The 248,143-nt window shown below is 57.1% G+C and overlaps 22 protein-coding genes across 44 annotated transcripts; 6 read left to right on the plus strand and 16 right to left on the minus strand.

Annotated features, from left to right (window-relative positions):
- Positions 1 to 896: 896 nt before the first annotated feature.
- On the minus strand, positions 897 to 3,586 carry HJV (hemojuvelin BMP co-receptor; the record flags this gene model as incomplete). The annotated part of the gene is made up of 3 exons (XM_080634863.1): positions 897 to 1,520; positions 1,993 to 2,492; positions 3,478 to 3,586. The coding sequence occupies 3 exons, from the start codon at positions 3,584 to 3,586 to the stop codon at positions 897 to 899; spliced, it is 1,233 nt and encodes a 410-aa protein (XP_080490989.1).
- A 9,995-nt stretch (positions 3,587 to 13,581) lies between these two features.
- On the minus strand, positions 13,582 to 18,963 carry LOC308230180 (nuclear receptor subfamily 2 group F member 5-like; the record flags this gene model as incomplete). Its single annotated transcript, XM_080634743.1, has 3 exons — positions 13,582 to 13,856; positions 14,583 to 15,113; positions 18,654 to 18,963. 3 exons carry the CDS (start codon positions 18,961 to 18,963, stop codon positions 13,582 to 13,584), a joined length of 1,116 nt encoding a protein of 371 aa, XP_080490869.1.
- Positions 18,964 to 19,701: 738 nt separating this feature from the next.
- BOLA1 (bolA family member 1) lies at positions 19,702 to 21,471 on the plus strand. Its single transcript, XM_080634828.1, has 2 exons — positions 19,702 to 19,803; positions 20,837 to 21,471. Exon 2 carries the CDS (start codon positions 20,847 to 20,849, stop codon positions 21,231 to 21,233), a length of 387 nt encoding a protein of 128 aa, XP_080490954.1. The 5' UTR covers positions 19,702 to 19,803; positions 20,837 to 20,846; the 3' UTR covers positions 21,234 to 21,471.
- Positions 21,472 to 22,910: 1,439 nt separating this feature from the next.
- On the minus strand, positions 22,911 to 28,861 carry SV2A (synaptic vesicle glycoprotein 2A; the record flags this gene model as incomplete). Its single annotated transcript, XM_080634834.1, has 12 exons — positions 22,911 to 23,094; positions 23,512 to 23,671; positions 24,016 to 24,219; positions 24,675 to 24,808; positions 24,890 to 25,054; positions 25,636 to 25,724; positions 25,822 to 25,932; positions 26,049 to 26,138; positions 26,580 to 26,713; positions 26,797 to 26,948; positions 27,038 to 27,218; positions 28,285 to 28,861. The coding sequence occupies 12 exons, from the start codon at positions 28,859 to 28,861 to the stop codon at positions 22,911 to 22,913; spliced, it is 2,181 nt and encodes a 726-aa protein (XP_080490960.1).
- A 4,200-nt stretch (positions 28,862 to 33,061) lies between these two features.
- On the minus strand, positions 33,062 to 37,821 carry SF3B4 (splicing factor 3b subunit 4). Its single transcript, XM_080634957.1, has 6 exons — positions 37,736 to 37,821; positions 37,268 to 37,396; positions 36,557 to 37,099; positions 35,901 to 36,095; positions 33,949 to 34,119; positions 33,062 to 33,548 (listed from the first exon to the last, which is right to left on the minus strand). Exons 1-6 carry the CDS (start codon positions 37,767 to 37,769, stop codon positions 33,364 to 33,366), a joined length of 1,257 nt encoding a protein of 418 aa, XP_080491083.1. The 5' UTR covers positions 37,770 to 37,821; the 3' UTR covers positions 33,062 to 33,363.
- Positions 37,822 to 39,978: 2,157 nt separating this feature from the next.
- Positions 39,979 to 46,965, minus strand: MTMR11 (myotubularin related protein 11; the record flags this gene model as incomplete). Its single annotated transcript, XM_080634864.1, has 15 exons — positions 39,979 to 40,062; positions 42,132 to 42,368; positions 43,010 to 43,186; positions 43,546 to 43,716; positions 43,803 to 43,978; positions 44,050 to 44,120; positions 44,284 to 44,347; positions 44,422 to 44,543; positions 44,625 to 44,713; positions 44,798 to 44,885; positions 44,992 to 45,236; positions 45,344 to 45,486; positions 45,557 to 45,632; positions 46,278 to 46,390; positions 46,467 to 46,965. 15 exons carry the CDS (start codon positions 46,963 to 46,965, stop codon positions 39,979 to 39,981), a joined length of 2,355 nt encoding a protein of 784 aa, XP_080490990.1.
- A 1,211-nt stretch (positions 46,966 to 48,176) lies between these two features.
- On the minus strand, positions 48,177 to 78,946 carry OTUD7B (OTU deubiquitinase 7B). 6 transcript variants are annotated; one of them, XR_013958537.1, is made up of 14 exons: positions 78,863 to 78,946; positions 69,299 to 69,447; positions 64,965 to 65,135; positions 64,037 to 64,252; positions 58,079 to 58,180; positions 57,198 to 57,325; positions 56,421 to 56,533; positions 55,805 to 55,932; positions 55,034 to 55,183; positions 54,498 to 54,612; positions 53,396 to 53,480; positions 52,095 to 52,803; positions 50,610 to 50,754; positions 48,177 to 48,848 (listed from the first exon to the last, which is right to left on the minus strand). XR_013958537.1 is itself a non-coding variant. In XM_080634980.1 (13 exons), the coding sequence occupies exons 2-13, from the start codon at positions 69,369 to 69,371 to the stop codon at positions 50,663 to 50,665; spliced, it is 2,082 nt and encodes a 693-aa protein (XP_080491106.1). In that variant the 5' UTR covers positions 69,372 to 69,447; positions 78,863 to 78,946; the 3' UTR covers positions 48,177 to 50,662. The 6 variants fall into 6 exon arrangements, 2 of the variants coding, with proteins under 2 accessions (XP_080491106.1, XP_080491105.1); XR_013958538.1 differs by having other exon boundaries at positions 48,177 to 48,881; XR_013958539.1 differs by having other exon boundaries at positions 48,177 to 50,754; positions 51,297 to 52,803.
- A 3,513-nt stretch (positions 78,947 to 82,459) lies between these two features.
- On the plus strand, positions 82,460 to 97,303 carry GABPB2 (GA binding protein transcription factor subunit beta 2). 5 transcript variants are annotated; one of them, XM_080634998.1, is made up of 10 exons: positions 82,460 to 82,596; positions 84,129 to 84,191; positions 85,123 to 85,262; positions 86,492 to 86,659; positions 86,812 to 87,006; positions 87,657 to 87,807; positions 90,380 to 90,493; positions 91,809 to 91,994; positions 93,438 to 93,571; positions 95,969 to 97,303. In XM_080634998.1, exons 3-10 carry the CDS (start codon positions 85,149 to 85,151, stop codon positions 96,086 to 96,088), a joined length of 1,182 nt encoding a protein of 393 aa, XP_080491124.1. In that variant the 5' UTR covers positions 82,460 to 82,596; positions 84,129 to 84,191; positions 85,123 to 85,148; the 3' UTR covers positions 96,089 to 97,303. The 5 variants fall into 5 exon arrangements, with proteins under 5 accessions (XP_080491124.1, XP_080491126.1, XP_080491122.1 ...); XM_080635000.1 differs by having other exon boundaries at positions 95,936 to 96,100; XM_080634996.1 differs by having other exon boundaries at positions 94,375 to 96,063.
- A 1,518-nt stretch (positions 97,304 to 98,821) lies between these two features.
- Positions 98,822 to 107,039, minus strand: SEMA6C (semaphorin 6C; the record flags this gene model as incomplete). The annotated part of the gene is made up of 16 exons (XM_080634865.1): positions 98,822 to 99,939; positions 100,033 to 100,088; positions 100,170 to 100,247; positions 100,326 to 100,463; positions 101,917 to 102,123; positions 102,469 to 102,624; positions 102,709 to 102,840; positions 103,453 to 103,670; positions 103,752 to 103,840; positions 104,676 to 104,798; positions 104,879 to 104,969; positions 105,052 to 105,153; positions 105,538 to 105,594; positions 105,674 to 105,731; positions 106,727 to 106,841; positions 106,919 to 107,039. The coding sequence occupies 16 exons, from the start codon at positions 107,037 to 107,039 to the stop codon at positions 98,933 to 98,935; spliced, it is 2,748 nt and encodes a 915-aa protein (XP_080490991.1). The 3' UTR covers positions 98,822 to 98,932.
- Positions 107,040 to 108,454: 1,415 nt separating this feature from the next.
- Positions 108,455 to 109,998, minus strand: LYSMD1 (LysM domain containing 1). Its single transcript, XM_080634829.1, has 4 exons — positions 109,589 to 109,998; positions 109,109 to 109,380; positions 108,754 to 108,983; positions 108,455 to 108,674 (listed from the first exon to the last, which is right to left on the minus strand). Exons 1-3 carry the CDS (start codon positions 109,685 to 109,687, stop codon positions 108,839 to 108,841), a joined length of 516 nt encoding a protein of 171 aa, XP_080490955.1. The 5' UTR covers positions 109,688 to 109,998; the 3' UTR covers positions 108,455 to 108,674; positions 108,754 to 108,838.
- Positions 109,999 to 110,129: 131 nt separating this feature from the next.
- Positions 110,130 to 113,249, plus strand: SCNM1 (sodium channel modifier 1). Of its 2 annotated transcripts, none has more exons than XM_080634835.1 (8): positions 110,130 to 110,268; positions 110,694 to 110,764; positions 110,842 to 110,930; positions 111,012 to 111,094; positions 111,167 to 111,261; positions 112,086 to 112,222; positions 112,312 to 112,441; positions 112,512 to 113,249. In XM_080634835.1, the coding sequence occupies exons 1-8, from the start codon at positions 110,218 to 110,220 to the stop codon at positions 112,609 to 112,611; spliced, it is 756 nt and encodes a 251-aa protein (XP_080490961.1). In that variant the 5' UTR covers positions 110,130 to 110,217; the 3' UTR covers positions 112,612 to 113,249. The 2 variants fall into 2 exon arrangements, with proteins under 2 accessions (XP_080490961.1, XP_080490962.1); XM_080634836.1 differs by having other exon boundaries at positions 111,012 to 111,088.
- Positions 113,250 to 113,558: 309 nt separating this feature from the next.
- TMOD4 (tropomodulin 4) lies at positions 113,559 to 117,444 on the minus strand. Of its 3 annotated transcripts, none has more exons than XM_080635151.1 (10): positions 116,891 to 117,444; positions 116,164 to 116,305; positions 115,930 to 116,086; positions 115,434 to 115,556; positions 115,108 to 115,197; positions 114,765 to 114,895; positions 114,332 to 114,439; positions 113,994 to 114,137; positions 113,760 to 113,904; positions 113,559 to 113,663 (listed from the first exon to the last, which is right to left on the minus strand). In XM_080635151.1, the coding sequence occupies exons 2-10, from the start codon at positions 116,284 to 116,286 to the stop codon at positions 113,641 to 113,643; spliced, it is 1,044 nt and encodes a 347-aa protein (XP_080491277.1). In that variant the 5' UTR covers positions 116,287 to 116,305; positions 116,891 to 117,444; the 3' UTR covers positions 113,559 to 113,640. The 3 variants fall into 3 exon arrangements, with proteins under 3 accessions (XP_080491277.1, XP_080491278.1, XP_080491276.1); XM_080635152.1 differs by having other exon boundaries at positions 116,164 to 116,376; XM_080635150.1 differs by lacking the exon at positions 116,891 to 117,444 and having other exon boundaries at positions 116,164 to 116,570.
- Positions 117,445 to 117,596: 152 nt separating this feature from the next.
- On the minus strand, positions 117,597 to 119,723 carry VPS72 (vacuolar protein sorting 72 homolog). The gene is made up of 6 exons (XM_080635154.1): positions 119,341 to 119,723; positions 119,063 to 119,215; positions 118,848 to 118,959; positions 118,563 to 118,742; positions 118,327 to 118,468; positions 117,597 to 118,123 (listed from the first exon to the last, which is right to left on the minus strand). Exons 1-6 carry the CDS (start codon positions 119,455 to 119,457, stop codon positions 117,730 to 117,732), a joined length of 1,098 nt encoding a protein of 365 aa, XP_080491280.1. The 5' UTR covers positions 119,458 to 119,723; the 3' UTR covers positions 117,597 to 117,729.
- A 332-nt stretch (positions 119,724 to 120,055) lies between these two features.
- PIP5K1A (phosphatidylinositol-4-phosphate 5-kinase type 1 alpha) lies at positions 120,056 to 142,331 on the plus strand. 4 transcript variants are annotated; one of them, XM_080635148.1, is made up of 15 exons: positions 120,056 to 120,157; positions 129,662 to 129,696; positions 130,179 to 130,268; positions 132,362 to 132,492; positions 132,853 to 132,970; positions 133,194 to 133,346; positions 133,735 to 134,058; positions 134,600 to 134,805; positions 135,250 to 135,333; positions 135,997 to 136,045; positions 136,447 to 136,531; positions 136,824 to 136,961; positions 137,602 to 137,731; positions 139,789 to 139,873; positions 140,379 to 142,331. In XM_080635148.1, the coding sequence occupies exons 1-15, from the start codon at positions 120,100 to 120,102 to the stop codon at positions 140,379 to 140,381; spliced, it is 1,689 nt and encodes a 562-aa protein (XP_080491274.1). In that variant the 5' UTR covers positions 120,056 to 120,099; the 3' UTR covers positions 140,382 to 142,331. The 4 variants fall into 4 exon arrangements, with proteins under 4 accessions (XP_080491274.1, XP_080491275.1, XP_080491272.1 ...); XM_080635149.1 differs by having other exon boundaries at positions 140,497 to 142,331; XM_080635146.1 differs by having other exon boundaries at positions 139,789 to 142,331.
- Positions 142,332 to 143,079: 748 nt separating this feature from the next.
- Positions 143,080 to 149,069, plus strand: PSMD4 (proteasome 26S subunit ubiquitin receptor, non-ATPase 4; the record flags this gene model as incomplete). Its single annotated transcript, XM_080635153.1, has 10 exons — positions 143,080 to 143,166; positions 144,456 to 144,596; positions 144,933 to 145,047; positions 145,604 to 145,690; positions 147,268 to 147,336; positions 147,514 to 147,729; positions 147,817 to 147,925; positions 148,353 to 148,484; positions 148,725 to 148,792; positions 148,902 to 149,069. The coding sequence occupies exons 1-10, from the start codon at positions 143,141 to 143,143 to the stop codon at positions 149,067 to 149,069; spliced, it is 1,131 nt and encodes a 376-aa protein (XP_080491279.1). The 5' UTR covers positions 143,080 to 143,140.
- Positions 149,070 to 149,814: 745 nt separating this feature from the next.
- ZNF687 (zinc finger protein 687) lies at positions 149,815 to 170,647 on the plus strand. The gene is made up of 9 exons (XM_080635129.1): positions 149,815 to 150,064; positions 160,966 to 163,232; positions 165,127 to 165,305; positions 165,777 to 165,953; positions 166,444 to 166,606; positions 166,857 to 167,153; positions 167,493 to 167,605; positions 167,889 to 168,030; positions 168,535 to 170,647. Exons 1-9 carry the CDS (start codon positions 149,890 to 149,892, stop codon positions 169,006 to 169,008), a joined length of 3,987 nt encoding a protein of 1,328 aa, XP_080491255.1. The 5' UTR covers positions 149,815 to 149,889; the 3' UTR covers positions 169,009 to 170,647.
- A 126-nt stretch (positions 170,648 to 170,773) lies between these two features.
- Positions 170,774 to 192,408, minus strand: PI4KB (phosphatidylinositol 4-kinase beta). 8 transcript variants are annotated; one of them, XM_080635139.1, is made up of 12 exons: positions 192,338 to 192,408; positions 191,904 to 192,014; positions 185,470 to 186,427; positions 176,538 to 176,765; positions 175,476 to 175,703; positions 175,181 to 175,290; positions 174,164 to 174,268; positions 173,514 to 173,637; positions 173,165 to 173,430; positions 172,913 to 173,045; positions 172,541 to 172,661; positions 170,774 to 172,251 (listed from the first exon to the last, which is right to left on the minus strand). In XM_080635139.1, the coding sequence occupies exons 3-12, from the start codon at positions 186,397 to 186,399 to the stop codon at positions 172,070 to 172,072; spliced, it is 2,427 nt and encodes an 808-aa protein (XP_080491265.1). In that variant the 5' UTR covers positions 186,400 to 186,427; positions 191,904 to 192,014; positions 192,338 to 192,408; the 3' UTR covers positions 170,774 to 172,069. The 8 variants fall into 8 exon arrangements, with proteins under 8 accessions (XP_080491265.1, XP_080491264.1, XP_080491266.1 ...); XM_080635138.1 differs by having other exon boundaries at positions 192,321 to 192,377; XM_080635140.1 differs by having other exon boundaries at positions 191,904 to 192,011; positions 192,321 to 192,351.
- On the minus strand, positions 191,757 to 196,483 carry RFX5 (regulatory factor X5; the record flags this gene model as incomplete). The annotated part of the gene is made up of 10 exons (XM_080634866.1): positions 191,757 to 192,484; positions 192,683 to 193,445; positions 193,523 to 193,620; positions 193,748 to 193,949; positions 194,183 to 194,264; positions 194,604 to 194,720; positions 194,873 to 194,998; positions 195,301 to 195,383; positions 195,761 to 195,794; positions 196,365 to 196,483. 10 exons carry the CDS (start codon positions 196,481 to 196,483, stop codon positions 191,757 to 191,759), a joined length of 2,352 nt encoding a protein of 783 aa, XP_080490992.1.
- Positions 196,484 to 198,504: 2,021 nt separating this feature from the next.
- LOC308230302 (methanethiol oxidase-like) lies at positions 198,505 to 203,082 on the minus strand (the record flags this gene model as incomplete). The annotated part of the gene is made up of 11 exons (XM_080634920.1): positions 203,037 to 203,082; positions 201,981 to 202,093; positions 201,514 to 201,699; positions 201,145 to 201,265; positions 200,767 to 200,949; positions 200,127 to 200,305; positions 199,473 to 199,551; positions 199,251 to 199,372; positions 199,053 to 199,145; positions 198,776 to 198,894; positions 198,505 to 198,667 (listed from the first exon to the last, which is right to left on the minus strand). Exons 1-11 carry the CDS (start codon positions 203,041 to 203,043, stop codon positions 198,505 to 198,507), a joined length of 1,365 nt encoding a protein of 454 aa, XP_080491046.1. The 5' UTR covers positions 203,044 to 203,082.
- Positions 203,083 to 207,330: 4,248 nt separating this feature from the next.
- On the minus strand, positions 207,331 to 214,025 carry LOC308230255 (methanethiol oxidase-like; the record flags this gene model as incomplete). Its single annotated transcript, XM_080634868.1, is given in 13 exon segments — positions 207,331 to 207,493; positions 207,805 to 207,923; positions 208,071 to 208,163; positions 208,264 to 208,385; positions 208,486 to 208,564; positions 208,668 to 208,846; positions 209,172 to 209,354; positions 209,446 to 209,566; positions 210,010 to 210,195; positions 211,336 to 211,448; positions 211,860 to 211,954; positions 211,956 to 212,014; positions 214,008 to 214,025. Coding segments are annotated over 13 exon segments (1,530 nt in total).
- Positions 214,026 to 219,555: 5,530 nt separating this feature from the next.
- Positions 219,556 to 224,421, minus strand: LOC308230256 (methanethiol oxidase-like; the record flags this gene model as incomplete). The annotated part of the gene is given in 14 exon segments (XM_080634869.1): positions 219,556 to 219,718; positions 220,030 to 220,148; positions 220,296 to 220,388; positions 220,489 to 220,610; positions 220,711 to 220,789; positions 220,893 to 221,071; positions 221,397 to 221,579; positions 221,671 to 221,791; positions 222,235 to 222,420; positions 223,207 to 223,319; positions 223,688 to 223,782; positions 223,784 to 223,842; positions 224,293 to 224,348; positions 224,418 to 224,421. Coding segments are annotated over 14 exon segments (1,572 nt in total).
- Positions 224,422 to 230,991: 6,570 nt separating this feature from the next.
- LOC308230348 (methanethiol oxidase-like) lies at positions 230,992 to 242,541 on the minus strand. The gene is made up of 12 exons (XM_080635002.1): positions 242,421 to 242,541; positions 238,963 to 239,016; positions 238,141 to 238,253; positions 237,619 to 237,804; positions 236,854 to 236,974; positions 235,750 to 235,932; positions 235,476 to 235,654; positions 234,265 to 234,343; positions 233,666 to 233,787; positions 233,415 to 233,507; positions 232,293 to 232,411; positions 230,992 to 231,640 (listed from the first exon to the last, which is right to left on the minus strand). Exons 1-12 carry the CDS (start codon positions 242,422 to 242,424, stop codon positions 231,478 to 231,480), a joined length of 1,416 nt encoding a protein of 471 aa, XP_080491128.1. The 5' UTR covers positions 242,425 to 242,541; the 3' UTR covers positions 230,992 to 231,477.
- Positions 242,542 to 248,143: the final 5,602 nt, after the last annotated feature.

The following is a 248,143-nucleotide window of genomic DNA, read 5'->3' on the forward strand; positions in this document are numbered from 1 at the left end:
AGATTTCTTATCATATGGAACTCTTAAAACCTCTTCCATACACTAAACATCTCTTTGTGCCTCCCCTCTGCATTTATCTGCCCACTGACAGAGCTCCGGGTCTCCATTATTAATCCTCTTCTGCAAGTGAACCCCATGGGCCAGGTTGCATTGAGACAGTGACAGGGAATCCCAAGGGAGAAGGACATCAAGGGGTGTTTTTCCTCCCTGGGACTCAGCGCTGGTCCAAAGTCCAGGACTGGCTGCATCGAGTGCCAAGGCAAGAAGGGGCAATAGCAAATGGCCTGAAGGGTCAGAGACCTGATATCCCACAGCTCCCAGCGCTGGAAACCAGCACGGTGCTGATCCCAGGAGAGGAGGATACAGCCCGAAACGGCTGATTCCCAGCTCCAAAATCTCAGCACTCCACTCACCCACTCATTGCCTTGCTCTGCTCCAGCATCGCTTTGGGAGCAGCTGATAAAGGGGCCCAGATCCACCAAACAACAAGTTTTGACTGTTTAAAACTGGGCTTTGAGCCCATTATTCCTGGATTTGTTGGGTTCCTGGGTAAAGTCTGCTGTAGTAACACTGGAAAAGTGCAAGTCTATGGGAAGGCTTTGAGGGGCAGAGAGGTTTTCATCCTGGCCATCTCCTCTTCTTTGCTATGGCTGCAATGTCCTCGCTAGGAAAAGGAACCCAAAAGCAGACCTGCCTTCAGAAGAGGAACTGGGTTCAGTCAGTGCAACCGATGTCTCACTCCAAAGGCCTCTGATTCCTTCTTGCCATGGAAGCCCTTGAGCTGAGATGATCTCCATCTGCAAGGCACAGGTCTGAAGCCAACACGTGTTACCCCTATGGGCAGGCTGGCGGAAGGGCTGGATGTGTCCCCGCGCTCTACACAACGCCACCCCGAGCTAAAAGTGCAACAGAGCAACCCAAAGACCAGAGGTGAGGATGAGGAGGAGGAAGGAAGAAGAAGACACCCGCGGGCAGCCCGCCCCAGCCTGGAAGATGTGCAGCTTCTCCGCGTTGGGAAGGAAGACCCTGGCATCCTCCAGGGCTCCGTGGGCCGCCATGGTGAAGTTGGCATCGCCGGAGGTCACCACGTCGAACACACACGACTGGAAGTAGACGTCCTCCACGGGCAGCATCTCCTTGCACAGGGCTCGCGCCACCTCGGCCGCCACCGGTCCCCGGCAGCCCTCGGAGCGGGAGATGCGCTGGCTGCGGGGGCAGCCGGTGACGCAGAGCTGCAGGTCCTGCTCCTCCGTGAAGGCTCGCGCCACCTCCTCGGCCGCCCGGATGGAGAAGGAGAGCTGGCGGCCGGCCTGGCGCACCGCGATGGTGGTGCCGATGTATTCCGCGCGGATCTCCACGTGCCGCCCGGCGCTGCGCTCCCGGATGGCCAGGCTGCTCCCGCCCGGCCTCTCGCCGCCGTTCACCGAGCCGTCCTCAAAGGCAGCGGGGAGGTTGTCAATCTCCGCCTGGTAAACCTTCTGGTCGATGCACTCCTTCATGTTCTTGAATATGATGGTGAGCTGCAAGAGAGCGCATCGCAATGGCGTTGGTCTTGCTGGTTGTGGCCCCATCCCTCGTCCGGCTTTCCCTCAGTGGCACAGTCCCCTGGGGAAAAGGGCACTCATGGAATCACAGAGTGGTTTGGGTTGGAAAGGGCCTTAAAGCTCATCTAAAGCCACTACTAGACCAGGTTGTTCCAAGCCCCATCCAACCTTGGCCTTGATGAAGTGACCACAGCTTCTCTGGGCAACCTGTCTCAATGTTTCCTGCTTTCCTATACTCATAGGATGCTTTGGGTCGGAAGGGACCTTAAAGCTCATCCAGCTCCATGGGGAACGTCCCCTCAAGGACTTTCATCCCACTCCTTCCTGCAGACCCTCCCTGCTGCTCCCATGTGGGTTTACCTGCCCTCCCAGCCACTTCAGAGGGTGTAGGGAGCACCCTAAGCCCTTCCCGCATCCCCAAGCATCCCTCAGCATCCCCAAGCGTTACCTTGCTGGTGACCGTCGCATTGGAGCCCTTGGCCACCGGCGAGCTGGTCGCTTGCACAAACAGGTACTCATTGTCCAGGAGGGGCCAGGAGCCCTCCACCCGGCACGTGTGGAAGTCATCATGGAACGTGCGGATGTGGGGGTCCCCGAAGGCGGCGCAGTGCTGGTAGCTGGGCACTTGGCCGTGCTTGTAGACAAAGCTCTTCTCGTAGTCACACATCGCGAGAGGCTCCAAGCCCTGATGGTTGGGAGGGGGCCGGGGCCGGGGCGGGGACGTGGGACCTTCTTTGGAGCAGTTGTTGTGGATCATGAGGTCCTCGATGCCGTGCACAGCGGAGTGATAGGCCAGGTCCCCGCGGCACGTGCGCGCCGTCCTGCGGGTGCAGCGCGAGTAGGAGCGCAGGGCATCGCAGTACCCGGCGCTGCGGTCGGCGCCGCGCAGGTTCAGCGTGGCAGCCACGTACTCCGAGTTGCAGCGCAGGATCTTGCACTGGGAGGACGCTGGAAGACACGGGATGCAGCGTGAAGGTGGGAAAGGGCAGCCCCTTCCCCTCCCAGCGTCCGTGATGGAGGCGCTCCCGTATCTCCCCGCTGGAACTAAGCCTGTGGCCTGTTTGAATGATGCCTGGGAATGGGTCCCGGTTTTCCTGCTGCAGGAAGCCGGCAGAGGGAAGTCATTAGGATGTCCTGAATCTGTTGTAACTAGCTCCATGGCCTGTTTGGATGATGCTGGAAGGGAATGAATCCCAGTTTTCCTGCTGCTGGGAGTCCTGTATCCAGTTGGATGGTACCCGGGACATGAGCACGGCCGAGTGCCAGAGCACGAGCTGTGCCTGTGGCCCCGGGACGTAGCTCCAAGTAGGATTCTTCACCCCGGAGCTTGCCAGGGGACAAGCGGGAATGTCTGAGCTGGGAAAACCCCTGCTTCCCGTTTCAGCCTTGGCCGGGATGTGCGGTTGCATCAAGTGAGCTGCTCCTCACATCCTGCCCCTCACACGTGCTGCCTCCGTGGAAGGCAGTGCCAGGTACCACAGCTCCAGGAGAGCTGAGGAGCTCATCCCAATAGGGATCATTTAGGAACAGCTGCCCTATCCATAGGGGAATGCAGAATGGGCAGGGCAGGGTGCTGGGATGTACGTCAGCTCACCTGGGATGCACAGCCCCTGGGATGCAGGAAGGAAAGCGAGGGATGGAGGGATGGATACAGCTGGTGCTTTCCATTAGGAGACCTTGGAATGTGGCTGCTCCCTGGTTTATCTTGGGAGATAATAGAGGGAAAAGGGAAAGCACCTCTGCAGGAGAGCAGGGGGATGGAGGATTCCCTGGTAGGGGTGGGTGATGCTTGTGGGGACGCTTCCCTCTGGGCACTCGGATCCTGCCCAAGTTTCCTGCAATAAGAGCATCTTCCTCTCCCTCCAGTCAGCTCCCAGTTACCCCCCCTGATGCTCCTGTGGGTACCTATGGCTCTGTCCATGCAATTCCTTACCATGCCTGCAGAAGAGAAGGAGGAAGAGCGCTTGGAGGAAGAGTGCTTGGAGGAAGAAGCAGGGATGCTCCCGTTGCCCTGGGCTCTTACTGCAGGCAGGTTTCCCCATTCCAGTCCATGCAGGGCCCGGGGGGTGCTCACCCTCTGCCTTGTGTCCCCTTCATTCAGCACAGCCCCTGGAAGCAAAGGGGGGGTGGGATCTGATGGGAGCTGCTGGAGGTACCAAAATCCCCATGGATATGGGGTTGTGACGGCTTCCAAGCCCTGCAGCTCCCATCCTGCATCCCGAGGCAGCGTGTCAAGAGGTCACGGCTTCCATGGAGAGGATCCATGAGCTCCAGGGATGTCACAGCAGGGATGTGAGAAGCTGAGGAGCGCGAAGAGGACCCAAACGTTGTGAGATGCAACATGGGCTGCATCAGGCCTGGTGCTGTCCCCACCAAAATGAGGGTTTGGGGCATGGCGACAAGAGTGGAAAAGCCAAATTCATGGACTCCTGGAATGGTTTGGGTTGAAGGGACCTTAAAGCTCATCCAGGGCCAGCCCCTGCCATGGAAATCAGGATTGCTTGATCTGTTCCTCCCCCTCAGCTTGTGTGAGATGAGCCTCTCACATCACATCCATGGAGATGGACCCTGCTACCCCAGGCAGCCCAAGGAGCCCGTCCTGCTGCCACTGCCACTGCTCCGGAGCGTAAACCGCAACTGGGACAGGGAGAAGAGCTGGAATTCTCCTCCCTCTCCCCAAAAAGGGGGAAATCTCAGTCCCAGCAGCTCCATTTGGCACCTTCCAGCTCCCTTTGCCGCTGCCGCTGGTTGCTGTGGCTGGCACAGGGACGGAGCCATCCCTGCCAGCTGGATCTGTGGCTCACGGGGCAGGTATCCAGGGGGAGAACACGCTTCAGACCCACTGGCGATGCTGTGGCAGCGAGGACAAAGCTGTGCTGGAGGGGGACGATGGGGACATGGGGACGTGAGACCCAGAGCTCCTGGTACAAGGTAAAGCAGGCACCGACTGCGTGCTCCGATCCTCCGCGGGGGCCTGGTGCCTGTGTCCCACCGGCTCTGACCCTGTGTATCTTGGAGCTCATAGGGTCTGGTGTCCCCTCAAAAGGGGGTGGCACGGAGGGCACCTGTCCCTGCGCTGCACAGGTAGATAAGGGGCTGGTTAATGTGGAGCAGAGAAACGTGGCTCTGGGCAGGCCCTGCCATGGGTCTCTCTTTGGGATGCCCCCATCCCAGTGGGGCTGGAGAGGGGTCCGAGATGCTCTGGAAGCACCCGTGAGGGAAGGGGGGGATGATTCCTGCTGAGCCAAGCAGGGCTCCCTCGGTTTGGAGCCACGTGGGACCTGGAGCAGCCCTGGGTGCCAAACCCAACATCCCGCTCCTCATTCCCCCGTCCCTGCCCCACTCACCAGCATCGACCTGCTCCGGAGACAACCCAGCTCCCAGCGGGACACACGGGCTTGTCCTCCTCACCCAGCTCTGCTCCAAGTGACAGCCAGGTTGATCCATGGGGAAACGCCACCCTCAATCCCGGGCACCTCCATGGCCTCGGATCCGGATAAACCCCAGGGTGCTGGTGCGGGAAGCGCGGGTGGGAGCGCGGGAAGCAGCTCCCAGTGCAGGGCACGGCTCTTCCCTCCGCAGCCACCTTTGCTCTGTCCCTGTCCCCCGCAGGGCAGGGGATGGTGTTGAAATAGATCCACCTAAATTTAGCCAGGCTCAAAGCCAGCCAAGAGCAGCAGGAGGAGGGACACGGCCAGTGGCAAAGTGGGGAGCCCGTGGAAGAGGGGGGAGCCCATGGAAGAGGTGGGCCCTGGCCGCGGGATGCTCCTGGGATCACACCACTCCTTGGCTCTTTTCCTTCCTTGCAACCCTCCACGTGCAACCCTATGGGGTGAATCAGGCTGGCAAAGTGCTGTGCTTTTCCCTATGGGATGTGCTATCCCCACAGGGAACACTTATCCAGAGGCCTGAACACAAACACGGCACTGGCCAAAGGTGGCCCCAGGGGTCAATGGACACCAGGACGTGCCCATTGCCTTCCCGACAGCCCGGCTGCATTCCTGTAGGGAAATGGGCTTTCTGGTCCATAGAGGATCCATGGCACTTCTGGCTCTCCTGTCCCTACAGGCCCTTGTCCAAAGCCCCTCTCCAGGTTTCCTGCAGCCCCTTTGGGCTCTGGAGCTGCTGGTTGAGGAGTAGCACAACATCTTCCTTGGGAACAATGGATACAGCAATGGAAAACAAAGGATAAATCCCAGCCTGGCTTCAAATCCCAGCTGGGATTTACATCGGCAGCTGCCGGAGGAGGGGGGTTTTAGATGCCCACTTGTCCTGCTCCAGGGGGTGCAAAAGCCTTTGCAGCTCTTTTCCATGCCCAGTATTTGTGCTCCGGGAATGTGTTACCCGGTAACAAGGAATAACCCGGGAGTGGAAAACATCTTGTTTAAAACACGGGACCCATCTCCTAGCGCAGGGCCCTGAGGTCCTTGGCCGTGCCTGGGGTTCCTGGGATCATTCCCATCTGCTGCCGGAGGGAATCACTTACATGTGGGATGGGCAGGTGGGGATTCTTTGGGAAGAGCCGACGGGACCATGTGGGCTCGGTGAGAGCAGAGGCCTCTCGGTATCCCCCCCACCAGCTCCATCAGGATAAGTGAAGGGGATACTTCCAGTTAGGGACACCAAGGTTTTGGGGTGCCCCTGGAATCAGTGTTGCAGATGCACCTCCCTGGATCCATGAAACACGGATCCTGGTACCAAGACAAGAGCATCCATGATCAATCCGCATCCGAAAGCCAACTTCTTCATCAGCAGGAGGTGTAGGAGGCCCAAAGTATTTCGGTCACCAAATGGTGCCACCATCATACCCACGTTATCCTCAGTGGAGAACTGGATGATCCTAAAGGTCTTTTCCAAGCTGGTTGATTCCATGTCTGCAACCAGGAGCCCTGGTGCACTCCCATGGGTTCCCCACCAGAATGTCCCATGGGACGCAGCAAAATGCATCTAAAGAGGGATCAGGGATCAGATCAAACCCACCGGCCACCCCAAACATCGATCCCATCAGGAAGAGCACCACCAGCCTTTCCCAAGCATCCGCCTGCAAGCGGGATGAGCCAGGCTCCTGAGGCTGGAGCCTGGGAATGTCATCCCTGTGCTCCTTAGAGCATGGTGAGGCAGGCAGCATCCCATGGGAGCTGCAGGGCCAGGATTGGGATGGGAAGAGCGGGCTGCGGAAGGCAGGGTTTTCCAGAGAGATGGAAGAGAGGATCCTGCTGTTCTCCGGTGCCTGCTCCATCCCAAAGCATCCACTCTTCTTTCCCCATTGCTTGGCATAACCTCCCCATCCCTCCCTCCGAGGTGCTCCACTTACCCCAGCAAATCCCACTGGATGAGCCCGCAGGCTCTCTGGTTGCAATTCCCGGTTCCTGGCACAGGTTTGGCTCCGGGCAGGAGCGAGGAGGGAATCACACCCGGGTTTGGTGCGGAGGGAGCAGCAAACAGCTGAGCTCCCGGCCAGCCCGATCCGTCAGGAGAGGGGCGAAGGCTTTAAAAATAGCCAGTAATCCCGAAAGGCGGATTCCAGTGGGGAAGGGAGAAGGGAGGGAGAGCCGGAGGCTTCCCAAAGCGTGTGTGGGATGGCAACTGCTCCATGAGGAGGGAGATGGGAAACCCAATGGAGGTGAAACTCTTCCTCCAGGTTCCTGCAGCCCAGAGAATTCCCTCTCTCAGGAGCTCACAGAGAAGGATGGGCACCGGGAGGACCAGGAATTGTGGTGCTACCTCTGGAAAGAGATCTTGAGAAGAAGCCACCCTGCTTGAAGGTGCAACCCGAGTCCCATGGGCTTCTCCATGGGACATCCGTAGAATCATGGAATCAGGTTGGAAAAGACCTTGCAGCTCATCCAGTCCAACCCTTCCCCAGCACTAACCTGTGGCACTGAGGGCCTCGTGTACACGGTTTGGGAACACTTCCAGGGATGGATACACCACCATTCCCATGGCAGCCTGTTCCAGTGCCTGAGCACCCTTTAGGTGGATAAACTCTTCCCAATATCCAACCTAAATCTCCCCTGGTGCAGCCTGAGGCTGTTTCCATGTGGAGCTGGCATCTCTCATCCTCCTCCCCTGCCCTCTCTTGGACACAGCTCCAAGATGCTCCCGAGGTGCATCCCATACTCCCAGAGAAGCTCCAGGTTCCTGCTCCGGGATGAGCAGCTGCTGGTGGGGAAGCTAAAGGAAAGCTGGGAGCTGGACGCGGCCACTGCTTCCCAGCGGGATTGGGAGGTATCCCCTGCCTTGGGTCGTGCATGTGGGATGCTGGGATCTTGCATTCGGGATACTGAGAGTTGTGTGTGTGCGATGCTGGAGATCGTACCTTTGGGATACTGGGATTCCTGCACCTGGGATACTGGGATCGTGCATCTGGGGTCTCTGGGGACGCGGGGACAGCGAGGACAGCGGCAACGCGAGGTGGCAGCAGCGCTTTGCTGGTGGCCCTGCCTGCTCCTGCCTGCTGCTGCCTGTTCCTGCCTGTCCCTGCCTGTGCCCTCCATGTCAAAGGACCCCCCCAGAGTGACACTATCCAAGGAAGTTTTCCAGCCAGGATGATCCCTCTGCCTTATAAAAATAAGGATAACATGGAAAACAGCAGCGAGGGGCCAGCCCTCTGTTCCAGTTGGGAAAGCCTCCTCCCACCCCACCAGCCCTTATTCCCCCATTCCCTTGAGGTTAGATCCCGTTGGTTTTCCATCTCCGTGGGTTTGTCCCTGCGAGAGCTCTTTTTAATGCAATCGAGTCTTCCATAAAAATATTACATTATCCAGTGCCCACAAACCAAATGCCTGCAGGAAAATGGGATGAGAGCTTGGAAAATGGGGTTTGGGAAGGAGATATGGAGCTGGTGCCAAAAGCAGCCAGAGGGGGGAAAGCAGGATGATCACCGGGATGCTGAGGGATAGAGGAGAAAGGATCCAAGGATTCAAACCCTTGGAAAGTTTGGATTTGGGAGGACTTCATTGCCTGGAGTTTTTCTCCTTGGAAATAGTTGGAATTTTGGAGGGGGAAACTAAGCAGGGAAATTCAAACCAAGTTTCCTCTTTAGAGCAATGGGCTTGGGAGCTGAAAGCGATGAGAGGGGATTTCATTCCTATTTATTCATTTAATTTAGGATATCATTTCTGCCTTCATTCCACAGGGCAGGAATCTCCTCTGAAGGGGGATTCATCCCCATGTATGTGCTAAGAGCCACTACTCAAAGCTGGTGGCATCTTCCAACATCCCGCTCCGATCCGAAGCGCCTCATTGTACATTCCGAGCCCGTCGATGTGACGTATCCCTGTCCTTATACTGTAGGAATTGGATGGATTTCCTATAATATGGCTTCTGATAAAGGTTACTTTGGGATTTGTAAACAGGAGGAAAAGATGGATTTCACCCTCCTGGGTTTAAATCAAAGGGAGCACAAAAGAAGGGAAAGAGGAAGCGACTTTGCAGCTGCAACGATCTGAATTACCTGAATCCGGTGAATTATCCTGATGGTTCCCGGTGGGAAAGGCTGAGCTGGGGTCACCAAAACAGTGATGGGAAGGGAGAGAAAACCCAAGCAATGGGAGAAGCAGGTGATGGAAAACAGGGATGTGGCAATGGCTGCTTTAATGCTGCTCCAGGATGTGGGATCCGATGGGCACTCGGGATAGAGTTATCCCTCCATCCCTCCATCTCCTGGATCCAGCCATGCATGCGGGTGGAGGAAGGGCTCAACCTCTCCTGTGCTGGGGCCGCATTCAGGAGCTGCCATGGGTCAATATTCCCCAAATCCACTCCTGAAGCGATCCTGCTTTAACAGGTCCCCAAAGGAATGTGGGGGTTAAACCCTTCCCTCTTTATCCTGGGGGATCCTGGCTCCTGGGGCTGCTCCTGCTTTTCCCTTTCGAGGGTTACAGGGAATTTTGCCTCTGTATGGAGTGAGGAAAACAGAGGCACATCCCCAACAGCACCCAGCACAAAGCCAGCGCATCCCACTTCCAAGTGGGAGCACCCAAGGACATGGAGACACCCAAAGCCGCATCCCAAACCCACCCCATCGCCCCAGGGCAGTCTCCATCCAGCCCAGGGCCCCCCGCAGTGGGGATGGGGTTGTGTGAAGGATCCAACTTTGTTTTCCACCAAAGCTTTTCCCTTAACATCCATCCCCTTCCCCATCTCTTTTACCAGTGTTTGAGGGGAAGTGAGGGGGAGAGATTCCTAGGAATAATGAATGGGAATAATGGGAATGATTGGCCCTGGCAGCTCTTATCTCCCACCACCCCCCCCTTTTAATTAGATTGAGATTAAAAACAAGGAGAAAAGTGGGGAGGGAATAAAAAGGGAAGAAAAGATTCCCCTTGTCCAGCTCCATCCTTCTTGTCTCCCTGTGGATGGGCTCCATCCCACTTTGTGTGGTTTGCTCCTCAGTTTTCCTCAGCTCTGCCAAATCCACTCCCGTATTGGATGTCCCATCCACATCCAATCGTGGGGTGAAAGCAGGAGCCTGGAGCATCTGGGATGGGCAGGAACTCTCTTTTCCCCACTGGACCCCAGTTTGGAAACCTGGCTTTGATTCCCATGGATTCCCCTTGTACCAGCACCCCATCGGGATGGGAGAAGCCGCTTCAGGCACGATCTGGATGCACCAAGGGCTGGGTTTGGGGCTGCTCCATCCCTCTTAGCTCATTGCTGACACTTCCCAGCCCATCCATCCCGCTGCCATTCCCGCTCAGCCCTTGCCCTTTCGCAGCCGTGCCCCTGCTCCTCAGGCTGTCAGGCTGATGGATGGGCAGCGCTCCGGTGATTTACCGCGTCCTTTAGGACCTGGCAAAGTGGCCGGAAGCCTGGAATCTGTCAACCTTTGAGGCGGGGAGGGAGGGAAGAGCCTGCTCTGTCCGCAGTGATTTATCCACCAGCGCCGTGATTGAATTGGCCTTCGCTAATGATAACGAACCAGCCAGGGCCTGACCTTTCCCTCCCCATGCAAGAGCCGTGCTGCGGCCGGGTGTCCAATAGCCCTCTTTATCCCCCCTTAGGAATGGTTTCCCAGCCAGGGAAGGCCACATCTCACTGCTGGCTGCCTCTCCAGGCTCCATCCCGGTGCCCGGTGTCAGGACCAGGAGGGTTGAAGCAAGTGGGCCTGATGGGCTTTTATCTGGGAAGGACTTGGAATAGGTTTCCAGTGGGGAATCTCACCCATAGCTGAGCTGAATGGGGTCCAGGCAGGCTGCAGAAGCACCTGGAATGTCCTGGTTTTCCTGGGATGCCATGTCTGTCCATCCCTCCTTCTCTCCATCCCTTTCACCATTTGTCCCCATCTCCTCCCTGCACCATGGACGGGAACAGCCCAAGCCATGATGGGGGGGAAAAAAGGGAATAAGATCCTGTGGGGATGGGTATGGACATCCCAGTGCATGCTACCCTCCCAGCATGGGGATAAAAGCCAGGATGAAGGACTGATTTCATGGATATTAACCTCACATGCTGTACCCATGGTGGATTTCTTAGCCCTAGCATTGGTTTTATTAGCCACAGATGATCCATGTGGATTGGGGATGGCCAAAGGCAGGAGACATCGTTGTCCCATCCAAGTGCCAGCATCAGCATCCCATCCATTCCACATTGTCCCCAGTGTCCCACCTGCCTGGCCTTGGGATGGACATCTCAGTGCCAGCTTTGTCCTTCTGGAATGCTCCCCATGGCCCTTTCCAATCAGCAGCAAATGATTCTTCCTCCTGTCACTTCCCAGAGGCAATAAATGTCCATGGCAATGGAGTCATTTGATTTCCATGTCCTGGAATTGTGCAGTGATTTGGCAGGAATTAAGGAGCACTTACGGGAAGGGGCAGCTGCGCTGTTCCAGACTGATGGATACCCTTGGAGCATCCGTGAGTACACACTGGTGCCATGGGACATCCCATCCCACACCAGGACCTCTCATTTTCACTCCCATCCCATTTTTCCCTCCCCATTATCCAGCTTTTCCCAGACAGGGCTGGTGGGAAAATAGGCATGGAAGGGGTTGGGTGATTCCATCCCTGCGGATGCAGGATCCAGGGGGGATGGACCAAGGGGTTGATGGAATTAAGGTTGCTGGAAACCCCTCTGGGCTCCTCTGAGGGGTGAGACCCTGGGGCAGGAGGCCCCAGGTGTTGTGTCCAGGTGGATTCTCTACTGTCTACTACAAGGGCTGAGTCCCAAATCCAGCCTCCTTCCAACATCATCCTGCTGCTCCCGACCACGATCTCTTCATCCCAATTCCGCCATTGTCAGCCCAGCCCTGCCAGCACATACACAGGATTGTGCCCCATGCTGGCATTGGTTGGGATGGGGATAGGATAAGGAACAGGAATGGGGCTGGGACTGGGATGAGGACAGGAACAGGAAAAGAGATAAGGATGGGGCTGGGGCTGGATGAGAATTAGGGGTGGGGAGGAGGATAAGGATGGGATTAGGGAAGGGCTGAGGACCTAAGGGTGGAAACAGCACACAGGGAATGGGGCCCAATAAATCCCCCCATGAGCCACTCCCACCCTGCACACGTGTGTGCACCGGCACGTGGATGCTTGCGTGTACACATGTGTACACGTGCATACATGCACAGTGCTGAGTGTGCACACAGGGGTACATGGATGGAGGCAATTCCTGCCAGTTCCAGCCCCAAGCATGGAAAAAAACCAACCAAAACAAAGTGTGGAAGTGGTCAAGTTGAATTTTTTTTTAACCAAAACCATAAAATAAATTAGAAAACCCCTTGAAATTTAAAATAAATGAATGAAAAAATTAAAAAGAATATTTAAACCTAAAAATTTAAAATTCAATTTAAAAAAGTAAAAGGAATAAAAGAAAACTTTGAAATGAGAAATATCAAAACAAAAATTGAAATGAAATGAAAAAGAAAATGAAAAATGTAAAAACTTTAAAGAAAAAATAAAAATAAATTAAAAATAAAAACGAAAATATAAAACCCCTTTAAAAATAGAAATAATAAAATAAAAATAAAACCAAATAAATAAAAGTAACATTAAAAAGGAAAATGAAAAAATTTAATTGGTAACTGAAGTACAAAATAAAAATCAAATAAAAATAAAAAATTAGAAACCTTTACAATTAGAAATAAAATTAAAAAATACAACATAAATAAAAATTAAATTAAAAAATATCTATTTTAAAATTAAAATGGAAATATACAATAAAATTAAAAAAAATAAAAAGAGAGAATGAAAACGAAACAAAAATAAATTTAAATTCAAATGTTAAATAAAAATAAAAAGTGTAAAAATGTCAGTAAAAATTAAAAAAAATACAAATAAATTAAGAAATCAAAAGTACAAAGAATTCCAAGTGGAACCGGTGGGATCTGACACTCAAAACACTCCATCAGGATCCTGGATCCCATCCTTTGTAGCCCCATGTTAAGGTCCTGTCAATGAGCTCCAATCCTTGATGTCCCCATCTTTGGGATCCCATCGTTGAGGTCCCAACCTTGGTGTCCCTGTTTGTGGTGGGTCCAATCCTCGCTGTTCCATCTTTGGGATCCCCTTGTTGAGGTTCAACCTTGGTGTCCCCATTTTTGGAGTCCTGGCAATGGGGTCCAATCTTTGGTGTCCCCATCTTTGGGCTTCCATCCTCGAGATCCCATCCTTGGTGTCCTCCATCCTTGATGCCCTCATCTTTAGGATCCCATCCTTGCTGTCCCCATCTTTGGGCTCCCATCCTTGAGGTCCCATCCTTGCTGCCCCCATCTTTGGTGCCCCCATCTCTGGGCTCCCATCCTTGATGTCCCATACTTGCTGTCCCCATCCTTGATGCCCCCATCTTTAGGCTTCGATCCTTGAGGTCCCAACCTTGCTGTCCCCACCCTTGCTGTCCCCATCTTTGGGCTCCCATCCTTGAGGTCCCATACTTGCTGTCCCCATCCTTGATGCCCCCATCTTTAGGCTTCGATCCTTGAGGTCCCAACTTTGCTGTCCCAATCTTTGGTGTCCCCATCTTTAGGCTTTCATCCTTGAGGTCCCATCCTCGCTGTCCCCATCTTTGGGTTCCCCATCCCACGGCACTGCTGGGATCACTGCATGGCTCCATGGGGCCAGCTGAGGCTGGCCCCGGCCAGCAGCATGTCGCGGATGAGGGTCTCGATGGGGGTCTCCCCAACCAGGCGGCTGAAGAAGAGCCGCTGGATGCCGGGCGCGGGGACGCTGCGCAGCGCGGGCAGGCGCAGGAGCAGGCGCCCGAAGCGGCCGGGCTGTGCCGGGTGCTGCCGCCGCACGTGCTCCTGCAGCGCGACCTGAGCCTGCTCCTGCAGCCCGGCCACGCGCCCCGGCTGCGACAGCCCCGCCGCGTCTGCACGGGGGAAACTGAGGCACGGCACCGCCGAGCCCCGCCCCGTTAAACCCCGCCCATTCGGTCCCGTTGGGACCCCACCCCGTTAAGCTCCACCCTCCTTGGAGCCCCCCCACTTTAACCTGCCCTTCGTCAAGCTCCGCCCCATAGAGCCGCACCCACCCATCCCCATCCCATTCATTCCCTATGCATCCATTGATGCCCCCCCCTTGGCACCCCCCTTTCCCCACTAAGCTCCTTGGGGCCCCCCAGCTTTAACCTCCCCATCGTCAAGCTTCGCCCCATAGAGCCGCAACCACCCATCCCCATCCCATTCATTCCCTGTACATCCATTGATGCCCATCCCCTTGGCACCTTCCCTTTCCCCATTAAGCTCCACCCTCCTTGGAGCCCCACCCTATTGGACTCCACCCATTTAAACCCCACCCCTTTAAGCCACACCCCGTTTTCCCACGCCCACGCATCCCCAGCCCATTCATCCCTTGCACACCCATTGATGCCTGCCCCCCTTCCCACCTCCCGTTAAGCCCCACACCTTTGAACCCCACCCCGTTAAGCCCCACCCTCTTTAGCCACGCCCCTTTTCTCACGCCCACCCATCCCCAGCCCATTCATTCCCTGCACCCCCATTGACACCCATTGGACCCAAGCACCCCCCATCTTGGCACCCAACCCCACGAAGCCCCACCCACAAAACCACACCCCTTTAAGCCCCGCCTCCCTCACCGGGGCTGAAGAGGGCCACAGCCTTGAGGCAGGCGAACTCGGCGGCATCCACCTGCAGCACCTTCAGCTTCTCCACCTGCTCCTGGAAGAGCCGGACGTGGTCCATGAAGGCCACCACGCGGTCAGCGGCCACGGGAGCGGCGTGGAGCCCGGCGGCCGCCAGCACCGGCGCGGCGTGCACGGGCAGCGCCGCCTGCGCCGCGTTCAGCACGAAGAGCTCGCTCCAGCCCAGCCGCAGCAGCGCCACTTGGTCCGAGAGCGGCAGCTCCGGGAAGAAGGGGACGATGCCCTTGGCCCACTCCACGGCGCTGAACAGGAGCCGCGCCGCCAGCTCGCAGATGCTCTCGATGCCCACCACGACGCCGGGGTGCAGGGCTTGAGCGCCGTAGCGAGCCGGCGGGTACGGCTCGGCGCGGAGCAGCACCGAGATGAAGCTGCTCAAGCAGCCGCGGCCACCGTAGGGGTCCCCGGGGACCGCAGGGCACTGCCCGGGGCTGGGGGGACCTTGAGCCATGCGGCCCCGCTGCACCGCTGCGGAGGGGAGCAGGAGGTCAGCACCCCCCGTGCCAACACCGCTGCGTGTCCCTGTGTCCACCCGGGGTGCAGGGTGCGAGGTAAGGGGTCCCTTGGGGTGCCTCCACCCGTGTTAGAGCAGGGGATGTGCCTCCCAGGGTGGGCACAGCCCTCCCCAACCGCGTGTGATGCCCTTGCTCCACCAGCTCCCACAGGCACATCGCATTTGGGGTCCGTCCACACCCCCCCCCCTTGTTGGTGCTAATGAGGGTCCCCACAGAGATGCTGGGGAGACGGAGCTGGGGGAAGAAGCTCCCCTTCATGTCCCATCCCTTGAGATTTCCCACTATGGGATTAACCCCCCCAGTTGGATTGTTGTTGGTTTTCCTTGTGGGAAGGGGGGAGTCGGCAGCCTTCTCTTCCTCCTCCTCAGCTCTGAGCCTGGCTTAGCCTAATGCAGGGTGATGATCCCAGTGTCACCAGCGGTCGGACTCGGGAATGGGGGTCCCCAGGGAATGGGGCTCCTTCAGGGTTGGGACCTCCTGGAATCGGGGGTCGGGGGCTGCTCTCACCCAGCCCTCGACGTGCAGCCCCAGAGCACCCCCAAATGCTCTCTTTGTTCAGCAGCACCCTCTCTTCACCCCCCCCTTTGCATCCCTAAACCCCCTTTGCAGCGCCCCAAACCCCCTCTCAATCAGCCCAAAACCCCTTTGCACCCTGAACTCCTTTTACATCACCAAGACTCCCCTTTGCATCACCCTGATCCCCTTTTACACCACCGTGACCCCCCTTTGCATCACCCTGAACCCATTTTACATCACCATGACCCCCCTTTGCATCACCCTGAACCCCTTTTACACCACCCCAGCCCCCCAGAGCAGCACTCTGCTCCTGTGATTTTGGTACTGGATTTGGTGCCAAATTCGGTGCCGATTCCCAGCTGGGAACGCCGGGATAAGGGGAATCGTGATGAACCACTGGGTTTGGAGCATCCCTGAGCAGGTGGGGAAACTGAGGCACGGAGCAGCCAGCCCCAGTGAAGGGGATGGGAAGGGCACACACAGAATTCCCCCAGCAGCTTCATCTGGGGACAACTGGGAGCCCCCAAAAAACAGAGCTAAGAGGGATGCAGGGAATGGGGGTCCCTGCCTTGGGAGTAACGCTGTGGCGGGTCCCATTCCATCGGATCCCATTGGGAACCAGCAGCTTGTGGCAATTCTGAACTAAAGATGAAACACAACAACAAAATAACCCCCAAAACCGGGCCCCAAAACCTTCAGAGAATTCGCCTGGATTTGGGCTTTTTATCCCTGGGATTTGATCCCTGGCTCCGGCTGCACCAAGCAGGCAGAGCTTTGCTACAAGGGGGTCTTGCTCCCAAAATCCAATCCCCTCAAACCTATCCAACTGGATTTTTTGGGGGGAGAAACAGGGAGAATTAAGGGTTAGGCTTGAACTGACTTGATCCCTGAGCTGCTCCCACCTAAATCCCATTTATTTTTGCAAGCCGGGATGGCCCTTCCCCTCCTCCCAACAGGAATTTTCCTCTTTATCCCAATTGTTCTGATTTATTTGCTATCATTTTGTATTGCTAAAAAAAAAAAAAAAAAAAATAAGCAACTTGTCGGGTTTTTGCCCTCTTTCTTTGGGTTTGGATACTAAAAAAGGTGATTTTCTGGGTGCTATCGGCACCGATGCAGGATAAATCCCTGCTTTAAGCCCAGCCTCAGCCCTTGTTATAATCCTTTCTAAACACGAAGTGTATAAATAAGCACCTTGAACAGCAACCAGGACACCCCCCCCCCCCCCGCCCCGGGTCCTTACTCAAGCAGGGAGGATGCTGCACGGCAGAGATTTGGTGCTGAGCATGCCCCGATGCCCCATTTGGGGCTTAATCTGCCCCCAAACCTACTTTTGGAGCTAAACCCGCAATCAAATCAACCCAAAATGAGGTGCTGGGGCTGGTTGGAGGCACAGGGATGTCGTTGGAACCTTGAAATGGGGTTTTGTGTGAGGTATGTGGGCTGATTTAGGTCAGATTTACCGAATACTGCTCCCGAAAAGTGGAATTCTTAATTTTAGAAAGAATTATCTGTATTTTTCTCGAGTTTTTTAACATTTAATGGAGAGGAAAAGTCAATTGGCCCCATTTCAGCATAGACTGGACCTAAACCCCGAGCCTAAACCGAGCCCAAAAGCTATCTCAGGGTGAAAAGAGGATGTAGTTGGGTGGGATCATAGCCGGGTTCCCGTGGCACAGCCTTTCCCATGGGAAAAGCTAACAACTAAAGCAGAAGGATGGAGCTGGGCCAGGGGGATTTGGGGATGGATCCCTGGATTTGGGGCACTCTTCCCAAAATGATGGGGCTGAGGGATGGAGGGAGGGAAAAGAATGGAGGGCAGAATGAAAGAGAAGAAGGAAAGGAGCTTTCCCTTTCTCTTTCCTCCTTTTCCCTTTCTCTTTCCTCCTTTTCCCTTTCTCTTTCCTCCTTTTCCCTTTCTCTTTCCTTTCCCAACCACTTTCACTTTCTTTTCCTTTCTCTCCCCTTTTCCTTGCTCTTTTCCTTTCTCTTTCCAGCTCTCCCGCTCCCACTTTGCTCTTTGCCTTTATCCACACGATTCACACCCGCTCCCTCACTTCTCCTTCCCACTTTCCCTCTTTTTCCTCCTCTTTTTTCTTCCCTTTACTTTCATTCTTTTGCTCCCTCTGCCTCTTTCCCACCTTTCCCTCCTGCTCTCACCTTCCTCTCTCCCACTCTCCTGGCCTTTTCCAGCCTCTCCCCTAGTTTTACTTCCCCTCTCTGTGGCTTTCCCATCCTCTCTCCCTCTTTTCCACCCTCTATCCTCCTCTTGCACCAACTCTTTTTCATTCCTTTATCTTTTCCATCCCCTCTTCTCCTTTTCATCCCCGCTTTTGCTTTTCCTCTCTCTCCCCTTCTTTTCCACATCATTTCCATCCCCTCTCCTTTTCCATGCTATATCCTTCTTTTCCATCCCTTCTCCCTCTTTTCCACCTTCTCCTTTTGCATCCCTTCATCATTTCCATTCCCTCCTCCCTCTTTTCCATCTTCTCCTTTTGCATCCCTTCATCTTTTCCATTCCCTCTTTTTTTTTGCATCTCTCTCCTTTTCCCATCCCCTCTCCTCCCTTTCCATCCCCTTTCCTTTCCCATCACTTCTCCATCCTCTCTCCTCCTTCTCCATCCCTTCTCCTTTCCCACCCTCTCCTTTTCCATGCTCTAACCTTCTTTTCCATCCCTTCTCCCTCTTTTCCACCCTCTCTACTTTTCCATCCCTTCTTCTCCTTTTCCACCCCTCTCCATCCTTTCTCCTTTTCCACCGTCTCCCCTTCTTTTTCACCCTCTCCTTTTCCATGCTCTATCCTTCTTTTCCATCCCTTCTCCTCCTTTTCCATCCCCTTTCCTTATTTTCAACCCTCTTCTTTTGCACCCTCTCTCCTTTCCCATCCCTTCTCCATCTCCTCTCCACCCCTTTACCCTTCCCATCCCTTCTCCCTCTCCCACCCCATCCCGACCCCTCTCCCCGCCCGTTCCCCCACCTTCCCGCCGCATCCCCACGCGGAGGCACTTGCGGAGCCGGCAGTACTGGCACTGGTTGCGGTGGGGCTGGTCCACGGGGCAGTCCCGGCCCCCCCGGCAGCTGTAGGCGAGGTTGCGCCGCACCGAGCGCTTGAAGAAGCTCTTGCAGCCCTCGCAGGTCACCTGCCCGTAGTGCTTCCCGCTCGCCCGGTCCCCGCACACCCGGCACGGCCCCGCCGCCCGCCCCGCACCGCCGCCGGGGGCAGGAGGAGGAGCGGGGGGAGCGGGGGGAAGAGGAGGCTCCGGCCACGGCCCCGCCGCCAAAGCCATGCTGGGGGACGGGGGGAGCCTCGACGGGGAGAGGAGAGCCCCGGGATGGGCAGGGGGTGGAGAAGAGGAAGCGAGGATGGAGGTGGGGAGCGCCGGGATGGAGGAAGAGGTGCCGGGTGGAGCGGGAGGAGCCAGGGATGGAGAAGGGGATCCGGGATGAAGATGGGATCTGGAGATGGAGAATGGGGTTCGGGTATGGAAAGAGTGATCCGGGATCCAGGGAGGAGCCACGGGATGGAGAAAGGGATCCAAGGATGGGGAGGACTATCCGGGATGGAGAGGGGGATCCGGGATGCAGGGAGGAGCCCCGGGATGGAGAAGGGTGAGAAAAGATCCCCAGTCTAGAGAGGGGAGTCCGGGAAAGGAGAAGGAGGTCCGGGAACGGAGCGGGGAGCCCCGGGTTGGGCAGGATTCCCGGGAGGCAGCCGAGGAAAGCGGTGGCGGGGACGGACAGGGACTGCGAAAGGAGGAGGAGCGGAGGAAGAGAGAAGTTCATTCGGGGCGGAGGGGAGGGTCCGGCCCCGGGGGGAGGAACGGGGAGGGGAACGAGGGAGATCCCGATCCCATAGCGCCAATACCCACGCCCCGCTCTCAGTCAACCCTCCACGCCATATAAGGGCATGAGAAGGCGGGCCGAGGGAAGCTCTCCGCCAATCAGAGGGAAGAAGGGCGGGGCCGAAGGGGGAAGGTGTGGCCTCAGGGCACTGGGGCGGGGTTTGTGGGGCTGGCGCGCAGCCTCCTGGGAGCCGTAGTTCTGCCGCTGTCACGTGACAGGGGCGGGCCGCGGTGACTCCATTTCCCAGCGTGCTTAGCGGCGGAGCGGAGTCGGAGCCGTGCGCGGTGAGGGCCGTGGGGGGGGCACCATGTGGGGCGGGGGGGGAGTTGGGGGGGCACCATGTGGGGTAAATGGGGTTTGGGGGGGGTGAGGCCCCTCTCGCTACGCGCCCCCCCTCCCCAGCCCCCAAAGCCGGGCCTTGCACCGTCCCGCGCCCCCTTCTCCCCCCCCCACTTATGGGGCCTGGTTCTGCAGGGCCCCCCCCCGAGTCCCAATCTCCCCCCATACAGTGCCCCCGCTTCCCTCATAAGTGGGGTCTCACCCCCCCCCCAAGCAAACCACATCGTCCCTTCCTGGCCCCCCCCATAACGGGGGTCTGATCCTTACCGCCCAGCCTCACCCCGCCATACAACCCTTCCCCCCCCATCACTGTTATCAGTGGGGCCCTGAAGGCAACTCTTATCTCCTGCCCCCCTGTAACTGGGCTCTGATCCTGAAGGGACCCCCCAATCCACCCCCAAGCAACCCCCATCCTGCCCTCCTGCCCCCCCCATAACTGGGGTCTGATCCTCACCCCCCCAGCAAACCCCATCCTTCTCTTGCCTCCTCCTCCATAACTGGGCTCTGATCCTGAAGAGCCCCCCCAAATCCCCCCCCAAGAAACCCCCATCCTCCCCTCCTGCCCTGCCTGTAACTGGGGTCTGATTCTCCCCCTCCCCATGCAACCCCCTCTCCTGCACCCCCATAACTGGGTTCTGATCCGGAAGGCCCCCCCCCAAGCAACTCCCATCCTGCCCTCCTGCCCCCCCCATAATTGGGGTTTGAGCCTCACCCCCATCCTCCCCTCCTGCCCTGCCTGTAACTGGGGTCTGATTCTCCCCCTCCCCATGCAACTCCCTCTCCTGCCCCCCCCATAACTGGGCTCTGATCCTCACCCCCTGCAGCAACCCCCATCCTTCCTTCTCCCCCTCCCCATAACTGGGCTCTGATCCTGAAGGCCCCCCCCCCCAAATCCCCCCCGAAGCAACCCCCATCCTCCCCTCCTGCCCCCCCCATAACTGTGCTCTAATTCCCCCCCTCTCCCCCCCCCCATTGCAGGCGCTGCCGGATGCGGGGCTCGCTGCTGGCTGCGGGGGGGGCGGCCATGGCCGAGGGCCCCCTGGCCCGCACCGTGCGCTCCAAGCTGGCGGCCGCGCTGGAGCCCTCGCACCTGCAGGTGCTGGACGAGAGCCCCCGGCACGGCGGGGCCGCGGGCGCCGGGACGCACCTGGCGGTGGTGGTGGTGAGCGGGCGCTTCGAGGGGCTCCCCCCGCTGCAGCGCCACCGCCTGGTGCACGCCGCGCTCAGCGCCGAGCTCGCGGGGCCGCTCCACGCCCTCGCCATCGTGGCCCGCACCCCGCAGCAGTGGGAGAGCGACCCCAGCGTCCCCGCGCGGCCGCCCTGCCTGGGGGGGTCCAAGCACGAGCGGCGCGGGGACGGCAACGGGGAGACCTAAAGGAGGGGGGGGGGGCCCGTCCGTTCTCCCCCCCCCCCCCCCCCCCCCCCGGGATGAGCCCGTGTCTAAGAGCGGGCATCGAGCCCAGCGACGTCGTGGGACGCGCCGTCAGCTTTAGGGGGGATCTGGGGGTGTCCCCCTGACCCCCCCCCCATTGCTACCCCCCCGTTAAAGAGATTGGGTATAGGGGGTGCAGCACACAAACACACACACACCCCCCCCCGAAAATAAACTCTCCCATGGGAACAACTGGGAAGTGGAAGGTGGAGCATCATTCCATGGGGGATTTGGGGACTTTGGGGTCACTATGGGAGGATTTGGGAGCTTTTTGGGGTCGTTTGGGAGAGTTTAGGGTCTTTCGGAAAGGGGTTGGGGGGAGATTTAGGGACTTTGGGGTCATTTTGGAGCCATTTGGGGTGTTTTGAGAGGGATTTGGGGTCGTTTGGGAGAATTAGGGTCTTTTGGAAAGGATTTGGGGTCATTTGGGGGGGGGTTAGGGACTTTGGGGTCATTTTGGAGCCATTTGGGGGCTTTTGGAGGTGATTTGGGGTCATTTGGGGGGTATTTGGAGACTTTTGGGTCATTTGGGGGGTTTGGGTCATTTTGGGAGTGTTTTGGGGGGGATTTGGGGTCATTTTGGGTGGGGTTTGGTTCATGTGGGGCTCTTTTCCGTTGGTTTTGTGTTGTTTTAATTAATTTACAAACATCTAAAAACTACAGCACAGCACAACTGCGAACGGACAGAACTTGGGGGGGGGTCGGGCCCCCCCAGGACCAGCTACACCGAGGGATGGGGGGGGGGGGAAGGAGGAGGAGGAGGAGGAGATGAAGCACACAATCGCTTGGGGGGGGCTGCTCTTCATCGTGGGGGCTTCCCATGATGGGGGGGGGGCTTCCAAAGTGCTTTTGCATAGACCAACACTTCCCATCCTCTGCTGGGGGGGGCCACAGCGACAGGGACCCCCCCCCCGTACCCCACTTTTTTGGGGGGCCCCCATGTACCCCGTTGTTTGGGGGGGGCGCTTTGTGCTTTGCAAACCACTGGTGGCTTTGTGCTTTGGGCTGGGGGATAAAGGGGGGCTGGGGGGGGAAAGGGGGTTCAGGGTGCACCCCCCGTCAGCACCCCAAAACAGGAACATCCTTTAAGAACGAGCTCAAAGTCACTAAATAAAGGCAGTTTGGGGGGGCGGCACCCCCCCTGCACCCCAAAACACATCTGGGCCCCCCCTTGCACCCCCTCAAACAGAGCTGTAGTTGGGGGGGGTCACTGCACCCCAAATCGCCACATGCCCCAAAGGGATGTGCACCCCAAACTGCAGTGCCCCCCCCTCCATTCCCCATCCTTCTGGGTTTGGAGGTGCAATGGGGACCCCTGCCCTTCCAGATGGGGAAACGGAGGCACGGAGCCTTCATCCTCCTCCTCCTCCCAGGGATGTTGGGGTCCCCCCAGCCCCCCCAGGAGCGAGCAGCTATTCACAGAGGGATGACACCAAGGGAGGAAATCGGGGGGGGGGGGGTGTCAGGGATATGGGGGGGTCCAAGTGCAAATGAAGATCCCAAATGCTCCAAGAAGACGTTTCACAGTGTCTAACGAGACTAATCCCCCCGGAAGGGGAGCTGGGACTTGGGAATGGGGGGGGGGGAGGTAAAGGGAAGGATTAGGGGGGTCCCCCCCCATCACTGCAGGACTTGCCCCCGGGTCTCGGGCAGTTTGAGGGCCAAGGAGCTGCCGAGGGCGAGCGCAGCCGAGGCCAAGAGGATGGGCACGGCCTTGGTGATGCCCACGAAGGAGGTGAAGATGCTGATGCCCAGCACGGCCGCCAGCTTGCAGAGAGCGTTCAGGAACCCAAACGCCGTCGTCCTACGGGGAGGCAGGGTGTTGGGATGGCACCCATGGAGGTGGGGGGGCACCCATGGAGGTGGGGTCCCCACCAGGCCCAGCGCGCTGGGGCAGGGGGTACCTGGGATGCGGTACCCAGCGGCGCAGCCGGATTGTGGTACCCAGGTGTGGCAGCCAGCATGGCAACATCTGGCAGGCAGCAATGCCTCTGGCAGCCAGCAACACGTGTGGCAGCCCAGAAACACATCTGGCACCCAACACCCAAAGCCTTATGCTCAGAACCTGGCACCCAGCACCTGAAACCTCATCCCCAGCATGGCAACATCTGGCACCCGGCGCCCATAACCTTGTGCACAACACCCAAAACCTTGCACCCAGAACCTGAAACCTCACCCACAGCACCCAAACCCTCACCCCCAGCACCCATAGGCCCCGCACCTCTTGTCGGAGGGGTAGAGCTCCACGGTGAGCACGTCGAGGGCATTCCAAGAGGCGATGCTGACGCCGCCGAAGAGGCAGAGCAGCGCGATCATGGCTGATTCGCTGTTCCCAAAGGACAGGAAGAAGCAGCTCACGCAGGACATGACGCTGGACCCGGCTGGAAAGGATACGGGACACGTCAGGGGGTGCAACGGGGACAGGTGTCCTCCTCATCCATAGGAAAGCATGGCCATAGACCCATTGGATGGGTTGGAAGGAACCTTCAAGACCATCTCGACCTGCCATGGACAGAGACACCTTCCACCAGAGCAGGTTGCTCCAAGCCTTGAGTGTCTCCATGGTTGGAGCATCCGCCATTCTCTGGGCAACCCTGGAAGTGTTGGATGGGGCTTGGGGCAACCTGCTCTAGTGGAAGGTGTCCTGGGTTGGAACTGGATGAGCTTCAAGGTCCCTTCCAACCTGATCTATGGATCTATGGATCTCAGCATCCTTGATGCCCACCCAGCATGCGAAGGCGGCCGATCTTGTCCATGAGGAGGGCAGAGACGATGTTCCCGGGCAGGACGGCCAAGGTGCCCAGGAAGCTGACAAAGTAGATCATGTAGGCATTGTTGTCGTCGCTGAAGTCGAGCTGGCAGCCCTCCTTGTTGTGCAGGAAGGTGCTGTTCACCACCTGGCTGTTGATGAACTTGTACTCAAAGAGATCTGTGGGCATGGAGAAGGTTTGGTGGGGTCAGGTCCATCTCCATCACCCCCTACTTGGGAACCATCTCCATCCCTTTGGGGACCATCCTTACCTCAACCCCATCTCCATCAACCCTTACTTTGGAGACTATCTCATCTCCACCCCTTTGGGGCCCATCGTGGTGGTGTCACCCCCATGTCCATCACCCCCTGCTTTGGGGACCAATTCATTGCCTTCCCTTTAGGGACCATCTTGGTGGCATCCCCACCATCTCCTTCTCTTTGGGGACCATCCTCATCCTGACCCCCTTCTCCATCACCACCCTGCTTTGGGGACCATCTTGGTGGGGTCACCCCCATCTCCATCCCTTTGGGGACCGTCCTCACCCCAACTCCCATCTCCATCACCTCCCTTTTTGGAGACCATCCCCATCTCCACCCCTTTGGGGCCCATCTCCAGCCCTGGCCCCGCTGACCCGTGTTGTAGAACATGGTGGAGATGAAGGTGCAGTTCTTGAAGAAGGTGTTGCTGGACGTGATGTCCTCGAAGTAGCACTCCTCAAAGAGTGAGTCCTCGAACGTCACCGACTTCATCTTCAGGCCGATGAACCTGGTGGGGCGGGAAGGGGTGGGATGAGCTGGGATGGGGCGGGATGGGGCAGGAGCAGCGGGAAGGGCCCCCGGGACTCACTTGTCATTGAAGTACTCGCCGCCGCGGTGGATCTGGTTCTCGAGGGTGAAGTTGAAGGTGAAGTGCCGCAGCCTCTCGCGCGTGAAGAGCTTGGTGCGGGCGGCGTAGTCCATGTTCTGCAGGTGCTTGATCATGTCCGGGAACCACACGGTCAGCCCATAGTAACTGCGGGAGACAGGGGTGAGCCCGGGCGGTGCTCCCAGTGCCGCCAGCTCCATCCCAGTGCCACCCATCCCAAACCATCCCATCCCATCCCATCCCATCCCATCCCATCCCATCCCATCCCATCCCATCCATCCCATCCATCCTTTCCCACTGCTGCCCATCCCATCCCATCCCCATCCCATTCCATCTCATCCCATACATCCTTTCCCATTGCTGCCCATCCCATCCCATCCCATCCCATCCCATCCCATCACATCCCATCCCATCCTATCCACCCCATCCTATCCATCCTTTCCCATCCCACCCCATCCTATCCTATTGTAACCATCCCATCCCATCCCGTCCATCCTTTCCCATTGCTGCCCATCCCATCCCATCCCATCCCATCCTATCCTACCCTATCCACCCCATCCCATCCATCCTTTCCCATTGCTGCCCATCCCATCCCATCCCATCCTATCCTGTCCTATCCTATCCTAACCATCCCATCCCATCCCATCCCATCCTATCCTACCCTATCCACCCCATCCCATCCATCCTTTCCCATTGCTGCCCACCCCATCCCATCCCCCCCAGCGCACCTGAAGGACATGGTGAACCACACTCCCATCATCATCAGGGTGATGCGGCGGAACTCAGGCGCGAAGCACTGCTGGAAGTTGCTCCAGACCTGTGGGACACAGGAGTGACAATGGGGGACAATGGGGGACAATAGGGGACACAGGAGGGTGACAAGGAGGGGACACAGGGGGGTGCTGGGCCCTCACCTGCTGCGAGAGGTTGAGCACCCGCACGAGCCAGCGCCGGTGCCACGTCCCTGTGTCCGCCTGGATCTCGATGAGCTCGTCCTCCCGCTTGATGGTCTTGATGTGGGTGACCTGTGGGGCAGCGCGGGGACACGGGAAGCTCCGGCCCTGGGGCTCAGTTCCCCCCCCACTGTGACTCCTGGAGGTGGGAATGCGCAGCCCCTCCTGCAGCAATGGGGGGTCCTTACCGAGAAGACCCGCTCGGGGTGGCCCTTGGCTCGCATGTTGGTGTCATGGACCTGCTTCAGCACCATCCAGGCCTCATCATGTTTGCCGTTCTGCAAGGCAGCGCCACGCTCACCCCTGGGGCCCTCCTGCATCACCCACTTGGGGGTCCCTCTTTGGGTCCCACCACCCACTTGGGGGTCTCTGACCGGCTCCTCCCATCTCCATCACCCACTTAAGGGGTCCCTGCATGGGTCCCTTCATCTCCATCACCCACTTAAGGCATCCCTGAATAGGTCTCTTCATCTCCATCACCTACTTAAGGGGTCCCTGCATGGGTCCCTTCATCTCCATCACCTACTTAAGGGGTCCCTGCATGGGTCCCTTCATCTCCATCACCTACTTAAGGGGTCCCTGCATGGGTCCCTTCATCTCCATCACCCACTTAAGGGGTCCCTGCATGGGTCCCTTCATCTCCATCACCTACTTAAGGGGTCCCTGCATGGGTCCCTTCATCTCCATCACCCACTCAGGGGTCCCTGTTTGGGTCCCACCTCCAGGAAGAAGCGGGGGCTCTCGGGCATGGTGGTGAGCGCCCCGATGGCGAACACCGAGGGGAAGGCGCAGACCAGGACGAAGACCCTCCAGCTGTGGAACTGATAGGCTGAGCCCATCTGGAAGCTCCATCCTGTGGGAATGGGACAGGACGCTGTGATGGTGCCGAGCCCCACCACAATGCAGGACATAGGCTGGTGCTGGGGGTGTTCTTACCATAGTGGGGGATGATGGCCCAAGCCATGGCAGAGGCGTAGATGCCCCCGATCATCCAGAACATGCAGAGCCAGCTCAGGTGCTCCCCGCGCTTCTCCTGCGCCAGGAACTCCGAGAAGTAGGAGAAGACGATGGGGATGGAGCCCCCGATGCTGGGGAAGGGGGGGGAGCACAGCACAGGTCACCCTGCCCCCCAGCAAAGGGGGGTCAACGGCGACGGGGTCGGGTGCATCCCCCTTACCCCATGCCCGAGAGGAGGCGGCAGAAGAGGAAGGTGCCGTAGCCTTGGACGAAGGAGGAGAAGAAGGCGAAGACGCTGTTGACGGAGAGGGAGATGAGGAGGCACTGCCGCCGGCCCAGGCGGTCCGCGAGGCCGCCCCACAGGAAGGCGCCCACCATCATGCCCAGGTACACGATGAGCCCTGGGGGGACAGACACACACAGAGAGATCAGTGCTGGGGGGCACAGGGACAGAGCCACCCGCCCCGGGGGGGCACCTGCGTGGTCCCCTCTGCTCTGCTGTGGCTGCGGGGCAAGGAGGCACCATGGAGAAGGGGGAGTGCACCCCCCCAGTGCAGTGTGTCCTCTGCATCCCCCCTGTGCCCCCCATCCTCCCCCTGTGCCGCTCTGCGCCCCACATGGACCCACCTCCCGGCACCCCCATGTGCACCCCGTCCTCCTCTGTGTCCCCGTTTCTCCTGTGTCCCCCATGTTCCATGTACCCCTCTATATCCTACGTGTCCACTCATATCCCATGTTCTCCTCTATATCCCGTGTGTCCCTGTATATCCCATGTGTCTCCCCTTATCCCATGTACCCCTCCATATCCTATCCACCCCTCTATATCCCGTGTCCACATCTCCCCATCAGCTCATATCCCCCTGGGAATTTCCCCATGTCTCTCAATATTCTTCATCTTCCATTGCCCCCTCCACATCCCCTTGTCCCTCACCCCTCCAAGTCCCATATGTTTGAGAGGCCCCCATACCCCATGTGCCCCTCTATATCCCATGTACCCCTCTATATCCCGTGTGTCCCCCATATCCCATGTACCCCTCTATATCCCATGTGCCCCCATATCCCATGTACCCCCTATATCCCGCGTGTCCCCCATATCCCATGTACCCCTCTATATCCCATGTGCCCCCATATCCCATGTACCCCCTATATCCCGTGTGTCCCCCATATCCCATGTACCCCCTATATCCCGTGTGTCCCCCATATCCCATGTACCCCCTATATCCCGCGTGTCCCCCATATCCCATGTACCCCTCTATATCCCATGTGCCCCCATATCCCATGTACCCCCTATATCCCGTGTGTCCCCCATATCCCATGTACTCCTCTATATCCCATGTGCCCCCATATCCCATGTACCCCCTATATCCCGTGTGTCCCCCATATCCCATGTACCCCTCTATATCCCATGGGTCCCCCATATCCCATGTCCCCCATATCCCATATCCCCCCGCCCCCAGCCGCCCTCACCCAGCATGCCCTTGTTGGAGTCGGACAGGCACATATCCTTCTCGGCGCTGGGCAGGACGAAGCCCACCACGAACACCTCCACCCCATCGGCCATGAGCGCCAGGCCCAGCACGAAGTAGAGGGTCCACTGGAAGCGGCCGTGGCCGCACTCCTGCAGGATGAGCTCGTATTGCTGCGCCAGCTCCTCCCTCTCCTTCCGCCGCTGCCCCTCGCTGTCCGCCAAGCCCGCGGCGCCCGCGGCGGTGCCCAGGCGCTCGCCCTGCCCCGAGTGCTGCCGGGGGATGCCCTGGTACTCGCCCTCGTAGATCTCGTCCTCCTCATCGTGCCCCTCGGTGGCGTCGCTGGAGGCTCCCTCCTCGTCGTTGGCGCCCTCGCCCCCCCGGTAGTAACCGTCCTGCGGCGCGTAGTCCTCGTCGTCCTCCTCCTCCTCGAAGCGGGAGTAGGAGCGCTTGGTGTACTCGTCCTGCACGCGGTCCATGCCCCGGCTCACCTTCTTGGCCGCGTGCTTCTTCACCTCCTTGGCGATGTCCTTGGCGCCCCGGATGAACGCCGTCCGGTCCCGGAAGCTCTCATCCATGGTGCTGGGATGAGCCGGGACACCGGGATGCGATGGGGAATAGGAAGAGGGGGGGGCTCTGTGTCTGCGTCCGCGTCCTCACGCCCGGGGACCGCGGCGGGATGCGGGGAGACGGGGGACGGCGCTACCCATCCGCGTGGTACCGGCTGACCTGGGGAGTCCGGACACAAGCAGGGGATGGGAGAGGCTGGGAATGGTCCCGCATCCCGCCTCATCCCCGGGTTTGCACCGCACCAGCACCCCCTCATCTGGGGGGGAATGGGAGGATTTTGGACTGGAAGGAGATGGGGTCTGAGGACACCATCTCAGTGCCCTCCCCCCTTGCTTGGAGGATCAAAGCTCTCAGAGGGGTGCCCGCATTCAGCAGGATTTCGACACCCGTTGACCAAGGTGGATTCTCCGATGTCAAATAACGTGGCTGAGCACAAGTGACGGCGCTGGTTTCACAGAACCAGGGAATGGTTCGGGTTGGAAAGGACCTCAAAGCTCCTCCAGCTCCAACCCCTGCCACAGGCAAGGACAGCTCCCATGAGCTCCCTTTGGGGAGCCCCATGTGACCCCCAAGCTCAGATCCATGCCAGGGATCCCCCTGCGGATGCCATGGGGAGGCTTCCAGAAGGGATCTGGCTGTGGGTTGTGTTTGGTGGGAGCTGAACCAGGCACCCCAGGGCAGAGCTGGGGGCACCCTGAGCACCTTCGGGAAGGAAAAGGGCATCCGGATACATCCCAGAGGCTTTATCCTGGTGCCCTGCACCCCATTCCCAGCCCTCCAAGGCCAAGGGCAGGCAGAGCATCCCCTGAGCATCCTGGCTCTCCGGTCCCACAGACCCGCGGGTGTGGGGCACAGCAGGAGCTGAGCCATAGGGCAGGGGATGCAGCCGGCACCGCGCGTCCTTCCCTCCCCGAGCCAGGCAAATCCGTGGCTATAATTAGCCCGGATGGGAGCCCCCAGCGGCTCTGCGCACCCGGGGCCGGTGCTGCGGCACGGCACGGCCCCAGCTCCCCAGTGGAGCCCTGCGGGTGCTTCGGAGCAGCATCAATCCATCCATAACCCCCTGCCCTCTCCGCTCCGGCTGGCCGGGAGCAGCCCTTTCCCTGTCCACATCCCAGGGAGCCCGTCCCGGATCCCCTCCTTGGGTTCAACCCATAGACCCCCAAGGCCCCTGGAAGGAGCTGGTTGATGGCCAAGGTCATTTTGCTCCATGCCATTTGCAGGTCCCTGCGGTGCTTCCCGATGCTGGTCTATGGATCGGGATGCGTAAGGAGCCGGCAAAAGGAAGAGGAGAGCGGAGAGAGGCCGGATACCCACTGAGGAAGAGGATGGACCAGGGAGCAAGGTCACAGCTTGGCCCCGTGATGGGCAGAGCTGGAGCAGTCACCACCAGCCTGAGCCAAGGTTATGGGGCTCTGGACCACGCATCCATGCAGAGCATCCGATGGATGCACAGAACCTCCCCGGGGGGGGCCTCACGCTGGGCTCCGTGTCCTCCCCTCCTCAGCCTTTCCCAGAACATGGCGACAAGGGAGAAGAGTTTTAAATCACCCATGTCCAAGGTCATCTCCCAACACCCCCCCAGGATTGACTCCCCAAAGCCACCACATTAAACATCCATCCCTGCGCTGAAATCCCTATCCCCATCAGCAGCGATTCCCGGCCCTCCGGCGGCGCGGGAAGGGCTAAGGAGAGGCTGTTCAACACGCATGGAAAAAGACATGAGCAAGGCTGGAGGCAAGGTTTTCCAGGACAAAATGGCCACAGCAAGTGGGAAGGAGAAGCTGAATCCCTGATCCATCAGATGCCGGCTCCCAGGATGCTAATGGAGAGCAGTGGGAAGAGGAGGGGGATCTGCCTGATAAAAGGAATTTCTTTCTCTCCTTACCTCTCTCTGCTCCAGCCCTTCTTCCGGAGGCTGCCTCCTGTGCGGCAAGAAAGGATGCTCCAGGAGGAGGAAGGATGCTCCAGGAGGAGGAAGGATGCTGTGACAGAGGAAGGATGCTCTGACAGAGGAAGGAAAAGCTGCTCCAAGAGGGATCCAGCAAAGAAACAGCTCCCGGGTCCCGTGTTAACGCCGCAGCCTCCGAGCGCTGGGAGAGTCCATTGCAAGAGCCCAGGGAAGGGAGGGAGGCGGTGGGGAGGGCTGTGCTGCAGCACTGCGCCGGGGAGGGGGGGACAGCGGCAGGATGGGGGGGTCCCCCCTCGCCTCGGCTCCCGACTGGAGGCAGTGGGAGGGAGAAGCCTCCCCCGGGGTGCCCACGCTCCCAGGGAGCTCCCTTGGGAATGGGGTTCCCGTGCTGGAGCCGCGGGGTCCGAGTGGTGACAGGCAACAGTGGTTAATGGAGGGGGGGCTACAAGGAGCTGCCCCAATCCCAGTTGCCCTCCGCAGGGATTCACGTGGGATTCGGGATCGCTCGCCCCCCCCCTATGGCGACCGCAGCGCAGGCTGGAACATCTGAGTCACGGGCTCCTCGGGGCTGGATTCGGATGGATCGGGATCAAATCCTCACTGCCAGAGCCGGGCGCTCCGCAGGGACAGGGCACAAATGCCTCCAGCATCGGAGGGGGTTGAGAGGGGGGTGAGGAGGAGCGTGGTTATTGCAGGGAGGGATGGGGGACAGAAACCTGGAGAGGGGCTTGGGACAAGGGATGCAGGGACAGGCCAAGGGGAATGGCTTGAACCTGCCCGAGGGGAGACTGAGATGAGCTCTTAGGCAGAAGCTCTTCCCTGGGAGGGTGCTGGGACTCTGGAATGGGTTGAATGGAAAAGCTTTGGCTGCCCCATCCCTGGCAGTGTTCACGGGGCTTGGAGCACCCTGCTCCAGTGGAAGGGGTCCCTGCTCATGGATGAGCTTTAAGCTTCCTTCCCACAAACCATTCCATGGTGATTCTATGGCCCAAACCAACCCTGGTTTAACCCTGGGTCGCCTGCTGCCAGTGGGAAATCGGGATCCTGAGCCTCGTCCTCTTGCCTCCCACATGCAATGAGTTGAGCTGGTCTCAGCCTCCGGGACATTACACACAGACGTGTGTGATTCGGGCACTGGTTTCACTGTGCCCGGGTTGTGCATCCCTTAAGGAGAGGATGAGGGGCAGTGTCCTGGAGGCCAAAGCCGGGCTGGGACAGCGGGAATTCGGGTCTCAAACCAGGCAGATGGGGCCAGGGACCAGCCCACACCAGCGGCACCAGCACAGGGACTGGAAACCGAGGCATAACTGAGCTCCCGTTGGGAACAGCCCCCCGGGGGGGACGCAGGAGAGGCTGATGCTGTGTCCCTGCCGCAGCCGGGCCTCATCACGCACCCCAGCACGGAGCCTCATTGGCCTGGGCTGCACTGGTGAGCGCAGCTCCCCCGCGGCCCCCCAGGCCTGTCAGGCTGTGACTCATGTGCCACATTGTCACCAGGGTCCCCCTCCCTGCTGTGTCTGAGCAGCCGGAGCTCAGGCTTTAATGGGCATCACTGGAGCAAAATGCATGGTGGCAGGGACAGGGAATGGCTCTTTCCTGTCCTGAGGGCCTCCAATCGTGTTGGATTTGCCACGGGGATAAACCCAGGAGCATCGGGGAGCTCAGCATCGTGGCAATCACAGACTGCACCCAGCCTCCATGCCCACATCTTAGGCCAAGCTGGACTCTTCCCGGTTTCCTGACTGGAAACAACTGAGGGTTACAGATGTCGTCACTTCCTCCCAGCCTGTCCGGACCATGGGAATCCCCCTCCTCTAACAGGAAAAACAAGGATTTATGCTTGGAATGGCCTCAGGCTGACAAAGATGAGCTCTTAGGCAGAAGCTCTTCCTTGTGACGGCGGTGGGACACCAGAAGAGGTTGAACAGAGAAGCTGCCCCATCCCTGGCAGTGTTCAAGGCCAGGCTGGATGGGGCTTGGAGCAAGCTGCTCCAGTGGAAGGTGTCCCTGCCTGTGGAACTGGATGAGCTTTAAGGTAAATTCCAACCCAAACCACTCTGGGATTCGACACCAGAGCAGCTGAGATCAGTGCAGAGCCCTTCCAGCTCATCTCGAGATCCTTCAGTGCCTCTTCATGTGCCAAAGGCAATGGGAGCAGGAGCAATGGAGCTCTCCCACTTCCCAGCACCAGGCACTGGGTATCTCTGGCCATCACTTACCACATGTGGCTGCTCCTGAGCCAGCAGCTTCTCAGTGCCAGACAGGCAGAGCCCCCTCCTGCTCTCAGAGCCCCTGCTTCAGAGAACACTTTATTTGTAAAGGGGAGCTCGCTGCTTTACATAGAAAAGCCCCAAATCCTCCTCAAAGCACCGTGAAGTAGCTTCAGGGTTGGGAGAAGTGGGAAAGGAAGGAAAATGAACACTAGAAAAACCCACGGGGAACAAGATGTGGAGAGGGAAAGGCAGAGGCAGGAGGTGGGACCGGGGGGGCCCCCCCTGCCCCTCCTGGGTGAGGAAGTGTTCGCCCGGGGAGGAATGAAAGCTTGAGGACACATGGAGGAGGGCCCCCAGCAGGGAGGGGGCCTCGTCACAGCCACGCTCAGGGCAGGGGACCCCTCAAGGGTCCCCGTGGGGGCACCCCAGGGGGCCTCTGTGCAGGCCGGGGGGGCAGGGGGACCCTCTGGTAGCCGTAGGGTGGTGGGCGAGGGGGGCCGTTGTAGCCGTGGGGAGGCATCAGCGGAGGAGGCCCACGCATGCCATGGTGGGGCATGGGGCCCGGGTGACCTGTGGGGACAGAGCAGAGGAGTTAAGCACCATGGGGAGACATGGAACAGCCAATCCCCCCAAAGCCCAGGCAGGGGTGCCCATGGTTTGGGCCAGTATTCCCCCTCTACAAACAGATCCTGGAGGAGTCTCCCCGAGGATCCCACAGGTCTGAGGAATCCTTCCTGCTGCTATCCCAATGTGAGCTGGGGGGGACATCACCATAGTGCAGATCCCCACGTCACAACGGGCACAGGGAATGCCCTGGGACACCCTGGCTTAGCAGGTCTTGCTCCAGGACACCTCTGGATGGCATCACCTCCTTCCCATCCACCCACATTGAGCTCGGAACGATGGGCACCAAGCACTGATCCCACCCATAGCAAAGCACCCACACCACCTCCTGCAGGCACCCACTTACCCATGGGCGACCCAAAATGAGGTCCTCGGGGTGGCATGCCCATGGGTGGGGGCCCAGGGTGCGGCATGCCAGGCGGGGGCCGGGGTGGGGGCTGGCCTCCGGAGCCCGGGGGGCCTGGGTGGTGCTGGGCCATCCCTGGCGGTCCATGGTGCACTTGCATGGGAGGGATTCCTGTGGGAATAACACATTAAGGGATGCCCGCGGCAAGGGCAGAAGCTTAGAGCAGCTCCCAGTGCCTAAAGGGGCTATAAGGCGGCTAGAGAGAGGCTTTGGACAAGGGATGGAGGGATGGGATGAGGAGGAACGGCTTCCAACTGGAAGAGGGAAGAGTTAGAGAAGATCTTGGGAAGGTCTTTGCCATGTGGGTGGTGGGACACTGGAATGGGTTGAAGGGAGAAGCTGTGGCTGCTCCATCCCTGGCAGTGTTCAAGGCCAGGTGGGACACGGGCTTAAGGCAAGTTGCTCCAGTGGAAGGGGTCCCTGCCCATGGCACAGGTTGGAGCTGGAGGAGCTTTAAGGTCCCTTCCAACTCAAACCATTCCATTGAAAAGGAGGTTAAAGAGGAGGAAGTGCAAAACTCCCCCACAGGAGGCAACAGACGCAGTAAACGCCACTTGGATGTCATTGTGTGTGGTGACACCCAGTGTGGCGTGGCCCTGGGATGGGGCTCCGGAAGGAATCGCTTCCCTCAAGGACTCGGGGCAGGCTCCCTGCACTTGAAGCTTGCTCTGCTCCGAGCACAGAAACCTGGCTCCCCCAAACCTACTTCTCTATTCCTTTCCTCCCATTCAAACCCAACCAACCACAGCTGCTTCTTCCCCTCTCCTCAGATGCTCATCGTGGCTCCGCAAGGCCTGGGTGTGGAAATGCCCCCTCAGTCTTCCCTCTGCCGGGTGTAATTGGCTCCTCTAAAGCCTGGAAATCCCTTTTGTAATCGGGAATGAGCAGCAGCCATCTGGTCGCTCACAAAGTCACAGCCACCAGCACACAAAGCCCCCTAATCAGCCAGGGGGGGAGAAGGGCCCGGCGCAGGGCTGGGTTCAGAGCAGGCAGGATTGATGCAAAGAAACCCCAAATTAAACTGCCAATTCCATTTGCATCTAAACCCAGAGCCTCCACGTCCACACTGCTCGTTCCCCGGGAATACAGGGCTAAAAATGGCAGGAAACCCAAGAAACATTCTGTGCTCGTGTCTGGAATTAGCCTGGCGGAGCTGCAGACTGCGAGAAGGTTCCCACTTACTGGAATTAATTCAACACCAGAGGAAAACGAGGAAGATTTGGAGCTTTGTCCAGGATGATAACAAAGGGGTTGGGGTTTGCGGGCCAAGGATTTGGGATTCCTGGGGTTTTGAAGGACCCAAACAGTACCCAAGCCCTTCAACACCTGCACCAGACCCTGCCCTCCTGCATCCTGCACCTTCACAGCGCAAGGAAACTCCTGTCTTGACCCAAGTGGATGCTTCCCAGCAAGGCACAACTTCCTAAATCACCAAAGAGCTTCCCAAATCCTGCTGGGCCCCTGCTCCAGGCTCTTTTTAAACACAGTTTAGAACACCCAGCAGAGGATTCCAGAATCCTATGCAGCCTCTCCCTGTTCCTCCGCCAGGCTGCAGAGAGCAGCATCCTGCGGGAGAATGTGGAGTTGGGAGCCCTAAAAACGATCCCATTTTACACAAGGGGAAACTCAGGGACACAAAAGGAGGGGAGGGGGATTGGGAGGAGGACTTATCCCACTCCCAAGAACTGGGGATGTGGTGGAGATTTAGATGGAGAAGGCTCAGAGGGGACCTGATCGCTCCCTACAGCTGCCTGACAGGAGGATGGAGCCAGGAGGGGGCTGGGCTCTGCTCCCAAGGGATGGGACAAGAGGAGATGGCCTCAAGCTGCACCAGGGGAGGTTTAGGTTGGACACTGGGAAGAGTTTATCCATGTAAAGGTGCTCAGGCTTACCTGGATGGTGCAATCCACCCGGAGGGAAGGGGTGCGGGTGAGGTGGGTGCCCTGCGGTGGGGGCAGCCCCTGAGGGAGGACCGGGGGCACCGGCGCCGGGTGGCATGGGAGGAGGTGGCATGGCAGGAGGCATCCCGGGAGGCATCGCTCCAGGGGGAGGCACCGGAGGCGGGAATGATCCTGGGGGCGGGAGACCTGGGAAAAGAAACAGCAGGAACGTGGTGAAGTGGAAAGAGCAACGCAAAAAGTGGTGATAATAATTCACCAGCAGCTCCACACGAGGCAACAACAACAAAGCTGGGGCTGCTCAGCCTGGAGAAGCTGTGGAGACCTCAGAGCAGCTCCCAGGGTCTGAAGGAGGCTGAAAGGATGCTGGACAGGGACCTTCATCAGGGACTGGAGCGACAGGACAAGGAGTGATGGGTTCAGACTGAAACAGGGGGGATTCAGGTTGCAAATAAGGAAGAAGCGAGGGTGCTGGGACACTGGAATGTGAAGCTGTGGCTGCCCCATCCGTGGCAGTGTTCAAGGCCAGGTTGGACAGGGCTTGGAGCAAGCTGCTCTAGTGGAAGGTGTCCCTGCCCGTGGCAGGGGTCGGAACTGGATGAGCTTAAGCTCCATTCCAACCTAACCCATTCTACCCACCATTTACCCACCTGGAGGGGTGACGCCGGGTCCCAGCGTGGTGACAACAGGGGTGGGGACGGAGGGAGGAGGAGGAGCATCAGCAAAGAGCTGATGGGGCCGATCCGCCTGCGAGAGTGGGTTCTGCGCTGCCAGCAGGCGCTCGGCGGCCGAGCCGTGCCGCTCGCCCTTGGAATCCTTCTTGAAGGCGTAGGACACGGTGATGGGCCTGTTGCAGAGGTACTGTCCATTCATGGCCTCGATGGCAGCATCTGAGGCATCAAAGCTGGCGAAGTTGATGAAGGCGTAACCCTTGGAGTTGCCCGTGTCGGGGTCTCGCATGATCTTGGGTGTCTGCAGGATGACCCCGAAGGCGCTGAAGGTGTCGTAGAGCAGCTTCTCATCGATCTCAGGGTCCAGGTTGCCAATGAAGATGTTGGCCCCCACGTCCAGGTTTTTGTTGTGGGCTGAGGCTTTGTTCACTCGGATGGGCTTCCCATACAGCTTGATCATGTTCATGATCTTAATGGCATAATCCGCGTCCTCCTCGCTGAGGAATTCCACAAAGCCATAGCCTGCAATGAGCCCCAAGGCAGAGCTTGAGGAGAGCTTCCAAAGCTGCTTGAGTGAGGGGTGAGGAGCCCCAAACCCCCCTTAAGGGGAGATGATCCCCCCCCCCCCCGGTCCCTTCACCTCCCTCCCCCAGGAACCTCCTCCCCGCCCGCAGTGTTTCTGGATCTCACCTTGGTGCTGCCCCGTGACCCGGTCTTTGGGCATGTGGGTGTTGACCACGGGTCCTGCCTGGAGGAAGAGCTCCCAGAGCAGCGGCTCGCTCACCTTCTCGTCCAGCCCCCCCACGTACACCGTGGCGTCTGCACAGGCGGGAAGCAAACCCCGGTGAGCCCGGGAGCACCCGAGGGGGGCTGAGGCTGAGAGCACCCAAGGCCCCCCCTCAACCCTCAGTCCCCGCTGTGCCCCCCTTCTCCCTAAGGAAACCCGGACCGCTCCATCCCAGCTCCCGTTACCGCACGTATCCCACCGCCCGCCTTGTGCCCGGCCTGGCCAAGGCTCCCCGTGCGCACAGGCACCGCAGAGCTCCTCGCAAACATCCCCTCCCGGCCCCTCACCTCCCCGACCCCCCATAGACGCCCCGGTCCCTCACAGACCCCACCCCAGCCCCATCTCGGCGCCTCGCCCCCCCCCGCGCTCACCCTGGTTCCGCTCCGAGATCGGCCCCGCCGCCATCTTTCCCCCCTTCCCGCTCCCGCCCTCGCGGTGCCGCCGCCGTCACGTAACGGCGCCGCACGCCGTGACGTCACCCGCGGGCGCCAGCCCCGCCCCTCCCTCCCCTTCCCCTACTCCGCCTGCGGCCGGGAGGTGACGTCACGGCAGCGCGCGGGGAAGGCGCGGCGGCCATGTTGGGTGTGGGCGCGCGGCTCTGTCGCGATAGCGCCTGTCGTGAGCAGCGGCGATGGCGCCCTCAGTGCCGGGGATCCCAATGCTGAGGGATCCCTGTGCTGAGGGACCCCGGTGCTGAGGGATCCCGGTGCTGAGGGACCCCGGTGCTGAGGGACCCCGGTGTTGAGGGATCCCAATGCTGAGGGATCCCAATGCTGAGAGATCCCGGTGCTGAGGGATCCCAATGCTGAGGGATCCCGGTGCTGTGGGATCCCGGTGCTGAGGGATCTCAATGCTGAGGGATCCCGGTGCTGAGGGATCTCAATGCTGAGGGATCCCAGTGCTGAGGGATCTCAATGCTGAGGGATCCCGGTGCTGAGGGATCTCAATGCTGAGGGATCCCGGTGCTGAGGGATCTCAATGCTGAGGGATCCCGGTGCTGAGGGATCCCGGTGCTGAGGGACCCCGGTGCTGAGGGATCCCGGTGCTGAGGGATCCCGGTGCTGAGGGATCTCAATGCTGAGGGATCCCAGTGCTGAGGGATCTCAATGCTGAGGGATCCCGGTGCTGAGGGATCTCAATGCTGAGGGATCCCAGTGCTGAGGGATCTCAATGCTGAGGGATCCCGGTGCTGAGGGATCTCAATGCTGAGGGATCCCGGTGCTGAGGGATCTCGGTGCTGAGGGATCTCAATGCTGAGGGATCCCGGTGCTGAGGGATCTCAATGCTGAGGGATCCCGGTGCTGAGGGATCTCAATGCTGAGGGATCCCGGTGCTGAGGGATCCCGGTGCTGAGGGATCCCGGTGCTGAGGGACCCCGGTGCTGAGGGATCCCGGTGCTGAGGGACCCCAGTGCTGAGGGATCCCTGTGCTGAGGGATCCCTGTGCTGAGGGACCCCGGTGCTGAGGGATCCCGGTGCTGAGGGACCCCGGTGCTGAGGGACCCCGGTGTTGAGGGATCCCAATGCTGAGGGATCCCAATGCTGAGAGATCCCGGTGCTGAGGGATCTCAATGCTGAGGGATCCCGGTGCTGAGGGATCTCGGTGCTGAGGGATCTCAATGCTGAGGGATCCCGGTGCTGAGGGATCTCAATGCTGAGGGATCCCGGTGCTGAGGGATCCCGGTGCTGAGGGATCCCGGTGCTGAGGGACCCCGGTGCTGAGGGATCCCGGTGCTGAGGGACCCCAGTGCTGAGGGATCCCTGTGCTGAGGGACCCCTGTGCTGAGGGACCCCAGTGCTGAGGGATCCCTGTGCTGAGGGATCTCAATGCTGAGGGATCCCGGTGCTGAGGGATCTCAATGCTGAGGGATCCCAGTGCTGAGGGATCTCAATGCTGAGGGATCCCGGTGCTGAGGGATCTCAATGCTGAGGGATCCCGGTGCTGAGGGATCTCGGTGCTGAGGGATCTCAATGCTGAGGGATCCCGGTGCTGAGGGATCCCGGTGCTGAGGGATCTCAATGCTGAGGGATCCCGGTGCTGAGGGATCTCAATGCTGAGGGATCCCAGTGCTGAGGGATCTCAGTGCTGAGGGATCCCAGTGCTGAGGGATCCCAATGCTGAGGGATCCCGGTGCTGAGGGATCCCAATGCTGAGGGATCCCGGTGCTGAGGGATCTCAATGCTGAGGGATCCTGGTGCTGAGGGATCTCAATGCTGAGGGATCCCGGTGCTGAGGGATCCCGGTGCTGAGGGACCCCGGTGCTGAGGGATCCCGGTGCTGAGGGATCCTGCTGCCAAGACATCGCAGTGATGGGGGTTTGCAATCCCCAGGGAATCCCATTGCTGGGAGATCCCAGAGCCAACGGGTCCCAATACGAGGGGAAGCCCCAAGCTGGGGAGCCCAGTGCTGGGGGATCCCCTCCCCGCAGCCCTCGCAGCCCCCCCGCGCTCTGACGGCCTCCGGACGGGCGCATCCAGCCCTGAGCAGCCGAAGCTCCGTGGAGGTAGCAGGAATTTAATGGGAGGCCGGGATCCACTGCGTGCTGCGGGATCCCCCCCGGCGTCCTCCCCATGGCGGGGGCCCATTCCCGAGGTCCCATCCCGGATCCATGGCCTCAGGCAGTGAGGGCGCTGAGCCGGGCCTGCAGCAGCAGCAGCTCCTCCGCCAGCCCGGCCGGAGACGGAGCGAAGCGTCCGCGCTGCGGGAGACAGGGAGGCCCATGGGGAGGGGGGCACACGGAGAGCGGGATGTGGGGTGGGATGAACGGATATGGGGTGGGATGAACGGACATGGGGTGGGATGAACGGACATGGGGTGGGATGGATGGATATGGGGTGGGATGGATGGATATGGGGTGGGATGAACGGACATGGGGTGGGATGGATGGATATGGGGTGGGATGGATGGATATGGGGTGGGGTGAACGGACATGGGGTGGGATGGATGGATATGGGGTGGGATGAACGGACATGGGGTGGGATGAACGGACATGGGGTGGGATGGATGGATATGGGGTGGGGTGAACGGACATGGGGTGGGATGGATGGATATGGGGTGGGATGAACGGACATGGGGTGGGATGAACGGACATGGGGTGGGATGGATGGATATGGGGTGGGGTGAACGGACATGGGGTGGGATGGATGGATATGGGGTGGGATGAACGGACATGGGGTGGGATGGATGGATATGGGGTGGGATGAACGGACATGGGGTGGGATGGATGGATATGGGGTGGGATGAACGGACATGGGGTGGGATGGATGGATATGGGGTGGGATGAACGGACATGGGGTGGGATGGATGGATATGGGGTGGGGTGAACGGATATGGGGTGGGATGGATGGATATGGGGTGGGATGAACGGACATGGGGTGGGATGGACGGATATGGGGTGGGGTGAACGGATATGGGGTGGGATGGACGGATATGGGGTTGGGTGGGTGGATATGGGGTTGAATGGATGGACATGGGGTTGGATGGATGGGTAAGGGTTGGATGGATGGATATGGGGTTGAGTGGATGGACAGAGGTTTGGATGGGTGGATATGGGGTTGGATGGAGGGGTAAGGGTTGGATGGATGGACATGGGGTCAGGAAGGATGAACATTGGGTTGTATGGATCGATGTAGGGTTGGGTGGATGGATGGATGGATAAGGGTTGGATGGATGGATGTAGGGTTGGATGAACAAATGTGCAGTTGGATGGATGGATATGGGGTTGAATGAATAGATATGGGGTTGGATGGATGGATATGGGATTGGATGGATGGACGTGGGGTTGGATGAATGGATATGGGGTTGGATGGATGGACATGGGGTTGGATGGATGGATACAGGGTTGAATGGATGGATAAGGGATTGTCTTATAGATACAGGGCTGGCTAGCTGGATGGATAAGGGTTGGATGGATGGAGGTGGGGTTGAATGAGTGGATAAGGGTTGGATGGATGGATGGATGGATGGATGGATGGATGGATGGATGGGTAAGGGTTGGATGGATGGATAAGGGTTGGATGGATGGAGGTGGGGTTGAATGAGTGGATAAGGGTTGGATGGATGTATTGATAAGGGTTGGATGGATGGACATGGGGTTGGATGGATGGGTAAGGATTGGATGGATGGACATGGGTTTGGATGGATGGATAAGGTTTGGATGGATTGATAAGATTTGGATGGATGGACATGGGGTTGGATGGATGGATAAGGTTTGGATGGATTGATAAGAGTTGGATGGATGGATAAGAGTTGGATGGATGAACATGGGGTTGGATGGATGGGTAAGGGTTGGATGGACGGACATGGGGTTGGATGGATGGATGTGGGGTTGGATGGATGGATAAGGGTTGGATGGATGGACATGGGGTTGGATGGATGGATAAGGGTTGGATGGACGGATACGGGTTGGATGGATGGATAAGGGTTGGATGGATGGACATGGGGTTGGATGGATGGATAAGGGTTGGATGGATGGACATGAGGTTGGATGGATGGGTAAGGGTTGGATGGACGGATACGGGTTGGATGGATGGATAAGGGTTGGATGGATGGACATGGGGTTGGATGGATGGATAAGGGTTGGATGGGTGGACATGGGGTTGGATGGATGGATAAGGGTTGGATGGATGGACATGGGGTTGGATGGATGGATAAGGGTTGGATGGATGGACATGGGGTTGGATGGATGGATAAGGGTTGGATGGATGGACATGGGGTTGGGGGTGGACATGCGGCTGGGCCGTGTCCCCGTCCCCCCGTGCGCGGTACCTGAGCCTCGGGCAGCCCCCGCAGGTAGCAGCGTGCCCAGAGCCGCACAGAGGGGCCCGCGGCGCAGGGCAGCAGCAGCCCCGGGGGGGGCCGCCCGCCCCCCGGCTCCCCCAGGCTCTCCAGGGAATGGCGCGGGGGGGGGCGGCCGCTCCTCCAGGGCAGGGGCTGGGCTGACAGCGCGCCCTTGGTCAGCACGAACACGGGCCCGGGCCCCGCGCCCGGCCAGGGGCTGTCAGGCTGGGAACAGAGCGGGAATAGGGATCAGGGCGGGAAAGGCGGAGGGAGGGGGGAATGGGGGAGAAACCCGGGATGGGGCAACTTTGGGGGGGCACATGGCACCAGGAAGGGGTTCAAGGCCAGGGTGGAGAGGGCTTGGAGCAACCTGCTCTAGTGGAAGGATGGATGGACATGGAGTTGGATGGATGGACATGTGGTTGGATGGACGGACATGGGGTCCTGGTGGATGGACATGGGGTTGGATGGGTGGATGTGGGGTTGGATGGATGGACATGGGGTTGGATGGATGGACATGGGGTTGGATGGATGGACATGGAGTTGGATGGATGGACATGTGGTTGGATGGACGGACATGGGGTCCTGGTGGATGGACATGGGGTTGGATGGGTGGATGTGGGGTTGGATGGATGGACATGGGGTTGGATGGATGGACGTGGCGTTGGATGGATGGACATCGGGTTGGATGGCAGGGGTTGGAGCTGGATGAGCTTTAGGGTCCCTTGGTCCCAACCCATTGTAGGATTCCATGATTCCACGCAGAGCACCCCAGATCAACCAGGAGAGCGGGATGGGGGTGTCTCACGCAGCACGTGGGTGCCCTCCCCATAGAGCAGCCCCCCCAGAGCCGAGCCCTGACTCACGCTGGGCTGGGGCTCTGCAGTGCTGGGGGTTCCCAAGGCAGCTCCCGCTGGGTTCCGGAAGCGCTCCCGCTGCTGCCGGCTGTAGCGCAGGCCCCATTCCCAGACCTCCGGTAGCACCGCGGCACGGGGCTCCCGCCCCCCGCTCACCAGGCGGTAGCTCTGGCTGCGGGACCGGTGCTGCGGGAGCAGGGGGGAAACAGGAGCTTGAGGTGGGAGCAGTCCCCAAGTGGGGAAACTGAGGCACAGAGGGATCCAAGCGGGATCCATCTCTGAACCCAAACCTATCCCTGAACCCAACCAAGCACAATGGGGAGGATCCATCTCTGAACCCAAACCTATCCCTAAACCTGGCCAAGTACAATGGGAAGGATCCACCTCCAAACCCATCCCTAAGCCCCGACAAGCAGGGTGGGAAGGATCCATCTCTGAACCTAAACCCATCCCTAAACCCATCCGAGCGGGATGGGAAGGATCCACCTCCGAGCCCATCCCTGCACCCCGTTCCTGGGGCCATGGATGTGGTGCCCCCCCCTCACCGGGCTGCCGTGGCCCCGCTGCCGCTGGCAGCTGAAGAGGAAGGTGCTGAAGTAGGGGGTGAAGCTGCTGTCGTGCAGGGCCAGCAGATAGGCCTCGGTGAAGCCGAACGCCGCCGGGAATTGCCGCACCAGCTGCCATGTGCAGTCCAGGAACAGCAGGAAAACGGGAGCCTGGGAATGGGGGGACCCACATTGGTCACCCACCCCCCCCTCCGGTGACAGGGATGGGTGACGGGATGCGGGGGGGGGGGTCTCACCTCCTCCCAGGGGCTGTCACAACGGAGGAGCCCCAGCCGGTGGGGAAAGGGGTGTCCGGCTGCCACCCATTCCCGCTGGAGCAGGCTCTGGAAGCCGGGAAGGGTGCGGGAATGGGGGTCCCCCAGGAGCTGCACCAGCGAGGCCAGCAGGCAGTTCAGGTCCCGGTCCGACGGCTCTGGGGAGGGGTGAGGTGATGGGGGGGTCCCCACCAGTGTCCCCCCATGCCGGGGCTCCCCATGGCGCTACCTTGCAGGAGCACGGAGCAGCGTCTCCCCGCCAGCAGCGACGCCACCTCCACGGCTTTCCTCAAGCAGCTCCTTAGGGATGGAAAGGGGGGGTCAGGGCACCCCAAAATGGGTCCCTATGGGCACTGTGATCGCCCCACAGACACCAGTTTTGGGGGTGGACACGCTCCATCCATCGTGTTTTGAGTGCACACCCCAAGAGCTGAAGCCCTCCCAATCGCCATCACCCCCTCACCGGACATGGTCCAGCCACCGCGTCCCCTCCAGCGCCGAGAGCCACTTCTCCTCCGCCGCGGCGCCTGGACGGGATGGGGGGGTCAGGACCCCCATGGTCGGGGCTGGGGGGTCCCCGCCGTGTCCCCCCCCCGCTCACCGGGCAGGCAGAGCGCCCGCAGCTTGAGGTGTGCGAGCTGGACGTCGGCCGGGCCGGGCAGCTCCGCGGTGCGCACCAGCACGCAGGGCCCGCGGCCCCCCAGCAGCAGCGCCTCCAGGCACCTGCGGTGGGGCACAGGGACCCCCAGGTGGGGACGGGTTTGGGGGGAGCAACCCCAGGACCCCCCCCCCGTCGGGACTCACCTCGCGTCCTCGCTGCCCGGCTCCGACCCCGCGTGGAAGCCGGCGGCTCTGAGCAGGGCGCTGCCGCCCGGGTGGTGCCAGCAGAGGCGCTGTGGGGCGAACACGGGGACCCCCCCATTGTTACCCCCAAACCCCTTCCCAACACCCCCCCAGCGCCCCCCCGCCGCACTCACGGGCACCCGGCGCTCCTCGAAGTGCGCGAAAATCCGCTTGAGGTCGTGGTCCAGGAGCCCGCTGGGCACCCACAGGTACCGGGGGAGGCTGCGGGTGTCCCCCCCGTCCCGTTTTGAGTGGCGGAGGGCGGGTTGGGTGCTCCTGTCCCGCCCCTGGTTTGGGGTCACAGCGTGAGCGTGTCCCCAGCACGCACCTTGGGGCCATGTCGAAGCGCTCATTGACGGCGCTCACCCTCCAGCCCGCGGCTCCCTGGCGCTTCAGCTCCTTCTCCCAGTCCCGCAGGCTCTCGAAGAGCAGCGTGGCAGAGGAGCCGTCCTCGTCCTCATCCTCCTCATCCTCATCCTCGTCCTCCTCCTCCGGCCGGGCTCCATCACATCCCTCACCTGCATCCCCCAACCACGCAGCTGCCTCCCGCGCCTGGGCAATGGCGTTGGCGACCTGCAAAGAGCAAGAATGGGGTTGAGCCCCTCAAAACCTCTGCCCTGGAGGCTGTGGAGCACCCCAGGAACCTCCCCCCCCCCCCCACCGCATCCCACCCTGCTCACCCGGAACGCCTGCGGAGCCAACCCGTTCTCATGGAAGTAGAAGCGGAGGAGGCGGAAATCCCGGCAGAAGAGGGCCAGTTCCTCTGGGATGAACTTGAGCGTGGAGGTGCCCGTCAGCACCTTGGGCTTGGTGAAGCTGCTGGCTGGGAGGGGGTGAGACGGTGTCAGTGCGCGCTGAGACCTGCCCAACTCATCGCACGGGGCCGCCGTTACCTGCCACCAGCTTGCGGATGCAGGGAAGCGCCACCTCGTGCTCGCTGGGCAGGAAGGGACGGGAGAAGCCGGGGGCCTGCGGGAGAGCGGGGAGAGCTGGATGCTGCCCCTTGGGAAGGGCGAAGGGGCAGGACCCGGACCCGGACCCCGCTGCCCTGTCCCGGCTGGTGCTGAGCCCTTGACCCCCCCCACCGCGTCCTGCAGAGAGGAGTTCCCCGGGTGAACGCAGTGATTCTGCTGCCGGTGAGGATGGATGGGGTGGGATGGGGCTGGGATGGGGTCAGGATGGGGTCAGGATGGGGTCAGGATGGGGTAGGGAAGCTGTGGGATGGGGTCCGGGATAGGGCTGGGATAGGGATGAAGCACGATGGGGGTTGGGGGTCCCTCGGGCCGGGGCGGGGCGCGGGTGGCAACACGGGGACCTGTTCCCTGTCCCTTTCTCGTTCCCTTGTTCCGTTCCCGGTCCCTGTCCCGTTCCTTGTCCCGTTCCCTTTCACTGTCCCGTTCCCTGTTCCGTTCCCGTTCCCTGTCCCATTCCTTGTCCCGTTCCCTGTTCCGTTCCCGTTCCCTGTCCCATTCCTTGTCCCGTTCCCTGTTCCGTTCCCGTTCCCTGTCCCATTCCTTGTCCCGTTCCCTGTTCCGTTCCCGTTCCCTGTCCCGTTCCCTGTCCCGTTCCCTGTTCCGTTCCCGTTCCTTGTCCCGTTCCCGGTCCCGGCCGCACCTGCGCGGGCACGAACGCGACGCGCCGGTTGGTGCAAAGCAGCGTCCCGGGGACGGAGCCGTCGCTGCCGCAGCGCTGCCGGGCGCCCGCCGCCTCCTCCAGCACCAGCTCCCCTGCGGGGAAGGCCGCTGGGTGCGGGGGGGCCCGGGGACGCTCCGGACCCCCCGCACCCCGCGGCCCCGGCCCTACCTGGGAGGCCGAGGAACGCCGGGCGGCGGCTGCTCATGGCACAGGGACTTTGCCCGGGCGGGCCCGGAGAGGCGGCGGCGGCGGCAGCGGAGCAGCCCCGGGGCCCCGAGCGCTGCCGCCCGCCCCGGCCCCGGCTCCCGTCCCGGCCTCCCGCCCTCCCCGCCCGGGTCCCGGCGGGGCGGAGCGGCGGCGGCGGCAGAAGGGCAGCGCTGCCCGCACCCTGCCCGCTCGCTCCCTGCCCGCACCCTGCTTGGCCCCAGCCCTCACCCGGACCGCTCCCTGCCCGCACCCAGACAGTTCCCTGCCCACTCCCTGCCCGCACCCTGCTTGGACCCGGCCCGCTCCCTGCCCGCACCCCGTCCACAAAGTGTGAAGAGCCCCGGGCCTCCGGCAGCCCGAAAGGATGGGATTGGAGGGGGATCCCATAGCCCAGGGCACCCCTCAAGGGATGGATGGTGCGGGATGGGGTACGCACAGCACCCAGCACCCTGTAGGACATGGATAGTGCAGGTTGGGGTGCATACAGCTCCCAGCACCCCACAAGAGATGAATGGTGCTGGAGGGGGATGGACGGTTCAGGCTGGGGTGCATCCACCAGCCCCAGGCCTCCAGGAGGGTTGGATGCTGTGGGATGGGGTCCACCCAGCACCCACAAGTGATGGTGCCCACCAGGGCTCCCCCCGCGGCCTCTCCTCGGGACGCGCCGCTCCGTGACTCAGCGCCCAGGAACGGTTTCTCCTCCCAGCCCGGAAACAGCCGCGGCCACCGGCGCCGCGCCAGGGCCGAGCCCCGCTCCCGACGGCCCCGACCTGCGGCCACCCCCAGCGCCGCGGAGCCCCCAGAGCGCCCCCAGACCCCGCGGGCTCAGCTCCTGCTGCGCAACACGGGGTAAACCCCGGCTGGAAGCAGGAAACCCCAGCGTCAGGCGCGGGTTTGAGTGCGTTTAAGCCCGGGTTGTCTGGGGCAGCCCAGTTTCCTCCTGCAGGAAGCAGGAGCATCCCAAAGGAGCGTGGCCGCGCGTTTGGATCCGGCACCGGGAGGATGGGAGGAACTGCGTGCAGGGATTGGAGCCAGGGCTGCTCTCCAAGGGCAGCGCCAGCTCGGGGTCACCCCGGGACACCCCGAGAGCCGGCACCGGCACAGACGTGGCACTGGGAAGAAAGGAAAACCCTGGGAGCTGGGATAGAGAATTCCAATGCAAAGAGCCTGTGGGAAAGCGCTCCGGGCTCCCCCAGCCCCAAAAGAGTTCCCATTGCCCCGGGATCTGCGTTTCCAAGCAGCCCCCAAACACAGCCCCGAGGCTGCCTCCATCCCGGTGAATTTTCCTCTTTCGGAAGCATTTAAAGCTTCAGCATCCAGCAAAGGGGCTGGATTTCCTTGGGAATCGAACCAGCTGAAGCCTCCGCTTCAACTGCAGCCAGGGAAAAGTTCTTCCCAGATCACAAATGACGATGAGGGGAGGTTTGGGGGGATCCTTCTTTAATGAAAGCCTGATTCTGGTACCTAAAGAGCCAGAATCAACTCTTATCCCCAGGGAGGAGGATGCTGCGCGCCACGGAGGAGAAGAAACCCCACTGATGTGATGGAGGGGATGAAGAGCAGCCCCAGGGCAGGGGGTTGAGACCTTTCCCGATCCCGCTGGGGCTGAATTCCCGGGATGAAGGGAAGGAAAGAGGCACGGCCGCTGCTCAGGGCTTCGTTAGTCGAACGTGGTTTATTGTCAGTGAGTCTATGGTAGCACAAAGGAAGGATGCAGTGTCCAGCCCGCGCCGCGCCGGCCGCTGCTCCCGAGGAGGAGCAAGGACAGAAATCACCAACCGAGGCTTTCATTGACCATGGAACCAAATGGGTGAAAATGAAGCATTTTGGTGAATAAAACAATTGCAGAGTTAATTCAGGTCACTTTGCGTGGGGTCAGTGGGAACCAACGCATCCCCTCAGCCTTCCCCAGTGCGATCAGTGAAGGCAAATGCTCCTTCACGCAACTCCAATGCTCTTCAGTGGGGTTTTCCCACACCCAGGGCCTGATGGCATCAAGGTTCCTTCCAACCACACCATTAAGTGCACTTAAAGTCAGGTCACAGCCTCTCCCATGGGAGAAACCCCTCCTTGGGGCAGGTTTGGTGCTTTTCCGCCAGGAAAGGTGCTTTGGAGCACGAGCTGCTCCCTCCCCATTGAATCCCACACCGGTGCCAGCAGAAACACCCGGTCCCACGCTTGGAATCATGGAATGGTTTGGGTTGGAAGGGACCTTAAAGCTCCTCCAGTTTCAACCCAGGACACCTTCCCCTAGAGCAGGTTGCTGCCAGCCCTGTCCAACCTGGCCTTGGGATGGGGCTGAACGCACCGCAGGGGTGTTCCTGAATCCATGGGGAATATCTTCTGTCAATAAATAGAGTTTGTAGTTAATAATCCCTTAAAAAAACAGAGAAAGAGGAAGAAAAAAATCCGAGTTTCACCAGAAAGGAAACAAAAATGACCTGAACAAATCCTCTGTGGTTCTGAAGGTGCCGCTGGCTCAGCTCAACCCAGCCGGGCTTTGGGGCTCTAGGGAACAGCCAAACCCTGCCCTCCATAGGAAAACCCTCAGCACCCAGCACCTGAGCCTCACTTGGGTCGTTTTCTGCCCCATCTTCCAATAACTGCCATAAACCCCAGCTGGTCCTATGGGATGGGGACACGTTTGTATCCGTATCCCGGCCTCAGACCTCCTAGAGTCAAACCTCACCAACAGGAACACAGTGCATCCAGCCCAACTTGATTTATCCCCCAAAACGGCCCCTCAGGAGGAGGAAGAGTGACAGCAGCTCCGGTAACACGGGATTTGGGATGGTTTTCCCCTAGGATGGATTCCTGCTGCCGAGATTCCCTGGGTTTCCCCCTTCAAGACAATATTCCTCACAACTCTGCCACACGGACAAGTTAAAGCAGAGCTCCCCTAAACCCCCACTGCTTTACCAGCAGCACTTTGCTACCCTCAGAGGCCAGGAGCATCAACACGAGCGGGTCCAAAACTCCCCACCACACAAGCTCCAGCATTCGTCAGGATGGGGTTTACCAAGAAAAGGAGGGATTCCACTTCAAACCAACAGGAATCTCTGGTAGGAATGGGTCTAGAAACCCAGTGACCCCCCTAGACAGTGAGATTTGGGGTTTTCTATGCCTTAATATTTGGGGTGAAGCAAGAGATTGCTGCAGGGTAACCGCAGCGCTTAACCGGTGCTCCACATCCTCATCCCTGTGATGGAATACATCGGAATTCCGGCAGTTTGCAGGAAAAACCTGGCACAGAGCCCTCAGTATTTAATACCTCTTCCTTCTGCATCACGCTGGGCAAGGCTCATTGACACTTGGGGACTGAATAAACCCAAAGAGAACTGCTTCAATCACAGCTCAGCCCTCACCGGGACAGTTAGAACCTGTCGACAAGCAGCTCCCATGGCTTGATCCAATCCATCAGGACCACATTCCCACATCCTCCGCTACGAAAGGCCTTCCTTGGGTTCTTTATACACATTAAACTGTAAAACGTGTAGGTTAGAGCCAAGCCTTGGGGTACTTGGGAGAATAAGGCTTCGGGTGATTGCCCAGTGCTAAGTACACTTCCGCCTCCTCTGCCTGGCTCTCTAAGCCCTTATCACCAGCCTGGGCAGTGGGTTAGGAGGGATTTGCATAGTTTGATGCCTTCGGACAAAACAACCCCAAAACCAGGAAAGGGGGGCACGTTGTAAAGCTTTGATCAGTGTCGGGCAGGGTTTATTCCCAGTGGGAAAACGCTGAGCCAGGATGGAGGCGGGAGCTGCGGTTCCAAACCTAACCCCAAGGATGTGTGCAAACATCGCAGTGCTCAATGACACCCACCCTGCGAGACGGGAGCGGGGCTGGGATGGGGGGAGAAGGGGACGGAGGGGACCACATGGAGCGTGTGAGTGAGTTAAAGGTTTGCTTGGACTTCAGGGTTCACTCTTTTTAGCCCTATTATCAAAAATATCCTTTAATATTCCTCAGCCTAAGGTCAGTTATCGTGGCTCAGCAAAATGGAGCCGAGTTAATTCGATTCAGCAGAACAGAGGTAGTACGGAAGTAGCTCAAGTAGAAAGAGTTATCGCGGGGGGCTGTGTCCACGGACACGTGTGGATTTACCTCCCGGCGCTCCGGGATGCTCCTTGTCCTCTCCCACTTCCCCACACCGATGGTTATTGCTGGCTGGAGACACTGACCTTGGTCCTCGTCTCAATCCTAAGCCGGGGCGGCCGTAGCGCGGACACAACGGCTTTGCACAGTACTTCTGCAGGGAAAAGAAACTCAAAACCACTCGAGCACTGTGAGCACCCCCCTCTGTCCCCCCCACCCCAAGAAAGAGTTGAAAAGTAACGTTTTAAACCCAAAGTTGAGCCCGTTGGAAGGGCAGAGCCCTGAGCCCACTCTAAAGGATGCTCAGAGGCATCCAGTGGGGCCGGGCTCGGGTGAGTTCAACTGAAGAACCAAACCCAACAATGTCCGGTTCCAACCACGTTTTGCTCAGTACCAGCCAAAAGAAACACGAATGAAACCGGCTGGAATTCAGATGTCACAATCCCAAGGTTTGTGACGTTCAAACTGGAATTCTGGGGCTGTTTCCGCTGGGTTCTGGGCAGTGACATCCGAGGCCGGCGGAAGGGCCCGGCGGGGCTCTGCTCCCTGTGCTCCCAAAGCTTTGGTCTGGTTTATTGAAGGATCCCCCCCCGGCTCCCACCCTGTGCTCCCTCCCCAAACGCCAGGAGAAGCCTCTGGAAAAGCTTCCTCCTCCTCCTCGCAGGGTGTTCCGGAGGGGAGGCTGGGTTTCCTCACCCCCTCTCCCTCCTGCATCACTTCCATCACACCAGCCAAATGCCGCTTCTCATCCCAACCAGCCAAATCCCTGCTCCCTCCTTCCACAGAGAGGGAGAGGAGCAGGGTGGGGGTGTGTTTAAAACCATAATATATAGATATATCTATTATTGCATTCCCCATCTTCATGGGTCTCAAGATCAGCGCCGGGGCAGAGCGCTCAGAACCTGTGCACCAGAGCCTCCCGCTCCTTGCGCTTCAGCTCCTCCTTGTAACAGCAGGAGCAGAAATTCCCAGTTTCCGGATGTCCATAAAAACTGCAGTTCGGCTGCTTGCATTTGGTCTGCTGCACGTTATAAAGGACTCTGCTTTTAGCTCTGTCTGCCGGGGCTGCTCTCTGCGAGCCGTCCTGCTCCAGGTATTCCCGGTAGCCGTTGCTGTGCGGGGGGAGGCAGGCGGAGCCGTTGCACTCCGGTGGGTAGGTGGGATGGATGTCCATGTCCGTGGGGGAGAACCGCCCGAGGTGGGAAGGGCTCGTTTGGTAGGGATTTGGCCGGGCCTGGGTGCAGTGCCTGGGTAAGGTGGCGTAGGGAGGGAGGTTGGTGCAGGACCCCCCCGCTACCTGCCGCCTGCTGTCTTGGTAGCTGGGGGGATGCGACCCTTCCATGCTGTTGACCATGGAAGGTCTGGGAAAGGTGAAAACTCCCGAATAACCAGAGGGAAAAGCTGCTATTTTAGCACCTATGGCCACCTCCGGGGTCTGGATGGTGTATGCAGGGGGAGGCTGGGGGTAAGCGGGGTTGAGCATCACTTCCTCACCCTTACGGGTGTTCACCTCCGGCTCCAGCTTCTTGGCAGGGGCAGCGCTGGCCAGCGCCTTCTTCTCCGCCTCCTTTTGCTTCTGCTCGGCCATAAAGCGCTCCTCAGCATCCAGAAGGTACCTCTGGATCATCTCCTCCTGGTACTGGTGCCGGTTGCTGGTCTTGAGGTGGCCGGCAAAGATGAACTTGCGCTCTCCCTGCATGGCAGCCCGCAGGATGCTCAGGCTCAGCCTCACGTCGTTGCTGTACTTGTAGGGATCCGATGGCTTTTCCGGGGTTGCTTTACGCGGGCAGGTTTTCTCCACAGGAGCTGACAAATCTCCTTGGGAAGATTCCTCTTTGCTGCCTTTCCTCGCCTTCAAGGAACCTTTCTTCTTCTTCTCCAAGGTATCTCCCTGCCCGTTGCTCACACCGCCCTTGGTAGCTTTGCTGTGCATCAAGCCACCCATGTTCTTTTTTAGCTTGCTCCCCAAGGTCTTCCCGAAGCTGCCCAGCTTATTGGCAACCGAGTCCGCCCGTTTTTTGTCCTTTTCCTTATCCTTTTCCCGGTCTTTCTTTGGTTTCTCTTTGTCCTTGCAAGCTCTGCTGCCCCCGTTGCTGGCTGAGCTGCTGCAGACCGACTCCTTGTCCGACTCTCCCGACTCAGCAGCTGATCGAGCATCGTCACCAGCGGAGGCCGTCGGGGATTCCGGCTGTGCCAAAGGTGCCTGGGGAGGAAGAGGACACACACTGAGGTCTATCAGGTCTCTCAGATGAGGCTTTTCAAGCTGAAGGTGGAACAGAGAAGGGGGTGCTCGCCTCCTGATGCTCAAACACACCCCAGCAACACGTTCCCAGCAACCGTCTGGGGCTCAGTACAGGTTTTGGGGGACAAAGCCAGAGCAGAAGAGGTGCTACAGGTGAGGAGGAGCCAGCAGCCCCCCTCTGATCACCCCACGGGCATGGCTGGCATCCCCTTGGGGTCACAGCATCTTCTGCTGCTCCCCATCAGTGGCTGGTGCATCGGTGAGGCTGAGATGGGGACGGTGTTGAGGAGGGCACAACCAAACCATCACCACTGGAGCTACAGGGAGGACACCTCCACCACTGCAGACAGACCACAGCAGCTCTTATTTAAGCTGGGGAGTTCTCTCCTTTCAAACAGGGGGAGGCACCACCAACACCTCAGGCTGTCAGGGGCTGCTGGGCACAGCCAAGCTCACGTAAAGAAGAGGCCAGATGAGAACCCCAACCTCTGCCCCCTGCGGAAAGGAGCCTTAAATAATTGAAGAGGAAAGAGAATCCTCTTTGCCTGCTCACCTGCGTGTCACAAGGCAGCGTGATCCATTTCACATTCATGTAGCTGTGCAGCAAGTGCAGCTTTGCCTCCAGGGACAGCGTCACGCTGCAATCGAAACCAAGGCTGGGTTAGAGGCCAGTTTAACAACTGAGGTTCCCTTCTCCACACCGAGTTATTGTCTTTGCATGTTTCCATGCAGCACGAGACAAAAGGTGACGTTTTTGTAGCCTTCCAAACCTTTCCATTAAATCCTAAATGAAGAAACAGGATTCCTGAACGGCACAATCAAGCTGCTACGGATGAAGCTCAACTCCACAAATGAACTTCCCTGCCATGAGACAAATAACATGTCACCGACTTCAATAGCGCCGGTTTCCAAACGAGCCTCCTCTCCACAAAAACCACTTCAGGAAAAGCTCCAGGGGCCCAGGCTCAGGGATATTTGCTGTTATTGTCCAGGAGGAACAGAGGAATGGAAAAACACCCCTCGGGTTTGGTGTCAGTACAGCGGCTGCTGTGCTGCTGCGCCTCGTTTCTGAGCTACACTTACTGGGAACTCACGGATTTGGAGCAATGAAGCTCGGGAGATGGCACAGCCCTACCCAAAGGGTATGGAAGTCATGGAATCAAGGCTGGAAAAGAGCTTCGTGCTCATCCAGTCCAACCCTTACCCAGCCCTGCCAAGGCCACCGCTGCCCCATGGCACTGAGGGGCTGTGAACATTTGCAGGGCCGGTGCCTGCAGCCCTGCCCTGGGCAGCCTGTTCCAATGCCTGAGCACCCTCTGGGGCAGGAATTGTTCCTCAGCTCCATCTAAACCTGCCCTGGTGCAGCTTGAGGCCGGTTCCTCTTGTCCCATCCCTTGTTCCTTGGGAGCAGAGCCCAGCCCCTCCTGGCTCCATCCTCCTCTCAGGCAGCTGTAGGGAGCCATCAGGTCCCCCCTGAGCCTTCTCTTCTGCATCTGAACCCCAGCAATTCCCTCAGGAAATCAGGGCATCAAACGAGAATGAAGTTAAAGATGAAGCTGCTCCATCTCCACTGCAGAGGGGTTCAGCTTCCATCCAGACACATGAAATCCCAGCTGGGGACAGAGCACAACCCGCTCCGGCTGGGGATTACCAACCTGGCCAGCTTGACATTGTCACTGTCGTCCTTCCCCCATTGCCACTCCTTCCCGGGATCCACGGCAAAGTGCACAGGGAGCAGCTTGTGCTCGGAGTCTGTCAGGGGGATCACGGCTGCACAAGGGACAAGAGCCTGCTTTAATGGCCCAAAGGAGAAACCTTTCACGTTGGCACTCACCAAGAACATCACTACTGATGGCAACCGGCGTCACGCAGCGACTGCCCATGCTTGGGACCATAGAATCCTCATGGAATCACAGACTGGTTTGGGCTGGAAAAGACTTCTTTAGAGGTCATCTAGTCCAAGCCCACTGCCATGAGATGGGACCCCTTCCACTGGAGCAGCTTGCTCCAAACCCCTGTGTCCAACCTGGCCTTGAACACTGCCAGGGATGGGGCAGCCACACCTTCTCTGGGCACCCTGGGCCAGCACCTCACCAGTAACCCACCAGTACCCCACTGGTACCTTACCAGTACCAGTCCTCCCTCCCAGGGCTGCCCTCAATGACAGATCCATATAAACCTTACCACCCACCTTGATCCTTTGTGGCTTCCTTCTGCTCCATGGATACCAGGGCAGAAAAATGGGCTTGGTCATAAGCCAGTACCAATGGAGAGCGATGGCATTTGTTGGCTGGGACTTCCAGGGGAAGGTAGATCCCTCCAAAGGGAATAGGGGCAAATGCTGGGAAGAAATCAGGGTTATTTTCCACAAGGGGTGAAAGAGTTCAGAGCTGTTTATCCTGCAACTGCTCCGGAACAAACTGTGCTTTGTTTAAGGTTTCACCTGCAATTATCTGTCAGCTTGAGAGCCACCAAAAAGCCCCAAACCACAACCCAAAATAGACACTGATTTCATGCCAGGAGGAACACAGCTGCCAAAAGAACCTGGATTTTCTATAAAAAGCCCTTTCTCGCTCCTCCACAAGACAACTTCAGTTGTGCACCCAGAATGATGGCAACTGAGTCAGCTTTTCAGGCAGGAAATTAAACCTGCTTAGTGGCAAACACAACAAGCAGGGAACTTCCCGGCTCTACACACACGTGTGGGGGCCAAAGAGGTAGGAAACCAGCCAACCCATCATGCAGACGTGCTTAGGAACAGGAAAAGAGCAGCCGGTGATGCTGAGCTGGGTCTCGTGCCCTCTGGGGGTATCTCTGATCTCTGCTTCAAGATGAGCTTCACTGAGCAAAAAGACCCCATGGAAACAGCTCCTGAGCCCATGAAAACCTGCCCTAGGGAGGAAACCTGCAGCCTGAGCGTGCCCAGGTCATGAAGACCTTCAGAAGAGAGCGGGATTCTCACCTTCTCCCCCCGAGTCCCGCAGCATCGTGTCTGCCACCACCACGATGGGTCTCTTCAACACGTGGGCAAGGACGAAGACGTGGAACTCCTCCAGGCTCTCGTACACCGGCTCCTCCGAGCTTTCCACACTTTGGGACAGGAGAAATTCATTGTCCGGTTTGATCTCAGCTCTTAAGCTGCCACTTTAGATGCAGATCCCCCCAGGAATGCCTTATTCCAAGACAAGGGTTTGTATCCAGGGAATACCACGCTGCTGCTTGGCACTTCTGGGACCCTCTTATCTAAAGCTGGGGTTTCCCTGGACAACAAAGTGCCCTTGAAATACAGCGTGGGCACTGCAGAAGTTCTCAGCTTCCCTTTACGACTCTCATTTAGCATCCATCATGATGGAACAGGAGAAACCTTCATCTGCTGCTCAATGCACGTGTTACCCCACCTAAAGGAGCATTAGAATCCCTTCCTGCGATGCTTTAGGGACCTCTTGCTTTCTCCTGACCCTTAAACCCCCAAAGCAGCGATTCCCAGCCTTGTCCCTTGAGGATCCACCCAAACTGTGAGCTGAGGGGGGTATTCCCGGTGCTTTAGCTCCCGAGGTGTTGGTTTCCCACTCACGCACCCCCCGCAGCCGCTGCCGTTGGTGCCGTAGTGCACGCGGGGCTCGCTGGATGCCAGCTTGATCAGCTCATTCCACTCCTTCTGCCACTCCTCCTCAGTGTAAACCAGGCCAGACTGGAAAACAGCACAAGAGCCCCTAAGTCAGCCCAGGAAACAGCGCCCAGCCCCTGCAGCAGAGCTTTAGATACCCAGACACAGCTTCTCCCCATGGATTTAGGCAACACGAATCACGGCATGATGCAGGGAGTGTGCTCAGTTCTGCCTCTGGGTTCTCAAGGCAGCCCAGGGAAGGAATCTGGCTGAAAGTCTGCCTCTTTGTGGGGTGGAAGCAAACACTGCAACCCACGGAATGAGAACAAACCTTTACTTTTACACTAAATCCTTCCAGTCTTAGAGAGGACATCATCTCTTGACAAGAGACAGTGGGACAGATCATAGAATCCCAGCATGGTTTGGGTTGGAAGGGACCCTAAAGCTCATCTAAAGCCATAGCAGGGACCCCTTCCACTGGAGCAGGATGCTCCAAGCCCCTGTGTGCAACCTGGCCTTGAACACTGCCAGGGATGGGGCAGCCACAGCTTCTCTGGGCACCCTGGGCCAGCGCCTCAGCACCCTCACAGGGAAGAACTCGAAGGATTCCTCTTATCATGGCACAGCCAGGGAGCTGCTCAACATCCTCGTGACTTGATCACGACAGGAAGCACCTCCCAGCCCCACAGGATGCTTTATCAAGACCTTTCCCCTCGGCAAAGAGGATGGGGTTTGGTTTCGGTCCTACCTCCTTATTCTGCTGTGTTTGCTGCCAGCGCCACCTCCGCTTCAGCGCTTCCCTTTCCACGCCTTTATCCATCAAGGTGTAAAGGGATTTGCGGAGCATGAGATCTCTATCGTGGAACCCCCACATTCCTGCATTGAGGAGGGAAGAGCAGAGGATGAGCAGCAGCTGGAATTGCTCCATCGATCTGCCATGAAGCAGGGGAAGTGGGCAACAGAGGCTGGGAAACGCAAGCTCCTCAATCTGAATACCCCAATTCCTGCTTCAAAGCCTGCGTGTTCCACCTGCACTGAGCTTTCCCGCAGCTCGAGGCGCTGCCACCTCGAGTTCCAACCCACAGACACAGCACCCCCTTGTTCCCCCAATCACACGCTCCTTCACATGGAGGTCTGATGGGACCAGGAGACCAGAGCGTGTGAAACTGTGGTTTCACCGGGTCTGGAATCCCAACACAAAAGGCAATGGGAAACCCTCCTGATTTAGCAGCCTGGGAGCCTCGGGACATTTGCTACGGTCACACGTGCCAAGATGAAGGCGGGGAGATGAACCCAGGCTCTTGGAACTCCAGCACACAAGAGGAGGGAAGGGGTGGCTCCGTCACTGCACGTTTCCTCCAGGAATCCAGGGAAACTTGCGCTTTGGAAGCCCACAGGCCATCAGCAGCCTGGTTCCTTCAAGCCATTCCCCTCCCACAGAGCCTGAGCACTGCGAACGCTCGCACACCTACAGCTGCCACGGTTGGGATGAGCGGCAGCATCCCGCTTTCCCATAGGAATGGCTGGGAAACGCTGCTCCTAAAGGATGGGTCCTTCCCAGGCTCAGCCGGAGAAGGGAGATGTGTGTGAGCAGGTCTGAAGTGAACCAGGGCTGGAAGCCAAGCTTACCCAGGGAGGCAGCGTGGAGCAGGCAATTCCCGTCTCCGGTGGTGGCCAGGGGAAGCAGCCTTTGGCAACTGGGATCCACGTTTGCCCACCAGTTCAGGCGACCTGTGGAAGCATTAAGAGCATCACAACAGGGCCCTGTCACCCCCAAAAGCCACCAGCGAGGATGGAACCTGCTTAGTTTGCAGGTGGGCCACATGAAGAGAGGAAGAGCAGTTCCATACCCATCCTGGGGCGGGAGGAAGGAGGGAGGCAAGGTGGGAGCAAAGCAACAAGGAGGGGAGATGTTCTCTGTGTTCTCTGACTTAATCCCTCTTATTCCAAAGCCATCAGGCTGCAAACACCTCCAAGTGCCTCTCAAACGGTGCTCAACAACTTTCCCATTACTAACTGCTTCTCTTTTCCTCTTCTTCTTCTTCTAACCAACCCCCGAATGAAGCCACCTCATTGTCCCCTGCTCCTGGGGTAGGTACCACACTCCAGGCCTTTTGCTGATGCCAGCAGCTTTACCAATGCAAACGCAAAGTGACAGCGCTTGAAGCCATTTCAGTCTAACAGCTCTGGCAATATAAAGGCACTTGCAGTCATTCAAGCCAAGAGCATCTAAAAATAGGAGCAGGGAAGAAAATTAGCATCAAACACCGTGTGGCTGGAGGTTAAACATTCATCAAGGAAATGAAGCTGGGCTGAATTAGGACTCTGAACTCCCAACCCAGCCTTGTCTCTCTCTGCTGTGCCCTCAAACCCAAGCTCTGCCTCCTTTGGCTGTGACTTTATCCTGCAGCAGATCCCGTGCAACAGGCAGCTTATTTTGGCTGGGAGAAGCAATTCAGGCTTCCAACAAGTTGCATTTCAATGGCTCGTGCAGAAAACCAGCCCTTTCCCAGCATTTCCACTTGCATCCAGCTCTGGGCACCAGCACCAGGGGGATGTGGAGCTGCTGGAGCGAGGCCAGAGGAGGCCATGGAGCTGCTGCGAGGGCTGGAGCAGCTCTGCTCTGGAGCCAGGCTGAGAGAGCTGGGCTGGGGCAGCCTGGAGAAGAGAAGGCTCCTGAAGGGGAGAGCTCAGAGCAGCTCCAGTGCCTAAAGGGGCTGCAGGAAACCTGGAGAGGGGCTTGGGACAAGGGATGCAGGGACAGGACAAGGGGAATGGCTTTAACCTGCCCGAGGGGAGACTGAGATGAGCTCTTAGGCAGAAGCTCTTCCCTGTGAGGGTGCTGAGGTGCTGGCCCAGGGTGCCCAGAGAAGCTGTGGCTGCCCCATCCCTGGCAGTGTTCAAGGCCAGGTTGGACACAGGGGCTTGGAGCACCCTGCTCCAGTGGAAGGGGTCCCTGCCATGGCTTTAGATGAACTTTAAGGTCGCTTCCAACCCAGACCATTCCATGATTCTATGATTCCTAACGAACGTCTCCCTGCTCCCAAGCGCAGCATTGCTCACAATGGTTTGCACACTGCAGCAACGGCAGCTGCAGAAGACCCAAAGAGAGGACTCCTGTTTTGCAGGCTCCCTGAGCACAGGCAGACACGGAGCAGCAAAGCTCCCTGCAGGCAGGCGGCTCCGTGCCCGGAGCATGGGGAAAGGAAGGCGCCGGGGCTGCAGGGCCCAGGGCAGGCTCAGGACAACCGCTCTGCTCGGCAAAGCCGCCCGCTCTCCCTCGGCAGAGCTCCTGGCACGGCCCGGGCACAGCCTCGGGCCGAGGGGCACGAGGCCAGAGGAGCACCGCGAGCAGCACAGCAGCGTGGCACAAGAGCCAAGGCACGGGAAGGCTGCAGGCGGCAGCGCTCGGCCGCTCTGCTCTGTGCTGCTCCTGCAGAATTCCCTGCTCTGCCCCACGGCAGGGGCAGCTCCAGGCCGGGCTGGGGCCGTGGGGGTTGTGCAAGGTCCCATTGAGCTGAGCTGAGCCATGTGGAGGGGACACACCTTGGGGAGGCATCTGCTGTTTGCAGTGCGGTCACACTGCAGGTCCCCAGCGCGGCAAAGCCACGGGGGCAGAGCTCCACTTACACAGGAGGAGCCAGCTCAGAAGCAATCGCATTCCCCAGACCCTGCTCTGAACGTTCTGCTCCCGTCGAGGCAGTGGGAAGGCCCCTGCGAGTATTCCAACCACCATTATTTCTGTGCATGGGGCTATCGGGAGCAAGGCCTGGAAGCTCTATGAGGAAAGGAACTGGACTGAGGAGCACGAAGGATGCTCCTGTGATGGAGCAGTGAGGTTGGTGAACGCTCTTGTGCACACCTGGAAACATCCACCAGCATCAAGAGGCCTCCTCTGCACCCAGCACCTCAAATCCTGGGTTCAGCTCTGGGCCCCTCACTACAAGAGGGACATTGAGGGGCTGGAGCGGGGCAGAGCAGGGCAATGGAGCTGGTGCAGGGCCTGGAGCACAGTGTGATGGGGAAGGGCTGAGGGACCTGGGGGGTTCCGATGGCTCAGGGGGACCTGATGGCTCCCTGCAACTGCCTGACAGGAGGATGGAGCCAGGAGGGGCTGGGCTCTGCTCCCAAGGAACAAGGGATGGGACAAGAGGAACCGGCCTCAAGCTGCACCAGGGCAGGTTTAGATGGAGCTGAGGAACAATTCCTGCCCCAGAGGGTGCTCAGGCATTGGAACAGGCTGCCCAGGGCAGGGCTGCAGGCACCGTCCCTGCAAGGGTTCACAGCCCCTCAGTGCCATGGGGCAGTGGTGGGGAACGGTTGGACCGGATGAGCTCGCAGCTCTTTTCCCACCCGGTTGATGCTGTGACTCTCTGGGGGCCCAGTTTTGCTACAGTTCATGCGTCTGTCCCCGCAGAGGTCAGGAACCAGCACAGCAAGGTGTGTGTTTGGTCAAACACTGCCCTGCCTTCTAACAGGAACCATGGAAATAGGTCATGGCCATGGGAAGGAACAGAGACGCTGCTCCTCCCGCGGCTTGACTCATCCACAACCCAAATGGCTTCCCTAAGGCTACCAGGGAACCCAGCACCGTAACTGTGACGAAGGCAGCATTCCCAGGGATGACCTGGCCCTGTGCTCCTCGTGCTGACGTGACAGATCCAGCACCAACACCCACCACAACCTATGGGCAGTGGCTGCGGTTCCTCCCCACACCTCAGTCACAGGAGGAGCAGGATGAAGTGGGCACCTAGAAGTGGGCTTCAGAAGCGACTGGAAGAGGAAAGCAGCTGGCAAAGGTGGCATCTGTGCTGAAGTGAGCTTGTTTCGTGTACCCAAAAGGAGATGATTCACCTATTATCAGTTTATGAAGGAGGCAGAGGTTGCCTCTAATCTCTAATCCTGAGCCCATCTCTGCTGAAGACAACGTAAACGCTTCTGCGTCAGGATCTGGCAGTGCCAAGAGCTCGATTGACTCCATCAGCAGCTGCTTTCTGCCCTGTTTAGGAAGGATGGGAATCAAAAGCTTCCAAGCAGCCCTGCTGCTGCTCTGCCTGCCCAAACCGTGCAACCCATGGCCATGCTCAGCTTGCCCAGAGCTTGGTCATCTCCCTCCTGGCAGCCAGGACTCAGCCTCTTGGTCTTGCTGCTGAGGATGACAGCAGAGGGGCTGAAGGCATCGCAGCAATGGTCCAGCGGAGCCCAGCACCCAGCTTCCAAGAAGGTTTTGCCCGCTTGTCCAAGCAAGGTGGACCCAGACTCACCTCTCTTGCTGCAAGGAACCAGTCCAACCAATGACTTAGAGGTGAAGCTATGTGGATGCCAGGGAGGTAAGATGAGAGGGGTTACGTGTACACACGTGCCTCTGCTCGTGCATGGCCTGAAAGCTTCTCAAAGCCTGGGTGATGCATTCCCAACGCACCCATGGCTTTGAGCGCCCGCTCCGAGACGCGGCACACGTCCAGCCCAGGAACGAGGAACCCGCTGCCTGCTGCTCCCATGCCATTCCCGCAGGGAAGCTGATCTCCACCTCAGCACTTGTCAGCAGCCTCCCTGCAGATGGTCATTAAACGTGCTGAAGCACGGAGCTCGTTTCTTGCCAATACCCTGGGGGACTTGTGAAGGGGCCCTGAGCCTGGGGTGAAAGCCTGAGCTCAGAGCCAAGGCAAAGGCATCAAACTCTTCAGTTTACAACCAGGAATCCTGCTCTGGCAAAACGCTCCCTCAGACTGGATAGGAGGAGGGAATTCTTCCTGCTGAGGGTGGGGAGGCACTGGCAAAGGCTGCCCGGAGAGGTGGTGGATGCCCCAAGCCTGGAAACACCCAAGGTCAGGCTGGATGGGGTTTGGAGCAACTGGGTCTAGGAGATGTTGGAGCAGGGGTTGGACTGTTTCCCCCAATAGGCTCAGGCACTGCTCCTCCAAACGTGCAACAAGACAGAAACCACTCCGCAGCTTCAAAACACAGGGCTGGGCTTCACCCGTCCGCTTTTCTGACAAAGAACACCAAGGTCTCAGCTCCACCAAGACCTCTTCATCCAGCTCAGCCTGCTCAAAGCTTTCCAAGAGGCTGCCATTACAATTTACAGCCACTTCACTCTGCCACAGTGGTGCAAAGGGATCTCGGGAGAGAAGATCTCAACATTTATTAGTCTATAAAACACTGGTTTAATCTCCTCAGGACAGTGTGTACTAACTGAGTAACGGGAGCCACCGTAGATCACAGCGCCACACTCAAACCCTACTACTTTGAGTGACGATGGGAACAGTTTCTATATGCAGAACACCCCTTTAATCAAGAGAAACACCCACTTATACCAAACTTCAGCAAGCTGCTCTAGTGGAAGGTGGCCCTGCTCATGGCAGGGGTTGGAATGGGTGAGCCTTAAGGTCCCTTCCCACCCAAACCGGTCTGTGATTCCATAGGATGTGATTCTCTCATGCAAAGAGACTTTAACATGAAGCTTCCCCAGCGCATGGATGAAAAAGCCCAGTTCCCAGTTCCCTCTTTCCCTGAATCCAGCTTGGGTGTGGAGCAGGGTGGTTTCTTTGCATCAGACACACTGAGGAGCAGCAAACGCTGCTGTAATGAGAGCGGTTGGATCAAGTGTTCATTTCCAAAACATGAGAGCACACATTACAGCACCACCTGAGCAGGAGGAGGGCTAAAATCTGGCAGCAAGAATGTATGTTATCTCAGAGGGAAGAGCTCCCTGTGTGCATCGGTGACGGGAAGAGGAGGTGTAACAGCTCCTGACATCTTGCCTGCAGCTCTTTCGCTGCCCACCCCATGGAAGCTGGCCAGGGAATGTGGATTAGGTTCTCTCTGGCACCCATTCACCAGCTGCATCTGACTCAGAGATCACTTAGCAACTACCCAGGAGGAAACCAGCAGGTTGGAAAACAAATCCACCTGCACTCGTCAGGCAGCTCCTTCCCAGGCAAACAGAAGAGTTTCCATAGAATCCCAGCCTGGTTTGGGTTGAAGGGACCTTAAAGCTCATCTAGATCCATGGGCAGGGATCTTCCACTGGAGCAGCTTGCTCCAAACCTGTGTCCAACCTGGCCTTGAACACTGCCAGGGATGGGGCAGCCACAGCTTCTCTGGGCACCCTGGGCCAGCGCCTCAGCACCCTCACAGGGAAGATCTCTGAGCTCATCTCTGTCAGGTTAAAGCCATTTCCTGCACTGAAGCAGCACATAAAAACATCATCCATCTGAAACGTTTGGAATCGCTTCCTAATGTTTGCAATGAGCCACTGTGTGTGTTAGGCTGGAATTTCTTCCCCTCCTTCTCTCAGGAACGCCATCGGGATGGCGCAGGGCACCGGGAAGCTGAGGGTGGGGATGAAATAATGCAACCTGTGAGGAGGACACCCACAGTTTATGCACATTCAGTGTCTGCAGGCAAAGCACAGCAAGCTCTTACTCAACCCTTGCCCCACGCTATGAAAAGGCACGGAATAACACCCATGAGAGCCACAGCCCTGCCATGTGGAGGCTTCTCTGTGGCCTCAGGCTCGCTCCCGTTGGCACCGCTGCCACACCGGCACCATTGCCCTGCGTTGGCACAAAGCACAGCACTCACCAGCCTGCTCCAGGGCCACCAGCATGGACTGCTCGATGAGGTCCCGCTCGATGAAGCTGCGGAAGTCCTCGGTGTACACGGTGAGGTCGGGCAGCTGGAAGGTGCAAATGGGCATCTCCAGCAGATGTTCACTGCTGCCGTTGCTGGAGACGTGGGATCGGGCCAGGGACACGATGGTGGAGCTGGCGTGGGAGATGCCTCGGGACAGGCGCTTCTCTGAGGGAAGAGGAAGGGGAGAAGCCACGTGAATGGTGCAGGAGCAATGATCAAACCCCTGCCTTCAGCTCGTGGCTGTTGGTTGCAAGGAGCTGGATCACAGAACCCCAGGGTTAGCGCTGGAAGGGAGCTCTGGAGGTCACCCAGTCCAACGTGGGGCCACCCAGAGCAGGGCACACAGCAACGTGGCCATGCTGCCTTTGGGATGGCTCCAGAGAGGGAGACTCCACAACCCCCCTGGGCAGCCTGGGCCAGGGCTCTGCCACCCTTGACTGCACCAAGTTCTTCCTTGTGTGTGTTAGTTTATGGCCACTGATCCTCATCTTGGCCCTGGGCACCACTGGGAAGAGTCTGGCACCATCCTGCTGGTACCACCTTTGAGCTATTGATGTGCATGGATGGGATCCCCTCTCTCTCTGCTCTTCTCTGCACTAGCCAGGCCCAGCTCCTGCAGTCCCTCCTCATCAGAGAGATGCTCCAGACCCTTGTGACCTTCCACTGGACCCTCTCTAGCAGCTCCTTGTACTGAGGAGGCCAGAATAGGACACAGCACTCCAGCTGCAGCCCCCCCAGGCTCGAGTAGAGGGGGAGCATCACCTCCCTCGACCTGCTGCCACGCTCCCCCGATGCACCCCTGCATGGCTGCAGCATGTGAGGGTTCCAGGCACCAGGAGGGAGATCGGATGGCTCCGGACCATTCTGTGGCACCGACCTTGCACGATGTCATCCTGCCGCTGCAGCGGCGGCCGCCCGGGCCGCGGCGTCTCCTTCTCCGGGGCTTTAGAGGGGCGTCCCTCGTTGAAGGAATGGGGCAGGTTGCCTGCGTGCACTTGCCTCAGCTGCTCAAAGTCACTCAGGGCTGCGCTCAGATCCCAGTTCTTGCCTGCATGGGAAGGTAGCAAGAGAGAAAGCAAAGTCACGTCCTCAACACACAGTCATGGAGGCAACCAGGGTGGAAAAGACCTTCGGGATCATCCGGTCCAAGCGTTCCCCAGCACTAACCCATGGCACCGAGGGCCTCATCTACCTGGTCTGGGAGCACTTCCAGGCATGGTGACTCCAGCATTCCCAGGGCACCCTTTTGGTGGATGAACTCTTCCTGGTATCCAACCTAAACTTCCCCTGGCACAACTTGAGCCCGTTTCCTCCTGTCCCATCCCTTGTTCCTCGGGAGAAGAGGCTGCCGCACCTCACTACAACCTCCTTACGGGCAGCTGGAGACCAGTTCCAGTCGAAACCAGTCCTAGTGCAGTCTGCTTTGAAGCAGGAAGGTGCCCAGCAGGAGCAAGGGCTGCAGCACCACCCTCACTGTATTTCTGTCCAGGGTTTGCACTTCTGGAACAGAGGGAACCAGGAACCTCAAGTGCTCCGGAAGTGCTGGCTCTGTTGCCACAGGTTATTGGATGCTTTCCACCTTGTGTGTGCAGAGACGCATCCAGAGCTACATGAACCACCAACCGGTTTAGATGATAGCTCATGGACAATAAAAGGAGCCATTACGTCTAACTCCCTAAAGGAAATATGCTCCTCAGGTATTTAAATCCTTTTGAGAGATGCAACTGGCAGCTTTTAATGACGGACTCCACATGGAAAGTTATTTTAAGCTTCACCTTTTGAGTCAAGGGGCTATTTTTGGTTGGTTGGTTGGGGTTTTTTATAATGAACGAATGAATCAGTGCCAAGGCACGAGAATGACCCATGAGGTGAAAACTCAACGTGCTGCCACGTCACTGTCTGCTACAGAGCGTCAGTGATGGAGCATGCACAACTGCTGCCCCATTGCAGCTGCAATCCCCAACCACCTTCAGCAGCAGCCACTTCTGAAAGGAGAAAACCCCTGGCCTTTGGGAACTCCACACGGAGCGGTGGCACCTGAAGGGATTCATAGATCCCAGTACCCATGAGGCAACGCAGGTGTCTACCAGCACCTGGAAAGGACGTGTCTGAGGGACCCTACAGTGCTTTTTGTGAGCACAAGAATCATAGAATAATAGACTGGGTTGGGGTGAAGGGACCTTAAAGCTCACCCAGCTCCAACCCCCGCCATGGGCAGGGACCCCTTCCACTGGAGCAGCTTGCTCCAAGCCCCTGTGTCCAACCTGGCCTTGAGCACTGCCAGGGATGGGGCAGCCACAGCTTCTCCATTCAATTCCAGTGTCCCTATATGCAGAACTTCCCTATATCCAACCTAAACCCCCCTCTGTTCCAGTCTGAACCCATCACCCCTTGTCCTGTCACCCCAGTCCCTGATGAAGGTCCCCCTCCAGCATCCCTGTACCCCCCTTCAGACCCTGGGAGCTGCTCTGAGCTCTCCACGCAGCTTCTCTTCTCCAGGCTGAGCAGCCCCAATGTTCCCAGCCTGGCTCCTATGGGAGCTGCTCCAGCCCCTGCTCATCCTCGTGGCCTCCTCTGCCCTTGCTCCAACAGCTCCATGTCCTTATGCTGAGGACCCCAGAGCTGCACCCAGTGCTGCAGGGGGGTCTCCCAGAGCAGAGCAGAGCAGAGGGGCAGGATCCCCTCCCTGCCCTGCTGCTCCCCTCCCGTTGATGCCGCCCAGCACAGGGGGGTTCTGGGCTCAAGCTCACACTGAAGCCGGGTTATGGGAGGCTTCTCATGGACCAACACCCCCAAGTCCTCCTCCTCAGGCTGCTCTGCATCACTTCCCTCCTGGCCTGTAGCTGTGCCTGGGATTGCCCTGAGCCATGTGCAGGACCTTGCCAAGAGAGGGGGCTCAGGGTGTTCAGGGAGGTTTTTGTTGCACAGAGCAGGTTTTGCTGCTGCTTGGACGAGAGAAAAGGGAGGTTCCCTCCTCCAGCAGGAAAACCAAGGTCCCCTGGGGACACCACGAGCCAGCAGTTCAACCACAGAGAGACCCGGAGCCTGTCTCCCATGTGATGCTCCAGCTCTCCTTGCCAGAGCCCAGATGATTTGAAGCAGAAGCTTGGAGCAAGCTGCTCTAGTGGAAGGGGTCCCTGCCCGTGGCTTTAGATGAGCTTTAAGGTCCCTTGCCACAAAGCATCCCATGATTCTGCATCCCCCTCCAACTCCACATCTGAGTAATTCACTTCCCACATCTCTGTTATCCAACTGCTCTCGCTAATACCCACCCAAACTCGAAAAATCTCCGTGTTTTCCCTCATTCCCACCCCTGGAGCTGTCAACTCCACCGAGGCTGCAGGAGAAACAGCACCAGCTCAGCAGCACATCACCGAAAGGAGCCAAAAGAATCCACCCATGCGCGAGCAGGAGAGGCAGGGCTTGAAGCAACATCTGCTTTAACCTCTCCTCTCACCAGCCTCAATGTGCCTTCCAAAGGGTAATCTTAGAAACCCCGAGATGAAACAGAGCAACTTCAACCCAGGAGCCAGCACAAATCCACAGCACACACCCCACAACGTGCCAGATTCCTGCGTGGAGCTGCCAAAGTGAAAGGGTGAAGCCCTGAGCCCAGCACAGCCAATGGGAGTTCCAAAGAGGACCAAGCTGCCAAAGGATGCTGCGAGCACCGAGACAGGGAGATGGAGCAAAGTGCCTAAAGACATGGATTTGAGCAACGATTGCAGGGCTTAGACTTCATTCTTGCTACAGCATCCGGAGCGGCAGCACCAGGGAGCTGGTGTGGATGCTGTGGGAGCATCAGCTGCTGCTGGGATCAGGGACAAACATGACCTGTATTATACAAGAAAAGGGGTGATGGGAAGAAAGACAGCAAGTATGGTCTTGCTTTGTAATTACAGGGTGGGAAAACCAAGCCCAAAATCATAGAACCATGGCATGGTTTGGGTTGAAGGGACCTTAAAGCTCATTTAAAGCCACAGGCAGGGACCCCTTCCACTGGAGCAGGATGCTCCAAGCCCCTGTGTCCAACCTGGCCTTGAGCACTGCCAGGGATGGGGCAGCCACAGCTTCTCTGGGCACCCTGGGCCAGCGCCTCAGCACCCTCACAGGGAAGAGCTTCTGCCTAAGAGCTCATCTCAGTCTCCCCTGTTCTGGCAGGTTAAAGCCATTCCCCTTGGCCTGTCCCTGCATCCCTTGTCCCAAGCCCCTCTCCAGGTTCCCTGCAGCCCCTTTAGGCACTGGAGCTGCTCTGAGCTCTCCCCTTCACCCAGCAGAGGGGCACAATCCTCTCCCTGCCCTGCAGCTCACACTCTGGGGTGCAGCCCAGCACACGAGGGGCTCCGGGCTCCAAGCTCACACTGAAGCCAGTTCATGGGGAGCTCCTTGTGCAACATTTCTGTCCTCCAGCGTTACAACACACCGGTATTTACTCAGCACCCTTTTGTCTACATGAACCCAAAGGCAACGCTCACGAGCAGGTTTACAGCTCCTCCATTAAGACCTGCTGTCCTTTCTCCTCTACCCTTCCCATCACTAAGTACAGGGTGGAAACGAAGCACCTGCAGCCTCCAGCTAAACACAATCAGGAGTGAGCAACTTCCCAGTAGTCTGGAGGAAGCATCTCAGCACTCTCCATCACCTGAAACCCACCGGTCCTGCTTGGGAGCAGCCCCCAGCCCCAGTGTAAGTGGGGCTTTAAGGGGATGCTCTGCCAGGAGAGGTCACTGGCACCCACCAAAGAGCACTTTCTATCGGCACAATCAAACCACCAGCACAAGCAGAACAAGATATACCAGTAAAAGCATGGTTTTGCCTGTATAATTATCCCTATATTGCTTCCAAAACACTGGCAGCCTTCACCTAGTGCTATTCCTTCAGCCCTCGTGGAGGTATTGCTGCTATAAAGAAAAAGAAACCCTCATTTTTGCCTCTTGCATCAAACACACGCGAAGGGAGAGGATGAAGGAAAGGAAACGGCGCTCCGGGTTGATGTGTTCTCCTTCCAACCACTGGCAACTCATTCCCTGATGGATGTGTAACAAGAAGCCAAGGCTGAATGTCAGCAGCCACGCTGCTGAGGGCCCAGCTCTAATAGCTCCAGCACCACATTCCCAGCCGCCGGCAGCTCCCACACCTCTCCCAACGCCTTTGCCCTTCCCATCAGCCACCGCCTGGCTTCTCCCTGCTTCCCTTCCCAATCCCATTTACCTTCGAGGAGATCCCTGGCCAGTCCTGGCTCTGCCCCCGTTGAGCGAACAAAATCCGACAGGACGATGTCCATAGCCGAGGTCGTGGCTCATGGATCCTTCCCGGCAGCTTGGGGTCGGCAGCGCCCGGATCAGCACCTCGGCATCAATCTAGGAATGAAAGCAACGGCACCTGCGGCTCACATTGCAAAGCAAAAACCCCCCAGCCAGACCAGGCAGGAGCCGAGCTACCGGATGGCAAGGGAAATACCCCCCCCCCCCAAATCAATTGGGATTTAGGACTGAAACAATGGATAACTGGGAGGAAAAGCCCAGTTTTCGCTGCTTTCTCCCTGCATGAAGGGGCTGTCATGCTGCTGCTGCTGCTGGGTATAGCAAGGGCTCAGCAAATTCGGGGGTTTCTTCCTCATTTCAAAGGTGTTAAAGCTTTTATTTCCAAAATGATGGGAAAGTAGCAAGGAAAAGAACGGGGTTTCTTTGGGAAGCAGGGAGGCAGCAGGAAGCTTCTCTTTCATCTCTGCATGGAGCATGGGTGGGCTCCACTGAGCACCCTGAAATCAGAGCAGAATAAAAGCCCCAAATGGTGGAATTAACAGATGCTGCCTATCAGAGAATCACGGCATGGTCTGGGCTGGAAGGGAGCTTAAAGCTCATCTAAAGCCACAGCAGGGACCCCTTCCACTGGAGCAGCTTGCTCCAAGCCCCTGTGTCCAACCTGGCCTTGAACACTGCCAGGGATGGGGCAGCCCCAGCTTCTCTGGGCACCCTGGGCCAGCGCCTCAGCACCCTCACAGGGAAGAGCTTCTGCCTAAGAGCTCAGCTCAGTCTCCCCTCGGGCAGGTTCAAGCCATTCCCCTTGGCCTGGCCCTGCATCCAAAGCCCCCTTACAGGCAATAACCCCCCAGGTGCAGGACAAAAGGAATGCACCCCTCGGGATCTGCTTCCCCAGCCCAGCCTGGCTCAAGGGACATTCCGTGACCCTGAAGCCTGAACCAGAAGGAGCGGCGATGCCGAGGTGTGTGCTCCTGCTGGGCATCCAAATCCTGATTTTCTGCATTCCTCGAGGCACAGCCGGAGCCGGACCGGGCAAGGAGCTCTCCGGGAGCTTGGGTTGATTGCACGTCAAGGGCTGGGATCAAAATGCCACTCTCAAGGAGCCAAAAGCGGCTGGAAAAACCCCTCATCCCCAGCTGAAGGAAGGGGCTGAGGGAGGGGGTGCCCTGCTGAGGGTGGGAGCCTTAAGAAACCTCTTTGTTTCCCTGGAGTCCCAGCGTAAAAAGTCTCTTTCCGGGGTTATTCCTGACGGGCAAAGCTCCTGGTGCCATAAACTGCCTCTTTCCAGGATTATTCCTAAGGAGGGGCAAAGCTCCCCTAACGCACAACTCCCGGAGCCCAGGCAAGTCAAGCAGCCACGCTTTAATCTGGAATTTCCTGGCTTTGTTGCTCCAATGCCGTTCTTCAGCACTGTCAAAGCCTAAACCCAAGACTTTTCAGACAGCAGAATTGGGCAGGGAATTCCTGCTCTCGCCCCATCACCACCATAGGGAACAGCCCTAACTGGAAGCCGCACATTTGTATCCTCTAACCACCAGCAAGAGGTATGGAAACAGGGAAGTTCCTAACGGGAAGCTCGCTGCAGCACAGTCCTGGAATGGTTTGGGTTGAAGGGACCTTAAAGCTCATCCAGCTCCAACCCCTGCCGTGGGCTGGGACCCCTTCCACTGGAGCAGGATGCTCCAAGCCCCTGTGTCCAACCTGGCCTTGAACACAGGCCCCCAATCTCCTCCCAAGTTCCCTTTGGGGCAGGAATTGTTCCTCAGCTCCATCTAAACCTGCCCTGGTGCAGCTTGAGGCCGGTTCCTCTTGTCCCATCCCTTGTTCCTTGGGAGAGGGGACCAACCCCCTCCTGGCTCCATCCTCCTCTCAGGCAGTTGTAGGGAGCGATCAGGTCCCCCTGAGCCTTCTCCATCGGAACCCCCCCGGTCCCTCAGCCCTTCCCCATCACTTGTGCTCCAGGCCCTGCACCAGCACCTCAGTGGGTTCAATATCCCACACTGAAAGCTGGGATTGCGGCTCTGTGCTGGGAATCGGGAGCTTTTACACCTGGGATTGGCCTCCCATGCACGAACATCCCCAGAATTCCATGGAGGACCACAAGGGCGGTGTGGGGAAGCGGGTGCCTCCTTCCCAGCAGGGTCTGGGAAGAGGTTGCTGTTTGAGCAACCCCGCGGGTGGGAATCACACAATTGCACATTGTTATCCCACCCCGGCACTAAAACTCTTTGGCACGGACACCGTGGAGCGGCAGCGGCTGTTTACATGGAATGCTGCATGTTTGGGGAAGGGGGATGATACAAAATGTACACCCGGCCCCATCACCAGCTTTCCAATGGACAGAAGTTATCCCATTTCAGCCATCTCCCTGCAACCAAACCGGAGACATGAGACAGAGGGATGCGGCGCATTCCTTCCCTCTCCCTCCCATTCAGCTCCACTTTAAAACCTGGAAAACCTCCTGATTTCAAGGGAATAATCCATTGGATTGGTCACTGCAGAATGAAGGCTTCAGGCTTCAGGTCCCTGGTTGTAATCCTTATGTTCTTGGCATGGTAACTCAGATCCTTCCTTCCAGCCCCCCATGGAGCTGTGCTCTTCCTGATCTCCTTCTTGCCTTTTCTCCACGTCTTCCTTCCCGTGGATCACTCTGATCTCACCGTGGAGCCCCTGTGCTGGTGGGAGGCTGAGCGCAGGGATGGTGGATGAACCACAATGTGGAGGATGAGCCACCCCAGATGAGGAGGATCCATCTCATCACAACCTCCTGCAAGGAGCTGCCCTCCACTAGGAACTGCAGCGCATCCAATTCACCAAAGACTTGCATCCCAACGACGCGGGGGAAAACCTTTGGAACCGCAGCAGTTTATGAGCTGACGGGGTTTGCTCCAGCATGGAAGGCTCAGGTAAAGGCACAGGCAGGGACACCTTCCACTGGAGCAGCTTGCTCCAAGCCCAGTCCAACCCTGAACACTGCCAGGGATGGGGCAGCCACAGCTTCTCCGTTCAACCCATTCCAGCTCCCCACCACCTTCACTTCTTCCTTATCTCCAACCCGAACCTCCCCGGCCCGCTCTGAACCCATCGCCCCTTGTCCGACCAAGAGCAGAAGCTCAAGAGGAAACAAACCTGCTCCTGGTGTCGGCAGCACCAGCAGCTCGGAGGCGTCCAGGGGCAGGCACTGCCCAAGCCCTGGAGCTGACAGCGGTGTTCAGGCTGCTTTGAACCGAGCGTGACTCCTGGCTGCAGGAACCTCAACGTCCTCGGCCCTCAGGAATCTCCGAGCCCAGCAACGCCTCTGCCGTGATGCAAGGCCTGAGCTATGCGGGTGAGACACGAGGGGCAGCCGCTGCCGGTGCTCCCGGTGAAGGCAGCCCCCGCGGTGCAGGGAACACTGGCATCGTTCAGCTCCCGGCACCACGCTTCCCCCCGGGATCTGCTGCGTCACCATCCACACGGAGCGGGGTTCCGCAGGGCTGAGCCTTCCCCTCCCTTGTCCCAAGCGCCAGCACCTGCGCTCTTTTCACATCACGGTTATGGGATGGTTCGTGTTGGAAGGGACCTTACGGCTCCTCCAGTTCCAAACCCCTGCCTTGGAGCAGGTTGCTCCAGGCCCATTCCAACCTGGCCTTGAACACGATCCCAATCTGCCACCAAGTGCCATAAAGGTAAGAAACGAGGTAAAAGCTCAGCGCAGAACCCACCTTCACCCTATTGCAGCTTCTCGTCCTCTACAAACACCCTTGTTAAACACAAGCTCCAGGCGCCACACTGAGCAGGCCACCAGCAGCACCACAGCCACAGCCTCAGCTGGCCTAAAAGCCGCTCGGCTTTAAGGATGCTCCAATCCCCAGAAGCCTCTTTACATCATCTCACACTTCCATTGGTTGTGTCCCCAGGCACGGGATAACGTCGACACTCCCAAACCTCTGGGAATGGCGACATTTGCCAAGCAGGCTGCTGGAACGGCAGTCACGGGTTGCCCTCAAGGACTGGGCATCATCAGAACCCCCACTGCAAAAGCAACACCACTGTGGTGCCTGTATGGATGGAACCGGGTACGGTAAAACCCCCGACCCCACAGGGATGTCACAACATGTCCTTAGCTAATGCTTGTAAAATGCTGTCAAAAGCTTCCTTAAGCCTCACCCTAATGAGACACTGGAAGGAGCTGCAGGAGGCAGGAGATGGATGAGTCCTTGGCAGCAAAACCCTGGCAGGTTCAAGCCATTCCCCTTGGCCTGTCCCTGCATCCCTTGTCCCAAGCCCCTCTCCAGGTTCCCTGCAGCCCCTTCAGGCACTGGAGCTGCTCTGAGCTCTCCCCTTCAGGAGCCTTCTCTTCCCCAGGCTGCCCCAGCTCTCTCGCAGTCTGTCCAGCTGGCAGAAGCAGCAGGAAGCCCATAGAACACACGTGGTGCAAGGGGAGTATTTACATGCACTTGATGACGAAAGTCCTCTCGTTGCTGGTGTCCAGCACAACGCTGATTTAAAAGCCAGCGTTTAAGACCAAGCGAGGCTGCACAAGGGCTTCTGACACCAAATGGAGCGGTTCCCTTGGGCTGAAACTAAACTTTCCTGATGCAGTTGTTGTGTCCAGCTCCTTGAGTGAGCAGCAAGAGGGTGCCCAGGGTGAAGGACACCTCCGCCTGCCTTGGTTTTGGTCTGAGACCCAGACACCCTCACGGCACCTCCAAGAGCCTGGTTCCGGGCCTGACTCCGGGTTCCTCAGGTGAGCCTGGGGACTTGTTGAGGCAGCACCAGCATCCGTCAGGGTGAGCTTTCTGCTATGAAACCCCGCATTGCCTGCAAAGGCTTTCTCATGGGGGAAGCATCTCCTTCGTTAGCCACTGCTGAGGGCTGGCTCCCTCCAGGACCAGGCACGGCAGCGTGTTGGGGCACGCCAGCACAATGGGGTGAAGTACTTCCAGCAGCGACGAACTCGCTCCTCCTCTCCGGACAGGACAATACAAACCCCAAAGCCCAGTGAATCAGCCTGAAACCATTTGCTGGGAGCTCTGAGAGACCCGTGGGGGGCCGGCGGGCATCGCACTGCTCCTCCTGGCACCTCCATGCATGGCAAGGGAGGACGCAGCTCGTGAGCCCTTCCTCCTCTCGCTGCTGTTGACTTAAGCAACACCCCACGGTTAGAAACACCCTTTGAAACAAACGCCTCAAGGTGGGCACTGATTTGTTCGTAACCTTCCAGCTTTGAGCCTCTGTGATTCCATGGTGCTGAGGCACCGGCACAGGGAAGCTGTGGCTGCCCCATCCCTCGCAGTGTTCAGTGGGGCTTGGAGCGAGCTGCTCTACCGGAAGGCGTCCCTGCCCGGGGCTTTAGATGAGCTTTAAGCTCCCTTCCCACCCAAACCCATCCATGGGTCTATAACAGCTTCCCCCCCGCTCGCAGGGCCGGAGCGCCGCGATGCTTCCCATGGAGCAAGCAGAGCGGAGCTCACCCGGAGCCGTGAGTCACACCTTGCTGAGCCTTACACAAACACTGCTTCTGGCTCCGTCACCACACCCATAGAGCAGAGAGTGAAAGCCCCGCACCCGGGGCACCGCGGGGATCCTCCATCAGCACAGACCTGCGTCCATCCGGGCCGGAAAGCACCGGCGATGAGACCCGGCCCGGCTCTGCCTTTGGGAAGGGGCAGTGAGGAAGGGGCCGGGTTTAGTTAATCCCCGCACGGGAAAACCCGAGTAACAGAAATGGAAACACTTGATGCCAAAAGCTCACCTAAACCAGGATGGGCGGAGGCTGCAGGAAGTGAGGAGAAGGACTTGGGCTCCCCATGACCCGGCCTCAGTGAGCGCCAGAGCCCAGAGCCCTCCCTGTGCTGGGAGCACCCCCAGAGCGTGAGCAGCAGCTCCGGGAGGGGATCCTGCCCCTCTGCTGCCCCTCAGAGCAGCTCCTAAAGGGGCTGCAGGGAACCTGGAGAGGGGCTTGGGACAAGGGCCTGTAGGGCCAGGCCAAGGGGAATGGCTTGAACCTGCCAGAGGGGAGGCTGAGATGAGCTCTTAGGCAGAAGCTCTTCCCTGGGAGGGTGCTGAGCTTTAAGCTCCCTTCCAACCTGAACCATTCCATGACTGAAGGCAGAAAGAACACACCAAAGGCACGTGAACCTCCCTCCCTCCCTCGCTCCTTCCACAGCATAACCCAACACGGGGTCAGATCCGAGGGGCCTGGCAGGAGCTCAGCACAAGCAGAGCCTCAGAGCATCCGCGGCCTCCGTCACCAGGCCAGTGAAGAGACCGAGGGAGGAGGTGAAGAGGAAGCAAGGTCCAATACTGAAACGTGCTCAGCTTCATCCCTTGTGTCTCCTGGGGCACGAGGAAGAGGGAAGTCACCCAACACATTTACCTAAACCAGCATTTCCCTGGAAACAAACCCAATCCACAGCACGGGGACGACGATGTCAGCTCCAGGATCATCACTCTGAGCAGCTTTCCTTGGAATATGAAACCAAGGGAATTATGTGGAGAACAGAACAAGGTTAAGGGCAAAACTCAGCATGAAACGTGATGTGGGATCCCTGCACCCAGTGGCCTTTGCTACGCCCCAAGAGGTATTTCCAGAAGTATTTTAGGAGCATTGAACTGCACTGGCTCTTCCGGAGATTCTCCGTGTGGCTGCTGAGGAGGGCAGGACCTGAGCCAGGCTCCAGGCTCCATCCAGCAGCACAAAGTCAATGCAGAACCTTGGCCGGGCACCTCCAACAGCTCCAGGGGCAGAAAGGACCTGGGGGGGCCTCCGAGTGGGATCCTCCAACGGGCACCTTCAGATGGGAACCGAGGTGCCAAGATCCAGAGGTCTGCTCCTGCCAATGCTTTTCCTGCCCTGTATCCCCCTCTTTGCTTCGCAAAGCTTCACTTGGAGGCAGCCCCCGGCACAACGCAGCAGGATGTGACCCGTTGAACTCCAGCAGCACACCTCCACCCGGGAACCGGGATCAGCCGCACTTCCCACTGCCACAGAGGGAATGGGCTGATCCCCTCCAGACCTGCACCAAACCCTGCCCCACGGTGCCATCACCAAGCCCGTCACTTCCTCAGCCTCATCACAACAGCTCCGAGCAAACCTGCCAGGGCTCCAACCCAGCCAGACCTGAAGGTCCCCAAGGGAGGTTCCTCGCTTCCTCCTCCTCCTCCCCAGGATCCCGGGGTGCTGCCTCCGTCCAGCATCCCTCACCTGACACTGCAGGTTACCTAACACAGGCGAGAAGAGCCAAAACAGAGCCAGGATTAGCGCGGAGCCTGACCTGACCTAATACCTTCCTCACAGGCGCTGAGCTCCGACTTAGGTGCTGTGCGAGGTGGGCACGGAGCGAGCAGCTCAGCTTCATCCAGGGCAACAGTCACTGAGCACCAGGAAAACAGAGTCAGAGCTGAGGGAGCTCTTCCCTGTGAGGGTGGGAACAGGGAAGCTGTGGCTGCCCCATCCCTGGCACTGTTCAAGGCTGGATGGGGCTTGGAGCATCCTGCTCCAGCGGAAGGGTCCCTGCCCACGGCTTTGGGTGAGCTTTAAGGCCCCTTGCACCCACCCCATTCCATGGCTCTATGAAGAACCCAGCCATTGTGGATGAGCTGACGCAGACAGTTCCAGCCATCAGGCTCAGCTTTTCCAGCCACACGACTTCATCTGACCCCAGCGCCTTCACTCGCCCTGCACAGAGGAATCCAGCCCACTAAAGGAGGGACATTGGCAGCCCGAGGTCAGGCTCCAGCACCTCCTGCCTGGCACAAGCAGCTCTTTGACCACCTTGGGAAGCCCCAGCCTCAAAGCCGAGCTCTGAAGCCTTTCCGTGTGCCCTGGGCTGCTCCGGGCCAGCGATGCCATCCCAGCGAAGGGAGAGTTTCCAGCAGGGAAGAGGCGGATTTAAACACACGCTGTAGCTCCAGGGGCAGAGCACGAGCAAAGCAACGGTTAAGCAAGAGGCACAGTGGAAGTTTATAAAACCGGGATGGTTTTCATGTGTTTAACTGCTGCTAAATAAAACCTGACCCTATTGCAGAGCCGCAATCACCTGCTTCCCTTTGCTCCAAATACAACCCTGCTCCTTCCAACACCCAGATCAGCCTAAACCTTGGGATGATGAACAGGGCGGCAGCCTCCAAGCCATAGCAAACCCTCCAACACAAACACAGCAGCTTCATCACATCCAAGGCTCTTCCCATATCATCATCATCACTCTTATGCATCAATTCCTCTGTGCTTTTCAGGGTGAATTACAAAGCAACTTCCCGATCCATCCCGAAGGCAAAACAACGGCTCAAACCCTGCCACGGATCCTGTGCGCTCGGCTGCACCCCCAGAGCGTGAGCAGGACACGGAGGGGATGCTCCCCTCTGCTGCATGAAGGCGAGAGCTCAGAGCAGCTCCAGTGCCTAAAGGGGCTGCAGGAAACCTGGAGAGGGGCTTGGGACAAGGGATGCAGGGACAGGCCAAGGGGAATGGCTTTAACCTGCCCGAGGGGAGACTGAGCTGAGCTCTTAGGCAGAAGCTCTTCCCTGTGAGGGTGCTGAGGCGCTGGCACAGGGTGCCCAGAGAAGCTGTGGCTGCCCCATCCCGGGCAGTGTTCAAGGCCAGGTTGGACACAGGGGCTTGGAGCAAGCTGCTCCAGCGGAAGGGGTCCCTGCTGTGGCTTTGGATGAGCTTTAAGCTCCCTTCAACCCAAACCATGCCATGGTTCTGCAAAGAACCCAGCCCCTGGCCATGACCGATCCAGACAATTCCAGCCAAGCTCAGCTTTCCCGGCCCTTCCAACCCGACCACGGCGCCTTTGCTCTCCCCGCAATTGGAGGCTGGACCCCTCGTGCGGGGCAGCCGCATCCCCGCGCGGCTCACGGCGGCCCTCACCCGTGCCACAGCCGGGGACGTGACCCGGGAGGCCCCGGCCCGCTCCCGTTACCGCGCTCCCTGCGTCAGCGACTCCCACGACGGGGCAAAGCCGTTTCCCTTAAGCCGGGGATTGCGGAGCTGCCCCGGCCCGTGACTCACCGCCGGGCTCCTCACCCACAGGGAAAGTGCTCCGGGGCCGCGGCGAACCCGTCATTACCCGGCCCAGAAACTCCCCTTTCCTCCCGCGATCCCGACCGGGCAGCTCCGGAGCTGCTGTTGCGGAGCCCGACGGGGCCCGGCCGAGGCCGCTCGCACCGGCCCCATCCCCTCGGCGAACCCCAGCGCCGCGCAGCGCAACTCGCCCCGCTCCCAGCCCCACACATCGGGAAGCCCCATGGAATCCCGGGTCACCGACGGCGACCCCACCGGCTGCGCGCTCCGAACTGACCGGAGAACCAGGACTCGGCCCCGCTTCACCCCCGCCCGCTCCGTGCCCGGGCCGGTGACCCCGCTGCCCAGCCGGGCTCACCCCCCCACTCCACCCCGCTGCCCGCCCCAGCGGCGGGGCCCAGCGCCGCGCTCCCTTCTCGGGGCAGGAGCGGGCGCGGGCGCAGCCGCCCCGCGGGGCCCACAAGGCCCGGGCCCCACCGCAGGGCGCGATCGCGGCGTTACCTGCGCTGGGCTCCATGGCGCGGGCGCGCTCCGGGCCCCGCCGCCGCCGCCGCGCTGCCCGGGGGGGGGTGAAGAGAGGGGGGGGACACGCGGCACCGCCCCCGTTCCCGCCCGGAACGCTTTGGCGGGCGCACGCGGCCGCCCCGCCCCGCCGGCCTGCGCGGGGCCAATGGCGTGCGGCGCTGCTGCCACGCCCCCTGCGCCCGGCAGCGCCACGGCGCCTGCGCGGGAAGGGGGGAGTGCGCCCTCAAGCGTCCGGGCCGTAACAGCGCAGCGGCGCGAGCCCCGATGGGGCCTGAACCTTCCCAATGTGAGGCCTGAACCTTCCCAATGTGGGGCTTGAACCCTCCCAATGTGGGGCCTGAACCTTCCCAATGTGGGGCCTGAACCCTCCCAATGTGGGGCTTGAACCCTCCCAATGTGGGGCCTGAACCCTCCCAGTGTGGGGCTTGAACCACCCAGTGTGGGGCCTGAACCCTCCCAGTGTGGGGCCTGAACCTTCCCAATGTGGGGCTTGAACCCTTCCAATGTGGGGCCTGAACCCTCCCAATGTGGGGCTTGAACCCTCCCAGTGTGGGGCTTGAACCACCCAGTGTGGGGCCTGAACCCTCCCAATGTGGGGCCTGAACCCTCCCAATGTGGGGCTTGAACCCTCCCAGTGTGGGGCCTGAACCCTCCCAATGTGGGGCTTGAACCACCCAGTGTGGGGCCTGAACCCTCCCAATGTGGGGCTTGAACCACTCAGTGTGGGGCCTGAACCCTCCCAATGTGGGGCTTGAACCCTCCCAGTGTGGGGCTTGAACCCTCCCATGTGTGTTGCCTGAGACCCCTGTGTGGGGCATGAATCCCCCTTTTTGTGCTCTGAGACCCCAAAGTGAGCCATGAACCCCCCAGTGTGGGGTCTGAACCCCCCAGCATTGTGCTTGAGCCCCCAGTGTGGAGCCGAACTGGGGCGCTCAGTGCCCGGTGCGAGGAGCCTCGTGGTGCCAGTGGCTCCGCTATGGGATGTGCCAGGAGATCCCAATGGATCCCAATGGGGCACCACGGCTCGGGGGTGTCACTGAACCCCGGTGTTCAGGCTGGAAGGGAGCTCTGGAGATCACCCAGTTCACCCAGGAGCGTGTCCATGGGGCTTTGGGATGGAGCCTCCAAGCACTCCCCAGGCAGCCTGGGCCAGGGCTCTGCCACCTTCAGCACCGAGCTCTTCCTCATGTTGAGGTGATGCTTGGTGTGGTTCAGTTTATGGCCATTGCTCCTTGTCCTGTCCCTGGGCACCATCCTCCTGGCACCACCTTTGAGCTATTGATGTGCACTGATGGGATCCCCCTCACTCTGCTCTTCTACGAACCAGACCCAGCTCCTTGTCCATAGGAGATGCTCCAGCCCCCCCGCGCATCCCTGCGGCCCCTTTGCTGCTCTGCCCCCTCTCCCTGCTGCAGCCCCGGGTGGGACCGGCCGCGCTGGGGGTCCGGGAGCAGCAGCATCATGCGCAGGGTTCAGCTGATCCTGGCCTGAATTGCGCCTTTGTTCCCCGCCAGCGCCCAGCCTTGTTTGTATCGCACACAAAAGGATTGTTTATGGTGGCCGGGACGAGAAAGGGCCAGCAAAGAAAGAACAGTTTGTGCCGCCCGGCCCCCCCAGGGGGGTTCTGTTCCCCTTTCCAGGCTGCAGTGTTTGTGCAAAGGAGGAACCATGGCATCCACCAGGTTGGAAACGCTTCCAGGAGCATCTGCAGTGGGACACAGCAGCACCGTTGTGGTGCTTCACGTCGCTGCGATGATGGAGGTTAAAGCGTGCGGTGACTCGATGGGATTTGTTAGAGGACGTTGGGATAAAGAAGTGCCACAAAGAGGATCAGGGATGGGAGGAGAGGGGATAAAGGCAGAGCAGCAGATGGCGAGCGGTGCTGAGACACTGAAGAAGTGAGGTGAGACAGAGCCCCGCTGAGCCAGTGATGCTGAACCAGTTCACTGGTGAAGAGGGACATAGAATGATGCCCCGGCAGTGTTCAAGGCCAGGTTGGACACAGAGGCTTGGAGCAAGCTGCTCCAGTGGAAGGGGTCCCTGTCAGTGGCTTTAGGTGAGCTTCTACATCCTTCCCAACCCAAACCCTCCATGATTCCATGACAAAACACAGGGATTGCAGACACAAAGTCTGTACCGCTTAACTTGGGCTCAATGGGATAGCTCTGGACTGATCTGCAAAGACAACACTTAAAGGCCTCTGCATGAAAGAGCTTTTCTTGTCTTAAAACTCACCCAACTTTTGCCCAAAACCTTATGGAGCGGCCAATTGATATAACTGACATCCATGCACATAACTGACATCCATCCACATGATGTGCATATACATAAATGACATCCATCCACATAACTGGCATCCATACACGACATTCATATACATAACTGGCATCCATACACATAGATATCCATGCACATAACTGACATCCATGCACATGACATCCATATACATAAATGGTACCCATGCACATAAATGACATCCACACACAACATCCATATACATAACTGACATCCATGCACATAACTGGCATCCATTCACATAGATATCCACGCACATAACTGACATCCGTACACATAGATATCCATGCACATAGATATCCATACACATAACTGACATCCATACAGTTTCCATAGGACAACTGGAGAAGATTCTGGACCAAAAAGCACCTTTACTTGCTTATTCGCCCCCTTTTTTCCCCCCTTGTTACTATTGAAAGGGGAAGCACGATCAGATTATGACAAAAGAATGAGGTGAAGGCATTGCACCCACTGAAGTGTGCTCATGTTCCAGCAGGAACCCACCAGGCTTACTGCAGGGCAGCTGAATGGATGCAGACTTTGTTCCCAAGGCAGTTAAATGGAGGTACCTAGATTTACTCATGACAGATAATGAAGGAGGAACCACACACATGCTTACTCGTGGTGTGATGAGTTCCTTCTGTAGCCCGAGGAGAAAAGCAGAGGGTTAAATGGCAGCTGACAAGCAAAGCCAGTAGGAAAAAAACAAACTCATTTTTGGCTTCAAAGATGGAAACTCATCCAAACCTTATTCCTTTGCCAAGAGCAGAAGCCCTGGATGCTGTGGCACAAGATACTTTAAGAGCATTAAGGGCATTACTTAAACTTCACCTTTTCCAAACCCCGTTAAAAGTCCCAGATGATCCCTACAAAGGAAGAGCCCCGAGAGCTTCCACTTGGCTCAAAACAAGCACTGCGAGTGTCAGGGGAGAACCTACCACAGGGAGTGAGGGCTCCGCACCCTGCATGGAGCCCGATCCTGGGCAGGAGAGCACTCCCAGGAGACGGAGAGGCACAAACGACTTTTTATATATATGTGTGTACATATATATATATATATATATATAAACACAAACATACCTAAAAGCTTAACGAAGCACAAAACAACCACCCCACAACGCGATTCCGCCGCCCTTTTGTACTTGGCGCCTAAACGCCTCTGCCGGAACTAACTGCAGTGCCGCATCACTGAGCTCGTTGCCTCTCAGCAACACTGAGCTCTTCCTGCGCTCCTTCCGCTATAGAAAATACTCCCCTTTTAGGGCTCCGCCGTTGCTCGCCGCACTCCTCCCGGTCTGGGAGTGCGCTGGAAAAAAGGAGAACTTCCCTAAGCCCGCCCCGTGCCCTCTGTGAGAGGGAGGGAAGGTGCAATCCGCCCCCATTCCCGCTGACGGCGGAGGACTCTTTTGGCACCGGTAAAGTATCCTTCCGCTCCCACTTTGCTTCCGCATCGGCCATTTTGTGTGGCCGCGGCGGGAGGGGCGGGAACAGCCGAACAGGGGAAGGGGGGGAAGCGAAGGGGGCGGTGCGGCGCGGCGCGAACAGCCGCGTGCCTGGGGGGGCCCGAGCCGCTGAGTGAGTGGGACCGGGGGGGGTGAAGGGAGACCCCCCCATGGGAAGGGGTTTGGGGGGGACCCGCTGTGAGGGTCGGTCCTGGGGGGCAAAGGAGGGGGGGCCCTGTGAGGGAGCAGCGCCCGAGCCGGTCTGGAGGCGATGGGAACGGGCTGTGCCCCACGCACACCGCGGGGAGGGTGTTTTGGGGTCCCGTGTGGGAGCGGCGGGGGGAGCCGAGGGGTCCTGGTACGGGAAGGGGGGGTCCCGGGCCCATAGCGGGGAGCCGGGGGACGGGGAAGGGGCTCCTGTGGGGAGGAGGGATCGGGAGCTGGTGGGGGGCTTGGGCCGGGTTGGCAGCGCCAGCCCCACAGCGGGCACAGGGGCCTGGGGGCTCTGAGGTGAAGGGCAGCGAGGGAGGATGCAGGAGGGTGTCGGTGAGTCCGGAACGCTGCAAATAACTTAAACCAGGCCTTAAATGCTCCCTGGAAGCATCCGGAGCGCAGGAATGCGGGGCCCGCGAGCCATAACCGGCAAAGGGTCACTTAAACAGGAGGAGCGAGCCCGGGTTTCTGTTCATGGCCCCGCGCCTTTCTGCCCCAAACACACCCGGGCTGGTGAACTCCAGCCCCACAAGTGCATAAGCGTGCATCAGAGGTGACTGCAGGGTAAACTGCTCCGGGCTCCTGGCTTGCAAGCCTTGGGTGTTGTGTGTGATCGCTGCACGCTTGGAAAGGCAAGAAGCCCGAATGAGGAAGTGAGGTGGTTGTGGAGGGAGGTGTTGGTACGGGCAGTGCCTCCTGATGGGGCTCAGCGGTGAGGTTTGCTCTTTGGCTTTACTGCAAAGGGCTTGTGCTGTTGGTACCCGCTTCTCTTGAGCACCGAGGATGGGGTGGGATGGTTTTGTTGGAAGAAATAGAGAAGAAATGGAGCTGGTTCAGAGAACAGGAATTGAAGGAGAAAGAAATGAGTTGAAGGCCTCGGTGCTGCTGGGATCGCTGTTACACTGCTTGGCGCCGGGCCCGTTTGCATTGGCATTCATTTGCTGTCCATGAGTTAATGGTGAGGCTTTAAAGTCAGTCTTTGAGTGGCCTGGCATACACCAGTGTAACCCCATCACTGAGAGCTGCTGCAGTTCCCCGTCGCCATGCTCATGTTTTAGATAGCGTGCAATAAACAGGCACTGTAGTGTGGTACAGCAAGCACAGCTTCTGCGTTCTGTTCCTTGGGCGGCCTTGAACAAATCCCTGCAGTTACCAAGGTTTGCTTTATCCTTTCCAAGGGTAGCTCCCCCAAGCGTAGTTGTTAGTGCTGGGGTCAGAGAGAGTGGCTTGGGGATTCAGTCACGTTCTTGAAGCACTTTAAAACTCATATAGATGTGTGCTTGCTCTTACAGGTCCTGCTCTTGGAACTGGATCCACATGGGCCAGTCTTTGTGTCCATGCAAGGTGCTGTTGAGGTAAGCAGGATTGTTTGCAGGAGCTCTGGTGGCTCGTGATGCCTGGCCCGTTTGCTGGCCCTGCCTTCTCTGGAAGGGCACAGAACTGAACAACAGGATGAATAGTAATATATAATTGCTATAAATACTTATAAAGTATAATTATTTATAATATAATTACTTATTTTAAAGGTTAATGTAGCTATATAAATATTTATAATATAATTATTTATTTTAAAAATATTAATTCATATAAATATTAATGAGGTGATCCTGCCCCTCTACTGTGCTCTGGTGAGACCTCCCTTGCAGCACGGTGTGCAGTTCTGGTGTCCTCAACATCAAAAGGACATGGAACTGTTGGAACAAGTCCAGAGGAGGCCACGAGGATGATCAGGGGCTGGAGCACCTCCTGTATGGAGCCAGCCTGAGAGCATTGGGGCTGTTCAGCCTGGAGAAGAGAAGCTGCGTGGAGACCTCAGAGCAGCTTCCAGTGTCTGAAGGGGGCTACAAGGATGCTGGGGATGGACTCTTCATCAGGGACTGTAGTGACAGGACAAGGGGTAACGGGTTCAAACTGAAACAGGGGAAGTTTAGATTGGATCTAAGGCAGAAATTCTTTACTGTGAGGGTGCTGAGGCACTGGAATGGGTTGCCCAGGGAAGCTGTGAATGCTCCATCCCTGGCGGTGTTCAAGGCCAGGTTGGATGAGGCCTTGGATGGCACGGTTGAGTGTGAGGTGTCCCTGCCCATGGCAGGGGGTTGGAACTGGTCCTTTCCAACCCTGACTATTCTATGATTCTATATTTATGCCCATTTATTGATAGTTTTGGGCCTGATTCTGGGCGGGATGGTGGCGTGTCCAGATGGGCCGTGGTTGTACAGCACTTCTAAAGTACGTGTCTGTGCCTCACTGCATTTTGTGTTTTCCCTTTTCTTGCTTTGAAAGCAGCTTCCAGCAAATACTTGTTCCCATGTATGAAGATGTCCTTGGTGGACCTGGGGAAGAGGCTGCTCGAGGCAGCTCGCAAAGGCGAAGATGACGAAGTGAGGAAGCTGATGGCGAGCGGCGCTCCCTTTACCACCGACTGGGTCTGTCACTGCAATGGGTGCTGGGGTTCTGTGCAGAACGGGTTGTGTGCGTGCTCTTTAGGGCTGAACCAAAGGGTACAAGCAGTCAAACCCGAGTGGAGGTTGGCAGTTGATGTGCGCCTGGATTTCTGTGGCAGAGCAGATGCCAGATAAAGCACTTTAGAAACTAAGACCTGTTGTGTAAAGATTGATCTGTGCCTAATGCACAAGAGCACAGTCACAAGGACCATGTTGTCCCAGACAGCAATATAGGGTTTGATGTAGGGTTTGGTGTATAGGGTTTGATGCTTTAAGAAGCGCAGTTCCCAGCAGCTGAGATAAATGATGAGTCAAATCAAATGAGAAGAAGTGTTAAACCTCTCAGGAATAAGAAGTTCTTCTAAAAATGCTTTATTTAAGTGTTTAAACTCTCGGTCAAGAAACTCATCTTTGGTTTGTGGGGTTTGTTTTGTTTCCATAAAAACCCAAAACTCCAAAACCAAAGCAGCCCATCCTGGGTTGGAAAGGAATTAAGAGGTTTAATGAAAATGAAGAATAATAGTTGGATAAACAGGGGACAAGCCCATATGAAGAAGCCATCAGTAGCCATTTTCCATCTCTAATCCTTGTCATTTCCTAACTTACTGCTCTGCTCGTGCTTTGTGAGATGAAGGAATTAACCAGGCCAAGAGGGAGCAGAGTTGGAAGTTGTGAATGCTCCATCCCTGGCAGTGTTCAAGGCCAGGTTGGACAGAGCCTTGGGTGCCATGGTTTAGTGTGAGGTGTCCCTGCCCATGGCAGGAGGGTTGGAACTGGATGATCTTAAGGTCCTTTCCAACTCTGAATATTCTATATATTATGAATATATTCTATATATGGAACATATATATATTCCAACTCTAACTATTCTGTGATTCTTGTAATACTGCCCTTTTCTCAACAGTGGGGAAATGATCTCACAATATGGAAATGGCAGAGTTCTGCTGTGGTTGGAGAAGGAAGCTTAGTGATAAAAGGATGGTGCAGCAGAGAAAGTAAAAGTGTGTCTGATCTTCAAATTATCAGATAACAGTTCCTAAAAAGCTTAACGCTTGTCAGGAAAACTATGGGATGTGCAACCCCCTATTTAGAAGTGGAGGGGAAAAGGTTCAGGTCATTTCTTCTGGCGACTTTGTCGTTTTGATTACTGCCGGACACACGTGGTGATTTCTGTGCGACACAGCAATAACTGATTCTGAATTCACACGCAGCTCGGGACGTCCCCTCTGCACCTCGCTGCCCAGTACGGCCACTACTCAACAGCAGAAGTTCTTCTTCGAGCTGGTGTTAGCAGAGATGCCCGAACAAAAGTGGACCGGACGCCACTGCATGTGGCTGCGGCCGACGGGCACACTCAGATCGTAGAACTGCTCATTAAGGTAAGTGTTGGCAATGAGGTCTGACTTCAAGGCTGGTCTAAATTACCTTTGGAGTTAAGTGTTGATGCCCTTGTTTAAATGCTAGTGCAGGCACTACCTTTAAGGCATGAAGAGGAGACAGCATGCTGACAAGTAATGCTGCTTTCTTGCAGAATGGGGCTGATGTAAACGCCAAAGACATGCTGAAAATGACTGCTTTGCACTGGGCAACAGAGCACGACCACCGCGACATCGTAGAGCTGCTGCTCAGGCACGGAGCTGATGTCCATGCTTTCAGCAAGTTTGATAAATCAGCTTTTGATATTGCTTTGGACAAGAACAATCCAGAGACTCTGGTAATGCTACAGGTAGGTTGAGGAGGGAGACTTGTTGGTAATTCTCTGACCCCCAGCTGTGTCTGTGATAGAGTGATCCTATTGTGTTTGATGGGATCGTTTGTCATCAACTCCTGCATGCCTCTAGGAGTCAGTGAGTGATAGGGTTTTGTTTCCATGCATCTTATAGAATCATAGAATGGTTTGGGTTGGAAAGCACCTTAAGATCATCCAGTTCCAACCCCCTGCCATGGGCAGGGACACCTCACACTAAACCATGGCACCCAAGGCTCTGTCCAACCTGGCCTTGAACACCGCCAGGGATGGAGCATTCACAACCTCCCTGGGCAACCCATTCCAGTGCCTCAGCACCCTCACAGTAAAGAATTTCTGCCTTAGATCCAATCTAAACTTCCCCTGTTTCAGTTTGAACCCATCACCCCTTGTCCTGTCACTACAGTCCCTAATGAAGAGTCCATTCCCAGCATCCCTATAGCCCCTCTTCAGGTACTTGTGTGCTTGTAGTGTAAGTTGCCAAGTTTAGGGGGAGTTTTGTCACAGCTTTTGCACTGGTGTCCCTGACATGCTGCAGAGAGAAATGATCTGCCTCTAAAGTGTTGCAGGGATGCTAAATACCAGAGAAAGCCTGACAAAGGTGTACCTGAGCCCACTCTCTTTCCTAGGAAGCAATGCAGAACCAGGTAAACACTCATCCAGAGAGAACGAACCCCATCAGCAACACTGTGACTCTCACCTCACCATTTCTTCTTACGCCAGGGGAGGTTCTTGATCTCACTGGTCTCGTCTGTTCAGCAAGTGCCAAAACAACCTCAGGTAAGGTTTCATGGGACCTCCAGTGGGAAAGCCTTGAGAGAAATTCCTCCCTCTGCGCACCAGTAGAGGGCAGATGGTCCTTTAGTAGAGGAAAAGTGAAAAGCGGCCAAACACACCCAGCTCCTGCTTCCTGCCTCCCAGTGGTTTTGCACTGGGAGGTAACAAAGCTGATTTCCAGCTGCTGTAAGTAAAGGTGGTTCCACTGTGAGTGGCAGAGCTCTGCTGAGCTCAGCTGTGGGTCTGCCCCCAGTCTGTTACAAGCAACAGAGCTTGAGACATCGGATTTGGCCGATTGCAACACAGGGAAAATGAGGATTGTTGCCTGTGCCAAATCTTGGGCACTGTGGAGCAATTGGGGAACGTTTGCTTTTTTCTTTAGTGCCTACAGGAGTTGAGTGAATGTTTTGCTATATGTAAATGTTGAGTAAGGAAATTGCACAACAAGCCGGTCTGTTGGGTATGTCCATTACTCCCTATTTCTTCTCTCCCACGTGTTAGATGGAAATATTTAGGCTCCTCATTGCTCTGTGAGCCTTATTTTGGTGGGGAAGAACACTTCAAAGGCTGAGTGCTGCATTCTTTTTGTGTAATTTTGCAATTTTCATTGTAACTCTTACAGTGATTTTTCTGTATTTGGGGAAATTGTTTTCTTTTCAGTCTCAAGGAGGCTACTAAATACAAGTTTTGTGAAGTTATTTGGCCTCATCCTGCAAACACTTCTGCATGTGAGTAATTCTTTGGTTAGTGAGAGTGTTCACATGCGTGAATGTTTGCTTGTTAGCTAGAGAGTGCTTTTAACACCCTGGATCCTGATGTTGTGCAGTCCCACCCAGACCTCTCTGCCTGGCCACAGAGACTTCAGCAACACTCCCGACCTGCTCCCAGAGCTTTCAGGGCTGCTTGCAGCTTTGAAGCACTGACAAACCCTAATGTAGAAGGGAAACATTAACCCAAAGTGTTCCTCTAGCACGTGTGAAGGAAATGCAGTGTGACTGGTGCACAGCATCTTCGGTTTGTGGGATAAGGATATTCCACAAACTCAAAGGCGCATAAAACTTGGGAGTTTCGTACCCCAGCTGATGCTCTTGCCATGATCAGGATCACTGTGGCTGCAGATGGATCAGGCTGTGCCTGGAAGCCAGGTAGGAGTCAGAGGCCCTGCCGATTTACAGCTTAAACACATTCACTGCCTCTTGAGACCTCCTGGTGCAAATGCATCCCTTTAGTTGGAATAATTCTTTTCTATGTCCCTTATCCCTCTGATGTGGAAATCAATCCTATCTGCTGCCTGCCTTGGTTTCACTGGGCTGAGCTGGTGGTGGCTGTGAGTCCCTTGAATCCAGCCACAGTGGGCAGCGCTGCAGATGAGCTCTTGGAGCTGGCCTTGCAAATCCCCAGCTCTCATTTCTCCTTGTGTATCCTGCAATGTAATCACCTCTCCCAGTACCCAAGACAACAGTGGCTTATTGTCCACATGTGACTGGACTGAACTACCCTGGGTTTTTCCCCCCCCCACAACACTTCCAGCACCAGTAATAGGCAGTCAGCTTGAAAATAGCCAGTGTCTCCTGCTCTAAGAGGTATCTTTAGCTGGTCTGAAGAAATGTGGTTCCAAACTGCTGCAAGCAGCCACTAGGCCTGTGCCCACAGCCTTTTGAAAGTATCATTCTTGGAATATAAGTCCCTTGATAACCCCGATAAAGTCAGGAGCTGGTGAGAAAGAAAGACAATAGGTTGCAAGGGTTAAGGCAGGGGAACTTTGTATGAACTTCCCTTTGTGTGCTTATAATCTATTTATCTGCACTGGCAATGAGGTACAGGATCTCTGGTTTGTTTTGTTTTAAGAGGAATTGTGGGTTGGATGCACTGAGTTTGCGCCCGTTTAGTTAATTTCCTGTTCCAATTCTTACTAAGTCTGCCTTTGAATAGGAGTTACTATGGTCAATTGGAGGAAGAAACATTGTTTTTTGGAACTGAGAGGGCTTGTTTATCTCATTCAAATCAACACCCCTTTGCAGTAACCGTGGTCTTTCCGTTACTGAATCTGAGAGGGGAGGAAGAAAGTACCTGCATGCTCAGCCCATTGAAACCCAGCAATATGTGCAGCCAGCGCCTGCGTCTGACCAAAACGCCCTGTAACCGACTGCTGCTAAAATGTTTGGCCCACAAAGTACTGCTGAAGAGACAGTGGAGGCTTTCCCAATTGAGGAGGAACATGGGCGCTGGAATCTATTCACGATACCCAATGAGTTTAATATATCCTTTGGGGTTTGTAGTTGAAAGTTGCAGTACAACAGAGCCAATTCCTTACATGCGTAGCGACTGCCGTAAAGTATTCAGAGTGGGTCCAGTCTGTTCCAAAGGAATAACCAAGCCCTTGTTACAGTCAGTAGCAGGAGAGGCACCTCATAAGAAGCTGTCTGTAGCACTCCCCTTTTCCCATGGACCACTGGGACGAAGCCTAGGAGATGCTTCAGAGCTGGTGCCTTGGTCTCTAGAAGACCGAATGGTTGCAGTCTGCTTTCTTCACACTGAGCTATGGCACGTCCTGACAATCCCATTTCCCAAGCAGGTGATTCCCATGGCTCTACGGTGCAGTTTGCCAACTCAACCACCTCCGTGCTTGCCACGCTCGCAGCCCTCGCTGAGGTGTCAGCACCGCTTTGCAGCTCAGACAGCGACACAGGTAGGGGAAACCACTTCGGTGCCCTTCAGGTTTGTGTAGGCAGTATCCTGGGAGGAAATGGAAGACGTGCAAGTGATTTTTGCCTTGTTTTCAGGGTAAAGAGAAGATGACAATAAATATTTGTGAAGCAATGAGTTAATTTGGGGCTTTCTTTGGTTGTTTCATCCCAGTTGGAATATCATTAAAAACCCAGCAACTGTTACCAATAGAAGTAACTTCATTTTTATTAGCTGGCATGTGGGACCCTGATGTCACGGTACATTGCTCTTGACAGGTTGTAACAGTTATAGATATTAAAAACAACAACAAGAAAGCACCACAAACCAGCATGGGTTTACTTGAATGTGTAAATGTAGATAAATATTGATTTAGAAGGAATGGGCTGAAATGGCTTCTGGCCCAGTCTCATAAACTGTTGGTTGTCAGCAAATGGTCTGAGTCTCCTGAAGTTCTGGTGACTTTTTCTTAGGGAAAGGTTTGGTTTTGTGTGGGGGTTTTGTTTTATGATCTTTTATGTTTGTAGAGTGTCATGTTTGACCTTTAACGTCAGATTTAGGAATCGGATCGTGTCTATATAATCCTTTAACCTTAACATTCACTTCTTTTCCCCAAAGCCAAGTGTTTTTCTTAGTCTCTAGAGAGGGGCAATTTCCCTTTAAGCTGCTGGTGCCACCACTGTTCCTTGACCTGTGGTGCTTGAGTGTTTTCCTCTCTTAGGGCGTCTGCGTAGCCGGTTGGATCCCGTTTCCTGTGCTTGCAGCTCACCCTGAGAGCAGGATGCAGCCCAGGCTTTGCAGTCCTGATTACTTGTGCGAGCCATAAGTCACACAGAAAGGGTGCCAGGAAGCTGACCCTCTCTGCAGTCATCCAGCCAAGCTAAATAGCCTCCTCATGGCTGCTTTGGCCCTGCTGGTGTGGATGGGGCTCTTGAGGCAGGTTTTGCCTGTGGTTTGTCTTCATTAGAGCTGGGGGAAGGGTCACGGAAGGAAGCTTCCCAGAGCCAGGTCTGTTTAACAGCTGCCTCCAGCTGCAGGCTTTTTAATTGACCTAACATGCTGCTGTGCTAGTACTCATTATGTTAACACCACAACATGCTGGTTTTGCTCTAGAACGCTTATTTTGCCTAAGGTGTAGCAGGTTTTCTTTTCTTTCCCCTCTCAGCTTTGCTGTATGTCCAGATTGTTTTCCATAAGCAGGCGTCCCACGAGCCTTGAGCTGCAAGCTTGAGCTTTTCCGCCAGACCTCAGTTTGTATTCAAGGAAGAGAGAAGGAAACCCTGACTTTTTTCCTCTTTTTTGGCACTTAATTTCCCAAGATAAGACAGAGGACCTGGGGGAAGGAAATCCTGTCGATTCGGCCATACAAGAAGTGGTTGGCAGCGGAGGGCAGCGCGTCATCGCCATTGTATCAGACAGCATTTCCCTGGGCAGCCTGCAGACAGCCCTCCCCAGCAGTGGCCTTGGCCAGCCCTTCATCCTAAGCATGCAGGACGGACAGCAAGGTAAGGAGCTGAGCTGGAAAGGCAGCGCTGAGGAGTCCCTTTAGAAGGGGTAATAAAGTTACTGCTGCCCGTGAGCCCTGTGGAGCCTCGGAGGGCTGGTGGTGGCTGGAGGGATGTGGCTTGTCAGCACTGTGGTGCAACAGGTCTGTGCCTCACTGCTGGGCTCCAGAGGGGTTAAAAATGTCTGCGTGACTGCCATTAGCAGCAGAGCTTGCGTGAGACCTCTTTGTAGCTTCATACACGCTGCCAGACTTTAATATTCCAGTCCTTGCATTAAACCCAAACAACTTCAGTAGAACACTGCAGGAGAGGTGCAGAGTTAGCCACTGTCTCTCCAGCAGCCAGCCAAGGACAATTCCTTTATCTTATGGCAGACTTCCCAGTATGGGAGTAAATCAGTCTGCAGATGAAACAGCAACCTGTTGCCTTTAGCAATCACTCCATTGTTCTTGTAGAACTTCATGTTAGGCCCTTAATATCAGCTTAAGTACACCTTTTCCCCCCCCCAACGCTGGTCATAGAGCAATATAATCTCTCAGTTTTACGAGGCAAATGTAAATAGTGTTTAGTAAAGCAGGGCAGAGACCTGGGGTGCTCATAGAGTGAATTTTTGTTTCCTCAAGGGATGGAATTCCTCAGCCTTGACTACTACTGACAATTCTTTTAGCATGTCCTAGGGATGCTCAATGATTTGGACTAACACTGGTGCAGCAAAAGAGGATTAGGAAGCAGAGCAGCTCTCCCGGAAGGTGCATACAGTGCTGCAATGCAAGATGGGTTACAGCGGTTCTCTATGGACTTCAGGAGGGAAGAGCAGTTTTCTAAAGCTGTTGATTATTCAGAATCAGTGGCCAAATCCAACAAGGAATTCCTGGCTTGTAACCCATTCTAGGGCTAGGGAAGAAAAAGGGAGAACTGTTCAGCGCTGCCTTCAGTAGCTCACGGTGATGCCTTTCTCCTCCTTGGCTGGATGAATTCTTGCTATTGGTTTCCCAAGGTGAACCCCCAATGTTTGCAGATTGAACATGTGGAGTATTTGTGCCTCTTGCATGCTCTTAAAGCGGATTCAGAGCTTAGCCATGGGACTGTGTACTGGGAATTTTTAAGGAGAGCTTTCTATTCCTCTTGCTGAGCCTGTCTCAGCCTATTAATTGCATTACTGAGGCACCAGAATGATTGTTTTTACCTCACATATCTTTTAAGATGCAAATATTTGCCTATGGATTCTGTCAGCCCCGTTGCAGTGAAATATTTGGGTATTTCAGAGGCCTGAATGAAGGAAACTGGAAACCCAGTCCAGGGTTCCTCTCCTTTCCAGGAAGACGTTCCTGGTCCACAGGTCTCTTTCTCTCCCCAGACCCATGCTGATGCACTTACTTCAGGGAAGCAGCTGTGCAAGAGCCTGTCTCGCACTCGATGACTTGTCCCCTTTTAATTCTGCAGTGTTAACTGTACCTGCTGGTCAGGTTGCAGAAGAGGCTGCTCTCGAAGACAGAGATTATGCAGAAGAGGAGGACCAGCCGGTGGCCAAGAAGCAGAAAGTGGAACAAAACGCCTATGACTTGGGAGAAGACAAGGTAGAGATTCCTACTCCTAACTTTGATTGCTGTCGTCTCCTGTGTGTTCCAATGCTGGGCTTCTGCTCTGCCGGAGCCATCTCAGAATAGAAAGGAGCTATATCCTGCTCAGCTGAGCCCAGCTCTGGAGCAAGCTCTGCCCAGAGGTTCCCTGCTCTGCCTGCACACAGGCCTGTGTTAGCAATGAACATGCAAGTGGTCGAGGGGAGCGATTCTCAGTGAAGCACGGGTAGGAGGCGAAGAGCCAGCTGAGCCCCTTGTCTCCCCTTTGCCTGTGCTGAAGCCGTGGCTCAGTTTCTTAGATGAATTGTGGTCATTTCCTGAGATGATTTAGGGTTTCCTGTAGAAGCCCTGCCCATGGACTGGGTATAAACCAGGCCTCAGCTCTTCACAAAGCAGCAGGAATGGCTCTCCCATCACTCTGTTGGGAGGAGGAACATTTTCCTCAATTGCCTCTCAACTTCTCAGCCCTAATAGCTCTTTACTTTTCTTACGTCTTGGTTACACCTCCTTCCAACCTTTGAAATTCATCACGGTGAGAGCATGGGTAACTTCCCAGCCCACCTCCCCACACACTGTGCTGACAACGAGCAACCAGTTTGTGCCTTCCCAAGTCCCAGTTGCCTCTGGTAACCAGTGATGAGCAAGCCAGTTGACTGGAGCTTGACCCAAGACTGTTTCTAGTGCTGCCTTGGAGCAGTTTGCTTTCCTAACTCAAGCTGCTGGAGCGCTCGCACACCCCATTTCCTTCGTGTCATAGGCTGGGCCTCCATCGTGGCCTTTCTCAACTTTGTGTTCCGTAGGACAGCGTTGAAAGGGAAGTGCTCCAGCAGCAGCTGCAAGAGGCAAACTGGAAGGCTCAGGAATATCGCAGCCAGCTCCTAAAGAAGGAGCAGGAGGCCAAGGAGTACAGGCTGAGGCTGGCAGCCATGGGCAGGCAGCAGCCCAGGCTGCCGGAGCAGGCAGTGCTCGAACAGGTCACCCAGGCTGAGCCACTTGTGGTAACTGCGGAAGGCATCAAGGAATCCGTGTTGTCCATGCTGGGAACAGATCAGACGACTGATAGTGCTGTGGAAACCGCAACCTCCTAATCCTGGGGGTTGTGAAGGAAGATCACGGAGGGGGGGTTTTGTTGGCAGCCGCTGTTGAGTGCAGGGGGCTGTTGGCAAAGCCACGTCATCGCCAGGGGCAGGAGCGTCTCCAGCCACTTGCAACACAACTCTGCTTTCAGCACGGTGCCAAAGGTGCTTTTAAAGCTTCACCTAGAGAAACTGGAAGCTTTTTAAGAACATTTTAACCGGCGAGTGACCTGACAGCTTACTTTGTGATGTCAATACCTGCATTGTTGGGGAGGGGGAAGGAAACACCTCCTTGCCAAAGCAGCTGGTATTAGCTCTCAGCTGCCTGGAAATCAGAGCGCTGAAAACAGGCTTTCTGGAGTAATCCAAGGCGTTCACTCCCTTCTGTGAAGTCGAGTGACCAGATCTGGACCTTCAGTAAAAGTGGTCTCTAAGGGTGTTGCTTTAAAAACCTTTCAGAGGTGTGGGATTTCCTCTTTTAGCCAGAAAGGGAGTGAATTCCATGTTGTTTTTCTTCCAAACCCATGAATCTCAGCTTTTTGATTGAGACAACCTTGAGTGCAAGAGGAAAGGCAGGGGTGAATGCCTGTCAAACGGAGCATCTCGTGCTGTCAGGGAATGCGATGCTTCCCCCTTTTTCTTTCAGGAACAGTTTAGGGGAGTTCTGCCAAACCCCTGCACAGCCTGAAGGGATCACCAGAAAGATGCCTCCTGCATTTTAGGGTATTCGTCAGATGTTCTGTTTGACACTGACTGATGATGTATGCAAACCTCTGCACACAGTGGCTGCCGCACACAGCTTGGGTGAGGAGCCGGCTCTGGAGATGCTCTTTGCAGACCTGTTTAATGCAGGGAGCAATTTTGTCCTGCGGACTGTGGGCTTCAAAAGCCGGGAACGGATCAGAAGGGCCCAGGGTAATCCCGTGGAGCTGATGGATGCTTATCCAGTGAAGTTTAGGAAAACACCACAGACAAATGCAGGCTGGAAAGAATCCCATGACACAAACTGGGCCGTCAGTCACAGGAAGGATCTAAGGGTGAAGAGGGGCTTGTAGCACGAGGCCATGGCGCTGCCTGCTCTGGAAGTGGCTTCTTGCAAGATAAAACCCCTCGCTCTTCTGGCCCCTCATTTACTGCTTTGGGGTTGATTTTTAGGGGGTTTTGTTCCATTTTTGGGACCACTGCCAGGATTCAAGGAAATACTTTGTTTTCCCAGTCCTTGCGTTGCATTTTTCCCTGTTATTTCCAAGTGCGTTGGGCTAAGAGTGGTTTTCTCTTGGTTCAGGTACTGCCTTTGTTAATGTTTCTTTGCCAGTAGATCAGTCCATATCCTGATGATGGAGATGTAGCACGGACTAAGGAGCTCATAAAGGCTCTGAAGGAATTCCATCACGGCTCTGAAGGAATTACCCCACAAGGAAACTGCTTTTCATCCTAAACCAGTCTGTTCGTGGCAGTTGGGCCTGAAGGGAAGGCAGGATCTGCCAGAATCCCCTCTTCAGCAACGTGTCATCCTCAGGCTCACCAGCGAGCGGTAGGGGACGAGGGTTTCTGACCATGTTGCCGTAAAGGCTTTGTGAGACTGGAGGGTTTGGGGAATCCAAGTGCATTTATTTATAACCAGGGTAGCTCTATTTATAAACAAGACTTTTTTATCTCTTTTCCAAAAGATGTTTTGAAGAAGGCTTTAATAATAATTTTTTATGAATGAGTGCTTGGAGATACTTTGGGTTCCTGGTTACTGATCCCATCACCAGGTCCTTGCTCACCTCTAACATAGAATCAGTCATAGAATCATAGAATAGTCAGGGTTGGAAAGGACCTTAAGATCATCTAGTTCCAACCCTCCTGCCATGGGCAGGGATACCCCACACTAAACCATGGCACCCAAGGCCTCATCCAACCTGGCCTTGAACACCGCCAAGGATGGAGCATGCAGTAGGTTAGCTTGTTCCCCACAACATTTGGGTCTGTTTGAACTGAAAATCTGCCTCGGAGGGTTCATGTTGGTATTAAAGTAAATCCAGGCAGATTCTTCCAACCCTGGAAGCGTTTCTGGATGCAAAGGGACACTGTCAGCTTTGGCTTTTACCTTTTGCCTGAAGTTTGTGCTTAGTGCTGATAAATATGAAGAGCTCAGCAGCTGTGTATAAGCCCTGCGTTTGTATGCAGTGTGTATGGAGATGCACATAAGCACTGCACTGTGCCTTCCACTGCCCTGCAATTCTCAGTGATTTCCATCCTTCTGAAAAGGGCCAGTTTTGCCAAAAAGTCCCTTCATCTGAGAAAGAGCCTTGCTCTTCAGAGGAGGAGGAGAGAAAAACCCAACCCAACCCCAACAGAAAACCCCAGTGGCACTTCCAGTAACGGGATCGTGTTTATAGAGGTGGGACAGCTAAAGCTGACAGTGTTCCTACCGCTTCTCCTTGCTGGGGGGAACCACACTTTTGGTTCGTGTTTGGTACCAGTAGCACACAGGTTCTGAACAAAGATGAGGAGAATCTGTTCTCCACCCAGCGCTGAGAAAGCATTTCACCCTGGCTGTGTCCTCTGCTCCTCCGCAGAAAGGAGTTGGGGCTTTTTAAGCCAAGCCCAGCAGTTTTGGGGTTAGGTGCTTGGTCAGCCAGGGCTGCTGTGAGTGGGTAAACAGCCTCCCACCAGAGTGCGGGCCACATTCTGCTGAGTCAGGGGTTTTCTGGCCCACGCCTCCTCCATCTTCGTGCTGTGAGCACAGGGTTTGAGGAGGTTAAAGGCTAAAAACTCCCTTGGCTCTCAAAGGCAGCTGTTACTGAGGCAAAGCAGCCCAGCTGCCCTCTGCCCACACATCCAGCCCAGCCTCCTCTCTGCTGCAAGCCTGGCATTGCATCCCCTGCGAGCTTGCATGCTTCTGCGGGTGGGAGAATCCCAGCGCATGTCCTGGGGATGGTGATGCAGGAGTCGTGCTCTTCAGATGCGTGCAAGTTGGTTCTCCTTGGTGGAGGAGGTGGCGTGGTGCTGACTGAACCGGTTTGGGTTTGATCAGACATGTATGGAATCACGGAGTGGTTTGGGTTGGGAGGCAGCTTAAAGCTCACCCAGCTCCATGGGCAGGGACCCCTTCCACTGGAGCAGGATGCTCCAAGCCCCTGTGTCCAACCTGGCCTTGAGCACTGCCAGGGATGGGGCAGCCACAGCTTCTCTGGGCACCCTGTGCCAGCGCCTCAGCACCCTCACAGGGAAGAGCTTCTGCCTAAGAGCTCAGCTCAGTCTCCCCTCGGGCAGGTTAAAGCCATCCCCCTTGTCCAAAGCCCCTCTCCAGGTCTGTCAGCCCCTTTAGGTACTGGAAGGTCTCCCCTGAGCATTTCCCTCTTGTTCACAGTCACCAGCTCTAAACTGTTCCCCTTACCCTAAAGGAGAAGCGGGCTGTTGTGAACCTGATGGGGACGAGCAGAGGAGGTTGTGGAAGCAGGAACTGAAGGACCACACAGGCCAGTGACAAACCCTGGGTGTTCAGCTGAGTGTGGCGCAGGCCCCGGGGGCTTTCCCCATCCCACCTCCCACCCATCCCAGTGCCCACGGGGCCCTTTTGGTGCCAAATCGGATTATTCCTTTAATCCTGCCTTGATCAGCTTGGTTCCCCCGTGCCAGGCGCAGCGCTGGGGCTTTAGCACAGCAGAAACCGCTGCGTCACAGCAGCCCCCAACAGCCCTGTGGCGAGGAGCCCCCACGCTGGGAACCCCTTTCCTATTGAGGGAAAACGTTTGGAAATGCAGGAATTCCAACATTTATACTATTTTGGGGGGGCTGTACTATGCTTCACAATAAACCAGCACCACCTCAGCGAGCAGCTTCCCCTTACCCCTGGTGTCAGCCCCTTCGCGTGCCATCACTGCACCATCACCAGCCTGGACCCCCAACGCTGGCCCAGGGGCCCGGTGGCACCTTCCCCCCCCCCCATCCCATCGCAGAGAGCCGGGTGGGCACCAACGTGGGTGGCTTTAATTAGCTTTAATGACTAATGAGCATTAATGAACGAGCAGCCCAAGGCCGAGCCCTGCTCCTACACAGTAGGATGCGCCAAGCTCTGGCATGGAGGGGGGGGCACGGTGGCGGCCCCCCCCCCCATCCAAAGCAGCAAATAAATTAGAAAGGATCAAACCCACCCCAAAACCAGGCAAAAAAAAGCCCTTGGAGGTGAGGAGCTGGGGCCGGGGCCAGCGCAGGGCGCACACGGGGACCCCCCTCACCCTGGGGGGGCCATGGGGACCCCTCCGCGCTGGGCACCGGGGTGTCCAGGGGGGGGTCAGGGCCACCCGGGGGCTGCCGGCGCCTGCAGGGGCTTGGGCAGCACCGGGGGCTTCAGGGAGCAGGAGCGCTCCAGGGCTCCGAACCGGGCCCCCCCAGGCCCCCCCAGCGAGTGCATGCGGGTGAGGCCCCGGGCCGGGCCAAGGGGCCTCAGGGGCGGCCCCGCCTCCAGCGAGTGCCTCTGTGCCAGGGCCCGGCGGGGCGGGGGGGGGCTGTCGGGGGGCACGTCCAGGCGCTGGGGGCCCAGGCCGGGCCCGGGGGCTCGGGGCTGGACCCGGTTGAAGGAGCCGGGGCCCGGCGGGGGCAGCGGCCGCCCCGAGCCCCCCGCGCCGTGCGGCCGCTGCCGCGGCTCCTCCAGCGCGGCCTCGGGCGGGGGCCCCGGCCCCGCGGGCTCCAGGCACCCCTGAGGGCCCCGCCGCGGCTCCAGCGCCCGCTCCGGGGGCGCCTTGGGGGGCGCCTGCAGCGAGGCCTCGGCGCGGGGCGGCTCGGGGGGGGCCCCGAGCACGGGGTAGAGGCGGGGGGCGGGCGGCGGGGCCCCGGCGGGCGCCGGGGGTGCCTTGGGCGCAGCGGGGCGGTGGCAGGAGGCCGAGAGCAGCCCCGCGGCCAGGGCGCCCAGCGCGAAGGCGCCCAGCACGGAGCCAACCAACACCGGCACCGGCACCGCCGCTGCGGGCCCCGGCCCGGGCCGATGCAGCCCTGCGGGAGCAGCGTCAGTGCGCGCGGCGCGCACCGGGCCCGGCCGCCCCCGGCCCCCCTCAGCCCTGGGGCCCTCGCCCACCCCTGGGGCCGCTCCTGGTTCCTTGGGGGCTTCCCCCACCTCCAGGGGTCCCCCCCACGTCCCTTTGGTCCCTCCCACCCGGGCTCCTCCCCTGCTCCTTGGGGTCGCTCCGGTGCCCCCAAACCCTCTCCCGCCGCTCGGGTCCCTCCCATTCCGTGCCGGGGGGGCGCGGGGCTGGCACTGACCGTGGGCCCTGTCCCCGGCGCCGTCCCCCGCAGGCGCTGGCTCTGTGGGAGCAGAGCGGGGTCACCCCAGGACAGCCGCGGCCCCCCCCCCCCCGGTGCCGCCCTGGTGCCCCCTTCGCGGCCCCGCGGCTTCACCTCGGCAGCTCCCGGCCGCTCCGTGGGCTCCGTCCGGGCCCTGCTCGAAGCCGCTCCTGGGTCAGACGGGGACAGGGGAGCGTCACCGCCGGCCCCGCGTCCCGCAGGGCAGGGCCCCCCCCGGGCAAGGCACTCACGGGAGGTGCTCGGAGACGGGGACGCAGCCGTCGGGAGGCAGCCACACGCAGTAGGGGTCCCGCGCGGCCAAGCAGCTCCTGCGCGGGGGGACCCAGGCAGGGGCTGCTGGAGCCGCCCGCGCCTGCCCCGTGTCCCCCCCGCGGGCCCCGGCTCACCTGCGGCAGGCCCCGTGCTGGGCGCAGCGGCCCAGGGGCAGGCGCACCAAGCACCCCGCGAAGGCCACGAAGAGCTCCTGGCCCGGCGGGTGCAGCTCCAGCCCCAGCACCCGGCTGGCACCGCGCGGGCCCTGGCACCTGCGGCCCCACGGCACCCACCGTGACTGCCCCATAGCCCCATAGCACCCATCGTGACTGCCCCATAGCCCCATAGCACCCATAGCCCCATAGCACCCATTGTGACTGCCCCATAGCCCCATAGCACCCATTGTGACTGCCCCATAGCCCCATAGCACCCATCGTGACTGCCCCATGGCACCCATCATGACTGCCCCATAGCACCCATTGTGACTGCCCCATGGCACCCATCATGACTGCCCCATAGCACCCATCGTGACTGCCCCATAGCCCCATAGCCCCATAGCACCCATAGCCCCATAGCACCCATTGTGACTGCCCCATGGCACCCACCATGACTGCCCCATAGCACCCATCGTGACTGCCCCATAGCCCCATAGCACCCATCGTGACTGCCCCATGGCACCCATCATGACTGCCCCATAGCACCCATTGTGACTGCCCCATGGCACCCATCATGACTGCCCCATGGCACCCATCATGACTGCCCCATAGCACCCATTGTGACCGCCCCATGGCACCCATCATGACTGCCCCATAGCACCCATTGTGACTGCCCCATGGCACCCATCATGACTGCCCCATAGCACCCATCGTGACTGCCCCATAGCCCCATAGCCCCATAGCACCCATAGCCCCATAGCACCCATCGTGACTGCCCCATGGCACCCACCATGACTGCCCCATAGCACCCATCGTGACTGCCCCATAGCCCCATAGCACCCATCGTGACTGCCCCATGGCACCCATCATGACTGCCCCATAGCACCCATTGTGACTGCCCCATGGCACCCATCATGACTGCCCCATGGCACCCATCATGACTGCCCCATAGCACCCATTGTGACTGCCCCATGGCACCCATCATGACTGCCCCATAGCACCCATTGTGACTGCCCCATGGCACCCATCATGACTGCCCCATAGCACCCATCGTGACTGCCACATAGCCCCATAGCCCCATAGCACCCATAGCCCCATAGCACCCATAGCCCCATAACACCCATTGTGACTGCCCCATGGCACCCATCGTGACTGCCCCATAGCACCCATCATGACTGCACCCATAGCCCCATGGCACCCATCGTGACTGCCCTGTAGCACCCATCGTGACTACACCCATAGCCCCATGGCACCCATAGCCCCATAGCACTCATCGGGACTGCCCCATGACACCTGCAGTGCCCATCTGCACCCTGCAGCTCCATGGCACCTGACAGCAGCCCATGGCACCCACAGCTCATGGCACCCATCAGCTCCCAATGGCACCCATGTGCCCCCCCATGGCACCCACATGACCCCCTAGCACCTGTACAGCACCCACACCCCTGCTGCACCCATCACTGCTGTCCACCTCCTAGCACCTATGGTGCCCATGAGCCCCCCCAGCACCACCAGCACCCACAGCCCCATGGTACCTATGAGCCCCCAGCACCCATTGCCCAGCCCTCACCGCCCGGGGTCGTAGAGGCTGATCTCCTCCAGCAGCAGCGCCTCAGAGCCGGCATCCCCATCACTGTCACCGGGTGCCGGGGTGCCCGCGGGGGGCTGCAGCGTCGTCATCAGCACCTTCAGCACCCGCCCGTCCTCCGCACCCAGGAAGAGCACGGTCTGGTTCCTCCACGGCCCCGCGCCCGTGTCCACTGCCAGCCGCGTCAGCCTGCGCACAGGGATGCTCCTGCAGCACCCGCAGCCCTCGCACGGGGATGCTCCCGCAGCACCCGCAGCCCTCGCACAGGGATGCTCCCGCAGCACCCGCAGCCCTCGCACGGGGATACTCCCGCAGCACCCGCAGCCCTCGCACAGGGATGCTCCTGCAGCACCCGCAGCCCTCGCACGGGGATGCTCCCGCAGCACCCGCAGCCCTCGCACAGGGATGCTCCCGCAGCACCCGCAGCCCTCGCACAGGGATGCTCCCGCAGCACCCGCAGCCCTCGCACGGGGATGCTCCCGCAGCACCCAACCCAAACCAGCGCCCCCGGTCCCCGAAGCCCCCATCGCTCACCTGGTGCCGGTGCGTGTGAACAGGGGCCGCCCGCCCGCGGGTGCCACGGCCCCGTGCAGCAGCGGATGCTCCTTGGCGAAGGACAAGGTCTCATCCGGAAAGTCCCCGGAGGTGCTGATGCCCGCAGCCGGTCCCATCCCGGCGCAGCAGCCGGGCCTGCGGCACAGCGGGGGCACCGTGGGGCAGGCGCCGCCGCACGGGGGGGGGACCCGGGGGTGCCAGTGCGGGGCTGGGGGGTACCTGGGCTGGGGCACGCGGTCCTCGGGCACTGGGGTCCAGGCGCCGGCAGCGCCGCGGGGCTCAGCGAAGGGGCCCTCAAACGCCCGCTCCACGTCCGCCAGGTAGAAGGCACAGACGGCAGAGCCGGGGATGCTGCAGCGGGGCCAGGGGGGCCTGGGGTTGCCCAGGGCCCCTCCACGTCCCTGTTGGTCCCTTCCTGCTATTCCCCGGGGTCTTTGCCCCTGTGTCCTGCCCCACGGGGGCTCCATCCCAACGGCCCTCACCCTCACGTCACCATTGTCCTCATGTCTCCATCTCCCCTTGGCCAACCCCACATCCTGATGCTCTGATCCTCCACAAGACCACGTCCCTGTGTCCCCATCCTCATGCCCCCATCCCCATGCCCCCATCCCCGTATCCCCATCCCAGTGTCCCCATCCCCGTGTCCCCACCCCCATATCCCCATCCCCATGCCCCCATCTCCATGCCCCCATCCCCATATCCCCATCCCAGTGTCCCCATCCCCGTGTCCCCATCCCCATATCCCCATCCCCTTGCTCCCATCCCCATATCCCCATCCCCGTGTCCCCACCCCCATATCCCCATCCCCATGCCCCCATCCCCATATCCCCATCCCCATGCCCCCATCCCCATATCCCCACCCCCATATCCTCATCCCCATGCCCCCATCCCCGTATCCCCATCCCAGTGTCCCCATCCCCGTATCCCCATCCCCTTGCCCCCATCCCGTGTCTCCCCCCGTGCCTGTTGGGCTGGGTGCCGAAGAGGGCGAGGACCGCGGTGCGGCCGCGCAGGGCCCGAGGGGGGGTCACGGCCTCCAGGACATCGAAGGCGAACACGGAGTCCCCGGGCAGGGCACAGAGCAGCCGCACCTTCAGGAACGAGCTCCAGCGCCGCTCCAGCACCCGCGCGGAGCCGCCGCCGTCGTTGCGGCAGACGCGCGCCACCCGCGCCACCAGCACCTGCGCCAGCACCGCCGGGCGTCAGCCCCGGCACCGCGCACCCTGAGCCCGCGGCGCTGCCCCCGCGGCCCCTGCGCCCACCTTGCCCATGGCGCTGAGCTCCACCGACACCTCCCTGAAGAAGAAGTAGACGAAGGGGCCGAAGGGCAGCGCCTGGACAAAGTGGGGCTCTGGGGGGACGGGAGGGACATCGGCCCCTGTCAGCTCCCATCCTTGTCCCGCATACAACCATAGAATGGACCCTAAGCTCATCCAGTTCCAACCCCCTGCCATGGGCAGGGACACCTCACACTAAACCATGGCACCCAAGGCTCTGTCCAACCTGGCCTTGAACACCGCCAGGGATGGAGCATTCACAACCTCCCTGGGCAACCCATTCCAGTGCCTCAGCACCCTCACAGTAAAGAATTTCTTCCTTAGATCCAATCTAAACTTCCCCTGTTTCAGTTTGAACCCGTTACCCCTTGTCCTGTCACTACAGTCCCTGATGAAGAGTCCATCCCCAGCCTCCTTGTAGCCCCTTTCAGACACTGGAAGCTGCTCTGAGGTCTCCACGCAGCTTCCCTTCTCCAGGATGAACAGCCCCAATGCTCTCAGGCTGGCTCCATACAGGAGGTGCTCCAGTCCCTGATCATCCTCGTGGCCTCCTCTGGACTTGTTCCAACAGTTCCATGTCCTTTTTATGTTGAGGACACCAGAACTGCACACAATGCTCCAAGTGAGGCCTCACGAGAGCAGAGCAGAGGGGCAGGATCACCTCCTTCAACCTGCTGGTCACGCTCCTCTTGATGCAGCCCAGGATACGGTTGCTTTCTGGGCTGCGAGCGCTCACTGCAGCCGCCTCATGTTCATTTTCTCATCGACCAACACCCCCAAGTCCCTCTGTGCAGGGCTGCTCTGGATCCCTGTGCTCATCCCCTCCCCTTTATCCCCGGACCCTCACATCCCCGCTGTGCCCCCATCACCCCCTGCCCCTCAACCTCAGCCCTGGACCCCTTTGGGTACCCTGCAGCCAGCGGGAGCTGTACTTGAGGGTGCGCAGGGGCGGGCGGCCGGGGCTGAGGCTGCGGTAAATCACAGCATCGCTCGCCTGGAAGTCGGCCACGGTGGCAGAGTAGAGGCTGCCGTCTGCAAGGGGAGACCCCAGCATCAACCCTGTGCCCCCCCCGGGCAGCCCTGTGCCCCCCCAACCCTGGTCCAGCACCCACCAACAAAGAGGGCAACGATGCTCTGCTGGGCGTCAAAGGGGCACCGGGCCTGGCCACTCATGTCCTCACCCTCCTGCTCCAGGCTGCTCACCTGGGGGGGGGCACGGCGGTCACAGCCCCCCCATCACCCCCAGAGCTGAGGCCCCCCCAGCTCATGGCCCCAGGACCCCCACCTGGTAGGTGCGGCAGAGGGGGCTGAAGGCGTTGGTGCCGCAGGCCAGGAGGGTGCGGGCGTCGCGGGGCACCAGCACCCTGATGTAGTTGTGGCACTCATCCTGCGCGGGGGCAGGTGGGGGCGCAGGGACCGCGGTGTCACCACCTTCCCCTGCCCTGAGCCCCTGTGTGACCCCATCCCCTGTATCCCCCATCTTCTGCACCCCCACAGCACGCACCCTTACACACCTTTACCCCATACCCCTGCACCATGTACCCCACTGCACCTCCATACCCTGTACCCCATTCCATGCACTACCACCCCCACATGCTGTTCCCCCATGTACCCCTGTACCCATAAACACCTAGCTCTGTACCCTTGTACCCCCTACCACGTATCCCTGTACCTCCACACCACCTCCACCTGTACCCCCAAACCCCAGCACCCTGCACCCCCCATATACCCCTCCCCTGCCCCTAACCCCCCCGTGCCCGCAGCCCCGTACCTGCAGCCGGCCCCGCATGGCGCAGTTGGCCCTGTCCTGTGTCTCCCAGGTCAGGTGCTGCGGGGCCAGATGGGGGGGGTGGGCTCGGGGGCCCCAATTCCCCTGCAGCCCCGGGGGGGGTCCCCAGCCCCCTTACCCGCTCAGGGTACAGCGTCCCCTTGTCCTGCCCCAGGTCGAAGGCGTAGATGTGGTCCCTGGGGGGAGGCGTGAGTGTGCAAGGGGACACAGGGACTTGTGCCATGCACAAGGGGATGCACCGAGGCCCTGGGAAGGGACGGGGGGCACAAGCACGCACAAGGGTGCAGGAGCACGCATTGGCAAGCACAAGTGTGCACAGCGGGGTTTGAGCACCCAGGAGTGGGGCAAGCGCTTGCAAGGGTGCCCAAGTGGCCAAGCACACCCGCGTTGCACAGCCTCCAGCAGCACAACCAAGCGTGAACAAGCACACACACCACCAACATGTACAAGTGTGCATGACCTGCTGCAAGCACGCACAGGGATGCCCAAGCACGCACAGGGATGCCCAAGCACGCACAAGGATGCCCAAGCACGCACAAGGATGCCCAAGCACGCACAGGGATGCCCAAGCACACACAGGGATACCCAAGCACACACAAGGATGCCCAAGCACGCACAGGGATGCTCAAGCACAAACAAGGATGCCCAAGCACACACAGGGATGCCCAAGCACACACAAGGATGCCCAAGCACACACAGGGATGCCCAAGCACGCACAGGGATGCTCAAGCACAAACAAGGATGCCCAAGCACACACAGGGATGCCCAAGCACACACAAGGATGCCCAAGCACACACAGGGATGCCCAAGCACACACAGGGATGCCCAAGCACGCACAAGGATGCCCAAGCACACACAGGGATGCCCAAGCACACACAGGGATGCCCAAGCACGCACAAGGATGCCCAAGCACGCACAGGGATGCTCAAGCACAAACAAGGATGCCCAAGCACAAACAAGGATGCCCAAGCACACACAGGGATGCCCAAGCACAAACAAGGATGCCCAAGCACGCACAGGGATGCCCAAGCACACACAGGGATGCCCAAGCACAAACAAGGATGCCCAAGCACGCAGCAGCGCACAGGAGCTCGCCCAGCCACAGACAAGCCCAGAGATGGGTGCGGAGCTCGCACCCGCACAGCAGCCGCGGGCGTGCGGCCGCGCTCACCGGGCAGCCACGAAGAGGGAGCCGTTGAGCCGCAGCATGCGCTGGAAGTCGAGGCCGAGCTGCGCCGTGACGTTGTCCCCCCGGAGGCCCCCGAACCGGGGGTAGGCGGCGGTGGCTGCGGAGGCAGAGGGGTTCGTGACCCCCGCCACCCCCCCGCGGCCCGGGTACCCTCATCCCGCACCCGCCGCTCACCTGCGAGCCCCACGGTGCTGCGGGCAACCAGGTCCGGCGGGAAGGGCTGCGCCGCGCCCCGGGGGGGCCCGGGCATGAGGAGGAGGAGGAGGAGGAGGAAAGGCAGCGGCAGCCCCGGCATCGCCGCGCAGGGCTGAAGGGGGCTGATCTCAGCGGGGGAAACTGAGGCACGGGGGGGGGGGGCACAGGGCAGCGCTGGGGAGGGAGGGATGAGGGGATCCCCCAGCGAGGGGATGGGATCTCCAGTGCCTGCTCCCAGCGCCCTCCCCGCGGTGGTCCCAGTGCCCCCATTTCAGTGTCCCCGTATCCCCCTCCCGGTGCCCCCTCCCAATGGTCCCAGTGCCCCCATTTCAGTGCCTCTGTGCCCCCCTCCCAGCGCTCCCAGTGCCCACAAGCACTCCCCGCACCCCACAGCCTCGCGTCCTGCACAGCGCCCCAAGCACCCCCGAAACACCCCAAGCACCCCCCACACCCCCCCAGCACTCACAGGACCCCCCCATCCACACCCCAACGGCGCCCCCTCCGGCCCGAACCCTCCGCGCTCGGTACCGGCTCCGCGCCCAGAGCGGTCCCGACCGGACCGAACGGCTCCGGGCGGCTCCGCCCCGGAACGGGCCGGGACGGGCCGGCAGCAGGAGCGGGGCCGGGGGCGGGACCGGGGACCTCCGTGGGCCGCGTGTCCCGGCCCCCTGCCAGCGGAGGCCACCCTATAGATAGGCGTTAATCCCCGCTAATGACATGATCCTCATTAGCGGCTGAGCGCTGCTTGCACACGCGTGTGCACGCACATGGGGTGCACATCCATGCACATGTGATGCACATCCATGCACATGTGATGCACATGCGATGCACATCCATACACATGTACAGAAACCCTTGCACCAGAGCGTGCAGTGAGGCTGTCACCTCTGTGTGTGTCCCCCGAGTGGGGAACCTGTCACGTCTCCTGCACCAGCCTGTGGCTCTTTGCACACTCCTGCGCACTTGGCCCAGTGGGGACTGGGAGCTACTGGGAGCTATTGGGAGCATGGAGCTCCCCCATGTGGCACTCAGGCTCCTGCTCTCAACAGTCACCGGCCTCCCCCGGGGGGACAGAGGGACCCTGGGGACATCCAGGGGGGTTTAGGTGGCCCTGGGGACATCCTTGAGGCTCCGGTGCGTGCCTGGGGGGCCCAGGGGTGCGGGCCCAGGGTGACACCTGGTGGCAGTGCGCGGTGTGGCACCCTGCTCCCCCGGGTGCCCTGGGGGGTGGACGGTGCCCCGAGTGGGTGCTGCAGCCCCAGGGGCATGACCGGGTCCCCACATCATCTCCCTGTGTCGTGACAGCATCCCCAGCGGGTGACCAAATGCCCTGCAAGGTGCCGCTGTCCCCAGGGCAGTGCCCATGTCCCCAGTGGGGCTACCACGCTCCCAAGGGGTCAACCGTGTCCCCATCCCCTGGCAGGGTGGGCAATCACGTCCCGAGGGGGGTGACCACGTCCCCAGGGGTTTGTGATGGAGTCCCCGGGGGTGACAAACAGGCAGAGTCAGGTAACAGTGCTCCAGTTTATTTACAGGCTCTGGGGCGGGAGGTGCCTGTCCCCTTCCCCATGCGGGTCCGGGCACTGGCACTGGGGTCCCACCCCGGAGAGCAAAGACGTACAAATAAATACAACCAGAAGGAAAACGTCCGCTGGTGAATCTTGTCCGGTAGCTCCCAGTACCATCCCCAGTACTCCCGCAAAGAGGCTGGCTCTGCCATCAGCGTTGGGTGTCCCTGCAGCAGGAAAGGTCCCTTGAAAGAGAGAAGGAAAGGACACCACGTCCCACCCCTCCCCACATCCCTGTGTCCCCACCCCTAGCTGCAGCAGGCGCTGGGTGCCGGGGGGTCCAGGATCCCATCGCCATCATCACGGCATCGCAGCCTCGGGGTCCCCAGCATCACAACGTGAAGATCTCATCCTCTGCATCGCGGAGCGCAGCCGCCCGCGGGGTCCTGGTGAGGGGCCGGGGGCCGAGGCGGGGTCCCCGAGGAGCGGTTGCGCCCCTGGTATCCGGGCTCCGAGCGCCTTCAGCCTCCGCTGCGCTGCAGGGGTGCAGGGGGTGGCACTGAGGGGGTGGCCTTGCCCCCTGCCCACCCCCTGCGGACAAAAACCCCCTCCCACAAGACCCCGGGTTCCTCCTAAGCGGGGTCGGGGCGGAGGGGCTCACCCGGTGCTGCCGGTGCGGAGCCGCTGCGCTGCCACCGCCGCCGCCGCCTTGGAGCGCCCGATCTCGGCATCGAGCTGCTGCAGGAAATCGGTGGCCGAGAGGTCGTGGCGGGACACGGCGGCGGCAGCCGGGGCATCCCCCGAAGGGGCGGGCGCGTCCGTGTCCTCGGGGCAGGGTCCCTTCGGCTGCCCAGGCACGGGGATGAGCAGGGTGGGCTTGAGGAAGATGGGGTCCGAGGTGTAGAGGCGGTTGGCGCGCTTGATCTGCTCCATCTGCCGGGGCGGGATGAGACGGGAACGGGGACAGGATAAGGGTGGGGACGGGAGCAGGGACGAGGATGGGATGAGAACAGGGGTAAGGACGGGATGGGGACAAGGACAGTGAACAGGACGGGGGGGAGGCAGGGATGGCCTCGTGGGGCAAGGACCCCTCTGCCCCCCTCGCCCCCCGGCGGCCCCAGGGCACCCCCATGGCGCTCACCGTCACCCCGTAGCGCAGCGCCAGCCCCGGCAGCGTGTCCCCGGGCTCCAGGCGATGCTCCCGGGCGGAGGCTCCCGGGGCCCTGCTCCCCGCCGCCATGGCCGGACGGCCCCGCTCAGCCCGCGCTCCCGCCGGCGCTTGGGGCTCATGGAACAGCCCCGGCCCGGGCGAGGTCGTGCCCAGGGCCCGGCGCTGCGGCCGCAGCTCACAGGGACAGGCTCGGTGCCGCCGCTGCCACCGGTCGCTCCCCGGGCCCCGGTGAAAGCAGAGGCGCCATGGCCCGGCCCGGCCACCCTCGCGGAGCCTCTGGGAGTTGTAGTTCGGGAAGAAGCGGGGGACTCCGCAGCCCCTCGGGCAGGGGCCCCGCTGCCCTCACCCCGGGGTCCTTCCCGCACCCCCGGTCCTGAACCTCCCCGGCTTCTGGCCCCGGGGGGGGAGGCTCTAACCCCAGACCCTCGCGGGGGAGAGCGAGGAACTACAACTCCCATCATGCCTCGGGGCCGCGGCCGCCCCTCCCGCGCTCTCATTGGCGGTCGCTCCCGCGCGGAGCCCGCCGGGAGGAGACCCCCGGAAGCGGGGCGAGGGGAGCGCGGTTCCCATAGCAACCGCGGGCCGGCGCGGCGCCCGCCATGTCCTTCAAGCGGGAAGGCGACGACCCCGCGCAGCTCGGGGTGCTGCAGGTGAGGCCCGGACACCCCCGGACCCCCTCAACCCCTTCCGCAGCCTCCCCGCATGCACCCCCCGCTTCCCCGGCCCTTCCTCTGCCTCCCCACTGCTCCCTCACCCCCGGCCTGGCCTTGTCCTCCCTCAGGGCTCCCCCCGCAGGGCCCCAAAACCCCCTCCCCGGCCCAGGCTGCCCCCCGACGTTGCCTCTTCCCCTGTCCCCAAACCACCCCCTCCGCGGTCCCGACCCCCCAATTCTCCCCCTTCCTCCCCCCCCCCGCTCTTTCAGAACGGGGTCTCCAGGGTGCCAGGGCCTAAGGGGGACGGGGCTGTGGGCAAGGAAGGGTTCTCTGTGGGGCGAGCCGGGCGCAGACTCCCTGCTCCAGCAGCAGGCATGGGGCGGGACAAGCGCTCACCTCCTCCCCACCACGGCCTCTCGCAGAAGAGACGCGTTGCAGACCTCTTGGCCAGCTACATCCCCGAGGAGGAGGCGCTGCTGCTGCGGAGCGGGAGGTGAGTGCCCCCCCCCCAGCATGACCCCCCCAGGTGCTGTGTGGTGCTGACGGCAGCTCCCCCCCACCCCGGTACAGGTATGCCTGCACGGTGTGCGCCCACCGCCCCGTCTTTGACACGCTGGATGTGCTGAGCGTCCACAGGGCTGGCAAGAAGCACAGGAGCAGTAAGTGGGGGCCGGGGTGTGTGTGTGTGTGGGGTGGGCTGACCAAGCACGGCCCCCCCCATCCTCTTGGCTTTCTTTCAGGCCTGCAGCGCTTCTATGGCAGGAAGTGCTCAGTCCAGGACACGGCTCAGAAGCCGCAGCCCAAGGAAGAGGTGCAGGTGGAGGTTGGTGGGGGTGACCCTTATTTAGATCCCCCCCAAGCCAGGCCCTTCCTGAGCTCTGCCTTCTCTCTCCAGGGCTCCCCGGCCCCTCTTCTGGCACGGACAAGGAGGATTGCCCAGAGTGCTCTGCTGAAAGCAGCTCCCTACAGCAGCTGCTGCCGGAGGACGGGGTGAGCTTTCACTGCTGGGGATGGAGAAGGGATTCAGAGCAGCCCTGAGGAGAAGGACTTGGGGGTGTTGGTCGATGAGAAAATGAACATGAGCCGGCTGCAGTGTGCGCTCACAGCCCAGAAAGCAACCGTATCCTGGGCTGCATCAAAAGGACCGTGACCAGCAGGTCGAAGGAGGTGATCCTGCCCCTCTGCTCTGCTCTGATGAGCCCTCACTTGGAGCATTGTGTGCAGTTCTGGTGTCCTCAACATCAAAAGGACATGGAACTGTTGGAACAAGTCCAGAGGAGGCCACAAGGATGATCAGGGGCTGGAGCACCTCCTGTATGGAGCCAGGCTGAGAAAGTTGGGGCTGTTCAGCCTGGAGAAGAGAAGCTGCGTGGAGACCTCAGAGCCGCTTCCAGTATCTGAAGGGGGCCTATAAGGATGCTGGGGATGGACTCTTCATCAGGGGCTGTAGTGACAGGACAAGGGGTGATGGGTTCAAACTGAAACAGGGGAAGTTTAGATTGGATCTAAGGCAGAAATTCTTTACTGTGAGGGTGCTGAGGCACTGGAATGGGTTGCCCAGGGAGGTTGTGAATGCTCCATCCCTGGCAGTGTTCAAGGCCAGGTTGGACAGAGCCTTGGGTGCCATGGTTTAGTGTGAGGTGTCCCTGCCCATGGCAGGGGGTTGGAACTGGATGATCTTAAGGTCCTTTCCAACCCAAACCATCCTATGATTCTATAGGGGAAAGCTCTGGGCTTCCCTGTGTGGGGGAACAGTGGCCTTGCTGCTGTTGGGCACTTGTGGGACGAGGCCCTGACTCTTTCTCCCATCACAGGATGGAGGGAAGCGGCTCACGAGCTTGGATGGGGCCAGGTGCTACCCCGGTGCTGCCCGAGCGGTCACAGAAGGAGAGAGAAGCTGTTGTCACCAGCCCTGCAGCTGTGCTGCTGGGGCATCGTGGTGGGCAAGCAGGTAAGAGCCAGGCAGCAGCTCTGGGGCTGCATGGAAAGGGCATGGCCTAGGGCTCTGCGGGTCCCCACAGCCCCTCTCTGCCCTCGCAGACGCCCCGGAGGTGACGCCAGCCCAGCCACAGCCAAGCCGCAAAAACAAAGCTTCATCGGCCGTGGGGCAGCCCAAAGCCCTCAGCCCCGAGAGGCACCAGGCCTTGGAGCAGTACTTGAGGCTGCGGAGGTGAGTCCTGGCCCCACTGGCCCCGGGGAGCCTGGCAGCAAGGAGCTGCTCTCACTGTGTCTGTCCCCAGCGCCGGCTGGATCCGGGACCGCTCGGGCAAGTGGGTGAAGGATGAGAACGCTGAATTCGACTCTGACGAGGAGGAGCCACCCCTGCTGCTGCCGGCGTGAGCCCCCCGTGCCCCAGGGCTCCCCACAGGCAGGGCCCCCCCCGCTGTCACCAGCTGGAGAGGACAGAGGTGGCTGAGCCTCTGGGGCAGGTCCTGGCAGTCCATGGGCTTTGCTGTCACTTGGACTCATCCTGGTGCCCTTTCCGGGTGTGCCCCCCCTGGCCAGAGCCCTGCAGGCACCACCAGCCTGGCAGTGGGGTTTGGCCTGGCCCTGCCCCATCACCTCCTGGCCCTGGCACAAGTCCCGCTCATTTTCTCACACACTGGCAGCTGCCTGCGGGTCGTGGCCTTTCGGGGCGGCAGCGCTGGGTTCACCCAGTCCCCAGCCCCAGCAGCTGTCCCGGTGCTTCGGGAAGTGCCAGCACGCGCTGCCCTCCCCCTTTCCTGCTCGGGTTTGGGTGTCTGCTGTGCTCCTGCATTAGGGTGCATCCATAGAACCGTCCTGCCCAGGGCTGTGCCCTGAGCTGGCCTCCACATCCCTGGGGCAGCACCCACCACGCACCCAAGGGTCCCTGTGGGAACAGGCCCTGTTCCTGGGGGTTTCCCTGCCAGCGCAGCCCAGGGTGATGTTAGCTCCGGGCACCGGGATTTACCCGCTCGCTCAGCTCCTGGCTATAAATAGGTGGTAGAACCTATAAATAGGCCCTGTGTGTGTTGTGTCCCCCGCACCCCCAGCACCTCCCCAGGCCGTGGGTGCTCGGCTCTGTGCCAGGGGGGTACCTCTTGCCTGCCCTGGGAGTTGCCCTGATCCCTGCACCCCTCCTGGACTCAGTCCTCCAGGTGTAAGTGCCCCAACCTGAAGGGATCCGGGATCCCCTGTGGAATAACAGCCAGAGGCTAACAAGGGCCTCGAGCCCTGCAAGAGAGGGGGTGTCCCTGCTGCCCCCCCGCCGCATTGCCCTCCCTCAGCCCAGCCCAGCCCTACGCACAAATCCTGCTCTGGGATGCATCCAGGTGGATCCCAAGGCTATGTCTCTCCATCCTTTTTATTTACAGCAGGGAGCAGGAGCTGAAGCTCATTCCTGCCACCTTAGGTTTTCTTCTGCTTGCGCCCTAGGGGCAGAGGAAGGAAGGAGGGGTCAGGACCATGCTTCCCCCGTCCCTGCCTCACTGCAGTCGTTGCCCCGGGGGCAGGCAGGGGACACTCACGGAGCTCGTTGTTGTTGGTGATGGCGATGGCAGCACGGGCACGGGGACCTTGCTGGGTGAAGTGGTAGCCAAAGCGCACGACGGAGGGGCACTGCTCCAGCATGGTGGCCATCTCCATCTCCACTGTGTCACCCAGCCGCTGGCACTGTGGGGCCAGAGCGAAGCCAGGCACACCGAGACGCTGGGGACACCCCTGTCCCCTCCCTAGGTTAGCCCATGGGTGCCTGTTCCTACCTGGTTGTCCACCTTGAGCTCGCTAAGGGTAGTGTTGTGGTACATGGCCTTGATGATGCTCATCATGCCAGTGCTGGTGATGAAGTTGGATTCGATGTTGAGGCTCTGGAGGGTCTTGTTCTCCATCAGCATCTCGGCCACGGCCTGTGTGTCACCTCAGGGTGTCACCTCGGGGTGTCACCCACAGCTGGAACCCCCCATCTGGCATGTCCTGGGCCACCGATGCCCCAGGTGATGGTGGAAAAGCCACCACTACCTGGCCTCGCTGGTGCCCAGGATGGAACCAGGGCAGGGGACCACATCCCCTCCCTGTCTTGGGACATGGGGCTGGGACTCACGCTGGCCACGGGGTCGTTGCTGCGGGTGGCTACCAGGCTGAGCTTCTTGACGTGGGTGTTGGTTTTCATGGCCTCGCAGATGGCTTTCAGTGTGGAGATAGGAATGTCCTGCAGCAAGGGGGTGTGGGTGTCACCAAGGGGCTGGGGAGATCCCCAAGGATGCAGGATGTCACCGAGTGGGTGTCAGTGGTATTGAGGGGGTATGGATGTCTCTGAGGGTACAGGGGCATCCCCAAGAAGGTGCTAGATGTCACCCAAGGGATGTAAGTAGCACAGAGGGGATGTGGGATGCCACCAAAGGCACATGGATGGCCCTGGATGAGGACCAGCACCCTGGGATGCCCTGGGATAGGGACCAGCCCCATGGTGACACCCCAAGCCCAGGACTAGCGCACTGGGGACAGCTTGGGGACGCTGCCACCCTGTCCTTCACCTTGATGTTGTTGAGGTTGACATCCTCCAGAGCCCTGTCGTTGGCCTGGATCTGCTGCAGCGTCTCCTCCACGTTGGTGGGATTCGGGGGCTCGTCTGGCACTGGCTTGTATGTGTCAGGCTTCACCACGCCTGGGGTACACGCGTTTGCGTGGGGACACCAGTGACCACGCACGGAGCACAGGCACACAGCCACACATGTGCATGGGGTCAGCGCAGGGGATCCCAGAGGGGTTCTGGTCCCCGCATCCCCTCTGAGCAGCCCCATGGACCCTCTGCCCCCTGTCCTGGGGGAGCTGGACCCTTCCCCACGGGCCCTGTCCCCATGTCCCCAGCGCACTCACTGTTGATGCCCTCCGTGTTGGAGATGGTCCCGCTGCAGATCGCGTCGTAGTACTGCTTGTTGCTCATCAGCGTGTACATGCCCAGGATGGCTGCAGGGCCGGGGGGGTGGCAATGGGTGCCTCAGAGCCCCTGTCCCCTTGGGGGTGGCCACAGCCCCCCCCCCAGTGTGCCTGGAGGGGGCCAGGGGCCCAGCTGTGACATGGGGCCAGGGCAAGCGTGTGACACCAGCATGTGCAAGGTTATGGTGCGATGGGGCAGCCCCGTGCAAGGTTATGGTGCGATGTGAAGGTTATGGTGGGATGCAGCAGCCCCGTTCAAGACCCACCGGCGATGTCGCACATCTCGGCCTCGGTGGCGTTGGCCAGGGCCTCCTCCAGCTCAGGCTCCAGCGTGATCTGCTCCTCCCGCGGGATCTCCCGCACTGGGTTCTTGGGCACAAAGGGCTTCCCTGGGTGCGGGGACATGGTCACTCCTTGCCCAGCCTGGCAGCAGCCGCGACCATGCACCCATGGCCTGGGGACGGGGCTGGCAGGGGCATGGGAGCACAGGGCCATTGGGTGCCCGGGTCCATGGGGTTCAGGTGACTGTACCGGAGGGGTGACGTTGCCAGGGGTGGCTGTGCTGGGGGGGACATTGCAGGGGGTGGCCATGGGGGGGGTGACATTGCCAGGAGATGCCTGTGCCCGGGGCTGGCGGGGGCCCAGCTCGCCCAAGACACCCGAGCTGCTGGCGAGGACGGTTGTGCCAAGCTAAATATACCCAGTGCTGCAGGGCCTTGTCCCCCCCCAGCCCCCACCAGGGTCCCCACCGTGTCCCTGCACCTTTCTTCTCGCCGGTGAAGGGCACCAGGTCCTGGCGCTCGCCAGCCTCCAGTGCCTGCTTCTCCAGGTGCTGCAGCAGAGCCTCCCGGTCCAGGGGCCCCGTTGGGCTCTTCTGCGTCTGGTCCCGTTGCCGCAGCCCCGCTGGCAGCAGCACGTTCTGGGGAAGCACCGTGTCACCCATGGGGGGGTCCCGGCAGCCGGGTGGCACCCGCCCTGCTCAGCACCAGGACGCACCTCGGGGTCCATCTCCATCAGCTCCGTGTCCAGCTGCGCCAGCTCCTCGGCCGACAGCTCCCGCAGGATCTTGTCCTCGTCGATGTCCCGGTACTTCTCCAGCTCCTGCCGGTAGGACGTCATGGCGGGGGCTGCGGGCGGCCTGCAGGGGACACAGCGGGGGCCTGGGTGCCTGCTGCGAGGCTCCTGGCGTGGTGCTGGGGATGCCCTGCGCTGCGACAGGACCCCACAGTTCACAGCATCCCCTTCCAGGCCACAGCCTGCAGGGAGCCTCCATGCCGTGGGGTGGTATCGGCTTCCCACTGGTGAGGGGTGCATGGGGCACCCCAGGGTGGTGGCTTGGGGAGCTCATGGGGAAACTGAGTCCCAGCTCCAAGGTGGTTCCCAAGCCCAGGACCCAGCGTTCCCCCCCCAGCCTCCCCCACTGCATGGGGGTCCATAAGTAGCCCCAGTGCCCCCTGACCCTCCCCTCCACTGCCCCTTTGCCCCCCAGCCTGGGTTCCCCCCACCCATTGTGGGGGGGGCAGCAGGGGCAAACACTGGGGACACAAACACGCACCCGGTGCCTCCAGGAGGGACCAGACACCCATGGGTGAGTGCTGGGAGCTGCACGGGGAGCGGGGATCCCTCAGAGCAGGAATCCCCAACAGCCCATGGGACCCCTGAGCCGGTGGTGCTGGGGGGTGATGACCCTGACCCCCCTCCCCACGCACCCCAGTGCCTTTACCTGGTGCCTGGTGGGGCGGCAGCGCCTGCCTGGGTGCGAGCCCCTGTGCTGAGCGCAGGGCTCCGGCCGCGCAGGGCATGAGATCAGCGTTTTCTTGGGCCGGCGGCAGCGGGAGGGGCGGATCACGTATCCCCGGAGCCCCGGGCGCTATCGGGCCCTGCCAGCCCCGCGGCTCCACCCCGCAGCGACCCGGGGGGGGCTTCCTCTTACCTCTGGGGTGCCCCGGGCAGGGTGACGCGGGAGGCTCGGGGGGAAGAGGCCAAACTTCATGTGTGGGGCCCCCCAGTCCCTTGGAGACCCCCAAATCCCCTGGCCTCACCCCAGGGCATTTTATGCCTCTTCCCCCCCAAGACCATGGGAGTGACTTGGCTCTTGCACAGCCTCAGGTCCCTGAATCACAGCCCCTCCATCACTGGGGCTTCCCATGGCAGTGCTGCACTCAAACACACTGCTTGTTTATTGTAGGGTCTCTCAGGTACCAAGGGGTTGAACGCACCCCGTGGTTATTGTAGGGTCTCTCAGGTACCAAGGGGTTGAACGCACCCCATGGTTATTGTAGGGTCTCTCAGGTACCAAGGGGTTGAACGCACCCCGTGGTTATTGTAGGGTCTCTCAGGTACCAAGGGGTTGAACGCACCCCGTGGTTATTGTAGGGTCTCCTGGTGTTGCAGATGCTCCGTGTGAAATGGAAACTGGAGTCCTCGCCTTCGCTGGACGCGGGTTACTTGGATTTATTTCTTTTCCATATCAAAAAAGGGAGGAAGGAGATAAACAGAGCCAGGACCCATTGCCCAGGGAAGTGAGGCCAAGGAGAGGCCTCGGGGCGCAGGACGGAGCACTCAGCTCATGGGGACGCTCTGCTTGATGACAATCTTCTGCCGGGTGGGCCTGACGCTGGGGTCGGGGCCGGGGGCAGCAGCAGCCCCCAGGGCGGCGGAGGCAGCGGCGCTGGGCAGCCCGTGCGCCGTGATGTACTTCTTGTAGGCCTCCCGGATGATTTTGAAGGCACGGATGTTGGAGTAGGGGATGTCAGTAATGGGGTCCCGGTAGACGGCCGGTTTGTGGGTCACGGGGCAGAGCTCCCGCACCGGCAGCCGCGGCGGCTTCGCTTTGGGGAAGAACCGCTCGAAGGTTTCGTCGTCGCTGAAGGAGATGAAGGTGCGGGAGCACTTCCCGGCGGAAGCAGGAGCTGGGGCTGGAGCTGCTTCCGTCTGCTGGGGGTCTTGGTCCAGCCTGGAGAAAGCCACAGGGGAGAGCCCTGGGATGAGGGGAAGCCCCAGAGCAGGCAGGGCCATCAAATCTGCCCAAGTCCCCCCCAGGACTATGGCATGGGGGGGCTCCAAGGCACTGCCCAGAACCTGCTTATCCCTCACCACACCAGAGGGGTAGGAGCAGGGCTGCGAGTCAGGGCAAGGAGCAGGGTGAGCCCAACCTACCCCTCCACATCCACGTTCTCCTCCTTGCCCGGCTCTGGGACCAGAGGCATGGTGACGGACCAGTACCGGATAACAGGCCCCACGCACTTCCGCTTCTTCTGAACCTGCTTCTTCTTGTCCGCTTCCAGGCGCTCGTAGTTCTCTGCGGAAGCGGTGACCGAGAGAAGGGGAGGCTCAGCGCCCAGCGGCCCCCTCAGCCCCACTCCCCGCAGCAGCGCAGGGGGCGCGCGGCTCACCCAGGGAGCGGAGGTTGATCTCCTCGGTGATCTTGGCCTCCTCCAGCAGCTCCTCCTGGGTCAGGGGCCGCTCGTAGTTGGGGCCTCCTTTCTTGCGCTTGGACTGCACCTGGCGCTCCTGGATGCGCAGGAACGTTTGGCGCGTGTGCTCCGTCGTCGACTGCCGCATGTGCTTCCGGCCTGCAGCACCGCAACGGGGCTCACCGGCAGGCACTGGGAGCCAAGCCCCCCCCTCCGAAGGGGGCCCTTTTCCAGCCCGGCCCACCCCACCCTGTGCACACTCACTGTCTCCCAGCTCCTCCTGCAGCTCCAAGGGCACAGACTTCACCTCTCGGGGCTTCTGGGAGCTGCCGCTGGGGACGTCGAGCTTCTTGGGGCGAAGGCTCTTGAGGGGCTCCTGTGGGATGGAGCAGAGGACGTGAGGAGGAGGAAACACCCCCCCCCCCGCCCCCCGGCTGCGGCTTTGGGCTCCTTTAAGCCCCGGAGACCCCCCCCCGTACCCGGTAGGCCTTGGTGACGACGCGGCGGCGGCGTTTGGGCTCGCTCTCATCCTGGTCGCTCGTGGGCTCCTCGCCCTCGTCGATGTCGAAGTCCGAGTCCACCTCGTCATCGCTGTCGGACTGATCCCCCCGGTACTCATCGTCCCCGGACTCCTGCGGGGACAGAGCGGCCGCGTCACGGCCCCATCGCTGCGGGGCTCGGGCAGCGCCTCCAATGGCCCCCACGCCGGGGTCCCTCCGCCCACCCCGGACCCCGCCGGCCCTGCTGGGCCCCGCACCTCGGTGAAGCCGCCGTACGTGGTCTGGTAGAACTCGTCCTCCTCCTCGGCCTCCAGCAGCCCCGATAACCGGTTACCGGCCGTGCGCCGCGGGGCGCGGCCCTCCGCCAGGCTCATCGCGCCGCCGCCACGATCGGCGCTCCCCTGCGCGTCCTGCACGGCCCGGCGGGACGCTGCCAGGCGGGAGGAGCGAGCGCCGAGCGGCCGATGGCGGCGGGCGCCCCCCTGCGGAACGGAGGTTCCCGTGGGCGGTGGGGTGGGGGAGAACAACCGGTGGCGGGGCCGGATCGGCACCGGCGTGACGTCACGGGGCCGTGACGTCACGGAATCGCCCACTCCCGGGCCCTACCCCCGCCAGTGCTGCCACGTCGAGCCCCCGGAGAGGGAATATGGAAAATGACGTCACCACCTGACGTCACAGCCGTGCCCACGTGCACCCCGGGCCTTGTTTGGATCAGTCCTGGGCCCGCGGCAGCCGGCAGCGCTGCGCGCATGCGCGCTGAGTACTCCCTCATCCCCGCCCCCGTGGTCGCGTCCCCAGGGGCTAATTCAAGTGTCGGGGGGGGGGTGTGCGTCAGCTGCCTGGAGAGCCCGTGCGCTCTGCGGGCGGGTGCCGCGCGTTCCCCCCTCCCCACCCGCAGCCGGATGGTGCTGTCCGGGCCCGCGGGGCGGGGCCTGGCGGGGTGGGCGGGGCCTGGCGGGGAGGGGCGCGGGCGCCGCGCGCGGGCCGGCGGTGGCCGCGGGAGGGAGCGCTCCAAGATGGCGGCGGCGGGGCCCGAGTCGGGGGGCAGCAGCGGCAGCAGCGGAGGCCTGGCTGGTACGGGCCGAGGGGAGGGCTCCAGAGCCGGGCCTGAGGGGGGCTCTGGCCGTGTGAGGGGTATGGGCGGGGGTCGGGCCGTGCGGTGCGGGGGGAGCGCGGCCTCGGGGGCTGCGTGGGGCTGGATGTGTGCGGGGAGGGCCGCGGGGCTCGGACCTGCGCGGGGCGAGGGCAGCGCTGTGGGGAGGCCTCAGCAGGGGAGCGATGAGGCCGAGCTCCGGCGAGCGAGTGGGAGTGAGCGCTGGAGGGGTCGGGGCTGAGCCGCGGGCGGGCTCTGGGGTTGAGCTCTCACCGGGGCTGAGGCCGCGGGTGCGCGGCAATAGCCCGCTGGGCACATGCGGAGGTCCGGGGGGCCCCAAACCCCCTACCGAGGGGCAGCCGGTGGGGCAGAGGCCGCTATGGGGAGGGGATGGGCTTGCGTTAGAGGGGGCCCTGCCGTGGGATGTGGAGCTGAGGGGTCAGTGCCAGGGAAACTTGACTCTGTTCCCGTGTCTTTAGTGCCTGAGTCAGGGCGCCCGCTTCGGGGGTGGCAGCGGGGCCTGGATCCGGGCTCAGCTGCGGGGGGACAGAGGGATGGGGGCGGCCCAAAGATCTGCTTCAGCCGGGGCTGTGCTGGGAAGGAGGCGTCTCGCAATGGAGGAACCCTCCCGTCTGCTTGGGCAGAGCCATTGGTGAGGGTGGGAGGCGAGGTTGTGGCGATGCGAACCTCTCCTGGTTAAATCCGGTCTGAGGAGTGGAGCTGGAGCCGGGAAGAGTCAAGGGAAAGGGCTTGAGGTGCTCCAAGGGCGGATGCAAACCACGAGCTCCACCAGGAATACGCAGGGCTGGGACCCTACACCTGGGTCGGAGAATCCCAGGCACAGCTACAGGTTGGGCAGAGAAGAGATCCAGAGCAGCCCTGCAGAGAAGGACTTGGGGGTGTTGGTCAGTGAGAATCTGAACATGAGCCGGCTGCAGTGTGCGCTCACAGCCCAGAAAGCAACCGTATCCTGGGCTGCATCAAGAGGAGCGTGACCAGCAGGTCGAAGGAGGTGATCCTGCCCCTCTGCTCTGCTCTCGTGAGGCCTCACTTGGAGCATTGTGTGCAGTTCTGGTGTCCTCAACATCAAAAGGACATGGAACTGTTGGAACAAGTCCAGAGGAGGCCACGAGGATGATCAGGGGCTGGAGCACCTCCAGTATGGAGCCAGGCTGAGAAAGTTGGGGCTGTTTAGCCTAGAGAAGAGAAGGCTGCGTGGAGACCTCAGAGCAGCTTCCAGTATCTGAAGGGGGCTACAAGGATGCTGGGGATGGACTCTTCATTAGGGACTGTAGTGACAGGACAAGGGGTAACGGGTTCAAACTTAAACAGGGGAAGTTTAGATTGGATCTAAGGAAGAAATTCTTTACTGTGAGGGTGCTGAGGCACTGGAATGGGTTGCCCAGGGAGGTTGTGAATGCTCCATCCGTGGCGGTGTTCAAGGCCAGGTTGGACAGAGCCTTGGGTGCCATGGTTTAGTGTGAGGTGTCCCTGCCCATGGCAGGGGGTTGGAACTGGATGATCTTAAGGTCCTTTCCAACCCAACCCATTCTATGGTTCTATGGTTCTACCTCAAGTCCTGCCATGGCTTTCTGGGGCGCTGTCGCTCTCTGATCCAGGGTGCAGTTTGCCCCAGGAGGCTGTCGCTGGTGCCTCCAGCCTGGATGAAGGGGATGTGGATGCTCTCCCTGCCTCCATGCGTATTTAATGCCTTGGAGAGGCAGCAATGAGGTTTTCCTATTTTGCTGCTTTTGCTTCGAAGCAGCCACTGCCAAAACCTGCGAGTGTGGGATTTCGGTCCTTTGGTGCTTCAGGTGCTGCAGCTGCTTTATCCTGATGGGGCTGAGGGGCTTGGGACCCCATTGCCATTATCACCTTCGGCCCCTCTCCAGGGTCCACAGACAAAAGAATTGCCCTCAGAATGGATCAATCACTTCTGGGTTCAGCAAAATCATCCCAAGAGTGAGGTGAGAGCAAGGCCTGAGCTGCTGAGCCCTTGCTGTTGGTGTGCACCAGCCAGAAAGGCTCGACCATGAGTTTTTAACCATCCCAATGGCTCTCCTCTTCCCAGCCAGCAGCTGTGGGTATCCCAGGTCAGTGCCATCGCCTGGGCCCTGTCTCACAGGTGATGCTCTCCCCAGCGTGGGGCAAAGCTCCTTTGCTTTCAGATGGAGATGAAAGGTTCCTGGGGAAGGACAGAGGTGGAAGCTGGCTCTGGTGAGCAACTGCCAGGGTCCTGTGGCAAAGCAGTGCTAGAAGTGAGTGGGAACCGGCCGGTTCTGGGGAGGCACCGTGACTTGGAGAGCCATTTCCTGAAGTACACCCGAGTTTCCCTTTGGGAAGTAAAAGCTGCTCCTCCCTGCCCCTGCCTCTGCCTTGTGTTGTCCCAAGGGGCTGCTCCAGGGTTTATTCCAACCCCAGCAGGGCTGGGAAGCTGCTTCCCTCTGCTCCCTTTGAGCTTCCTGCTCCAGGACCAGGGCTTTGCCTTCCCCCAGCAGCGGTGTTGTGCTGAGGTTTGCCCTTTCTTGATTACTGTCTAAGAGCAGTGATTAAAGGTGTTCTCTCACCGAATCCCTGTGGATTCTGCCTTGTTTAAGAAGCAGAGCATCCCCAAGGCAGGAAGGTGTCTCACATCTGGCCTAAATCTCACTCCTCTGGGAGGGGAGTGTTTGCCTTCCCCCAGATGAAGGTGTTGCAGCAGGCAGGATGCTCATCCTGGTTTCCCTGTTGCCAGCTTCCTCTGGGATGGGTTTTGAGCTCATCTGGCAGAGGGGCTGTTGCCACGCAGCTTGGGGTTGTGTGCAGGCTGGGAAAGGACTGCTTGGAGCAGTTACTGTTGGGGTCTGTATCCCCAGAGCAGCTCCCGACAGCTCTAAAGCTGCACTTTGCAGTCGTTGGAAAGGTGTTGCTGTCTGGGTCTGCTTAGAGTTTAACTCATCCAAGTGTGCTGGTGCAGTCAGGAGCGACGCAGGGATGTGGAATCCATCGTCTCCAGCCAATGGGAGGATTCATTCTCAAATGGCAGGACCTTGTGCAGCGCACATGTCCCAGAAGATGCTGCCGTGGGGAAGGAGGTTTCAGCCTCCAGCTGGTTACAGGGATGGGAGTTGCCATCAGCTATTCCAGAAAGTGCTCTTGGCCAGAAATGCCTTCAGCAGAACTTAGTCTGCTCCCTCTTCTGCTGGAAAATCTGGGATAACCTGGTTTCCTCCTCCCCCTAAGATGGTTTTGCCATGAACCATATGGAAAAGCAGTAACAGGGATACTTGTGGCCAGCATCCTGCCTGCCTCGGCCGTGCCTCATTCCCAGCCTCTGCCCTGGGGCTGGAGGTGCTTGTGCTGCTCCTGCTCCCTGGTGTCTTTCCTTTCCACTGTGGGTTTGCACTTGTGGGATGCTCTCACTCTCGAGCAGCTCCAAAGCGTTTCTGTGGCTGCTCTGTCTCGAGCTGGTGTTGCTGGGCTCTGGCCACAGGGTCCCTGGAGAGGGATGGCGGGACTGGAGTCAGGAGCAGATGCTGCAGACCCCTTGCTCAGTGGCCTTTTGTGTGCAGGTTCCACCCTTTGGTCCTGCCATCTGCTCCGGTGGCTGCCTCCATCCCTGTTGCTGAAGGCATCCTGTGCCTGAGGCTCATTTAATTCCCTCGGAGGGGGGGGTTACTCAATTTAATGGGGTTTGTTTCCAGTGGAGGCTGTAACTCGGGTGTCGGATGTGCTGTTGTGTCTGTGCACGTCCAGACACGGGGGCTGCTGGTGCCCTTGTGGCTGCTGTTCCTTGGTGAGGGCCCGCTGTGCTGTGAAGGAAAGCGTTCCTTTCCCCAGCCCTGGTGAGCTCTGTTGGGGTGGGATGAAGCTGCTCAAGGACCCTGAAGCCTTCCCTGGAATTGCTGGGATAAGCCCCAGCAGTGGGGCCGCGGTTCCGGGGCGGGCAGTGCTTGTCCGCATGACCTGTGCTCACCGGCCGCAGCGATGGAGGGAAACTCAAACCCCTCTGCAGGTCATTCTCAGCTCTGTAGAAGGCAAAGTTGCTTGGTTTGGTTTTTAACTGGATTTAGGGGTCGTGCCTGGCTCCAAGCCTCCCCTGGGGACATAGGAAATGCTGCAGACCTTCATTGCAGGCCGCCTTTATCGTGTGCCTGTGGGTGCTGCCCTCCTCCCGCAGCCCTTGGCACTTTGCTGGTGACGAGAGATTGAGGAAGGGTTTCCTGTTGCTGCAGAGCAGCCGCAAGTGTCCAGATAACGTTACAGAGATTGGGTCTCCCCTGGCCCTTTGCCCAGCGTGGCACCCGCTGGCTGGCACCAGCACCTCAGCACCAGCCACTGAGCGCCCCATCCTGCGCCTCCATCACCAGGCTCCTGGACCCGAGCGCAGGGGAGAGGGAGGGGATGTGCTGATGAAACTCAGCCGTGTGGACATCAGCTGCAGGCCTCTAATGGCCCCCAACAGGAACCTGCACCAAGAGCTCTTCATCTGGCAGCCGAGCTCACAGGCTGTCTTATGGCAGCTTTGAGGCCGTTGGTTCAATGTCCTTAATGTATTGGAACAGATCTGTTGATGCAGGGAATTTCAGCATCATTCCTCACCACTTGGCCTTCCAGCCAGGATCAAGGGTTTGTCTTGCTCTGGAGGGCTGTGTTCTGGGCTGGCAGGGGCAGGCGCCTGATCTCATGGGCTTTCGTCCATCTCCAGCTGCTGTGATTAAGAGCGTTGGCTTAAACTCAGCTCAGGCCACGCTCCTGCAGTTTTCCATAAGGAAAGCCAATTCAATATTTAGGCTTTCATCTCCCAGAGCCCTGGGAGAGGATTTTGCTGTGCACGATGAAGGTGCCCTGCTCAGAAGTGTTTTGCTTGCAAAGTCTGGGCCTTTGTTCCCTTAACTTGTGGAAACAGGATTTGTGTTTCTTTACCTTTCTTGGGGAAAACCTCTCCTGTTGCCCCGAGCAGCTGAACTCTCCGTTCACCACGACACCTCTATAACCTTCTTGTTTCTCCTTGTGTAGATTTCAGCTTTCTGTGCTGCTCAGTGAAGTCGTTTCCAAGAGGTAGATGTATTGCATCCGTGTGCTTCCGAAAAGCCTGCGTTCCTCCTTGCCAGTAACCAGCACCAAAACGCGGTTTTACTGCCTTAGCTTCTGAGGATTGACAAAACTTGGTGTGTTTTGAGGTTGTTTCCCACTAAATAAGCTGCTGCCCTGCTCAACTAAAGCTGCTGTTCCATTGACGTGTGTTGTGTAAGCGCTCTCCTGACCTCTAAACAGCTCTGCACAGCCCCGTGTGCCCCAGCAGGATTGTTCCAGAAGGGCTTTTCTGCTTTGCTTTCTGCCTGGTTTGCACTTTGAAGGGAGGAAATCTCGCTGCTGTTCCCATTTGGAGCCATGGCGTTGGATTAGGGAAGGCAGCCCATCCCCACTGACACTTGCGAGGGGGAATTTGGGTGGCCAGGAGGTGGATGGGTCCATGGAGGCTCCAACCAGGTAGAGTTTGGTGGGTCTAAGGCATGGGCTCACACTGACTTCTGCGTGCGTAGGAGGGCTCGCACTGATGGGGCCACCACCTGTGGGCAGAGTCCAGGCGAGGGAGCAGAATCATCCCGGTTTTGGGCATGAAGAGGGAAAACCTCCCTCTGGGCGGCAGGTGCGGGAGGCAGGGCAGAGCGTGCTGGTGCTGGGGTGATGTGTCCTGGGGCTCAGCTTGCCCTGCTCCGGCTGCGGAGTTGAGCTTCGTGCTGTGGGTGGGGGAGTGAACGTTTTCCCTTTGTGTTTTGGTCAAAACCATGAGGAGCAGCTGAAATCTGAGCTCCTCTGCTTGCAAACAGTGAAACAGAGTGTTGGTCGATGAGAATCTGAACATGAGGCGGCTGCAGTGTGCACTCGCAGCCCAGAAAGCAACCGTATCCTGGGCTGCATCAAGAGGAGCGTGACCAGCAGGTCGAAGGAGGTGATCCTGCCCCTCTGCTCTGCTCTCTTGAGACCCCACTTGCAGCACTGTGTGCAGTTCTGGTGTCCTCAACATAAAAAGGACATGGAACTGTTGGAACAAGTCCAGAGGAGGCCACGAGGATGCTCAGGGGCTGGAGCACCTCCTGTATGGAGCCAGGCTGAGAAAGTTGGGGCTGTTGAGCCTGGAGAAGAGAAGCTGCGTGGAGACCTCAGAGCAGCTTCCAGTGTCTGAAGGGGGCTACAGGGATGCTGGGGATGGACTCTTCATCAGGGACTGTAGTGACAGGACAAGGGGTAACGGGTTCAAACTGAAACAGGGGAAGTTTAGATTGGATCTAAGGCAGAAATTCTTTACTGTGAGGGTGGTGAGGCACTGGAATGGGTTGCCCAGGGAGGTTGTGAATGCTCCATCCCTGGCAGTGTTCAAGGCCAGGTTGGATGAGGCCTTGGGTGCCATGGTTTAGAGTGAGGTGTCCCTGCCCATGGCAGGGGGTTGGAACTGGGTGATCTTAAGGTCCTTTCCAACCCAACCCATTCTATGATTCTATGAAGTGGGTATTGGGCTGCCTGTGCCGAATCAGCATCCTCCTTTGCTATGGGATGAGTGCGGAGCTCACCCAAACGCCTTGTTACACGCTCCTGCCAGGAAAGCCTCGTCTAAACCCTCTGACCAGGTGCCATTGCCACTTCTTCTTCGCTTGTTTTCCAGGCTCTTACGTCATGCTTGGTAAGCCCATACTGGCTGCTGCTGGCTGAAACTAATCCTGAGAGTCAAGGGCAGCAGAAAGCAGGAGCTATTTATTGAGGTTGATTCAGCCTCCAGTAAACAGCTCTGAGGAACGCTCCAAAAGTGCCCGTAGGAATTGCTCCCAGAATCAGGAAACCAAGAAGGCAGCAAGCTTCTGGGATGGCATGAGTTCAGTGTTGGACAGGGCTGCTGGGTTTCCATTGGCCACAATGAGCTGTTTAGGGGTGTCGGGCCATTTTGTCAGTTGTCAATCAGGATGGGGATTGTGGCCAATGAATTCTTCCATTTGAAAGAGGCATTTAAATAGATCCCAGAATAGCTCTGAAATGATTTCATGCTGTTACGTCTGCGCCATCGGCTTTAACACCTTCACTTCTCCAAGCAGCGCATGCATGGGGCCGCGCCACACAAAACTGCCTTTACAGAGCGAGCAAAAGAGGTGGAGGTAACTGGAATGATTCCTTATGGCAAGCTCTGAGGTTGGCTCTCTCTGACCTCAGCTGGTGGCGATGGAGCGCACTCGCTTTTGCAGGACAGGAGGATGCTCTCCGGAGCCCTGCAGTGGGAGCCGGGCAGACCCCTTCAGCCACATGCCCCCCCCCGCCGTGCACTGGGGCATGAAGAAGCGTGGTCAAACAGGAATTGCCCATTTCCCAATCGGCAGCAAAGTGCTTTGGAAAGCAGCGGGAGGGAGGGGAGCTTCCTGCTGCGGAAACCGGGTGGGCTGGGACCGCACCGCTGCGCTGACCACGGGCGGGCTCCGGGCGCAGGCTGCGCTTTCCCTCCTTGACTCACCCTTCCTCATCGCCAGCCTTACCCGAGGGTGCTCATTGTCACTGCCCGACCCCCTGCGTGAAGGGATGGACCAGGACACTGCGGTTCTGGGGTGGTGAGGAAGGGGAAGGTGGAGCTGATGGCTGTGGTTTCTGCTGAGGTGCTTACATCTTCATTAGGCCATGCTTTGGGTTGCTCTTCCCACCAAGCTGCTTGGATGTTCTTGCTTTTAATGCGCGTGGCATGCGGTGAAGGCAACAGAGAAGGTTTGCTGCTGGCTCCTCTGGCAAGGGAGCTTTGGTTGAATCCTAGTGGGGTATGGTTTTGCACGGATGATTAAATATCAGCATAGTAAATCTCCAAGGCTACAAGGCTGGTAGTGCTGCTTCAGGACTGCTTAAGTCACAGGGCTTTATGGAGGTTTCTGTTTTCATAATGACACATAATTGCTTAAAACAAAGGCATAATTGCTACTGAGCACCTCTGTTGTGATGCTGGAGACGCTTCCTCCATCCCTGACCCCAGATGGATCAAAAGCCGTGTGTCACAGTGATGGAGTCCAGTTTTAGTGGTTTCATTGTAACACGTTCAGTCACAGAAGCCTCCTTTTAGCTGGAGATGCCCCCAAACCCAGGCCAGTGTCAAGGGGTGGGAGAGATGCAGGGGGCAGCCCTGAGCATGCTGAGGAGGAGGAGAGCTGCCTGTGAGCAGCTTCCAAGGCAAAGATCAGTTTGTCTGGATGAACTTGCCTGTCTGTAACGGGAGCTGGGGGTGGAAGGTGGCCGGAGCAGCCGCTCAGCGCCGGCTTGGTCCAGCACAAGGTGTTTGTCACAGGTTTCCTTCTGGTTGGCTCGTGTCACCTGTGTTGAAATGAGAGCTTTGATCACTGGGTACGGGCAGGCAGCTGGGGCTGGGGCTGCTCTCAGCTTCCGCCGCTCCTTTGGCTGAAACACCCTTTTGGGCGATGGTTGTTGATGAAATCACAGCGTGAGGCTTCCATTGCCAGGCAGCAAAAGGGGCTCCTCTACTGAGGGAGCAATGGGTGGGCCCAGAACCGCTCCAGGATTCTGTGTTGTAATGCTCCAGCTGGTAAAACAATCAGCGCCTGTGGGGGGAAGCAGCCCTTGGCCTGCTCTGTGTGATGAGCGCTTGTGTTGGCTGCAGGCGGGGTTATGGCTGTGGTTGGGCTCCCCTGTAATAAGCAGGATCGGTTGCTGTGTCTGAAACAGGACTGAAAGTCAACTGAACAACCTGAGCTGCTTCTGTGGGCTGGAGGCAGAAAGGACGGGGCAGGGTCATAGAATCATAGAACCATAGAATGGGTTGGGTTGGAAAGGACCTTAAGATCATCCAGTTCCAACCTCCTGCCATGGGCAGGGACACCTCGCACTAAACCATGGCACCCAAGGCTCTGTCCAACCTGGCCTTGAACACCGCCAGGGATGGAGCATTCACAACCTCCCTGGGCAACCCATTCCAGTGCCTCAGCACCCTCTCAGTAAAGAATTTCTGCCTTAGATCCAATCTAAACTTCCCCTGTTTCAGTTTGAACCCATTACCCCTTGTCTGTCACTACAAGGTCCCTGCGTGGCAGCTCTCGGCCTCCCTGGGCTCAGTCTGTGCGGTGGATTTGTGGTGCAGACACATTGCAGAGGGCAGGGTCTGTACCGAAAACCCCAGGGAGGAATCGAGGCCTAAGAGAGAGAACCTGATCCGTCACCTCCCAGTGCTGGGTAATGGCTGGCTGTAACCCTGCAAACCACCCAAGCCCACTGAAGGCAGGGAAGTGGCTGATGCCCCCTCTGAAGGCACCACCACACAAGTGAGTTTGGCTGCAGGCAGTCAGCAGAGCAGCGTTTCCTTGGGGCTCTGCTGTAAGAGGAGAAGCTGGGAAGAAATGGGCCGTGATTCAGTGCTGTTTTGTGAGTCAGTGCTTTTTGGATGCAAAGCAGGCATTGTGAGAGGCCTCTTTGTGCTGCATAATCGTGATGAACCCCTTCTAATTGTGGCTTCCTTCTTTTTGCAGGATCATCTACTTTCAAGAAGTCCCTCACCCCTGAGGTAAGGCTCTGACCAAGACACTTTGCTCCCTAACTGAGACAATGTGTAATCCTGGATCTGCCTGCTATTCCTCCAATCCCATTGGAGTCAGGAGCAAGCCAGGCTCCAAGCTGTGAGTGCTGCGGGTGCTCAATGGAGAAATCGGAGCATTTCTCCTTCCCAAGGGAATCTCTGCTTAAAAACCCATCTTCTCCTGGGACCGAACAGTTCTTGTGCCACCAAAACACCATGGAGGTCTGCTGTGAGCAGGACCTTTTATCTGAGAAACAGACCCTTCCATGGTCTGGCATGAAAGTGTTTCTCTCTGATGAGATGGCCAGCCTGAAGCACATAGGATTCACTCAGGCCTTTGAAGGCGATTCAGTGCTGTTGTGGTCCTGGGGGGTCAGCTTCTGCCATGTCCTTGGGTTTGAGCAGGGGGCACTTCACAGGCTCCATCTGGGTTTGACATCCTTGGTTCTTGTCTTTCCCCCCATTCCTAGATGCCAGGTGCTTCTGGGCAGCCAGGCTCACAGACCATAAAGAAAGGGCACAGAGGAGTGGACTCCACGGGCGAGACTACCTATAAAAAGGTAAGTTACCTCTTGCACTCATTTACCTGCTGTTCTCAGCAGAGCATCTCATGAGGTTCATGTTGGATGGTGGCTAAGGTCTGGGACAAATTCTGCTGAAGACAATCGCAGAGGAAAGCAGCCCGAAGAGTGGAGCTGTGCTGCTCAGCTTCCCTTCTGCAGCCTCCTAAGAGGGGGTTGCTTTTAAACCCTGCCCATCAGCTTCTGAGGCCTCTTCTGGCTTTCCCGTGCTTTCTGTGCTCTGTGGGCACTTTCTATAGATCTTGTGGTATTGCTGGAATTTGCTTTACAAAGGGGAGATTGAGTGTTTCTAAAGAGCCTCTTCATGTGTGTGGATGGGGGATGCTGCTTCCTGTCTGGGGGACTTGTGAGGCTGGCTTGGAGGTGTGGATGAAATGGGTAATGGCTCTAGAGGGGCGTTTCACTGCGTTGTGGAAGCAAAGCTTCTGGTCCGAAATCTCGAATCCAGATGTGTCTCCATTTGTGCCTTGGGAGTCAGAGTGGAAGGAATTCAAAGTGTTTCTTATCCTGCCCTTTCTCCATCCCTGCCTTTTCCAGGGCTGGTAAGTTGTTTGTTAAAACACTTTGCCCTGTGAAGGTGATGGTGAATGCACAGGAGCTGCTCAGCTGATGGCTAATAGAAAAGGAAGAGGAGAATACTTGTTCCTTGGCAACCTGACCCTGTGGCTCTGTGTTCACAAACAAGGCAGCATTGCTGTGCCACGTTCTCTTTCTCAACAGCGAGGCTGTCGTGGGAGTTTTAAGCAGGGCAAGGTGAGCTGAGACCTGTTCTCAAGCAACTTGAGCCTTTAGAAGGTAGGGAATGAAAGCAGAATCAAGTTCTTCCTCCTGCCCCATCTGATACTGAAGTAAATACCGGGTACAGCTGAAGCAGAAGAGGACTTTAACAACAAGGTGGAGTTACTGCCAGCTTTTGTTGCTTTCTCTGCAGGGAGCTGGGAGCAGGTCTCTTGCTGCTGTGATAACAAAGCCAGTGAAGTGGGACAGATGTTCCCATTTGGTTTACAAGGTTTCACGGAGGATGTGTCTGGGGAAGACACTTGGGATGTTTGTCCCTGGGTACTGTTGCCAGATACTTTGATCTACAGTGATGCCTTGCATCTGGTAGGGGGCTGGCCTTTGTTTAGCGTAAGGAAACAAACACTAATGAGTTGGCTCCTGAGCCCTGGATCTCATTCTGGGTCTCGTTGCTTTATGTACGAGCCAAGTGAAACGTCCATGAGCTGCAGTGCACAAATCCAGGCTGCACCTGCTCTGCAGAGCTCATGTCTCCATGCTTCAGGAACTGCCAGGCCATATAACACCAGGGCGTTGAGCACATCTCTGGGCTGCTCTGTTGCTGCTCAGACAGCCTGGAGCAGGAACTGGGCTGGAGCGCACCTCAGTGCTCTAAGATGAGGTGCTGTGCTTCACAGGCAGAAGAGGGCTCGATGTGAGTGGCTGTTGCAGGAGCACAGCCCCACATTGTTCTTGGCCAGTTTGGGTTCATGGCTTTGCTCCATGTTTAAGAATGACAATGAACTCCTCAGGGTTAAAGAGCCACGATCCAGCAAGGGAGGCAGAGGCAAGGATGTGGCAGCACCAAAGAGAAGCATGCGTTGTGTGCTGCCCATGCCTGCCCTATCCTGTTGAGGACCTGAGTCTGTGCCCAAGCTGGGGGGAAGAACAAGCTTCCAAGTGTATAGTTCCAAGACCAAGGTGGCAAAAAGTGTGCTTATTCACAGGGGCAGAAGATAACCTGTCCCTGGAGAGCTTCCCCCTCTGACTGCAGGACACGTAGGTGGGGGCTCTGAAATTCAGTCCTTTTTGGAGTGTTGAGATTTCAGTTCAAGTCCTTTATGGCTCGACCACCCAGAGCACAGGGGTCAAGCAGGATGCTGGCAGGGATGTAGGGGTGTCATGCCAAAGTGATGTTAGTCAATGAGAGAGAAATGACAGAAGCTGGAAGCAGTAGGTGTAAAATACCCCAACTATAGCACTGGTTTAGAATGGGGGCTCTCTTTTAACTCCACTCCTTCCCATTTCCAGTCTGCTGCTCCACATTGTCGAACTCCTTTTCTCTGCCCCTCCAGACAACATCATCTGCCTTGAAGGGTGCCATTCAGCTGGGCATTACACATACAGTTGGAAGCTTGAGCACCAAACCCGAAAGAGATGTTCTCATGCAAGATTTCTACGTAGTAGAAAGTATTTTCTTCCCCAGGTTGGTGGTTGCTGTCTTCTCTTTTCAGTGCTCTGGTAGTGAATAGCAGCATTAGTTCCTAACCCTGCTTACACACGAGGAAGCCCCACCAAACCAGGACAGTTGAGTGCAGGAGTGAGCACAGGACTCCTGCCTGGTTTTGTCTGAAGAGCCCTGGTTCTTCCCTCTATGTGTCCATTACTGCTGCTGTGAACCAAGGCAGGCTTGCTGCTGGGTTTGCCTGCGTGTGTCCCATTCTTGTGGGTGCTTTCCAGCCCTTGAGCATGTTAGAAGCAGCTCCCTGGAGGTGTTTGCCTTGAGGGCACTTCCTTAAGCAGTGTTCCAAATGGCAATACTTGTGTGTGCTTCTCCCCTGCCCAGTGAAGGGAGCAACCTGACCCCAGCTCACCATTACAATGACTTCCGCTTCAAAACCTACGCTCCAGTGGCCTTCCGCTATTTCCGGGAGCTGTTTGGGATCCGGCCGGACGACTACCTGGTAAGTTGGTGCTCGGCCCAGGCTCCTGGCTGGGGCGTGCTCTGTGTGATGGGTGTCCTCTTCCCCCTGCCTGAGCGGGGAAGTGCTGTGAGGCCCCGTGGCAGGCTCTGTGAGCACAGCAGTGGAGGCCGTTTGTGACCCTGGCATTTGCCCCTGGTGATGTTCGAAAGGAAGAGCCTTCAGGCTCACGTTTCCTGTGTGTCTCTCCCCTTGCCCTCCTCAGTACTCGCTCTGCAGTGAGCCACTCATTGAACTTTCAAACTCCGGGGCCAGTGGATCCCTCTTCTACGTGTCCAGCGACGATGAGTTCATCATCAAAACCGTTCAGCACAAAGAGGCCGAGTTCTTGCAGAAGCTGCTACCTGGCTACTATATGGTGAGTCACTCGGGTGAGGCTGCGCCTGCAGGCTAGGGAAGGGTCCCTCGGGTGCACCAGTGTGACACATCCACCTGTGTGCCGCCTGCTAGGTGGTTTGTGTGTGCCCCAGCTGAGTGGCAGCTGCTCTCTCAGCTGTCTGAGGCTAAGCACAAGATCTTCCTTTGCTCAAGCCTCCCCAGCGTAGCTTCTATGAGTAAGCAGCAAACTCCTTCCTGCGATTTGTCTGTGACCCATTCAGCTTTGCAGAAAGGTTGTTAACAAGGGGAGGCATCACCCATCTGTGCCCTGTGTTCACCTGCCCGTGGTGGCAATGGCTTTGAACCACTGCCAGCTCCGTTTCCATCTAGAAGCACAGGAATTCTGAATAACCAGAATGGCTTTGAAGGTGTTTCTGTCTTGGGTCTTTCAGAATTTGAACCAGAACCCAAGGACGCTGCTGCCAAAGTTTTATGGCCTCTACTGTGTCCAGGCTGGGGGCAAGAACATTCGCATTGTTGTGATGAACAACCTGCTGCCACGCTCTGTCAAAATGCACCTGAAGTACGACCTCAAGGGCTCCACCTACAAGCGCCGAGCATCCCAGAAGGAGAGGGAAAAGGTCTTCCCCACGTACAAGGACTTGGATTTTATGCAGGACATCCCTGATGGCCTCTTCTTAGACTCTGACATGTATAATGCCCTGTGCAAAACGTTGCAGAGAGACTGCTTGGTAAGTGAAGGGTGAGGAGTAGTGGGAAGAGTTCTTTCCTGTGAAAGGAGGGGGCAGGTCCACCCTTGGAGCCTCTGCCTGTTCACTTGGAGAACCCGTGTTGTGTAGTGGCCAAGAAGCAGAACCTGGGCTCTGGTTTTGTTCAATGCTTCCAACCTGAATTAGACCCAGCGCTGCCTCTAGAGGTGGAGGAAGCAGCCTCTGCTGAGGTTGAGCTCTGGAGCAGGGCAGGCTCTGGGCTGCAGGATGCTTGACAGAGCCCGGTCTCAAGTTGGGCAGCTGCGCAGAAGCTGCTGTTCTCCCCTGGTTTGAGTCCCTCTCTGCACGGGACCACGACCCATGGCTTTCCCCTAACTCCTTTTGGCGACTGTGGGTGCATTGACGTAGATGGATTAGATGTAGATGAATTAGACTGGAGATGGACTGGATTAAAAGGCATCACCTAAGGGCTCTAAACAAAACTGCTGACTATGCTTCTGGAACTGCCCTGACAGTGTCACTGCTTATGATGCTGACTGAGCTTGTGCTGACTTCTATCCAGGTGCTGCAGAGCTTTAAAATCATGGATTACAGTTTGCTTGTTGCAATCCATAACATTGACCTGGCTCAGAGGGAGCATGCCATGGCAGACGGGACGCTGCAGGCTGACATGCGGCGACCCGCTGCCCAGAAGGCCCTTTACTCCACAGCCATGGAATCCATCCAGGGAGAGGCCCGACGAGGTGGCACCATAGAAACAGATGACCAGTAAGTCTGTGCAGGGCTTGCTCTTCCCAGTGAAACCCAAGCTTGGCTAATGGAGATCTAATTTAGGTGCAGACTGGGCCGTACGGGATTGCTGTCACACTGGGCAGAGGTCTTGGTAGCAGATTTGTCTTTGATTTCCCTTCCTTAATGTGTAAAAGGTTTTGTTTGTGCCTTCCAGGTTGTATTAAAGAGTTGGGGTTAATCTTCACTAACAATTGTCATAGAGGGAAAAGGGGGACAGTTCTCAGGAGATGGAGCAACTTAACTAGGGAAGAATTTTGCTCTGACTTGTCTTCCCCAATCCATTAACTGAACTGGAGGTGCCTCCTCATGCTGGCACTTGTTAAATAGCTCACACAGTGTTCAGCCCATGCTAAGGTGCATGAGAGAGGCAGTGGGGGTTGAAAACTCCCTGCTTCATGTGTGTGCCCTGTCCTCTCCTAGGATGGGAGGAATTCCAGCCCGCAACGCCAAGGGGGAGAGGCTGCTCCTGTACATCGGCATCATTGATGTGCTGCAGTCCTACAGGTAAGAAACCCTTGAGAGCAGCTGTATCACCTGGTGAAGACCACAGCGTGGGTTGCCCCTGCTTGCTTGTCACAATTGGCTTCCAAGAAGTGGTTAAGACACAGACTTTGTTACTACTTTCTATTTTCCTGACATTGGGAGTTTCGGGATCAGTTTCTGGGTCTCGTTCTACCGGATTTACTTCAAGTTCCTCGAACAGATTTACTCTGCGGAAGCTGGTTTTGTGTGCTTGGTGGTTGGACACAGGTGCTGTGCAGGAAGTGGCAAGTTACAAAACAAGTGGTGGCTTAAAATGGCCATAACCACTTCTGCCTATAAAATGAAAGCTAGCTGCAAGGTTTACCTTTTCCTCTGTTTATATCAAAATGCAGTGTGCAGGGATTACAGGTATAAAGTCTCTGTTAAATGGCACCGCAAGTTAATTGTCCTTGATAATTATGCCTGTGAAACTCTCCCTCTGGGAGACTGAACTGTGCAGTCAGCCCTGGTGTGTGTGGAACAGCATTGGAGACATGGGGCAATGAAGAGGATCCCAAGCCAAAGCAGTCAAGGTTTGCAGTGTGTTGCCACTGTGATCAGGAGTCAAGTACTGAGTCAGTACTGAGCGAGCACAAAACGACACAGACAGTGGGGACTCAGTGTAAAAACCCTTTCCTTTGTCAGATTTGTCAAGAAGCTGGAGCACTCCTGGAAGGCCCTCGTGCACGATGGGGTAAGTGCAAACCAGCCCTTTGAACTTGCTTAGCAATCATGCCAGTGTCTTTGTTAAACTGTGCCCGCTGTCCTTGCTTCTTCTGGGCGTAAGATCCTGAGTTCCCAAGGGGGGTGGATGTGTTTGCCCTCTTTCTCTATAGGGTTATGTTCTAGGTACTGGCACAAGCGTTGCTTTTGTTGACAGTGGTCATCTACTTACTCATTAACAAGTATTAATTGCTTTGGATTCAGTGCCCACTGCTTGTAGCTACTGCGCTTCTCACAGCTGCCAGTGAGAGCGACTGAGAGCCCCTGACTGCTCCTAGTCCAACACAGCGTGTTTCAGGGCTGACAGCCTGAGGTGCTCATGTTAACCTTGGTCACTCATTAAATCAGGTTGTTTGTCTCTTGGGCTTCCAGGACACTGTATCTGTGCACAGACCCAGCTTCTACGCCGAAAGGTTCCAACGGTTCATGTGCAACACAGCGTTCAAGAAAATACCCTGTAAGTACCTGGGCACAGCTGAACTCTGGGCCATTGCCATGGTTTCTGGCTTCTCCCTGCTCCGCAGCTGTAGTTTGGGAAGGTGGATGACAGCTTTAGGATTCTCTTGTGCTATGTCACGTCTTCCTGGCTCCCAGATTGTTCTTGCCTCAGAGATGGGACCAGATAGGAGCTGTTTCATCCATCCACATGTTCTTTTGGGGCACAGCTCTGGTGCCAGGCTCTCACTGGAAAGTCTTTTCCTCCTTCCTGAAGCTGTTTGAAAAGCACTCTCTTGGCTTTTGTCTTCAAGTAAAGCCTTCCCCTTCTAAGAAGAGCCGGTCTGGTGCAGCGGTTCCGCGGCGGAGCTGTCAAGGAGCAGTGCCTCCCCTGTCACACGTGTCCTGCGAGGCAAAAGCACAAGTGACGACAGAGGCGGATGTGGAGCAAGGTTGGTGCCTGGGTTAAAAACCTAGAGAGCTCTTTTCCACCTTGGATTTGTCTGCTGGAAGCTGTGCGAAATGCTTCCATGTTGGGTTGTGCTCTTGCTGGGGAGGGGATCGTGGGTGCAGGAAACCAAATGGCCTTAGGCAGCCTGACACCATAAGAAAGGCTCTGGAGGAGCAGCAAGCCCTGGAAAGGCTCTGCTGTTTCCAGGTGTTTTCAGGTGTTCTGTTGCAGCAAGCTCAGGGTAGGATGATAAACCTTAATCAGGATGAGACCACATTGTGGAGCAGGGAATTGTTAGCTCGTGTGTCCTCATGGAGTCTTTCAGCCTTGTCCAAGCATCCACTTGGCCCTTGCTTCCGCTGGGAACGGGGCTGAGGTGGGGTGGCAGTCCTGTGTGCCTTGTCTCTTCCCAACAGTTTGTGTCATGGGGTTTGTCCCGGGGGAGAAACAGGGTTAAGCAGTTGTGTGGAGGCTTGGACTTGGAACAAGAGAACTGCCTGCAGGGCTGGTTCTGCAGTGCCTGGGTGCCTCAGATGTACTGGGTGGGATGCAACACAGACCCCAACCCCTGGGCAGGGTGGGAGCTTTGTGCCATACAATCCTGCTTGTACTGGTGATAGAAGAGTCTGTGTTCAACTCAGGTTCCCACCTTGGTCGCCCAGATCTCCTGCCCAGGACCCTGCCAGTGGATGAAGCCAATAGCGACTCCATCGCAACGACCCTGTCCACTTCCTCCCTGGGCAGCGGAGGCCTCAACTCGCCCGCAAACAGGTCAGGCTCTTGTGGTTCGGGCCCCTGCAAGGCAGATCCAAGCCATGGGAGGACTTTGTGCTGCTCTGTGGATGTTCCTGGGGAGTTGGCATGCTCGCAGAAATACCCATGGGAGAGCTGTTTGTGTTGTGGAGCGAGTTCAGTGCTGTCGGTTCAAGCACGTGCAAGGGGGAAGCATTGTGTGTCTGTTACAGGTGACGTGATCTTGCATTGCTTGAGCTGTGTGAGGGTCCCAGTGGCTTTTAGTTCCTTGTGTGTTCTGTATTTAATGGCTTTGTTCCGGAGTCGAGGTAATTGTGCTAATTCAAGTGAGTTGGTGAAAGTGTCACTGCTGAGATGGCCATGAAGAGCATTGACGTGGTGATGGGTGATGCTGAATTTACCTTCCTGCTGCTCTCTGCAGAGGGTTGGGCTTTCCTGCAACTTCTGGATTGGGTTGGCACTGAGCTCCTACAACCCCTCGGGAAAGGAGGCTGCAGGATGTGTGCAGCGTGGTTCAGTGTGTCTCAGAAGCTGAAATGCATGGAGAGCCCTGAGGGAGCTGGGGCTCTTGTTGAATGTTCGCTCTCTTGCTGGAGTGGTAAGGACGAGGAGGAGCTGTGGTCAGAGGATGGTCCCTTTCATACAAGTGAACTTCTCTTCCTGAAAGCAATCAGAAAGAGTCTTCCCCAGTCCTGAGCTAGTGCCTGCACCCATGGCACAGCTGGAAGTGCCTGCTCTCCCCTGAGCTGCAGGAGAGTAAGATGCGATTGTAATCAACACCTCTTACTCCCTCTGTAAAACATGGAAACCTCTTGGTAGGGATCCGAAACCAGAGCTGCTCCTTTCCAGTAAGTCAGCATGCCTGAGGTGCTCCTTTGAACTTAACTGCGGGTCTCTCTCCTTCAATCCCTGCGTAGGTCAGTGGGCGTGCAAGTGCATAAAGCTGACAGCTCAGCAAAGGATTTGACTAGGACAGCTCCTGGCATCTTCCTGTCTAGGTGAGGGGAGGACCCAGACTTTGCCTGCAACCTTCTCCTGTCCAGAGGCTGTCCTCAGTGAGGCTTTACACTGGCTTTGGCCTCGTGCTTGCTGCTGGCCAGTGGTTACAGAGGCCCTGTGCAGTCGGTGCTGTAATGCAGCATGTCCCTGTGCCAGGGCTCAGCCCTCCTTAGCGCATCTCTCTGTGTGATGAAGCCTCTCAGGATGGTGTCCTCCCTACCCTGCCCGGTGCTGAGCACCCTTCTTGGGCAGAGCACGGCTTCTGGTGGGTGAGATGAAACCCACTGCACTTTTGTGACCTTGGTTGGTCGGTAAAGCTCTGCCAGCCCTGAGGAAGGGTGAAAGCAGCTTGTGGATGGTTGATTTATGACAGTGTGCCTGCACTGGGATGTCACAGGTTGGTCCTGGGTTTTTTGCTTGGGTTTTTTCTCTCCAGAATTGGCTGCTCTGGTGGGGTCTTCACCGCCCTTTGAGGAGGTGACCTCTTAAATCTCTGTAGCCCTGTACAAAGGGGAGTGATCTCCCCAGAATCTCCAGTTTCTGCCCCTCTGAGGGTGCCCACAGGGGGAAGGCAGGATGTGGCTTGCTGCAGTGCATCAGGTGCTCAGTGTACCCATGTTGTGTGTCCTTTTATCAGGCTGCAGCTTGAATTCAGAGCCTAAGAGGTTTGCCAGGGGCACTTTTAAACACAGGTTCCTCTGTCTGGAAAGGCTGAGACTCGCTGAGCTCCGGTGCTTTGTCCTTCCTTTGTCGCTGGCCTGTTTTCACCCAGGACCATTTCTGTGCTGATGAGGTGCTCGAAGACTTCTATAAAGTGGTGCTGGTGCTTTGCTGGACAAAAGATCCTTGTTCCTAACAGCTGAAGTCATGTCAGGCCAGGAGGGCTGATCTAGGTGGTGATTTGGGTGCCTGCCTTAGCAGGGATCGTATTGCCTTGGGTTAAACCTGCCTTACAAGCGCCTTTGTGTTGTGCTGGGACAGCTCCTTGGCTGGGTACAGGAGAGCAGCCCAGGGAACGTGACTGAGAGCTCACTTTGACCAAGTGCTTTACAGGTCTCTCCCTTCTCTTTCCCCAGTGGCTCCCCAGGGCCTTCCATACCTGAGCACTCTGCAGAGCTGAGAGAGCAGCTCGAGGACCTGCAGGAGACTGAGATAAGCTTTGTGAGTACTTCCCTGCTCAGGAGGAAGAGAGCAGCCTGGGAGGTGGATGGAGAATTGGGGGAGGTTCCGTGGGCCCTGGTTGTGCTGGGAAGGTGGGCACAGAGCAGGATGTGCCAGTTGACCGCAGCAGGAGCTCTTCATCCCTCTCTGAACTGTGAACGGTGCCAGGCACAAGTTAGTGTTAATCTGCTGCCCCAACTGCCTTAAATAAGCAAGAGGCAAAGCAGAGACATTGCTCTTCCGTGAGGGCTCAAAGTGGGTCTGATGACAGATAAAAGGGGTGAAGCTGCTTCTTGTGCTGTCCCTGCAGCAGGTGATAAATACTCACAGTTCTACTAATACTCCTGTTTTCTAATGTAGGATAGGGGCTGGTTTAAACCTGAGCTCAGCATCCCCTTGCACTCTGCCTCTGCTGGCATGGAGAAGGTTGAGGGGAAGACGAAGCAGGAGACCTCAGAGGAAGGCTGAGGCCTCCCTGGCATCTCCCCCTCTTTTCTCTTCACAGTGAAGCAACACGGGATTGCTGCAATGGAAGCAGATGGTTCTGTTCTCTGTGTGGTCCGTGGAGTCTGACAAAGGATTCAGCCCCTGTTGCTGATTTATGTTTTCCTTTCTTTCCTAAGTAATCCTATCTGGACAGAACCCCAAAGGCTGGCAGGTTGGGCCACACTTAGCGGGATAGCATTAACAAAGAACCGAGCCAGCGCAGCTGAGCCTCGGACACCTGAAGGTCTCCTTAGAGCAGAGCCCACCGCTGCATCCCTGATGTCCTCCTTTGGAGCCTGGTGAGAGCAAGGGCAGCTGCCAGGAGGAGGAGGAAGCGCTCAGCATGGGCTGAAGCTCTGCAGAAGGGACCTGGCATTCAGGAGGTGGCCGCTTCCGATGCGGCCCCACAGATCCAGCGAGGACAGGAGACTTTTTGGAGTGCCTGGGGTGGGAAGCGGGCATTGGAGCCTCGTTGGGGCAGTTTGCCCTGGAGCAGCACGGTTTGATTTTGTACTTGAGACACGTTTTTAATTTAAATGTTGCTCTGAATTGTCACTTCCCTCCTTCCTGCTCCCGCAATGTGGTCTTTCTATTTTTATGGGGTTTTTTTTTACTAAATAGGGGTTTCTTCAGTGCTCCACCAGAAAGCACCCGGTGTGAAAGAGGCAGAAAGGGGCAGCAGCAGCTTCACTGCCTGCAGACGAGCTCCTCTCTCCCGGCTGCTGTCCCCTTCTCTGCAGCTTTGCATGGCCCCGGGACAGCGCCGCGCTGCTCGGAGGCCTTTGAATGTACGAAGCTTTTTGGAGCTCGGGGAGGTTTGGGTTCCTTTGTGCCCTGGTTTTTAAACGAAGCCTCTTTGTCCCTTCCCTGCCCACAGCGAGGGGAGAGCTCGGCGAGGGGCACACTTTTATAGGAGTATTTCTTAAGCAACCGGACCAAACCCAACCTGCTCTGTTCCCTTCCCCTGCCCTCGGCCCCACGTGCGGATCCCAGCCTGGTTTTTATGGCTTGGCTCCCTTTTGGTACCTTGCCTGTGTTGTAGCTGGGGTGCTCCTGGCAGCCTGGGGCAGAGATTCCCGCTCCAGTGGGGCAGCTTTGTGCTGCCACCCAAGTGGGGAGCGTTCGGAGTCTGGTTTCTTTTTAACTCAAGTGAAAAGCTGGAAGGGGGGGATTGCTCCGGGATGCCCGGCCCACAGTGGCCACAGCCTTCCAGCGGTCCCGGAGCAGATGTGGGGCTGAGCTTTAGTGCCACAGAATGCTTCTCTAAGAGAGATGAAGTGATGCTTCCCCCTGTTCCTGGTGGCTCAGGATCCGCAGGGGTGTTCTCTACATTAAAGAAGTCGTTTCAACCTTACCCTTGTGGTAGCACAAGGGGTTTCTCTACGAACTCGCAGCGATGGCTATGGAAACAGGGCATGTAGTGCTGTACAAAGGGAGGGTTTAGGTGATGGTTCAGAGCCAAGTCTCTTCCCCCCTTCCACCGGAGCCTCTCAACGTGGATGGGACACAAGCTGGAATTTCTTTAAGGAAGCATTTTCATTCTTTGTTGGTTTCCTGGCCTGTCCCTGGGTGTCCGGATGCCCAGGGCTGGAATTGCCGGTCCCTGCGTGCCCAGATCCGCAGGGTGCTGAGGACGGGTGCTGGTTCTAAACCAGGTCGCAAGGGCTCTTTGAACCTTTCGATGCCAATTGAACGTCAGGACGAGAGCCGGGAGCGGGAGGGAGCTCAGCTCGGGGCTGCCTGTGCTGGGATCTTCCCTTCTCCCTCTGTGGGAGCTCCAGTCCCCTTTATAGCCGAGGTAACTGTCTATGTCTATATTAGACGCTTGTTTCTTATCTTCCCTTCTAACCCCTTTCTGTTTGTTTTTAACCAGGCGGGAAGAACCCCAAATCTCAGCTGTTTTTCATGATGGAATATTTATGAAGTTGTATTTAAGTGTTTGTTTTCCTTTCCGTGGGGGAGATAGTTATTCCTATAGCGGGGGGGGGGGGGGGGGGTGTGTGTTTCTATATTGACCTCTGCTTTGTAATGGATTTCCAGAACTGCTTTTTCTTCTTTGTGCGTGTTTCCAAGGGCTGGGGCTTGGGGCTCTTTAACCTTGCCAGTGCAAGGAGGGGGCTTTGCTTCTCCAGCCCCACCACTGTGGGAGTGGGGAGCAGCAGCCGCTGGAGCCTCTGGATCAGCGCGAGGTGATGGAGCAGGGATGGATCATGGTCAGACATGGATGGATCAGGGATGGAGATGGATGGATCATGGTCAGACATGGATGGATCATGGTCCCTCATCACCACTGGGACCCCGGCAGGGCCCGGCCCGGCCCCAGGAGCAGCTCGTGCCGTGCGTGACCGTTGTCCTTTCGGCTCTGTAGCGCTTGTGGCCTCGTCCAACCCGCGCAATACAAACCCGTGCTGCTGCGCCCGCTGGTCCTGCGCCTCTGTGCCGGGGGGGGACGGGAGCGGGCCCCGGTGCGGTGTCTGTGGGGTACGGGGGGGGAGCGGGGCCCCGGTGCGGTGTCTGTGGGGTACGGGGGGGGAGCGGGGCCCCGGTGCGGTGTTGGGAAGAGGAGCAGAGCCCTGTGCGGGACCCGGGGTGGAAGAAGCGGGCCCTGCGGGGGTTGTCAGGTCACGGCCTTTCTGGGACTGCAACTCCCAGAATGCCCCTCACCTCCTTCCGCCACTCACCTCGCAAGACGGGAAGCGGGGGTTGGCCAGTAGCGTGGAGCCAATCGACGGGCGCCTTGTTGGTTCGGCTCCGTGCCGGTGCCGAGGAGCGGGCGGCAGGATGGTTCTGGAGAGCACCATGGTCTGGTGAGCGCGGCCTCCCCCCGGGCCTGCCCTGCTCCGGCTGCCCCCGGGTCCCGCCACCGCCCGCCCCGAGCCCCCGCGGCCGGCCCGGGCCCCCGCGCCTTTCCCTGAGTCATCCCGGGCAGCGGCAGGGCCAGGCCGGGCCTGGGGGAGGCAGGACCGGGGTGGAGGGGCAGGGGTAGGGATGGGGATGGGGGAATGGGGTGAGGAAAGCGGGGCCCTTGGTGGGGAGAACTCCGGGCTGGGCGGAGGGGGTCAAGGGGCTCTGCGGGCGCCGCACGCAGGAGGTGGCAGGGGCCTGCTGGGAGGGGATGGGGCACGGGAGGGGGCTCTGGGGCGGCGCTGGTCACAAACTGGGGGCACTTCCCAGGGGAGCAGCCCCAGCCCTGAGCAAGAGCCCCGGCCCCTCTGCAGCGGGAGGGTGCGCGGGGGGTGCTGAGTGAAGCAGACGGCGCCTGTGTTAGGGGTGCTCAGAGTCGGTGTTGAGGGAGCTGGGTTTGTCCTTGCAGAGCAGGAGGAATTCGCTCTTCCTCCATCAGCTGCGGCTCGGGTGGCCTCAGCCAGGTCTTTGTGCCCAGGGCCACGGCCTCCTTCTCGCTCCCTGCCTTGCGGTGGGGACCGCGGTCACAGATGGGGATTGGGGGGTTTGTTTCAGGAGGAACCTTTTCCCTCGTGTTAAACCCGAGGGGTTCAGGGAGAGCTCCACAGGGAGCCCTTAACCTGGGCGTAAAACGAACTCCCAAGCTCTTGTTTAACCGCACCTCCTTCCCAGGTCGCTTTCCCCAAGGCTCCATAGGAGGAAGGCTCTTCCTGCCCGCCCAGGGCTGCGTTTGGTGTCCGATGGAGCGGTGGGGAGGGATCGTGGTGCAGCCGCTGCCCATGGGCGCTCAGGGGCACTGTTGTTGTGCCGGCCCCGGCTCCCGCGTTGGGAGGCTGTGGAACCCGGGCTTGTTGCTGTGGCCCTTGGAGGAGGGCCCTGGGAAAGCTGCGTTTTGTGCTGATGGAGACCCCGCAGCAGCGATGGACACGGAGCTTTGTGCTGCACACGGAAGGTGTTGAGGGAGCGGGGCTCTGAGGTGGTGGCTGCCCGCAGGCCCCTCTGCCTTCAGCAAGGAAAGGAGCTTCCAGCTCCGGGCGTTTGTCCTGCGAGGCAAAGCTCTGGGGATGCAGAGAGGATTCATCTCTGCCCTGGGACACATCCGTGCCCGCCTGCGTGGCCCCAGCCCCGTGGGTCCCAAAACCCACCCTTGGGGGGTGCACCGCGAGCTGAGACCCCCCTCTCTCTGTTCCAGTGTTGACAACAGCGAGTACATGAGGAATGGGGACTTCCTCCCGACCCGCCTGCAGGCCCAGCAGGACGCTGTCAACATCGTCTGCCACTCGAAGACCCGCAGCAACCCCGAGAACAACGTGGGGCTCATCACTTTGGCCAAGTATATAAGTTGGATCTAAGGAAGATCACTTTACTGTGAGGGTGGTGAGGCACTGGAATGGGTTGCCCAGGGACGTTGTGAATGCTCCATCCCTGGTGGTCCTAAGGGTGGTTAAGTAAGGGCTGAGCTGCCACTGCAGCTCACAGGTGGCTCCAAGAGGGTGATTCCTCTGTTCTTGTGTGGAGCTCCAGGGCCTCTGAGCTACTTCTGAGCCAGAGTCCATTAAAATCGGCTGGGGCAGGGGGTGCAGGGAAGGCTCTTCCCCCTGTAGCAAATAGAAGGTTTCACAAAGAGACTTCCAAAGAGGCGGCTGAAGTAAATGTGGTTGCGTTGCAGTAACTGTGAGGTGTTGACCACGCTCACTCCAGACACGGGCCGGATCCTTTCAAAGCTACACACGGTGCAGCCCAAAGGGAAGATTACCTTTTGCACAGGGATCAGAGTCGCTCATGTAAGTGGTTTCCCAGGGGCGAGTCTGCTCCTTCCTCTGTCGTTGCTTTTGCCTCCGTGTGTCTCTTACGTTCCCTGTCCTGCGCGTGGCTCAGCGACAGAAATCTTGCTCTCTCCCTGCTTTTTTGAGCAAATCAGTTTGGTTTTGCCTCACTTTCCCTGTCTGCAGATGGAACCTCCTGGAGGAAACCCAGTCTAAAAGCTCACAAGTTTTATAGCCTGGTGCTGGGTTGCTTTGGAGGAACCAGAAATGCAGCTGAGCTGCAGAGCCCTTCCCACCCCGAGGAGAGCAGCCCCCGGGACATGGCCTCCTCTTTATCCTGTTTTCTTGCTCTGTCTCCCTGCCAACAAACAGCTCCCACCCCAGCCATGACTTCCAGAACAGGGAGGCCCTTGGGACGTGCTGCTTGATGGCACTTGGGAACTTGCTGCTGAGAAGTCTCTCCTGGCATTCAGCTGAAGCCTTCCTGCACAGCAGGAGAAGTATCAGGGTGACAGCTGGTCACCTCTTTACCTGCAGGCTGCTCCTCAGGTACAATAGAGCTTCTGTCTTGCAGCTGGCTTTGAAGCATCGCCAAGGCAAGAACCACAAGATGCGAATCATTGCCTTTGTGGGGAGCCCTGTGGAAGATAACGAGAAAGATGTGAGTAATGGGCAAAGGAGAGCGTGGTGGGGATGCTCTGCACTCTACCTGCAACCACACATTTGCTTGCCCTGTACTAGGGGTAAGGCTTTAATCCCCAGAGCAGAGCGGTTCTCAGCTGGGAGCAGAGGGAGGGCCAGATCCCTGGGCACAGCCAGGCCTGAGCCAAGGACAGATCCACAGCTCCCAGGGGGAGCCTGCACCTCCTGGCTTGTGGCTGTCACATAAAGCACTCTGGGCTTTTTGCCTGGGGAGCTGGGGAAGGAAATCCATGTTCCTGTGCAGAAACGTTGCTCTCAGCCTTGGGAAGATGCTGTTGTGTTGGCATTTGAATTAACTCAGCTGAAGTTAATGCACATGTTCTGGGTCTCTTGGAGAGAACAGGTCCGGAACAGGAGGAGGTGCTGCCCGTCCCAGGCTCCTACTGCCCCCATTGATGGGGATAGTTTCTTGCTTGGGCAGGAACAGGTCCCTCTTGCTGCCTCGCAGGCCCTTGGGCGCTGTGCCCATGGAGAGATAAAATACCTCAAACGCTTTCCTGCTGCGAGGCCTTGAAACTGGGAAGCTGATTTTGGGCTTTGGGCCTCCAGGACTGAATTCCTTAGTGCTGTTGTCTGGTTTCTGATGCCTGTCCTGTATTCAGCAGTAGCAGTCATTTTTCTCCTTTTTAGCAGCTGGTGCAGTGCTGTGTTTCTGACTTTCAGCCTGGGAGCAATGCTGATAACACCGATGGTTTTAGTTGGTTGGAGTAACCATTACTTGGCAGCAAGGACTTTGTGAGTCTCGTGGTCTCCCAGGGAGGAGGGGAAGGCAGGAGGAAGCAGAGACAGGACACCTGACCCAAACTAGTCAAAGAGGTATTCCATACCACAGCATGTCAGGCTCACTATATAAACTGGGGGCAGTTACCCAGAAGGCCCAGATCACTGCTGGGGTCAGGCTGGGTATCGGTCGGTGGGTGGTGAGAGGTTGTATTCTCTTCCCTTGTTATTTCCCTTATCATTATCATTATTATTGGTGGTAGCAGCAGTGGTTTGTGTTATACCTCAGTTACTGGACTGTTCTTATCTCAATCCATGGGAGGTACCATCTTTCCATTCTCCTCCCCATCCCTCTGGGAGAGGGGGGAGGAAGGGGGGGAGCGAGCAAGCGGCTGCGTGGTTCTGAGTTACCGGCTGGGTTTAAACCACAGCTCCCCACGTTGGGCTCTGCCGTCTCAGCAGTCTCAGCTGTCAGGATCTCTTTTTCAGTTGGGGTACAGCCGGCCCCAGATCCTCTGTATCCCTGACTCCAAAAGCCGAGGGGTCGGCCTCAAGTCAGGTGTCCTGTCTCTGCTTCCTCCCAGCCTCCCCTCCTCCCTGGCAGAGCATGAGACTCACAAAGTCCTTGGTCAGAGTCAACATTACTGAGCAGCAGCTAAAACCATCGGTGTTATCAGCGCTGTTCCCAGGCTGAAAGTCGAAACCACAGCACAGCACCAGCTGCTAAGAAGGAGAGAAATGACTGCCACTGCTGAACCCGGGGCAATGCCTAAGAGCCAAAATTCAAGCTAACGCCGTGGTGTTTTCTCACTGCAGCTGGTGAAACTGGCGAAGCGTTTGAAGAAAGAGAAGGTCAACGTGGACATCATCAATTTTGGAGAAGAGGTGAGACTTGTGCCACATTTCTGGCATAAGATCAAGGCGGGATTTGAATCCTTCCCGACCCAAAGCCCTTGTTCAGGATATGAGGAGCTCTCAGAGTCTCCATCTCCTCAGCACTTGCCCCAGTGGAGAGTAGCATCTCCAGGCAAAGCTAATCCCAGCCTTCCTCTTTGACCCTAGGAAGCCAACACAGACAAGCTAACTGCCTTCATCAACACCTTAAACGGCAAAGATGGCACCGGCTCCCACCTGGTGACGGTGCCACCGGGGCCCAGCCTGGCTGATGCCCTCATCAGCTCCCCCATCCTGGCCGGGGAGGGCGGTGCCATGCTGGGCCTGGGCGCCAGTGATTTTGAGTTTGGGGTGGACCCCAGTGCAGACCCGGAGCTGGCACTGGTGAGCGATGGGGATGTGGAGGGCGGCTGTGGGCTGAGCTTGCTCTGCCTGGCTCAGCTCATTCATTGCCTGGCCCCATCTCTGCAGGCTCTGCGTGTCTCCATGGAGGAGCAGAGGCAGCGGCAAGAGGAGGAGGCCAGGAGGGCTGCAGCTGCCTCTGCGGCTGAGGCTGGGATAGCAGCCACTGCTGGGGATGGTAAGGAGTTGAGCCAGGGAATACACAGGCAGGATGTTCCCTGGGGAGGGCTCCTGTGGCAGTAAGGCTGCCCTGCCTGACTCCGTGGGATGCAGCTCTGCTTCTGGCAGGGCCCTTCTGTGCAGTGTGGCAGCACCCAGAGCCACTGGGATGCGAGGCAGGAGCTGGGTTATGCCCCTGGCACCTTGGAGGGAGGCAGTTTACCTGCAGCGAGCTGAGGAGCCACCTCTGCCTCTGCTGGAACTCCAAACTGCCCCATTCCTGGCCTGGGTGTCCTGGGTATCCTGGGTAGTGTGGGCAGTGGCTCCGCTCCAGTCCCCTTCCCCAGCAAGGCCACGTGTGTGAGTGGGAACAGGGGTTGTGTGGGGCGCTGGACCCACTGGAGCAGCCCCATTGCTGCTTCATGAGCAGGGGTTTGGCTGTGCAGATTCGGACGATGCTTTGCTGAAGATGACGATAACTCAGCAGGAGTTTGGCCGGGCCGGGCTGCCCGACCTCAGCAGCATGACGGAGGAGGAGCAGATTGCTTACGCCATGCAGATGTCTCTGCAGGGAGCAGGTGAGTGCCTGGAGCCCATTCCCAAAGGAAAAGCCCAGAGGCAGGTCCTCTGCCTCCAGGGATGGAGCCACTGGCCCCTACGCCCAACCTGCCCCGAAGTGATGCTGGGACCCCAAGTCTGGGAGGCGAGGTCCAGCCCTCTCTGAACACTTGGGGTGGGTGCAAGGGTCGCTCCCCTGCGCTGTGGGCAGGCTGTGGATGTGTGAATCCTCTGCCTCCACTGTCCCTCTCCTCTGCCAGAGTTTGCCCAGGCTGAGGCAGCAGAAGTGGACAGCAGCACAGCCATGGACACCTCCGAACCCACTAAGGTGCGCTTCAATCCTGGCCATGGATCCCATCCTACCCTTGTCCCTCTCCTTCTGGGAGGAGGAGGAGGAGGCCCCGGGCTGTCCCCATCTCTCCTCCCTGTCCCTGCAGGAGGAGGATGACTACGACGTCATGCAGGACCCCGAGTTCCTGCAGAGCGTGCTGGAGAACCTGCCAGGCGTGGACCCCAACAACGAGGCCATCCGCAACGCCATGGGCTCGCTGGCCTCGCAGGCCTCCAAGGAGAGCAAGGACAAGAAGGAGGAGGAGAAGAAGTGAGGGGCCGGGGGGGGGTGCCCGGTCCCGGGGGGGGCCCTGCTGCAGAGGGGCAATAAAGGCTTCTATGGGCGGCGCTGTCCCGGCCTTGGTGGGGGGCGCGTCCCAAACACGTGCCCGGGGAAGCCCCGCCCCCTGCGCGCCCTCCCGCGAGATGTTTACCAGGACGCTGGGGGCTGGGCTTGGCGGTTGATGGGCAGCAGAGACAGCCAATCGCTGAGCGCGTGCGGGGAGGGGGGCCAATGGGGTGGGGAGCAGAGCGCGGAGGGGCGGGGCTTTGTGGGGTCAGCCAATGGGGAGGTGAGGGGGTGCGTGAGTGGCGGGGTCGTCACCCAAGGGGCTGAGCCTTGTGCAGCTCTTCCCCCCCCCCCGAGTGACAGCAAATGGGAGGAGGCGGTTGAGCCATCGCTGAGTAGTTGTGACCAATGGGGATGGCGGAGGGGCGGGCCCTGGCGTTGAGCGGCAGCTCTCTGGTCCAATAGGAAAGCAACAGGTGGGACACGCCCTGGCGGACGTTCCTTGTGGCCAATAGCTGCTTGGAGCGCCTCCGCAGCTGGCCAATGAGAAGCCGGAGGGGGCGGGCTGTATTGATGAACAAATCCTCCAGCCAGTGAGCGGCGAGGGTGTCACGAGGGCGAGCAAGAGCCAACATCCAATAGGAAGCGGGGCGGGCGGGGGCCGCGCTTTGAATGGCGGCCGCGCTGCCCAATGAGCGCTGCCCGCGGGGGGCGGGCTCCAGCCGCGGAGTTGCCTCCCGCTCCGCCAACGGCGAGTGCGAGCAGCCGCGACCCCCCGGGAGCGACAGCGGCGGCGGCCAATCCGGATGCGCGCTGCGGCGAGCGGCGGGCGGCTCCGCCAATGGCGCGGCGAGGGGCGGGAGCGAGGCTCGCGAGCGGCCGAGGGCGGGGGGCGCGAGCCAAGCAGGAAGTGGCTGAGGAGAAGCGGCCGCCGCGGAGGGGCCTGGGCGGGATCCGGCCGCCCCCCGCCCGCATCTGCAGGTACCGGGCCCGCGGGGACCCCCGGGGCTCGCTCGGCCGCGGGAGGAGCGGGGAGGGCGGCTCCAGGCCCCGGGGGTTGTGTCCCGGGGAGCCCCGGTCAGAGGCGGGCGGGGTGGGCCCGGTCAGCCATGGCGGGAGGTGACGGCCCCGCTCCGCTCCCGTTGCGGACGGGCGGGGCGGCGGTAGCGGCGGCCCCTCCCCTGCGGGCCGCGGGGTGGGGTCACGGTCGTTCCCGTACCCCTGCGGGCCCGGTCACGGTCACCCGCGGCCCTGCCGGGCTCGGGGAGGAGCTGCCCCGCGTCCCCACTCTCCCCGTGGGATTCGGCGGGAGCGGAGCAGCCCGGCTGTTCCCTTTGGGAATACCGGGGGGGGGGCTGAGCGCATCCCGGCCCCCAGGCCTGGGGGGTTTCATGGTAGGGGCAGCCCTGGTCATGGCCCCTATAGTGAGGGGCAGGATGAGACCTCTGCAGCCTGGGGCCTTGTGTGTGCCCAGAGGCCTGCGGGGCCTGGTCCCAGCTCTGGGCTTTGGGACTGTTGTTGCCTTCCACTGAGCTCCTTCCTCCTCCCCGCGCCGGGGGAGGCTGAGTTGAGGCTCACGGTGAGGGGCTCACAGGGGTCCCCCCCATTCTTCTTCCCTTGCAAACACGGTTGTGCCTTGTTTTGGGGCCCCCGGTTCCCCGGGGGATTTTCCTGCGCTTCCGGTTTCTGGGGAGTGGATATTATGCTGTGGATAAGCAGCTTTGTGCTGGGTTGGATGCTCTCTGGTTTCTTTAGGCACTGCTGGCCTGAGGATGGTGTTTGAGAACGGGGCGTGTAGGTCTCTTATCGCACCCCAGGGTCCTGGGAAGAGCAGTGCAGTGGATCCCAAATGACTTAGAGAGGAGGGAATCTCCCTCTTGCCTTAGGTTTGGTGGAGAAAGAGAACAGGGGAGGCGTGGAGAGGATCCTGGTGCAGCCTGGGTTGTTGTCAGGTCCTGGAGCTGCTCTCTGCCTCTTCGGGGGTGGCTGGGAGGGATCGGGAAGCTCTCTAGGAGGGCCTGGTGTGGTTCCAGGTACAGGAGAAAGGCACGGGCCTGGACCGCGATTGGATCCGCCCTGAATTCCTGCAGGGAAGCAACTGGGGATTAATAGGGAAAAGTTCACGGCAGGTTCTGGCTGTCGCTTTCCCAGGGGTCAGATGAGGTTTGGGGGGCTCTGGCTGCGCCGTGGCCCTGGCTGGGGGCTCTCCAGGGGAGGAGGAGGAGAAGGGCACAGGCAGGGAGTGCAGCCACAGAGCCCCGGTTTCTTGCCCGTGTAAAGTTCCTTACTCCCTCGCTGCTGGTGTCTGCATCTCATCGGGGACCGGGCGGCCCTCGCGGGCTGTGATTGCCTTCTGCAATCAGCTTAATGCAAAGAGAGGGCGACGGCTGGCAGTCTCCGTGCCCAGGTTTTGAGCGGTGTGCCCGGGATTGAGCCTTGTTTGTGCAGCAGCTGCCTCAAAGGATGTATTTTTAGTGCCTGAGGAGGAAAAAAACTGCGTCACCCACATGTGGCTGTGCTGGGATTAGCAGAGGAGGGAGGCCTGGCCGAGTTGCTTCCCAGAGCCTTGCCGACCCCGAGTTTTCCCTGAGCAGCAGCAAGAGGTGAGCTGGTGTTAACCCTGTTTGTGCAAGGGGCCACCCGGCTCCCCATAGGCACTGCTGTGAAGCAGTGGGAGCTGCGGAAATGCAAGGCTCCAGCTGCTGGAGAGGTGGTGCCAGTGTGGAGGTGGCTCAGGGTCGTCTCCATAGCACCCAAAGCTCTCCTCATCCCGCGGGACTCGTGTTTGTCTCTGCTTTCCTGGGTTTATTCTCCTGGCTCCGCTTTGTACCATCAAGTACCTAAGCACGCATGCGGGTACTCGGAGCAGCGCACACCGATGGCGAGCAGGCGCCGCCGTGGTACAGGGAGCTCTGTTCCCTTCCTTTGGCATCCCGCTGGCAAATCCGCTCTTTATACCTCTGGGATAAACGAGGTGTCCCAGCTGAGGTCAGAAACTTGACGTTGGAAACCCCAGTGTAATGCAGTAACACAGAACACTGGGATGGGGAGAACTGGGAACTGCTCCTAATGGTGTGGAAATGATCCCGGGTGAGGCTGGGCACGTGGGGAGATCCTGGTTGTTCTGCTATGGAATGTGTGCCTAGGACACCAAGTCCTTGCCCATGTGTGGGTCCTGGTCGTACTGGTAGATCTGGGGACAGCAGCCTCCCCACCTTGACACTGAGGCTGCTCTGTGCTGATCGTGGCTACAGAGATGCTGCCAGTGTTTAAAGACTCCATTTTTCAGGCCAGCCAAATTGTTGGGATTTCTGGATCTCGTCCACCATTTGTTTGCTTTGGTATCTCCAGAAGGGAGCAGATGGGAGAGACTTAATTCCATGAAATGTATAGGAATGAGCACGCTGTCCCTGCGGAGCAGCTGAGCTCGCACCGGGCTCCTCGGTGGGGCTGGGGAAGAGCCGAGTTCCCTGCTCCCTTCCCTGCTGAAGCAGCCTTCGTGCCTGAATTCAGTGCCATGGGTGAGGTGGCTGCTTGCATCCCGGCGGGGGGAAGCTGCTGCGTGGTGGTGAGAGACCGTCTCCTCCTCCCCTCCTTCACAGCTGATTTTGGATGCCACTCTTGGCTTCTAAGGATTCGGTTGCTGTCACAAAGCCTACTGCGAGACAAGAAATGAGCTGGAGCAGTTTCAGTGGGGGATGCTCACCAGCTCTGGGTCTGACACCAGCCCTGGCTGTTTATTGCACTGTAAATGTTGTTCTTCCCTGTTTCTCCTTCCCGGTGATGCGTCAGAGGGAGGTACGGGGTGGTTTTATTCCTGTGAGCCAAGCAGCAGGGAGGAATCCCCAAGAAGTCCCCTTAGAGAAACAGAGCAAGTGTGCAGAGCAGAGAGAGCACGTTTGTGTACTACTGCAATGACAGCAACCACAAATCTGGCCTAAAAAACCTCTTTGCAACCAGCATCTTCAGACTGCAGGCGGCCAGAAGGTTGTTTCCTTGCCTGCACTAAGCCAGGCCCATCTCACCCAGCTCTGTGTGAGGAGCTCCAGCCTCTGCCCAGAGCATGTGGAGATGCTTGAAAGGAGCACAGTGCTAACCCCAAGGGATGCTGGCACCCATCCACCAGCAAGTAACAGCCTCCATCCTCCTTGGAACTGGAGGCAGTGGCAGACGCCAAGGGATGCATTGGGGGGTGATGGGGAGGATATTTTGTTCCTTACTAAAGCGGGGTCAATTGGGGGGGTGTGAAATAGGAAGGAGGCAGCGTTTCAACAGGAGAACCAGGGCTGCTGGGCACATGGGTGCTTGTCCCTCAGCTTTGGGGCTGGGCTATGTTGGCTGTGGAGGAGCACAGGCACCTTGTTCACAGTGGTTGGGCTGAGGCTCCCGAGCCCTTTTGCACAGCTACAGCTCAGATCAGTTATGTCTAGAAATAGATGCTGCCTGACCGAAACCACGCAAAGAAACCCTCATCGGTGCAGTCGCTGGCCTTGGCTGTTGGTCTGGAGTAGGATTTTGCTGCTCTTTGCTCCCTCTCCTATGGGTTTTATCCCAAGGTCTCTGTGTGGGCCAGGCCAGGCACAAGGGCGGCCTTGGCTCCAGATCTGGGGCTCGTTGTGTTTGGGATCATTTCAGTGCAGCAGGCAAAGTGTGTGCTTTGCGTCTCACAGCATCCCCAGCCCCTGCCCGCTTGCTCTCCCCTAGGAAATGGAGCCAGGAAGGGGATTTAAGTGATGTCCTGGCCACGGTGCTGCTGCCTCCAGCCAAGGCGTTTGTGGCTCTGGGTGCTGGGGCTTCTCTGCAGCACTCAGCAGTGAGCATGGATGTGCTTGTTCCCAAACAAGGCTGGGAAGGGTCTGCCCGTGCCCTTCGGGAAGGGGTCCCGCAGTTACCGCACTCCTGGGGGGCACAGGCATTGCAGAACCGCAGGCTATGGGATGGCCGGGGCCCTCGGCTCCAGCCTGACCTGCAGCTCGCCCAGCTCTGCGGCTCCAGCGCAAGGCCGGGGGCTCACGGCGAGGAAGCCACAGCAGGGAGGAAGGAGGCCCCGGCCGAGCTGCTGCGGTGGGGGCTGCCTGGACCGGGCTGCGGGCTGCAAGTGTGACCTGTTTAGATGGTAATGCAGAGGGACGGCTGAGGGCAGCACAATGGAGCACAAAACATGCGCATAATGGCTGGAGGTTTAATCCCCTGCTGCCGCCTGGAGCAGGGAAAACAATGCTGAGGGTTTCAAATGGCCCGTCCGGGCCCTGGCAAGGGAGTTATTTGTCAACCTGGTACCCCCAGAGAGCCCTTTCCTGTGCTAGAAGAGAAGAAAAAGAGAAAGGGAGAAGGAAGGACAGAGAGACCCCTTTCCAAAGGCATAGCTGCAGCAGGGCACCAGCTCCACTTGGGGCAATGCAGTGGAGTTTTCCTGGTCAGTTTTGGCGAGTTTGCCTCCTCAAAAGCAGTGGGAAATGAGTAATTAAAACTCTTGGAGCACCTTAACGTGACCGTTCTGTCCCCATCTGCCAGGGAGCCGATGGCCAGGCTTGGTGCGAGCACTGAGCATCCACCATGCAACCTCCTCTTGTGCTGCAGGGAACCCCACCGCAACCACCCGGGAGACCACCCTGATCCGGGAGGGACAGAGCAGCTAAGGCCTGAGCTCAGGGAAGGCGGAGGAACAGGCCATGAGGAGAGTGTCTGCGAGCAGAGCCAGTGCGAGGGAGTGTTTGATTCCAGCTGGAGCTGGATTTGTGTGGCTGGAGGGACTGGAGAGAAGAGGTCAGAAGCGAACAGCCAGCCCGTGGGCTGTGGGCATTGGCTGTCCGGGCAGAGCCTGTGCCCTGCTGCTTCCCTCAGAACCAATACTGCTGGGCCATTCTTTCCCATCTCCCTAACAGCTGCTGGGGATATGTATCCAGGCATGCTGAGATATGCACCACCCCTTTTGTCCCCTTGGCCTTGAGATGGGCCATGCCAGGAAGCACGGCCATGGGCTGCTCTGTACAGACCGGCCTTGCTGAGGCAGGTAATCAGCTTGTCGCCCACAGCAGCTCTTATTGTGGGTATCCAAACGTGTCCGCATCCAATAAATGACAGGCAAAACATAGCCTGAAGCGCTGGAGCAGCCTCTGCCAGCATCACGTCATTGTTGTCTCTCCTCTTTCCCTTAAATCCTGCAGCCACGGCAGCTTTGGGCTCCAGGCTTTGTGGCTGGGAGTGCACAGGGGTGCTGTGAAAGCCACTTCGGGTGTCCCAAAGCACCCCTTTACCCCCCGCAGTGTGCACAGTCCCTTGCTCAAGGACGTGGCTGTGCCTTGAAAGCAGATGAGCCCTTCCCTGCAGCACAGCGGGGGAGAAGCCTCAGAGGGGAGGCTGCCACACACTGAGCACCAGGGTGTTGCTCGCTCGGTGCAGACTTTGTCCCCAGAGGTACCCAGGGCCTGGATGTTGTCCCAGCTGCGTTTTGCTCTTTGCTGTCTGTGCTCAAGCCCCCAGCTTCGTTTCCCCTTGGAGTGTGTGCTAAAACTGTTCCCTCTGGGTGATGCTGTCCTCGTTTGGGCTGGGGCAGGAGGTGCGAGCTCTCTTTTGGAAAGCCTGGAGCAAGCGTCCCTGCCCTGTGTGCACAGTAAATCCACAGAGCTGGGGATCGGGGAGAAAACAATGCTGCTGGTGAGCAATAACCCTGGGACACAGCTGGAGGAGGCAGGAAATGAGGCCAAAGTTTGCTCCTGAGCAAGGAATGGGTTTGCACCTCTCCCGATCCAGCTGATGCAGCTGACATGGATGGGCCTGGAGCACCCGGTCCTGCTCTGCTGCTCACACTCTTGGGTGCCTTCGGTCAACTCTGGGTTTCTGAGCTGGGGTTAAGGGGTCTTTAGATCTCCTGTGGGTCTCTGCTGTGTGGGCTTTGAGCCCCACGCCTCACAGAGGGGTTTTCCTTAGGTCTCAGTGGACATCGGGCCACAGGCAGCAGCTTCCCTGCTGGAAAAGGGGAACCTGAGCTCCCAAAGCCAGGAAGCTCAGGGCTCCAGTGGGTATTTCCCGGGGAGCAGGAGGAGCTTGGGGGATTTGGCATGGAGATGATGGCTTATGAAACTCCCCAGACGCTGCCTTGCTTTGTCCTGAGCTTATCCCCTCAATGCCTGATTCTAACCAAGCTGTTGAAGCTTCAGTGGCCCTCTGAAGGTGAAGAAAGGGGGGAGCAGTCAGTTCAGGCCTCTGGATGCTTCTGGTTTGAGCTTTCCTTCTTTTTGAGACCTTGAAGAATCCTAAAACTGAAGACTACACCTTTTGCCTTACTCCATCCCTAGGATGAGCTGGAATGATGGTCTGCACTCCCCCATCAGATGATGCTTTCTCTCTTTACCCTCTCTCCTGAGTGGTTATTGATGCATTGCAAAGGTCCACAGCGTCCTTGGGGGGAAGAAGTGGGGAAGCAGAGGTTTTCTTGCTCCCTTTTCCCCTGACCGGGCTCAGGGGACCTCAGAGGCTGCAGCTTCAGCAAACAGGAACCCTTCTCTGCCCCAGAGCTCCCTGGCAAGGGCTGGGAAGAGCCTTTTCGGGAATAGCGAGGGCTTTGCTTTGGGTTTCAAGCAGAGGGGAGGATGCCAATGCTGCAGTCCTGTGTCCCGCACCCTGTCCTGCCTGTGTCCAGAGGGTCTGGATGCCGGTGCCGGCACATGGCAGAGGCAGGGGGGCCGCTCCAGCCTCAGGCTCTGCACTGGGGGGGTCACATCCCTGCCTGCAGAGCTGCCTGAGCACCGCTGTGCCCGCTGCGGGGGCACCGGGGGTGCTGGGGGGTTCCTGCATTTCTTCCTCTCTTTATCCCTGCCCCAAGCCTCCCCTCCCAGCGCCGCGGTCCCTGCTCAGCCCTGACCCCGTGGTGTGTGCTGGGAGCAGGACGTGTTGCTGGTGCTTGTTGAACCAGCCTGCCTTTCTGTCATTTCCCCCTCTCCTACACGTGAAACCCGAGACCATGCCCTGTCCCTTCCCCCTCTTTTTTCCCCTCTTTTCCTGCCTCTCCGCTCCATCCAGAAGCTCCTTCCCATCAGGTCAGTACCGGGCTCGGGTCCCTGGCACAGCAGCTGCCTCCCTGCAACGGCGCTTGTGAATCCTGCTGATAAAGGCTCACCAGATAAGCAAGTTCTCAAGAGATGAGGCAGAAGGGAGGAATCTCATGCTCTGGCAGGGGTTCGGTGTCTGCGGTTTGGAATGGGCTGCGTGGGTTTGGACTGCGTTAGGGAGCAAGTGGACGGGAGTGGGAGCAGGGCTGTGTCACTGGGGCGAGGGGAAGGGGACTTTGTGCATCGCTTGAGGTGTAACCGCTGCATGGGACGGGTGGAGGAGCACGGGACAAGTGCAGGGATGGGCACGAGCAGTGGCTGCTGCTGCGGAAACCCCATCCTGGCTGCGGACATGGGGGTGCTGGGGCCTGGCATGGGCTTTGCTGCCCACGGTGCTTCTTGTCTGTGCCTGCTTCCTTCATTCCCAAAAGCAGGAGGTAATACTTCCTCCCTGATGAGGAGGAGAAAAGGGGTTGTGGGAGATCTGATTCCATGTCCGTGGATCCGCAGGTTTTAATTTTGGATCCATGGATGTGGAATTAAATGAAGATTTCTGATGTGCAAGAGGTGTTCTTAATGCTAACCTGTGTTTCCATTCCGACCTCATCCAGAGCTGGGTTCAGCCTCTTCCATCTTTTGTATTAGCGAAACTAACCCTAGTTAGGTGACAGATTGAGGCCTGATGCGGTGGGAGAGGGTCCTGGGCTGGGTGCAGGGCATTCACATCACCCTGTGCCTCAGCTTCCCCACAGGGACCAGGGGCTAAGCCCCGGCTTTGTCCCAAGCGTGAGCTGGTACCCACCTCCCGGATCTCACTCAAGAGGGAAATGCTGTTGGAGATGGGGAGATAAAGTCCTCTTGCAGGTTCAGCATTCGATTGACAGCAGCGCAGCCTGTGTCTTCTGAGCCAGCAGTCCTGTGCGGTTCCTCAGTAGCTTGCTGTCAGATTAATAATATCTCTTAAAATCCTTTCATCTCTGAAATCTTGGGTGCTTTTTGGCCTTCCCTCAGTCTGGCTGGTAAAATGTCACTGTCCTGTGGCACTTGGAACATGGCTTTCACGAGCTCTGCCTGGCTGCTGGCAGGAAATGCTCCTTTCTGCCTTTTTGGAGCATCCCTGTGTGCGGTGCAGCAAGAAACTGGAATTAACCCATCTAAACAAGCCCCACGCGTTCTGAAGTGGTTTTCTCCTGCAAAGCCATTGCTGCTTGTCCCGGGTTAGGCAAAACTCATCCAAACTACGTTTCTAGTCCCAAAAGGAGGGGAAGCTGCGCGTTCATCTTACACAATCTCTTCCCCACGGTATCCAGGCAGCAGCGCTGCAGCCTCTGTGCTCTGCTCCCATTGCACATCCTTAGACAAGTCCCCAGCCCCTGGGGAGAGGGGAAGAGCACAGATGAGCGTTGTGAGAGCGGGGCTACCGGTTGCTTTTCCTTCCTCCTCTCCACCTGCCATGGAGCGTTTGGAGAGCCAGAGGAGGCCCTGACATGGAGAAAAGCTGTGCCAGGTGCTGCGAGCTTGGTGCTGGGGGAATGGGCCCCGTCCTCCCCCCTGCAGGGCCTGCACCAGGAGCAGCTTGCGTGCCCCCGGCGCTGGTTCGGCTCATTGCAAACACTTGTTCCCACCGGTGATGCCTCTGCACAAAAGGAGCTGTTTAGCAGGGGATCAGCTCTAGAACTGTGCCGGGAGGAGACGGGAGGCCGGCGGAGCTGCTCCTCATCACCCCCTCTGCTGCAGGTACCCACGGCAGGGCCTTGTCTTGACCCAGGGCTCTTTGGTGCTGAGGGCGGGCGCTGGCTCAAGGCCTGTGCTCAGCGCTGGGACAGGCTTTGTCACAGCCTTCCCTTGGTGCCTCCGGAGCTAATCCAGGCCATCACGTGGTGCTGGAGCAGGGCCATTCCCGCTGGCTTTGGGCACAGCGGGCAGGACATGGCCCCAGGATTACTGCACGCATGAGTGCAGGAGGCGAAACCCACCTTAAGTCTCTTGCAGGGCCAGGCTTTGGGAGGTGGCTTTGGTGCAGCGCTGCAGGGTCAGGAAGGGAAACAGGAAAAGCACCTTTTAAATATAGCAACTGCTTGCCATGGGCCCTGTGTCCGTCCCTGCGTTTGGCCTCTTCTGCCCGAACTGAGCGGTCCCCTCCTGTCCCCCGTGGCTGGGACCCGCTGCTCCCACTGAGGAGCCAGGCCTGGCACGTGGAATCTCCGCTTCCTCCTGCTTGTTTCTCCAAAGCTGGTGGGGTTTTATTGCCCTTGCGGTGCTGGGGAGGGCAGCAGCCAAAGCCTCTTGCTCCTGCTCTTCTGAAGGGCAGAAACCTGAACCTGGTGGTGCTCGGAGGTCAGCCTTTGCTTGTCTCCCCGTGCTTTGTTCTGATGTCAAATCCCGCGTGCTTTTACAGGCAAGAACTGCCTGCCCCATCTTGTCCTTTCTGTGCCAGCTTCCTCTTGGGCTTCAGTGCAGGCTGAAGTGCCAGCAGCCACCCCCCCCGTGCAGCTCCGGCCCCGGTGCTGTCCACAGGGTGTGGGGCTGGGCAGACCCTTGGGCAGGAGCGATGTGGGTACAAAGTCACCCCCGGGCATTTTCAGTGTCAGGGTCGCTGTGGGGCACCTCTGCTCAGGGTCCCACAGACCCTGCGCTGCACCCAGAGGCATCCCCGTGGGGTGACCTACGGTGAGAGTTCAAAATAAAGCTGGGCTAAGCCTTCTCCCCGAGCCAGCAGGGTCTGTACAGCCCTGCTGAGCCTGAGACCAGCTCAATTGGGCATGCGAGGGGGTTTGCCAGGTACAAAAGAAGCCCAAAAGACCTGCGAGGGCAGTGCCAAGGCTGGTTCTGAACGATTTGGCCTCCACGCTGCTTTGTCACCAGGTGCTTGTGTTGCAGGTGTTCAAGGCCAGGTTGGACAGAGCCTTGGGTGCCACGGTTTAGTGTGAGGTGTCCCTGCCCATGGCAGGGGGGTTGGAACTGGATGATCTTAAGGTCCTTTCCAGCCCTAACTGTTCTATGATTCTAAGCCTGATCGTGGCTGTGCAGGGTACAGGTGGGCTTCCTACGCGTGGGGAGCGGGTCTGCTCCGTGGACAGCCGCGTCCAGCTGCTCCCAGGGCGTCCCCTGTCCTCCTGCCTCCTTTGCCTGGTTATCCTTGTAAATCAGAGCCTTTCTGCTGTCTAAGCCACATGCCCTGCCCGCAGCTTAATCCTGGGATTTCTTACCCAGCCTGCAGCAACAGGGGGAACATTATTCCCTTTGTCTGTGCCGCAGCCATGTTTCCAGACCTGTTGCTGTGTCTCTCAGCCTGCCCTGTTCCTCCATCCTTTGCTCCACAGCCCACGTGTTTGAGGGCTCTTATCTGAGTCTCCTTGTTACTGTCTGGACCCTTTCCTTGTGAGCGGGGGTGGCCTTGGAACGGCCTTGCTGCAGCGGGGAAGGACGGTTCCTGCGTCATGGTGGGTGCCTCTGACAGGGAGGAAGAGTTTGCTCCCAGTGCAGCTTTCCTGAGCTCTCTCCAGCTGCTGCTTTGCTGCAGGCTGCTCATCCTGTGCCGCAGAGCTCCTTGCCGGGCTGCATCCCGTGGTCCTGGACGTCTCTTGCAGGGTGCTGGGATCCTTGTAGCTTTTCTGCCGCCCTGGCTGGGAATCAAAGCATTGCACAGAGACAAAGCGAGAAAGGCCGAGAAGCGAAGAGATTTGCCTGAGGGGCTCGAGCCTGGGTTCGGGGGGAAGGCAGCAAAGGGGTTTTGTGCTTAGCGTGGGGCTCAGGAGCAGCAAGTTCTCATCCGTGTCTCTGCTGGCTTCGGGTCACGGTGCTCATGCTCCTCTCCTTGTCTTGTTGCAGACTCTGCTCTATTCCTCACCATGGGTGACATGAAAACTCCGGATTTTGATGACCTGCTGGCAGCTTTTGATATTCCTGACATCGACACGAACGAGGCCATCCATTCTGGCCATGAGGAAGCTGATGCTCACATCAAGCAAGTCCCTGGGGAGCCGGGACCCCCTGACCACGTCCTGCCCCACACAGACATCACTGCTGTCAGCGTGATCGTGAAGAACACGGTCTGCCCCGAGCAGCTCGATGCCCTGGATGGGCGCAGCAAAGATGGGCACGTCATCGGCTCCCGCTTGCTGCAGAATGGCTTTGGGGCCACCGAGATGCCCAGGTCCCCCACCTCCAGGTCTGTGGAAGCTGTAGCCTCTTCCAATGGGGAGTGTTGGGTGAAGGAAAAAGGCCCCAAGCCCCTGGATATCTTCTCCCATTTTAGCCCCGATCCCAATGAAGACAACGCTGCCAACCTGATTGACAGACCCCGGGAGTGCAAGGCGAAAGAGAAGTCCCTCGCTGTGCCCTCCCTCTCCCCATCTCCCACCCTGTCCCTGGACTGCAAAGAGCCCATGGGAGAGAACACGGAGACCCTGCCACCGGCTTTCCCGCAGTCCTTTGAAACCGGCCAGGCTGGGGGTGCCAGCAGGTCCCCTCCTGCCATCTCCTGCATCAAGAAGGAGGAGTCTGACTCGGAGGAGGGGGGCCGCGAAGCCAGCCCAAAGGGTTTGGCCGCAGCCCTGGGGGACAGCCCCTTGGAGCACCTGAAATCAGTCACCGTGCGCTACTCCACGGATGATTCTCCCATCACGTCCTGGCCTGGCTCTGACCCAAACCTGGACAGCAGCACCAGCAACCTTCCTGAAGTGAAGCACTCGCCCGCCAGCCCCCGGGAGCCGTTCTTCAAGCCTTCCTCCCCAGTGGTACAAAGCCCCAGGCTCCCCACGTCTCCAAAGCACCTGGACAGCATTGCCCTCAAGGAAGAGCACGAAGTTCTGGACAAGTCCATGGGAAGTCCGCAGAGCATGTCCAGTGCTGAGGAAGAGGAGGAGGAAGAAGACAACAACAATGATTCCCCCTCCTCCAATTCCTCACGGCCCCTGAAGGTGCGGATTAAAACCATCAAAACATCTTGTGGCAGTATCACCCGCACTGTGACCAGGGTCTCATCAGATTCCGAGCCCGGCTCCACCAAGGGGCCACCTGAGCACAGCTCTCAAGAGACCTCTCTGGAGGGTGCCAGCTTCTCAGTATCGGCAGACAAAGAGGAAGGGATCGTGCTGGAGGTGTCCAAGGACAAAATGGAGCTCTCCAGCCCCTTGAAAAGCACCGAGGGGCCAAAAATCGTCAGTGTTCAGCTTGGCAATGGCACCAAGCTCAAAGGGACTGTCCTGCCTGTCTCCACCATCCAGAATGCCAGCAGCGCCATGCTGATCGCCGCCAGCGTGGCTCAGCAGAAATCCATGGTGCTGCCTGCAAAGACGGGTAAGGCTGTGGCCAAGAACATCATCAACCTGGTGCCGCAGGCCCTGCCCAAAGCCGACACCAGGACCAATGTCAGCACCGTGACGCAGACCAGCACCATCACCACCACGGCCAACCAGAAGGTCAACGGCACCACGGTGGTGATGGTGCAGCCGCAGAAGCCTTCCCCTACCATTGCAGGCACGGTCATTTCCAGGAGCCAGTCCAGCCTTGTGGAAGCCTTTAACAAGATCCTCAACAGTAAAAACCTGTTGCCAACGTACAAACCCAACCTGAACCCTCCGGCCGATGCGAGCCTCGCGCTGCCTCCCTTTGGGTACCGCTGCCTGGAGTGCGGGGACGCCTTCGCCCTGGAGAAGAGCTTGGCTCGCCACTACGACCGGCGCAGCATGCGCATCGAGGTGACCTGCAACCACTGCACCAAGCGCCTCGTCTTCTTCAACAAGTGCAGTTTGCTGCTGCACGCCCGCGAGCACAAGGACAAGGGCCTGGTGATGCAGTGCTCCCATCTGGTTATGAGGCCCATTGCTTTGGATCAAATGATCGGGCAGCCGGACATCACCCCCCTGGTCTCCGTGACCTCCTTCCCTGCTAGCAAAGTGACTGGTGTGGCTCAGGATGCCTTGGCCACCGCCAACGGGGCTCAGGACCTCCCCATCCTGCCTCTGAGCAACAGCTCGGAGCAGACCAACTACAGCTGCTTCAGGTGCCTGGAGTGCAAAGAGCAATGCAAAGACAAAGCCGGGCTGGCCGCGCATTTCCAGCAGGCAGTGACCACGGGGACGAGCAGCAGCACGGTACGTAGGTGGCAGAGCAGCGAGACCCACAGCAACCCATCCCCAGGGATGTGGGGCAGAAGTGGAGGACGCCAGATGTGATGCAGGCAGCCCCTGCCTGTGCAGCCCCGATTCCTCTCCGTGTAAAACTCATGCAGGAAGGAAAACCCGGGAGCATGTGCCCAGGAGGCACTGGGTGAAGGGAAGGGAGGCTGACCTCGGCTGTCAGCAGGCAGTAGAGCTGCCCTGTGGGTACAGTAGCCTGTGTGCAGCAGGGAGGGATGAGCAGGTCCCTGAGTGCTGGTGCCCTGCGGTCTGGCCCCCAGTGCAGGACAGAGCCATCCGCACAGAGCCATGTTAGAGCAGTGGATGCTGCTTCCTCTTTCGATGGCTCGAAGCACAAATGGAGTCTGGAGAAAGCAGGAAGGGGTGTGCTGAGGCTTTTTCCCCCTATTTCAGAGTCAACCTTGAGGTCCTGGGTGCTTCCTGCTGCTGCCAACACATCCTGGTTTGTTGGGGCAGGCAGCATCCAGCAAATACAGAGGATTAATAGTGCCAAGGGATGACCTTTAAAAGACAAGGAGGGAAAACAGGTCCAGAGAGGAGCACTGTCCTCCCTGTGTCTTCACCTCTCCCTTTGTCCAGAGAGGCTCAGCCCCCTTGGCTTTGTTTGCACAGAAGGAATTTGCTGTTCCCTGGTAACCCTGTTGAGGTTGCTGCTGTAGCCATGGCGCTGTTCAAATGCAGGTATTAGTGCCCTGCTCCAGAGGAGGGCTGCTTTCTGTTTGAAGGTCATCAGGAGCCCTGAGGTTCACGTGCTCGTGTAATTGTCCCAAGGAACTTGCCTTTAACAGGGCAGGATTTCTTCCTCCCGTTCCCTCTCGTAGCCTTGGAGCTGATGGAGCATTCGGGGGAGCACTTGAGCTTGGAAATGCAATGTGGAGTTGCTGTCAGGGCAAAACCTGCTCCCAGCCTTCCCTTAGCCAGAGCAGCTTTGTCCCTGTGCCCAGCAGATGGACTCCTTCCTACACCAACACTGACTAAACCCAGGGTTTACTTCCTTTTCCAACAAGCCAAAAGACCCAGAGGCTTCCTCAGCACAGGGAGGGATTGGGGTGGCTGAAGCCATAAATCTCTATAATCCTCACCTGCCACCTTTCATTCCCTCTCCTTTCCTGATGTCCCCCCCGATCCTGCTCCGTCTCCCAGCCTGTCTTTAGCTGCTGTTCCCTGGCTGGGTTCTTGTTCCCTCTTGTTGCTTTGCTGCCACATTCACCTTTGGATCTCTCTTGGCAGTGCTCTGGACCCTGGCCTTGTACCAGCAGCGAGGGGAGCCCAAGGAGAGAGCCTGCTGTGCATGGCTGGGGCTGCTCCTCTCCTTCCTTGCCCCACCTCTGTGCTGGTTATCTCCTCTCTCAGGGCAGCTCCTATTGGAAGCCCATTTCCTCAAGTCCTTGCCAGCTTCTCCTGTTGTCATCCCCATGGCCGTATCCTGGCGCAGGGTTGAAAGCAGTTTGAGACTGGTTTTGGCAGCTGGTTTGAATGCAGCCCAGCTCCCTCTGGTGAAACTCCCTTGCTGAGTCCCTGTCTAACCCTTGGCACATGCTGTATGTGGGACCCATCTGTGATGCAAAGGGTTGTGAAACACCCTCAGCAAGTACCCAGCAAGCTGCTGCAAGCAAAGTATCTCCTAAAATGTCGGAGCAAAGTATTGGGAATGCTATCAGGAATAGTAGGAGAGCAAAGCATCTCCTAAAATGTGCCCTGCAGTGTCCCAGCATCTCTCCCCCGCGGCAGCGTACGGCTTGGGGCTGCTTTGGGTGTTGCAGGGTGTTACCCCCACCGCCCGCAGGGAAAACCCCTTTGTACCCATGGGCAGTGCCTTGTGACCCTCCGGATGCTCTTCTCTGCCCAGGTGTGCACCACGTGTCCCATGATCATGTCCAATCGCTGCAGCTTCAACGCCCACCAGCGCATCCACAAGAACCGCCCGCCCCACGTCTGCCCCGAGTGCGGGGGGAACTTCCTGCTGGCCAACTTCGAAGCGCACCTGAAGGACGCCTGCCTGCACTTCTCCCGCAGAGTGGGTTACAGGTAGGGCCACGGCCACGGGAACAGCCCCGAGCCTGCAGTGGTTTCCATGTTGAAGATGGGGAGCGTCCACTTCCCTTTTCCCCACTGGTGCTGGGTGCAAGGCTGAGGGTGAACCTTTCGCTTTACCCCTTCTCTGTCTCGCACCCCTTTAACACGGGGGGAATCTCCCTCATCCTGGGACCTCCTGGCCACTGTTTCATCTCCTGGCTGGCAGCATTAGGTCCCCACAGTCTCTCCCTGCTCCTTGTGATGAGCTGCCTGAGCCCTGCACCCACCAGCACTGGTTGCTCCTAACTGGGATTTTCCCAGAGCCCAGAACTGGTTTGGATTCTGCTGTCCTTTGGGGCAGGGCCTCATCCCAAGTCCTAGGCTTGGCCAGGGAGCAGGCGTGGGCCCTGCTGCTCCCGTGTCTCTTTGCAGTTAGCCCTTGGTGTGTGCCAGCCTCTGCAGCTTGGCTCCTCCTCCCTGCAGGTGCCCCAGCTGCGCCGTGGTCTTCGGTGGGGTCAACTCCATCAAGTCCCACATCCAGACCTCCCACTGCGAGGTGTTCCACAAGTGCCCCATCTGCCCCATGGCGTTCAAGTCAGCCCCCAGCGCCCACGCGCACGTCTACACGCAGCACCCTGGCTTCGGCAACCAGCAATCCAAGTAAGTGTTCCCTGTGAGCTGACATCCCAACAAGGGATCGCTCCTGACAAGCCCTAGGATGAGGGGAGCTGCCCTCAGGTTGCACCAGGGGAGGTTTAGATTGGGTATTAGGTAAAATGCCATCACCAACAGGGCTGTCAAGCCCTGGAACAGGGCTCCCAGGAAAGCGCCTGAGGCACCCTCCCTGGAAGCATTTAAAGGATGGGTGGATGTGGCACTTAGAGACATGGGTTTAGTGGCAGTGCTGGGTTCGTGGTTGGATTCGATGTTTTCTAACCTAAAGGATTCTATGGTTACAAGAAGTGGGAGCATCCTGGGTGGGTGAGACATTGGGGAAGAGCTCAGCACCAGAATGGGGGAGCTGCATCTGTCTGCTTTCCACTTTCCCATCCCTTGCTGTGGGTCAGGCTGCTCCCAGGGCTGCTTTCAGCCCTCTTGCTCCTCCGCCTGCGAGCCTGGGCTGTGCCAGCAGTGGTTTCTCCTCCCACAGAATGATTTATAAGTGTGCGATGTGCGACACGGTCTTCACCCACAAGCCCCTGCTCTCCTCCCACTTTGACCAGCACCTCCTTAACCAGCGGGTCAGCGTCTTCAAGTGCCCGGACTGCCCGCTGCTCTTCGCCCAGAAGCGCACCATGCTGGAGCACCTTAAGGTAATGGACAACCCCCTGGTGCTGTCAGATGAGGGCTCTCCTTCACCAGGGGCAGCTGGGGCTGGGTTAGGACCCTCAGTGCCTTACTGATGCAGCAGGACCCTGACATCTGGTTCCTTTGTCCCCCCAAGCCTGAGATGAGCCCGTCCATGCTGGCTGGGGCCTGGCTGGGGGCTGGTGCTCCTTCCACTGCAGTGCTGGGGGGAGGAAATCCCAGCCCCAAATGGCTGCCGAGCCCTTTGCTTTCCAGAACACTCACCAGCCCCAGAAGCCCAAGGAAGACTTGGCAAAGAAGGCGGCCATCCTGCTGACACCGAAGCAGGAGCCTCTTGAAACCCCTGTGTCCAAGATCTCGGAGTCGTCGTCATCCTCCACGGAGGAGGATGAGCCCCCCAGCTCCCCGGAGCTGCGCAAGACCAAGCGGAGCCGCTTCCAGCGCAAGACGGTCACCAAGTCCAAAGGCAGCGGGTGGACGTGCGGCGTCTGCCACTCCTGGTTCCCGGAGCGCGATGAGTACGTCTCCCACATGAAGAAGGACCATGGCAAGGTGAGGAGAACGCCTGGGCTCTGCTTCCGGCTTTGCTGAGCCCTTGGGAATGTGGGCAGGGGATGCTGACAGCACAGAGCAGCGCGGCAGGACCGCTGGGTTCCATGCTGGCCTGGGAGCCTGCTCTGTCCCAGTGTGACCGTTACCCCAGTGCAAACGCAGTCAGGGCTGAGTTTTGGGGAGCAGAGCCCAGATCCTGGTTATCCAGATGTGCAGCGTTGGGATGGGCAAGGGGAATGGGAACAGGAGGCAGCACCAAGTTCCCACATCTGGCTCCTCCAGTGGGAGCTCTGCTCCGGGCCCCTGTGCTGGACCCACCTGCCTCTTTGTTTCTTGCAGTCGGTGAAGAAGTTCCCGTGCCACCTCTGCGAGCGCTCCTTCTGCTCCGCTCCCAGTCTCCGGAGACACGTGCGAGTGAATCACGAGGGGATCAAGCGCGTCTACCCCTGCCGGTACCCGCGCGGCCGCCTCTTGCCCCTGCCTGAGAGGAGGGGTCTGGTTTAAGAGGGATGGATTTGGTGTTCCCCGCTCAAGCCGGGCTGGGGAGCATAGAGCTGCGGATGGTTGAAGCATGGTGGGGGTTGAGCAGACTTAGTGCTGGGGGTCCAGATGCCAGAGCTGGCTCTCCCAGGGGAGCCAGGCCTTGGTGACTACCCAGTTGTGCTGGAGCAGGCCTGGGGCTTGGCTCCTCCCTGCAGAGCATCACTTCATTGCCGCCTTGCTCTGGCCCTGCAGGTACTGCACAGAGGGCAAAAGGACCTTCAGCAGCCGGCTCATCCTGGAGAAGCACATCCAGGTACGACACGGGATCAAGGTGACCGACCAGGCCAAGAGCCAGGAGGTTGTCATTGCCCGGATAGGGACCGGCACCATGCAGGTACGAGCTCCCTGTGGTCTCGTGGGGTGTTTGCAGAGGGCTGGGGCCTTATGGAGGTTTTGAGCGGGGGGGAGGCATCTCTGCGAGCCCTGATCCTGGTTCCCGCTTGCCTCCAGTGTCCTGCAGTGCTTGGGGCTGGCAGCTCCCTCCCACGGCGAAGCCCAGCGCCTGCACGGCTGAGCACAGCTTAGCTCCTGCCTGTCCCTGCCAGCGCGGCAGGGGCTGAGCTTGGCCGGCAGCTCGGCCTCCCGCTGTCTGCAGGCAGGGAACGCAGCAACATCTCTGCTGGCTTCAGGCTTGCTCAGGAGCTGCCCAGGCTGCCCTGGTGCGAGGGGCAAGTCCAAGGCTGCTGTGGGAGCCCCTTGGGAACGGGCAGGGGCACAGCTCCCGGGGGGGGGCCAGGACCCCTTTGGCTTTTACCCAAGCAAATACCCATGGGAAGTCCCCGAGCAGGAGCTGCTCGAATCGGGCCCCCGTTAAAGCTTACGTGACCCCTTCCCGCAGGCGTCCGGTCGGAAGCGGAAGCTGTCCTCGGACGAAGGCGACTCCTGCAGCGAGGAGCCCGACAGCACCACCCCTCCCTCCAAAACCTCCAAGGGTGACCGCAAGGCCCCGTTCCGGTGCCGCAAGTGCGGGTACGTGGCCAGCAGCTCGACCGACTTCCAGGAGCACATCCCCCAGCACCGGACTGACGAGAGCTCCCACCAGTGCCGCGAGTGCGGGCTCTGCTTCACCTCCCAGGTCTCCCTCAACCGCCACCGCTTCATCACCCACAAGAAGAAGAAGGGAGCGGGCGAGCTGGAGGAGCCGGGGCCCCGGAGCCCGCTGGAAGGAGGAGCCCCGCACACGGGCGATGGGAAGCTCTCCTGCAAGGTGTGCGGCCGCTGCTTCGACAGCCAGCTCAACCTCAAGACCCATTTCCGCACCCACGGCATGGCCTTCATCCGGGCCCGGCAGAACGCGAGCCCCGAGAACTAGGGCCCTGCCAGCGGCCATGGGACGTGTATATAATGAGCACAGAGCTCTTTGGGACCGGGGCTGCCGGGGCCTGCCTGGGCTCTGCCTCCCTCCCTCTCTCCCTGCTCCTGGGCAGCGTTTCAGCATGGGGCTGGATGAAAGAGCTGTGAAGAGAAGAACCTGGCTCGCACAAGAGAGCCCGGCTCGGGGCACCCAGCTGCATCCCCCAGGCCCCCCCGGTTTGTGGGCAGGAGCCAGGGGAAGGCAGGGATTGACTCTGCAGGAGATGAGAGGCAGAGCCTGGATGCGTGGCCCTGCTCAGAGGGTCTCTGGCTCTGTCTCATGGGAGGGACAGCACCTTCCTTCCGCAGGGATGGGGAAGGGAGAAGCCGCCTCCCACCCTGTTTGCACACCTGAGCGATGCTGTCCTCTACACTGTGGGGCTCTCTTCAGCCCTGTCTGGGTTGTGCCATGGTGGAAGCGGAGCCTGGTTGAGGCCGTGTCCGCGTAGGACCTGGGGACCAGGGGAGACCTCTCCATCGCAGGACAGAGACGGCTGCGCTGGGAACTTGGCACAGCAAAATCCACCTTTTCTTTTGGTTTCCTTTGGGTTTTGGTTGGTTGGGTTCGGTTTCTGTTTCCTTTCCCTTCTGAATGTTGCTTGTTTTCCGTTTTGCTGGAGCTGGGCAGTGGCGAGAAGCCGAGTCCGGCCCCTCCTTGGCTCCGTTCACCTGCCACGAGCACGAGGTTCCCTCTTCACCATCGCTTGCACTGACTTCAGCCGCTCATCGCTTCGTGCCGCGGGACAGCCCCTGCCTGCACCTTCCCTTTGGCAGCAGGGAAGCAGAAGCCAAGAGAAGGGGCTCTGGGCAGGATGAGCCCCATGGCAGCAGCATCCCCTCCCCATGGAGCTGCGCCGAGTGCAGCCTGCGGGGACTTCCCCACGCCGTGAGCAGGATCGGTGCCGGCCGCTGCAGAGGGGGAGAGGCGCTGCCAAACCCCATCCCAGACTGAAACAGTGGGGCCTGGGGGGGGGCTTCTCCAGGGGCACCGCTCCGGAGCATGGAGCAGCCTCACCCCCTCCTTTGCACTGGGAACAGTGGCACCGGGGATGGGGGGATCCCTCCCGCATGGGGCTTCCCCCCCCCCCATAGAAACTACTGGCAAAGACCCTTCCTCCTTGTTCTGTTCGTTCAGCGCCTGCGCTTGGGGTGTTCATGTGAGTAACGGGTTCGGGTTCAGTCTCTTCCCCTCGGGCTCCTCTCCTTGTGCGTGCCCCCTGACGCTGTGTAACCACACTGAAGGTGACACAAAACCACCCCCCCGCTGCTGTGAGCTGGGGTTGGGGTTGGGGTTTGTGTTGGTTTCATCCCTTAGGGGAGGAAACTCGGGGTTTTGGGGGGGGGTTCTTGCTTTTTCTTTCTTTTCCTCTCTGTTTGATGTGCAGGGGGTGCCCCCCCCCCGGTTCAGGTGGATTCAGTTCATGGCACACACTGGGGGGAGGAATAACCCTAAAATCAGCTCCCACAGCCCCTGCGCCAGGCTCCCCCCCCCCCCCCAAGTGCATCGTGTGGGGCTGTGACCATGTAAATGCTGTGTAATAATAGAGAAGAACCTAAAGTTTCTATGAGTTTTAGAGGCAGGAAACGAAACAAATCGCTTTGTAACCCTGGTTTTTCAAGCACTTCAGTGCCTTTGGAGCGACTTCTGTTTGGGGGGGTGTGTGTGGGGGGGCTGTACACTTCTTTGTAGGGCTGTGATTACGCTACATTAAAGCTACGGGCACTGCGAGAGGCTCTCAGGTATCCTTTATTCTTGTAGTAATAACGCATTAAACTCTTAGTGGTTTAACCCCTGCTGTGCCCGGTCTCTTGCTTACACGGCCCCGGGGGGGGGGGCCTCCTGTGCCCTCCCTGCAGCACATTCATATTGGTCCTGCCCCAAAACGGGGGTACCCCCCCCGCTTACATCGTTGAGGAACCCCCAAGCGAGGTCGATGATTGCCTTGGGGCCATGGGTTTATGGTGTCCTTGATAGGGATGTGCCCCCCCCTGCCATGTCCAGACCCTGGTGACCCCCCCCAAGTGGTTCCTGGCCGCGTTGTAAAAGGGAACTGCTGGGGTTTAATGCTAAAGACTCAACGTGACAAATGATGGGTGCGAAACAGAGCCCGAGGGACCAAGGGCAGCCGGGGGGGGGTCAGAATCTGACCTGCAGGGGGGGCTGAGCCTGATGCAGAGGGACGGGGGGGGTCACTGCTCTTAAAGCACAGAAAGTCCAGGTTCAGCCCCCCCCCCCCACCAGGCACCTGCCAGGGCTCCAGCACTGATCCTGCCCAGTCAAACCCAACCCGAGGGGGGGGCCCCACGTGACCCCCAGGGCACGGAGCAGCCCGGGCTGGTTTGGGGATGGAGGAAGCGGCGCAGCCCCAGGCTCCTGGAACAGAGTCAGAGCAAAGAGAGCTGGAAAGGAGCAGGAGGCGGCCCCCTGGCCCCATGGGGCTCCAGGGCCAGGGGGAGGCTCAGCTCCCCTTGAAGGGTGGCAGCAGGAAGGGGGGGGGGAAAGGAGAAACAAAGAAAGGGGGCGCGGGGGGGGAACACTGAGGCCACGGCAGGGAACATGCAGGGAAGGGGCCACCGGGGGTCCCCTTCAAGTGGTACCAGCAGAAGGCTCAAGTCAAAGTCAGAGCAGACCCCACAGGGTGAGGGTCAGGCCAAGCCCGGCCCCAGGGCCTAAACATTGCATGAGGCTGCGGGGAGGCCCCAGGACAGCAGCGGGTGTTAATACTGACAGCAGGAGCAGCGGCCCCAGCCCCGGTGCTGGCTGGCACCCGCAAGCAGCCACGGGGACCGCATGATCCCTTCCGCTTTGATTTTCACAAGTGGGGTTTTTCCTGCTTGGTTTTTATCCTTGTTTCATTTCATTGAGGAGTCCTGGCAAAAGCAGCCCCAGGAAGAGGCTGAGACCCAGCCTCCGTTTTACTGTCGAGGACCCAAACCTCTGTCCCAGGGGCAAAAGCTCAGGCCTGGGCTGGACGCGGTGGCACAGAGGAGCCGTTCCGGGAGAGGGAGGCCTGTGGCCATCACATGATGCCATTGGTGAGGTACTGGAAGCCGTCGTAGAGCTTGGTGGTGATGGAGCGCATGCTGCCGTCCACCATCTGGTCAATGAGCAGCTGCAGCTGCTCCTCCGTCATGTTCATGTGGAACCGCTCCTTCAGGTTGCGGATGGTGGAGGAGCCGTGGAAACACGGGAGCTGCGACCCTGCACGGAAGGGGACAAGGTTGAGCCAGGGAGGGAGCAGAGGGGAACCCCTGCTGCTGGCTCCAAGGCTGGTTTGTGGCACAGGGACCCCCCTGGCGCTGCTGCAGGCACCACCACCCTGATGGAACAGCAGCTCCCAGCCCCTGGCTGTGTTTTAGGCTTCCCTGGGCCACAACAGTGCTCAACCATCAGCACAGCCACGCTCCACTCCCTTCCTGCTCCATGGCACAGCACAGGTACCCCCTGCGTGCAGCCCAGACCCACATGCGGGGCCTCTGGTTGCCCTCACCTTGCTGCATGATCTCCACAATCTGCACAACTTTGTCCATGTGCTTGCGGGCCGCGATGAGACCCTGCAGCATCAGCATCTTGTAGTAATTGAACATGTCCCCGTCCAGGCCACCCATCACCTGGAAGGGAAAGGATGTGTGGATGGAAGGCAGCGGATGGAGAGACTTTAGGATAAGGGCATGCCCCAAGTAGATGGAGGCCATGAGGAAGGGACACAGTGGGAACCCACAAAGCAAACAGAGCTCCTCCAGCTTCCAGCTGGGCCACGGGAGCTGCTTGGCTGAGGCTGCGGAGCTGGCCAAGGACCACTACGGGTGCCAAGGGTTCGCCTGTGGCGCTGACACTGTGGGATCAGCCCCTGCTCACTTACATCCACAAATTCCGTGGTGAGCTTGAAGGCTGATGTCTCGAAGCCAAGATTCCTGGGGGAGCTGGAAAGGATGAACCCAAAATCAATGTGGATTATGTGTCCATCGGCATCCAGCAGAATGTTACCGTTGTGCCTGCGGGGGAGAGGGGGAAACGCTCCATTAAACACCGCCGGCGCAAGCCTGGATCCACGTGCGGAGCCAAGGGCAGGCTGATGGATCCCAGGAGAGCCAAGCACAGCGCAGGGCCCCACCTGTCCTTGACCTGCAGGAGGTAGCACACGAGGCAGTAACCGGCGCAGCTCTGCACGAAGTTCCTCTGGGCTGTCAGGAAGGATTCCGTGTTGTAACTGCCGTGCTCCTGCAGGAAGTAATCGAGCAGCGAGAGCAGGGATTGCTTCTTGATCTGGTGGATGGACACAGCGTTCACGACGGGCTCAATCATGCCGCTGTCGGCAGAGATGACGAGGATTTTGTATGGCTTGATCCAGAGCGGGACCCGCTCCTGCTCCCAGATGGACTGCGGGGAAGAGAGAAAACCCCTCAGGGCTTGGGGAGCCCCGCGCGGCCGCAGCCCCCATGGGGGCTCCTCTCCCAGCTCACCTGCAGCTGCTTGAGGACCTGGAAGGCGAGCAGCTCCTGCCGCAGGTCATCCCCGCACTTGACAATGACGGAGAGCAGGCGCCAGGAAGGCAGGTGGCCATAGGGGGACCCTTCCCGGATCCTCCTGCAAGGAATGGGCAAGGGTGAGGGTGCAGGGAAAGGGAGGGGTGGCAGCGAGCAGCCTGCAGGCCTCCCCTCAGGGGCAGCAGAACGAGCTCCAGGACTGCAGGAACTGCACCCCGAGCCCTCACCAAACCAGAGAGCAAATCCCACCTGAGCCCCAAACCACCTCCGAGGGCAGCAGAAGGGAATGGACTCTCCCACATCCCCCAGCCCCTCCGTCAGAACCATGCGGGCAAGGCTCACCCCACGTTTACAGGGCCCAGAGGGTTCCCCCTCTTGCTCAAGGAGAGATGTTGGGAGAATGCCTGTAAGTACCTGGCAAAGCTCCGCAGAGCCTAACCCAGGAGCAGCAAAGCTGCTGTGATTGTCGCCCTCCTCTGCTGCTCAGTGCCCTGAGTCCACAACCCCCGCTGGGGCCGAGCAGGGCCTTAAGTGGAGGCCACGGTGATCACTGGGGAAAACCAGGGAGCAGCTGCCCTGCGTTTCCGGGCCGCGCAGCCCCTGCAGCGCCCAGCTTCAGGCCCCACCTGACTTTCTCCTGCCAGGGCTCCTTCAGGGCGACGGCGGACGGGTCCTCAGGGTCCCTCCTGAAGGAGGTGGGGGTATGAGCCAGCTGCTCCGAGAGCCGCCGCCTGCGAGACAGAGCTGGTGAGCAGCGAAACCCACGGCCGAGGGAGAAGGCAGCATCACCAAACACACCCATAGGAACATGGAATAGTCAGGGTTGGAAAGGACCCCAAGATCATCCAGTTCCAACCCCCCTGCCATGGGCAGGGACACCTCACTCTAAACCATGGCACCCAAGGCTCTGTCCAACCTGGCCTTGAACACTGCCAGGGATGGAGCATTCACAACCTCCCTGGGCAACCCATTCCAGTGCCTCACCACCCTCACAGTACAGAATTTCTGCCTTAGATCCAATCTAAACTTCCCCTGTTTCAGTTTGAACCCGTTACCCCTTGTCCTGTCACTACAGTCCCTGATGAAGAGTCCATCCCCAGCCTCCTTGTAGCCCCCTTCAGACACTGGAAGCTGCTCTGAGGTCTCCACGCAGCTTCTCTTCTCCAGGCTCAACAGCCCCAACTTTCTCAGCCTGTCTCCATACTGGAGGTGCTCCAGCCCCTGAGCATCCTCGTGGCCTCCTCTGGACTTGTTCCAACAGTTCCATGTCCTTTTGATGTTGAGGACACCAGAACTGCACTCAATGCTTTGAGTGAGGTCTCACAAGAGCAGAGGAGAGGGAAAACCACCCAGAGCCTCTTCCATCCAAAGCTCATGGGTTCACCCCAAACCCTGAGCTAGGGCCACATCCAGAACTTTGCTGGCAGGAAAGAGGCCAGGGGCTGAACAGGGGGGGCTGCACCAGCCCAGAGGTGCCTCTACTTCGGGCTGTTACAAACCTCCACTGTGCAGAGCTTGCACAGCCCCTCCTGGACCCATGCCGATGGTTTTCCTCTGTGGATGCAGCAGAGGGATTTCACACACCTGAACTCATCGCCCGCCCCAACGGAGCTGGTGCTGGGCTGCTCTCACGCCAGCCTCACCTGATGTCTCCAGCTGCGATGAACACGGGCTCCCTGCTCTCCTGGCTGGTGATGCTGTCCACAGAGAACTGGGAGATGTTGTCACAGCTGTTGGTGTGGATCTCTGGCAGCTGGGAAGGGAAAGGTGCAAGAGGTGGGACATGGGGCTACTGAAAACGATTCCCACCCATTGCAGGCCGGAGCAGGGATGCTGCTGGAAGGGCTTTCCCATCCCTCCACGCTGCTTCGCCAGATCCCAGCTGCATTTCACAGCACCAGCAAGGGACGATCCCTGCCTGGCTCCCCCCAGCCTCACCTCCACCTGCAGCTCCACAATGTCATCCACAGACCAGGCCTCGTCATCGTTGTCATAGTTGGGGACGGTGGTGAAGCTGCTGGTCCTCTGCTCGTGTGTGATCCCGCACTCGGGCAGGTTCTCGGCCGAGCGGGTGCTGCGGATGCGGTTCTCAGGGATGCGGGCGGGCACATTCGCTGTGTCGAAATTGTCACATTCAAGTACTTCAACGTAGATTAAATAGGGAGCCTAAAGGAAGCAAATGCAAGGGCACGGTCACTGCAAGGGCACCGTCACTGCAAGGGCACGGTCACTGCAAGGGCACGGTCACTGCAAGGGCACCGTCACTGCAAGGGCACCGTCACTGCAAGGGCACCGTCACTGCAAGGGCACCATCACTGCAAGGGCACGGTCACTGCAAGGGCACCATCACTGCAAGGGCACCATCACTGCAAGGGCACGGTCACTGCAAGGGCACCATCACTGCAAGGGCACGGTCACTGCAAGGGCACCATCACTGCAAGGGCACCGTCACTGCAAGGGCACGGTCACTGCAAGGGCACGGTCACTGCAAGGGCACCGTCACTGCAAGGGCACCATCACTGCAAGGGCACCATCACTGCAAGGGCACCATCACTGCAAGGCCACGGTCACTGCAAGGCCACGGTCACTGCAAGGCCACGGTCACTGCAAGGCCACGGTCACTGCAAAAGCACGGTCACTTCAAGGGCACAGTCACTGCACAGGCATGGTCACTCCCAAGAGCAGGGTCACTGCACAGGCACGGTCACTGCAAGTGCCAGGCAGCTACAGGGGGCAGCAGAACGCTCCCTGCTCTTGCAGCCTGGGTGCCTTCCCTTTCTGGGGTCAAAGCCAAGCTTTTCAGTACATGTGGAGCAGTGCCCAGGGCTGTTGCAGTGACATTCCAGAGGGGTACTTCTCCCCCTCCCAGTTCTCTGCCCTGTTGCTCTCAGCCCTAGCAGTGATACCGCAACCCCTGGCACCCCGAGCACACGCACCCAAAGGCAAACAGAGGCCGTGCCAAGGTCCAAACCCTGCCTTCCAAGGCAAACCCTCCCGTACCTTGTCCTTGGAGTTGAGGACGACGGCCTGGGTGTGGGGCACCCGCACCACGTGGTGGTCGAAGCCGGCTGTGGGGAGCCAGGCGCGGGCCGGCAGCTTGTGGTTGAGCAGCGACAGCTCCGAGATGAGCCGCTGCGTCTTCTGCTCTTTGGTCGGCAGCGTGGCCAATCGCTTCCCGATGGCGATCAGGGACTTGATGAATTCCCTCTCGGGGGCCAGCCGGACGGGCTAAAGAAGGGTGAGGGAGGAGGAGGAGGAGAGGGGAGAACGTTATGAAGGGCTGGCAGGATGCTGCAGCTCTGCAATCAGGCTCTGCAGTCTAAAAGCACCGGCATAAGCTCCTGATAAAGAGGCTCTTCCTGTCTCACCCTCTTCCCTGCTCCCGGATGATGCGCATCATCGGGAAGGGGAGCACGCCAGGATCAAAACACTTCTTCCCTCCTGTTGTGCTGTCCAGAATCCTCCTCCCTGACACGCTGGAGCTGGGATCTCATCCCCATCACAGGCCCCGGAGCCAAGGCCGCAGCCAGCAGAGGGAGCGAATCCTCGCCCCACGCTGGGGTTTGCTGCATCCTTATCCCAAAGCCTCCGACATGGCTCAATCCAACCAGTTTGCAAAGATCAAACTCGGCCCCAGGAGCCTCCCCGCGCCCCGAGCCGAGCTCTGCTCACCTTGGTCAAGCTTTCAAATCAGACCAACAAACGATTGCAGCTGATTTTGCCCTTTCAGATGCAGAATTAAACTTGCAGAGTGCTCACTGTACAATCATGCCAGGAATGCACATGCAGAAAGCTACAGAGTGAGAAAAGGAAGCGAAGGCAAACGTTGCTGAGCCAGGAACGGCTGCCCAGCAAAACAAAGGGATGGTAAGAGAGGAGGAGGATCAGTCTGGTGGTTCCCTTTGGGAAAGGGCAGGTGAAAAAGCATTTGTATCTGTAGTCCACATCAAAAATCCTTGCACACTGACTCGGGGGCAAGCGCTGGCCTCTCCTCCCCAGTGCTCTGCTCCCCTCAGGCCCTGCTCAGGGATGTCCCTGGGGCAGGAGGGAGCATTTGCTCAGTATCTGAGCCACTGAGACAGTTTTCACCTACCAGGCAGAGGGCAAATATCTCAAACCCTGCCCCAGCCGAGGTTCCATCCCCTGATGGGGTGGGAAAGTGCCTGGTCCCGAGCAGACCCCGCTCTGCCTTGGCTCCTGCCACCCATCCACTGCTCCTTGACCTCCAGAACCGTTTCCCTTGATTGCATTTAATCCAAGTTCTGCAGAAGCAAAGAGAGATTCAAGAGATGCTCTGCTCCTTGCCATTGAACCCTGCTGGCTGCAATGCCCCTGCTCCTATCAGAGCCTCCTGCTCTTGGGTCGATGCAGGTTTCCAGGCTTGGCACGTAGTTGATCCTGTCCCCAAACCGGCCCCGCGCTCCCTCACCTGCTCTGTGCATCACTTGTTCCACTAAAGTGACTGAATGGGACAGTCACTGGTGAGGATTTGCGGTTGTGCCCAGGCAAGAAGGTGCCCACGTGCAGGAGCAGATGATGAGCAAAGTCCTCCGGGTCCAGGCCTCCACCAATGTGTGCATTGCAAGCACAGGCAGCTTTTAAACCCCCTCCTCTCCAGGGATCCCAAAGCATCTCCTGAAGCCTCTTCTCCCCATTTCTCCAACCCAGGCTCCATGACCCATTCTGCAGCTCTGATGAAAACCTCCAGGTCGTGGCTCCTCCTGCCAGAACCATGGCCAGGAAATGTCCTCTCCTTCCCATCCTGCTCCCAGGGCTTCCCACCGAGCGCTGCTCCACTCCTCGGTGTTATCAGGGCACTCAGCACGGGAAGTTTGGCATCCGGTTCCAGGGAAGCAGCTTTGGAAAACGGCCTCGGCTGAACCAGGGCTGTCCCTGGCTGAGGCCATCGCACAAAACACGCTCCCAAACTGCTGCTGAAAGCCCCTCACGCTGAAGCTGGGCTGCAGGGAGCTGCTTTTGCCCATGAACGCCACAGTCCTGAAGCCAAGCAAAGCGAGGACAGGAGATGCTCTTCCCTCATCCAACCACCTGAAGGATCCTTCTGTTGCTTTGAGCCAACAGCAGCCGTGCCTGGGGCAGCTTTGAGCATCTCAGCAACCAGAGGGGTTAATGTGGGACACTTTCCAGCCTCAGCTGCCAAAGTGGTTTCTGCTGTTCCACCTACCTTTACCCTGCTGTCCCAACCTCTTCTCCACTCAAACCACCCCCATTTCAGAGCTTTATAAAGGAAAATCCTGGCCACCCCCCCATTTCTGCTGCCTATGGTCCTTCACACCTGGTCCAAGCTGGAAACTACTCAGCAGTGCAGAGCTGCTTTAGCTTAGCTGCCTGCCATGAGGATTGCAGCATCAGCACTGACAACCAATACCTGGCATGGTTTAATAAATGCTGTTCCTGTTCAGCTCAGTGCAGGGGCCTGCAGCAGGTTTCCCAATTGGGCAGAAATGCTTGCAAAGAGCCCCATCTGCCATGGAAAACCAACCTGGGGCTGCAAAGTCTGGAAGAAAAGGTCTCCTGGCGCAGGGGACAGGACCAGGCTCTCCCAACCGCCCAGCCCTGGGTGACTGAGATGGGTGGCATGGTCAAGGTGGCAACACCATCGCTGGAGAGCTTTGAGGACACTTCTGCAATGCCCTGCAAATGCTCTACCACTACCAAGTCTCAAAATGGCCCTGGAGGGAGAGATGCTTGGCTTGGAGGAGCAGCAAGGGTTCAAATTAAAGTAACTTACCCAAAGTTGCGTGGCAAAGTGGGCCTGAGAGCCTGGGGTCCTACCTCCTACCCAGCACCAGCACCCCCAGCTGCCCGAGCATCCTAGCATCCCTTGCACCTCTGAAAACCAGAAGATTTATCAACACCTGAAAGGGATCTGCACTGGGATGAACTTGGGGGTAAAAGCCTTGCGGCCGGTGCATGTACACGACCACAGCATCAACGCTCCTGTCCGCATGTAAAAGGTGCCTCGGAAGGCACAGAAAGACCCAGCAGGAGTTGGGTACGTGTCAACTACCTCTTTATATAGGTTAAAAAGGACAGAGATCACCATCAAACCCTGTCCTGGAGGATGGGCACTACGCAAGGCACCTCTGCCCGGGTACGTGGTTTTGATCATGGACTACATATTCAACGTGTGAAAGCCCACTGGGAATCCCAGACACAGAGCACACCCCCATCGGAGGGCAACGACACAGATGAGGAAGATGCTATTGATTGCACAAAAAAATAACAATAATGATTAAAAAAAAAGGCTCATTTGGAAAGAAAACCCTCTGGGGTTTGATTGAGAGACTGAAGTTTAACACACAGAAGGCGGGGAAAAAATGATTCGTGGAACAAGCAAATTAAATCCCATCCGGCCGAGAACTTTTTAAGTGAAATTCAAGGAAACAGCATTTCCTCTTTCACCTGTGGATGCTGCCATGCAAAGGCCACTGACTGCTCACACTGAAAGCAGCAGCATGAACCGAAGCCCTCCCCTGCCTCTGCAGTGTGAGGGTTTCTCTATGTCTTTTTCGGGGGGAGGAAAGAGCACCCTGAGCACCCCCAGCCCCTCCGGGGGGTTTTGCTTTATTTTAGCCAAACCAGTGCAAGCAAATTGCCGCTGGTGTTTCACTGCACAAGCAGGAAACATTGAGCCGAAGCCAGCACCATGCACGAGCAGCACCGTGGCAATGGGGGTACAATGTGCAGAGCCTGGGGCGGTGCTGGGCTCAATGCTGCTCTGGTGCACGGCCGGCTGCTGGGCTTTGGTGTTTCGGTGGCAGAGAGGAAATGCTGCTGCGGTGGGGCGGGCAGGCAGCCCGGGCACAGCACGGAACGGGCCACTTACGGGACAGAGTGACTTATGGAGACTTTCCGAACTCGAGGAGAGCTCCTGGGAAACGGAGGGAAGGGGGTGGCGGCAGTTTTGGGGGGTGGTGTTTGTTTAAAAGGAGAGAGAGGAAGAGGAAGAGGGGGAGAAAAAGCAATCGTTTAACTCCACATTCATAATGGTCACTTTGCATTCCATTTGCTTCCCTCCCCACCCACCCACCCCCCCCATCATGATTTTGCTGCCTTTTACTCTTGGATAGGAAGCGGCCCCTAAAGTGGCATAGGATGCTTCCAGAGTAACGGGATCTAAACCAGAGCCTCCTCGGGCTGAGGCCACTTGTGGTGGTACCAAGCAGGCGGCTCACTGGCAGATCCCTCAATGTCCATAACCCTCCCCAGAGTTTCCCATTTACATCATAGAACAGTCAGGGTTGGAAAGGACCTTAAGATCATCAAGTTCCGACCCCCATCCTTTAAAACATTCTTCTACACCAGAAGCTAACTAAGGCTTCAGCTCTGGCTTCCTTGGCTCAAACCAGCTGCAGAGATGGGAGCTGGCAGGCTGATACCTGCCTCTCTCATCAACAAAGCCACTTTATTCCCCCCCCAGACTCTAATTTAGCCTCTGATTTCACCATGGAAACTGTCCTAAAAATTAACCCCCCAACAGTTAAACTCTTTCCAAGTTGATGGGACATTTCTCATCGGCGGAGGGGTTATTTTATGAAGTGTCATCCCTGTGCAGCCAAAGCCTTCGTGCCACGAGCCACTGACCACGTTTCCCTGCAGCCACTGAGAGCCGCCCTGGCAGGGGTTTCTCCAGCAGGCAGGCTGCTGTTATCACAGCAAGGAAACAAGTTTGACCGGAGAAAAGCACCTTTGCCAGCATTGCTGAAGGCGCAGGTCCAGAGGTAAAAAGCCAACGCTCCCTCCACACCCCAACTGGCAAAGGCAGGGCAGGGCCATGGGCTAGAAAGTGAAAGACCAGAGTCAGACGCATTGGGCACCCTTGACTAAAAAGCAGCTGTCAAATGCAGGGGCTGCCTGCAAGCGCACACGTTCTGGAGAGTGGGTCCATGACACAGTGCAGGCATGTCCAGATCTGCACATCCACCCTCGGTGCTGCTTCCCAGATACCGCCGATGGTGCTGGTAGAACCAGAGACCACCCCGTCAGCAGCGCGAGCGCTTTGCTCTTCCTCCACCACCTCCCTCATGTGATGGCACTGGAGGAGCTGCTGTTCCCAGTGCTCCCTGCTCAACAGCCAGCCTGCGTTCAGAGCTCATTAGTCAATTAGCAGCTTTCTAATTAAAGTGGGTTTTTTACTTGACCAGTAAAACCAGTTCAGGCAAACGCTGCTGCTTGCACGGAGACGAGAGGCTGCTCGGCTCCCTCCGCCATCAGCCCCGCTCTGAGCAGGCACCAGGTTTAGGCTCACAGCTAAAACAAGCTGCTCCCATTCAAAACACTCTGCTTTCAATCTAGTTGGTGATACAAATAAAGAGAGCTGGTTTTGCCCCTTCCTGCTCTGTGTCTTTGGAACCTTCACCTTGGCTCCCAAAGAGATCCAAGAGATGAACCACTCCTCTCCAGGCAGGCAGCGCGCGTTATTCTTCCTACCTCCAAGGCTTCAGGAGGTAAACCACTGGTGGGAGGCAGAACAGGGTACGGGAACGTCCTCCCTGTCTCACCCAGGTGCAAAGTCTCAGCTATAAAGCTGACGCATCTGCCCTAGCGTGAACATTTCTTCAGCTCCAGGCCTTGCCACCACGTCCCAGGTTTCTTGGCGTCACTGGCGCTACCACGCTGGCAGGGACAGCGGGGTCAGCTCCTGAAGCTCACAGGGGGAGAAAAGTGCTGAGCATCAGCGACTGCTGCACACCCAGCCTGCAGACAGGGCAACTGGGAGGGAAAGAGCTCACACCCAGCTTTCACTCAGAGTCGTGGGGTTCCACCTTTGCCAAGTGCCTTCCAGAAGCCACAGCCCTATGAGACACACCGAGAGGTGCTGCAGAGCAGCAGCACATCCCAGCCGTGTTCAGCACCAAAACCACCAATTCAGCCAAGCCCCGGATGGACTTGGCAGGGGAAGCAGAGCCCAGGGAGGCCTCATCCATCCTAGGGAGGCAGGGAACCAGGCAGTGGTTAAGGTGCTGCTGCCACTGCTCAGTGGGCAGGAAGGCGAACAGAGGCAAAGGCATTTGCATGCTGCAAAGGCAGCACAACCTGTTTGTGCACCAAATCCCCCAGGGCAGACGCGGCGGCAAGGCCTTGCTGCACCTTTACAGCAAACCCTGTTGGCCTCAGAGAGGAGGCATCATCAAAATCCAAGCACCCAAAGCCAGCAAGGCTTCACTTCTGCACAGCGAGGCAAAATGAAGGTGATCAGACAGCAAGGTGACTTTCTCTGCTCCAAGTCCAGCTCCACCTCACTCCAACAGGTACCCCTAGGTCAGGTCAAGCTGTTTCTGGTAGCTCAGCCCTGCCATCACTAGTTGCACTGCAGTTCAAGCTGCTGCTCTGCCCTAGGTGAGGTTTTCTTTCCAGGTTGCTGCCTGCAGCCCTGCCAAAATCCCTGGGGAGCTGGATACCACGTCCCACCCATGGCCAGCTTCTGCCCAACAAGGTCTCATCAGCCACCAAACCCACCACCACCATGTTTCTGCCCAACGTGACCAACTGAACAGGCCCTGGTAGGACCAGCTCATACTGCAGACAGCAAGGGACCAATCTCAAAGGTTTAGCACTTAAATAGGCAAGAAAGTACGATTCTAAAGCACTAACGTGTCCCCAGTGCACAGCACAGCTCTGGGGCAGCAACGTGTGCACTTGGCCACATCTCAGCCCATCTTCTCTAATGACACACTTGACAGTGCTGCCCTGCTCTCCAGCACCAGCATCACCTTACAGCAAGTTCCTCCTCTCCAGGTCTCCGGTTGCTCATGAGATTTTATCCCTGTGAAGTCTCTCGTTTGAGAAAGTCCGGACACAAGCTAAAGGCTGCTCCCAGCACGACACAATTCACACATCTGTGGGTTTCCTGGGCTGAGCAATTTGTACATTCAAGTCTCTTAAACCAGATCAAAAAAGTGAATTCCAGAATTTGCTGGAATCGATGCCTGACCCTCCCAAAAGGATTTCCAAAAGGAGGCACTGACATCCAGCACTTCAAATAGTCCAGCTCCAGGGAGCCGGTATTCAGAGGCCAGGAAAGTTCTTGCGGCACCTTGAGCATCCCTGTTGTTGGGCCACATGTAAGCAGCTTGCCCAGCCTCTGGATCAAACCCCACCGCAGACAGTGCCAAGAGCAACTCTTTTTCATCCATCATTTATGTGAAGCTCTGGTTTCTGTTACTCAAGCAGCTGCAGCCGGTGCGAGCAGAGACCTTGGTGCTCTCCCGCAGCTGATTGTTTTCCACCGAGCAGGCGATGGGCAGAGATGTGAGAGATCCATTTACAGCGGCAAATGCCACAACCCAGCTTGTAGCTGGGTCTTCACCCAAGAACCGCAGGGAGCAGGACAGGGTGGGTTTAACTCCAAACCAGCCCATCCAAACGCTGCTTCAAGCCTCCGAAACCTCCTTTGAATCCTTATCCAAAGGAGCCTTCTCCACGCCTGGCAGACAGGCAGATCATGTGGCCCCTTCTGACAATCTACAAGCCAGCATGGAGCCAAAGGAAAGGGGGAATCTCAGGCAAGGCAGGAAAGCCAAGAAACACTCCACTGTTATGAAAAGGGTCACAAGATCCCAAATGTCCAGACGGGGAAGTTGGCTTTGAAGGTCTTGTCCACACAAGGCACAGGGATGAGCAAAGGAGCTGAGTGGAGCCCGGCTGAGCTCCCCCGGGGCATGAGCCTTTGGTGCTGTGGTTTCAGGAGCCACCCCTGCTGCAGAGGGGAACCAGCTCCCCAGGGAGCAGCTCAGCTTGCTGAGCTCTGGAAGAGGCATTGCTCTACTCTGATTGGGGTAGCGCCAGCTCCCCGCCTCCGTCCCGCTCAGCATTGCTATCTCAGCCCTGCATTTCTCACCATCCCAGGCTAAAAACCATCAAAACAAAGCAGTGCAATAAATAAAGCTCCGTTTCCAGCTCTTTCCTTCCAGCCTTTGTGTCCCCACCTCGAAGGATGCTGCTCATCCTCCTGCTCCCTCAGCCTGTGCCAGCAGATGTGCAGAATGAATGATCTGCACCCTCTTTGGGAGAAACCCTGCTCCAGCAAAACCACTCCTCCCGTCTCGCAGCACGCTCTGACGCCAGAGCATCTTGGTGCTGAGGACTCTTCAACACTTCCAAATGAGCTCGCAAAGCAAGGGGGAGCTGTTTGGGTTTGGAAGACACAGAACACACACGGTCACCTATTTAACTCTCATTTGCTTTGGCATTAAACTGTGTTAGCACCCAGGCCCTGAAACTGAAGTGTCCCCTCCACACAGCCCAGCCCCTCCAGCAGGGAAAGTCTGGCTTTCCACAGCCTTGGAACTACAAAAAGATGAGGGAATCCCAAAGCAGAGCTCAGCACAGGGCAGCAGCCACAAACAAACCCCAAGGCTGCAGCTCTCAGCCCCACAGCCAGCAGGGTTGGCTCATGTTGGCCAGGGCACCGGGACAGCGGCGCTGATGGGTTTATCTGCTCTGCCCCTGCTCCCGGCTGCCCTTTCTGGCTGCAAACAAACTTCATCATTGCTAAATCTGAGTAAGTCGGCACAAAGAGGAAATCCAGGTTTCCAGCAGCAATCAGACGGCTGCAGATTGTGAAACAGACACCAGCCGAGCTGCCCGAATCGTGGGGGAATTCAGCAGTGTGGGAAGCGACTCAATCCTCCTGACCCAGCTTTCTGCCTTACCTTAAAGCCACTTAATGCCACCCTTTCCCCTCACACATCCCCCTCTGGAATCCCACCACCCTCAGGTGCATCCCACTGCTGTGTGTCAGTTTGCTTCGGGACACAGGCATCAGGATTTCAACCATTTGCAGCAAGTAGGACAAACCCACTCCATGGTAAAGGATGAGCTATGAGATGAGAACCAACCACATGAGCAGAGCCCTGGGGGCATCCCTTCCCAGGGCAGGCTGAGCCTTGGAGAGCCCCAGCATTACCTCTTCCTCGCTCTCAACTTTGGGATTGCTGGCTGTGCGCTTCAGATTGCTGCTCAGGCTGATGGTAACGGTAGCGTCCGACTTGGACCTCTGGTGAGTCCTTTTGGAAGGAGACAGCCCCGTCTCGGGCGCTGGGCTCAGCGATGGCAGCTCCCTCTTTTTGTAAGCTGGCTTCAACTCGTCCGAGAGGATGAGCTTCCGCAGCTTGGTCCCGCGGGAGTGTCGCTGAGTGGAGATGTGCATGTCCGAGGAGTAGGCGCCCAGCAGCAGGGCACACTGCAGGGAGAAGTTGATGCTCTGCCGGCAGCGGTGCACGATGTAGGGCTTGATGGCATCGCCCACGTCCTCATCCATGTGAATGTACATATTCAGCAGCTGGGGCAGGTAGAAGTCCACTTCTTCGTTCCTAAAGCAGAACAACCTATTCCCAATGTAAGCCTGCACACCAGGTTCCTTTGAATTGTACAAGTATGAAATGGCCATGGAGATATCAAAGAGTTTGGATTCAAAGAGCCGGAGGAGCCAGGACTGCTTGGCAGAGTTATTCTTCTGCCGCTTCCGGGCAGTTTTCACCGTGTTGGCCGTGGTCTCATCCCCCTCCTGGATCTTAGAGGCTGGGCCAGGTGGATCATCCAAGCACCTGATTTCACAGCCCTCCCCAATGTCTCCATTGACCAAGTCCATTGCGGTCCGCGATGTGCTCTCTGTCCCCCTGCCTCCGGCTGGCTTTGCTGAGCTGTCTGAGGAGATGCCATGCATTAACTTCACCTTCTCCAGGACCTCTTCACAGGCTTTCTTTGCCACCTCCGGGTCGATGACTGCCAGCTCCCCAACACCTTCCGTGATGACGCTGAGAGACGTCCCGCCATTCCCTTGGGGCACCGGGTCCAGGGCTGTCCTTCGGGCTGGGTCTACAACAGGGTCTCCCATAGCAGTGGTGGGTCTGCACGCTTCAAAGCTGGAAGGGAAACAAAGAAGACAAAAAGAGTCAGGGACACAATCTGCTTCCGGCATGAAGGTGGGAAAACAGGAATCCATGCTGGAATACACCTCAAGGGAAACCAAGAGCTGAGGTTTGGTGCAAACCTGTTCCAAAAGCCTTTCTCTAGAGAGGAAAGGTGCCCCAGGAAAACACATGCGACGCCGAGCTGGTCCCACTGGCTTTTAAAGGCCTTCTTGGAGCCCCTTCCACTGAGACTTGAAAGAGATCTGTGAGCATCCATCAGCCATTACACTGAATTTCCCCGTTACCATGACGATAAAAAAACTGAGCAAGCCAAAAAGAGAAAGAGAGGGAAAATAAGAGGAAAAAAAACCCAAACCAAGAAACCCCCCCCCAGCTGTTTTATGCTCTGCACCCCAAAGGCATTTTGTAATGCTTGGGATCAGCAGGACACAAGCCAGGTGGAGCTGGTGGCTGCTTTTTGCCACACAAGATGAAGTTTATGCCCTATTCTCAGCTTTTGCTCATTCAAACCTCCCTTCAGAGGAAGGGTGACAGCAAAACCCCCGCTGGTGCTGGGGACAAGGCAAGCAGAGCCAGAGCAAGAAGCAAGTTTGGTGGAACAAGGTCTCTGTTTTCAGAGTCCAGATCCTCCTGGCCAGGTGATGAGTCCTCAGCAGGGATCAGCGCTTCACTGCATTTAGAAAGCAGACAAATGAGGGGCTGCCACACTTCCTGGCTTCCCATCCCGATGAAAAGAGCAGCGGTGCATTTCTGTGGATAACCAGCGCAAATAAAGGCGGCCAGCGCCAAGCGAAACCGTCCTCTAAAACTAAAATAAGGCACTCAATTCAATGCAACATCATTCCTGCAGCTCTGACTGCTTCCCTTTATTGCTCACACACTACAAGAAGACAGCTCGTGATCAGCAGAAGGGCACAATGCCTTTTCCAAATGTTAAGTACTGCAAGCAGATTGCCAATTCCCTCCTGCTTTTCACATCCAGCATGGGGGGAAAAGGGACTGTCTTTGGACAAGAAGTTCACGGAACCATTTTCTGCCTGGCTGCTCCCCCCCAGCAACCCCCAGCTCCTGCTTTGCCCGCAGAGGGGCCTGCAACAAGAGATTCCCCTGTTAATGCAATGACCTGGGTTTACCTGTTTATTTTAGAAGCGACTGCAGCTCCCAACGTGGGGGAAAGGGGCAAGGAACCCAATGGGGTCTCTTTCTGCATCTCCCAAGCGAGCACAAATGAGGCTGGTGTGTGCAGATGTGAGCACCACTTCCCACAGACCAGTTTCCTCCTCTTGTTTTCAAAGCTCTCAAGCTCTAACCATGAAGTGAAAAAAAGCCTGACCAAAGTTCAGGAGTCTGAACCGAGATGAATAGCATCTTTCACCCCGTCCGCACAGCAGCCGCACACAGTTTTCCTCTGTGCTCGCCATTCCCTTCGGTACAAATCCTGCGTGCTTCAAATATTTGTGGTCATTAGATCCTAAAGACCCCGCGAGCTGAAGGAAGTTGTTTTTCCTCCTCCATGGGCCCGGCCTTTCCCCACAGAAACCCAGACAATCTGATTTCTAAATCCACACCCCACCGGCAAGGAGGGGGGATGTGAAGAGGCATGGAGCAGCGCTGGCTCTAAGGAGGCTTTGCTCATGCCAGCACTCCTGGGGTCCTTCAAACACTCCCATCAAGACAAGTGGGATGACAAGCTGATGAGAGATAAAAGAGCTCAGCAATGGCATCCAAGGGAGTCCCAGACACGGCCACGTAGCCACACGCTGCTGCACCCCAGGCTGCTCAGTCAGTCGCCAGCAAAGGGCCTCCCAAGCATCAACCAGTTTATCCTCTGCAGGGAAATGCCTTTGACATCCTCCTTGCTGGGCTGTAGAGGGAGAAAAAGTGCCAAGGATCTGCTGAACCTCCCTCCTGTAAACACACGTGAAGCCTGGAGCCGCGTGGGCAACTCTGGACTTTAAACCTCTTCCATATCCTCAGGAGAGGCTGGATCCAACCTGCCCTACTCACACAAGGTATCCCCATGACTCCACGAGCACAGCCTCTCCCACCACCAGTCCAAACGCCCCAGTCCTTTGGCCACCTTCACCAGAAGGGGCCCCTGTGCCAGCTCTGCACCGGGGAAGAGCCAGGCTCGCAGCCACTGCGTGGGTTAAACTTGGATTATGGAACTGCACAAGATAAATCCACCCCCGGGGCCGCGGGGTTACCTCTGCACCACACGCAGGCACGGCCCTCAATGCTGTGCCTGTTTGAAACCAATGCACTGCTGCTTTTGTAAGTCATGTTATTTGGCTCCTCAGCCCCCCCAGCACTCACACAGCCGCCTTCTCCAGTGACATCCTGGCAATGGGGCCCGCTCGCAGCTCACCACAGACACGTCTCCATTCCTGATGCTCCCTAAGATCCCAGGGAGGGAATTCTCTCCCCGCATCCCGCACCTCTCTGCAGCGTTTGGTGTTCACGTCCCCATTTGTTAAACACACCACAATGTTCTATTTACCTCTTGAGGCTCAGCATAACTCCCCTATTCCAAGCGGCTGGTCCCAGCAGGGATGAAAACCCCATCAGCTGCACACAATGAAGCAATCCAGGCTGGAAAACAGGCTGAGCTGAATCCGTGTGGTTCATCCTCCACCCACAGCCATAACGGGCCAAGTTTCTCTCTGGTGAACAGCCCTGAAGTTGGTGATTAAATAGGAAATAAAGGGAAGCCCCTGGTAGCACAGAAACTACCCATGAAGCAGCTGCACATCAGAGCAGTGACTTGAGAGGACAATTCCTTCAGGAAGGGACAAAAGCAGAGGGAGATCTCCGGGAACAGAGCTGTGGCTTTACAGGAAAAAAGCAAAGTCTTGCTCCTGCCTGACTTGAATAAGAAACATTAGCCCTGGCAAACAACCAGGAGGACAGGATGAAGCTTCTCCAAGACATCTGGACTCTATTATGCTGCATTACTTTTTGTTTTGCTCAGCACTGACGGCCTTCAACATCTTGCTGTGCCTTCGGGAAGGCCACAGGAGTTGGGATGGGGGCAGAAAACATCAGAGCAGTGCTGGAGGAGGATGCACTGTCAGGGCCCCTTGCTAGGGTACAGGCAGAGCCCCTGCTTCTCACAGTGCCCTCCTGGACCCGCTGCAAACAGAACCACTCCATGCATCTTAGGAGGTGACAACCGAGAGGTTGGGGAAACTGAGGCACAAAGGGACAGTTCACATGGGGGACGCGGGCAGCATGCTGGGAGCACTGCCGAAGTGAGGACAAATCATTCTCCATGGAGGATGCTGCCCCAGGAAGTCCAAAAAGCCCTTCCAGGAGCGACCGAGCACTGACACGGATGGGCTCCCACCCGTTCCTCACACTTGGCTGGAGCAGATTCAAGCTCTGCACAGCACAAGGGTCTCACTCCACTTCACAAAAGAATAAATGCCACATCCCAGGCGTCCCCCGAGGACAAACTCTGCCCGTACACAAGGGCACTGCTCCTATTTGAAGGCTGCACATCATGGAGCAAAGAGCAGAGGGAAAACAGAAAGGGTGAATTTGCAGAGAAACAGGCAACAGGATGGGAGGCCAAGGAGCGCTCTGCTCCATCCCAGCCCTGCCAGGATGCTCCTGCTGGAAGGACTCCTCCGCATCCCGCCCCACTCCCACCAGGCTCAGCTTCAAGGCAAGTTGTGTTTGGCCAAGCCCATGTCCCATCAGTAACGCTGGGGCTCAGGCAGGCAGAAACACGACTCGCCCCGAAATCTGGAGTAAAATAAAAGCCATGCTGCAAGAAACACAGCAGGAGAATGACAAACACAACGTGTTCAAGAGCATCTCCCAGCGCTGCCTCTGGCTCTGTAAGGGAGAGGCTCCCCCACTTCCCTACTCCAAATCTTCATGGGGAAACTGGGGAATCCTCCCGAGAGCCTCCCCCATGGAGAAATGGACTCCCCTGCAGAGGGGACCAGAGCACAGCCAGAGCCCCCCTTCCCCCATTCCCTTCTCCTCCACAAACGATCCAGCCCCACGGGAAGGAGTTAAATCCAGTGATTTACTTATAAATTAACTTCCCCTTTGATAAGAAATAATTGTGGGAGCAGTAAAATCTTTCTCACCTCCCAGAGCCGCAGAGAAGTGCCCCGGCCTTTTGGAAAAGGTTTCTTCCCCTGCAAAAGGCACTGATTCCACAAGGAAGCTCTTTGCAAACCCACTGCACACATTCCACAGCTTCAGCTCATCAGACCCATTACTCACACGGCCACATCCAACCTTTTGTCCTCGTCTCTCGCACCTCTCCACCCTGATGAGCGTTAATTAGAATCTCTGAGCAAGTGAGGACAAACCCTTCCATCCCAGCAACCTATTTCTGAGCACGCCGAACCCTTAAGCAAGCTGTGCTGGCACAGCCACCATGGGAAGTTTCCTCCTCCCAGTGATCACAAGGTGCTTGGAGCCTGATCGTTCCCACACTCGTTTCTATATGTAAATTCACTATTTCAAGTTGCTGTTGTTACCCACAGCCATGTCTGAGTCTTTCTCTAAGGCGTGACTTGAAATAAGCTGTCTCGATGTGACAGCAAATGGGAGGAGAAAAGGCAGGAGCCCACATCCCCAGCTCACACTTCAAGAGCAGCTCTTCTGTCACTGATCCAAGCATGGACGTGTGATGAACAAATCGCCCGTGATTTACGGAGCACACAAGCACGGCACAGACTGCAATCCCGTTCAGATGGCCAAGCAAGCCGGAGACCATTATCTCTGCTGCGCAGAAGCTGCAGGCTGAACCCCAGCGCTGGGGCTGGCTCTGGAGGAGCAGCTCCCTCGGCATCCACACAAGTCGAGGGCAGCCCCTGGTTCGCACAGAGAGCAATGAAACCCCCAAAGGGAGTTCGAAACTTCAGAGGCGCTGAGGAGCCTCTGCTCCTGCATCCAGCGCTGGAAACCAACGTTTCCACCCAGATCCGCACCCAGTTACTTCCCCCACGCTGCACCTCCAAAGTTTCACCACCGGTTAAAGAGAAGCAGAGGACAGCAAAGGGAGGGACCAAACCCTACCATTGCTTAATGGTGCCTGAAGTTACCATCGACTTGAAACAGGAGTTTCAGGTGGGGACAGAGCACCGAGGGCCTCCTGCCCAGTGCAAACCGGAGCCGCTGCTCAGCACCCACCCCCCGAAGCACGTTACATAAGATCCCGATCTCCGAGGAGGTGTTTTCGGCAGATACAAAGCGCGAGGGGCACCAGATGGCTCCGGGGGGGAAGTGGTGGCAAAGCCTCGTCAACAACGACGGCCCCACCGCACCGAGAAAGCCCCTGACCGGGTCCCCGCGGCGCTCATCCAGCCACGGCCCCGGAGCGGGGGCTGCTTTCGGGCCAGCACCGGAGGCCGGTGTCCTCCCCGCCGGTGCAGCGGGGCTCAGGGAAGGCTGGCGGAGGTAATGGGCCCGCGGGTCCCGGAAGGATCGGGCTAAGCTGCGGTACCTGGTGCAATCCCATCGTGCACGGCCACGTCTCCGCTCTGGGACGCCGGCAGCCGGGGCAGCGCGGGCGGCTCATCCTGGGCAGCAGCTCCGCGGGGACGATCGGCGGCTGCTGGGGAGGACGGAGGGAAGAGGAAAATGCTTTTTCCCTGCGAGACGAGGCCCTCCCGGCCCGCAGAACCGCGGCCGCCGGTGCCGGCGAGCCCGGGGGGGGATCGGCAGGGGCCCGGCCAGCCCCGCGCAGCTCCAGCGGCCCGGCCCTTTGAGGGGCGCGGGCCTGCACCGGTGACTGACGGCCCCGAGCGGCCGCAGCCCGGCTCAAGCAGGCCCCTCCCTCCTGCCCGCCCCGGGTGACGCTGCCGCCGCGGCCTGGGCCAGGGGCACGGGGAGGAGCCGCGGGAGGAGGCCCGGAGCTCACCCGGTCCCGGTGCTCACCCGGCGGGTCCGGGAGCGGCGGCGAACGCGCAGGCCCGGGCTGTCCGCGACGCCGCCTGATGGGGCTGAGGGGCCGGGCGGGCCTGGCCGCGCGAGCGCCCCCTGTTGGCTCGGCGGCACCCGCGCGAAGCGGGCCGCGGGCGTGGCCTCGGGGCGGTTCGTGCCGCGGGGTTGCCCAAAACCGGCGTTTTTAACGTTAAAACCGCGCTGCTGCGGGAGCCGGGCTCAGCCGCCCCGCGCCCCCCTCCCCACAACCCCCCCCCGGCCGCAGAGAGCACAAAGGCGCGGTCCGACAGAGCTCGGGTTTTAATGGCGGCTGCAGGGCACGGGCACGGCGCTAAGTGCCGGGGTGCGCGCACAGCCCCGGAGAGCCCCCGGGAGCCGCGGCCGAGAGCGGGGATGGGGCCACGGGCGGGGTCCCCGCCGCGGGGTCGCCCCCAGCATCGCCCAGGCTCCGCTGCGCCTCCGGTGCCCGCTCGCGGCCCTCGGCGGCCCCGGCTCCCGCTCTGCCGGCTTGGGCGGGCGCGGAGGCCCCGGCCCCGCTGTCCGCGCCCCCTCGGGGCTCCACGGCCTCCCCCGCGTCCTTCGGCTTCTTCGGCGGCCGCCCGGGGCGCCGCTTCTGCGGGACGGCGTCGCCGGGCGGCTCCGGGTGCCTCTTGGTGGCCTTGGGGTGCGGGGAGTCCCTGGGGCCGGGGCCTTCGCCGCCCCCCGCGCTCCGCGGCTTGGCGGGGCTCTCGGCCGCGGGGACGCTGACGCCGGGAACGAGGACGTTGAGCACCGGCACCGCCGCCTGCGGGCTCCGCAGCCCCAGCGGCAGGGACGGGGAGGCCGCGCCCACCGGCAGCGGCAGCGCCACCTTGACCGTGCCCCCCCCCGCCCCCAGCGGGGCCGCCGTGAGCTTGGGCGCCAGGACCGGAGGGGAGGAGCGGACGGCGGCGGCCCCGGGCGCCATCGGGCGCTCTCCCGAAGGGATGCGGGGCAGCAGCAGGGGCAGGCGGGCGACCAAGGCGTTCACCTGGGGACTGGGGGCCGCCTTGGGGGGCTCCGGGGGCTTCTTCTTGTCCGGCCGGGGCGGGCCGGGAGCCTTGGCGCCGCTCTCCTTCTTGACCTGCGGGCAGAGGAGCTGCTGGGGGGGAGCCGGGCTGAGCAGGGAACCCGGGGGGCCCGGCCCCGATGGGGTCCCACCTGCCCCTGGCTCCTGTCACTGCTCTCCGAGGTGTCCACGCTGCTCTTCCTGGCTGCCGACAGGGTCCAGCTCTCACGGTGGATCTTCTCTGTGCCCTCTGCGTGCACAGGAGGGGATGGAAGTGGGACATCACCCTGGGCCCCTCAACCAAACCCTCTGCACCCCAATGGGGTCTGAGCGAGCCCAACAGGGGGTGAGCGGCACCAGGACTCCACTCCACACACCTGAGACCACCATGGCCATGACCAGGTCGGCGTGGGCCGAGCGGGAGCTGATGATGTGCTGCTGGATGAGGAACTGGGCCACCTCCACGATGTTGTTGAAGGAGCGCTTGAGGATCTTCTCGGCCCAGTCGCAGGTCAGGGCGCAGGCTGCCTCCATCACCTCGATGTTGTAGGACTGCACCAGATCCGTCAGCTCCGACTGCTGCGGGAAGGACAAGCCCTGAGCCCCCGCAGCACAGGGCAGGATGCTCGGATGTGAACACCCCCACAGGTTGCAAGCCTGTAGGTCCTTGTGAGCTCCCTTTTGGAAGGCTCACAGGACAGAGACATCCCTGCACCCCTTCATGTCAGTGGGCTCTAACAGGCAAGGAGCTTCATTACCCCACCAAAAGGATGTTGGCAAAACTCAAGCCACAGAGGCAGCGGAGGACTTACGGTCTCTGTCACTTTGAGGTCCAGGCTGGGCAGGGGCGGCAGGCTGACCACCGTCTTCCTCCGGATCCCGCTGTAGCAGTACGTTTGGCAGCGTTAAGGTCTTTTGCTGTCACACAAACGTGGCCACAACAGGCGACGGCCACAGCTCGAGAGCTTACGGCTGCGGGGCTCACAATGGGCTTGTGCCGGAGGTGCGAGAGCAGCCGGCCCCCAGCTGAGATGCCCCCTTCGTGGTGTGCCCCCTGCCCCCGAGTGCAAGGGGCATGGATGGGGCAACCCCTTCAGCCAATCGAGCTGAACCTGCAAGAGATGAAACCCCAGGAACCAGCCCCTCTTCGGAAGCCACCCCCTCGTACACAGACCTTTACACGGGGAGAAGCAGCAGCCGCCACCAGCACAAGCCAGGCACACGCAAGGATATTTGGACTGCCCCCGGCCCCCCAGCCGCCGGGCTTTGATGTTTGGGAAGATCTCCCGGATGATCTTGCCGAAGTTGGCGGCGCTCAGCGGGCGGCAGCAGAGGTTCTCGCAGTACCGCCTGTGCGGGACAGCCGCCGGTTAAAGCCGCCCGACCCCTGGGCATGCACCCGCGGACGGGTTCCTTCAGGACCCCAGGGTTCAATCCACCCCAGGCACTCGCTGCCCTCCAAAGCGACCTCCCCGCCGGGCTCCTCCTGCCGCTGCGCTCACTTGTAGGCATCGTAGACATCCTGCTTGGGCAGGCAGGTGTCCGTGTGCTCCTCCAGGTGGTTCCGGATCCAGTTGCACGCATGCATGTACTCAGCCGTGCTCAGTGAGCTCAGGTCTAGGCTGCTGCTGCTCCCATGGGAGCCCAGACAAACCATTAGCACAGAAGCAGGACCTGAGGCAGCCTCCCCCCCATCCCTTGTGATCTCCATCTCCCTTGTGAATGCTCCATCCCCGGCGGTGTTCAAGGCCGGGTTGGACAGAGCCTTGGGTGCCATGGTTTAGTGTGAGGTGTCCCTGCCCATGGCAGGGGGGTTGGAACGGGATGATCTCAAGGTCCTTTCCAACCCAACCCATTCTATGGTTCTATCTCTATCCCCCACCATCATCCCCACAGCCTGGCCACGGCCCCGGCTCGCTCCAGCACCCACCTCTTCTCCCCCAGGCTCGGTCCCGTCGGCAGCTGGAGGTAGAGATAGAGCTTGTCATTGTCTGAGAACTTCTGGACGTCTTGCTACAGCCGAAGGGTCCGCAGGGAGAACGGACCAGAGACAAGGAAAGGTTAAGGATCCAAAGCAAGGAACAAGGATAACAGCAGTAACTGATGGGGCATTGAAACCAGAGCCCCTCCATCAGCATGAGCATGGCTGCATGCGAGGGACCCGGGCAACCAAAGTCACAGGAAGGGGTTTTTCCACACAGGGCTTGGGCAGCGGGTGCCACCCCCCAGGCAGGGTGATGAGGGGCTCTGGGGGCTAATCCCAGCAGCCAGATCCTGACCCCGATGGGGAAGAGGCTCGGGCAAACGTCAGGGTTCAGCTCAGCGAGAGGAGCGAGGTGGAGGCGCATCATTCCCTCACCCTCAGCGCAATGTGCCACGGAGGCACTCACCAGGATGGAGTCCACTTTGTTCTGCACGGCTTTGCTGCGCGGGACAGAGACAAAAGGGGTTAGGGCAGAGCAGGAACACCCGGCAGCACCCAGGCACTCCTCAACCCACTGCGGCCGCTGCTTAGGGTTCCCAAGGCTGGTTCCACCATGCCCAGGCCCTTCCAGACCGCACACCAGTCACTGGGGACACTGGAGCACGAGGAGTCAAAGCTGCCTGCACCCATGGGTTAGCACAGCCCCGTGCTCTGGGCTTCCCTGTGCACCCACAACCCCACTCCGGAGCTGTGTGCTCGACCCTAACCCCAGGGAGGGCAGAGCGGGCATAAACCCGCATCCCACGGGGTCACTGCAGACCAGTCTGTGCTGCTGTGGAGCTCTGAACTGATTCTGCACCCAGAGGCAGCGCAGCACAGGGCTGTGCTCTGTGTTCAGCACAAGCAGTGGCCCATGCCCCTCTGCAGTGCCAGTGCTGCAAGGCAGCACCACGCTCATCCCTTTGGTACCCGGGGCTGCCAATTTATCAACCGTATTAAATGAACCCACATTTGGTAACACTGAGAGTGACTGGAAGAGCTGCGCAGGGAAAAGCAAGCGCTGCCCTTACGAGATGGTGCTCTTCAGCTCCTGCAGCAGGGTGCTTGACTCCGCTGTGCTGCCCTGGGAGCTGCTGGGTGACAAACTTCCCTTTTTGGCAGCTCGGGCGCCCAGCTCCTCGTCAGCCATGGCATGTGGGTCCTGCTGGGAAGGGAAAGCCAGACATCCACTGACACCAACGGGAAGAAAATCCCTTTGGAGTTACTGAGCCCGCCGTGGGCTGAACTCCGGCTGCCTGCCCTGGGCCAGGCTCGGATGCAGGGCAGAGCGGGGCAGCCGTGGGGCTCAGCGCAGCCCCGTCCACCCTGCTGTGGACATGCCCAGGCTCTGCAGGCTGAGCTCCATCACCCAACCGCCAGCCACCAATGGACACGGAAGCGGCCCCAGTGGCGCCCACAGGGGTGTCTCCAGCAGCAGAGGCTGTGACCGGCTCTGGGTGCCCTGCTCCCGGCGGGGGACAGGGATGCTGGGGGACACCGGAGACCAGCCCTGTCCCAGCACACGAGAGGGGGAACGCGCAGGGCAGGGTCCTCGCTGGCCTGGAGTGCCCCAGGCTGGGCAGTGGGGGGGGGGGGGAACGCACCAGCCCCACGGGTCCCGGGTGCGTGGGGGCAGCGGGAGGAGAGGACCCCGGGGCCCTGGGGACAAGGGGCCCAGGGAGGCGGCGATGCCCGGCACAGGGCAGGGCCCTGCGGGACGGGGAAGCGGCTCCGCGGCAGCGCAGCCCCGGCAGTGCCGGGGCCGGGACGGGGCCCGGGGGCCGGGGCCATCCCCGCACCCCCCCCAGCCCCGCACGCACCTGCGGGCCGCCCGCTGCTGCCGCTCCCCGACACGTGCCGCTGCCCCGCGCGCAACAGGAACCGAAAGCGCAGCGGCCCGGAGGGGACGCGCCCGCGGGCCCCCGCCGGCTGCTTTTTTCTGATTGGCTGCGGCACCGCCGACCCGCCCGGATACTGCGTTCTCCTTTAATGCGATTGGCTGCTCTGGCTTTCCTACCCGGATACAAGCGGGGTCGGGCTCCTGAGTGGCTGCGAGCGAGCTGAAGTCTGCCTAGTAACAGGGTTCTGATTGGTGGGGTGGGAGGAGGGAGCACGAGCGTAAACGAGGCTGTGTGCGTGCACACGCTGTGCGTGCAGCGTGCGTGCGTGCGTGGAGGGTGCAGGCGTGTAGCATGCAGTACACGTGTAGCATGCAGTGCACACATGTAACATGTAGTATGCACACATGTAGCATGCAGTGCACAATGTAGCATGCAGTCTACACATGTAGCATGCAGTATGTACACATGTAACATGCAGTATGCACATATGTAGCATGCAGTGCGTACATGTAGCATGCAGTGTACACATATAGCATGCAGTGCGCACAGGTAGCATGCGGTGTACACATGTTGCATGTGGTATGTACACATGTAGCATGCGGTGTACACATGTAGCATGCAGTATGTACACATGTAGCATGCAGTGTACACATGTAGCATGCAGTATGTACACATGTAGCATGCGGTGTACACATGTAGCATGCAGTATGTACACATGTAGCATGCAATATGTACATGTGCAGCATGCACTATGCACACATGTAACATACAGTGTACACATGCAGCATGCAGTGCACACATGTAGCATGCAGTATGTACACATGTAGCATGTGGTGCCACATGTAGCATGCAGTATGTACATGTGCAGCATGCACTATGCACACATGTAACATGCAGTGTACACATGCAGCATGCAGTGCACACATGCAGCATGCAGTATGTACACATGTAGAATGCAGTACACATAGCATGCAGTGCACACATGTAGCATACAGTGTGCACAGCAATTGTGCCTGTGCAACATGTGCATGTGTGCACAGTGTGTGTGTGCACTGCATGTATTTGCCGAGTATGTGTAGTGTGTGCCGTGTTCATGCGTGCAGTGGGTGCCTGTGCAGCACAAGTGTGTGTGAGTGTGCACAGCACGTATGTGCATGCAGCATGGGCACGTACGCAGGGTGCGTGTGCACTGTGTGAAGGTGCCAGGCTCACGTTCTGGTTCCAGCTCACACCAGACCCGAGGCACAGCGGTGCGGCCAGAGCTTGCTTTATTTCAAGGTCACCAGGGGGGTGCCACCGGAGCTCCGGGGGGCCGGATGCGCAGTGGTGCCTAAACCCAGATATCGGAGGTGCAGTCCCCACCCGGGTACCGGATCTCGTGCGCCAGGCAGGGCCCGTCGGGCTCCTTCCCGAAATCCACCAGGAAGCTCCGGTTGACCGTGAGGCCGCCGTGCTCTGTGTCCACATCCAGCTGCAGCATCACGGAGCCGTCCCTGCACAGGGCGAGAGCAGGAGGCTGGGGGGAGCTGCGTGGGGGGGACCTGCCCCTGCTTCCCCCCCATAGCTCGGACAATTGCCCGTGTTCATCGGGGTTTTCTTACTCAATGAGGTCGGGGTAGAACTGCCTGTCCCAGGCGCTGTACAGGGACGTGGTGACGTACAGCCTCTGCCCGTCCAAGCTGAGCTGGATCATCTGGGGTCCCCCCGGCACCCTCTTCCCCTGGGAGCAGACAGATGAGCTGCTGGACGGTGCAGGACAAGGGGATGCTCCCGCCTGCCCCAGGCTGCCACATCCATCCCTTGGGATGCACAAAGACCTGCTCCCCGGCCTCGCCATCACTGCCCAGGCTGGGAGCTTGGGGACACGGCCAAGCTCACCTGGATGACAAACGGGTCTGGCTGGCTCTGCAGCTCTTCATCCCTGCACACGGTCACGGGTCCGCCCTTGGTGATGCTGCCACCCAAAAAGACCTGCGAGAGAGCCAAGGTCTGGGTGGCCAAGGCAGCGAAGAGGGACCGGGCCCAACTGTCCCCAACAGGCAGAGGGATGCGACCAGGAGCCTGCTGCTGCCTCACCTGCCCCACCAGCCTGGGCTTGCGGGTGTTGGAGATGTCGTACTGGCGGATGTCTCCGTGCAGCCAGTTGCTGAAATACAGGAACCTGTCGTCCAGCGAGATGAGGATGTCGGTGATGAAGCCTTGGGGAGGGTACAACAGAGCTGCACAAGCAGGCGGCAGCACCGGCAGTGCCCCGGGGAGCCGGGGAGCACCGCGGCACCCATCCCGGGATGCACTGACCTGGCATGTCCGGGAGGAGCCATCCCTCCACCTTTTTGCTGGGGACTTGGATCACCTTCTCGGCCGCCCAGTCTCCTTGCTGCGGGAGGTGTGGGACAGAGCAGGGCCCGGGGGCTCAGCGTGCGTGGCAGAGGCAGGATAAGACCTGACCCTGGGATGGATTTTGTCTGTGCATGTCCGCAACCTCTAATCTCTAGGGCTGTAGAGCTATTTTGGAGCCATTTCTGGCTCTGCAGAGCCATGGGTTCTGCAACCTCAGGAGGGGCTTTGAGGGGGCCAAAACCTTGTCTAATTTCCCAATGAGACTGGCTGGTTTGGTGAAAGAGAATCCTCTCCCTTCACCCAGCTCATCATTACGCACCACAACAGACACCAAGAACAATATTGCTTGGGCTGTCATAAATCCACAACAAAGGTAGAAATAAATCTCCTTTAAATCAAATCATCTCAGCCAAAGCTGCAGCCACTCAATACAAGTCCTCTGGTGAGACTGCCCTGGGCCAGCCCCCGGTCTGGGTGCACAGGGAGGCAGCGTGTGCCTCAGTGGGGAATGGAGCTGGGGAAAGGACGATGAGGAATGCAGGAGGTGGGATGCTGCAGTTCTGCAGCTCCATCTACCCTGTTCCTCTACCCTGTGGTGTCCCCAGAGAGCACCTTGGTCTTGTAGAAGCGGTGGATGGCGCTGCTGATGGTGCAGCCCACGTAGCCCTCGGCAGCATCGGGGTTGTGCAGGAAGCGGATCTCCAAGGGTGCAGCATCCTCACCCACGTCGATGGCCTGGATGTAGGTGCGAGTGGTCCAGTCCCACACGTTGAGGTGGCGTCCGTAGCGCCCTGGGAGGGGGGCACAGGGGATGCTGCCAGGTCAGCGTCTCGAGCAGATCTGCTGCAGGTTCAGGTGAGTCTCAGCCCCTTCACCTCCCCGCAGAGGAGACCCCTGGTCTTTGCACTGGTTGCTTTGGACATTGGCAAAAGCCATGGGAAGATGCGCAGCATCCAACAGGGACCATGTCGCTACGACAGGGCTTGGAAGGGAAGGGAGCCTTTGGGCGTGAGCTGGCCTGAGATGGAGCTTCATCTTTCATCCCTACAGCTGAGTTCCAACCCCATGTACAGCTCAACAGTGGCATTTATGAACTGCCTTGGGTTGAACTTCTGGTGCTCGCATCTAAAGGGTGTTCACAGTGGCAGGGTTGGGTCTGCCTGTTGCCTTCCAACCGGCAGCAGAACAGGGCTGAAATGTGGCCTTCTTGCAGCATCTCTCTCCCGGGGTTTTTAAACAGCTCTTTTCTCACCTTTCTTCAGATCAGTTGGGTCAAATCCATATCCCAGGCATTTTGGGATTCCCCATTCAGTGCTGATCAGGACGTTGTGGCGCGGCTGGTACCAGAAGTCATAACCCATTGAGGGGATCTTGTCCCCTTTCTCCCAGTTCCCCTTGATCTCAAAGGTCTCTCCATCCAGCAGAATAAAGCCACCTGATGTGAAAACAAAAGCCCACGGGCAGTGAGGAAATCATCCAGGTTAGCAGTTTTCATGCTATAAAACAAGTAACACCAGGCACATCACCCCCTGCGGAATGGGCTGGGAGACCTGGGTGAAGCCTCCAGGACAGCTCTGGACGCGGGGATGGTTTCTCCGTGTCCAGACCCTCTCCCTGGGGTCTGAGGTACCTTTCCCGCTGCCGGCCGGGTCTCCCAGGGCGCTGATCATGATTTCACCACTGCCCAGGCAGTGGGAGGTGTGGGGGTAGCCCAGGCTGCACTTCCAGAACACGTCCTCTGGGTTGACAACCTGCGGGAGTTCACAGGCACCATCAAGGCACAGGGCTGGATGGAGAGCTCAGTATTTGCAAATCAGCAGGAGAACAAACACCTTCCGCGGCCTTCCCATTCTGTCATCCAGACACAGGGGTCTTGCAAAGCTCTTGGGGGTACCCCAGAAGCCCCTTTGCCAAGCTGTCCCCACGATCCCAGTCCTTTCTCCTTTAAGGTGAATACCTTTAACATCCCTCGAATACCTTTAACGTGCATTGCAGGTACCTTGAAAAGCCTGGGAGCTCGCGGGTCGGTTCCCACGTCCACCACGTAGATGCGGGAGGAGATGAAGCTGGGGAGGATCAAGCGGTTGCGCTTCTTGGTGGCATCCCCGAAGCAGCTGCTGCAGGCGTTCCAGCCCGAGTGGTGCAGCTCGTCCCCCACGTTGGGCATGGGCAGGCGGTGAATCACCTGCAAAGCCCCAGCCCCGCTTGCTGCTCCTCTGCCAAGTGCAGGGTCAGAGGCAGACCCCACCTCAGGCAAGCCTCAGCATCCCCAGGGGAGCAATGGTGCCCGGGGGAGCCTGAGGATGGGGTCTGGAGCGGGTTTCATGTGTATTTTGTAAGCACAGGAAGGTTCGGGTCTTAGGGAGACCAGGACAGGCATCAGCCTCAGTACCGGGCCAGCAGCTTTGGGGAAAGGGGAGGACAAGCACTGAGCTGCTTCCCAGGCTGAGACAAAGCGTTTGGTACCTGACAGTAGCGTGGAGATTGGGGGTTGACGTCCACAGTGGCCAGAAAGTCAGGTTTCTTCCTCCCTGTGTTCCTGTAGATGCAGGGCACGTACACAAGCTCCTCCCGGGGACCTTTCAGGACAGAAGCATTGCGTGAGCATCAGCAGAAACCACCTCTGGCAGAATCCAAACCTTGCGGGAGCCTCTGCTCAGCCTGGATCTCCCTCCCGGGGGGACCCCATTTGTTCCCCCATGTTCATGGGGCGGTTGGATGCGCTTCCGTGCCATACCAGAGGCACGAGGCTGAGTCAAAGGCAGAACCCCCCCAGGCCTCTGGGCCATCCCATAGGCCTGCCCAGCCCTGCCAACATGTGTGGCTGTTTGAAAGGCTCCTCTCTTCACTGTTCTTTCCTTGGTCATGGAGGGGAATCATGGATCATGAGCAAGCTCCAGAGCCCTTTAGGGTTTCTCAGAGGTGTTTGCTAAGCCCTAGAGAATGGGATTAAGGGAGGGATGGCCAGAGATGATGCATTCAGCAGTCTCTTCACATCAGAGCACCAGTGTTTTGGCAATGCAGCAATACTCAGGCAAAGTGTCCAGACATGTAAGGAAGCAGCCCATGAGGCTGGTTTTTATACAAGGAGGTTTTGTCATGTTGTGATCCCAGCCATCAGGCCACGTGCAATGGATGAGGATGCTCACCTCTCCCTCCCCAGGGTGAGCTCCAGTGGCGGTGTTCAGTGGTGTCGTGGGGCTCTATCAATACAATTGCCTCTGAGAAACTGAAAAACTCCATTTGGTTTGGCCCAGGGAAGCTGCAGGAGACTCTGCTGCAGGCTATGACCCATCCCAAGCCAGCCCAAAGCCTAACGAGGCTTGTTCTGACACCAAGCTGTCATTATGCAATTGATGTTTGGCCTCAGAACAGACCAGAAACAAAACCATCGCTTCCCTACGCTTGCTGGGAGCCTCCTCAGAGAATGGAGCTAATTGATAACGCCCTCTTGAAAGCGTTGTGTTAATGCTCACTACATCACCACAGCTCTTCCCTGCCTGCCCAGGCTTTCAGACTTGCCTTTCATGGCATCCAGAGGCGAGGCAAAGCCAGGACCACACGCTCCACACTCTTCTGCATTGGGAAGAGCAGAAACGAAGAGCAATGAGATGACAGCAGGTTCTTTAACCCCCTTTTCCCAAAGGAACCGCTCGCTGCAGTGCCCACACTCAATCCCACTCCGGGGCAATGGCCAAGGTGAGCCGGGATGCCTGTGTGCATCCGAATGACGCCCAGAAAGGTCTGGGGCTCTGCGCAGCCAAACCTGGCAGGGACAGATCCCTAATGCAGGGGGCACAAGGCTCAGAGCAGCGTCTCTCTGCTTTGCCTCCCATCGTGCCCCTGTGGCACAGGAAAGCTCAGGGCGGGCAGGGGCAATGCCAGGCAGATGCCGAGAGGAGGCAGCGAGGAAGGGAGGCAGCACCAGGCTGCTGCAGCGGGACAGGAGCCCCGCCGAGCGCGGTGAGCAGGGGGATGAGCCCCACGCTCTGCTCTGCTCCTCCTGACCCTCTCTTGGGTCGCTGCACTTCGCCGTGCCCTGGCCTGGGGGCGTTCATGCGAAGCTTTCACATAGAAAGCCTTGTTTCCACCCAACGTGGTCAGAGCTCACGGCATCGCTCTCCTTGCCAGCTCCTGGCATCATAGGATTATAGAATCGTAGAACAGTTGGGATTGGAAAGGACCTTAAGAGCATCCAGTTCCAGCCCTCATCATCCTGGGAGTCCCTGTGATGCTGCTGTGGGTCTCCAGGTGCATCAAACCCCGCCAGCCTCACTCTCCAAAACACCTTAAAACTGCTGAGAGAGTTTTTCTTCATGCTGTTGAAGGAAGCTGTTAGGAATCAGCCACCAGCAGCAGCAGGACCCTTTCTCCCCACCTACAATGGCAAGCCTGAGGAGAGGGAGGAAAACCCCTGGCTCAATTGTATGACTCAGCTTTGCTGCGTCAGCTTCTTGCTTGGCTCTGTTCTTACTCATCACCCGTGCCCCTGCTGCTCCAGGGAGATGCTCCTACCTGAAGCAGTGAGAAACCACCCCTCCAGCTTGCTTCTCCCTTCTCCTTCCATTACTCCTGCAAAAACAGCCCCATCAAAGCCAGACTTTACGCTGGGGACTCCCTGCCATGGTAAATCTGGCTGTAGCAAGCACAGCCTGTACAAGTTGCAGCTGAATAAATGAGGGAATAGTTTGAAGGCTTTTAATCCCCCGTCTACCTAAACGTTCCCTGGCACTTTTAGTAGCCTGGGTAAAGAAACCCTTTCCTGCCCGGAGAAAACACCACATTCACCCCCTTGTTTCCTTTCACTTTCTGGGTGTCAGAGTAACGAAACCACGAGATCTGGTTCCAAATGAGTTTAGGAGGACTCCAGAGCAGAGCCCGCAGCCAAAAGGCAGCAGCAGCCCCAAGCCTTCTCTTGAGAGGAAGCTGCAGTCGACGGAGAGATCTCTTACCTGTTCTGGAGGCTGGGCTGGATCCCACCTGAGCAGCAGAAGGAGACGATCCTGCCTGCATCCTGCCTGCTCGGAGCACGTCAAGAGAGAAGATGCAGCTCCGTGGGGGTTCAAATATATAGGGAGCAGGATGGGGAGAAGGAGGCTTTGGGAAAAGGATGCCAAGGGGAGGATCCGCACACCCTGGGGTGTGGGAGGTACCAGGGCAGCCTTTAGCGTCTTAAAGCACTGCAAACGTGCAGGGAAGCTGCTTCGGTGCTGCCAGAACCTCCTCCCCTCCCACAGGGGTAGGGGACGGAGCTGTTTCTGCACTGCACAGTGCACACACGTTCTTGCACGCTGGAAAACCAAGGGCTTTTAGGCATGGAGGGAAAGCAGGCTGCTCCTCTGCTCTGAGCCCCTGCTGGCAGCGGTGTCTGCCCCTTCCCCGTGGGGCTGACAGGGTGCCCCTGAGGAGGGATGGGCAAGCAGTGCCCTTCCAACCACAGAAATAATGTTCTGAGGTTGCAGATGTTAATCACACCTGAACATGAAAAATGAGCACTGGGTTTCTTCTAATTGCAGGCTCTGTGTTTACTGTGGGATGTTAATTTGCTGCTGCAAGGAGGGCAGAAGCCAGGGAACCGTTTTCCCCATGACACATCTGACTTAGTCAGGGCCAGCTACTGCTTCTGGCTGCAAAGCTGGGCGTCAGCTGCCTTGCCTTGTAAGGGCTGAGCAGTGGATGCTCGGCTTCCACAGGCACATCCTTGCTGGCAGGTTGTTCCAGTGCTTGCCCCAGATGCAGGCTCCAAAACCAGCAAGCTCCAATGGTCAGGCACTGCCATCAGCATCCCTGGACAGTGCCAGCACAGAGACCGACAGCCTTGGCTCTGCCACCCTCACCTGCCTGGGCTCAAATACTCGGATGTGATGTAGGAGAACACTGCAGGAGACAGCATCACCCTCCATGGAAACGCCTTTGGTGCAGCTCAGCAAGGGGGGAGCTACTTCCCTTAGGGAGAAGGGTGATGCCAGCACCCTCTGTCCCAGTGGAACTGCTGTTGGCAACTGCAAAGGACCTGACGGGTGCTGGCACCAGGGAGAAGGCTCTTCCAAGTGACCACTGGAAGGAACAGAAAGAGCATTCAGCGTCAGCCACCCCAATGCTCTGCCCCCCTGCGCTGTGTTCCACATCCCCCAGGATAACCTGTGCACAAGGGTGAGGAAAGGCCCATGCTTCCTGAAACATGGAGATCAGGACCCAAAGACCTGGGAATAGACCTCAGAGGAGATAAAAGGGTTTGCTCGTACCAGCAGCAATATGTCCACATCCATCCAGCTTGGGCAGAGCGTGGCCTCTGATGGAACAAGGAGCTGGGTCACCCCTGTTGCGTTGCTTGTTGGTGTTGGTGCAGCCCAAAGCCCAGGCTGAGTCCTCACCTTGCTGTGCAACCTGAAAGAGAGAGATGGTGCTCAGTGGTGTGAGGGGGAGCAGGCTCTGATCACCCTCGGAAACATGGCCATGCACTAAGGGTGTTCTTCCCTGCACTAATGTGGATGGTGCCTGCTCCCATCACAAGAGGGGTTTCCAGGGTGGATTCAGCTCAGTTGTTTCCAGCCATCTGGACCACACGCTGGCGTAAGGATGTCGGCTGGCCAGACTCTCCTTCCAGCCAACAGAGAGGAAAAGGAGTCGCCTCCACTGGGACACGTGCTTTATAGGGTCTCTCAACAGCAAAGACACCCCCTGAGAAGGCCCTCAAACAAGGCAGGTCTGGAGGATCAGAATGGGGTGTCCTGAAACTTGGGCCCTCATTAAGTGTCATTCTATCCAGCCAGTGAGAAGAGGCCCTCCCAGGGGGAAATGTCCTCCAGAAGGGAATGTTTCCCTCCTGGGACCATGAAGGGTGCAAAAGAGAGCTGCAGCAGTCTGGCCATGGGAAGTGTGAAGCAAGAAAGGACCTTTTCTTCCAAGGTAATTATGTGAAAGGCTAAAATTGATGAGGATGCACACAATATCCACTGGAAGTTTTGTGTTTCAGGAAGACAGCAGGCACTTCTGACCAGCAACACTTCATGTCATCGGAATCTCTAAAACCATTACATCATCGTTACATCATCATTATCAGTACATCATCATTAGCCACTGCTGAAACAGAAACGCTTCAAGGAAATAAAACCAAGAGGATGTAGGTGATGCGAAGAACAGTTTTATTTGTGTTTAAAGCAGAACACAAGAGCAAACCAGTGTCAGCAAACAGGCACCTCTTTCCAAACTGAAGTGCTTGGTGCTCCTCCAGCGGTGACACTCGGACCTGAGCATGTGCAAGGAGCCAGGAGGGCTCTCGTGCAGGGGAAGACTGTCCAGGAAGGACCTGGCTGAAGAACAGCAGCTCAGATGAACTGGGCACTTCACTTGCTTTTGCCTCAGTTATCAAGGGTGAGCAAGCTCTGAAACAGAACTGAGAGCTCAGCACCTTGCCACCGGCCCCAGTACACAGAGCAGCAGCCAACAGGCTGGGACATCAAGGCAGGGCCCAAGAGGCCTGTAGCAATGAAGCGGGGCACGGTGGAGATGTGGTACCTGCCCAAAGGCACCGTGTGCACTGCACATCCCTGTGAGTGAGCAGCTCCCTGGGCTCTGCTCTGGGACTCACGCCCAGGGCTTGCTTTGCACGGAGAACACCACTGACAACATGCCACGTGTCTGCTCACTGGTCTGCCTGAACCAAAGCCTCGCAACAGGGCAGAGCTTCCACAGCTTGCGTTAGCAGAAATCGAGACTCCAGCAATGAAGGGGGACCCCAACCCAGCTACCCTACGCTCTTTCTGAATGGCTGCACTACGGAGGAGAGGGAAGAAGGGAGTCTTTCCTGTGGCGCCTAGGCCACGATCTCAGAGGTGGAATCTCCACAAGGGAAGTGGATGTCTTTGGCAAGGCAGGGCCCATTGGGTTCCTTTCCAAAATCCACCAGGAAGTTCTTGTTCACGCACAGGCCTCCCTTCTCAGTGTCCACATCAATCTGCAGCATGACAGAGCCTTCCCTGCGAGTGGACAAGAGCGCAGCTATTACACACCAGCAAACCCCAGCCAGGCTGAAGCATTTGTGCTCTCCCCAGCTAAACCCTGGCTCTGCAGCTCCACACAGGCAGCAGCTGCTCCGTGCCCAGCCAGAGGCATTTGCAAGTCAATTGTGTGGGGAAGTCAACAGGAGGAAGCTGTGGGATGATGCGAGGAAAATCTGTCCCCCTGCAATCACCCATGTAACCCTGTAGCCCCCCAGATGAGGAACCCTCCCCATTCATAACACAGAGGCCACGCAAAAAAGGCCACTGCCTTCCCCATCATTTCTTACTTGATCAGGTCTGGGTAGAACTGCCTGTCCCATGTGCTGTAGAAGGAGTTGGTGACGTACAGCCTCTTGCCATCCAAGCTGAGCTGCAGCCTACTTGGGCCGCCGTACACTCTCTTGCACTGAAGGAACAACACACAGCAGGGATGTTACTGCTCCTCGCTCTGCCCAGCCAAGCACAGGCAGGGGCAGAAACCCTGGACAAAGAATTAGCAGAGCAGAGCCCAAGTGCAAAGGACACCCAAGGGCAAAGAGGGTGCAGAACTCACCTTGACCACCAAGGGCTCGGGCTGGCACTTCAGCTCTTCGTCTCTGCACACAGCAACAGGTCCACCTCTGAGGATGCTGCCTCCCACAAACACCTGTAAGCGAGGCAGGAGGAGATGTGTTGTCTGGTCATCTACCCACCACTAGACTCTGCTAAGGAAGACATCAGTGCAAGCCCTTCTGCCCCTGCCTTACCTGTCCCACCAGCCTGGGCTTGCAGTTCCTGGACAGCTCGTATTGGCGGATGTCTCCGTGCAGCCAGTTGCTCAGATACAGGTACTTGTCATCCCTCGAGATGACCAGGTCGACTGTGAAGGCTGGGGAACAGAAACAAAGAGCTCCAGAGAAGGCAGCATCAAAAGAAACGTGTCCTCATTGAGCCCCAGCTCTCATCTCACCACCTCAGGGGACACAAACCTGGCATCTTGCACATAATCCATCCTGCCACCTCCTTAGGCGGAATCCGGATCACCTCCTCCACTGCCCAGTTGTCTCTCTGCACAAGAGGCACAGGCACCATGAGTGCTCCTGCCGCTCACACAGAGCAAAGCTGCCTGGGGAAGGCTCCCACTGCACGCAGCTACTACACAAGCACTTGCCTCGCACTTGTAGAAGCGGTAGATGACGCCGCTCAGGGCACAGCTGACGTATCCCTCGGCAGCATCGGGGTTGTGCAGGAATTTAACACTCAGGGGCAGAGAGTCCTCCCCCAGGTCAAAGCACTGCGTGATGGTGCGGCAGGACAAGTTCCACACGTTCAGGCGGCGTCCATAGACCCCTGAGGGAAAGGAAAACCGAGTCACAAGAGGGGGTTCCTACGGGCATGAGCCTCTTCCCAGGATGCTCACAGACAGGGACAGCCATGGCAGCAGGAAGCCAGGATCAGCAGAGAAGCTGCTGTGAGGCAGGAGCAGTGAGAGCAGACAGGGACCAGCCTGACTTAAGGGCAGATGCTGCTCATCCTCTACCAGTCCCTGTCAATGGGCTGTGCGGAGAGAAACCTGCCTCTGCCCTTCTCCAGCTCTGGCAGCTTCTCTGATGGCATCGACACCCTCCCACCCCCCAGGGCCACTGGCTCAGCACTTGCACCCCTATTCCTTCACCTTTCTTCAAGTCGTCGGGATTAAAGCCATATCCCGCATGTTTGAGTGCGAATCCAGCAGTGCTGATCAGAACATTGTGGCGTGGCTGGTACCAGAATTCGTATCCGCTCGGGGGGGATGCGCACTCGTTTTCCCAGTTCCCCTTCAGCTCAAAGCTCTGTCCATCCAGCAAGATAAATCCACCTGGCAGACAGAAACGGGATGCGTGGGAAAGATCCCATACTCCACTTCCAAACCTGCCATTGGCTCAGGGAGCTACTCCAGGGCAAAGTACCTTTGGCGTTGCCAGCTGCATCTCCCACGTTAGCAATCAGAACGTCACCATTAGGCAGGCTGCGAGGCACGTTGAGGTACCCTTTGTTGCACTTCCAGAAGACATCCACTGGCTCAATCGTCTGGAAGAGTTCACACACACACACAGAGCCCTCAGCCTCCGAGTGCTCAGCTCAATGCACAAGCCCCAGCAGAGCCTTTGGCCATCAGAGGGTTCTCTTCTGGAGTCTCTGCCTTGCAGAGGAGCACAGAAGGCTCTGAGTTCCCCTCTACATAGACAAGAAGGCAGCAGCACCTAACTCAGTGTAACAGCTTGTCTGTCTGCGCTGTGGCTTCCAGTTATTAGACTCTCTCTGAAGGAAACAGGCACAGAATGGAACGCAACGATGCTGGGAGCCTCCCTTGCTCTGGAACCACAGAGCTGAGAAGGAAATGTGACCCAGCTCTCTACAATTAGGGTGGAAGAGAAGATGAGCAGAGAACCCTTCTTCCCTGTGTATTGTTCCAGAAGCACCAGTTCCCAACTCCTTCCCAGATACTTGTCCCTGGATCACCGTTGGCATACCTTACACAGCCTGGGAGCCCGGCACTGAGAACCCACATCCACCACGTAGATGCGGGAGGAAATGAAAGAGGGAAGAATCAGCTTGGTCCTTTGCACGCTGGCATTGTCAAAGCAGGTGCAGCCAGTGCTCCAACCCGAGGAATGCAGCTCGTCTTTGAGGTTGGGCACGGGCAGGCGGTGGATCACCTAGGCAGTCAAGGCAGAGTTAGGGTAGCACAGGGAGCAGGGACAAACGGGCACCCTAATGCTGCACATACTTGTGTCTTGGGAGCCTCCACCTGACTGGACCTGGCACTGCCTCTACAGACTCCGGGAGGACAAGGGCGCTCCTTGCACTGGGCACTGCTCTTTGTTAGCGAACTGTGGGCAGCTGAGGAATGGGAGATTCTTGCAAGAATTCCTTACCCCGTGCAACTGCAACTCAGGAAGTCGTGTGTAGGAAGAAATGATGATTATCATCTTGATGGAAGTGATGCATTGCTCTGCAAAGGCCTCCTTAGGAGGTATCTTAAAATGTGGTAAAAAACTTTCAGAAGACTACATTGGCTTTAAAGTACTTAAGCTGTTGTAGTGATGGGCTCTCAGGTCATACCCTTGAAGTAGCTAACCTGCTTTTGCAGCCTTCAGACACAGGTGATTGCCCACTCCCTGTGTAGGATGAGAGCAGGCAGGGTGGTACAGCACACAACAGAACATCTCGGACTTGGCAGCACCATAGAAACATACTGAACTCTGCAGAAGGACACCCTCAACCACCTGGGTCACTAGAGACCATTTTAATCTCACTGGCAGCACCAAATACTCTGGAAGTGAGTTGGGAAGTGAGTCAGAACCAACTTGTCCCCGGGACACAGAGATGCAGATGATGCAACTAGAGCCAGGCATAAAGGGAGAGTTGAAGGAGAGCAGAAAGGTGAGATTCTCAGAGAACAGCATCCCTGTCCTGCACATAACACCAGTGGAGAAGCAAGAAATAGACCTGTCTCGACAAAATTCACAAGGCAGCTCCCAGAGGGGTTTTGCAAGACATAACCACGATGTAGTGGAAAAAAGCGAAGCCAGAGCAGTTCAAAGAAAAATACAGGGAGATAAGAAGTTGCAAGGCATAACCAGGATGTAGTGGAAAAGAGTGAAGCCAGAGCAGTTGAAAGAAAAATGCAGGGAGATAAGAAGTTGCAAGGCATATCCAGATTAGGGGCTGTCAAGCACCCTGATGTTCCCCAACAAAAAAGAGTGAACGTCCTGAATCCGAAGGCTCTCCAGAAGCACAAAGCAGCAGCTGGTCACCAGTCACCAGTCCCATAAAACCACAGCCAAGACAGGTACCTGGCCGTAGGATGGAGATGTGGGGTTGAGATCCACAGTGGCAAGGAAGTCAGGTTGGTCAATGCATGTTTCCCTGTAGGTACAGGTCACGTAGGCAACCTCCTCCCTAGGAGCTGGGTACAGAGAAAGCTGTGTTAAATATCTCATGAACCATCCACAAAGGAAAAGAAAAGCTTCCACAGCCTCTCAGACAGGACAGAACTTCTTTTCCTGGATGCTGCACTCTCCCTACTCATAGTTGAACTAGAAGATCCCTTCCAGCTGCAACTATTCTATTCTCTTCTGTTCCATTCCTCCTTGATCACTGACAACTGTCCAAGGCTGCCTCCTTTACTGACCTTATCTCTTTACCGATCTGTTCTCGTATCTCTGGATGGAGAGAACAACAAACCTGGATCCCACATAGTCCAAGGTTTGTCCCGCTGGGCAAAGGGACCCAGCATACGCAGCACCCAGCGGTGGTCTCCACCAGCACAGAGTCCTTCCCCAGAGCACCCATTCCCAGCACGCTCGGGAGGACTTGCCTTTCACAGTCTCCGGGCAGGTGGGGTACTCGTAGCACTGAGTTCTGCATCTGTCTGGTTTGAGAAGAAGAGAAGAACAACATGAGAAATGTCCATCCTAAAAGGTGCCGGTTCAGAAGCCTCTGTCCCACCTGAGGGACCTTCTCCCACCCCAGCTGTCAATGATGACCACTGTGACCAGCAGCTACCGTTGTTACGGCACTGACAGCACAGATCCAGGAGAGGAATCCTCCCTAGAGTGCCAGCAAGGCTGTCATGGATCAAACCACAGCTCAGTTCCCTCCTGCCCCATCTGAGCCTCCTCCTGATCCCCTCCCTATCAGCACTGAAGGAGCGAGAGCCTCCACTGAGCACCACGCCAGGACTGAACATCTGGCCTGGAAACCGACTCTGCTTTCTTCTCTCCCTGATGATGCCCCAAAGGAAGGGGAGGCTCCCTCAGCATGGATGCTGCAGCCACAGGCAAGAAGCTTTCCAAGGCCAACAGAAGCCCCCAGCAGCAGATGGGGAGCAAGACAAAAGGAACCTTTGGTACCAGTGGGACAAAACGCCCAAGCTGAGTCCCACCTTTCTCCTTCCTGCAGCGCTCAGAGGAACAAACCTACCGGTCCCAGGTGGGACCCACTTCCAAGGTGGGATGCCTGGAGCCTCCAGACAGGGGCTGGAGACAGAGGCAGGAAGGAAGAACAAGGCCTGCACCACTGAGGGGAGGCTGCAGAGCATCTCTTACCCATGCTGAAGGTGATGGTTCTGGTTCACTCCTCAAGAGCAGAGCTGCTGGAGCTGGAGGTGCAGTTTGCTGCCTGCCTCGTTGGAGTGGGCTGTGCTGTGCCAAGGCTGCTCTGAGGGGGCCTTATATACAAGGCAAAGGGGTGGGGGGAGAAAGCAAGATGCCAAGGGAGGAGCATCACTCCTAAGTGTTTGGGAGGTGCCAGACCAGCACTGTGGCTTGTTTCCGCATTGCCAACCACCAATCTAGGGGTAAAATCTGCTGCTCCATGCAGGTCTCTTCCTTAAACACAACCTCCTCTATCTGATCCTGGGGCTCTGGTGATTTTCAGTTGACTTCTCCAGGCTTGGAGGCCTTCAGAGCCCCACGAGAAACAAGGTAATTGATGTCCCCCCCCATACCCAGCTTCCCACCAGCCAAATGTGCAGTGGCTGCAAATTCCAGGCGAGGCATGAGAAGCCCTCAGATCATCAGCCCCACCAGAAGCCTCCTGCAGCGTACAAGCTTGGAGTACACCGAGCTCACCAAAGGCACTCTGAGATCTGGACCCTGACAGAAGGCACTTCCCTGTCAAGGGCTGAAGGCACCATGGGCTCAGCTGGAAAACATCAGGCTAGGAATGGGTGCCTCCCGTATTTCCATACAATCTGTGCAGCACCTACAAGGGCAAGACCCGCTGCTGCCTCTCAGGGTGGCATCTCCATACGGGAAAGTCAGCCCACCTCCAGCAAATGCAATCTCCAGGATTCAGGACAACGCAGCCGAGTAGAACAGTGCCCGAGCAGTTCTTTTCTCACCACTGGTCAACGGGCACCCGAAGCCCCAGTGCAGGCACTAACACTGCAAAGAGCCAGGCACCAGTGCAGTTGAGTTTCACACACTGGACTCAGCTGTTAGAGAACACCCAGGGGAAGAGCAGAGATCTCTGGTAAAGGGCCTGAGGTGTTGGAGAGAAGAGCTTTGGAAGAAGGGTCCTCTCCTGACGTCCCCACGAGCCTCGCTACCACCGACTGCCGAACTAAAGCAGGAAGAAGACACCAAGCACCATAGATCATGAACAAGTGTCACGTCTTGTGGCAGAACTCCTCAGTCAGCGGGCACATTACATGGATAAGTAATTGCTCCAACGCTGGAATGCAGAATCATCTGACAGCACCATTAAGATCACCCTTGGGAGATCTCTATCACAAGAGATGTCAGTTTAGCCCGTCTCCACTGGGCTGTAATTATATGGCTTCCAGAGCAGCACTTTAAATGTGGGATGGGTGGCCACAGGAGCAGCCCAACGCTTGTCTGTTCAGTCGGTGAGGAACATCAAAGTGCTGCATTGCAAGAACCTGGGATGCATTTAGCAGAAAGCCAGCTCAACAATTTCAGTGCAAGGGGCAAAGGGAGAGAGAAGAGGGACTGTGACTTACCACAGCTGGACACTTCATGCCCCCAGTCGATGTAGGGTTACTACTGACAGGCTGCGTCCAGGTACATCAAGGTTCACTATAAGGCAAGGAGAAGATGTTAAAATAATCTCATGGATGAAAGCAGAAAGCCTGCAAAGTAATGGCCCCAAGTTCTGTGTTACTGACTGTGCAAGAAGTCTAGATCCTGGGCAAGGGTAATGCCATGGAAAGAAGTTCTGTCCTCATATCAAATCAGATGTGTAATGGAGACACTTCTGCACGGCTCTTCTACTGTTTTAGAGCAGCCTGTTAAACTGAGCAAAGTCTCCAGCTAGAACTTGGAAGACCTCGACAGAGAAACCTTCCCTGGCTGTCAGAAAGACCAGCAAATGTAGAGAAGGAACTGCAAAGGATGCCAGAAGAAAGAGACATCAAAGAGCTACGCTGCATTAAGCCAAATGGGATTAAGGCACTGGGCTCCACTCTGGACTTTGGGTGTAAGTGTAATTCAAGGTTTAATGTGCACAGAACTGGAGACTCAATGCAAGACCACTGCAGATCCACACTGGACAAAACACAGACTGCAGGGCCAAGGCAGCAACACCAGAGTGCTGAACACTTTCCCACCCTCACGGCTCTATGAATGTTCACACTTCAGCTGTGTGAGGCCAGCAGCACGCTGAAGGTGACGGACACAGCAAAGCCTCCCAGGGCTGCTCGCTGCGCTCGGAGCCTCGCAGGGTATCATGATATTTAGATTTGCCCTGGATTTAGAACAGGCACAGCCCTTTCCCACCAAACTCCTATCGCAGAGAGACGTGGAGGCAGCTGAGATCAGGCTTCCTGCAGAGCAGAGCACAGAGGCTCCGTGCTGCTTCGCAGGGACAGCTTCCAGCCTGAGCCTGCCTCCTGCAGCACTCCTGTCAATGCTCTGCTTCACAGACTGACACCCCCACAGGTCATAACCTTCCACGTGGGTTTGGGGCCATACCTGCACAAGTGGAAGCAAAGAATCTACCCCTATCACCAGTTTTCAGGGACAAACTCTTGCATGTGTCCCAAGGGCAGCAAGCTTGTCTTGGGCTCACAAAAGAGGTGCCAGTGTTGGGAACCAACCACCCTTCTGATCATCACCAGGCAGATCTCAAGACCTTACACCTCAACGATCAGAAGGAAGGCCAGGAGCAGCTCCATAGCCGGAGCTAACTGTCCTCCTCAGGCCAACTCAAAACAGCCTTTCCCTATTCCCTGCACAGAGCTCACCACTGCTCTCCCCTGCTGCTCTGAGTCCATAAGAGGCAACTTCAGGTGCTCAGCTGATGCCTTCTGTCCATGCTCCTGCTGTCACGATGTGCATGGCTCACTGCACCGTCTTCTTGCGCCTGCACACCCTGTAATTAAAAGCTTCATTAGCCTTCTACTCATTAGCTAAGTTTGCTGGTCATCCTTGTTGGCTTTCCTTGGTGACGTCTTTGGCATCCCTACAAAACCAAGCTCTGGGGTGTAGAGTTTTCTAATTAAAGCTGATAGCAGGAAGGATAAGAGCAGGCTCAGCAGCACCAGCAAGCGATGGTTAGCGGAGAACACAATCACTGTGGCTGCTCTGGGCCCAAGGAAAGCTCCCCATGATGGGCAGAGATGGGAGGCCATGACATGGAGAAGCAGTTGGGGCTTCTCAGGGCAGCCCACACAGGGCCAGGAGCTCCTCCCCTCCTCTCGCCCATTTCTGCCAGCCCCGATAGGGAAGGACATGCTATAATTCTGATAATGGGCAGCCCAAGGTGATGTAATGCAGGGCAGACTGGCACAGCTCACTCAGTGTGGCAGGAGGAGTCCTTGCTACATCAGGGACACCACGTCTGCACTGAAAACCCAAGCAAGAACAACAGGGTGCTCAACACCTCGGTACAAGCTTGGTACAAGCCTGCAGGGCAGACGCACATCTCAGACCAAAGGCAAAGGCTGGCCCAAGTGCCTGACTTTGCAAAGCTCAGACCCACCACCCTGGATCTCTCCATCTCCTCACTGAGCAGGGACAAACCAAATGTCACAGGGCTGCACATAAAGAGCCCTTCAGCTCAGCACTTCAAGAACCATCTCCATGCACAGGCTGCAAGGTTTGCTGCAGGGGACATCAGCGTTGCACAACTCCACTTCTTGCTCCTCCAGGCACCTCCCTGCCTCTTCTCCACTACAGTTTGAGCTGCCCCTTCCCCTTCATGTGAGCATTTGCTGTTGGAGCAGAAGTCATAGAATCATAGAACCATAGAATGGGTTGGGTTGGAAAGGACCTTAAGATCATCCAGTTCCAACCCCCTGCCATGGGCAGGGACACCTCACACTAAACCATGGCACCCAAGGCTCTGTCCAACCTGGCCTTGAACACCGCCAGGGATGGAGCATTCACAGCTTCCCTGGGCAACCCATTCCAGTACCTCAGCACCCTCACAGTACAGAATTTCTTCCTTAGATCCAATCTAAACTTCCCCTGTTTCAGTTTGAACCCGTTACCCCTTGTCCTGTCACTACAGTCCCTGATGAAGCGTCCATCCCCAGCATCCTTTTAGGCCCCCTTCAGACACTGGAAGCTGCTCTGAGGTGTCCACGCAGCTTCTCTTCTCCAGGCTGAACAGCCCCAACTTTCTCAGCCTCTCCTCATACAGCAGGTGCTGCTATCTGGAAGGGAAAATTAAAGGTTCATCTGAAAAGAAGACACAGGCAGAATGGAGCACGCAACGGCTGCAGTGTCCACATGGTTTTCCAGGACATCAGTTTCCAGTCCTGTAGCTGAAGCCTCATCTTAACTTGGTGTGCTAACAAGCAGTCGCAGGGGAAGGGGCACAAAAGCCTGGCCAGAAGCAGGGTGGCAGTGGGATCAGCTACAGCCGGGCAGAGCCCTGCAGAACCCACATCCTCAGGTTGTGATTGCAGACAGCGTGGCAGGAGCACTGACTCCAGGCGGCCGCTGAAGGGCTCTGCCACCCGCAGCCACAGGACATGGGCCTGAGTCACTGCTCGGGCACGGGCTTTTCTGCCGGATCAGCTCCTTCATCCAACTCCTCCCACAACCGCAGGATCGCTCCATCTGACACCAGAGGAGTGGCAGCACCACGCAGCCGGGGAGGATGGATGAGCAGGACCTGCTGCTTCTCCTGCTCCAGACCTCTGCCGGCACACAGGCATTGGCACCCTCCCTTGAGAGTCCCTGCGAGCACTGCAGAGCAGACTCCCGGCTTGCCACAAGTGACTTTGATTCACTGCAGGAGCCGGTGATCAAACCAGGATTATGGGTGCTGAGCCGTTCAGCTGGACATTTCAGGTTCCTCTCCAAAGACTCACACTTGTCTGAGTTTCTGGTCAGTCTGTATTCATCCTACTATGGACATGAAGGCAGAATATGGATCAGTGGTTTGTTCACCCATAGTAAAACTGCCTAATCTATACTCTTTTCTACTCTGCAGTATCTGTTACTCCCATGCAAAATACATTAAGAAACAGCCAGAAAGTTACATTCGCATCCTCTGGCAACATCCCTTAAAGAAAACAAAGGTGACATTCACACTCAGATTCAGCCCAGCTTCTAAACACTGACAGGAGCAAATGCCACAAAAGCACAGCAAAAAGCATCCAGGAGGGCTTCGACATCTCAATCTCCATCTGCAGCAGAGATTGTGGGGAGGAAATCAAACGTGTGGGTCGTGTGCTGCTAAGGCCTGAGGATAATTTGGGATTATTTCTTGCCTCTGCTGCTATCTGGAAGGGAAAATTAAAGGTTCATCTGAAAAGAAGACACAGGCAGAATGGAGCACGCAATGGCTGCAGTGCCCACATGGTTTTCCAGGACATCAGTTGCCAGTCCTGTAGCTGAAGCCTCATCTTAACTTGGTGTGCTAACAAGCAGTGCAGCCTAACGATGCCCTCCACCACTCATGAAACTCCGTCCTCCCTCCGAGCTGTGCCCCAGAACAAAGCACTTTTGGGGGGCCCGTGAGAAGCATGAAGGAAGTAAATGGACTTGTATTCTTCCAAGGTAAATAAAGCTAAACCTCAGACAGATCTTCTTTATGTCCTCATTTTTGCAGCCTCCAAACTAATGATGGCTTTCGCTGCCAGTTGCACCCTTGTGAAGATGCTCAAGGCCTTGATGGGAGTAATGGGAGGATGTGTGGATGTGCAGCTGGGTTTCGGAGGCAAGAGCTTGCTGTGCTGCGTGGCAAACAGGCTGACACAGCAGGATGGGGTTTGACATCCTATGCAGCACATGATAAGCAGGAGGATGATTCACAACTCCAGTAAGCACACCTTGGCTTTTGTGAAGAGAACAGTCTGCTGAGATGGGTAGGGGACTCAGGTCATTCTGCCAACATCATATGAAGTGAATGCAGAGAACTTTGGGTGAAAACCCAAACTTTGCCTCAGCTGTGGTAAGTCCATGCGAAAGGATCAAGTTGAAAGCAATATTCTCACCAATGGCAAGCCAGCCACTTAACAAACACAAGGGATTTCACTGAGTGTCTAATAGACGTGTTCCTTCAATCCTTCACAGTATCTTAAAGTAAGCCCTACTAAACCCAAACAGTGAGTTTGGGTGATGACAACACTACACTGCTTTGACAAAGCATGTTTGGTTGGGGCAGAAAACCCTCAAATGGTGACAAGTTTCCCTAGGAACATGTGCCTGCAAGAATGCAGACCGAAAAAGAACGAGTAAAGATAATTTGTACTGGAAAACTCCAGGAAGACAAACAGGCACTTGTATAACCTGTGCCATGTCGTAGGGATTTGCAAATCCCTGATCTTAGCGTTAACCACTGCTGGCATTTGATTTCCTCTGAAATAAAAATGAAATGCTTCAAGGAAATAAAACCAAGAAGGTGTAGGTGATGCGAAGAACAGTTTTATTTGTGTTTAAAGCAGAACACAAGAGCAAACCAGTGTCAGCAAACAGGCACCTCTTTCCAAACTGAAGTGCTTGGTGCTCCTCCAGCGGTGACACTCGGACCTGAGCATGTGCAAGGAGCCAGGAGGGCTCTCGTGCAGGGGAAGACTGTCCAGGAAGGACCTGGCTGAAGAACAGCAGCTCAGATGAACTGGGCACTTCACTTGCTTTTGCCTCAGTTATCAAGGGTGAGCAAGCTCTGAAACAGAACTGAGAGCTCAGCACCTTGCCACCGGCCCCAGTACACAGAGCAGCAGCCAACAGGCTGGGACATCAAGGCAGGGCCCAAGAGGCCTGTAGCAATGAAGCGGGGCACGGTGGAGATGTGGTACCTGCCCAAAGGCACCGTGTGCACTGCACATCCCTGTGAGTGAGCAGCTCCCTGGGCTCTGCTCTGGGACTCACGCCCAGGGCTTGCTTTGCACGGAGAACACCACTGACAACATGCCACGTGTCTGCTCACTGGTCTGCCTGAACCAAAGCCTCGCAACAGGGCAGAGCTTCCACAGCTTGCGTTAGCAGAAATCGAGACTCCAGCAATGAAGGGGGACCCCAACCCAGCTACCCTACGCTCTTTCTGAATGGCTGCACTACGGAGGAGAGGGAAGAAGGGAGTCTTTCCTGTGGCGCCTAGGCCACGATCTCAGAGGTGGAATCTCCACAAGGGAAGTGGATGTCTTTGGCAAGGCAGGGCCCATTGGGTTCCTTTCCAAAATCCACCAGGAAGTTCTTGTTCACGCACAGGCCTCCCTTCTCAGTGTCCACATCAATCTGCAGCATGACAGAGCCTTCCCTGCAAGTGGACAAGAGCGCAGCTATTACACACCAGCAAACCCCAGCCAGGCTGAAGCATTTGTGCTCTCCCCAGCTAAACCCTGGCTCTGCAGCTCCACACAGGCAGCAGCTGCTCCGTGCCCAGCCAGAGGCATTTGCAAGTCAATTGTGTGGGGAAGTCAACAGGAGGAAGCTGTGGGATGATGCGAGGAAAATCTGTCCCCCTGCAATCACCCATGTAGCCCTGTAGCCCCCCAGATGAGGAACCCTCCCCATTCATAACACAGAGGCCACGCAAAAAAGGCCACTGCCTTCCCCATCATTTCTTACTTGATCAGGTTCGGGTAGAACTGCCTGTCCCATGTGCTGTAGAAGGAGTTGGTGACGTACAGCCTCTTGCCATCCAAGCTGAGCTGCAGCCTACTTGGGCCGCCGTACACTCTCTTGCACTGAAGGAACAACACACAGCAGGGATGTTACTGCTCCTCGCTCTGCCCAGCCAAGCACAAGCAGGGGCAGAAACCCTGGACAAAGAATTAGCAGAGCAGAGCCCAAGTGCAAAGGACACCCAAGGGCAAAGAGGGTGCAGAACTCACCTTGACCACCAAGGGCTCGGGCTGGCACTTCAGCTCTTCGTCTCTGCACACAGCAACAGGTCCACCTCTGAGGATGCTGCCTCCCACAAACACCTGTAAGCGAGGCAGGAGGAGATGTGTTGTCTGGTCATCTACCCACCACTAGACTCTGCTAAGGAAGACATCAGTGCAAGCCCTTCTGCCCCTGCCTTACCTGTCCCACCAGCCTGGGCTTGCAGTTCCTGGACAGCTCGTATTGGCGGATGTCTCCGTGCAGCCAGTTGCTCAGATACAGGTACTTGTCATCCCTCGAGATGACCAGGTCGACTGTGAAGGCTGGGGAACAGAAACAAAGAGCTCCAGAGAAGGCAGCATCAAAAGAAACGTGTCCTCATTGAGCCCCAGCTCTCATCTCACCACCTCAGGGGACACAAACCTGGCATCTTGCACATAATCCATCCTGCCACCTCCTTAGGCGGAATCCGGATCACCTCCTCCACTGCCCAGTTGTCTCTCTGCACAAGAGGCACAGGCACCATGAGTGCTCCTGCTGCTCACACAGAGCAAAGCTGCCTGGGGAAGGCTCCCACTGCACGCAGCTACTACACAAGCACTTGCCTCGCACTTGTAGAAGCGGTAGATGACGCCGCTCAGGGCACAGCTGACGTATCCCTCGGCAGCATCGGGGTTGTGCAGGAATTTAACACTCAGGGGCAGAGAGTCCTCCCCCAGGTCAAAGCACTGCGTGATGGTGCGGCAGGACAAGTTCCACACGTTCAGGCGGCGTCCATAGACCCCTGAGGGAAAGGAAAACCGAGTCACAAGAGGGGGTTCCTACGGGCACGAGCCTCTTCCCAGGATGCTCACAGACAGGGACAGCCATGGCAGCAGGAAGCCAGGATCAGCAGAGAAGCTGCTGTGAGGCAGGAGCAGTGAGAGCAGACAGGGACCAGCCTGACTTAAGGGCAGATGCTGCTCATCCTCTACCAGTGCCTGTCAATGGGCTGTGCGGAGAGAAACCTGCCTCTGCCCTTCTCCAGCTCTGGCAGCTTCTCTGATGGCATCGACACCCTCCCACCCCCCAGGGCCACTGGCTCAGCACTTGCACCCCTATTCCTTCACCTTTCTTCAAGTCGTCGGGATTAAAGCCATATCCCGCATGTTTGAGTGCGAATCCAGCAGTGCTGATCAGAACATTGTGGCGTGGCTGGTACCAGAATTCGTATCCGCTCGGGGGGGATGCGCACTCGTTTTCCCAGTTCCCCTTCAGCTCAAAGCTCTGTCCATCCAGCAAGATAAATCCACCTGGCAGACAGAAACGGGATGCGTGGGAAAGATCCCATACTCCACTTCCAAACCTGCCATTGGCTCAGGGAGCTACTCCAGGGCAAAGTACCTTTGGCGTTGCCAGCTGCATCTCCCACGTTAGCAATCAGAACGTCACCATTAGGCAGGCTGCGAGGCACGTTGAGGTACCCTTTGTTGCACTTCCAGAAGACATCCACTGGCTCAATCGTCTGGAAGAGTTCACACACACACACAGAGCCCTCAGCCTCCGAGTGCTCAGCTCAATGCACAAGCCCCAGCAGAGCCTTTGGCCATCAGAGGGTTCTCTTCTGGAGTCTCTGCCTTGCAGAGGAGCACAGAAGGCTCTGAGTTCCCCTCTACATAGACAAGAAGGCAGCAGCACCTAACTCAGTGTAACAGCTTGTCTGTCTGCGCTGTGGCTTCCAGTTATTAGACTCTCTCTGAAGGCAACAGGCACAGAATGGAACGCAACGATGCTGGGAGCCTCCCTTGCTCTGGAAGCACAGAGCTGAGAAGGAAATGTGACCCAGCTCTCTACAATCAGGGTGGAAGAGAAGATGAGGAGAGAACCCTTCTTCCCTGTGTATTGTTCCAGAAGCACCAGTTCCCAACTCCTTCCCAGATACTTGTCCCTGGATCACCGTTGGCATACCTTACACAGCCTGGGAGCCCGGCACTGGGAACCCACATCCACCACGTAGATGCGGGAGGAAATGAAAGAGGGAAGAATCAGCTTGGTCCTTTGCACGCTGGCATTGTCAAAGCAGGTGCAGCCAGTGCTCCAACCCGAGGAATGCAGCTCGTCTTTGAGGTTGGGCACGGGCAGGCGGTGGATCACCTAGGCAGTCAAGGCAGAGTTAGGGTAGCACAGGGAGCAGGGACAAACGGGCACCCTAATGCTGCACATACTTGTGTCTTGGGAGCCTCCACCTGACTGGACCTGGCACTGCCTCTACAGACTCCGGGAGGACAAGGGCGCTCCTTGCACTGGGCACTGCTCTTTGTTAGCGAACTGTGGGCAGCTGAGGAATGGGAGATTCTTGCAAGAACTCCTTACCCCGTGCAACTGCAACTCAGGAAGTCGTGTGTAGGAAGAAATGATGATTATCATCTTGATGGAAGTGATGCATTGCTCTGCAAAGGCCTCCTTAGGAGGTATCTTAAAATGTGGTAAAAAACTTTCAGAAGACTACACTGGCTTTAAAGTACATTTTCTTCTAAGCTCTTGTAGTAATGGGCTCTCAGGTTATACATACACCCTTGAAGTAGCTAACCTGCCTTTGCAGCCTTCAGGATGAGAGCAGGCAGGGTGGTACAGCACACAACAGAACACCTCTGACATGGCAGCACCATAGAAACATACTGAACTCTGCAGAAGGATAACCTCAAGCACCTAGGTCAATAGTGAACAATTTAATCTCACTGGCAGCACAAAATACTCTGGAAGTGAGTTGGGAAGTGAGTCAGAACCAACTTGTCCCCGGGACACAGAGATGGAGATGATGCAACTAGAGCCAGGCATAAAGGGAGAGTGGAAGACAGTAAATGTCATGGATCTAGCACAAAGAGGGAGCAACTGGTCCCTGTTACATCAGTCCCATAAAACCACAGTCAAGACAGGTACCTGGCCGTAGCATGGAGATCTGGGGTTGAGATCCACAGTGGCAAGGAAGTCAGGTTGGTCAATGCATGTTTCCCTGTAGGTACAGGTCACGTAGGCAACCTCCTCCCTAGGTACTGGGTACATAAAAAGCTGTGTTAAATATCTCATGAACCATCCACAAAGGAAAAGAAAAGCTTCCAAGGACTGAACTGATTTTTCTAGAAGCTACAACCTCCCTACTCATAGTTGAACTAGAAGATCCCTTCCAGCTGCAACTATTCTATTCTCTTCTGTTCCATTCCTCCTTGATCACTGACAACTGTCCAAGGCTGCCTCCTTTACTGATCCAAAGGTAAGAGAACAACAAATGTGGATCCCACATAGTCCAAGGTTTGTCCCGCTGGGCAAAGGGACCCAGCACACCCAGCACCCAGCGGTGGTCTCCACCAGCACAGAGTCCTTCCCCAGAGCACCCATTCCCAGCACGCTCGGGAGGACTTGCCTTTCACAGTCTCCGGGCAGGTGGGGTACTCGTAGCACTGAGTTCTGCATCTGTCTGGTTTGAGAAGAAGAGAAGAACAACATGAGAAATGTCCATCCTAAAAGGTGCCGGTTCAGAAGCCTCTGTCCCACCTGAGGGACCTTCTCCCACCCCAGCTGTCAATGATGACCACTGTGACCAGCAGCTACCGTTGTTACGGCACTGACAGCACAGATCCAGGAGAGGAATCCTCCCTAGAGTGCCAGCAAGGCTGTCACGGATCAAACCACAGCTCAGTTCCCTCCTGCCCCATCTGAGCCTCCTCCTGATCCCCTCCCTATCAGCACTGAAGGAGCGAGAGCCTCCACTGAGCACCACGCCAGGACTGAACATCTGGCCTGGAAACCGACTCTGCTTTCTTCTCTCCCTGATGATGCCCCAAAGGAAGGGGAGGCTCCCTCAGCGTGGATGCTGCAGCCACAGGCAAGAAGCTTTCCAAGGCCAACAGAAGCCCCCAGCAGCAGATGGGGAGCAAGACAAAAGGAACCTTTGGTACCAGTGGGACAAAACGCCCAAGCTGAGTCCCACCTTTCTCCTTCCTGCAGCGCTCAGAGGAACAAACCTACCGGTCCCAGGTGGGACCCACTTCCAAGGTGGGATGCCTGGAGCCTCCAGACAGGGGCTGGAGACAGAGGCAGGAAGGAAGAACAAGGCCTGCACCACTGAGGGGAGGCTGCAGAGCATCTCTTACCCATGCTGAAGGTGATGGTTCTGGTTCACTCCTCAAGAGCAGAGCTGCTGGAGCTGGAGGTGCAGTTTGCTGCCTGCCTCGTTGGAGTGGGCTGTGCTGTGCCAAGGCTGCTCTGAAGGGGCCTTATATACAAGGCAAAGGGGTGGGGGGAGAAAGCAAGCTCCCAAGGGAGGAGCATCACTCCTAAGTGTTTGGGAGGTGCCAGACCAGCATTGTGGCTTGTTTCCACCTTGACAACCACCAATCTAGGGGCAAAATCTGCTGCTCCATGCAGGTCTCTTCCTTAAACACAACCTCCTCTATCTGATCCTGGGGCTCTGGTGATTTTCAGTTGACTTCTCCAGGCTTGGAGGCCTTCAGAGCCCCACGAGAAACAAGGTAATTGATGTCCCCCCCCATACCCAGCTTCCCACCAGCCAAATGTGCAGTGGCTGCAAATTCCAGGCGAGGCATGAGAAGCCCTCAGATCATCAGCCCCACCAGAAGCCTCCTGCAGCGTACAAGCTTGGAGTACACCGAGCTCACCAAAGGCACTCTGAGATCTGGACCCTGACAGAAGGCACTTCCCTGTCAAGGGCTGAAGGCACCATGGGCTCAGCTCAGCAAGCCTGGCTCAGAGCAGCGTCTACCCCGAAAGAAGCCTCTCTGAGCTCTAAGGCCTGCAAAGTGGGGTGCAGCACAGGCTCAGGAGAGGGAGGGGGCTCCAACACACTGAAATCAGGTGAGGAGCTGCTGACATCTCCCAGACAGCTGGAAAACATCAGGCTAGGAATGGGTGCCTCCCGTATTTCCATACAATCTGTGCAGCACCTACAAGGGCAAGACCCGCTGCTGCCTCTCAGGGTGACATCTCCATACGGGAAAGTCAGCCCACCTCCAGCAAATGGAATCTCCAGGATTCAGGACAATGCAGCCGAGTAGAACAGTGCCCGAGCAGTTCTTTTCTCACCACTGGTCAACGGGCACCCGAAGCCCCAGTGCAGGCACTAACACTGCAAAGAGCCAGGCACCAGTGCAGTTGAGTTTCACACACTGGACTCAGCTGTTAGAGAACACCCAGGGGAAGAGCAGAGATCTCTGGTAAAGGGCCTGAGGTGTTGGAGAGAAGAGCTTTGGAAGAAGGGTCCTCTCCTGACGTCCCCACGAGCCTCGCTACCACCGACTGCCGAACTAAAGCAGGAAGAAGACACCAAGCACCATAGATCATGAACAAGCGTCACGTCTTGTGGCAGAACTCCTCAATCAGCGGGCACATTACATGGATAAGTAATTGCTCCAATGCTGGAATGCAGAATCATCTGACAGCACCATTAAGGAAGCCCTTGGGAGATCTCTATCACAAGAGCGAGCCTGTCTCACTGGGCTGTAATTAATGGCTCTCTGGTTCCAGAGCAGCACTTTAACACGTGGCAGCACACACGGAGCAGCCTCGACCTGGCTCCAGTGCCCACCTTTATGCAGTTTCTTAACTAAGCAGTGCATTACTCAGGTACGTGGATCAGTTTGCCAAGTGCTTTGTTTCAGGTAGTGGAAGAGGGCAAAATGTCTAGGCTTTTTATGCAGGCTTGTCCTCCCTCCTTCCACAAAGAGGGGAAATTTCAGTTTCCAGAATGGTAGGATACATGGCCCTAACATGTGCTCCGGGCACCGTGGACCGGAGGATGCTCACTGTAGGCCACGCAGGCATGACAGGAGGATGCAGCTGCAGCGCTGGTCCAGCAATGAGAACTACAAATCCAGCTCAGACCAGCAGCTGGGACAGGCCAAAGGCAAAACAGAACACAGCATGCAGGAGCATAAGCTGAGCTGGAGACTCAGCAGAGACCATGTGGAAATGAGGCCCTGGCTGGCATCTCTATAATGGAATGGAGTGAAAGGAGGAGCTCCATAGCCGGAGCTAACTGTCCTCCTCAGGCCAACTCAAAACAGCCTTTCCCTATTCCCTGCACAGAGCTCACCACTGCTCTCCCCTGCTGCTCTGAGTCCATAAGAGGCAAATTCAGGTGCTCAGCTGATGCCTTCTGTCCATGCTCCTGCTGTCACGATGTGAATGGCTCACTGCACCGTCTTCTTGCGCCTGCACACCCTGTAATTAAAAGCTTCATTAGCCTTCTACTCATTAGCTAAGTTTGCTGGTCATCCTTGTTGGCTTTCCTTGGTGACGTCTTTGGCATCCCTACAAAACCAAGCTCTGGGGTGTAGAGTTTTCTAATTAAAGCTGATAGCAGGAAGGATAAGAGCAGGCTCAGCAGCACCAGCAAGCGATGGTTAGCGGAGAACACAATCACTGTGGCTGCTCTGGGCCCAAGGAAAGCTCCCCATGATGGGCAGAGATGGGAGGCCATGACATGGAGAAGCAGTTGGGGCTTCTCAGGGCAGCCCACACAGGGCCAAGAGCTCCTCCCCTCCTCTCGCCCATTTCTGCCAGCCCCGATAGGGAAGGACATGCTATAATTTTGATAAACATAGAATCATAGAACAGTCAGGGTTGGAAAGGACCTTAAGATCATCCAGTTCCAAACCCCCTGCCATGGGCAGGGACACCTCACACTAAACCATGGCACCCAAGGCTCTGTCCAACCTGGCCTTGAACACTGCCAGGGATGGAGCATTCACAACCTCCCTGGGCAACCCATTCCAGTGCCTCAGCACCCTCACAGTACAGAATTTCTTCCTTAGATCCAATCTAAACTTCCCCTGTTACAGTTTTAACCCGTTATCCCTCATCCTGTCACTACAGTCCCTAGTGAAGAGTCCATCCCCAGCATCCCTATAGCCCCCCTTCAGACACTGGAAGCTGCTATGAGGTCTCCACGCAGCTTCCCTTCTCCAGGATGAACAGCCCCAACTCTCTCAGCCTGTCTTCATACGGGAGGTGCTCCAGCCCCTGCTCATCCTCGTGGCCTCCTCTGGACTTGTTCCAACAGTTCCATGTCCTTTTGATGTTGAGGACACCAGAACTGCACACAATGCTCCAAGTGAGGCCTCACGAGAGCAGAGCAGAGGGGCAGGATCACCTCCTTCAACCTGCTGGTCACGGTCCTTTTGATGCAGCCCAGGATGCTGTTGGTTTCTGGGCTGTGAGCGCACTCTGAAGCCAGCTCATGTTCATTTTCTCATCAACCAACACCCCCAAGTCCCTCTGTGCAGGGCTGCTCTGGATCCCTTCTCTTCCCAACCTGTAGCTGTGCCTGGGATTGCTCCGACCCAGGTGTAGGACCTTGCACTTGGCATGGTTAAACTTCAGAAGGTTGGCATCAGCCCACCTCACAAGCGTGTCGAGGTCCCTCTGGATGGCATCCCTTCCCTCCGGCGTATCAACTGAACCACACAGCTTGGTGCCATCGGCAAACTTGCTGAGGGCGCACTCAATCCCCCTGTCCATGTCACCGACAAAGATGTTGAACAAGACCGGTCCCAACACTGACCCCTGAGGGACACCACTCGTTACTGGTCTCCAACTGGACACTGAGCCGTTGACCACAGCTCTTTGCGTGCGGCCATCCAGCCAGTTCTTTATCCACCGAGTGGTCCATCCATCACATTGATGTCTCTCCAATTTAGAGACGAGGATGTCATGGGGGACATCCTTGGCATATAAGGGGCAGCACAAGGTGATGTAATGTAGTGAAGACTGGCACAGCTCACTCAGTGTGGCAGGAGGAGTCCTTGCTACATCAGGGATACCACATCTGCTCTAAACACCCAAGCAAGAACAACAGGGTGCTCAACACCTCGGTACAAGCTTGGTACAAGCCTGCAGGGCAGACGCACATCTCAGACCAAAGGCAAAGGCTGGCCCAAGTGCCTGACTTTGCAAAGCTCAGATCCATCACCCTGGATCTCTCCATCTCCTCACTGAGCAGGGACAAACCAAATGTCACAGGGCTGCACATAAAGAGCCCTTCAGCTCAGCACTTCAAGAACCATCTCCATGCACAGGCTGCAAGGTTTGCTGCAGGGGACATCAGCGTTGCACAACTCCACTTCTTGCTCCTCCAGGCACCTCCCTGCCCTTTCTCCACTACAGTTTGAGCTGCCCCTTCCCCTTCATGTGAGCATTTGCTGTTGGAGCAGGAATCACAGCAGAAGGGGCACGAAGGCCTGGCCAGAACAGGGTGGCAGTGGGATCAGCCCGCCCCAGGCCAGCCCACAGCTATGGCCGGGCAGAGCCCTGCAGAATCCACATCCTCAGGTTGTGATTGCAGACAGCGTGGCAGGAGCACTGACTCCAGGCGACCGCTGAAGGGCTCTGCCACCCGCAGCCACAGGACATGGGCCTGAGTCACTGCTCGGGCACGGGCTTTTCTGCCGGATCAGCTCCTTCACCCAACTCCTCCCACAACCGCAGGATCGCTCCATCTGACACCAGAGGAGTGGCAGCACCACGCAGCCGGGGAGGATGGATGAGCAGGACCTGCTGCTTCTCCTGCTCCAGACCTCTGCCGGCACACAGGCATTGGCACCCTCCCTTGAGAGTCCCTGCGAGCACTGCAGAGCAGACTCCCGGCTTGCCACAAGTGACTTTGATTCACTGCAGGAGCCGGTGATCAAACCAGGATTATGGGTGCTGAGCCGTTCAGCTGGACATTTCAGGTTCCTCTCCAAAGACTCATTTACACTTCTCTCTATACACCAAAGAAGGCACTTGCTGCACTCTTGGACTCAAAGGTAGGAGCTCAGGCTTCACCAGACGATGAGAGACGTCAAGGTAGCACACCAAAAACTAGTGGGTTTAATGGTGACCCTCATCATGACTGTTCTCGCTTCACTTAAGCAGAAACTGTTCTCTACTCTTTAAATTCCCAGCTACAGTCAGTTGTTCTGGTTCTGGTAAGGTTCACAACACCTTCCCCCCAAAAAATGCCCCAAAATGTAGGCATTTGGTTAATGTCTGAAATTCTGAGGTCACTTCCAACAGCCTCTAACCGTGGTACTGACCATTACTGTGCCCCCTCAGATCTTCCTTATAGCCAACAAAGGTGCTGTCGACACAGTCAGGTGGGTCCATGGCAAAGCTCACCTTGCACTGGAGCAGACCCAGACAGGCACACATACAGACATCCATACAGCACTTCATTAGAACACACACAGATCCAGGGGCATTTCCAACTGGGATTTCAGGACGGGACCCAGCCTGGTGTGCTCACTGTAGCTGGAATGAGGGACCTTCTGCCACCATGCGATATACTGACGGAGTGAGAAGAGGCCTGAGGGCCACCCTCACCAGCAAGTTTGTGATTTGTGGAAAATCATGACCTAAAATTGCAAGTAGAATGACAGAAACCCGTAGATGTCGGTCCGTGCTGCCCACAGCCAGGCTGCAGTCTGCCCTCACGTGGCTATGTGGAAGATGCACGTTTTCTAGTGGAAAACGCTCGGCACAGGAAATAGGTGAGAAAAAAATACATGTTCCAATAGTACTGACTGGTAGCAAATGATTTCCTAACAGATCAATGACTTTCCTGGACAACGTGAGATTGTTCTTACTGCGCACTCACTGTACCCACTCAGTATGGACTGTTAGTAGCATTTACACAGGTCAGCAGCGTATACTCCATTCTTGGAACCAGCCCCTTTGTAAGGAAAACAGTGCAAGCAAGATGGTTTAAACATTACCTATTTCCAACCAGAAGCTGCTGAAATGGGCTTTTCCATCAGATGCACCAGGTCCAGATGCACCAGGTCAGCTGGAAAGCTTTCTGGCTTCACAAGCTCCTACCAGAGCTGCTTGTCGCAGGTTTCAAAGAGACTCAGTGACAGCAGCCCAGGTGTCCTATGCTAAAAACACAAAACTGGACCCTCCAGCCTGGTTCCAGATATGTTAAGCAGGACAGCAAGCAGGTATGTACAGAATGGAGTCGATTACAAAGTAGGATCTGTCAGCTAGATAAGGGTTTTGCTGTGGAAGCACAGAAGTCAGAACAAAGTCAAGCAAAAGGCTCCAGCAGAAGTGCCATCAGCGTGAAGCTCCTGCAATATCACTGCTGCGATTCCAGCATTACAACTGGCAGTGCTAAAGTGCAGCAAGGGAACAGCAGAGCCTGGCAATGGACACAGAAGGGAAAGCAACAGATCCAGAGAGGAAGCAAAGAGAATCAGACCCAGGAAACAGCTTAGGGAAGATGCATCAGGAACTGGCAAAAGGAGACAGGCTGGACTTGTGGGTGCCTGTCTGCTCCAGAAGCTGCAGACATGGGTCAGGCACCTGCTGGTGGCATTGCTTGGCTCCAGCACAGTGTGCACAAAGGGATTGTGCAGATCCCTCCACTCTCCGAAGATGGAAGAGAATCTTTGTTTGCAATAATGGCAACAAAGGAGGCTTCAGTGAAAATAAATCCCTCACCAAAGAGCTTGCAGATGAATGAGATTGTTACTTCCTGAAATGATCTTACATTTGGAAATACCCAAATGCTGAAGAGCAAAAAGATGTGCAGCTCCATGTGGCTTCAAGAATGCTTTTATTGTTGTTTTTTTATAACATCAGTGCACAGATGTTAAAATATAACCCAAGTCCAGAAGCATATGACTTCAGATTAGATAGATATGTATGATTTTTATGCTGTGTCTGCTGTAAAGCATTGACTACCAGGGACAGAACACTCTTGCTCAGAGACAAGCCCACAGAACGTATCCTTCTTATGGAGCTATTTAGGAACAGCTTCTTCACCAACAAACAGTGGCAAGGCAAATTAGCATCAAACAAGGCAAATAGTCTTTAAAAGCTGGTGACCTCGGCCTTGAAACCGACAGTCAACAGTGATTACACAGGACCTTGTGAAAGGGGAAGGAGTAGAGAAAATGAGCTGTAGATCATGTTTCAGAGAGATTCACTTGGCTGCCTCAGAATGAGAAGAAAGTGGAGCTTCTGTGGCTCACTCTAATGGAAGTCTAAATATAGACAGTGGATAATGTTCCAGCTGACCCCATTCACCTTTATAAAAGGGAAGTAGAGAGGAAAGAGGAAAAAGAAGGAGAAAGAGGGGAAAAAACCCAAACACAACCCCCCAAAAAAAACAGCAACAACAACAAACCCCCTGAAACCAGCTCCAGACAACTATTACATCCAGATATCAGAGGTACAGTCTCCACCAGGGTAACGAATCTCATGAGCCAGGGCAGGCCCATCAGGTTCCTTCCCAAAATCCACTAGGAAGTTTTTATTCACTTGCAATCCACCTTTTCCATTATCCACATCAATCTGCAGCATAACAGAGCCTTCCCTGAAAAAGGGACAAGAAAACAGGTATTGGGAAAAGGTTTCCTTTTTGTTGCTCTTCCACATTTGGGCAAGATTTGTCTTTGTTTAATACAAACCAGAAAGAATCCCTGATACAAAATGGGACTTTTGAGACCACTTAGCAGATCTCAAAAGTGAGTTACCCCCCCTCAGTGAAACTGCAGCCTCAAATTAGCAATGAATGATTGCAAATAAATAGCTGTTGTTATAAAGGAATAGGCAACTGCAGTATGCCCTCCTGTGGCCATCTGGCACATCATCTTCTCCTTTCCTTAGCTAAAAGAACAGAAAGCTGTGCTGATACACTCAAAGGCAGTTTGAAAGCACTACGGATTCCAGGGGCCTAGGTCAGGTTCACTGGTTTCTTCCCATTCTCATCTACTTCCAAACAGATCCTGATTTCAACAAAGTGTGTGTGCACACCCCAACTTTTGTGTGCCTGTTGAGAAGGGGTGGATTCTGGTGAGTGGGTAACACATCTAGGTCGGTAGGCTGTGGATAAAGTTACTAGGTTCAGTCTCCCTGGGTGGGAACTCTGCTCTGTGCACCAGCTGGTATGTGCATAGCACTATTTGAGGAAGAAATCTTGAAACACAGGCTTGTACAGTCATCCCTGTTTACCAAAGTTCTCTTACTTGAGAAGATCTTGGTAGAACTGCTTGTCCCATCCACTGTAGAGAGAGTTGGTGACATATAATCTCTTCCCATCCAAACTCAGCTGAAGCATTTGAGGTCCACCTCGCACCCTCTTCCCCTAAAATCGTAATAGAGAATAAGGTGCCTAAGACAAGGCTGCCACGGACATTGAACAAAAGAAATGCAACAGCAAGGAGAAACAAAAGAGCACAGCACTTCTGCTCCTGGTAGAACCATCCAGAGCTTCGAAATCCTCCGCACAGAAGCACCAATCTCCCTACTTTAGAGAGAGAACAGGTTTTATTGGGAGTCTTCCTCCTTACTAACAGGGAGCCTTGAAGCCATTTCAGTAGAATTCCACTTAATTCACAGGACTAGTAATGTAAGAAAGTAAGGGCTGAAGGGTTCGGGTCACTGCACGTGGGTGGAAGTGTCAAAACTTAAGCAAGGGGTGAGTGGCATAACCCAGCTGCAAATGAGAACATGTCTCTGCTGCAGCTAGGGCACAATCTGCACCAGGAGGAAAAGGAGTATGTGGATCTTCCTAAAACTGCCTTCAGTGGCCAACAGATCTTAGTCATGTTCATGTTCAGTTCTTGCATATCCCGAGACTTTCCACAGGTAGCTGCCTTGACAGTAATAATATTAATGCACGTTGATAATGACCAGAGGCAATTAATGCTCTTTCATTTTCTACCATGATGCCAGGTGCCATCAAACTCTTTACACACACACAGACACGCACTCCCCAACACTGCAGAATGAGCTGGGTTAGTGCTTCACACGTATTGGGGGATTCCCAGCAGCAGGGATGGCAATGTGATGATTGCACACTGCATTAGCTTTAAATTAGCTAGCTAACAACAGCAGGGAAGATGCAATTACACAGGCTTCAGAAGAGTCAAACAGCTTGTCCAATTCCACCAGGGACCCAGAACACTTACCAGAATTCACTAGCTCCAGCCCCTGCTGAGATGTGGTACCTGCCCAGGCTGGAAGCCAAGCCACAAACTAGCTCAGATATAGCTCTGTATGTCCTATGTTTGACTGCGATGCAGGCATATGTTAAAATGGATCACAATTAGCAGAGCACTGACAACGTGCATATGAGGAAAACTTACTTTGATCACAAATGGCTCTGGCTGACACTGCAATTCCTTGTCTTCCACTACAGTTACAGGCCCACCTTTTGTGATGCTGCCTCCCAAAAACACCTGTAACCAAGGGAATGGATGAGAATAGGTATCTGCTATCATAAGAACACGAAAGACAACTCTCGAGCGAAAGCAAATTGTCATTTTCTTCTTTTAAAAAAGGAAACAAGCAGACTGGACTGTCCTTGTATGTGGCAGCTTTGCTGCTGCTGCCTCACCTGCCCCACCAGCTTGGGCTTGCGGGTGTTGGAGATGTCGTACTGGCGGATGTCTCCGTGCAGCCAGTTGCTGAAATACAGGAACCTGTCGTCCAGCGAGACGAGGATGTCAGTAATAAGACCTTCAAGAAAATATTCAGCAGCAGAGTCAGGAGATGGACAGGCCCAGCAACAAACAAGACCACGAGTCTATTAGCTTTCCAAATTCTCATCACAGTAGCCTCAGAAAGATCAGTTAAGATACGGTTTGAACAAACACAATCACTCGTAGACACTTGGTGCCTACTCAGAGCAGGTTCAGGCTCTACAGCATTCCCAGGACCACTCCTGTGAGCTCATGCTGAAAGAGCCAAACTCCAAGTGTTTTTCTGACCTCAAACACTGAGTGGTGTGGGAGCAGACAGGTCTGATGACCTACTTGATGGCTTGTAAAAAAGGCTAATTTGGTGACGCCAGAAGAGTTACACAAAGAACCCAAACAGAAATTCCATATTTTGCAAGGAAGTGTTTGCTATTTAAGGATGAGATTTTGCAGAAAGCTCCATTGAGCCAGGAAACCGAAGAGGGCAACACCACATCTCTTCTCCAAACACACTCACCAGGCATGTCAGGGAGAAGCCATCCCTGCACCTTCTTGCTGGGGACTTCAATCACCTTCTCTGCTGCCCAGTCTCCTTTCTGCAGAAAGCCCAGGAGAGAACACAGCATTATTAGTGCCTTGAGGTTAGCCAAGATTGCTCAGCTATGCAGGACAGAGGGAGGAGAAGCAAAAAGTGCTGTTTATTTAACAGGTCCTCTACACAGGTGGTATGCACACCACTAGTAAGTGTTACCAAGGGATGGGAATGTTATGATGATACTATGCAACAACATCTCAAACAGATTGCTGTAACAGTAGCAGAACTAAAGACCCCTAATCTCCTGTAGCTTGGTCTCCCACCCCTCTTCAGCTCAACCCCTACTCCCCTGCCCATAAGCCCACTACTGTCCCTCCCTTCTCCACCTTCCAAATACTGGCTGAGCAGCAGGCAGCACACACTGGCACTGGTGGCAAGTTTCACAGGTTCACATTAGTTCTCCAACTGATGCACATTTGTTGAGCAGCTTGCAGGCCAGAAAGCAAGCTGCTGAGCTAATGCTGTACCCTTTCCTCAGTGCAGGTGTTCATCAGGCTGTTTTCAAGTGATCACTAATGTTCTTATCAGCCAGACTGCCGCCCCTTGAGACTTTCATAGGTCACTCATGGCGATTAAATAGATCAAGAAGTTATTGTGAAGGGTGGGGTGTTGGAAGTGGGGCTGACAGACCAGCACCATGACCTCTTCAGCTTTGCTGCCTTTCAGGATCAGGCTGCTGAAGATTTGCTTTCTGGACATAGCAGAAGTACTCAGAATGCAACTGCTAAAGGCGAGGGACTATCCAGTAGCTTCAGAAAGCTACAGCATTGGCTTCTATGCACACTGTCATGAGGTTTGCTCTCTGACACAATCATAGAATCATGCAACGATTTGGGTTGGAAGGGACCTTAAAGCTCCTCCAGTTCCAACTCCCTGCCATGGGCAGGGACCCCTTCCACTGGAGCAGCTTGCTCCAAGCCCCTGTGTCCAACCTGGCCTTGAGCACTGCCAGGGATGGGGCAGCCACAGCTTCTCTGGGCACCCTGCGCCAGTGTGTCACTGCTATAGCTTGGCTAGAATTAGACTGGAATTCAGAGCCATAACATTTTTAATCCAAATTCTACTATTTCCTAAGTGACTGGAAGCTTTCTGAAACAGCAGCCTCTGTGTTTGCCATGGCTTTCATTGCTTACCTCTGTCTTGTAGAACCGATGCACTGCACCACTCAGAGCACATCCCACAAACCCTTCCGCAGCATCCGGATTGTGGAGGAATCGGATCTCCAAAGGTATGGAGCCCTTCCCTAAGTCAATTGCCTGAATGTAGGTGTGAGTGCTCCAGTCCCACACGTTGATGTGGCTGCCATAATGCCCTAATGGATCAGGTCAGACCAGAAAAAGCACAGAATATATTATTTTATTAAAGAATCATTTCTACTTTTGAGAGTTCAAGCAAACGCCCCCTCACCTTTCTCTATATCAGCTGGGTTAAACCCATCTACCAAGGCTTTTGGGGTTCCCCATTCAGTGCTCATCAGGACATTGTGTCGTGGCTGGTACCAGAAGTCGTAATTCAGGGAAGGCATCTTCTCCCCATTCTCCCAATTTCCTTTCATTTCAAAGGTCTCTCCATCCAGCAATATAAAGCTACCTGATGGAAACACCAAATACATTTGTTTGAAGACATTCACACAAGTTCACAGCTTTAAAGATAGCTTTTTTTTTCTAAGCTTCAGTTTGCTCTATTTCCGCTCATAATAACAATAATAAATCTGCCAGCCCTTCTAGAGTTCATTTCAATTAAGGGATAACTTAGAGAAGATCCTGGAGGAGTCACCTCTGGTTTTCTTTGCTTGCCATCAGTATCCTTGAATTACATAAACAATATGCATCTATTCAAGGACACGTTTGCTCCCAATCCAGAAGAGAAAAACCCTGTGAAAAGGAGCAGGGTTCCACCACTTAACCCCCGGGGGTATATTTTTTCTAATAGCTAGTATTTCTCTTAGATATCAGGTGGTTTACACCTGCATAGGTACCAGAATTTATACGCAAGAATCCCTCAAAAGTTTTAAACAAGAACTGCAACCTCAAATAGCCTGAAAGGCTTTATTTTCATTAGACAGAGACAAAGAGGATTTAGGTCGGCAACAGCATCTCTCATACCCAAGCCACAACACTAAGCTGATGCAGACTGTTTTCCAGAGCAATTCTTCCCTGCTCCGTGCTGAATGGACCAAAGTGAAACGTTAATGAGTTTCCTGCTCATACTATACCCACTAGAGTTGGTCTTCTTTAGTAATATATGCAAAAGCCTGGGGCATGGAAGCTGAACTCATCAACAGTCCCATTGATATTCCTCCCCATCAGGTCTGAAGTGCAGAGCAGTGACCGTTCAGCTTACCTGGGGCGTGATGTTTTTATTCCAGCATTAACCATTCCAGCAGCTGTCTGTTGATGTGCACAAGAAAACTGTAAGCACTGAAAAATTCTAACCTTGCAGCCTGTGCTTTGGGAGCAAGATACTTCTATACCATGAGCACTTTCCTAGAGTAATAAAGGGGACTAATACCTTTTCCATTGCCAGAAGGGTCTCCCAAACAGCTGATTAAGATGTCACCACTGCCCAGACAGTGAGAGGTGTGAGGATTACCTGCATTACCCTTCTGGTATAACTCCACTGGCTCAACAACCTAAAACGAATATACACATAGTCACAGTCACCTTCACGGAGCTCACTTACACAACACCAGTCCACCCCTAGGAATTCAAGTTTCACAAAGGAATGGAATGGGGAAATCTTTGAGGCATGTCAGAGACTCAGTTTGAAACAAAATTCACTGAACAGGAAAAGACCTTGGCAGGAGTTATCTACTGCATTAACAGCTAAAGGCTGGCAAGGTTCTACAGAACTTGAAAGACTATGAATGGGAGTATTTGCAGGCAGGTGGGGTGGGACAAAGACCACTTAGAAGTCTCCTTTCATTCCACATTACGATCAGTACTGAAGTTTCACTGACCAAGTACAGATGCTGACAGTGTATGTATTTACATCTCAGCTAATCCTCTCTGCTTGACAGTCAGTGAAAAGAAACAAACACTCCTGAGACACAATTCCTTTACCCTAAACCAGTTTCTAAACTAGGTTAGACAAATGTGACTCCAGCAACGCCCATTTTCTTTCACTGACTGTAAAGAGAATCTAACCAGTTAGACACAGAAAAGTGTAAGTCTATATCCCAACCTCTATCTATGCCAGTATCTGGATCTATAAAATCACTGTCTCTTGGTCAAAATGTAAGAAACAAAACCCCAGCTTAAAGTCATGTAAATATACCTTATGGATTCTAGGAGCTCGCATGTCTGTTCCCACATCCACCACGTAAACTCGAGAAGAGATCAGACTTGGTAGAATCAGACGGTTCCTTCTCTTTGTGGCATCCCCAAAGCAGCTGCTACAGGCGTTCCACCCTGAATGATGGAGCTCATCATTCAGATTGGGCATGGGCAGGCGATGGATCACCTGCAAAGTCAGAGACAGGCTTCACATTCAGTTTCATAGAGTTTTCCCCTAGGCAAAAAAAAAATGAGCCTTTATGTCAAGGCATAAATTAATAAAGAGCAGAAGGAAACTGCTATTTGTTAGGCAGGAAACAGATTTTAGCCTGAGATATGCAGAGTTGAAGCTGTAAAGCAGGAGAAGAAAGCTGGACATCGTGATTGCACAGCATTTGTGAAATGCTGTATGCCATTAAGTTAATTCAAATCTTTAAAAGACTTTATCTAATTAAGGAGACATGCAATAACGATATGGCAAAAAATACAACAGAAGCACCAGAGCCATTCTACACACAGGTACCTGACAATAGTGTGGAGATTTGGGATCAACATCCACAGTGGCCAGGTAATCAGGCTTCTCTATCCCAGTGTTCCTGTAGATACAAGGCAGGTACACAATCTCCTCCCGGGGACCTGTCAAGGTCAAAGTCTTGTAAAAATGGTTTCTTTTGACACATTAAAGAAAAAGCTGCGGTTAAGTGTAAGAGCATCTGCTCTGGATTTAAACTCTCTGTAAACGGTGTTTCATCCCAGGAAGCTGAACCTTAGTGTTTCCATTTTATGGAGAAACACCAGTAGTATGTAGTTTGAGCAGCCAGGAACTGCCAGGAGCAAGTACTTATCCACCTGTGAGGCCTTTCCCTCCCTCACCCTCCTCACACAAGAGGCTCTGGGGATGCAATTACTTTCCTGGAGAAGGACAGTGCTGGAAACCAGCTCCTACCCTGTGAGGCCGTGTGGAGCCTCTCCCTTCCCCAGCTACAGAAGTGATGACTCCCAGCTGCCAGTGCCCGGAGTTCACTCTACCCATGCCAAAAGCCTACTTATTACAACCTGTAAAACTGAGGCTTTTAAAGTCTAGCAAAGGACAGGAGGTGAAGTTCTGACACTATTACAATCTACAGCAAAATGCCTTGAGGGCTTTAGTGAGGGTCAGAATTTAGCCAGACACTGCTGGACAGAACTTCAGCACAGCTACAGGTGGATGAGAAGCTCGACACTAAACGGTGTCACACCGAATTCCCAACACTCCTTCCTCCTATTTTCCCCTTCTGTCCTAAAGAGTAGTTTGTTGTTATGAGAGAGTCCGAAGGCAGTCTGGGTTTAGAAAAGATGTGCTTACCTTTCATGGCATCCAGAGGAGTTGCGTATCCTGGGCCACATGCTCCACATTTTGCTGATTGGAGGAAAAAAAGTTGTTCTTTTTATTACCAAATTATTTTCAAGCATCTCTCTAAGAAGACTTCGGCTTTGCATTGAGAGATGGACAAATGTTAGATCCAGTTTTCACACTGCCAAACACCTGACTCCAGTCAGGGCTGAGGTTACACAATGTGACACGCCGTGCTCAAGAATGATGGGAAAGTCAGGCCTTCATTTCCAGGAGTTCAGCCTCACAATTTGAAAGCACATTCATATATGACAAGGGTCTGGGATTTAAGACAACTGTGTTAAATGCTTTACAGAGAGCTGCTGAATCACTGCCAGATGAGTAAGGAGACAGATCTGAACGGCCCATTTTATTATCACTGCAAAGGCTCCAGTCTTTCTCTGCACAGAAATGCCAAAGAAGTGGATAGTTTTGAGGATTTACAACCTGGGTAAGAAGTGATACTGCAGGGGACCAGAAAGGACAGGGGAAGGGGAATCATCAACCATTCCACCTTCTAGTACAAACTCAGCTCCCCACCTTTGCTCTCATGCCACTCTTACCTCTGCTCTGTACCAGTCTGGATCATAATCAACACCCAAGTAAAAGTTGTGTTAAACCAGCCTTCAGTACAGCAGAGATTCCTACTCCAGCACAGTCACAGCACACACATGCTCAGGATTGCATCAATAATTGTTGGCTAGAATTAAGAAAATACAACCCTGAAATACTGCTTTAAGGGGCAGTTACAACACGTTGCAAGTTCAAGCTCAAGGGCTACATAGAAACCTCTACTCTTCTTGAGCCATGGAGCTGCAGGGCTACTGAACACCGCGCAGGAAGCTTTTGCTCCATTCCTAACTGGAAGCAGGATATAGTCAGTGTTCCAAACACAACACGTAGCAGTGCTGTGCAGCAGGACACCAGCATATTTTTGCCAATGTGACATGAAGTGAAATACATGTTGACAGAGACAAAACCATAGTACAGTTGCCTCCCTCTGTACCGCCAGTGTCTGTAATAAAAAGCAGCAAACCAGGTAACTATCTACCATTCTCCAATACTCAGAGATTGATAGCATCAGAATACCACAGATCTCAGATTCCAAATGCAGAGGCAGTGACAGCTCCAGTGCCCATTTCACCAGGGAGCCTTGCTCTGAAGGCAAAATGCTCCAAGCAATCCACTCACTGCACATGGAGCCTCATAACTTCACAGACAGGGTCTTCTCAGAACGAGCAATTCAGTACTTTAGGTTAAATTTCACCTGCTTTGTGAAGTTGTTTTATCTGGAAACACAAAATAGAAAGTTTGCTTTGTTCGGTTTATGTCTAAGCCATAATTGAAACTTTCTTTCCATTTTCTCAATCACCTACATTAGCAGGAGCCCGGTTTGCATCAGACCACATCTCCGTGAGCATTGCAAATGCAGTTTTCTGCAGATTCCTTTGAGAAAAAGATGATTTGTGCCAAATTGTTTTTCAGAGAAAACACACAGCAAGACACTGAACGTTTTATCTTCCTGCTTCTCGAAGACGTTTGTTTCTCCTTTCCTTCTGATCTCGTTCAAACCCTCTTTTATTCTGAACATTGTACCCAAGTGCCTGAAGATACGCGTGGATGAAGCAAACCTTCCCGTTACACCATGCCAAGCGCATTTGTGAACATAAAATCAGGGCTTTGACATGGAATTGTGATTGTACCACCTTGTAGCAACATGCTAACAACAGCATTTACATTGCTACGTTCATAATCCATGGTTAAACATGGTAGCATTACTTGCTATGTTCTAGATCCACCCTTGATCTGGAGGCTGACCCAGCATCCTGGACAGCAGGCAGTGGCTGGTGCATCACACACACATGGACTGGGGACTCCAGCACCAAGACCCTTTTCCTGCAGCACACTGCACCTTCCCAGGCAAATCCTCTCACCTCAAAGTGCACCTTCCTTGTCTTTCTAGAGCAAAGAACATTTCTCTCTTGCCAACAGCTCTGGTGTGAGTTTAGCAGGAAGGGCACACGCATTTAACTGTAACTGCTCCAGGGCACGATTTTCCTTTTTCCATAAATGAAGTTCCAATAAGCCCCATTCCTCCAAACTCCCGTGCAGTTACTGCATATAGACACCACGAGCTGCTAAAAACATGTCTGTTCCTTTTGTTCCCATTGTGGGCGCCTGATAGAGCCCAGTTTCACAAAGGGGTTTAGGAGAAAGGTGGCAATAGTGTAGCCACCTCTTTTGAGAACTTAAAGAGTTGGGTGGAATCAATCTGGGCCAAACTAAGTTGTTTGGAGAGCCTGAGCAAACACGAAGCTCTCCAAAGTCATAGTGCATGCCTGGGCTCAGCACTGGCATAGTGATAGAGGGGGGCAGGCAAATATGGTTTATGATTGTGCTGAAAGAACACACAAATGGGAGGAGTCAGTGTACAGCTATCCTATGGACACGGCAAGACACAGGCCTTACAGAGCAACAGGGACAAAAGCCACGCTTCCTTGCTGGAATCCAAGTAACAAATCATGCAAGCAGACTTCAATGATCTGCTAAATATCTGAAGAGCAGCCCAAGATGTGGACTTCTACAGTGCCAAGGGCACTCCAAACCACGTGCCTGAGCCACCGCCTGCTGCTGCTGGAAGCTTTAAGGTGCATTATTGACCTGACTCTTTATCCACTGCCCAGAGACTCCTTACACACTGCGGCAGGCAGTGCATGGGTAACAGAGTGAAACTTGCAGCCTGTTAGAAAGCAAAGCAAAGCAAAACTCCTTCACTGTGTAGTGGAAGTACTGAGAGAAGCACAGAAAGGCAAACGTGCACCCTAGGCAGCTAAAGCAGACTGGACACTTTTGCTAAGTCAGACTCACTGTTTGTATCTGTGCAATAAGGGCTTGTTTTCACTAAGCTCTACAAACTTACCCTGGTTTGTGAAATCCCCCTTGCACGTTACCCAATCATACATTCACATGCAAAAAACCTTTCAGGTATTTTAGCCCTTCCCTCTATTTCCTGTTCTTGTATCCAGCAATGAAAGTCCATAAAAATGACATGGTCTATCACAAAAATATGAGCAAAACATTAAATTCTGGCTCCTGGTTCCCTGGCACCTTTCCCAAGCGTCGTTCCTGTTCACAATCAACCAGAGCAGCAAGTCCAAATTTTATTTCAGCCTCTAAATACAGAGGTACTAAAAGACACATTTAATGAGAGCATAAAAGGCATTTACTGAGAGCACTAAAGCTACTTATTTAAAACCACAAGGGCTTTCAATAGCTTAAAGGAGTAAAGCTTTTACCAGGCAGAGGGAACGCGGAACCTCAGCCCCGGAGCTCTCCTGACCAGCTCCCTCTGGCCCCTGGTTCCAAGCTGCACAGCGCAGAGCTGCAGACACAGCACCAGACCCCAGCCAGACCCGCACCTGGATCCTTACCCATGTCGGAGGGGCCGCTCGGGGCTGCTGGGTGAAGCAGAGCTGCCTGGACTGGAGTTGTGCGCAGTGAAGCTGCTGGGAGAGGGGCATAAGTTCAAGAGGGAAGGGGCGGGCAGGACTGCGGAAAGCAAGTGCCAAGGGGAGGATCCAGAGCAGACAAGAGTGGGGACGGAAACTCAGCTTCTACTTCCCGGGAAAGCGTGGAGGAACCCGGAGCAGCCCTTCCCACTGCTCTTCTCACATTCCAGGGCTTCACGTGGGTGCTTTGTACCCAAGGAGAGCAAACACTTGTGTTGAAAACCTCTTGCTTTGGGCAGGGTTTCAGGTTCTGGAGTCAAGGCATGCCCGGCCTCAGCACTGCTCTCAGTTGAGTCGGGTCTGGCAGGCAGCATGGTTTTAGCATTCAATGGCCCCTAAACAAGGCAGCTACAAAAAGACAACTTGTCTGCTCAATACTTCACAAAACTACTTCTTAAAGAAGATCCTTTCACGACTGGCAGCGGCCCCAAGTACTGGAAAATCTGGATTTCACTCTATTCCATCTGGAATTCTAAGCTATCCCCAGGGAGAATTAGTGTATTATTTCCCATTTATTTTTTAAAGGACAGCGCTTTTTCCCCAGGCAATATCACCTCGGGCATTCCCAAGAGCAGCCACCACATTTTACAACCCTCTCCCACTTCTCTGCCTTTTACATGAGCCACCACGTACAGCAGAAACACTAAATGGTGCTGAAACGCTCCAACTACTGAGGCTGGTCCCTCCATTATGCCAAGAGGGTGTCAGGGAGCTCTGACAACCAACCTACACCTGACCATTCCTTCGGATTTATTTGAGGAACTGAGCCTGTTTTTCCTGATCCCAAAGTGGACAAATGCAGTCTGTTAACTCTTTACCTTCAGGCTGTTGGCTCAGCGTTTTGTGCAGACAAATTACTGCTCAAAAATGCCGCTTCTCTCCATTCTGTGTCCTGTACTCCACAGCTACAGTTGGGTATTTGAACTGACTGATGGGCATTCAAGTTCCACCTCTCTCATCCCATCTAAGGGACGAGCTGCTTCACACAAAGGCATTGTTTTAAAGCAGGGATTTCTGTCCTTTTTGTCCCCAGGCCTTAGTGTTCATTGCAGTGTTCATTCCGATTGAGTCCCGTTCCCATCTCTCACTCTTTCTGTCTTTTCCTCCTCAGGTACAGCCTTTTCTGTCCAACAGTTTCTTCCCTTCTTAACTTTTCATTTCAAAACACCACTTTACTACACATAAGCTTGACACAGTGGTTTTTTTAAGCTGCTATTAAAAACTGTGAGTAATGTATTTCAGAAATACATTACGTGAGACTCAGGAGACCCCACGAGATGCCAACTGAAGATCCACCTCAAGGAATCAGATCTCTGCTCTTGAAGAACCCCACTGACGTCAACGAGACTCCAAGGCTGAACAGGGTATCACAAACATCACTTCTGCTACAAGAGCTATGCCCTGCATTCTAGGCAGAGCGAGTGGGAATTCCATCATCCTCAGCAATGCCCTGCTTCTGCTTCCAGCAAAAGCACCAGGAGTTTCAGCTCCTGAGGTCAGCAGGAGGGCAGTGAGGGCAGTCCACACACCCATAAACCTTCTGTGCAAGGGGTGACACTGCCTGAGAGCAGGGGAAGCACATGCCACCACCAGCATAGACACAGGCAAGCTCCTCAGGCAGTAATTGACTTCAGTTTAAACGATCTGAGGCAGCAGGGAAGGTATCAGTGCTGAGGATGAAACCCCCGTGGTGTTAAATCAGCAGTGCTCTTGGCTCACATCTCACGCCACCATGGAGGCAGTGGGAGCCACTGCTCACCTCAGGATGTGTCTGTCACAATCACAGAGGAGAGAAAGGCCAAGATGGGTTTGTGCACCTCCACAGCCCTTCTCCAGTTCCCTTTCAGCTCTCACTCCCCGTGCTGCAGCTCAGGCTCCTGCCAGGCTGCTGGCAAGCACAGGCCTGATCTGTGTATCCTGCATCTAGAAACTACCCCATTAAATTGGCATCAAGGAGCTCCCTAAACACACTTTATCAAAGCACGATACTTTTATCAACACATCAGCAAGCCTTGAGCCATGGCGCAGCTTTCCATGGCTCCCAACTCCACATCATGCTTGAGCTCAGTTCTGGGTTGGTTCCAAGCAGTCTGACTAAGACAGTTTATCTACCCCGTTGTTCACATACCAAAAATTCCCAGCGCCTCACTCCTCTGCTCTGTGGATGTAACCCAACGCGAGTCAGTGCCAGCCCACCTTCATCAGAGCACACACAGTCACAGACAGACACACACCATCCATCCTCACATCTTGCCCGGGGGAATTGTTCAACAACTTGTTACAACCTGGCAATAACCTGGTGAGAGCCAGCCTGCAGTTACCAAGACCACATCATGCCAGCTTGTTTCTATCGTAAGACTTTGATCCAAAGGGGAGAAGGAGAATGTATATCTTAGTCATAGTGAGAACTTTGATGTTGCGCCTCACACCTTCCTCCTAACTAAACATACAGCTTAGCCAAAACAAGTGCAAGTTTGGTGTAAAGATACATACAAAACTATAAACACTACCCAACATAGCTGATTCACTGCAAGGATTTGTAGCTCTGTAGAAGTCTACAATGCGTCCACAGTAACAAGTAATTTCACTACTGTGTCACATGTGTAATGTAGAATAGGCATATTACATCTACAAACAGCAGCAAAGTGGAGTATCAGGCATTGTGGATTATGGAATTAGGAAAAAATGGAGAAATTTGGAAGTGGGGGAATCCCTGAAATAATGCCATTCCAATTAAAATTAGCCTGGAAGCTGGGAATGGCTACTGCATTTCAAACCAATCTTTCAGAATTCCTTTCTCAGTTTATTTACCTGGATATTTGTTCCCAACTTCTGCAGCTTCAGACACTGAAAAGCATCCGTGTGGATTTACACCCGCATGGAAGCAGGTCTCCATGCATTAACGGATGTCAGGTTGCCAAAGTGATCAGCTGTAACCCAAGTGCTGGCAGCCTTCCTCCAGCCTCCCTGGTATTTGCCAACCACATCATTGTTCTTTAAGGGTATAGAAACCACTACATCTACCTGACAATTCCACTGGCAGCAGAGCCAATGTCAAGACATGGAAGAATAAATGATGCATCTGACAACATCTATATTTTATCAAACTCCACAACAGAGGCTTCTGTTAAACCCCACTAGCTGGAAAGAGCAGTTTTCCTTTTGCAGGGGCAATATGCTAAACCTCCGAGTTTACAGAGAGCTCATGGCTTGAAGTTGAAACAAGTACAAAACCCCACACATTTACTATGGTTAAGAATGTGGAAGAAATGTTGTCAACTTGGAGAGCCCAATCTCTGCTTCGAGGTTGATAATAATGAAATGACAACTACCAGATGTTTAGAGAAACTGTAAAGGGAAACCTCAGCTGGGACTTGACAAGACAAACAAACCAGTGATTCAAAAGACAGCTATTTTTATAGCCGCAACAGCTTCCTGCAGAGAAATAGCTTGATCCTGGGCCAGCTCCCAGAGTCCTGGAGGCCTCTAACTCTAATTTTATGGAGACCTCCCTTGAGCAGGTTTCCTCTGCAGTGGCAGGTTATTTGTAGGTAATACTGTCATTCTTTCTTATTACCTGTAAGTGAAAACTGGCTATGGCTCAACAGCTTTTTAAGGAAAGGAACCTACTCTTTAGCTGTATCTCCACTGCTCCGTTAGGCTCTCTCAAGAGTACCGGTTAGAGACCTGTATCAGCCAGGCCATAATGTGCTTTAGTATCCCCTCAAGCTTGGATGCCCTTCACAAAGACATGAGCACGTTTGATCTGCCTCAGATCAAAACTGAGAAATAACTCACCAATGGTGACGTGATTTAAACCAGCTGCATTCTCCTGTCATTAACTGCATCTGAACTAGGTATCTGTAGAGCACTGGAGAAAGAGAAAAGCACCTGGTAAAGTTTTATGCCTTCTTTTCAAGACAAAAAACCAAACTTTGCTTTTTAACTTAGTCTCAGAAATGCTGCATTTGCCCTGTTGCATTTGCAGGGAGGGAAGACATCAAGTTTGGGATGAGCAGGTGGTAATTTTGTTAGGAATATAAAAGTTCATGGGTAAACCCTTGCTACTGTCCACATCTGAATTCCTCTTCCAAACCCGAGTTGTCTCAGACAATGCTGCTGTGTCTGCTCTTTGCCCCTTCACTGAAGGAAAAAATCGCTTTCTATAGCCCCTGCTTCCAGATTATCATTTTTTGGTGGTGGTGGTTTTGAAAAAGCAAGTGAAAATTCCTATCAAGTAATTAAATAATCCCCTATCTAAGGCAGAGGCTGCAGAGTGCAATCAGGAATACAAAGCCTAACGAGGGATAATGATGTTTGTTATTCTTATCAGTGGCATAACCAAAGAAGAGAACGCAGCCCTTGGTATTGCACATGCATATGATTTACAGGTGACAGAGTGTTAAGTGAAAGCACTTCCCTCCAGCATGAGGTGAAGCAGCCTGGAACAATGTGTAAACCAGGAAGAGTGCCTGGTACCTCCTGAAGACCATCAGAAGAAAATTAATGTGCTTGTTTAATGAAGCACAGGATAATAAATTACATTGCAGCAACATGTGGAGATCACAGCAAGGGGCTCCATTTGGGAAGCACCGTTTGGGAAGCACACTGCTCACCAAATTCATGAGTGTCTTCAAAACAAAGCAACACCTCAATGTACGCTGAGGATACAAATGTTAACAGGGTTCTGAAATGCACCCCTATTTTTTTGTTACCTATGTTTACTATTGATACAAAGCATGCTGTCCGTCCTAACCACACAAGCTGCAGCACTCAGGCTGCACTGTGCACAGTTACAGCTCTATGTTCCAGCATTCCTGAATTATTCGCAATAATAAGTTCATTATTAAAGATATAATCACAGTAATAAGTTCATTATTAAAGATACTGCCCATTTGACTTTATGCTAGGGGAGAATGTTGATGTATCAACGTTGGCTTGACAGTGCAGGAACTCCGATGGCACTGATCCAGTGATGTACTTAAGCAAATGCATAACTTGAAGCATTTATAGAGTGACTTTAATTGTATCTGGATCACTTTAAGTAAAGTTAGATACTGGCTTCAGCATCCACTGAAGCAAAGCCCTCACACCTCAGTGGGCAGCTCCTGACTCGCCGCCGTTCCGACTTCCAGGAACCTCCACAGCTTTATGGGAATTGAATCCTTAGCCTCCTCCTTGAGGTCATCGCCGAGGAATGAAACCTGTGCCAGCTTCTGAGAGGAGTCTAACAGAAGGGACATAAACCACAGAGATAAGGAATAACATCACTAAATATATATTTTGATTGTTTGGAGACAGCCCCTAAGACAATGAAACGTTGCTAGCTATCAAACACGTTACTTCCTATGGACGGTGGGTTTCAGTCCCATAACCACACCAGCAGTGTGTGACCGGCCACAAAACACTGAAGACTGCCAGGCAAAGGCGGCAGGCTTGGCCCCCGACAGCACTGTCAGCCCTGCAGGCAAGCCCACAGCACCCGATTACACCAGCAGCGTCACTATCCCTACCTACACTCACAGACGGCAGCCGAGACGGCGCAGCACTATCAGCCCACGGCCCTGGCGCGCACAAGGCACAGGGAACGCTACCGGCCGTGGCGACTGCAAAAGCCTGGGGAAGCCGAGGACAACGCCTGCTGC

The sequence above is a fragment of the Psittacula echo genome, assembly GCF_963264785.1.
Source record: "Psittacula echo genome assembly, chromosome: 26".
In the NCBI taxonomy this organism is placed as follows: Eukaryota; Metazoa; Chordata; class Aves; order Psittaciformes; family Psittacidae; genus Psittacula; species Psittacula echo.

Coding starts and splice junctions, on each gene's coding strand:
- PIP5K1A (XM_080635146.1), top strand. CDS start 120,100: ATGGCGGCGGCGGGGCCCGAGTCGGGGGGCAGCAGCGGCAGCAGCGGA. Junction 132,493..132,852: donor GAAAGTATTTTCTTCCCCAG/GTTGGTGGTTGC, acceptor TCCCCTGCCCAG/TGAAGGGAGCAACCTGACCC. Junction 132,971..133,193: donor TCCGGCCGGACGACTACCTG/GTAAGTTGGTGC, acceptor TGCCCTCCTCAG/TACTCGCTCTGCAGTGAGCC.
- SCNM1 (XM_080634835.1), top strand. CDS start 110,218: ATGTCCTTCAAGCGGGAAGGCGACGACCCCGCGCAGCTCGGGGTGCTG. Junction 110,269..110,693: donor CGCAGCTCGGGGTGCTGCAG/GTGAGGCCCGGA, acceptor GGCCTCTCGCAG/AAGAGACGCGTTGCAGACCT. Junction 110,765..110,841: donor CTGCTGCTGCGGAGCGGGAG/GTGAGTGCCCCC, acceptor ACCCCGGTACAG/GTATGCCTGCACGGTGTGCG.
- VPS72 (XM_080635154.1), bottom strand. CDS start 119,457: ATGAGCCTGGCGGAGGGCCGCGCCCCGCGGCGCACGGCCGGTAACCGG. Junction 119,216..119,340: donor CGTACGGCGGCTTCACCGAG/GTGCGGGGCCCA, acceptor CTGTCCCCGCAG/GAGTCCGGGGACGATGAGTA. Junction 118,469..118,562: donor GATCAACCTCCGCTCCCTGG/GTGAGCCGCGCG, acceptor CCGCTTCCGCAG/AGAACTACGAGCGCCTGGAA.
- PI4KB (XM_080635135.1), bottom strand. CDS start 186,692: ATGGATGCTCACAGATCTCTTTCAAGTCTCAGTGGAAGGGGCTCCAAG. Junction 176,766..185,469: donor AAGTTGAGAGCGAGGAAGAG/GTAATGCTGGGG, acceptor ACCCTTCTTTAG/CCCGTCCGGCTGGCCCCCGA. Junction 173,638..174,163: donor CCCTGGCAGGAGAAAGTCAG/GTGGGGCCTGAA, acceptor CATTCCTTGCAG/GAGGATCCGGGAAGGGTCCC.
- OTUD7B (XM_080634979.1), bottom strand. CDS start 69,371: ATGGACATCGTCCTGTCGGATTTTGTTCGCTCAACGGGGGCAGAGCCA. Junction 58,181..64,036: donor GGTGGCCCTGGAGCAGGCTG/GTGAGTGCTGTG, acceptor ATGCTTCCACAG/GTCGCCTGAACTGGTGGGCA. Junction 52,804..53,395: donor CGCTGCCTTGTGACACGCAG/GTGAGCAGGCAA, acceptor CTTCCTCCCCAG/GCACCTTTGGCACAGCCGGA.
- GABPB2 (XM_080634996.1), top strand. CDS start 85,149: ATGAAGATGTCCTTGGTGGACCTGGGGAAGAGGCTGCTCGAGGCAGCT. Junction 85,263..86,491: donor CTCCCTTTACCACCGACTGG/GTCTGTCACTGC, acceptor ATTCACACGCAG/CTCGGGACGTCCCCTCTGCA. Junction 90,494..91,808: donor CAGCTCAGACAGCGACACAG/GTAGGGGAAACC, acceptor TAATTTCCCAAG/ATAAGACAGAGGACCTGGGG.
- ZNF687 (XM_080635129.1), top strand. CDS start 149,890: ATGCGCGCTGCGGCGAGCGGCGGGCGGCTCCGCCAATGGCGCGGCGAG. Junction 163,233..165,126: donor CGGGGACGAGCAGCAGCACG/GTACGTAGGTGG, acceptor TTCTCTGCCCAG/GTGTGCACCACGTGTCCCAT. Junction 167,606..167,888: donor AAGCGCGTCTACCCCTGCCG/GTACCCGCGCGG, acceptor CTGGCCCTGCAG/GTACTGCACAGAGGGCAAAA.
- LOC308230348 (XM_080635002.1), bottom strand. Junction 234,344..235,475: donor ATCGGTTCTACAAGACAGAG/GTAAGCAATGAA, acceptor GGCTTTCTGCAG/AAAGGAGACTGGGCAGCAGA. Junction 232,412..233,414: donor CAGAGCCATTTGTGATCAAA/GTAAGTTTTCCT, acceptor TTACGATTTTAG/GGGAAGAGGGTGCGAGGTGG.
- BOLA1 (XM_080634828.1), top strand. CDS start 20,847: ATGCGGGGCTCGCTGCTGGCTGCGGGGGGGGCGGCCATGGCCGAGGGC.
- LYSMD1 (XM_080634829.1), bottom strand. CDS start 109,687: ATGGCGGCGGGGAGCAGGGCCCCGGGAGCCTCCGCCCGGGAGCATCGC. Junction 109,381..109,588: donor CGCTGCGCTACGGGGTGACG/GTGAGCGCCATG, acceptor CCGCCCCGGCAG/ATGGAGCAGATCAAGCGCGC. Junction 108,984..109,108: donor CTCCGCACCGGCAGCACCGG/GTGAGCCCCTCC, acceptor GCACCCCTGCAG/CGCAGCGGAGGCTGAAGGCG.
- SF3B4 (XM_080634957.1), bottom strand. CDS start 37,769: ATGGCGGCGGGGCCGATCTCGGAGCGGAACCAGG. Junction 37,100..37,267: donor GGTCACGGGGCAGCACCAAG/GTGAGATCCAGA, acceptor GGCTCATTGCAG/GCTATGGCTTTGTGGAATTC. Junction 34,120..35,900: donor GGGTGGATTGCACCATCCAG/GTAAGCCTGAGC, acceptor TTATTCCCACAG/GAATCCCTCCCATGCAAGTG.
- TMOD4 (XM_080635150.1), bottom strand. CDS start 116,481: ATGCACCCCTCACCAGTGGGAAGCCGATACCACCCCACGGCATGGAGG. Junction 115,198..115,433: donor CGAGATGTGCGACATCGCCG/GTGGGTCTTGAA, acceptor CCGGCCCTGCAG/CCATCCTGGGCATGTACACG. Junction 114,896..115,107: donor CAACACGGAGGGCATCAACA/GTGAGTGCGCTG, acceptor CGTGTACCCCAG/GCGTGGTGAAGCCTGACACA.